Below are 288,358 nucleotides of genomic sequence, written 5' to 3'. Positions count from 1 at the left end.
CCAAGGGTCAGTAGCCCATTGGCTACTACCCTACACTCCCCTAGCACACATAAATTCATTATTTAGGGAAGTCCCTGGCACCAAAGCATGAAATCCCAAAGGCCTAAGAAGAGTAAGGACACTGAAGAGCTGTGAAAGCAGAGCAGAAAGAAGAAGCGCTGACTTGGAACCAGCCTTACCGGCTGTCTGTATCCCTCTTCAAAAACTGTGCCAAAGTTTACTCGTCTTGCAGCTGTTGAGTCCAGAAGCTTGGGAGGACTGCCTATTTTGATAAAAAAAAACAAGAACTCCCATGGAACAGTGTCACTGTTCTCTGCATTGTGCAAGAACTCAAAAAGAAAGAATTCTGAGGCCTGCTGTACCACGAACCCGACACCTCAAGCCACCACTGCAACTGTCACTCCAATCCCAATTCTAAGTGGGCCAATGATGCCAACAAGGTCCCCCAGTCTTGTGGACACTCCGACGTCACCTACAGCCTAAGGACACCTCTTCAACCATTACCCTGGACCGTTGAGAAGAGGACCATAGGTTTCCTCCCGTACCTGAGCATCTTGAGGCCTGAGTCCCACTGTTGGTTCAGCCCAACAGGGCTCCTAGCCACAGCAGCAGTCTCTTTTCGCAGAGACCAATCTCCATAGAATAACAATAGGCTCCCCTGGCTGATTTGCACCCTGCACCCGGCCGCCCTCGTGCTGCTGGTGGTATACTGTTGGTGCTGCCTTGGACTTTGTCCACCATTCACCTTAACTCCTGGAGATTGGTCCTGTACGCCACTGTACTATACCTTTTTGTAGAACTTGTTCTTCCTTCCGTAGGATAATATTGCAGAACTTAAAAATTGCACTGTGTCCATTTCTGAACTGAAAATAATTCATATTTAAAAATATACTTACCTGAATGATTTTTCTCTGTTGTCTAAACCTATATAAAGATACTTGCTATTTGTCTAAATTGGTGTGAATCTCCTTTGTGAGTCCTCTGTGTCATTTATTGATCATGGTGTGTATTTGCAGATATCTTGCACTCCTCTTGGTTAAGCCTAAGACTGCTCGACCACATAATTCCCCTAAAAGAGCACCTTGGGATTGCTAAATAAAGCTCCTGTCCACTTATAAGGGAACCCCTGGACTCTTTACATGGTATATCAGATTATTGATATTTCACATAAAGGGACAGCAACCTACACTGTGTTCATATGATCATTTTACAACAATGGCAGTATTGGTCACACCGCACCGCACTAGTATAAAATATGATGCTAAGTAAACTTAGTTGCTTAAACCCTGATGTTGCATTATGACTCAACCTCCTAAATAACACAAATCATAAATTGAATCTTGACATTTTAACTACACTCTCGCAGATGCCACAAATCAAATAATTTTGGCAGGGAATGCTCAGACGTGAGTCCCTTGCTCACTTGGCCACTGGATTCAAGATAGCCTGGCTGATGAGGATTATGAATCCAAAACCGGTCCCAGGATGCTTATTTCCGGTCCAGGGAAGACATGGCTTGGCAGTTCGGGCTGGACTGATCCCATGAGGCACAGGGTCAGACTGATTTGCAAATGGCCATGTCTGAACTGGGGTGGCTGAGTGAGCTAAAGAATGGTGATGGATTGAACCCAGATCAGTTGACTGGGGGTGAGTGTTTGATTTGCTCAAACGCTCCGTCCATCATCCCCTTTTGTTTTGCTTTGTTCGCCCTAAGTTGGCAGGGTATGCTCAGACGTTAGTCCCTTGCTCACTTGGCCACTGGATTCAAGATAGCCTGGCTGATGAGGATTATGAATCCGAAACCGATCCCAGGATGCTTGTTTCCGGTCCAGGGAAGACATGGCTTGGCAGTTCGGGCTGGACTGTTCCCATGAGGCACAGGGTCAGACTGATTTGCATATGGCCATGTCTGAACTGGGGTGGCTGAGTGGGCTAAAGAATGGTGATTGATTAAACCCAGATCAGTTGACTGGGGGTGAGTGTTTGATTTGCTCAAACGCTCCGTCCATCATCCCCTTTTGTTTCACAAATCAAAGACTAGCAGATAATTTGTCCATCTTTATTATTTTAGAGGCATAAGTCCAAAACACCAAAGCAAACGTATTTACTGACCTAATAACTATAAGAGTAATTATTTGTGTTCCACAGCAAGCAGCCATCTGCAGGCTGCTCCAGCTGAAGCTTCCGCCAGAGTAAACCTGTCAAGCTTCACGTTGACTTATGGACTTGTTACACAGCTATGAAAGGAGTGAAAGCAATCTGAATATTATAAGCAAGAAACCTAGAAAATATATATCACTTGACATGGGTTATTGAGAAGATTCTTGCTAGCAATAAACCCTACGAGACAACAACCATAATCTCTCCCTTATGAGGTCCCTGGTAGGGACAAAACACGTGGGCTGGGCTGAAATAATGTTTGTCATGAGACATAAAGGGGATGGAAGAATAAATACTGGCTATACCTTTTTACAATCAACCGAGTTTGAATGTTCTTGATTGACAAAATATAAATGATGATGTCTCCATAGCAACATGGACCTTTGGGATTCTAATGTCTTGAAATGCAACACTAGGAATATAGACTACGCTATCTTCTGAGTGCTTCCCTTTGCTGTGTGTTTACGCTTTGTTCATATGCCTGATACTGGATGAGTAATACTGCAGTAATGTTGGTCACACAGAAGGAATAGTTGAGAGATAAAGCATTAGTCCATCCTTTACCTTCTTCATAGTAAGTAAGCCTAAATGGAGCAGGTATGTAACCTGGTTTGCCGTAGGACTCATGTTGCCCTTAGCTGATGATGTGCAATAAGGTAGAAGCTTGCCTGAGGCTGCTTGTGTGGCCATGCAGAGAGGACAGGAGGCTCCAGCAGGTTCCCCAGGACTGTCTTTTGTAAATGGTCCATGACCGGATGGCGCATTTCTAGTCACTGTCATGAGTGACACTACGCAATGCGACTCACAGAACTTATGTATTTATAAATAGAGCACCAGAGCAATTACCAGCAGACAGTTGTAGACTGTAAACTTAGCAGAAAAGACAGTTCTTAACAGCTTTCTGGCAGGACAGCAAAGTTTATTTCTCCTGCATGTTAACTGATCATTCATTCTGAAGCTTGCTTCCAAGCATCAGAAATCGTCCCCCAACACTTGTCAAGATTTAATTTAATTTTGTTTTTTAAGAACACGATTCGGCAAATGTCCCTGCAGACTAGTGTCCATCGGGGCTGGCATGGAGACTTTTTCTCCATGTAATTGAAATGTCCGGTTCCATGCCAATGCTTAAAGGTTAGTGTCAAGATTTTAAACTGGTCGCCAATGATTAGATCCCATTTCCTAACATCTGACCTGGCCACAAGGTGCACGCCTTAGTTATCACCTTGTTCCTGTAATCTATGCCTTTACCACCACTTCCATCAAAGAGGGCTGTGGGGCATTCTCGGCTCCTTCATATACAACCTTTCAGATACCTTCCTCCCCCAATTCTAAGCCTATTCTTTGTAAGGGCTGGGTTGACTTGGTTTTTAACGGCCCATTCTTTGACCACCCCTGCATGCGTAGCTAGGTAGCAGTCGCACAAGTTTGCACAGGCGACACTGCCATCACATCTCCCTTTTTACAGGGCTTAAGGAGATCGCCTGGGTGTCCCACCTCCTCTTGACCTCCCCACCAGAGTACCTCCTCAAAACCTCAGTTGCAATTGTAAAAGAAACCTTGTCCATCATTAAAAAGGGGGAATTTTCTAGGCAGTTCAGGAGAGCAGCTCTCCCCTGCAGAGACAACAGAGGTGAATCCCAACTGGCTGCCTCCTTCTTTCCTTCTTAAAGTTATCAAGCATTGGCTCCAGATTCTGTTTAGAGTATTCCCTTTTGTTGTTGACAAATATGACAAAGAATCAGGATCCCTTCATTTCCACTCACAGTTTAGACTCTATTCCCTCTATTCTGTCCAGTCACCCATAGGAAGTAGTATTGACTTCCTCCAATTAAATTTCAATCACGAAAAGGTACCGTAGACTCCGAAGAACATTATTTGTCTATTAAAAGACTCAACTGGCCTTGTTATATGTAACAAGGCGATTCTGTCTTCCCATTCGGGACCCCACCTCATCCCCCTGCCCAGTGCTTCCTACCTGATCCAGCAGGCTTGAGTTTAAAGCCCCATGACTGAAAGTAAACTTGGAAGAGACAGGGTGGGAAATTGAAGGGATCTAGAAATTGAAGTACAGGATGACGCTATTCAAATTTTGATAAATGATTGGAGGGCATGTCATATTGTATACCCTGTAAAACCTAACGCATTTTGGATAAATTAGAATGTTATTTTTTTTTTCTTTGTTAAATTATTTTTTTAGTTTCTCCATAGTGGTGTTGCAGGAGTCGGTATTTGCAGTCCAGGCAAAAGACCTTACTAACCTTTGCTGAGATTCGGCGGATGTACTTACCCTCTGTTCCCAGACATTCTTATTGGGGCTCTCCAAACATACATACGTACTTCAAATCCTACTTAATCACAGCACTGCAATTCATATTACAATGCTAAACCCCAACATTCAATTTATTGATTATCCATACATGTGTAGATGCCTTTAAGTGGGCACCCCAGCAAAATTGCTTTTTTCCTGTCCACCAAAGAACAACTGTTAGATTTGGGGGTCTCTAGTTGGCACAGGTAGGTACTTGTGACAAATAGTCAGGATAAGGGGGATTACACTCCTAAAATAACCCCTGCTCACCCTCTAGGCTGTGTGGCGCGAGCAGTCAAGGCTTATTTCAGAGGCGTTGTAAGTTACCACATACAATAACCCAGTGACAACACTACAAATGGACACCACACAGGTTTTATATAAAAAATAAGTAGACTTTATATAGAGTCACCACAAGACCATAAACAACAAAAAATACACACTATGATTACTTTAAGATGGTAGATTTAAGCTTAGTTCAGTTCAGTTCTTAGATGCAACACTCTGCGTCAATGTACCTTAGGTTGCGTTGCGCTTCCACGACAAGCAATGTCGCAGCGATGGGAAATGCAGTAAAGTTCAGATATAAAGATATAAAGACGTGAAGATCTTCCAGATGCGGTGCGCTTCTCGGGGATGCTAGAAGTTTTCCGTTCGATGCGTGGACTACAGCGGCGACATCTACGATGCAACGGCAGCAGCCCCAGCGGCAAAGCTCTTCTCCCACGATGCGTGAAGCTTCCGCTCGGTGCGACAACTGCAGCAGCGACATCCAAGATGCGACGGCAGCAGCTCCGACGGCGGCATGATTCTCGGGGATGCGAGGTGCTCTTGGTCGATGCGGTGCAATGAGACAGTTCCAGCGGCGACACCCTCCCTCGGAGTTGCGACGGCAGGCACAGCGACGGCGACACGCTCCGACCTCGTTGCGAGATTCTTCTCCTGATGCGGTGCAGTGCAACAGCTCCAGTGGCGACACCCTCCTTCTTTGGAGTTGGGACGGCAGTAGCAGCGACGGAGACACGCTTCCTCTTCGTTGCGGCACGCTTCTCTCCGATGCAGTGCAGTGCGAGAGTTCCAGCGGTGACACCCTCCTTTCTCCAGAGTTGCGACGGCAGGCACAGCGACGGCGACACGCTTCTTCTCATTGAGTCGCGCTTCCAGCTCCTTGCGACACGCAGTTCCTCAGAAGGCCCAAAACAGCAGCAGGCACTTTCACAAGAACTCTGGGGAGCTGGGGGGTGAAGTCTGTTGTCCCTGAGACTTCAGCAGGAGGCAAGCTCTTTCCCAAGCCATTGGAGATCCTTCACAAGTTGAAAGCATAGTACACAAAGTTCTTTTCTCCTTCCCTTGGCAGTAAGACAACCACTGCAGGCCAATCCCCCAAGCAGCACTTCAGCTTGGGAATAGTCTCTCCTCAGTTTCTTCAGGTTCCTCTCCTCAGAAAAGGTTTCTTCTTGTAGTCCAAAAGTGATCTCATTTCATGGGATCGGGGTCCCAATATTTATACCCAGAAATCCTTTGTTCTCAGAGGGGAAAGGGGCCCTTGCCCAGTCCAAACCAGTTCTGAGGCACTCTGTTTAACAGACCTCTCCTTTACTTTCACAGTGCAGGGCAGAAACATCAGACGCCCCAAAGGAGGTGGAGCCAGCATTGTGGAAGGCAAGTACAGTCCTGGAGCACTTTGTTTACAGGACTCCTTCGCTTCTTTCAGTGTGCAGGGCAGAGACATCTTCCGCTCCCCAGGGGGTGGAGCCAGCATTGTGGAAGGCAGGCACAGCCCTATTCAAGGTTCAGGTGAACTCCTCCCTCCCATCTAGATGCAGATCTCTCTATTGACCTCCGGGTGACTCAGTCTGTCTCCTGGAATTCCCCAGCCCTGTCACTCACAAAACCAGACATAGGAATACACAAACTAGCAGAGGCAGGTTTGAATGGTTAGACAAGCAAATACCTATTTTCTAAAAGTGGTATTTGCAAACACAGAGTATTAAAATAAACTTTACTAAAAGATGTATTTTATAATTCTGAGTTCAGGCATACTAAACTCGAATTTCTACCATGTTCTCTGAGCCTGTTAGGATTATAAACTGTAACAATTCTAACAGCCCATTCTTGCCTATGGAGAACAGGTAGCCTTGCAATAGTGAAAAACGAAAATGGCTGTAATTCACTATTAGGACATGCCACACACATCAGGGCTGGTCCTACCTTATACTTACAATGCACCCTGCTCTTGGGCCTACCATAGGGGTGACTGATATGAAGAAAAGGGAAGGTTTAGGGACTAGGTTGTGGGTGCACTTGCCCAGTCAGCATGACAGTACCAGACTGCACGCAGGCTCCGCAATGGCAGACCTTAGACACATTTTACAAGGCTACTTCTGTCGGTGGCACAACCAGTGCTGCAGGCCCACCAGCAGCATTTGGATTACACGTCCTGGCACACTCAATGCACTAGACTAGGGTCTGACAAGTATACAAATAGCCAAACTGATTAGTTCATCAATTTACAGTAGGGTGCACTTGCACTGTGGCACTGGACAGCAGTGACACAGTGCCCAAAGCATCTAACACCAGCAAAAATACACGAGGCAACAGCAAAAATGGAAGGGAGACCCACACCAATGGTGCCAGGTCTAACAACAATGTTTTATTAACCTTACCACAAAAATTTGAAAGATAATCTCAGGTACCAACATGGCTATTAGAGGCATGACATAAATGGCACCTTTAATATTCCCCTAAATGACCCATAATCATTAATAATCTGTCTGGAGAGTAATGCAGTTGGGAGAGGACATAGCAGTAGTTGCTTTTCCTTGTTGGCCGGCTTGACCACCGAATGCAAATAACTAAATGATTTTACCAGATATTCAACTTCTATGGGGAAACCAAATTCTAACTCCCAGTTTGTGTTTGTTTAGGCCACAAGTAGAATGGCATGCATCCTGCACAGCACCATGTCCTCTCCTCTGCATCGCTCTATCTCTTCCTCTAGAAGTGTTTTCCTGTCCGGTCCACATTTGTCAATAGGAACTAGGAACAGATCTCTTTCCAGCACTTCAACCATTCCTTCTAGAACCTTACATTTCACTTTTCTATAAAAACAAAAAGGTAGCATCAGACACTGGCATCTCCACTTCAAGCAGCTACATCTGGGCCTCTCCTCAATGCAGACTCTTGCTTGCAGCATCCCTCTCTCTGCAGTACAGGCAGGAATGTCCTCTAAGCAGATCTGCAACTCTCCAGTAGATAGTCGCTGACTCCTTCAGGTGAAGTCCTCTCACCTCTTAGAAGTTGTATGTAAAGGGCACCAGCCCTGGATCTCGGACTGTTTCTCCAATGCATTTTGGCTACAGCTAGAAGTTTGAGAGCACTGAGTATCTGTTTCAGTGCCTCTCTTACCTTCCTTTCTAAGACACGGTTTGTGTATCCACATGTGCTGTCCTAGAAATGGTTCCAGGAGCCTCCTCCACTTTGTGAATCCCTCTGCTTCTAGAGCAGACATCCTCCTTGTCTCCAGGTGATGTCAGTGTTAGGATTCTTGAGTCCGTGTTCCCTCCTCCCTGTGTCCCAGTGTTCCCAGTGTCAATGTCGCGCTGAGGTGCACTTTTGACAAAAGTCCATGTCATTGTCCCTGTGTAAGTGTTTAAAGTTCGATTTCCTTGGATCTGTGTGTCAGTGTAGGAGTCCCTATGTCAGTTTCCTGGTGTTTGTCAATTCCTGTGAGTGCCTCGGTAGCTCCATGTCAGTGTCCATCTGTCTGTGTCAATGCTCCAGTATGTCCTTGACTGTGAAGCTGCCCCCACGTGCTAGTGATGCCTGCGTCACAGTCAGTGTTTCAAGCTAGAGTCCATGCCCCATGACCCTGCCTCCATTTCCATATGTCACTCTTCCAATGTCATTGCTCCCTCTCAGTGTCCCTGTACATATTCAGGTTCACAGTGTTTACGTGTTAGTTGTATACAGGCCAGTACCAGTCTAAGGCCACTTACAACCAGTTGGTGCATAGAAAAAGGTAACATAGTAGGGGGACATATGATGCAACAAGAGGATATCCTTCAAGCTCCTCACCCACGCACACAAGGCACTCCACAAGACCGGCCCAGCCTACCTCAACAGACGGCTCTCCTTCTACATCCCCAACCGCCAGCTATGCTCCGCCGACCTCTCACTCGCCACCGTCCCCGCATCCGGAGAACAACCACAGGCCCAAGACATGGAACACCCTCCCACTGAGCCCACGACAGACCCAAGACCTGCTGACCTTCAGTAGGATACTCAAGACCTGGCTGTTCGATCAGTAGCCCCCCCCAGCGCCTTGAGAAACCTCGTGGGTATGTAGTGCACTTTACAAATGACTGATTGATGCATAGAAGGGCCACTGAGGGTCTGAATGGAAGAGTGCGCAAGTGATGGCAGAAACGAACAGAACAGGAATTAGGACTGTGTCAGAACAGTAAAATGTAAAAACATTGTGAATAACATTTTTGTCTAAAGAAGGGAAAGAATAATTTAAAAAAATACACCAGGCAAAGCATTTATATACATTGAAATCATGCATAAATCATTGCTATTGTATACTTTGTTTAGTCTCGATTGTGCTCAATGGAAATACACTTTTGCGGCTGTGGGAATTTTAGTACATTTCATAGAACAGGATCTGCAATTTAACGTGCTATGTTTTATTGCAAGGTGTATTTTTTAAATGATCAGAATATTGCATTTGCCATCCATATCGCCTGGCCTTTCTGTTCCATCTGTTGCATAGTGAATGCATCGTTTTTTTTTTAAACATTCTGGTATAAGATTACAAGGTCTTATACGAATAACACAGCTACTTTTTACATTGAAGTCATTTATTTTTTAGATATGAACATATGTTTAATATACGCTAAGTTTATTGTGAAATATTTACATTACTTGCTGGCTTACGTTAACGGTTCTTCATGTTTCAGTTGTCCAGGGCCCGAAAAGCTTTGGAAACGAGATACTATATATTTACAGTAGAAGCTGATTGGATATGATGTGGAAGATAATTTAAATATTTTTTTAAATATGAATATGCACACTATTCAGATTTTACACTCATTGAAGAATAAATAGTTAGATATACACCAGAAGAGAAACAAGCATTGGCATAGCCAATTGGTCTCCCCTTTGGGACCTAATAAGTGTTTAGTTATCCAGCACAATATCCTTGGTGCAACTTCAACTGTTGCATGGCTAAATACTTTCTAAGGTCCCAAAGGCGAGACCCATTGGCTATGCCAGGGAGTGCCAAAAGCGTGGAGTAGAGTGAGACCGCACAGAGGCAGAGCAGGGAATGAGTGTTCAGAAAGAGATGATGAGGCGGAGGGAACAAGGCACAGGATCAGGAGAGAGAGAGGTCAGGTGAAGAGCTTGGAGAGTCAGAAGCGGAGACAGGGGAGGCAAGAGTGTGGCGCCAACAAAGTGTGGCGATAGTGGGTGGGTGGGTGTGTGTGTGGGGGGGTGGTGTCACCGGGCCGAGCAAGTGCTGCAGTGCGAATATGGAGGCACGGATACTTAGGAGAATCTGGGACACAAACCCAGATCTGCGAGGGGCAAAGAGACAAAAGGACCTCACCAGATAAACAAGCATTTGAAATGTGATAGGACTCGCAATAGTGAACCTCTGAGCTATTGGCTTTGCTAATAATAATGCAACGGCAATAGCTCACATTTTCAGTAATGCAGAGCTACTGCATTGCAAGTGGTTTTTTTCTATTTATTTTTAAGCAATTGCGGCACCCGCGCTTATTGTATTAAAAAAGAGACTTAGGGATGTGTTAAGAGAACCCTGGCAAAGAAGAGCAAACTAAAACTGAAAACAGTGCTGTGCAAAACAGATGTTAGGATACCATTCATCATAAACTTGGGGATGGCTAGTGGCTGTTATTACACTTAACGCCACTGTAGACATCATACAACTAACTGCCTCACTCTTTCACTTGCCTGACCCGTTGCTTGTTGTATTGGGACAGCCGCTGACAAATTTATTTAGCTTATTTACAGTTTTTTGTAAAGCAGTTTTCCAGTCCCCTCAAAGTGCAAGATCACTGATAGCAGTGAGAAGAATGTTAAACGTGTTTGACATCTCAGATCTGTATTTTGCGATTGTGTTCCTTTCTTTAGCACAATCTCAATATTAGCCAGCACACTTTTTTTCTAATGATTAGAAGCAAACTTAAGCATAAGTCACCTTTGGTTAATACCCACAGTTTGCACTGCTGGTCTCATCCTTCTCACGTGAACAACTCAGGACACTCTAAGATGCACACTTCATTGTGCGGTGGTTTCAGTGTGTGTCATGATTTATTAATTGCATTGCTTGCAAGAGGGTGATGCACGTAGTCAGAATGAATAAAGTAAAATATGTATAACTCTATGAGCTGATGTAAAAGAGTAAACAGTCAGAAAAAAAGAGAGGGGGAAATAGATAGAGTGAAAGAGAGAGTGATTGATTGATTACAATATAAATGAGAATAAGAGAAAGTATTTACCTGCCTTTTTTCGCCCGACTCTGCTTGCGCCAAACAAACCCTTGCCTCTGGGCCTTCCACTGCCTCGCTGTCTAACAAAAATCAAAGTGCTGAAGCTATGAGTTTAGGAAGGACCTCAAGTGCGGCAGATGTGAAGATGTCGGTACTTTGAACACAGTGACCGGTTCTCTGGATAGCGGAATCACCGACCTGCGCACACCCTGGTGAGCGATTGACCTGGCTCATGGGAAGACTGGCAGCCGCAGACCTGAGGACATTAAAGGGTGTCTGCTGGGCTGGTCCCTGGTGGGGGTGGACGATCCTGTTGTGCACGTAATCCATGTGAGTACAAGGTTTAGAGGGGAAACCAAGTCCTGATGTGGTCATCGGTTGACAGTATACAAAGTGTGAGGGTTGGCTCACTTGAGTCCCATTCTGTCCGGTCACCTGAGGCTGCCGGCCAACGAGGAAGTGCTGCCGGAAGGCCTGGGCCATCCTCTCTGCCTGCGGTGCGTGTGGCCCAGAGTTGTCAGCGGGATGACAGAAGAAGGGCCCTGCGTGGGAGATCCTAGCCCACTGTCCCTGTCTGTAGCAGTCTCCGCGCTTTAAAAACAAGCACTGACCAGCAGTGGTGACAGCAGGCAGCAAATGCTAAATAACAACAAGCGTGGCTGTGAAAGTTAAAGTGGCGCGCACTCTTGTGGAGGTGGGGTGGAGGGGACGTGCATGGGGACCACACACAGCGTTTCCCTTGCACGAGCGAGTAGCGGCACCATCTGTTTTGAAGATAATTAGTAACAGATGGCGCTGCTGCTCACTCCCGCAAGGGAAACGCCAAACATGCACGCGTTGCAATACAAAGCAATGCAAAACGTGCACACGTTTAGACAAAAGTGGTGATCGATTGCTAAAGGTCCCCTCCTATGTAGCGCTTGCGAGCTGCATAGGCGAGACCTAAAAAAGGGGTGAAAGACTTCACTCACAACATTGATGGCGCCCTGTTGCACGCCCTGAATGTTCACAAATCCTTACAGGATTGATTGTGTACCTGACTGTTGTAAAATGTGAATGGCACTGTGTCCAACAGGGCACTGTGACACTCAGAATAGCAGAATTGTGTTATTGCCACCTCCTTTCTGCCTTTTAGTGGCATTGTATTGGTACAAGTGCAGCTTTTTGGTGACATTCTGTGCAGTGACACTGGACTGATACTGTAATGTGTTTGTGCATACACTGATGTCGCCTGTAATGTAAGTAACTGCTTTGTAAGGAATAATTGTACTATGGTAGACTGCCCTCTAACTGCATTTCTACCCTTCCGCAGCATCGTGTTGGTACAAGTGCAGCTTTATGTGTGTGGGAGAAACTAACAACGATGCTGTTTGTGCTGGAGCTGTTGTCGCCCTGTGGTTGGATGGCTGTTCTGTAACTGCTCTGAGCATGCGCGAGAGGCTTGAACGTTGCCTTCAATGCTGTGTCTGTGTGTGTTAGTTACTGTTGTTTTAGTCTTTTGGCTACGGAAAATCCCAGACAGTTGGCATTACCAGTGATTGTTTTTAATCAATGCTTATAAGCTAAGTGGCCAGTGACGTGGAGATTTAATCCCAGAAACAGGTGCACGTGAATTGCAAGTCTATGGCTTACTGATTCAGTTCCTGCAAGCAAAGGGTCATTCCAATGTTGAACAAAATGAACCTTCCAAAGTGGGAATGCATGACTGAGGTTTGATAGGCTCAGTGTTTATATGTCAAGAGGCTATCTATAACCAATCAGTGTGATAGCCGCACAGCCATTGGAGAGCTCTGCCAATTACTACTTCAGATGTCTTCCTCAGCAGCATAGAAGTCCCTCCCGAGACCCTTGGGCTCACAATAAAACAAGTCATTATAATGTTTCATACGATTGGCACAACCATACGCTTCTTAATAAGAAGACTTCAGAGTGACTCAGAAAGTGTCATGTGAAATCTTTATCCAATCCTGACATTTGAGTGAAAAACACTTCCTGGATTTTGAGCTCTTGTCTACAGTGTCACAACATGTAGCATGCTGTTCAGTAAAAAGCCAGAAACAGGGACTGGCTGAAGGTGACTGCTGCCCACTGGCCATCTATATGAATATTATTACATTGATGGATAAAAATAGTAAGTAGATAATGTCCTCTGGGCCCACCCAGTTTATTTACAACCAACTGTTCGTAGCCTACCTGTGAACAGGCAGAGAGAGAGGTTGTTCTGCTGACAGAAAGGCAGGAATAAGAAGTAGTGGACACAAAAGTGAAGAGAAGTGGATGAAAACATGCAAGGTAGAGATAGAGATATGTGGAATATAATTACTGCATGAAGAGCACGAAGAAAGATGGGAGAGAAGTTGGGAGGAAAAGAGGGTCTGAGGGTGAGACAAGAGAGGATGGAGAGGATGTAGCCTCAGGGCTAGAGCGGTTGACCTTGAAGGTGGTGAACCGGGTTCGAGTCTCTGCAACAACACTCAACATCCTGTGATTCTTGGCAAATCACTTAATCTCCCCGTCCCTAACAAAAAAATGAATGCGTCCTTCTGTAACGAAACTGGTGCTATGTAAAGCGGTCTGATACCCGATGTCTCGGGTCTAATTCGGGCTAATTAAAAATCAACAAAAAAAAGAGGATGAAGAAGGAAGACTTGCTACCAATTTAGAAGGTTAGTTGGCATTTAGGTGTTTCCTACAAACAGCTCCATCCTTCTTCTCCATCAAGTAACTGCCACAAAAGAGAATTTCCTTTTTGTGGAATTTCAGCAGCTCCATACCTAATAAAAAGCCCACATTTCCTCCATGTCGAACAATGTAAATTCTTGAATAACTAGTAAGCTGACCAGTAAACCACACAAAGGTATTGAGAAAGAGATAGCGGGTAAAGGAATGAAGATGTAGATTGCAGAGTGTGAAAAACAAAATTGTGCCATAGAAGGCAGACGGTGGAAAGTGAGTAAAAGGAGAAAAATTAGGAAAGTAAATAGCCAGATGAGAGGAATAAAAGCAGGATAGGGTAAGGCAGCGTTACTCAAAGTACGGCCAGGAGCCTGCTTGCGGCCTTGCTGACCTTTACATGTGTCCCCCTGGGCAGTAACAGCACTGGGCTGCTGTTTACTCGACAAAGCACTAACATGAAAAAAAATGTTAAATGTACAGCAAGCACATATTTAAAGGTTGATTTGCAGTTAGGGAAAGAAAATAACTTGGCCCTTAACTTTAGGAACACCTTAATTTTTAAAGACAGCCACTAGATATACATGCTTTGCTTCACATACACCCACTTTACACCCCGCTAGCATCAGTGTGGTCCTTGGTCACATCATAGACCAAACTTTGCAGCCCCCAGGAAAATGTTTGTGAGTACCCATGGGGTAAGGAAATGGAGGAGACATAAACAGGGGTCAAACTAACTCGCTGCAATGTCGGGGTTAGCAATTTGTATACATTACTGAGCGGGATGGTACCCCAATCTCCCTGACTATGACTCATTACAAGGTATTCTAATCATCACAACTATTATGGTTACTCACTTTTGGGGAAACGTTGGAGGTCTGAGCATTGATCCTGATTTATCAGTCAATTCATGTCATCCATAGATTACTTAGTGTTCCTAGATAAAGAAGGGAATAGCAACCTGTAAACCCCCTCTCTTCAGAAGCATCCATAAGTGAACCAAGTGCTGCCAGTAAGGTTTTCACAAATAAAATGTGTTTTCCTATATTTTTGATAAAATACTCAAGGGGAATCCATGTATCTAAGGGACTGAAAATAGTTTAAAAGAATGTATGCTTCTTTTGTGAATATTGATTTATCCTTTATACAACAATGTGATTTGAGCGTATTCAAAGTTTATGTGTGTAACTTCCTCTCCATTTGTATTTATGGTTCAACCAATTATTTAGCAATTAAATGAATGTTTGTCCAAACGCTTTTCAAAGAGAATATGGTTCTTAATTCAAAAATCTACTTGGTTTCAAAATACTACAACTATAGCTTAGAATGTTAGTACATGGACAGTCTCACCCACAATTCGAATTACAGATGTCTAATGAGTTGTAAGCACATGTTACTTTGTTTTTAACATGGGCAGATGTTGTGTATAGTTTGGTTGAAGTGGAAGGAGAGCAGGGTTCTGATGCAAAGTAGGGAAAGAAGATGGAATATGTATATTGGAGGATCGACCTATAGGCAGCCACAATGGAGCACTAGGACTGCAAGTGAAGATTAGACGTGAGAATATGAGAATTACAAATGAGTGCCTGACATGTAACCTTGCAGGTTCACTAATGACTGGATAGCAAATTAAGTTCAAACATGAGACTATGAGAAATACAAGTGAGTGCCTGGCGGGACACCATGCAGTATCACTTATGACGTCCAGAAATTAGACTATGCTGGACTACAAAAGAGTTTCAGACTCGAGCCTATACAGGGTCACAAGTGAGGTTCAAGATGAGACAGTGCAGCACCAATATGAAGATCAGTCCAGAGACCATGCACAACTGCAAATGAGGTTCAAAACACAGACTGTGCAGGGCCACAAATGACTTTCAGGCATGAGACCTTGGACAAATACAAATGAGGGTTAGACGTGATACCATGAATGACCACAAACGAGGTTTAAACATTAGATCATGTGGGACCACAAATGAGCAAATGAGGATCAGACCGAACACCATACACATCTGCAAATGAGGATCAGACCGAACACCATGCACATATACAAATGAGGATCAGACCGAACACCATACACATCTGCAAATGAGGATCAGACCGAACACCATGCACATATACAAATGAGGATCAGACCGAACACCATACACATCTGCAAATGAGGATCAGACCGAACACCATGCACATCTGCAAATGAGGATCAGACCGAACACCATGCACATCTGCAAATGAGGTTCAGACCGGAGACCATGCACATCTGCAAATGAGGTTCAGACCGGAGACCATGCACATCTGCAAATGAGGTTCAGACCGGAGACCATGTACATCTGCAAATGAGGTTCAGAACGGAGACCATGCAGGCCCACAAATGACTTTCAGCCATGAGACCTTGCGTGACTACAAATGAGGTGTACACGTGATGCCATGCATGACCACAAACGAGGTTTAAACATTAGATCATGTGGGACCACAAATGAAGATCATACCGGACACCATGCTCATCTACAAATGAGGTTCAGACCAGAGACCATACACATTTGAAAATGAGGTTCAGATCGGAGACTATGCAGGCCCACAAATGTCTTTCAGCCATGAGACCTTGCACAAATGCAAATGAGGTTCAGATGTAATGCCATGCACGACCACAAATGAGGTTCAAATATTAGACCATGTTGGTCCACAAATTAGGTTCAGACCTGAGGCAATGCCATATCACAAATGATGTTCAGATTTGATACCATCTGGGGCCAAAAAGGAGGTTCAAACTTGAGACCATACAAAATTACAAAAGAGTTTCAGGCATCAGACCATGCAGGACCACAGATTACTTTCAGGCATGAGACCATGCACGACTGCAAATGAGGTTCAGGTGCGAAGTCATGCATGACTGAAAATGAGATTCAGCCATGAAACCATACAGGATCACAAAGAAGTTCAGAAGTGAGACCATGTGGGACGACAAATATCTTCCAGACTATGCAGGCCCACAAATGAGGTTCAGACCGGACACAATACACCACTGCAAATGAGGTTAAGACCGGAGAATATATCAGCCCACAAATGACTTTCAAGCATGAAGCCATGCACAATTAAAAATGAGGGTCAAACATTAGAACATGTGGGACCACAAATGAGGCTCAGAAGTAAGACCATGCTTGACCGCAAATGAGATTCGGCATGACACCATGTAGAGCCAGGAATGCTGTTCAGATATGACATCATGCATGACCACAAGAGAGGTGCAAACTTGATACCTTCTGGGGCCGAAAATGAGCTTCAAACCGGAGACCATGCAAAATCACAAATGAGTTTCAGGCCCATGAGGACCACAAATTATTTTCTGGCAGTTTACTATGCAGGACTACAAATATACTTCAGAGGCTAGACCATGTGGGTTCAGAAATTATGTTCAGACCTAAGACCAATCTGGACCACAAATGACGTTCAGATGTGAGACCATGCAGGGCCACAAATGTGTTTTAGCATTTGACCAGTCACGCCAAGTGAAGTGTAAGATGAAGAAATGTAGGAATGAAATGGGGTGCAGTAAAGATGCCACACACAATTGAAATAAGGTTCAATCATCCATAGGTTGCTGCAAAATAAGGTCACTAGGTTGACCAATGAGGCCTTTGATCTTGTTCATCATGAAAAAACGATGGCTGTCGTTAAAGGAGAGGGGAACCCCAGAGGACGTCATACTATTTTTGTCACAAATGTAAGCACATAAACCTCAAGAGTTTGTTATGGCCTTAACGGTGAATGTACCCCCCCATTTAGAGTTCCACGAGACATACGCCAAGGGTATGTCCTTGCACCACTTTTATTTTCTCTTTATATAAATAATGTTGATACTAATCTGCAAAAATTACAAGTTGACGCCCCTAGAATTGGCAACCATCCCACGCCAGTTCTTTTGTAATCGGGCAATGCTGTCCTATTATCAAGGACAGCAAGTGGGTTACAATGTTTAATTGAGAACTTTGCACTCTATATGAATTAAAAAATAATAATATTAAATCTCAGCAAAACATTTACAATGACTTGCGGAAGAGAGAAAACTAAATTTAAAATCATCATATGGAAGGGGTCCCTATAAAAATAACAACCTCTTTTTCATATTTATGCCTTTTGTTCGCCTGCCATGGTAGTTGGGATACCCACATAGATTGCTACAAATTTAAATTTATAAGAATAGTTGTGGGCATTTTTAGATTCTCAAAAAAAATTGGAAATATGCCAGGTAGCGAAATCTATATAGGAGTAAATGCCTCACAGGTACTTGCGACAGAGCTGTATTATGGGGGAGAGCTAATCATACACTTCTACAAACTAGGGAGAACAAGTTTTTAAGGAGGCTTTTATCAGTCCCTAATTCCACCCCGGTGTACATTGTCCATAAGGAACTGTCAGTCCCTTATATTAGCGACTATTTCAGCATGGCAGCTCTTATGCTTTGGCATGGGATTTTGATCAAGGAGGAAACAAAATTTATTAAGGAGACTACACTAGATTGTTTAGCCCTAGATCACTATAAAACAATCCCCTGGCTACAGTATATCTACAACCTTTTAATAGAGTGTAAGGTGGAAGTTGATTTTAAGGATCCTATGAACATTAGAAATTATAGCAAAAGGGATCTAAAACAGAGACATATAACATCAAGAGAGACAATGAGAGAAAGGGTGTCCAGCTTTAAACAGACTATAAAACATATTGTGAAGAGCCAGTATCATTGAGTACACAACTGTATTTATTGAGTATGAGAAATATACAACATAGGTTTTAATTAACTAGACTGCGTTTGGGTACTCTCCATAACTTGCTTGCATTCCCAAAGAGGGGCAAGTGGAACGCTCTCTCTCACACTGCCCCTGTGATAGAAAATCGCCACAGACCACACTGCATTTTATGCTTTTTTGTCCTTTTGATAGAGATATTAAGAAACATGTATTTTGTTCACTGTTTGTAGAAAACAAACTCTATTTTTATAGACAGGCTTTTAATTATGTCTGCAGTTTGGAAAATGAAATGGTTTGTAATGCTGTAATTGCTTTCATACAAATGGCAACTAAAAGAAGAGTAGATAATTCCCAGTTGGAGGCTTTAACATTTGAGATACTGGATCTTGCGACATAAAATAATTTAACCTCCCATTATATACTTCTCGATCCTTTTTTGATCCTGTAAATATATTTAATTTACTTAGCTGAATTGCCTCTATACCCTAGCCTGCTGTTAATCCTCCCTAATAACTATGCACTTTATGTATTAGAATATACTGGGATAATCGAGTTCATGGTACCTTTGGTGGAACAATGTAAACTGTTTTAACATTTTAAATGTTTTCCAAACTTATATGCATTTTACGTATTGGAATGTAAATTATTAATTAATTATTTATTTCTTTTTATGTTGAAATATAATGTACGTATTTGAACGTACCAGATTGCCTATGTATATGTACACTTACAAGAATAATATCTATTTAAAAAAAAAGTTTATATGGTTGTATTGTGCAAACTGAATAAAGCTTGTTTGACTTGACTTGACCAATGAAGTTCCTACAGGTCGAGGAGAGTGCAAAATAAGCCCATGCAGAACTACTGCACATACATAAGGAAGTCAGCAAAAAAGTTGCTTCTGCAGGATCAGAATGAGTGCCTGAAAGAATGAAGAGAGTGGGAATTTAAGTCATAAAAAAACGCAGATGAAGGCTATAACTAAGACTTCACAATACCGCAAGTGAGGATATGCAAGTGCACAAGTGAGGTTCATCTGTGCTGAGGGTGGTGCAAATTGAGATCCTGCTTGACCGCAAATGAGGACCTTCATAGCCTGAGGTTATGGGAAGTATAAAACAACAATATGCAGAACCTCAAATCACCCCGGGGAGACCCAGTGGTTTGCAAAAGCAGGTAAAGCAGGAACGCAGTGAGGTCTAGGCTGACAAGCGTAAGTTTAAAATGAGGTAATGCAAGACCCCAAAGTATGTACAAAAATTAGGCAATATAGGATCAAAATGTGGTCAAGGCAGCCTGATGGGTAGTTCAAAACATGATCTTGCATGACCACCAAGACCAAAGAAAAAATAAAGCAGAGGGAAATAATTGACAGATAACCAGAACTCCTGCCGTTGCTGCCAGGCACATCCATGGAATCATGTGAGCAAAATGGGCGCCATTCACAACCTAGAGCTGCCAAGATAGAGAGAACTACCTAGAAAGGTAGAAGTCATCTTAAAACTGGTGAATAGAAACGACTAAAATAAATAAATGGGATGTTTCCATTTTGGCAATAGGCTCCCAGTCATAATGAAAGCTCAGCCTGCAGCCCAGCAGCTGAGATTCATAGTAAGATAACTAGAACTATTCCAAAGTGGAGGTACTGGTTAATGATACTAGTTTAAAGATGCAGGGATGGGGCACACATTTGTGATTTTATCAACTATTCTAACACTGCATGGATCATTCAGGTCCACTAGCTCTGTCTTAGCCAGAATCTGGTATTTAGGACTAAATAATGGATATTATGGACCACAACAACCTATCACACAGTAGAATAACAACTCCGTTTTAGTATGTGGAATACTCCTGTACAACCTCTCCATTAGTGAATAGAAAGAGCCACCCACTGACGCCCAAAAAAGGTTTCCTTTCCTCTTTCCTTCCCAAAGCACCTAGAGGCTGAGTGGGCACATTTTGGTTCATAAACGTTCCTGGCAAAAGTACGCACCCTGAAAGAATTATGCAAACAACATTCCACGGAGGGGACTGAGGGCGCTAGGTTGTGTTCCTTTGATGGAGGCGTGAATTCATTAGAACTACAAGTCGTTAATAAAACCACAGATGTAAAAAGGTTTTTAAAATTTGACGTCATTTTGACCAAATATCAATCTCCTTCCATCCCCTTTTTATTATCCGAGGTTTCTGTTATTCTATGTTGTGATATTATCACTGCACCATATATTCTATGGATAAAACATTGGTGACATAGATTAAGAACAATACGTAGAAAATATGGCTGAATAGATGTAGGGTTTACTTTAAGTTTCTGAAAAATTGAGTCTCTGTCATTCTTCTTAAATGTATTTGAGATATGTTTATGTAGGTATTATAACCCTCTTTCTTCCCCAAATGTTACATAGAACCTATGAATTAACTTTCATTAATAAATTATTATCTAGAAACACATAACACCATGGATTTCATATCAGATATTTGTGAAGAACAGTCAGTCACTGTTCCTGCTTCACTTTCAATGTATGAGCGTCACAAGATGAACTTGCACACAAGCGTGCAGTGGCTATTGTTTGTTGTTCATTCCCATACCCTTCATGTTGGGCTTTGGCACTGGCACAGACCATTCTTCTACAGCTAGGGCGGCGTGGTCACAGAGACATTTCTGCTATTTTACCTGAAACTGGTATATTTGTTGATCTTGAAGGTTTAATGAGGGCATATTTATAACCTAACTTTATATAATGTTGAAAGCTGGTATACCTTGAGCAGATAAAAGTAGATTCAACCAAACAGTCCATCAGCAACACAAAGGGTACAGGGTGGTAACTAACCTCCGTAATCAATACTGTAGACATGCATGGGTAGTCAAGAAGATGGGTTGTAATAGTAAGCCCCAGGTTTTGCATTAAATGTGCCTTTTCTGAAAAAGATGGCAAGTTTAACATTTTGTTGACTGGTTTTCGGTAGGTTTACAAGTTCATCGCTAAATGTGGGCCCAAACACAAACGTGTGGATTGAGCCATGTATCTAATAAATCAGACAACTGACACAACTAAAATGCTGTATTTTGATTGGTTTCTAGTCAGTCCAAATCTTCCTAGGAAATTCATAGCTAGTGCCTTAATTAAACCTATTTACAGAACCAACCCACATTATCACTACACTTTCTGCCCTTAGCAGCTGCTCTGAAATCACAGAGTTCTAACAAACAACTAAATTGTTCACCTAACTCACAGAAAGTGTCTGCACTAGGAGACATGCTGCCAGCTAGAAACAGCTTTAGAAACATTCACTTTCTGGTGTGAAAGGATGAATATGTACTTTAGAATGGTTCTCAGTTCTGCTGTCAAAAATTCCTGAAATAAATGACTCCAGGAAAACATTCCTTTCTATTAATTTGTTCTTTAAATTTAAAGTGTTCCCAGTACCGGAAAACTGTGTAGTACAAGACAATGTTTCCTGTACTAGAATAGTTGCTTCGATGTTCTGATTACAATGTTTCTTATTTCATGATACATTTTAGGAATTACCTTTGAATGTAGTTGTTTATAACATATACAAAGATACATTTTATAGACAATAAATATATTATAATAATATAAGTGTATTTTTTAACTTTTTTTTATCTTTTTCTTGTACTTAATTCAAATTGAAAATTATTTTGAAGCCAGTGCACATTCATAAAGGGAGTTGCAGCTACTGAAAACGAAAAAAGAAAATGGCAGAATTAAATTAAAAATTATCTTTCCAAACAGCAACTCACATGTTTTAGCTATGAGTATGTAATATATCTTTATTGTCTTTCAAAATGACTTTCTGTATACCTTTTAATCTACTTTAAAATGTAAATATATAAAAATCATACATTCAAATACATTACTTTGTAAATTAGATAGAACAATGAGGCAGTTAGTGTAAAATGCAGTGCAAACTCATACACTACATAATTTTTGCAGGCTGGGAAGCATTTAAATATCTATTACAAATCAAATCTATGAAAGGTAATGTTTTTGGGGGCTTCTATGAGATCAAAACTACTGCAATACAAAAATATTGCACAAGAATTGTGAGGTCAAAATAATCTACTTCAGAAATATAGTGGACATACATATCTACATTACATAGCTAAGTATATATGTTTTAAAGTATATAACATTATAATAACTTTAAAAATATAGAATGAAAATATATCATAAATAAAATATAAATATACATTTAACATTTTTAAAATAATATACAAATTGTAACTTTAAAATACATTTACACACAAAATACTAAGCTTAGTACAACAATTGAATATAGATATTAAATAACAGTATAATAATTGAATACAATTAAACCTATAACAATCTGATATTATAAAAACACATATAAATACATTTAAAAAAATGTACAATATAATTATTAAATCATTAAAATTACAATAAAACACACATAACTGAAGCGAAAATTTATCAAATGAAACAGAAAAAAATATACAATAAATCAAATATATACCTTAAAATGACATTTCAACTAGTATATAAAAAAAATTAAATCACAAATATTACTATAAATAAAATACAGCAAAACTTTAACACAAATGAATTAAAATGTAGATACAATGGGGAAATATGAATAATTCTAATGTCTAATGTAATTAACATTGTAAAATTTGCGTTATAAATAGAGTAATACAAAACCTTTAAAAAAATCAACTTAATTTTTCCAACCCAACCTCAACAATAAACAAAGTTTTGGACTCTGGAGAGGTCAAATTCACTATTCAAACTCCACACTGAGCAACAGCAGAGACAATGTTAGATTCTTGGAAGGGGGTAAGATTTAATATTCTCACTCCAACCTGGGCAATGGTAGGGAAAGTGTTGGGACTCTGGAGAGGTCAGGTTTACTGTGTTAGATTCTGGCTGGCGTAAGATGTACTATTCCCACTCCATCCTGAGCAACAGTAGGGAAAGTGCTGGACTCTGGAAAGGACAGAATTATTATTGACACATTTTCTAGATTTTCTAGAAATACAGATTTTGGTTTTCTAGACCCCTGGTGCCAGGGAATCGATCAATGTGTCAACCTGAATCAACAAAATCAGTTATACTGTAACCACCCCACAACCCACTGAGCAATATTTGAATAAGGTGAGAGATCAATGTCAGACTCTTAGACTTTAGTATACCAATATGGCTTACCTCTTGACTTGCACGGGAACAGAGATGCTAGTTTCCGAATCCCACTAGGCAATGATTCAGAGTTCAACTCTTGAAAAAGAAACTCTAAGCCACTACCCTGGGGAAAGGGGAATTGGATAAAATAATAAACAACAAGAAGAGACAGATCCTGGTTGGTTCCTTCCGTTCCTGTTCTGCTCCGCAGAGTCCAGTTATAATTGAATTGGAACCTAGAAAGGAATGCACAAAAATTTTCCAGCCCTAGACCTTCCCTTTCGAATAACCCTTCCTAGTTATTTTCACATACCCCTTAGCTTCAGGAATTTGCTTCTCTTCTATCTCTTCCAGAGATTAGTTCTATATTTACTGTAGGTCCTTAGTTGTATCTGCAAGTGAAAATTAAAGTGCACTTAGTCTTCCTGTGATTCGCTATTTTTCTATTCTCTTCCTCTATTCACTATGACACTTCTCTACTTACTCACTATAGGACGTAGTTAGCTTCTATTCTTCTTTCACTAGATGATTCTCCTCCACTAATTCTGGAATTTCTTTTAAACTTCTATGACACAAGAATAGTTATTAGTTCCTTCCTTTTCTATTCTTAACTTCCTATGTTTAGTCTCTTATCTTTTTATCCTACTTCTTACGTAATTTATTTTGCGTTGTATTGAACTTCTCTTCTATCTTGAATTGCGACCTTTAGAAAAACTGCCGATAATTTTCTTATTTTGAGCTATATTCTTTTTCTTTTCTTTTTACAGATTAACCTTCTCTACAACTCAATGGCTTGGAGCTTCAGGTATTACTGTCATAGTCTTTATTTTGTTCTGTTCATTTCTTTAACCATAAGTTAGTTTATTATCACTTAGCTTAATCTTCTTATGTCTTTTCTCTCCTCAGGTACACCAGAACGAAGAAGGCTTCTGTTATGGTTGACGAGGACCTTGTCTGCTGAAGACTGCCGGTAAGTTCTCTGAAACCTTCGTACCCCTGGGCTCAAACAATCTATTATTTAATGTAACCCCAAGAAACGTTTGCTACTACATTAACCTCAACATTAAATTCTCCTTCAAATATTCACTCCGGGTCCGAGAGCTAAACGAAGGCTGCTGCTCCGGTCGAAGTCACGGTGAAGTGCGCAGTTTACTCAGCGCTCGCACCTCACCTGGACATTCCACAGCGGCGCTTCAAAGACTAGACCGCTAATGGAGGGATCGGAATCGGCGGCTATTTTAGTGCGCCAATTCCAATTGAGGACTGTCCAAGAGCATTTCCCGGTACTTAAGGCTCTTTTAGAGCCTGTCATTGTCGCGACTAGTACTGGGGTTCTGACAGTACCCTCAAACAAGGAAGATTCCTTCCCTCGTGGTTTCATGGGGAATCGTTGATGGAAGGACTTAATCAACCTTGGAGCATGAACATCCTCTTCCAGCTCCCAAGATCTTTCTTCAGGACCATACCCTTTCCAGTCAATTAAATAGTATAGTTTCCCTTGCAATCTCTTGGAATCTAAAATTTCTTTGACTTCAAATTCCGTTCCTGTCTCCAGTTGGATGGGTTTTGGAGGTGAATTCATTTGCAACCCAACAGGGGCCTTTTTTAGTAAAGAAATATGAAAAACAGGATGGATTTTCAGTCTTGTAGGCAGCTTTAGTCGATATGTGACTTGGTTTATTCTTTCTTCAATCTGATAAGGACCGATGAATCTGGGTTGGAACTTCCTATTCCCTTTTAATCTTAAGTTCCTCGTGCTGAGCCAAACACGATCTCCCTGTACTAGTAGTGGACCTTCCCTTCTACCTATATCCGCATAGTTCTTATATCTTTTCTTGGCTAACTCTAAGTTTTCTGTAGCACTCTGTTGGACTTGTTTTAAGTGTGAAACGATTTCTTTGACTGCGGGAACTGTTATTTCAGTGTGTCTGATGGTTGAATTTGGATGCCTACCATAATTCGGATAGAAAGGGGAGTACCCAGTGGATACATTTTTTGCATTGTTATGGGCGAATTCAGCCGCCCACCGATATTCTGGCCAATTTCCTTCCTGCTTTAGGAGGAATAATCGCAAATATTGTTCTAATTCCTGGTTCACCCTCTATATCTGCCCATCGGTTTCTGGGCGGTAGCTTGTAGAGAATCTAACTTCAGTTCCTAATCCTCCCATAAAGGCCTTCCAAAAATGGGATATAAATTGTGATCCTCTGTCCGAAATGATAATTTTAGGAATTCCATGGATTTTAAAATTTGTTTACTAAACTTAATCGCTAGTTGTTTGGCTGTTGGAACCCCTTTTAAGGCTGTGAAATGTGCCATCTTAGTAAAGGTGTCAACTACTACTAGAATAGTATTAAACCCTTGGCTAAGAGGTAAGCCTGTGATGAGGTCTAGAGTGACTGTATGCCATAGATACGAGGGAGTGGGTAACGGTTGGAGTAACCCTTTTGGAGCTTGTCTTTCTGATTTTCCCTGTGTGCAAACCTCGCAAGTTTTCACGTACTGTTCAATATCCTTGGTCATGTTTGGCCACCAATAATGTCGTTTGATGAGCTCTTCAGTTTTCGCTTCGCCTTTGTGTCCGGCCAACTTGTCATCGTAACATTCTCGCATAACTTGTTGCTGCAGCTCTTCCGTAGGGACATATAATGCTCCTTTGTAATAGGGTAGCTGATGGATAATTTCCCGATCTTTTTCCTCAACCCAGTCTCGCATAGCCTCTGGACTCATGACTTCAGAGATTTGCGTTTCCAGATTGATTGACGAGGTAGTTCCAATGATCTTTGAACTCGGAATAATGGTATGTTTCTCGATATGGGTCTTCACATTTTCTATGTCAATCCTTGATAGCGCATCTGCTTTTCCGTTCTGTGCCCCTGGTCGATACGTGATCACAAAATCATAATCAGCAAAGTATAAGGACCACCGCAATTGTCTGGGCGTAAGTGTTCTTGCTGTCTTTAAGAATTTCAAATTGCGGTGATCCGTGAAAACAGTTACTTGGTGTTTGACCCCCATCAGATAATGCCTCCATTTATGAAGGTGTCTTTTATGGCCAGTAGTTCTTTTTCTGTAATTGTATAATTCATCTCAGCCGGAGTTAACTTTCTGGATCTGTAGGCCACAGGATGTAGCTGACCGGTGACTTTATGCCTCTGAGACAATACTCCTCCGACCGCTTGGTCTGATGCATCTGTTTCCACATAAAAAGGTTCTGTGGGATCAGCATGTTGAAGAATTGGAGCCGAAGTGAAATCCTTCTTCGGATTCTTCTGTCCATTCAAACCGAGTTCCTTTTCTGAGCAGTCGTGTGAGAGTGGAGTTCTGGACTTTTTGGTTCCGTCCAGAGGTGTCAGGGATAACACCCGAAGACCCCGGAGTTCTACCTGTCTCGGTGCACAAATAAACAGAAACACGGGCTTCTCGATGGTGGCGTCAAAGACCAAAGGTTTATTACTGCAGGGACACAGAAGTCACAGAAACTACACACGGGCAGTATCTAGGAGCCTGTTCGATTTGTACAAGAAGGGTTGCTCCTTATATACGAAATATCTGCCTTCAGGCGAATTCTTCACAATGTTAGTACATTCCCAAACCCTTGTGTCCTAAACAATAAATATTTGGCGTTGCACAGGAATCGTTGATAATATTTTATGTCAAACATTACGAAGAGGGGTTCCTACTATTCCATCACAATCCCATGTCAACATTTCATTCAAGAGCCGGACCGCCTCATCGTAAATTTTGTTACCTCCCCCTAATAAAGGCCCAGAAGGAAAGGAGCAGAGCCAGGTGCAGATGATAGAAAAGCAGGATAAGAGATGTTTGTGGGTCGTAAATGGGCAAGGCTACCAGCTTCGGCCGCCTAATCATGATCAGGCCAACGAACACGAGAACCAGTATAGCAGGACTGGCCTCAGGCAGAGGAGGCAGCCTTTGTCGAGTCATGCAGCCACGGCATGTTCTGTTCTAAGGTGCACGTGTCACTAGAGAGGTGAATCGCCGGCTAAGCCTACGTGTCCTTAATCGAAATGAAGTAATCAAAGGTCATTGCGTGTCCATTGTCTAAGTGAGGGCAAGAAACACAAAATGGCTGCCATGATCTAAGATGGATGCCATGGGTAGATCGGAAATGTGTTTGTAACAAGAGTACTCTTGCTTGTAGCATAGCGAAAACACCAGGATATGCTAAATGGATCATTTGCGGTTCGCTGATACCAAAATTATGTATTTACGACAATGTTGAAAACACGGGTTCAAATCGTCACGGAACCTCAGACCCTCCTTTTGCCCTTACATAGGCAATTACTCAGTCTATGTCAGAGTCTAACTCTATGCTCATCAGGTCAGTGACATGCTGTTGTATCATCATCCTTTCTCGCGCCTTTTCTCCAAACGCAGGTGGTTTTCTGAAACAGGTTGCAGCACAGAGACTACACAAAGCTGGACCACACTGGATAATCAGGCAGCATGAGAATAGGAATACTAAGATGACACCAATGACCATCAGAACCTTCCATCCCCACGCTGATATCAGAGTCCAAAACCACTCCATGAAGGACCAGTTTCCCTTGTCTACGTGTATAGAGTCGGAAATCTTGTGTAGCTTAGAGATCGCCTCATAGACTGTTGGAGCATTATTGGGAATAAAGACACAGCAGCTCGATTGAATCATTCTGCATACCCCACCTCGATCTGCAAGTATCACGTCTAGAACCATACGGTTCTGCAACGTCATGAGTCGATCCGCCTGAAGCTCAGCTGTCAAGTTGCTAAGGGCACCAGCTGTTTCGGTAATAGTAGATTCAACTACCCGTGTTAGCTGACGTATGTTTCTACTATTGGCCATAGGCCCCCAGAACGGAAGGAAACCTTTGAAGAAGTCTCCAGCTTCCTGACCAGCGGTATCTTGCTTGCTGAAGACACCTCTTGCTACTCTGGTCTTGTGATAGTCCGAAGAAGCAGTGTACGTTGGAGGCAACAGTCGAGCAATATAACATGAACCTGAAAAGTCAGCAGGCAACCATGTATACGCTCTGTCTTGACAGATGAAGTAGGTACCCCTAGCAGTAAGGAAGGCAGGGGAAGAGTTAGACGGAAACACATAAGTCTCAACACACTCACTCCTCCCTAGCTGAGCTCTTGGATTTCTCCCATTTCCTTGCAAACAGACCTGACCTCGGTGAGGCACGACCCAGATTGGAGTGGAGCTTTTACGCTTGCTTTCTCCCAAACTAAGGCGATACTCTGTAGAGTTCCAACTCAAATACACTCGTAATTCGTCTCTAGGGTAAGATGGAGTATTATTGACGTCTTTTATCATGTCAATAATTCCCTGGACTAAAGCTTTGTTGGCAGAGTTATATTTAGTGGAACGTGGTGGACGCGGAGGATAGGTTTCAAGGGCATAGGCAAAAATGGTCTGAAAGGCCTGAAATGATCCATTATAGCTAAAAGGCAAAACCAGGTAGGGAATGCCTTTATCCATAGTGTGGGGTATCAAGCCACACACCCAGCAGTCTGTAGTGTTAACCACCAGTGGGTGTTGATGCAAGAGCTGTACAAATGTGTTATTGATAAATTCTGAGCGTCGAGCTTGCTCATGTTCAGGAAACGAGTGAAAAGAATGCATAGAAGAAACAGTAGAAGCAGTAGGATCAAGGGGAGGTACTGTAGTTACTGGCATAAAAATAAAATTCACACCAAAGACGATTCCACCCACCAACGTTATCAAAACAATTAAAAATGTAATGGCACATTGCATCAGAAAACATTTGCTATGAAGAATTCTGTAAAGTCTGTTTCTGCGAACATAAATCACATTTTCTCGTTGCAGCGCAGGAAGCTCCATCTTCTACAATCCGCTCGCGACCACTGATGATGTGTACGTAGATGAAAATGCCTCTATCAGCCCTGGGAGTTCCCAGAACTAACAGAAAGATCGACCTTGTGTCTGACCCCCGCAGATTCAACTAGGCACACAGCCACGACGCTACGGCTACCCAGACGGCAAGGCAATTTTAAAACAATAAAACAATAGCAAACTTCCTGGCTGGAGGCAAAGTGTCAAAATTTCAAATGTGTAAAATTAGGCAGTTTCCTGCTTTATTTGTCCATATTGCGAGACCGTAAATTGTATCTCAGTTTTGCAGGAGCTGTTTGATCTGGAAACAGTGTATTATCAGCAGAGGTTGTAATATTCAAGTTCGCAGATGGCAAAGTTTCTTCTGATGTAGAGGGCAAGTGTTCAGGAGTCAAAGAAGTAGTTTCAGGAGGAGAGTCAGAGTTCGATGTGTCAGTTATCAGTTCGGCATCGCTGAAAGGGATAAACCTGGGTGTTCGCTCAAACTCAGAGGCACCAATTCCCTTCTTTATCCAGTTATCATAAGGAAGTGGCAGGGGCACACGTTTGACGTGCGTCGTATGTATCCAGTGTTTGCGGCCGGCCACACGAATAGCAGTTCTCGTCGCCAGCAGCACTTGATAGGGGCCGACAAATCTGGGTTGAAGATTCTTCGTCCTCGCAAAGTTGCGCACCACAACGTGGTCCCCTGGTTTCAGCTGATGACCTGGACTCTCCGGTGGCTTTGGCAATGCATCGAAAACCTCTTGGTGAATAAGACTCAATTTAGCAGTCAAGTCGTAAAGGTAATCAATCAACATTGGATATTCCAAAGAACAGAATTCTTTTGGCCTTGGCACTCCCCAAATATTAGCGGGACGACCAAAAACTATCTCATATGGACTAAGCCCTACTCTAGAATGTACAGTCGCTCTCGTGGATAACAAAGCCAAGGGTAGTGCGTCTGGCCAGGACAAACCCGTGGATGCCTGTATTTTAGCAAGTTTCAGCTTGAGGGTGCCATTGTAACCCTCAACCAAACCAGCAGACTGGGGATGGTTTGCACTGTGAAATTTTTGCTTGATACCTAAACCGGCACACACACTCTGCATAACTTTCCCTACAAACTCACTTCCGTTATCTGACCATACAATCCGTGGCATTCCAAACCTAGGGAAATATTCCTTGAGAAGGATTTTGGCAGTTGATAGGGCAGTGTTGTCCTTCAGTGGATATGCTTCGATCCATCTGGAGAAAGCACAAACTACCACCAGGACGTATTTTAGGTTGTTGCAACGATCCATGTGAATGAAGTCTAACTGAATCACTTCAAAGGGGCAAGAGGGAGGAGCGAAGTGACCAGCAGGCGTGGGGACTCCCTTGCCAGGATTATGCATCAGGCATACCATACAATTTTTCACCACTCTCTCTGCACATTTACTAATCCCATCGTTCTTCCAGACTGGAGCCAACATCTTACAGATTCCTTTAGAACTAATATGCGCTACTCCATGTGCCATTGTCACTACTGCAAGCACATAAGCATCAGGCAACATCCAACGCTGTTGTTCTGACAAATCAATCCAACATCCACTTGAGTCCAATTTACCCGTACTCTCTTTCCATGCACACTTTTCCTCCTCAGTCGCCTCTTTCTGAATCTCTTTCACACTTTCCACTGTATCCTCACACATTCCAGACTCGGAAATCCATCTTGCAGATGTTGCAACATACATTCTACTCATCATATTTCTAGCTGTCTGTTTAGCGGTCTCGTCAGCAAAAGCATTCCCACGACCAACATCATCCGTGATTGCTTTATGAGCACTGCATTTCACAATCGCAACTTCATTCGGCAAGGTTAGAGATTCCAACAAGTCGTTAACTAGCTGACCATGTTGAATCTTAGTCCCATGGGACGTAAGGAAACCTCTTTCTTTCCACAAACGGACAAAACTATGGGCCACGCCAAATGCGTACTGACTATCTGTGAACACATTCACTCTCTTTCCCTTTGCTAAAACACACGCTCTCGTTAGAGCGATTAATTCTGCAGCTTGGGCAGAATTCTGACTCACTCTTGCAGTCTCCACAATCGTACTCAAAGTCGTTACTGCATAAGCAGCAGTCACATCACCATTCTCCAATTTAAAGCATGACCCATCAACATACAACGTGCCATCTGGATCTGACAACGGAGTATCTTTTAAATCAATTCGTCCTTTTGTCTCCTCCTCGGTTCTGAAACAGCAATCATGGGGTTCAGAATCACTCGACTCTTGATTAGCCGGCAACAATGTTGCTGGATTCAATACATTGCATCTTTTGATCTGTATATGACTTGCTAACAGTGTCAGCTCGTAGCCAGATAATCTAGCACTGGTAAGGTGTTGCGTCTTGGTTCGGTTCATGAGTGTATCCACAGCATGAGGAACCATGACCACTAGCATGTTATTCATCACCAAACCAGCAGATTGTCGAATGGAAGCCGCAGCTGCCGCTGTAGCTCTCAAACAACTAGGCAACGCTCTAGCTACCGGATCTAATGTTGATGAAAAATACGCACAAGGGCGTTGTTTATCACCAAATCTCTGTGTCAGAACACTCAACGCGCAACCTTCTCTCTCATGAACATAGAGCGTAAATGGCTTACTGTAATCGGGTGTACCCAATACAGGGGCTGAACATAGTGCATTTCGTAATTCAGAAAAACTCTCCTGACATTCAGCAGACCATGGCACCGGACTTGGAACATTTTTCCCAGTCAAAGCTACCAATGGTTTTGCCAAAAGAGAAAAATTTGGGATCCACTGCCTACAGTACGAGGTAATACCTAAAAAGGCACGTACTTCTCTCTGAGTGCGGGGAACACTCATCTGCGTAATTGCTTTTATTCTCTCTGGGGTCAACTTCCTTCCCTCATTTGACAAGAGATGACCTAGGTAGGTCACTTCTTGGCAGCAGTATTGCATTTTCGAAGGTGACACCTTGTGATTCAAATTAGACAAATGATGCAATAACGAAATTGTAGCTGCTTTGCAAGTTTCCTTGTCATCGGCAGCCACTAGAAGGTCATCTACATACTGCACTAGAGTAGAACCAGGAGGAAGTACAAAGGTATCTAACTGACTTTTTAATGCCTGACTGTAAATGGATGGACTCTCACAATAGCCTTGTGGAGCACGTTTAAACCTAAAGCTTCGACCTCCTAGAGAGAAGCCGAAAATATCTCTGCTTTCCTCGGCTATCGGAATGCTGAAAAAGGCATTCTTCAAGTCGATGACTGAAAACCATGTAGCTGTGGCAGGAATCAACGTTAACAATGCAGTAATGTCTGGAACCACAGGAAACTGTGGAACCACAATTTTATTAACCTCTCTGAGATCGATAACAAACCTATACACTGGAGGCTTTGAAGGATCGGTACGTTTCAAAATTGGTAATACAGGACTGTTACAGACATTTCCTCTAGTTTCTTCAAGCACACCTTTCTTAATCAAATCTTGCACAATCAATAAGAGTGCACGTTCACCTTCACTAGAGATTCTGTATTGATGAATTCGTGGAAATTCGACATTTGCTTTCAAAGTGACTACATATGGTGGTATTTCCAAAAGGCCTACATCGTTAGGACCTGTCGCCCAAAGAGTATCAGGGAGTGAACGCAGCTCTGGCGGGAGTGCATCCATTGACAAGTACATTGGAGAGGTGATTCGTTTACCCAACGTAAGCTGTACTCCTTCCGGAGAACAGTACAATGTCGCATATAGTCGTTTCAACAAGTCTAAACCAAGCAGATTTTCATTACAACCTGTCGTCAAAATCAGAGGTGCTCTCAATTGACACGGTCCAACAGAAATAGACAAAGGACCAGATACAGGGTTGTAAACAGGGGCGCCTGAAAAACCTACAGAAACATTTGTTAAGCCGGACAAAGGTGCGCCAGAGAGTTTCGCATGAATGATAGAACTTTTTGCGGCACCAGTATCCAACAGAAACGGTTCGACTACACCTGATGTTGCTACTGCGACATAAGGCCCGCTCTGATCCACTGGAACTGATACTACTCCCTCTCTCTGTCCATGGCTGTCCTAGTACTCATTTTGCTGAAATCCCTCATCATTTTCACAATAGTCTTCAACATGATACTGTTGCGACCTATTTTGTTGAGCAGACTGTCTATTATGCTGATCAAAGTGATTGGAAGGGCGATCGTTCGTTTGAGGAGGCATAGCACCTCGTCCTCGACCTCTAGAATTTTGCACAAAACCACCACGACCTCTTTGAGCTGCTGCAGACTGGACACTCATTCTTATAATGACCCTCTTTCTTACAATACGCACATTGATTCCACTGGTATTGCGGTCTCTGAGAACCATAATCTGTCCTTTGATACGACCCTTGCTGTGTATTGGTCTGATTCATGCGAGGCGGATATGCTTGCTGTAAAAGAACTTTAGTCTTTAAATCTTTCGTCTTTTTATCTGATTTCTCTTTCTCCTCTTTATCCCTATTTTCATAATACTGTGCAGTTGCAAGTATTTGCGCAGTTGTAGAGACAGCCCACGCACTCTCGGAATCTTTCAATTTATTGCAGAGCTCTGGTAGCAGATTGTGTACAAATTTATCGACAAACAATCTCTGTCCTCCTTCTGTGCTCATATCCTGACCACTGTGATCTACAAAAGTGTCTTCGAACCTCGTGAAAAAGTCGGAGACACTTTCGTCTTTCTTCTGCCTGCATGCGGACAACTTGTCCCAGTTAACGCGCAATGCTGGCATCAGAGTCTTCATTAATTCAATTATTCTACCTGGAAGGTTAGCAATTAGAGGTTCGGGTTTGGAACCACCTATTTGCTGACCATCTGCTGCTATGATAGCTGCCCAATCTCCACCTAGGGCAACTGGATGATTCTCTTTACGAATTTTAGCCCAAATTGGTTGCGGAACTACATTCCCAAATAACATGTCAATGTCTGCTAAATTCATCACGCAAGCCTCAACTGTCTGTGCTAACTCCTTATAGTATCCGGCAGGATTCTTACCCGGATCTGGCAAGGCCTGTTTCACTGCTAACACTTCGGCTCGCTTCCACGGAATGTGTATCCACACTCTTTGGAATTGCGCCGGAGCAGCAGCAATACCATTGACAGCATCAGCTTGTACAGCGTCGCGCCAAATTGGAGGAACCTCCCTCATTGGATATTGGCGATTCTGCTTCGTACTACTCTTCTCTCACTCCCTTGGTGAACGGAGTGATGGATCATTCCTATAACTTAAAATTAGTTCCATTGCTTCTTTTATATTTTGACCTACTATTGTACCTGCAGCAAACTCTTTCTGAACATTAATCAATTCTTCTAAAGTCGAGTCAGAGTCATCTTCTTCTAATTCCTCACGTAAAAGAGAGCACATCTCGTCGAACACATATCGTTGTGTTGGTTCATTCCATTGCATAAATGTATCTAATACATTTCTAGTACTATATCTCCTACCCTTCGAAATCCATCTGAGAGCCGTGGAATCTAAGATTCCCCGTTCTTCAGTACTTGGGAGCTGACTACGTCTCTGTACAGAGTCAGAAGTAGGAGTCTTAATTAAAGTTTTATAGAAGGGAGACAGAATATTAGAGACAGAATCAGTGATTCTTCGACGAACAGAAAGCGGAGTCATAATACTAGCAGATGTAGAGAACACAGTAGCAGTTGGAACAGATAGGACAGGAACAGTAGGAGTATCAGGTAAGGTAGCTTGTGAAACAGTAGGTGTAAGCGATACAGGTATAGGCAAATAAGTTGGCAACCCAGGAAGAGGGGGTCCCGAAGGAACATTCACATTAACCACAGGAGGTACAGGAGCTTGATTCTGAGGGGCAGGAATACCAGGTTGTCCAGCAACCGGCAATTGAACATTCGGGACAGGCGGAGCCGTAGCACCCTGTGCATACGGTGGGGGTGACCGTAACAAGTAAGACAACAGAGGATCGTTTTCGGGGTCCTCTATTATCTTAGTTGTACTCGATGGCAAGGCAGGATAGCATTTGTCTATCGCTAAATTACGCTCTCTAGTAGCTACCTCTATTGCCTTCTCAGACTCGTTGACTTGCAGCTGCTTAGCAGCCTGTTCTAAAGTCAACTCTTGCTCTTTCTGTTCTTTCTTCAACCTTTTAATTTCTCTCTGTTTAGATTCTTTTCGCCAGTAACGGAAAGAATCAAACATTGCCGGCCGGGCTTTCTTCTTAAACAATTTCACTTCTAAATTGTCAAGGACTTCAGGTTCAAAACTACCATGCAGTGGCCAACTAAGGACACCGTCTTTTTCCGTATATCGGACCCACACCTCATTATAAGATATAGGACCTACACCGTGTTTACAATAAAGATCATATAGAGGAGTTCCAATCGGAGGAACCAGACATGAGTCCTCCAACCGGGAATCACTGTTGCAACCAAAACACGACAACATACAATTTTTCCGACTTACCATTTTGTAATCCGGAACACAGAACAAACAAAAACACAAACAGGGGTGTGCACTCGAACCAAGAACTTAGGCCTACCAAAAGCGAACCAATGTATCGATACCCAAACTAAACCAATAGATTATCGTAACCAGAACAACCAGTGATAATCTTACGAAACCAAACCAAACCAAGAACTAAAAGGATTTTAACAACCCTCACGAAGCAACCAACTAGCAACCACTAAATACTTAACTGAGGCACTGAAGACGTCACCAAGGAGAAACCCGTCACGTCTCGCCGTACTAAGGACTGCACCTCGGGTCCAAGACAGGGCGACGGTCAAGGCAACGGACCACTGCAGCCGTCCTGAACGGGAACCCTCGTGGAAGAGAACGTCGGGCCACTTTTGCGATATGCCGGGATCGATGAAGTGGGGCGCCTCCCTCAGAAATCTTCACACGAAGCTTCTCGAACTCTTCAGGCTTTTGGACCTGTACCGAATGACGTCGCCCCACGTTGGGCGCCAATTGGAGTTCTGGACTTTTTGGTTCCGTCCAGAGGTGTCAGGGATAACACCCGAAGACCCCGGAGTTCTACCTGTCTCGGTGCACAAATAAACAGAAACACGGGCTTCTCGATGGTGGCGTCAAAGACCACAGGTTTATTACTGCAGGGACACAGAAGTCACAGAAACTACACACGGGCAGGATCTAGGAGCCTGTTCGATTTGTACAAGAAGGGTTGCTCCTTATATACGAAATATCAGCCTTCAGGCGAATTCTTCACAATGTTAGTACATTCCCAAACCCTTGTGTCCTAAACAATAAATATTTGGCGTTGCACAGGAATCGTCGATAATATTTTATGTCAAACATTACGAAGAGGGGTTCCTACTATTCCATCACAATCCCATGTCAACATTTCATTCAAGAGCCGGACCGCCTCATCGTAAATTTTGTTACCTCCCCCTAATAAAGGCCCAGAAGGAAAGGAGCAGAGCCAGGTGCAGATGATAGAAAAGCAGGATAAGAGATGTTTGTGGGTCGTAAATGGGCAAGGCTACCAGCTTCGGCCGCCTAATCATGATCAGGCCAACGAACACGAGAACCAGTATAGCAGGACTGGCCTCAGGCAGAGGAGGCAGCCTTTGTCGAGTCATGCAGCCACGGCATGTTCTGTTCTAAGGTGCACGTGTCACTAGAGAGGTGAATCGCCGGCTAAGCCTACGTGTCCTTAATCGAAATGAAGTAATCAAAGGTCATTGCGTGTCCATTGTCTATGTGAGGGCAAGAAACACAAAATGGCTGCCATGATCTAAGATGGATGCCATGGGTAGATCGGAAATGTGTTTGTAACAAGAGTACTCTTGCTTGTAGCATAGCGAAAACACCAGGATATGCTAAATGGATCATTTGCGGTTCGCTGATACAAAAATTATATATTTACGACAATGTTGAAAACACGGGTTCAAATCGTCACGGAACCTCAAGAGGAAGAATCTTTCGTGAGAATTCATTAATAAACCTCTGATAGAAGTTCGAGAATCCAATGAAGCTTTGGACTTCCTTGACACTAGTAGGGGATTTCCAGTCGGTTACTGCTTCTATCTTCTTTTTGTCCATAAGTATTCCGGTGGGAGACTGGACGAATCCCAAAAACTCCACTTGAGTTACATTGAACGCACATTTTTCCAATTTCACAAATAACCGGTTATCTCTTAACTTCTGCAAAACTCCTCTCACTTGTTCTCTATGTTCATTCTGATTAGAGGAATAAATTAATATGTCATCAATGTAAACAAATGCACATTGGTCAATAAATTCTTTCAGTACATCGTTTATGAAGTGTTGAAATGCAGCTGCGGCGTTACACAATCCATACGGCATAACTTGGTATTTGAACAAGCCGAACCGTGCTCTAAAGGCCGTCTTCCATTTGTCGCCTTCACGCATTCAGACTAGGTGATATGCCCCTCTCAGATCTAATTTCATGTAGATTTGTGCCCCTTTCACCTGTCCAACAGGACAGAAATAAGAGGCAACGGGAATTGATTCTTTTTGGTGATCTTATTGATTGCTCTATAATCAATACAAGTTCTCAAATCTCCTTCCTTCTTTGGCACAAAAAACAAGGGCGAGGACACTGGAGACTGGGAAGGCCGGATGAAGCCAATGGCCAAGTATTTGTTCAAATATTCCTTTAAATGCTGGTCTTCTTTTTCTGTGATTGCATACACTCAACTGCACGGCAGATTTGATCCAGGTTCTATTTTGATTTTACAATCATATACACGATGAGGTGGAAGTTGTTCAGCCTCGATTTCATTAAACACATCTTCGAAGTCTCCGTACTCTTCAGGGATTTCTTGTACATCAATAACACACACTGAGGCTCCCGTTGAACACAAGGGATGAGCTGGATTGTATTCTTGGTTCTTCTCTTTTTCTTCAAAGCAATTCTCTTGACAATAGTTTGAATCCATTACAATGGTTCTGGAACTCCAATTGATGGTAGGGTTATGTTCAGTGAGCCATGGAAGACCAAGTATCAATTGAAACTGAGGAGCGTCCATTAAATTAAATCGAATATCCTCTTGATGTCCCTCTTTTGAGAGTAGCTGTATCAGCTCGGTGTGATTCACAATGGGTCCGGAGGAGAGGTTTGTTCCATCTACCGCCTGAACGGGTTCACTTTTCGATTTCTTTATGGCTTGAATTCCAACCTTATCTGCAAATTTTAAATCGCAGAAATTCCCTGTGGCTCCCGAATCTATCATTACAGAAACTTCGGTTAAAATTATGTGTCGAAATGTTATCTTCATGGACAAGATTAGATGCGGGGCTGAGGATTGCAACGTATCAGCCACTTGATGTTCTTCAGGAGTTGTTTTTAAATTCGCACCCACCTGTTCAACTCCGCCAACAGGTGGTTGTCATGCATGCACCTTATTGTCTCAGGAGTGTCGTGGAGTCTCGATGCTAGACACCCTGCTTCACCCCTATCACCCCCGGGAGTCGGGAGAGAGCACCAACACCCACGAGGTAACCAGGGGGAACACAGGGAAACAAAACAAGGGTAGAAGGGGGAGAAAACAACACTCTGCAATCTTCACCAGGGATAGCTTCAGGTCAAGCTTTTCTAATCTGGAACTGCATAAAGATAAAGCAGAAATGTTATATAGAATCCCTCCCTACGCTGCTCTCAAATGATATATCTATGACCCATAGGTATACCTTCAGACTGTAGAGTGTATGCAGGTTTCTGGGAGGTATAGGTGCTGGATGAAACAGAATAAATAACAGAAGACTGGATGTAACTAATTCCTGCAAGTAGGAAGAGACCATGAGAAACAGCACAACTTTATGTAGATGAACAACAAACTATCTTCCAAGTGCTCACCTATAAATATCAGGTTTGTAGTCGATAAATAACGAAAGCCACACCAGAACTTGCTGGTGTAATAACCTTGTTATAGCCACAAGGTCGGGTCACAGAAACATACAATGGTAGTCAGAATTAAACCTCCAAAGGAGGACTCAAACGGAATGCGGTGTGCACACCATGCAAGTGATAGTAATCTCGCTTGTTGTAACTAAAAGGAAATGAAAAGCTAAATAAACAAACAAGAAGCGAACTGCTTCTTTACTCACGAAAGGCCGATACGAAATGCTGGAAACCACGAGAACGGAGCTCAACCACTAGCTCCTCGGACGAACCCCACACCGTGACCCGGAACGAATGCTCGAACGCTAGCTAATCCCGAAGCGTTTCCTAGAGCGTGAGGCGGGTCTAAATGTCCTGTTCTGTGTACTGCGCATGCGCGGCTCTTAGCGCATGCGTCCTAAGGGTGTCTTTATGTTTTTGCCAATCATTACAGTTTGCCAACCCCACACTTCGGGTCAGCTGCTGCCTGCAATACATCGGATCGGCGAGGGAGTATAAACAGGCATGACAGAATACCCCCCCACAACACCCCCCACCGGTTTGGGCTTGTGAGGGTATCTTCTGTGGAAAGCTCTTACCAGACGAGGAGCATGCACCTGGCTAGCAGGCTCCCAAGAGCGTTCTTCAATACCATATCCTTTCCAATGTATGAGATATTGGAGGCGACGTCTCACACGTCTGGAATCAATAATAGCCCCGACCTCGTATTCTTCACTAGTATCAATCAATGTAGGAAAGGGGACTGATGGAAGGCGAGTACCGGGCACAACAGGTTTCAATAAAGATACATGGAATACAAGGTAGATTTTCATGGGCGAGGGTAGGTCCAGTTTCATAGCCACTGGATTGATCACTTCTGCAATAAAAAATGGACCAACATACTTGGGCTTGAACTTGCAAGATCCTTTCAAGGCCAAATATTTGGTGGATAGCCATACCTTGTCATCTTTCTGGTAAGTAGGTTCTAGATGTCTATGTGCGTCAGCCTTTTTTTTATAATCAGATTTAGCTCTGTCAAGATTGTCATGGATGTTGGAATGCACTGTCTGGAGGTGGCAAACTAGATCTCTCACAGTAGGAGTGTCACAGGGTCTTAACGGAGAGAAAGGCAAGAGTCTAGGATGGAAACCGTATGAACCATAAAAGGGAGTGAACAAGGTGGAAAAATGATGGCTATTATTGTAGGATAATTCTGCCAACCAAACCAACTCATCCCATTCTTTCTGGTCTTGTAAGAATTGGCATCGAAGAAACTGCTCAAAACTCTGGTTCACCCTTTCGGTTTGCCCGTCCTTTTGGGGGTGATGACTGGACGAGAGACGAACATCGATGTGTAATGTGTTACATAATTGTCTCCAAAATCGTGATACAAATTGTGTACCTCTATCAGTGATCACAACTGATGGCAATCCATGTAATCTGACTACATTGAGTAAAAAGACTTTCGCCAATACAGTAGATGTAGGAAGGCCCTTTAAGGGGATGAAATGGGCAGTTTTAGTAAACAAGTCTACTACGACTAGAAGTGTAGTATTCCCCCCTTTTATACAAGGCAACTCTACGATGAAATCCATGGACACCGTATGCCATGGTGCAGGAGGAGTGGGAATAGGATGTAATAAACCCACCAACCCCTCTTGCGAAGTCTTTCCTTGAGCACAAATGTGGCATGTCTTAACGTATTGTTGTACATCCCCTGTTAAACGAGGCCACCAACAATACCTTTTCACTAATTCCAAGGTTCTCTTGTAGCCAGGATGTCCAGCAACACCATGGGAATGGCACCATTCCTAAACCTGTCTCTGAAGGGGTAATGTGGGGACAAACAACCCGCCCTATACATAATGTAGACCAGCCTTAACAAGGGACGAATGTTTCCCTAACAATGTATGTAATGAAGGATCTTGTTGTGCGTCCTTCACCTGCAGTAAAAAGTTGTCCTCTGTAGTGAGTACCCCTATGATTTTTTGGGGATGTATGATGCAGGGAGGTATTTCTTCCAGAGGGAAAGGCTCAAAACCTAGGCGAGACAAAGCGTCCGCCTTACCATTCTGTTTCCCTGCGTGAAAATGAATAACGAAATCGTATTCACTGAAGAATTGTGTCCATCTCAATTGCCTCATAGATAATGCTCTGGCAGTTTTTAGGTACTGTAAGTTGCGATGGTCAGTCAGATTCGTTACCGTGTGGTGTGTGCCCAATAAATATTGTCGCCATTCTTCCAGAACTTTCTTAATAGCTAGAAGTTCTTTTTCCCCCACTGCGTAATTGACTTCAGCAGGTGTGAGTTTATGCGAGTAGTAAGCAACGGGATGTAGCTCCCCTGTAACCGAATCAGCTTGAGAAAGGATCCCCCCCACTGCCACTTGAGAGGCATCTACCTCTACAACAAAAGGACTCTTAGGATCTGGATGTTGCAGAATGGGGGCTTGAGTAAAAGCCTTTTTCAGGATGTTGAAAGCTTTATCGGCTTCCTCAGACCAAAAAAAGGGGGTACCCTTGCGTGACAAACGGGTAATAGGAGCGACAACATCCGAAAACTGGTGGATGAACCGTCTGTAGAAATTAGAAAACCCTATAAACTGCTGAACTTCTTTCACATTTGTAGGGGGTGGCCATTGTAACACAGCATTGATTTTTTGGGGATCCATTCTCAAGCCTTGGGCAGACACGATATACCCCAGGAAGGCAACCTGATGTCGATGGAAAAAACATTTGTCTAATTTACAAAACAAATAATTCTCCTGTAGTTTGTGTAGCACTGCTTGTACATGTAGAATGTGGTCCTTTAGGGTCTTGGAATAAATAAGCAGGTCATCAATATAAGCTATTACGCTTTTGTCAAGGTACTCCTTAAGCACCTCATTGATGAAATATTGAAATGCTGAAGGAGCATTACAAAGCCCAAAGGGCATTACTAAATATTCATACAATCCGAACTTTGTACAGAAGGCCGTTTTCCACTCATCTCCATCTTTGACTCTAACAAGGTGGTAGGCTCCACGTAGATCTAGTTTTGTGAACCATTCTGCGTCTTTGATCTGATCTAACAAAGAGGAGATGAGTGGCAAAGGGTATCTGTTTTTGATTGTAATGGCATTCAAGGATCTATAATCTATGCAACAACGCAAGCCTCCCTCTCGTTTAGGGATGAAGAAAAGGGCTGAGGATGCAGGGGATCTGGAGGGTCTGATGTATCCCAACTCCAGCATAGTGTCAATATATTCTCTTAGATATAGATTTTCTTTTTCAGTTAAAGAGTACACTCTGCTTGTGGGTATACGTGCTCCTGGCTGCAGATCTATACGGCAGTCGTATACCCTATGGGGAGGCAAGGTGGTGGCTTGTTCTTGATCAAACACCAAGCAGTACTCTTGATACTCAGAGGGGAACTCTGTGTCAGGTTGTTCTACAGTGTATTTCTCATCTGGAGATAGTGATACTAAGGTAATTGCTCTCTGCCGGGGAAACTCAGAGGTAGAACCAGAGTTAACTTGGATTTCTGTATTTGCTTCCTTCTTTTGATTACTACACTCATCTCTGAACCGAATTCGAGTCTGTTGCCAATCAATTAGGGGATTATGTAGACGCAACCATGGTAGACCTAACACCACAGGGAACTGAGGTGAATCTATTAAATCAAACGTGAGGGTTTCCCAGTGTGTGATGGCTACATACAGCTCTAAAAGAGTGGTAGAATGAGTGATAGGTCCAGATTTCAGAGGACTACCATCGATAGTATATACGTCCTCAGTAACCCTTTTTTGAACTTCAGGAATAGAATGGGCAGTAGCCCATTGTCTGTCCATAAAATTCCCTGAGGCTCCAGAATCTATCATGATAGGAATTTCTATGGTACTGTCAAGCCAACTCAATAAGGAAGAAACAAAAAAGTGTCCATTTTCAGCCAACAAAGAGGAGACCATATGACTTGTAGGACCCGACGGTGCGGTCTCATTTAACCTCGGGTCGACTAGTTTTCCGACTTGCGGAATTGTCTTGGTTTTATTGGACAATCCCGTAAAAAATGTCCTGCTTTCCCACAATATAGACATAACCGATTATCACGTCTCCTTTTCTTTTCAGCTTCGCTTAGGGGACCCTTTATGCTGCCTATCTGCATAGGTTCTGGATCATCGGGTTTACTTTCAACCTCAGGTTTTCTTTCTTTAGTCCCAATCTTAGGGTACTCATTTTGAACCCAGTCTTTCCGCCTTTCTCCCAGCCTATGATCCAGCTTTAGGACCAGATCTATTAATTCAGAACACGTGGCCGGGGGGTCTACGACGTGAGCTAAAGCATCTTTCAGTTCGTCACGTAGGCCTTTGTAAAAAAGAGCGCTGCGCTTTTCTATAGGCCAATCAGCTTCCACCACTAGTCTATTGAATACTGAAATGTATGTAATAAGGTCCTTAGACCCTTGCTTAAGATTCAATAGTTCCGTGTCTGCCGCAGGAGTGAACGTGTGTTTATCAAACATTTTACGTAATTCTCTCCTAAGAGGGTTATAATCCAACAAAAGAGGGTCATCTTTATCAATCAAAGGGATTGTCCAATTGGCAGCGGAACCCCCCAAATAGGACAGGACAAAAGCTACCTTAGCTTGGTCATTCGGAAAACAAGAGGCTTTACACAGAAAATGCAATTGACACTGTGTCAGAAAGGCGGCACATTTAGTGGGATCCCCATAGAAACGCTCAGGGAGAGCTAAGGGAATGGTATGTGGTGTCACTACCTGTTCTACTTGTGCATTGGTGCTAGAGCTAGCTCCCTCTTCTCTATGGACGCGCAAGGCCTCCACTCTATCCGAGAGTGCTTGAGTCTCTCTCTGGAGATTCCCCACCATACTAGCCACATCCTGTAAAGTGAGATCCATGGCACTCGGAAGACAAATCTATTAGGCTTCGCGATCTGTCATGCACGCACCTTATTGTCTCAGGAGTGTCGTGGAGTCTCGATGCTAGACACCCTGCTTCACCCCTATCACCCCCGGGAGTCGGGATAGAGCACCAACACCCACGAGGTAACCAGGGGGAACACAGGGGAACAAAACAAGGGTAGAAGGGGGAGAAAACAGCACTCTGCAATCTTCACCAGGGATAGCTTCAGGTCAAGCTTTTCTAATCTGGAACTGCATAAAGATAAAGCAGAAAGGTTATATAGAATCCCTCCCCAAGCTGCTCTCAAATGATATGTCTATGACCCATAGGTATACCTTCAGACTGTAGAGTGTATGCAGGTTTCTGGGAGGTATAGGTGCTGGATGAATCGGAATAAATAACAGAAGACTGGATATAGCTAATTCCTGCAAGTAGGAAGAGACCATGAGAAACAGCACGACTTTATGTAGATGAACAACAAACTATCTTCCAAGTGCTCACCTATAAATATCAGGTTTGTAGTCGATAAATAACGAAAGCCACACCAGAACTTGCTGGTGTAATAACCTTGTTATACCCACAAGGTCGGGTCACAGAAACACACAATGGTAGTCAGAAGTAAACCTCCAAAGGAGGACTCAAACGGAATGCGGTGTGCACACCATGCAAGCGATAGTAATCTTGCTTGTTGTAACTAAAAGGAAATGAAAAGCTAAATAAACAAACAAGAAGCGAACTGCTTCTTTACTCACGAAAGGCCCATACGAAATGCTGGAAACCACGAGAACGGAGCTCAACCACTAGCTCCTCGGACGAACCCCACACCGTGACCCGGAACGAATGCCCGAACGCTAGCTAATCGCGAAGCGTTTCCTAGAGCGTGAGGCGGGTCTAAATGTCCTGTTCTGTGTACTGCGCATGCGCGGCTCTTAGCGCATGCGTCCTAAGGGTGTCTTTATGTTTTTGCCAATCATTACAGTTTGCCAACCCCGCACTTCGGGTCAGCTGCTGCCTGCAATACATCGGATCGGCGAGGGAGTATAAACAGGCATGAAAGTGGTGCAATTCGCTTTCCTTCGGCTTATAAACTGTTTTCGTTCTTTTAGATAGTTCTTGACAAAATGCCCTCCAGAAAAACAATACATGCATAAGTAACTTGACCTTCTCTTCTCCTTCTCTTCCTTCGACAGTGGTCCTCTGATTGTTCCTATTTGCATGGGTTCAACCCCCAGTTGAGCCTCTGTACTTCTATTACCCTCCGATCGAACTCTGTCGAATCTCGGAACGAATGTTTTAAAATCCTTCTTCTTTTCGCCTCTTCTTTCACTTTGACGGAAATCTATTTCCAACACCAGGTCCACTAAAGCTGAAACTTCTGTTGGTCTATTTGGTATTTGAGCCAATACATCTTTAAGTTCGTCCTTCAATCCGCGATAGAAAACTGCTGCTCTTTTACTTTCTGGCCAATCTGTTTCTACTACCAGTTTGTTAAACTGAGCCAAATAAGACACTAAATCGCGGTTTCCTTGCCGTAAATCCAATAGTTCATTATCGGCGGCCTGGGAAATCCTCTGTTGATCAAATATACGAAGAAATTCTTGTTTAAATTCTTCATAATTTCTCAGTAGAGGGTCATCTCTGGTCACCATGGGCATTGACCAGGCTGCCGCATCTCCACTTAGATATGACAATACAAAGGCCACCTTGGATTGCGCATCAGAAAAGATCGAAGGACGGCACATGAAGTGCAGTGAGCACTGTGTTAAGAATACTTGTGTGCCTTTTGTGGGTCTCCACTAAATCGTTCTGGGGAAGCTAGTGGAATGACTGGGGATAGAGAATGGATTACTTGAGCGGTCATCCTATTCGTAATCTCTAAGGGTGAGTCTGCAGCTTCTCTTCCCGAGGGCAACAGCTGCCTCAACCTCTGTGCTAGTTCTGCCGTCTCTTTTTTAGAGTTTATCATTTCTTGTCTAAGATTTTGATTTTCCTCTCTAACTGCGACTAACTCTTTTTGTATTGTATCCAAAATAGCTCCTAAGTTCTGTAGATTTATTCCTTCTGCCATCTCTGTTCAAGTACAAAGTGCAATTTGGGCACTTCACTCTGTCAGACTCTTAGACTTTAGTATACCAATATGGCTTACTTCTTGACTTGCACGGGAGCAGAGATGCAAGGTTCCGAATCCCACTTGGCAATGATTCAGAGTTCAACTCTTGAAAAAGAAACTCTAAGCCACTACCCTGGGGGAAGTGGAATTGGATAAAATAATAAACAACAAGAAGAGACCGATCCTGGTTGGTTCCTTCCGTTCCTGTTCTGCTCCGCAGAGTCCAGTTATAATTGAATTGGAACCTAGAAAGGAATGCACAATAATTATCCAGCCCTAGACCTTCCCTTTCGAATAACCTTTCCTAGTTATTTTTACATACCCCTTAGCTTCAGGAATTTGCTTCTCTTCTATCTCTTCCAGAGATTAGTTCTCATCTATATTTACTCTAGGTCCTTAGTTGTATCTGCAAGTGAAAATTAAAGTGCACTTAGTCTTCCTGTGATTCGCTATTTTTCTATTCTCTTCCTCTATTCACTATGACACTTCTCTACTTACTCACTATGGGACGTAGTTAGCTTCTATTCTTCTTTCACTAGAGGATTCTCCATCACTAATTCTGGAATTTCTTTTAAACTTCTATGACACAAGAATAGTTATTAGTTCCTTCCTTTTCTATTCCTAACTTCCTATGTTTATTCTCTTGTCTTTTTATCCTACTTACTTCTTACGTAATTTATTTTGCGTTGTATTGAACTTCTCTTCTATCTTGAATTGCGACCTTTAGAAAAACTACCGATAAATTTCTTATTTTTATCTATATTCTTTTTCTTTTCTTTTTACAGATTAACCTTCTCTACAACTCGATGGCTTGGAGCTTCAGGTATTACTGTCATAGTCTTTATTTTGTTCTATTCATTTCTTTAACCATAAGTTAGTTTATTATCACTTAGCTTAGTCTTCTTATGTCTTTTCTCTCCTCAGGTACACCGGAACGAAGAAGGCTTCTGCTATGGTTGACAAGGACCTTGTCTGCTGAAGACTGCCGGTAAGTTCTCTGAAACCTTCGTACCCCTGGGCTCAAACAATCTATTATTTAATGTAACCCCAAGAAACGTTTGCTACTACATTAACCTCAACATTAAATTCTCCTTCAAATATTCTCTCCCGGTTCGAGAGCTAAACGAAGGCTGCTGCTCCGGTCGAAGTCACGGTGAAGTGCGCAGTTTACTCAGTGCTCGCGCCTCACCTGGACATTCCACAGCGGCGCTTCAAAGACTAGACCGCTAATCGGAGTGATCGGAATCGGCGGTCATTTTAGTGCGCCCATTCCAATTGAGGACTGTCCAAGAGCGTTTCCCGGTACTTAAGGCTCTTTTAGAGCCTGTCGTTGTCGCGACTTGTACTGGGGTTCTGACAATCAATTCCATGAGACATTTCAAGGATTGTTAGTGGAACCCCAAACTCTCTTCCATTAAGGAATAGCACACTCAAAAACACTAGAACACAAGGGATACATTTTAAATATGTATTTTAATATCAAAACCCCAGTCTAGTGCACACAATATGAATTGTAACAACAATGAAGACAAATAAAACGGTAGTAGCAAATTTTACCAAAAGCGTTTACAAGATTAAATAGTACAACATGATTGCTGTTATATATGTATAGCAATTATACCCCCATGCTGCAACTTCTAAGTGCTAACCTAATTGTAGCATAGCAGAAAATAATAACCTATTTCCAGTTTCAGAGATGGCTCATATTTGCATACCTGTTTGAATGATAGAACTTGTATTCTATACAAGAACAAGGTCTTCTATTCTTGTTGTGCGAGGCCACCTGTGCTGACATGTTCAGCCAGTGAGGAGGCATATGCTTCTTAGCCTTCAATTAGAATCCGTGAGATGATTCTACACATCCTGTTCTACTGTCACCTGAAGGAAGATAACAACAATAAATGAGACACACAGTTATCAACCTACTAGGAACTCTTCAGAAATCAAATAACAAATAATGTAAAACAGAACAGTCAGCACTTAGAATAAATACTGCAAGTTTTATTCAAGCAATACTTGATTATCATGTTGCAGAACATAATAAAATAGATTTAATGTGCATTCTGTTATTCACAAATATTCACTTTTGACTGATTGATTAGCACATGTAACTCTAGAAAGAGATAACCCAGAAGAGTAAAATACATATTATTCATGACACAATGTTGGACTCTGGATGGGCATGATTTACTATCTCCACTCAACCTGAGCAACAGTAGGGAATGTGTTGGGCTTTGGAAGGATCAGATTTATTATCCCATCCTTAACTAAGCAACAGTAGGGTAAGTGTCAGTCTTTGGAGGGGGATCAGGTTTACCATTCGACTTCAAACTGATCAACAAAAGAGAAAATGTTGGACTTTAACGATACAATACATACTATCCCCAATCAAACCTGACAAGCAATATAAAACAATTGAGACTTTAAAAAATCCAAATCCTAAGTAATAGAAAAAAATATTATTACATCAAATCCAACTAATATATGTCAATATTTTTTAAGCATTAATATTAACTATGCAAAAATGTTTTATTTTAAAAATAAATGATACTCATATTTTTCAAATATATGTATTTGTACTACTTATATGCATATATATATATACATTTATATTACACAAGACAAGTCCGCAGTCGAAATGCATAACAAGATTGAATAAACCCAGCACTGCATTGTGACCCTCCTGAGTGTGCCCTTTCCTGGACCTTTGTGCGACTAATTTTGACCAGGAGACTCCGCCAGCACAGTGCACCACCCTTCTACAGGTCCAGGTCTCCAGAAGGTGCAAACTTATGTGTGAATATATATATCTTCACAGATGAAACCGTGAACATCATATAAAGACTAGGGTACTAAACCCAGAATTGTGAACATTACATTATGTTACCAAATATGCTGAAATTAACAAGCATGCCAAGTCTTTCTTTTCTTTTTAAAAAAAAAAATTTTTCACTGAAATGCAACAAAAACTACATATCCCATAATACCTCATAATTGGTTAAGTATGGGCCAGTATAAATAGAAACACTGTAGAGGGACTAGCCAACCGTGAGCAAGGCCGTGTAAGGCTGAAACGCGTTGGTGGGGTGAAAGTCTTGAAATAAATAAGGCTTAACAAAGACATCCTGATTGTGCCGCCTCCTTTGTTTTCCAATATATATATATATATATTACCTACTGGCTATCGCCAGTAGGTATATATAGTTAGAATTTTTTCCCTATGGGACTTTTGAAAATTCTATGTCTAATAACTTTGGCGTTTGTGGACGGAATCGGCTGAAATTTTCAGGAAAATGGCACATTTTGTTTCTGAGCAGCCCCTGAAAATTTGGTGGGGTTTCGTCAAGGGGGGGCTGAGAAAAAAGGGGGGTCCCAAAACGCGTTTTTCCCATTCATTTTTCCATAGGGCGGTTGGACTCACTTTTAGCTCGAACGGCTGAATGGATTTGCACGAAACTTGGCAAAATTGTAGGGACTGTTAGCCCGATGTGCCTTTGCTAGGTCTCAATATATGTGCTCCAGTAGTTTTTGAGAAATTAACGTTCAAACCAAGATATATATCTGTAACAGCGCTCTGGGCAGCGATCCGGTCCGCTTACTTTTCGCTTATCGGAACTTTGCGCGCAGAAAGCTGATTGGCTCTCCGGTGTCTGTCAACATTCTAAACAGTCCGGAGCGGACGCCATCTTGTCTCTCGGTAGGATCGAGAGAGAAGAAGAGGTGGAAAACGAAGGGGGAATTTAATGAAAGGGGGCAAGGTATCCCCCTCTTGACCCCCTAGGAATGTTGTTGGGGTTATTAAAGGGTCCCGTGGGGAAAATAAAAAAAAAATGATTTTTCACGGTAGAAGCGCGGCCGCGAACTGGTAGCGAAACGGGAATTCGCCATTTTGTGCTTCGTAAATTAAATTACTAGTTATAAGTGGGTGCGGGAGACGTATCCTAATCCCCTATGTTTCCTGAGGGTGGGTGAGGAGGCTGATATATGTTGATACATCTCTTCCAGCGGCTGTGCGTGAGCTTTTTTTTTTTTTTTGCTGCGTGACAGTCCGGAGCGGCCGCCATCTTGTCTCTCGGTAGGATCGAGAGAGAAGAAAAGGTGAAAAACTAAGGGGGAATTTAATGAAAGGGGGCAAGGTATCCCCCTCTTGACCCCCTAGGAATGTTGTTGGGGTTATTAAAGGGTCCCGTGGGGAAAATAAAAAAAAAATGATTTTTCACGGTAGAAGCGCTTCACGGGCCGCGAACTGGGCCGCAAACTGGTAGCGAAACGGGAATTCGCCATTTTGTGCTTCGTTAATTAAAGTACTAGGTATAAGGGGGTGCGGGAGACATATCCTAATCCCCTATGTTTCCTGAGGGTGGCTGAGGAGGCTGATATATGTTGATATATCTCTTCCAGCGGCTGCGCCATCTTGCCTTTTTTCGAATGCCACAATTTTGTCGTGCACGGCAGCCATTTTAGATGCCAGGCTGGTCCCAGGCTATCACCTACCCCTGCGGATGTAGTTTATGGCCCCAGCTGTAGAGAATTCAGACATGCCAATCCTCCTGATTCAGGCGTGTGAGTACTGATTTCAGTGCTAGTCTCCCGCCTCCCGATTTCTGCAAGCAAAAACCCGGGGGCATATTACGAACAACTAGCGATAATTTTTGTCTATAACTTGTTTAGAGACAAAAATTATCACCGCACATCGGCGATTTTTATCGCAGATAAACCTTGCTATTATCGCAGAAAAGTCAGCGATATTCATGTATTATCGACCTAATGCTCTTAGCCATGTTATCCACCTCCCATTGGATAACATGGCTAAGAACTGCTCAGGGCAGGTGTTAGATTTTGGAGATATTCGCGCTTAGCGCGAATATCTCCAAAAGTTGGTAATAGAAGGTAGCGATGTTAGGGACTGTTTCCAGTCGCTAACATCTTGGCACGCCACTTTGCATGTCATTAGTGATAAGTATCACTGACATGCAAAGCCGGGCCCAAGATGGTCGCTATCTCCTTTTAGGTGTCACTAACTGGTGTTAGCGACAGCTTGATAATAGGGAAATAATTTTATCTCCGCTTTCATGGTTTTTAAAGCCAAAAAAGCGGAGATAAACCCCCTTGATAATATGCCCCACGATTCCTTGGGGGTTTCAGCTGACAGGGCTTGGTATTGTGTTACATGGTAATTTTTCCATGAAACGTCAGAGGGTCGATGTAGGGGTTCTAGAAGAGGTGATAAACCATTTAAGCCTCATGAACAAGCGCATGGTCTTTTAAAGATTTGTGAAGTACTCGGGGCGGCGGTGTGTGTGTGCCCTCTTTCAGGAGCGGGCGGGGGGGCACTGCCAGCAACTTGCCAGGTCAGGTAGTGTTCAACACGTGCATCACCCTTTCTCTGCCTGCTATTGCGCTCCATGCTTCGGAAAGGTAAGAAAAAGAACGTGCATTTGAGTTTGAAATGTCCGATCCTGCAGCAGCACACTTCCAAAGCCCACACATGACAATAACCCGATTCAAGGCCCCATTCACCCGTTTTTCAAAAAATAGATAACACTCCAACAAATTAAGGTTATAAAACTTTATTAACTTTTAACGATAATGAACAGAACAAAAACTAAAAACATTTAAACATTTATTAACACAAAAAGCAACAATGGTTAGAAGCTGTCTTTTGTGCGAATAGTCCCAAGGCAGCACAACGTGCAGAGTTCTGGACGGCACCCAGGTGATGTCGCCTGGGTGCCGCACTGGTTTAGGGATCCTACAATGCTGCTCCGAAAATTGGCGTGGGGCGTCCCGGGTGGGGCGGGGGGAGGCCTCGTCAGTAGCGGTCTGTTGTGCGAATAGTCCCAAGGCAGCACAACGTGCAGAGTTCTGGACGGCACCCAGGTGATGTCGCCTGGGTGCCGCACTGGTTTAGGGATCCTACAATGCAGCACAGAAAAACAGCGTGGGGCGTCCCGGGTGGTGCGGGGGGAGGCCTCGTCAGTAGCGGTCTGTGTCCAGTGTCACATGGCTGACACAACATATACGACAGGCACCCAGGTGATGTCCAGTAAACTGCCGCACTGGTTTTGGTATCCTACAATGCTGCTCCGAAAATTGGCGTGCGGCGGCCCGGGGGGGGGGGGGGGGGGGGAGGCGGCGTGAACGGGCCTCCCCAGGTGGCGGCCATCTAGCTGAGTTGCGCTCGCTCTTGCGGCCACAGCGTCTCGCTCACCATGTTGTGGAGTTGCTCCCACTCTTGCAGTGCAGCGATAGGCGGCTGCCACATGGCTGTCAAAATGGCGGACGGCTCTTCGGTTTTGGGCCTGGTCCACTGAAATGGCCCTGGGACACCTTGGAAGTCGGACGCTTGCCTGCTAGGGCTTGGGCTCCATTCTCGAAAAGCGTCCCCTCAGCCGTGAAGATTGTATAAAAGTCTTGGGGGCCCCCGACTCCCGCAGGCTTCCGGTGGGGAGCGGCTGACATGATTGCTCGCGGAATGACCACGACGGAGCCAAGAGATGGTGGTGCTCTCATGCTGACGCCAGCTTCAGTCTGAATGATCCAGAAACAAGGTGGGGCTTTCATCGTTTGGGGAAAAAAAATGTTCTAAACCAATGAAAAGTGTTATTTTTAGGTCATATGACCAAGCCTTCCATCTTTAGGAAACCAAAAGTAAAATGAACCAATGAAAAGTTTTATAAACAAGTCACATGACCTGTTATGCGACATAGGGCTACAAAAAGCGTAGAAAATCCGTTGGCACGTGAGGCGGCGTCAGTAGCGGACCGATGTGCGAATAGGCCGAAGGCAGCACAACGCGCCGAGATCCGGATGGCACCGAGGTGGTGTCCAGCAAATTGCCGCACTGGTGTGGCCATCCTACAATGCTGCGCCGAAAGACGGCGTGTCCAGCTGAATTGCGGTCACTGTTGCGGTACAGTGACTCGAACGCGCCGAGATCCGGATGGCGCCGAGGTGGTGTCCAGCAAATTGCCGTACTGGTGTGGCCATCCTACAATGCTGCGCCGAAAGACGGCGTGTTCAGCTGAGTTCCGGTCACTCTTCCGGCACAGTGACTCGAACGCGCTGAGATCCGGATGGCACCGAGGTGGTGTCCAGCAAGTGGCTGCACTGGTGTGGCCATCCTACAATGCTGCGCCGGAAGTCGGCGTGGGGTGCCCCGTTGGCTTATGAGGTGATGTCAGTAGTGGACTGATGTGTGAATAGGTCGGAACCAGCACAAGGCGCCAAGATCCGAATGGCAAGTCCTGGATGTTGAGTGCCTCAGTTGAGATTTCTGAGCAGTGCTTGTAGAACTGTCTGAAGCTTATTTGCACCTGCTGCAGCTTCACTAGGTCCGGCGGAACTTGTTGCCTTTTCCTTTCTGCTTCTTTTCCTACAATGCGTTTCTTCTGAAGACACGACCAGGTCCCTGAATGTGTGCAGGGGGATGCTATTGAATGAATGAACGCGCCGAGATCTGGATGGCACCGAGGTGGTGTCCAGCAAATTGCCGCACTGGTGTGGCCATCCTACAATGCTGCGCCGAAAGTCGGCGTGGGGTGCCCCGTTGGTTTATGAGGTGATGTCAGTAGCGGACCGATGTGTGAATAGGTCGGAACCAGCACAAGGCGCCCTGCACTGTTGAGCCTTTTTCAATGTCTGTTTTTTGTTCTTTCCCCTCCATCAAAAACAAAACAAAAATACAAGGCGCCAAGATCCGAATGGCAAGTCCTGGATGTTGAGTGCCTCAGTTGAGAGTTCTGAGCAGTGCTTGTAAGACTGTCTGAAGCTTATTTGCACCTGCTGCAGCTTCACTAGGTCCGGCGGAAATTTTTTCCTTTTCCTTTCTGCTTCTTTTCCTACAATGCGTTTCATCTGAAGACACGACCAGGTCCCTGAATGTGTGCAGGGGGACGCTATTGATTGAATGAAAATGGCGGCTTGACACAAAGCTGACTCAAGCGTTACTGTTGGTGCTATACAGACAAAAATTGGTTTTCAGTTTGTACATTCTTCAGGTTTTTTTTTCCATCCAAGTCTGATTGAGAGTTTGTAGAAAAATGGCTTCAGATTTTCCACATACTACTCTTCAACATTCTTCCTAAATGTAACAATGTGAAACTCACTAGGAGAACGGCTGTTTCTGTTTCCTTTCAAAATGCTGCCACCAATATTTTCTGAATGGAAGACACCATCTTGTAACATAAAGGGCCGAAAGGGGTTCTGGTCTGGCCGATGGTTGGTGGAGACATTTTGACTATATCTTGGACCTGCCCGGCCTCGCCCAAAATGGCGCCGGTATAAATGGGACTCGTAACTCTTTGCCCGCAAATGTATATCTAGAAAATGTTATTGTAAGTGGCCCTGTCGTATTTTAATTACAAAATGTACGTCCACCGATTCCGCAACTGTTAGACACCTTTGTTCTTGTCACCTAATGGCCCGCTCGTTACGTTCTTCTACAGTGTAAATGTCTCCTCATCATATACGATTTGAGTTTGCTCCGTGGCCGGCCCACGTGGTTATAGGCCCGTATTTGTATACTGACATTTTCACAATAAAGGTTTTTAAAACAAAACACGGTAGTAGTATTTTCATTTGTAAAGTTTTTACTTTTAGTGACTGTTTTCGAATCAGTAAAAGGCAAGTGAAATAAAGCAGTCCAATTACATGACGGATAAAAGGTATAATATGTAGGAACGCAGTAAAGATAAATGGTCAAGGGCAGTTGTGTTTTTCATGTCTGCAACATAAAGTGATCGATAAGAATCTGATAATCAGGCGTATCGGCGACTAAGACAGCAGGCCGAATCTCTTTTACTCAACGGCTCCGTCATGGAAGGAAGAAACGCCCTTTTTCTCGAAAAAGGAATATATTTTACTTGCAAGACAGTTGTAAATTTTCCGGGAAAGTACATTAGCCTGGAATATTATAACATATGTTTGAAAAAAAAATATTGTTCGAAAATAATAAAAAGCGTAATTTTTAGGTCATATGACCAAGCTTTTCATCATTAAATTAACAAAAGTAAAATGAACCAATGAAAAGTTTTATTAACAAGTCACATGACCTGTTATGCTTACGTTACGCGCTGCGCGCCGCGCCTCGGATCACTTCCGGGTGCGCTAACGCGGCGTGTCATAAAACGCATTACGCGACAACGTAGGTCAAGAATATAGTCTAAATGTCTCCACCAACCAGCGTTCAGAACACAACCCCTTTCAGCAGTCCAAAAAGTTCTGTTAAATGACAACAGAGGGGACAGGCAACAAGAACCATCAGTCAAAGAGGGGAGGGCAAGTTCTTCTCTTCCGGGTCATGTTGGGGCGCTACCGGAACTGATCGAATTGGTAGTCTACAGTGTTTCTGGATGTTTCAGACTAAAGCTGGCGTCAGCATGAGACCACTACCATCTCGTAGCTCCGTCGTGGCCATTCCACGAGCAATCATGGCAGCCGCTCCCCACCAGAAGCCTGCGGGAGTCGGAGGCCCCCAAGACTTTTGTAGAATCTTCACGGCTGAGGGGACGCTTTTCGAGAATGGGACCCAAGCCCTAGCAGACAAGCGTCCGAGTTCCAAGGTGTCCCAGGGCCATTTTAGTGGACCAGGCCCAAAACCGAAGAGCCGGCCGCCATTTTGAGAGTCCTGTGGCAGCCGCCTATCGCTGCACCGCAAGAGCGGGCGCATCTCAACTACATGGTGAGCGAGACGCTGTAGTCGCAAGAGCGGGCGGAAAACAGCTGAATGGCGGAAGAGGCACAGTGTAGCAAAAGCGGGCGGAATGGCAACTAAAACGATAAAGGGGCGCCTCACTACAGCTTGTCTTCAGGTCAAACGGATTGTGGGACAAGGTCCAGAATTGAAGAGTCATCAAAAGGCAAAAAGTACCGCCGGACCCCGGGAGCCGGCCGCCTATGTCGGGGGCGATCTCAGGCTACACCAGTGCTATAAGACTTGGGGAGGGTGTCGGAGCCAAGCGTCTTCTCCGAGTCCATGGCCATCACAGCGCCCCTCAGGGGCCTCCGTCAAGCTGTTTAGGAAGGTAACATATCACATTGTTTTCTAATGCAGTCAGGTCCACAAACGACACTCACTTACTTTGAGAATAGTGAAGCTGCAGTAGGTGGAAATAAGCTTCAGACAGTGTTACAAGCGCTGCTCAGAACTCTTAACTATGGCACCCAACATCTAGAACTTATGCTATTTGAGAATGGTAGTGACATCGAAGCATCTCAGGGACCAAAACCATTAACGTACTTTCACGTATGAAAATCTTACTTGGGGAGGGGGCAGGAGCGAAGCGCCCCCTCCCAGTCAGCGCCACCACACCGTATGTTGAAAATCTGAAGCCATCGTTCTACAAAGTCAACCAAACTTGGATTGAAAAATCTAGAAAAATGTACAAACTGAAAACCAGTTTTGGTCTGCATAGCATCAGTAACAACGCTTGAGTCAGCTTTGTGTCAAGCCGCCATTTTGATTCAACAAAGCACAGGCATTGAAAAAGGCTGAAATTCAGAACTCTAAACTATGGCACCCAACATCCAGGAGCTTGCTATCCGGATCTTGGAGCCTTGTGCTGTTTTCGATCTATTCACACATCGGTCCACTACTGACATCATCTTATAAACCAACGTTATGTAAATAGTTTTTTAATAAAATGTTTTACCCTGTTTCTTTGCTGGTGTGTTGTCTATATTTTTAATATTTGCATAGGGTTTGTCATTATTTTGTGCGGGATGGGTGATGGAGCCGAGCTGTCTTGCAGCCCTCATGGTGTGGAGCTCAGTTCATCTCACTATTTTCGTATTTCTCAAGAAGGGTTGTTCCTAATATTTCTATTTTAGCGAGGTCAAAAAGAGATCCAATTAGTGGCCTACTGATTTTGCTCGATTACTTTTATTTTTTTACACGATTTTTCACTATCTGCAAAGACTAAACAGAGTATTGCGACTTTGTGCTTGTTTGTAAATAGAGAATGATCCAAAGAGAACCAATTCTAAAACAGTAAATGCTTGGACAACAATCAATCAAATGGAGAGACAAGGAGGTACGACGGATTACAACGGGGGTAAAGGCCTGCGTTAACTACCCTTCTGTATCTGCAAAGAGAGAGTACTACTAAGGCAAAAGAGGGGAGGGGGGGGGGCAGCGTTCAAAGCACATCAGCGTGCATAAATACGAAAATGTTTTTATCTATCACGTACTTGACATTTTAAAGCTTTTCATATTTGCTATTAAAAAACCAATGAAATTCACAGAAAAAACCATAGGTTATAGTGGATATATAGTTAGGAATTTGCATTTACAAAACCTTGAAAATTCAATGAAAAAACCATAGGTTATAGGCCATATATAGTTAGGAATTAGCATTTACAAAACCTTATTTTACTCGCATAAAACCATTGAAATTCCATATATAGTTAGCTAACTATAAGCGCTAACTATATATCGCGCACCCGCAATCCACTGCTGATGATGTCACATATTACATCATTCATGACATGGTCAGTGACATCACTGATGACATCACTGATGACATCTCAAATGACATCACTGATGACAACTCAAATGATATCAATGATGACATCTCAAATGACATCACTGATGACATCACTGATGACAACTCAAATGACATCACTGATGACATCTCATTTGTCATCACTGATCACATCACTCATGTGATAATACAATGAACCTCTTCAGACTCTAATATAACCTTACATACACTCAGTATAAACAGACACTCACAGACTGTCACTCATCCATGGAGTTACTCACACACCTAGTCAGTCATGCAAAGAATCAATCACACCTCCATTTCCTCAACTATACAGTTATACACATCTTACGTATTCAAACATATAATAACACATATTTACTCTCTTATATAATCCCTGATACAAGCTCACAGTGATCGATACAGCCACTCACACATTCACTGGGTCTTATGTTCAGTTATTTATATATCTCAACTCTCACATGTATTGTGTTTTACATACGTACTTACTTGCACATGTAGCAATGAGAAATCCATTCACTCACCAACACACCCATGCACAGTCAACCGCCCATATAGCTGTTTCCACATGCACTCTTGAACTCATACTCCTAGTGAATCAACTGCTTACACATCTATGCACAGAGTCACGCACCTCCCAGCCACCCACACACACACTCAGCCTCCCATTCAAATATTTGGGCAACCAATCAATAACCCATATGGCCACTCTTATAGCTACTGATCAACACATGCAGCAGCTTACACAACAACAAACATACTGATGCACGAATTAAGACAGTTTAGTCACTAACCCATGTACTCAGTGAGACACATTTAATCACTCACTCATACAGTCAGTCATGCACCTACTAAATTCTTCATCCAGACACTTATACATCCACTCATTCTTCAATATGTGAAACATATTTAAACTTTACAGACACATACAATCACTGGTTGTTTTGATCAGTGATGTCATCAGTGATGTCACTGACCATGTCATGAATGATGTAATATGTGACATCATCAGCAGTGGATTGCGGGTGCGCGATATATAGTTAGCGCTTATAGTTAGCTAACTATATATGGAATTTCAATGGTTTTATGCGAGTAAAATAAGGTTTTGTAAATGCTAATTCCTAACTATATATGGCCTATAACCTATGGTTTTTTCATTGAATATATATATATATATATATATATATATATATATATATATTCACTGAAAAAAACATAGATTTCAGGGGCGTTATAGTTAGTTGGACATTTCACTTGTACAAAACCATATAAATTCCCCCGTTATAGTTAGTTCAGCTAACTATAATTCACGCACCCGCAATGCACTGCTGATGATGTCACATATTACATCACTCATGACATGGTCAGTGACATCACTCATGACATCACTGATGACATCTCAAATGACATTACTGATGACATCACTGATGACATCATCCAGTGAATGTGTGTTTTTCTGAAAATTAAATATGTTTTATATATGTACATCTCAAGGTCGATGGAAGAACAAATGGGTGTATAAGTGTCTAAATGGGTATTTTCTTTTGTAAAATTGATTGTATAATTGACTGATTAAGTGTATTTTAGTGTTTACATGGGTGAGTGAGTAATGTGTAAGTATGTAAATATCTGTATCAGTCTCTCACTTTGTGTATACATGGCTGCATGGGTTGGTGAGTAGCTACATGAGTGTCTATATGGGTTATTAGTTGGTTTTTTGAGTATCAGTATGAGTGTCTGAGTGTCTGTATGGTTCAGTGGGGGTTATTACTTAGTGCATAGATGCATGAATGAGAGACTCACTGTTTGTATGTGTTGAAGACAGCATGTGTGTAGGACTGTATAGGTGGATAAGTGGGTGTGTTAGTGAGTGAATGACTGTCTCAATAGTGTCTTTATGAGTAACTACATATGTTTTAAACTAGTATATGTGAGTATTGGTGTATATGTCACACGCCAGTAGGTAATATATATATATATATATATATATATATATATATATATATATATATATATATATATATATATGATTGACAAAGGCCTCTGTGCAGGCCGAAACACATCTCTTGTGCCTAGGATTGAGGGCAACATGATTCATTAAATTGATGCCCAATCCTGAACCTCCGCCTGACTGATCCTCAACGTCCCTCACTACAGCCACATCACCCCTCACCTGAGAGACCTACACTGACTCCCCGTCGAAAAAAGGATCACTTTCAAGCTACTCACCCACGCACACAAAACCCTCCACAATACTGGACCAGCCTACCTCAACGGCCAACTCAGCTTCTACACCCCCACCTCCCAGCTCCGTGTAGAACTTGCAATAAAGAATCTTAACTTACACAGTGGACTGTGCATCTTCCTTTACTACACTCCGCTCCGCCAGCCTCGCCCTCGCCGCGTTCCCACGCATCCAACGAACTACCTCCAGCAGCAGATCCTTCTCCTTACTCGTGGCCAAGACCTGGAACACCCTCCCTACCCACCTACGGTAGACCCAAGACCTACTCACCTTCAGAAGACTCTCAAGACCTGGCTCTTCGAGTAGTAGCAGCACACCCTTCTCCTCAGCGCCTTGAGACCCTCACGGGTAAGTAGCGCGCTTTATAAATAGATTTATTGATTGATTGATTTTTCCATGGAGTTTTTTTTGTGGGAGCTGGATGTTTTGTTCATATATATATATAGGTCATGTGATCAAGGCTTTTCAGCCGAAACGTTATGGCGACAGCTGAATAAAATACTACTAACCAGCATCCAAGCGTGGTCCGTGTCTGTTTCCAGCGCAATCAGGGCAGAGGTGATTGTGGCAGGAGAACGGAGGTTTTCGATATATATATATATATATATATATATATATATATATATATATATATATATATATATATATATATATATATATATATACATAGCAGATTTTTACAAATTAAAAATATATGAACTCAATACAAAATATTTCAACACTTCATTCAGCAAATTATTTTATTGAATTATGAAAAAATATTTATGAACACTTCCAACCATATTTACATACAAACAGAATACAAACAAAAATAATTTAAATAACAATAATCCTTACAATTTATCAAACATAAGAAACACATGCACAATGTATTTAAAACAATTGATTAGCGGTGATAACACAAATATTTATATTCATGTATATAACAAACAAGTGTAGTGACAAAAAGTTCTCCGGCTGCTGGCACAAAGGCCCATGTACAAATAAGAGCACCCATATAAAGGAAACAACCTTTACAATGCAGTCATTACATCGCTCTACCTTTACAACGCAGTCATTACAACGCAACATCCTTTACATCGCATGCCATTGCAACGCAGCCATTACATCGCATGTCACTATAACACATGTCATTACAATGCATGTCACTACAACGTATGCCATTACAACACAATATAAGGTAAGTAATGGGGAATAGTAATTTTTACCCCTACACTATCCAACACTTACCCTACTGTTGCACTCACTGGAGTGGGAATAGTCATTTTTACCCCTACACTATCCAACACTTACCCTACTGTTGCACTCACTGGAGTGGGAAGAGTAGTTTTTACCCCTACACTATCCAACACTTACCCTACTGTTGCACTCACTGGAGTGGGAATCGTAATTTTTACCCCTACACTATCCAACACTTACCCTACTGTACTCCTAAAAGTATTATGTGTTGTAATGGGTTGCATTGTAATGGTATGCATTATAATGGAATGCGCTGTAAATGTAGTTTCTAAAATTACATTTTGCTGGCATGCGATGTAAAATCATGCATTTAAAGGATGTTGCATTGTAAAATCCATGTTGTAAAGGCATGCGCTGTGAATGTTTTCGTTATAACGTCATACATTCCCCATATAAGTGTCTCTCTAAAGTTCCAAGCTGTTCTGTAAAGGAAAACATGCATACATCGATGGCTCGCGAGTCCTGTCAAGTTATTTTTTCTCTAACGGCAGCAATAACCCCGATATTGTTCCGTGATACAGCACCTTGATCACGGGTCAGGAAATGACGACCCTTACTAAAATACATAGTGTTAGAGAATAGTGTAAAAGAGAAAATGGACAGATGATTAAAAAGCAGATGAATATATGACATTACATAGGCACCATATTGGGCCTCAATACGAGTTTGGCGGTGCGCGAGCAGCCTGCATCCCCAAACCCGGGGTTGAACTGCCCGCCAGATTAGGCGGTTTCTCCTGTCTGGCGGGTGGCTCTTTGGTGTACCCAAGGCGGTGCCTATAAACATAGACACCGCAATGGGAACGTCAAAATCAGTACCTGCATGGCATGGACTTCTGCAATCCATGCTGTGAAGGTACTGGGTTGCATGTAGACAGCATGCACCCCATGGCACAGAGGCACAAGGGGACCCTGTAGGGCTCTCTTTGTTTCCTCGCCGCCACACTTTTCATGGTGCTCGCACCGCCATGAAACGTGTGGCGGTCAGGAAACTCGTAATATGCTTGACGGGCCACAGTGGCCTCACCAGAAGACCGCGCCAGAGTGCCCTGCAGGTCTGGCAGCCCTTGGACTGCCAAACTCGTAATGAGGCTCATAATCATTTTATCTACCCAAATGAAAATATAGTCTTTGTGATAATCTTAGAAAGTTCATTGTGGCAGTATAATTATCAAAGTCAGTTGGGTTGCTACAAAAGGTTCTGAAATCAGTGTACTGTAAAGTCTGTGGACGCCATTTTGGACTGTCATTCATAAAGAAAACATAACCATCCATTTCTGGTATTACATATAAATAGATATATGATTAATACACATGTAGACATATGCCCAATGTAACATTGTAGACATTCATATCATCTGAGTTTACGTTAAAGATTCTAGTAACTCTCTATGGCAGGTTAAAGTTCTCAACAACAGACTCAAACATAAAACCTGCGTTGTAATAGCATCTGCTATGTAATGACATGCGTTGTAAAGGCATGCATTGTAATGGATCCTGCGATGTAAAAATCGCGTTGTAATGGAATGCAATATAAAATTATGCGTTGTAACGCCATACATCCATTCTTAACGCATTTGAAGCTCCTGGTTCAGAAATACCCCTTGAGTGCCTGTGTTAATAATGTTAACTCAATTAAAACCAGAAGTAAATGCCACTTCACAGATGCACTGGAAACCAAACATCCTTACGATTTAAAAACAGATACTATTCATTTCAAATGTAAGGTGCTAATCAACCCAAATGAACTGCAATCTCTTTGTCTAAATTCAAGCCGATCGAAAACATAGTATTGCATGCAATAATATAGTGTGACTCCAATCTGAGTAGTTCCAAAACCCTGTCACCACCTCTGATGTTGGGTAGGATTCAATACTATGGGGCCCATTAAGATGGCGGGCGGATCGCAGATGCCAGGCTGGCGGTAGCCACCGCCGGCCTGGCGGGGGCAATCCGCCCGCCATCCTACCCTTAATCACCCCCCGCCATAGTATCATGGTGGGGGTGACCGCGGCGGACGGAAACACCGTCTGCCGCTTTTCCGCCCCGGTCGCCTTGCGGCTGGAGCGGAAAAGGTTTAATATGGTGGCGGTGTCTATTAGACACCGCCAGCCATATTAGCATTGCCCAAAACAGATGCCTTTCCGTGGCAGCGATGCCGCCACGGAAAGGCATGTGGTCTTCACTTCGGGACCCCCGGAGTAAAGGACAGGTAGGGGGTGCACACGGGGGGTACCTGTGGTACCACCCTGCATTTACATTAACAAAGTGGCAGGCACCGCGCGGTGCCTGCGGCTTTGTTAATGTAAATGCAAATGTGCATTTTTATCATTGTGGCGGGCGGTGCTGAGAGCACCGCCCACCACAATGATAAAAATGCAGGACGTGCCCGCCACTGTGGCGGGCACGTCCTAATACCCCCCATGGGACCCCCGTCCTTATGGCGGGTGATCCCGATTTCCGATAGGTCCGCCCGTCATCCTAATGACCCCCTATGTCTCCAATCAGCTTGAATTTAGATGAAGAGAAGGCAGTCCATTTGGGACTTCCTACCTGAATATGTCCTAGATCATACATGTGTTGTTCATTATATACAAGAGCTCATACCTTACCATTAGATGAGAAATCAAATGTGTATATGTCTCCTTCTTTGTAATGGCATGCTTTCATTGTTGTAAGCACTCGCACCGACTTATGATTTCAAAATCAGGCCACCTATGTAAACCAAAGGTTAGAGAGGAGGAGTGAAAGTGAGTCACTCTTCCTGTTCAAGAAAATCCATCCTTTGATTGTTAACATTATCAGTATAGTGAAGTTTGAGATCACTGTTATTCAGACTCCTGATAAAGTTAAATAAAGTCTCACGGTCACCTTTCCAAGTATTTAGATTACCATATTTGGGGAAGAGGGGAGCAGGCAGACCACTGCCACCAGGTTTGTGTGAAAAAGGCCGCTTTATTGTACAGGTGCACATCACAAAACAACCCTGGCCTTTGCCTTACAAAACTACAACCTCACTATACAAAGTTATTCACCTACGTTGAGCTACCCCCACCCCTAAAATGTCCTCCCAGCTACAACTTAATTCAGCAATATCGTACATGCTCTAGCTGGTCAACTGCAACTGAGACCTTTAAACTCCCTTCCCTCTTTACTACATCTATTAACCTCTTAACCAATTAAACTTCCTACAGGACCTTAAACTTCCGGGCTCATCCAGGTGTGAACTTGCCTACCTGTCCCTTTCAGCCTGAATTGCCGCTGACAACAATAAACTTTGGTAAACCATGGCAACTTCTCTGCCAACCACCACCCAGAAAAAGGGGGCCCACTAGTGCGTCCTTTTTCTGCCCCCATCCCCTAGGGAAAGAGTTTCAAACTATGGGTTGTTGAGTCCAAACCCCAGCTGTAGCTGTGACAGGTAGAGTCCAATGCCTGTGTGCCTATGGAGGAGAACTGTTCTCTAACTCCTCGAAAATACCACTTCCTCATAATGAAGATCCGAAGGCTCCTCTCTGCCCAGGACAATGTCCTTGCATATGGGAGGGTGAGCGCATTTCCTAGAACTGCTTCCCCCTAGCCCTGACTATGGCTGCTGGCTTGACAGTCCCACGGCAGGCTAATCATGGAACAAACTCCATCCACAACGCATGGCAACCAGCCCATATCTCAGGAATCTCCCATAGGTCCAACTTCATGAGGTTAACACTGAACAACCCACTGAAACACTGATTCATTCCTACCTAAATGTATAAGCCATATCAGGACATTTTCCCTCCCCCCTCATTGGCAGTCTAATTACAAAGGGAGAAGCCCTCCTCCCCCTCATACCCCTTTTCATACCAGCTGATGAAGTACATAGCAACAATAACCACCAAAAACATTCCGTATGACTGCAGAACCTCTAGTGTCTTGAAGTACGGGTGGCCCAAAAAAACATATCTTCAAACCTGTAGCCTGTGGCCCGGAACAAAACCTGCAAAACAGAAACAAAGTTGACAACCTGTACCATTATTTCAACAAACCTCTCTGCTCCCCTTCTAACATAGCGCTGACCCGACTCCAAACAAGTCTGAATGGCTGACCCCTCAGCGAACCCAGCAAACCTAACTATGTGATTGTAGAATTGGAGCCACCAGTTCCTGCCTGCACTCTTGTGCTCTGTCGTAGATATGTAGATCCATACCCGCAGGCCTACTACAGACCAACCGACCACCTCCCATAGAAGGCCTTACTCCCTCTACCGCCAAAGAATTCATGGACCTTTAAAGCTTAGGAAACAACATCTCGGCCATAAGGGCTGAGAAAAACCCCACTTTGACGCTCCCACTGCACATGCTGGGGAGAAACAAGTGGACCGCACTGAGAGTGCAGAATAACAAAGAGCTCCTCTTGGGCTCCCCAGGCGGCTTCCCGCCCTCTAAATATACTCCTCCTAAGCATACCTGTGGAGGGTGCATAATCCCACCTAAACTTGCTTGTGATGGCAATATCAGCGTGGTTGACATGACTGATTGTTCCTGACTGTCCTTCAACCATGAGAGCTTCAAAAATATCATGGTCTTATATCCTACCCCATTCCTCCGACCCCACCTGCTAAAGTACTGACCAGGCCTGGGTATAAGCCGTCCTCGCCTACCCTGCTATTGAAAACGGCATCTATTTCTCCCTAATAACTAAATATCCTGAGTTATCCCAGTCCTGACATTGTCCACCTCTTTGGCCAGACCATGTAACCTCTCCCACTGTGCACTAGCCAGAGCATCAACGATGCCGGAGTCCCCACTTGGTACCTTCCTGGCTCCCAACATGATATCAAGATGTCCGTATTTTAGAGCAAAATGCCCTGAACACAATTAAAAGCTGCCTTGCTGATTACCTATTCCCCATCCATATCACTGACCTGGCATCCATTTGAAAGCAAACTCCTGTATGCTCACTGCTCCCACGAGAACGCCCCTGCGACCCCAAGGGCAAACATTCTGAGAAAGGCCAAGCTGCGGGCCCTCCATGTTCCCTACGGATCTTCACACATTGCACCCAGGGGGCTATGGTTCTTGTACCTCCCAAGTCCTTCATATCTTGTGTGACACCTTTAGCAGCCCTGCCTTTTTCAGCCAAAAGCATGTTACCTTTTGGGACTTGTAGTTTCACTTTTAAAAGAGTAAGTATTGTGTTGTAATTGCATTTATATAGTGCTTACTTCCCCTGACGAGGCGTTGAAGCGCTTTCTCTGTGAGTAGCACGCTACTCCGGAACCCAAGAAGGATTAGTATTGAATTAGTATAGTGAAATATGAAAGTAATTTGAGTGGTGGATAGGTTAGTCAGTTATTTGGAATCAGAAGGATAGCGGAGGGATAGAAGAGGGGAAAAGGTTTGCATTTATATAGAGCTTGTTACCCCTGATGGAGTGTTGAAGCGCATTTTTGGGCGAGTAGCACGGTACGCTGGAACCCATAAACGATTAATGGTGAATTAGTATAGTGAAATATGAAAGTAATTTGAGTGGTGGATATTAGTCAGTTATTTAGATTAAGAAGGATAGCGGAGGGATAGAAGAGGGAAAAAAGGTTTGCATTTATATAGCGCTTGTTACCCCTAATGGGATGTTGAAGCACTTTCTTGGTGAGTAGCGCGCTACTCTGAAACTATGGGCTCAAAAACATCAAGCTGCAAAGTTTAGCTAAAATGCCAGGACTGGCTCCCGCAGTCATGCCTGTCACCGGGCCCCTTGCCTTCTATGGTAGCCTTCTATTGTGTTAAGGCTGCTTATCATGGAAACTGTTTTGATAGTATGAGCTGTTGACGTTTTATATTAAAATAAATGTGTTTGTTCTCAGTGGCGTAGATTCATGGGGGTGTTAGAGGTGCTACACCGCCCTAATAAATGTATTTTCAGGTAAATAATTGGGTACAGGTGCTTTCAGTTGGGGTATGGGGAGGTATCTGTCGGATTTCACAAGAAAGTTTTACATACAAAGAGACAAAAACGCACACATGCACTCTCTCTCTGTTTTGAAAGTCTTCAAAAATTAGATTAATTTACAAAATATTATGATTTTCCTCACTTAATACCCCAACCAAATTTGCATTCCTCTCCCTTTCCACTGCCCTTTAAGGCCCCTGTCATGCGCCCTGCTCGTCGCATATGTTAACAATATATGCCAGCGTACCTGTTGGAAAGCTCACCCCTCCCCGCTGAATCTTACTGCCACGCTCCGCCCCGTTTGTTCTCTAAAACAAACACACTCTAATCCTTAAGATGCTAAAAGGCAGGCTCGAGCCTAGGTTTGCCACCTCACCCCAAGTTCCCAGTCCCGTGGATTAAAATGTAACAATCTGATGCATCATGGGAGTTGTCTTCCTGGCTTGTTTGCACTGAATCAATAGTATTAACACACCTGACACCACATGCAAAGGGAAAGCCCTGGGCCGGAAATAGGTGTCCTGAAGACATGTCGCAGGCTGGGCTCACGGGTACACTTGCATATCTTGTTTGGGGCTGCGTCTTGTTTCGCCCTTCCATATTTCATACACGGCTTGCATATCAAACAGCTGTGGGGCTACCCCCGTGGTCCAGCTTTCAAGAAGTACTGCAGTTCTGTGGACTGCCGTGCCTGAAAGGCTGGGGCTCCTGGGGGATAGCCCTCTCTTATCAGCAGAGAAGCAGGCAGCTCAGCCAAGCACTGTAAGACGCAGCTGCACTGCAGAGCGGCGCGCGAGGCAGGGGTGCCCCGGAGGGGGCTGCAGCCGAGGAGGCTTGATGGAAATGCAACATTTAGCAGGCTCTCGGGCTGAGAGCCGGTCCCTGCCGCCGCCTGCTCCTGCCCCCGCTTCCTTAAAGTTCACCGCCACGCTGGACTCGTGAAGTGATTGGCACGCTGGCACTGCCCGCTTAGACATTGGTTTCCTGGGGCAGCTTCTGTGCTGGTGGATAAGCTGACCACGCGCAGGCAGCTCGGAGGGGGCGAGGGGTGCTCTGCAGCCCCTGGACCTCTCTGGAGGAAGGAGGAGGAGGAGGGGATGGGAATCCTGCAGAAGGCGCCTCGAGCTTTGGGGGCCAGCAGCCTGCAGTGTCGGGGAGCCCCCTCGGATGCGAGCGCCCTGGCCCCGGGAAGGAAGTTTGCGCCGGGAGCGGCGCTGGTGCGGCGGTGCGCTCCAGTGTGATGGCCCAGGATGTCTCCGGAGGTGGAAACCCAGGCGGCCGCCGAGACCTCTGCACCTGCAGACAGCCCAGATGGGGAGGCGAGCGCCTCGGCAGACGCGAGGGAAGAGGTGAGCGGCGAGCGCCGAAGGGCACGCGCTGCCCGCGCCGGTGCGTGTGGTGGCTGGATGCACAGAACATTTACATCTCTGAGGCTTTGCCTGTGAGGAAACTGTCCGGGCGTGCTGCAGATGTTGTGTCTGCATTGCCCGTGAGGTCATGCAGTAATCTGTGTCTGCAGGCGTCTGTGTGCGCCGGGAAAGGGAGCCGAAAACACAAGGAGCTATAGACATAAACAAAAACATGAACATGCCCAGCACGCACAGGGCAGGCAATGCATGCTGAGCACATAGGGTGGACGGGGCACCCCAGGACATGGGCTGCAACCAGTCCTTTCCGGGGTGTGAGGGTTTTGTGGGGTGGGGGTATGGGGGGGGGGGGGGTGCTGAGGAATGCAGCAGCGGCTCACGGCTCACGTGCAGGGGGGGGGGGCGCGTAGGGCTAAGAGCTCTCCTTGGTGCTGAAGGGTAGGCAGGGCTCGGGGGAGGCATAAAAAACAGACCGCTGCAGAGGCAGAGCCTGGCAGGAGAGGGTTGGTAGGGTCGAGGGTAGTGCCACTAAAGATTGAAGACTGAGGGTGCTGGATAGCAGGGGGTCTGTGGGTGAGGAGATGTACTCCGGGTGCTGAAGGACAGGGTGGTCTGTGCAAGAGAACCTCCCAGGGGTTGTTGCCTGAGTCAGTGGAAAGGATGGGCTCCTGGAAGAGCTGAAGTCAGGGAAGGACGGGTGTTTGCCAGTAAGGCACCTGTCCAAGGGACTGATGGGCAGGGTGGTATCTGAGGACAGCCCCTCAGGCACCGGTAAGTAGATCAGTGGAAGGACTGAGCACTCCGTAGGCTGTAGTCTGGACTTCAGTGCTTTAAATGAGCTGGTACTGAGTACCGGCACTTAATTATTTTATGAGGGAGAGTACCACACTTCTCCAAGAAGAACGTAATAGTTTTAATAGGAGAGTGCGAGCACTTCAGCAAATCAATGACTTTCTCTAATTAGCACAATTGAACTATGATTTTTAAACTGTAATGATTTTTCACTCTTTGTTTTTTTTATTGGTTTTAAACATTGTAGTAATTTTGTAATGGCATTATTGCAACGGTTTTAAATAACTATGCTAAAATAAAATAAACTTGAAACTTAAAACTTCTCAGAAACCAGCTGGTACTCAGCTGCAGAGTACCTGCACTTCTATGTTTCCATTTCTGCACTGCTGGACTTAGTGATGGGATGTGAAAACGGTAACCCTGATAGGAAATATTTGAGGCATTGTGCCTAGGTGAGGATGGGCCTGGTGGCCCGTGGGGAGCACCTCCCCAGCACTGATCAATAGATCATTGAAGTATTGCACTCTCCAGAGAGTGTAGTCTGCTGGGCTTGGCGATGGTATGTGGAAACGGTAACCCGCAAAGATACTGATAGGGAGGGTGGTCTGGGCAATGGATTGGGCATCGTGTCTATGCACTGAGGGACATGGTGGTCTGTGGGGAGAACCTTCCCGGTGATAGTAGAAGGGATGCACTCTTCACGTATCCGAGGAGAGGCGCGTGTCTGTGTGCGGACGGACCCTCTCCAAGGGACTGAATGCCAGGCGGCCTGGGGCATGGGGCCTTCTAGGGGAAGGGGACAGACCAGCGCAAGGGGTGGGCGCTCCACGAGGCTACAGTTTGGGAGAGAAGGTGTGCACATGACGAGTAACTGTCTAATGCCCTGTGTGGCAGGGTGGTCTGTGGAGGAAACCTCCCAGGTGTGATTTATATGATCATTGGAGGGCTGTTCCTCCCAGGGGCTAGAGTCAGGAAGAAGCGACGGTATGTGGAAGCGGTACCTCTCCGAAGTACTGGTAGGGAGGGTGGTATGTGGAAAGGACCACACGTGTGCTGGTGACAGGATCAGTGAGAGGACTGCACGCTACATGGGATTGAACTATGACAGAGGCGCTGGTGTGTGGTAGCAGAATACACCCAAGTTACTGATAGAGAGCGTGATCGGGGAAATAGAGGGGAAGGGGCCACCCATGTGCATGCTGGTCTGTGGAGACATTCTTTCAAGGACTGACGGGTGCATCCGTTAAAGGGCTGAACTCTCCGTAGGCTGAATTCTAGGGACTCGTGTTGAGTTGAAGCGTGGCTTCTGTCCAAGGTGCTGAACGTCAGATGGTCTGTGCGCCTCTCTAGGGAACCGGTGACCAGGGCGGTGTGTAGATAGAACCTTAGTGAACGCATCAGTGGACGGTGAGGTGTCGACGGTATTCCCTCGGAGGAGCGTGGCTGGGTAACGAGGCCTCCAGGTCTCGATCCCAGCTCACCTCTGGAACAAGCGCCACCCCTGCATGCTGCTCCGGTTTGCCGGGGCCCCGAAGGGACGTTCCAGCGCCGCGATCGGCCTCTAGCTGGAAAACACCGCCGATGACAGCAGCCGGTCCTGTGGACCGCGGTAACTCCGCCCACCACCGTATAAACTAGCGTATAAACTGAACCGGGGATTGCCTCTGTCAGCCGCAGGCAGCCCCCGGCAGCATTGGAGGCAGGGGGTTCCCCGCAGCAGGAGCGTCCGAGCTATGGACCTGGGAAGGGGGGTGGGGGGGTGGGGGGCATTCCAGCAAGACCAGGTGCCATATAATATGGATACCCGGTGCTGCAGTGCACGTGCAGGAGGCCGGGCGTGAGTGTCCAGCACTGGAGGCAGGGGGTTCCCCGCAACAGGAGCCTCCGAGCTGGAGACCTGAAAGGAGGGGGGGGGGGGGGGCATTCCAGCAAGCCCCAGTGCAATATAATATGGATACCCGGTGCTGCAGTGCACGTGGCTGGGCCTGTGTGTGCAGCACTGGAGGCAGGGGGTTCCCCGCAGGAGGACCGTCCAAGCTATGGACCTGGGAGGGGGGCAGGGGGGCCATTCCCGCAAGACCCAGTGCTTTATAATATGGATACCCGGCGCTGCAGTGCAGGTGCAGGAGGCCGGGCGTGAGTGTGCAGCACTGGAGCAGGGGGTTCCCAGCAGCAGGAGCGTTCAAGCTGGGGACCTGATCAGGGGGGCGCATTCCCGCAGGACCCAGTGCAATATAATATGGACACCTTGTTCTGCAGTTCACGTTCAGGAGACCGGTCGTGTGTGTGCAGCACTGGAGGCAGGGGGTTCCCCGCAGCAGGAGTGATCAAGCTAGGGACCTGAAAGGGGGGGGGAGGGGGGGGGGGCATTCCAACAAGACCCAATGCAGTATAATATGGACACCCGGTGCTGCAGTGCACGTGCAGATTGCCGGGCGTGTGTGCAGCACTGGAGACAGGGGGTTCCCCGCAGCAGGAGCGTCCAGGTTGTGTACCTAAGGGGGCAGGGAGAGGGTCTTCCAACAAGCACCAGTCCTGCCGTTCATGTGCACGAGGATGGGTGTCTGTCTGCAGCACTGGAGTCAGGAGTTTCCCTGCAGCAGTTCCGTCCAAGCTGGAGACCTGAGGAAGAAAGGCCGGGGGGGGGGGGGAGGGGGCGGAATTCCAAGAAGCGCCCAGTGCCGCAGTCCATATGCACGGGGCTGGCGTTCGTGTGCAGCACTGGAGGCAGGGGGTTTCCTGCAGCAGGACTGACCAGCAGGGGACCTGGCGGGGGAGGGACCTGGTGGGGGGCGGGGGTTGGGTTCAGGCAGGGCCTTTTGCAGTTTCCATTGCCTGCAGTTCATATGCACGAGGCTGGACGCCTGTTTGCAGTATTAGAGCCGGGGGTTCCCCGCAGCAGGATTGCCAAAGCAGGGGACCTGAGGGGGCAGGGAGGGGGCATTGCAACAAGTAACCACTACCACTTCTGCAGTGTGCAGTCTGTGTGCACGAGGCCGGTCGTCTGCCTGCAGCACTGGCAGGGCACCTGCGGGGGCAGGGAGGGGGCATTGCAGCAAGCATTCCCCATTTCAATATACTATATACCCCCTGCCGGTGCTGTATTTCTTGTGCACGAGGCTGGGCGTCTGTCTGCAGCACTGGAGTCAGGGGCAGTACCTCCCCCCAACAGGGCAAGGAAGGGGGCAGAGCAGCAAGCAGTCCCCCATTTCAGTATAACATATAAACTCGGTGCTGCAGTTCACGTGCTCGCGGCTGGGCGTGCGTGCACGCGTATATGTCCAATGCATGTTGTTTATTGACTGCGTTATGTGTGTCTGTGTGTTGTATTCCCTTCACGTACACACGCATAGTTGTGTCAGTGTGGTTTATCAGCACACTGTGCTGTTGATAGTCTTAGGCGCATGTGTGGGTGTGCGTGTCTCCTAAATGTCTTTTGTTTGGGGCACACGCTCAGTCTGTCCGTGTTTATTACGTTTATGGTCTCTGGGTGTGCTTTTTGTTGTCTTTGATCTGTGTATGTCATGTTTGATGTATTAGTTCAGTGTGTCTATGTGCTATCTATTTAACTTTCCGGGCTGTTTCTTGTCTTCATTGTGCGCGCGCGTCATGTTTTTATATTAAGTATGTTCATGTTATTAAATGTCTTTCCTCTATTTACGTTGACTTTATTCTGTATCAGTCTCTGTGTTTTGTTGCCTTCGCTATGTACACATGTTGTTGATTGTCTGCACTTGATTGGTGTGTTGTTTAACGTCTTCCCAGCTCTAGGGTGTGTTTTGCCTTTAATATGTCAGTTTAATTAGTTGTATTTCTGTATATTGTGTCTATTTGTGTGTGCGTGTTTGTGTCTGATGCTTATTGGTTTTCGGGTGTGCACGCGTGTTTGTGTCCCATGCGTATTGGTTTCCGTGTGTGCGCGCGTGTGTGTTTGAGTATGCCTGTGCGTGTTTGTGTCCGTTGTTTATTAGTTTCCGTCTGTTCGTGACTGCGTGCGCGTGTGTGTTTGCTGTGCGCCTGTCTTGCTTCTTGTTGATTGCACAGAAGCTTCCACTGTAAGTCATTAGGTGTGTTGACAGCAGCCTGTGCCCTCCACTTTTCCTGTAATCCTGACATGCGCCGACTACATCAGCTCACGGTTTATACATATTTTATTTCATTCATGCTGACTGCATGAATCCCCCTCTTGCAAGCGATGCAATTAATAAATCATGAAACTGAAACCGCTGCACGATGAAGCGGGCATTTAAAGGGCCCCCATGAGTGGTTCAGGGTTCTACGCCCGTGAACAACCCAGGACGAGACCCGCAGTGCAAACCCTGGGCGTTAAACGAAGGTGTCTAATGCTAAACTGTGGTTCTGATTATTAGCTATGAGTGTGCTGGTTAATATTGAAACTGTGCTAAAAAGGAACACAAACGCGAAATTCACACATAAGCTGCTAAACACGTTTAACATTTTCACTGCTAATATCTATCAATCAATCAAGAGCATTTGTAAAGCGCGCTACTCACCCGATAGGGTCTCAAGGCGCTGGGGGTGGGGGGGGGGGGGCTGCTACTGCTCGAAAAGCCAGGTCTTGAGTTGCTTCCTGAAGGAGAGATGGTCCTGGGTGAGCCATAGGTGGGTGGGGAGGGTGTTCCAGGTCTTGGCCGCCAGGTAGGTGAAGGATCTTCTTCCGGTGGTGGTCCATGATCCGTGGGACGGTGGTGAGGGCGAGGCTGGCGGAGCGGAGCTGGCGGGTTGGCGTGTAGAACGTGAGGTGGTTGTTGAGGTATTCGGGGCCCAAGTCGTGGAGAGCCTTGTGTGCGTGGGTGAGGAGTCTGAACGTGATCCTCTTGCTGACGGGGAGCCAGTGCAGGTCCCCTCAGTTGGGCGGAGATGTGGCAGTGTCGGGGGATGTCCAAGACGAGTCGTGCTGAGGCGTTCTGGATGCGCTGGAGTCTTTTCTGTAGTTTGGCGGTGGTCCCAGCGTAGAGGGCGTTCCCGTAGTCCAGACGGTTAATGACGAGGGACTGGGTGACCGTTTTCCTGGTTCCAGTGGGGATCCAGCGGAATATCTTACGGAGCATGCGGAGAGTGTTGAATGCAGGAGGAGGTAACGGCGTTAACTTGCTTGGCCATCGTGAGGGAGGATGTCAAGGATAAAGCCCAGGTTGCGTGCGTGGTCCGTGGGCTTGGGTGGGGGGCCCAGAGCAGGGGGCCACCAGGAGTCGGTCCAGGCGGAGATGGATGGGCCGAGGATGAGGACTTCCGTCTTGTCTGAGTTCAGTTTCAGGCGGCTGAGCTTCATCCAGTCTGCAATGTCTTTCATTCCGTCCTGGAAGCTGGCTCTGGCTGAGGTGGGGTTGTTGGTGAGGGAGAGGATCAGTTGGGTATCGTCGGTGTAGGAGATGATGTTGAGGTTGTGCCTGCGTGCGATGGCTGCAAGGGGGCTCATGTAGACGTTGAAGAGGGTGGGACTGAGCGAGGAACCTTGAGGTATGCCGCAGATGATCTTGGTGGCTTCTGCAATAGAAGGGCGGGAGACGGACTCTTTGCGTTCTGTCAGAGAGGAAGGAGGTGATCTCTTCGAGGGCCTTTCCTTGGATCCCGGCGTGGCAGAGGCGGGTTGTCAGGGTGCGGTGGCAGACCGTGTCGAACGCAGCCGAAAGGTCGAGCAGGATGAGGGCTGCGGTTTCGCCGTTGTCCAGCAGGGTCTGGATGTTGTGGGTGGCCGCGATGAGGGCGGTCTAGGTGCTGTGGTTTGCTCGGAATCCGGACTGCGATGGGTCAAGGGAGCCGTTCGTCTCCAGGTAGGCTGTCAGCTGTTTGTTGACGCTTTTCTCAATGACTTTTGCAGGGAACGGGAGGAGCGAGATGGGGGCGGAAGTTCTTGAGGTCTGAGGGGTCTGCGGTGGGTTTCTTCAGGAGGGTGCTGATCTCTGCGTGCTTCCAGCTCTCGGGGAAGGTGGTGGATATGAAGGAGTTGTTGATGATGTCCCGAAGTTTGGGTGCGATGATGGAGTCGGCTTTGTTGAAGATGTGGTGTGGGCAGGGATCGGCTGGGGAGCCCGAGTGGATGGTGTTCATCGTGTGGGTGGTATCTTCCGTGCTGACCTGAGTCCAGGCGCACATGGTGGTGGTGGGGGGTGTAGGTTCGGTGGTGGGGTACGTGTTCTGAGCGCCGAAGCTTTCGTGTATGTCGACGATCTTACGGTGAAAAATGTGGCCAGAGAGTTGCAGAGGTCTTGAGAAGGTGCGATGTCGTTGTTGCTGGCGTTGGGGTTGGAGATCTCTTTCACGACGTTGAAGAGTTCTTTGCTGTTGTGGGTGTTGTTGTCCAGTCATTCTCTGAAGGATGACCTTTTGGTGGTGCGGATCAAATGGTGGTGTTTGCGGGTGGCGTTCTTGAGGGCTGTCATGTTGTCCGTGACTGGTTGTGGCACCAGGCTTTCTCAAGGTCACGGCAGGATTTCTTGGAGTCTTTGAGATCGTTGGTGAACCACGCAGCTTTCTTGCTGTTGAGGTTACTGGGAGGGTTTTTCAGTGGAGCAAGGGTGTCGGCGCAGTCGGTGATCCACTGTGTGAGGTTGTGGGCTCCTTTGTTGGGGTCCGTGGTGTTGGTGGGAGGGTTAAGGCGCAAGGAGGTGGTGAGTTGGTCGGTGGTGATCTTGCTCCAGCATCTTCGGGGGGTTTGTTGAGGGCGGTGGTGGGTCGTTGTTTTCCTGTTGTTGAAGTGTACGCAGCTGTGGTCGGTCCAGTGGAGCTCGGTGGTGTGGCTCAAGGAGATGTGGTTGCTGGAGGAGAAGACAGGGTCGAGCGTGTGGCCGGCATAATGGGTGGGGGTGTTGACCAGTTGCTTGAATCCGAGGTTGGCGAGGTTGTCTAGTAGGGCGGTGGTGTTGTTGTCCTGGTCGTTCTCCAGGTGGAAATTGAGGTCTCCGAGGAGGATGTAGTCGGGGGAGGCGAGGGTGAGTGGGCTGATGAAGTCTGCGATGCCCTCGCTGAAGTGTGAGCGTGGTCCCGGGGTCTGTAGATGAGGGTTCCTCTGAGGATGGTCTTGGGGTCGGTGTGAATCTGGAAGTGCAGGTGCTCTGCGGTGGCGAGGGTGTCGTTGGTGTTGGTTGTGATGCGGATAGTGTTTCTGTGGGCGATGGCGATGCCTGCTCCGGTCTGGTTGACGCAGTCCCTCCGGATGATCTTGTAGCCGTCCGGGATGGCAATGGCGATGTCGGGGGCTGAGGAGGCGTTCATCCAGGTTTCGTGAAGAAGGTGACGTCTGGTGCCGTTTTGTCCAGGAGGTCCCATAGTTCGACGGCGTACCTGTGGATGGAGCGGGTGTTGAGCAGGATGCACTTGAGGTGGTTGTTGTTGGCAGCAGTTTTGGCTGGCGCGGTGCAGGACCTAGTGCAGGTGAAGTAGCAGGCGTGGCAGGTGAAGGCTCCGTGGGTGCGTTTTGGGGTGGCTTGGTAGCAGGCTGGATGTCGGCCGGTGTTGAGTGCGTTGAGGGTGGCGGCGTCGTAGCTCAGTCGGGTTTGCTGGCTCTGGCGGGGTCCAGGGGTTCTGGCGCTGGGCGCGGTCCAGGCGCAGACGGGCGTAGACGTTCTTGCCTTTGGCGTGCAATCGGCGTGCCCACTGCGCATGGCCGCTGCGCGTACGCGTGGTCCCCGCCATTTATGGCAAAGTGGGAGGGAGGAGCAGCTGGGAGGCGGGAGCGGGGCGGCAAATGGGGAGCGGGCGACAGGAGAAGGGGCGGGCCACAGGAGAGCAGCGGCGGGGAGCAGAGGGGGGGGTAGAATGAGCGGGAAAGCAGAGCGGGGGAGAGCGAGAGCAAACCTGGGCAAGCCTGGAGAGCGAGGGCAAGCCTGGAGAGCGAGGGCAAGCCTGGGGAGCGAGGGCAAGCCTCGGGAGCTAGGGCAAGCCTGGAGAGCAGGGGCCCGAAGGAGAGGCGGCAGCAAGAGAGCCAAGCAGGCAGCGACAGCATAATCCGGGCACACGGGCCGTGCGGTAGTAGAGTGACCGGGTCAAGGGTCATAGCTCACTGCCGCGCGGTCCCCGCCATTTATGGCCAAGTGGGAGGGAGGAGCAGCTGGGAGGCGGGAGCGGGGCGGCGAATGGGGAGCGGGAGACAGGAGAAGGGGGCGGGCCGCAGGAGAGCAGCAGCGGGGAGCAGAGGGGGTGGTTGGAAAGAGCGGGAAAGCGGAGCGGGGGAGAGCGAGGGCAAGCCTGGAGAGCGAGGGCAAGCCGGGGTACGCCTGGGTGTCGAGGGCAAGCCTGGAGAGCAGGGGCCCTAAGGAGAGGCTGCAGCGAAAGGGCCAAGCAGGCAGTGGCAGCAGAATACGGGCACACGGGGGCCGTGCGGTAGTAGAGTGACCGGGTCAAGGGTCTCCTGACCGGGTCAAGGGTCTATCAGTAGTTCTACTCCCAAGCACACGTTTTAAGTTATGACAAGGTTTCCCTATTAATAACAAACATATACAGTAATGTGATGACAAAATATACAAAATTTCTTTTTTGGTTTTCTTGTCACGCTTTATTCAGGTGTTTCCAGCAACAGCCAACACGCGTTTCATCGCAATAGAGTGTGATCCTGCGACTTCCTCAAGGCTGTACAAAATAAATATACAGAGTTCCACTGTATTTAATAATGCCACATCATTCTAAGTCAATATAACTAATCTTGTACATGTAATAGCCATTCATAGTCAAAATACAGGGTAAGCTCAAAAATTCTCTTATTTAATATATAAGCAAACCCAAACTTCAGCAAGTGACTTACAGCCACAGAAGATACCAAGAAAGAGTATACGATGGAGTAAGCGGAAACAATTCAAATGCCAAGATGATAGCGATAATAACACCTTATCGCCCAAGTATATTGGTGAAGAAGTGCCGAAGTCAACAATAGACGCATATCCACCCGTGCTTATATGAGTGGTTAAGTTAACAATTTTGGTTCGTGGTTTAAAATCTGGGTCTGTGCATCACAACGTAGAGTGACTAATACCGTTAATATCCCATGATTTATATGTGTTAAAAAAAATAGGCAAATACCTATTATGTCCAAGTATATGATTCTGTAAATTAGAAAAGAAGCAAAAATACGTCAGGTTAGCCCATTCAATGGCCTATAAATGCTAACTCATTTCTAATTTCAATCCGTATGTACTGAAAATAAACCTACTGTAAATGTGGTGTTACTTTCAACCCACAAAGGGGTTCTAAGGGGTATTATTGTCGTTCATAAACGCAATTTTTTAGAATTTCGGAGCTTACCCTGTATTTTGACTATGAATGGCTACTACATGTACAAGATTAGTTATATTGACTTAGAATGATGTGGCATTATGAAATACAGTGGAACTCAGTATATTTATTTTGTACAGCCTTGAGGAAGTGGCGGGATCACACCCTATTGCGACAAAACGCGTGTTGGCTGTTGCTGGAAACACCTGAATAAGGCGTGACAAGAAAACCAAAAAATAAATTTTGTATATTTTGGCATCACATTACTGTATATGTTTGTTATTAGTAGGGAAACCTTGTCATAACTTAAAACGTGTGCTTGGGAGTAGAACTTATGTTTTGAGAGTTGCGCTCTTGCCTCGTGGAGTTTAGTGGTTCTCCACACCTTAGAGGACCGTTAACTTAATCTTGAAACAATATACAATTAGTGTAATCCAACCTAAAGGCTCCAAAATCCCTATACGCATAACCACGTCCTTTGTATCTCTAATATCTATCAGTAATCTAGCGCTTTGAGGCAACTGAAAAAGCGCCATTAAGCGCTTTACAAAAACTGTAAATAATCTAAATAATTGTGTCAGCTGTTGTCCCAAATGATCAGGCAACAGATCATGAAAGAGTGAGGCAGTGAGTGGTAGTCATGGTTGTAGGATGTCTACAGTGGTATTAAGTGTGATAGCAGCCAACTGCCAGCCCCAAGTTCAGGATGCATGGTATCCTACCATCTATTTTGCACAGCTCTGTTTTCAGGCTTGGTTTGCTTTCCTGTGCCAGGGTTCTCTCAACACACCTCTAAGTCTACATTGCAGAAAACGCACTGTACCACGGTTCGGTTCAGAATATCACATATAGAAATATCTTACAAACATATGTCCTCAATATCATCTTACATTTGGTCACATTTGGTGTAGATTTTCTACTATTAACTCCAATGGGGCAATATTTTCGTATACAATATATTTATGCATAGGCAATAGTCTGGCTATGATATTCTGGTACCACACCGTTAGGACAGACGGTGGATTAACTGCAAAAAGTGTCCAAATGTGGGTTCCTATCCTACCCTTAATTCCAGAGCTTAAATGTTTACTAATGTTCCTTCCCACCGAGAGACAACAAGGAGGGCATACTTTTAAATGGCCCAGGCTATCAATGTCATTCCAGCATGTTTCATATTAATAATTAGAAGCAAAGTTTAGCATTAGACATGCTCATCTTAACATCCAATGTTATGAACAGTAGATCTCACTTTTTACCCCTACACCCCTACACCTATGAGTAACCCATGGCCCTTTAATTTACTTGAGAGGTATCCATCATCTTCAGGGGCACTCCCCAGGTAGACAGGGAATTCATTGGCCCTGCCAGATGTGCCAGGGCCAAGGTGAAGTAGGTGGGGACTATGAGTACACATATTAAATGGTCACACTATCATGACCAGACTATAGAGGGACACACTATCAAAACATAAGTCTGTATATATTTTATGTACCTAAATCCACATATACGGACCTTGGTGATATATATATCTTCAAAGGACATAGTTGAGGTGTTAATAATAGTTAATCCTTACTTCCCTCGTGCACTTACCTGTTCGATATTTTGTCCCTCAATATGTTTTCACACTATTTTGAGGGACTGAAGTGAGCGAAGGGGAGTCCCATGATCCCCACGGGGCTAAAGGTAGGCTGGGGGATCCCTTGAACAGCATGGTGGCGGGATCTTCACCAAAAACACAATCAATGACATTGCATATGATGTCACAAATGATGTCATCAATGAGCTCACTGATGAGATGACAGTAGAAACCATTTCTGGAGAAGTTTCTGAAGCAAAGACTTTATCATATGCACCCCAATGCTCATGTGTTCTTTACAGACATGTATGGTAGCCAGGATTGTCCAAATAAAGTCTTGCTATCCCAATAAACAGCATCTACATTTTACAGTTAATATATCTCTGCAGACAGTAACATATTATACACAAATCACTTTGGGGTTGTGCAAGAGAAGAAGGGCTGCACAAAACTCAGCATGTTGAACATAAGTTGGATGGTGGGCAAAGAGGCCAAGAAGGAGATTGCAAGTACAATCTACAAATTACAAAGTGAGTAATGAGATTCGAATAATTAGCAAGCATACAGAAAGAATTACATAGACTGGGAAAACAAACTACATCAAAGGATGGGATCAGAAACAGTTGTCATGTGTTCACTCATCTTAAGAGTATTTCATGAGGGTTTGAAGGGATGAAGGGTTTCGTCTCTACAAGCAAGTTTGTCATGGTTTGTCATGGACTGGGTGTAAAATTATACCGGCAAGATAAATTCAACATCCACCTCATCACAATAGTGTCTCTGAGGCATATAATTTGAATTTGTCACAGCCAATATAAAGTATATTCAAGGAGTGTCCCTATAATTCATAAAGATTTTCTAAGTACCATACACCTCATAACTAAGTTAACTTTAACGCTAAGAAATACTTAAGTTAATTTGCTAGATTCCATTGGGATTTTAGGTGAATAGACATTTCATGTGACCTTTTCAAGAAAGCAAACATGATCATTTGTAGGGTTTTCATCTTGATGAAACTTACAAAAGTTTACCATTAAGCCATTTTCAAAAGGGTCACAATGACTGTGATCAATCCTTTGGCCTGAAACACAGTTGTGTGAGATAAAGGAAAACAAAATACGTGGGAAATATGAGCTAACCTCCCTGCCCGAGTTCAAGTAATGGGTGCAAGCAACTACTAATGCTCAGTTGTTGGGTTAATTCATTTTGAGAACATATCACCATCATATGTGTATTAGCTCATATTATTCGCAAAGTTCTACATTTGATAGAATCATTTAGAACTATGGAGCTTTTAGTGTTGGATCTTGATGTGATTTGAAACCTTCTTTGCTTTTCTATACTAGAACAAAAATCACCTGAGACTAACAAGGTGAGACAGGTATGCTTAATGTAACCTAGGGGTGTGTGACATTTGCATAATTTGATTTATGTGTAATTACTCGACACGAAATTCCATCAGTTCGGTCTATATTTTAACTCAAAATGTGTCCTTGCACCATTTTGTTATGCAATTACATATTTAGCTAAAAAAACAATAGTGTAAAAAACGCAGAAGCACCACAAACAACAGCCACATGCTAAAAAAATAGTGCAAAAAACCAAAAAACACTGCTGTACTCTTGTTTTGTTGTTCCTGTGCTCTTGATACATATATTTTTTTAAAAACAAGTGGCACATAATTACGCGAAGTGGAAAAATTGAATAATTTCGGACATTTCACAAAAGCTGTAAGAAACAGGGTTATAAGTTGAGAGGGGTGAAAGCCCAACTGAAGAAATACACACAATCCTTGTCAGGCTGCAAAAGTTACTAAGTACACCTGTGTTTAACCATAGCAGGCTTAACTTAGAGGGAATGTGTAAAGTATTTATGCAGTACTCAAACAGTAATAAAATGAAAACACAACAAAAGAAAAATCCCAAACCAATTTAGAAAAATAGATTACATTGCAATAAATAAAATTAGCCCATAACAACAAAAAATCAATAAATAGAGCTAGAGTTATGATTTTTTAAAGTTTCAGGTAAAAATAGCGGCAAAAAGCACAAAGTCCCAATCATGTTTATCTGGTCACGCTTGACCGGATCAAAATTAAAAGATCAGGCTGAGTGCGATGGAGCGTCGGTCAAATAGAGATACCAGGTTCATTCTCGTTGTAAGTTTATCTTCGAACTCAGTGCAGTTCCATGCAAGAAGCCACATTCGGAGCTTCGCGCCGGCGGGGACCATGAGGAGGTTGTGTGGTCACCAGTTTGACTTTGAAAAGATCGCTGTTAGCATGAAGGACAGATTGTCAGTGGGACTTTCATGCTGGCAAGAGACATGGGTGATCGTTTCTGATCTGAAGAGCAGGAGCTTCATGTTTGCGGGAAACACGGGTAGTCATTGCTTACTGAGAGAGCCCAGAACGTCTGGATTTTCACCTGGAGTCCAGTTCTTGCAGTTTGCAGGCCGGAGGGGGGGTCTAGTACCTAGGAAGTAACCTCTTGGGTATCAGGACTCACTAAGGCAGAGACCAGCAGCAGGACCAGGGAGGTCCAGTTTGTGCTGGTAAGCTGGGCAGTTGCAGAGAAGGTCTCTGGATGCTTGTTATGCCCTTGTAGCCCAAACAGGAGGTCAGCCAACTGCCCCTGGAGTCACTTCTGGAAACCTGGATTCAAGGCAAGCAGGTCGAGTCCTCCTTCTTCAGATATGAGGCAGTCCTTCGTCTGAATCTTCACCGGTTCAGGAGTGTTGTGATGAGAGGTTCTGAAGGGGCCACTTTTATACCCTGTGCCAGCCTGTGTTTTGGGGGTCACTCTCTTTGTCTAGCCATAAACTAGTTGTGGTCAGTTCATCCCCTTCCCCTGGATTTGGCACCAATCCATCTAGGGTAACAAAAGGCCCAGGAGTGTGTGGCATTCACCAGAGAGAGGCCAGGCAGTTACAGAAGTCAGGAAGGGGGCACAGCCCTGAGATTACCCTTCAAAGCTCAGGAAGGGCTGAGTACACCACCCAGGCCATACTGCTCAGGAGAGGAACGCCTTTCCCCACACCCAGGGCACTTTTGTCCCCTGTCTGGGAGTAATACACATCACAGCAGAGGAGAGCCAATAACAGTCATGTTGAAGAGAAAACATCAGGGTTTCGGCTACATAAACTGCCCAGTTGCTGTTTGGTGCCATATGCACAGGGTAAGGGGCCCCACATCTGCTTTACAAAGTTAAATAATATTACAATTACTACATTAAAAATAATTAGGTATATACAAACAAAAAAGCAAAACTGAAAATGTAAAAACTTTTCCTAAATTTGATTGTGTATTAAACAAAATATTTCAATATTTGAGCATTTGTTCAGTGTATATTTGTTTTTATAAGTCAAACCCTTAAGAACCACTGTATTAAATGAAAGCATAGCATTTTCTCCCAATCTGTGCAGTTCATTTCACCACATATCCAGAGGCTTACCTATCAACAGTGCAGCAGGTGCAGCAACACCAGGGCCCAGGGTCCTCAGGGGTCCCCTGACTCTCAATTATGCGGATTATTTTACTACTTATTAAGCGACAGTAGATCCCATAGATATTATAGGGTGTAATTTCTTGTGGTGCATTTTTGCACTTCATTTACAATCCCTTTAAGAAGCAAAGTCCATGTTTCTTCTAATCTGAATTTCGCTTTCCTAGCGTCATCATGTTCCTTTGAGTACTTGTTTCCTTTGCAGAGTGAGGAAGTTATCAGTGCTTTGTGAATGGAGCCATTACCAAAGTTTGATTTTGCATTTGTGACTGTGGTCATGGCAATGGTGGATGCCTTGGGTTCCAATGCAGGCTGGGGACTTCGCAGTTTTTATAAGACACAAAGTCAAGAGGGGTCCTCATTGGCGGCATAAGACATTGACGGTCCAATTAAAGTACCTCATCTTTTCATGTCACCACCTTAAGGCTTAAATCAGTTTTGCAAGCTCCTGTCCTGTACTGCACCCAGCCTGTTAAACTGATCATGTAAAAAAAGCAGTACTAAGTTTCTGCAAAGTGATGGCTACCTCTTTATTTTGTTCGGAATTTAGGGTTAAGTCGAAACAGAATCAAACCGTGTAACCTCGTTCTTCTCACAAATATCTGTATTTTGGAATCAGCTAGTTTTCCCAACCCAAATCAGTCATTTTAGACCCATTTAGCTCTTATGATGCCTAATTCTTAGCAATTGAATGGAGATGGTGAGGGGAGGTGGTGAGGTTATGAAAGAAAAGGAAATAAAAGACAGAGGCCTAGATGTATCAAGATTCCATTTTGCGAATCTTAAATAGCGATTTTTTGCGAATCGCTATTTAGAATTCCCAAAATGGAATGTATGTAAAAAATTGCATTTTTTTTGCGATGCCTTATTTATCTTTATTTGCGAATTCGCATTTTGCGAATTCGCAAATAAGGAATAATTCCCCATGCATTCCTATGGGCCAGGAGGCCCATAGGAATGATTGTGCAGTAATTCTCAAATTGCGAATTCGCAATTTGCTAATCGCAATTTGAGAATTATTTCAAGGGTGCAGGGGTGTCTCATGGACACCCTGCTGCACCCCTGAAACTTTCATGTGTGTGCATATGGCACACATACATGCCCTACGGGCATGTATGTGTGTCACATGCCACCTTCAAAATAGTCATATTTTGTTTTTTAAAAGGATTTCGCAAATTAACACGAACCTCAAATTGGTGTTAATTTGCGATTCCTTAACCCGAATTCGCAATTTTAAAAAGTTTCATACATGCCATTTAAGGAATCGCAAAATTGCGATTCCTTAAATGCATAAGCAAAATAAGGAATCGCAATTTTTTGCGATTCCTTATTTTGCTAATTTCTGATACATCCCAAGAGATGCTAAATGTCCGTTTGCGATTCCTTAAGGCCGAAATTCTGCGAATTTCGGCCTTAACGAATCACAAAAGGCTTGATACATCTAGGCCCCAGTGTCTAACACACTCGGTTTCATTGTTTGCAGTCTCGAGTTCCAGTAAGCCTCTGTCTGTGCGTTTGTGTAATCCATACTTGCTTCCTTTGACCCTAGAAGGCTCCCTTACTCATTGCTGGTCTGCCTGGATTCTGTCAGTTCCTCTACAGTTGTTTTGCAGTCTTTTCTATTGACAGGTCTATCTCGGAATAAAAGTCCATTTGAGAGCCTCCAGCCTTTAAAGGGCATTAATGGGAGACTTCATTTCACAATGGTGGAAGGCAGCCTATTGATCTGGGAGTCATGAAGCGGAAACTGGCTGATGGGGTTGCGATGGAACACGCGCATGCGGCACCGCTGAGAGCACAGTCTGACATGCTCATGCATGGCAGTGATAAATGTTCATGCTGCTAGGGGTTCCAGGTAGTATGCCCTGACTTTCCATGATGTGAAATGTGTCCCTCACCCAGCATCACAAGGTGGAGTCTTCCTCCAGAGCACGTGCTCTGCTGAAGTGAAGATTTGCACATGTGGAATGTTCTCAGAGAATGTGGTGTCCAACAGGGCCTTCATGCACAATTTAAAAATGATGATATTTCCACTTCCTGCAGCACAACTGATTTTATTGCACCTGCCAGGAGGACCAGGATGCATATCAGACAGAGGAAAGTAAAAATGGTGTGCAGATAGAATGCTATTTCCCTTCCCTGGTCTCATCAGCAGACTTGGGGGTTTCAGCTTCTGCCCTGGACTCTCCAGCACAAAAAAGGATTAAACAGATCTGGAAGGCAAGTAAAAGTTACTGCTCAGAGGTGGTCAAACCATGGTCCTGACCAGCAAATAGAGCATACTGCTGTGATGCATGCTTCTTTAGATTAAGGTCCCATTAGGTACAAACAGAGTGGAAAGTTTGTTGTTCATCATGACAGAAATTTGACTGAACGACAAGTAAGTACAGGAAGATAAGAGGCGCCTTTGCAAACAAGTATTGGATTGCTGGACCACACTGTTGCTTTTGGGAGTGACCTCCGAGAGGATCATTTCAAGAACAAACTTTTCACAAAATCAGTGCACTTCTAATCTTTCAATAAACCATCTATTTCCGTTCGTGATTTTCTGAATTGTTAACAAATTATTTTGGGGGTCACCGACAATGGCTTCCAAAATCATATTAATATAATATATATTGCCACTATGTACATCTTCAGTGGAACCCCATTGCACTTTTAAGTGAGAATCTCACAAAAGTAAATTAAGTGAGTGGACACTTCAATTATGATTCTCCAAATAAATCCCTTTGGTTACAAACGTTTTACAGCAACCATTATGTCTCCATGTTTTGCAACATAGAATAGAAGCAAAACATTTTTCCAAAGGGTTTCCCGAGAAAAAGAAAACGTAATCGCTATGCGTTTTAGGACTGCGGAAATGTATTTTTTCTTCGGAATAATGTTTCTTGAAACTTAATGCAATAAATCTAAAGTGCAAATAGACAAAAAAACAAAATTGATTTATTTATACATTATTTGTAACTATCTGAAAATATTCACTTGTGCCAATAATAATTTGGTCAAACTGTTATATGTGACATCAATTTTTGAATAATCAAAGTTTACATGCCTGACGTGACCTCATAATTTTATTGATGTTAACTAATAATGGTAACTTTGGATCAAATTTGCACTTTGAATCAAGTACTACTTTTTGTTACCTGTTCGGGAATAATGTCCCCTCCTCTTCAAATTAACTATTATTTCTATTGTAGTGCCAAGTCAGGGTTCACTTTGAAGCTACTATCTTGCTTCACAGACAACACACAAAGTCCTGTGTCATATTCTAGGTACTTAGTGGTAAAGTTTTTAGTTTCTCAGTCCATCCTTTTCCACTTGTCCATAATTTTTAAAAGATTTCCTCCATTTGGTTGATATTGTTTTGGCACTGTATGAAATATCTGCTTACTGTGATTTTTAGGTCGCGCTTGTTGCTGAAAGACGTACTGTGTATATTACCAATACTGACAGTGGGTTTGTGTCAGCCTATTGCTTATCATTGGGTGGCTTTCTTGTTAATCTCATTTGCTTACTTCTTTTTCAATGGTCTTCCTTCATCTTCTTGTGTTTGTCCATCCCACAGAGCATAGCCTCTTTAGCACAATTATGATTGGATGACTTGTATTATTTCACTGCTTACTACAGTTTTCTTTTGATTTCAGCATGCCATGTGTTTTCCTGCTCTCTCACCCTTTCCATTGAGTTTCGCTTTCCCCTTCACATCCCTACATTCTGCATGTTGCCCTCTCATCTCCAGCGCCTCCATTAAATAGTATAGGCAAAAAGCAGTGTTCTGAGATTACTCCTATGCTCATTTCAATGAAATTTCACCTTGTAATCTGTTATGTCTGTGCAATGAATTCCAAATAGATAGCTTATTGCATACACACATTGTGACTTTGTTTTATGTCCTTGTGTGGGTCCTCCTCCCCTCTTGTTAGGTAACTGGAATTTGCACCACAGTCTATTATCGTTTCACAGAGGCTGCTGCTTTTATAATTATAGGCCCCAGGTTCTGATTTCTTGAATGAACAAGTTAGGTTGGTTTTATAAAAAATGTTCCTTGTTCATAATCATATTCACTGTTTTCCAATGTTTCTTCTGCATTTTTTATCATTTACCTTTGCACTGGTACTTTTGTAACACATACCACCCTTTCTAATTTAATTTTCTCAAAAATATAATAAATATTTCCTGCGGACATTAGCTATTTGCTGTTTACTTTCCCAAACAAAAATTGTCTTTGCAGCCTCTCTGTTGGATTTTTATGTGAGAGAACTTCCATTTGATTGTCAGAATCTATCTTGTGTGCCAAAATCCTCTTTAATGTTAACATCTAAGCATGCAGTAAGAAATTCTTGAGGCTCCATTGAAAACGCAATTTCTGTCCATTGCCTTAACTAATAAAATGTTTCTCCACTATACATCTTTTCACTTACTTTGCAAACCCAGATAATAAGTCCGGTTGTCTTCCATGGCTAAATTAACCATTCAAACCATTAATGGGTTCTTTCCTTTATTTCTGACCAAATTTGCAAAATATATTTCATATCTCATACCTATATTTTCAGATGTTCCCATATATGGTCATGTTGGAATTGATTCATCAAAAAGTTTGTATAAGGTCCCACTACATCAGAGTCCATTTCCCCTGTGATATGATATGTGTAGTAATTGTTAGATACAATAACATGCATTAGTCGAAGTAGGATCGTCTACAACTCTTTTAATGGAAATTAAATGAATCTTTCTCATTCCATCGTTAATACCCTTGTTTGCAACTAATAATCAATAAGTTGTTCTAGTGGTTTAAATGTAGATTCTGTTTCGAACATTATTGCTCTGAATGGTTGGGATTTTAAGTTATTGTGTATAGTAGGTGGCATATCTAGAACGGGGGCCACTGAATGGTATTGTAGTAAGAATTGTTTAGCTTTTTCTGTACTTTGGCCTTGTGTGACAGCCTTTGATACCGGTCACTTTATTAATTCATGTTCAACAGTACAATGATGACTTCTTGGAGGAAATGTGCATATACAAATGTGTAACTTAAAACTGTGTTGAGCACACCCTCTAGAGCATGTAAAATGTCATTAGATCGTATTCACGATGACAGGTTTGGGGTGTTCTTCTTGATCTGTCCATTCTAAAAGCTCTTTTTGATACATAAAATATGATCACATCACCTCCACCCTGATGGAGCTCTATTGTCCTTCCTGGCTGGCCAGCAGTATCTGATATTACTCATATGTCTAATTTCAGTGAAGTTTCACCTTGTGATCTGACACATCTTTATAACAAATTCCACATGGGAGGTTATTGTCTACACACAAGGGGCCCGATTCACAGCACTAACTTAAACACAATCCTAAACGTACTACCATTTTGGTATTCACAGAAGGCACTTACTCATTTTGGTATTCACAGAAGGCACTTACTCATTTTGGTAGTCAGAGAAGGCACTTACTCATTGATGAGTAAGTGCCTTCTGTGAATACCAAAATGAGCAACTTACTCATTTTGAGAAACTTACTCATTTTGAGCAACTTACTCATTTTAGTATTCACAGAGGCACTTACTAATTGATGAGTAAGTGCCTTCTGTGAATACAAAAATGAGTAAGTTCCTTCTGTGAATACCAAAATGAGTAAGTGCCTTCTGTGAATACCAAAATACTAGTAAGTCTAGGATTTTGTCTTAAGTTAATTCTGTGAATCGGGCCCACTGTGACTTTGTTTGGCAAGTGTGTAGGTAATGTTCCTCCTCTGGTCTTGATAAGTAACTGGAATTTGCATAGTTTAAACTTGGAAAATATGTTTTTAATGTTCTGAGCAGTTATTGTTTCAGCGAGCTTTCTGAATTAATAAGTATAGATCTAATGTTCTGATTCCTCTGATGTGCAAGCTAGGTTGATTCTTTGAAAAATGTTCCTATTTTATTATTCTCCAACGGTTCAACTGAGGTGTTATTCATATTTTAATTCTAAACTGAATCTTCCTTCGATCTGACCAAATTTACAAAATATAATAGTCTACAAGTCTTCTTGTAATGGTAACTCTAATATGGATCATCTCATTGCATATTTAATCAATAATAATCAAATGGTGTTAATGGTTAAAAGACAGCTTCTGTTTCAGAAATTATTGATTTAAATGGTTTGGGTTTTTAATTCTCTAACATGACATAGAACATATACATTAGTGGGGTCAATAAATGCTGTAATAAGGATTGTGCTCTGTAATGTGGCCTAGTGTGGTAGCCTCTCATAAATTGTTTTCTGTAACTTGGTCTTCTGTGGCAGCCTCTAATTCCACTGGCTCTATTAATTCCTGTTCACTTTTTCAATAATACCATGATGACGTTTAGAGGAAAATGTGACATATAAATATGTGTGCAAAAGACACACAGATGATGGACTGAATGCTGAGCAAATCAAACATTCACTCCCAGTCAAGAGATCTGGGTTAAATCCATCGTTTTTTTGCTCTCCATGCTATCTCAGTTTAGACCCAGATACATGCAGATCAGTCTTGACTGCCAAGCCAGGTCCTCCCTGGAGCCGAAACACGCATCCTAGTACTGATTTCAGGGCATCACTTCTCATCAGCCAGGCACGCTTGAATCCAGTGGCACAGTGAGCCTGGGACCCACGTCTGGGCATACAAATATGTGTAACATAAGGTTGAAGCACTGAGCAGACAGCATAGACCACAGATTTTTAGAGCAACATTTTCATATTGAAGCAGATATATTCAGAAATGACATTGGGTTGATTTAACTCCTACCTTGATCCACAGTATGCTTGCGTGATCAGTAGTAGCACCACAACAACTCGAATGAAATCTACTGTCGAGTGAGACCGGGCTCTACACTGTCTTTTGAATTATTTACCATGTATGTGATCCCTCTATATGTCCTGCTTTTGCTGAGTGGATTAGAGTTTCACATTCACACAGCTGACACTTTGATAACTAATACCCTGGAAGACACCATCCATTGGGAAATTTTAATTGGAGAAGGTGCACTGGTTCATAAGACATAGTTGGCTATGAATACCCAGAAAATATAGCTGATGCTGACATGCACTCAAGTAAGCATTTCAAAGTACGAAGCATAAAGGATAGGAAATTTGAAAACGCATGTTTTCTCAGTCAGTGAAATCTTTGGTCTTTGAATTTGATGAACAGATATCATTAGAGAAGCATGTCGATCAAATCAACAGTACATGTGGAATTTCTTTCCCAATATAGGTCAAGACGTGGTCTGATCTGTAGAAAAAGAATATGGCAAATATTGCAGGAGTCACTGTTGGCTTATACGTTCACTACGGATGAGTGGTGAGGGCACCAACGGACCCCTGCTCTCATCACGTCTTCATCAAAAGTCTTGATCCTATCAGCACAGCCCTCCCCCCAATACTGAATGACTGAATCATTACAGCCGCCTACCCAGATGCCTAGAAACATGCCCCAAGAAACATTTAGCAGACATGACAAAGCTCGCTAACTCCCAGCCTGCCTCCCTCCCAACCTACTCAACTAAAAAGCCATAAAGATGTCTTGGAAAAGATTAGAAACAAACATCTAGAAACCCACTTCATTGACAACCAACTCCTCTACACCATTAAATCTGGATACAGATCCAATCATAGTACAGAGATCACTCTCATTGCCACCACGGATGACATCTAGATGACCAGGAACAGAGGTTACACCATCGCCATCATCCTACTGGACCTCTCCACAGCCTTCAGCACTGCCCCTCACCCCATCCTTATTCAAAGACTACTCAAAGTTGGCGACAAAGGAACCACACTTCACTGAATTTGCTCCTTTCCGACAGGCTGTATCAAGTTGGTCACCTCATATGCCGTCAACCTCATCTGCAAATTCCACAAGGATTTTTACTCATTGTCACTCTAGATGTGCCCACAGAATCAACATCATATCCTATGCTCGCGACACCCTGCTCATACTCTCCATCTCTAACAAGACACAAAACACTGGGACTAATTTCTCTGCTTGTATGACCAAAGTTGCCAGATTGGTGAAAACCAACTACTTCAAGCTCAACACAGATAAGACAGTAGTAGTAATCTTCGGCAAAGACACTTCACTCTGAGACTCTAACTCGTGGCCTGCCGAACTTGGACCCATACCCCTCCCGGCAACCCACATAATGCGCCTTGAAATAGCAATTGAAAAATAACCCCCATGCCTGGCCAAGCAAACACAGTCTCCATCCCCTTTTCCTGTTTCGACACACTCAAGATGCTCAAGATGATCTTCAAATGGAACCCTACCAGCACTTGCAGGAAGCTCACCCAAGTTCCCATCAGCAGCAAGCTAGACTATGCTGGAATCAGCACTCAACTGACCAGAAGGCTCCAGACCATAGTACTGCCCCCCAACTTACAAGTTGGGAGGCAGTACTCCTGGGTCTGGAAAGGTCCCTAGCTTTTTTCTCTGATTTTGTTTGTACTCCAACCACACACAACCTAGTGACCAAACTCACAGTCAACTTCCCACCTTGCACTCACATCACACCACAACTCAAAGCTCCCCACTGGCTCCCAATCCACAAAACAAGCACTCTTCAAACTACTCACATACACATACAAAACCTTACACAACATTGGGCCCACATACCTCAAGAACCACATAAACTTCCACAAACATACCAGACACCTCTGCTCAGCTGAGCTATAACTCACATGCACCCCTGCATATGCAAAACCAGATCAGATGGTTGTGTCTTCTCCTACTTTGCCTCTAAAGCCTGGAATGACCTGCCACGGCACATCAGAGCCACCTACTTCGTTCTTGAATTGCTCAAAAAACTGAAGACATACTGAAGACATAGCTCTTCAACCAACCCCAGTTTGGCTCGGGCCATACAGCTCCTGGTTCAGTGCCAGGATACCCTTCCAGGCGAGCTGAGCTCTATACAAATCTGCATAACATAAAATAACATAACTTAACATAGCATAACATAACGTAGTGTAGCATAGCATAACATACCATAACATAGCACCGTATAGCACAACAATAGCATAACAGATCATAGCATAACGTAACATAACATAGCACAATTAATGTTGCACCTTGTTTCTAGGAGCTCCTACAAAAGCACTAAGGAAGCTACAGCAAGCAGAGTATCATGCAGCTTGAATAGTGAGCAATTTTATTTATCAACAGCATGACTACTCTGTCTTGAGAGTCTTTGCTGGCTTTGACTAAATGAAAGGTTTAAGTTTAGAGACCTAACACCAGCCTTTAGGACAGTGCAGTTTGGAGAAAAGGACCAGGTGGGTTAGCCATTAGGGTCAATTTAAGTCCCCAGGGAGAGGTTCCACAGGGTAAATCTGGGTCATCTTACTTCTTAGTGCTAATATTTCGAGTCCTTAAGATCAATATAAGATCAATATAGTTTTTTATTTGATACAGTTTTGTAACAATGATTTTACAAATGCCATTTCCACACATTATGCTAGGTTGTTTAATTCTTTAACTGACCTATAAACTAAGGCTGAAAGTAGTCGCTTGCAAACCCACTTTTTTCTTTGTGGCGATTTTAATGGAAAGCTAAATTGGGGTTCCTGGATTCAAGATATCCACATAGACAGACACACTACCATCAGGATGCAAGGAGGGCAGAGCTTTACAAGTACCTTACAGTTCACGGCCTGGCTAACTTACTCAACACACTAGGAGGAACTAATAGTACAGTTCCGTCTTTTGAGGGGGAGCCTCACTTATAGACTATGGGCCCGATGTAGGTAAATCCCATTTACCGATTTTGAAATACCGAATGCTACCGATTCGGTATTTCAAAATCGGTAAATGGGATGTAGGTCCCAACATCTGGAATCGTTACCGATTCCTTACAAATTCGGTATTTACCGATTCGGTAAATACCGAATCGGTATTTGCTATTGAATTCTATGGGCCTTTGAAGCCCATAGGATTCAAGTCAAATACCGAATCGGTATTTACCGAATCGGTAAATACCGACTTTGGCAAGGGTGCAGGGGGTGTCACTTTGACACCCTCTAGCACCCCCAAAACGGGCATGTGTGCAATGTGGCACACAGACATGCCCTAAGGGCACGTCTGTCTGTCACATGGCACATGTGTACATGCACAGATGTGCATGTACACAGGAATCGGTATTTTACCATGGATTTGTATTCCATGGTAAAATACCGATTCTGCAAGCCATGTGCCAATGGTAAATTGGCCACCTACATTGCATTTTCGGTATTTCGGTACCGAATCGGTAAATATTACCGAATCGGTAATTATTTTACCGATTCGGTACATATTACCGAATCGGTAAATTTACCGATTCGGTAATGATACCGATTCGGTAAAATTACCGAAAATGTGCCCCTACATCTCAATAGCCCTTTACCGATCGGAAACGGCCGAAAATCGGTATTTTCGGCCGTTTCCGATCGGTAAAGGGCTACCTACATCTGGCCCTAAATGTTTGTAAATCCTAATTTTTTACCCTGGTTCTCTAAAAAAGAGATTTTACCTACAGAATTGGGAGACCATAATGCTCTGTGTGCCTCTATGCTTTTATCAATCAAGGGACATGCATGTAACAGTAACTTAATCTCCATCACACAACATTCCTCAGATGGTTTAAGGTTAGTTTGGCGCTTGAAAAACCTATAGAATCACTATCAGTCCTACTCATGTCACATTTAGAGGTATTTCTTGATTGCTTAGCTGAGAGGGAACAAGAGTCGATAGCTTTCCATTACAACAGGCTAATATGCATAATCAGGAAGTATATGCTTAAGCCAATCCTAGGTGGTTTGACGGGGCCTGTTCAAAGGCAAATTGAAGTTTGAGGAAAGCCCTACATGCCTGACCCAGGGTTAGGAGTAAGATTTCCCTGGCATGCAGTGAGTATTAACCCCTTCCGTGCTCGTGACGGAACCACTCCGTCACGAGCCACGGACACGCTGTGCTGGTGACGGAGTGGTTGAGTCACAGGCATGGCGGCGCCACGCGGCCCCCCTCGCCCCCAGCCAAGGGGTTAAACTACGCTCTCAAATAGTAAGAGGGAAGTATATAAACGTGACTGGGAGCTGCTGGAAAAAGCAACCTTGGGTAAGGACAGCAAATCCTTTTGGGATTTAGTAAAACAAATTAGACCAGGAAATTCCCCTATTAATCCTCCTCTACAAAACAATGTTTTGTGCTCAGATGTGGTCACTCACTTTGCTTCCATCTATTATATTGAGGATGTTCCAAGTATGCGAATCGCCCTGCGCATTAGGCTGGAGAATTCTCCAACCCTTTTCATATCATTACAGAAAGTTGAAATGGCCGTTCAACATAGCAAGGGCGGGAAAGTGCCAGGCCCAGATGGGGTACCTACGGATTTGTTGAAATCCTCACCTGAGATATGGGGCCCCCTTATTACCGACACCTTAAATTCTTGCCCTAGAACTAATATCCCACTTTCCTGGACCACCGAAAGGGTAATGCCAATATTTTAAAAGGGTGACTATTGTACCATTTCACTCATCGAAAGAACAATTAAAAGCATTGGTAGAGTCATTTAGGACCTACGGGTTAAATGGCAGCTGACAAGAATATCCTCTCCCCTTTTCAATATGGGTTCCATCCTAAATTAGGTACCAGCGAGCAATTTCTGAATTTGGCCCTGACAATGAGAAATTTCCTAGTTACCACAAAGGAAAGTTTCAATTCTATTAAGGAGGCGGAGGCGAGGATTTTGCTAGTCCTTTCTCCATTTTATTGGACAGCAAGTTAGTAGTAAGAAAAAAACAATACACCATGGACTACCCAAACCAACATGGCAGCGGTAGTCCTGGTAACATAACAACCAATCAGAGTCCAACAGTTAGCATATAGGGAGTCCCAGCTGTTAGTCCTTCCTCTTTCTTGGGTGCTGCCGCAGGAAAGAAGTCATCCATCCACTAGTCCGCTTTTTGATCGGAGCCTAGGGAAGAGAAACAATAATAATAATATCTCGTCCAGAACAATGTCGGACAATTCAAGAACATTGCAATGGAGTAAAAAGAACGAATTGCAAAGAGAAATGAAACATCATTGCACAGTTTATCAATGAGAACATTAATACATAGGAAAAAAGATACTTCCCTTAGACGAAGTAAAATCATCATAGTCCAGTCTCGGGAGGGAAGGCTCGATAAAGCCTGGGTGGGAAAATCCTCGCCTCCGCCTCCTTAATAGAATTGAAACTTTCCTTTGTGGTAACTAGGAAATTTCTCATTCTATGTCAGGAAGCGGAGGCGAGGATTTTGCTTGTTCAAAGCTTACTCACCACCAACGATGCAGCCTCATGGATTGGCTTAAAGTAGAACTTTTTGAAAGTCGAATCCGAGGACCAATCCGCTGCATTCATGATATCTTCCAGGCGTCCACCTACCTGTATAGCCTTGGAAGCCATTGCACCTCTAGTGGAATGAGCCCCAAAGTCAGTGATGTTAATTCCAGCTTCTGACATAACCCACCTGACCCATCTGGCAATGGTGGGAGAGGAAACTGCCTTGAAAGGTTTCTTAACCGCAATAAGCAATTGACTCTCGCCCGGAGGGCGGAGCTCAAGAGTAACATCTTCATATGTCTTAAGGCAATGAACAACACAGAGCTTTGGCGAATCTGGGAAAGCCGGATAAGTTACTGACCTGGTATTACATTTAGTTCTTCTTGAAACAGTAAACGTAACCCCTTCTGGGGTAAAAACCCTGGCTGATATATCCAGTGCACGAACATCTGAAGCACGCTTACATGAAATCAGGCAGAGGAGAATCGCTAATTTGGCCGAAAGTTCCTTGCGGGAAAGGTACTGATTATCCTGCCAGGACTGTAGAAAATTCAAGACCACATTAACATCCCATAATCCTGTATAACGGGGTTCTGGGGGGCGCGAAAGGCGAATACCTTTAAGGAGTTTACAAACCCAAGGGTGCTCACCAACCGGAGAGCCATCAACAAGGGCATGCCCAGCAGATATTGCCGACCTGAAAGAGTTAATGGTGCTGTACGCCAATTTCTTTTTGAAAAGATCAGCGAGGAAGTTAATCACGTCAGTGACAGAGGAGCCCATGGGATCCAGGTGTTTTCCCACACACCAACGAACCCATCTGTTCCATGCTGATCTATAACGTTTAGTGGTGTTAGGGGCCCAGGCTCCTCGAATGAGGAGCTCAGCGTCTCTCGAAAGCGAGTCACAAGACCAACGTCCCCTGAAATCCTCCATGCCATGAGACGTAGATGGCCCTGGAGAACCAGCGGATGCGGGTGACCCAAGGGATCCGTCAGAATGTGGTCGAACGACGGTAGCCGAAGAGGTTTGTCCCAGGACAGCTCCAAAAGAGAAGGGAACCAGCATTGAGCTCTCCAGATTGGCGTGATCAGAATCAGAGAAGCTCTCTGTCTGCGGACCTGAGCCGCCACCCTTTGAATGAAAAGGAAGGGGGGAAACGCATAAGCTGGAAACTGGGACCAGTCCTGTAGGAAGGCATCCACTGCTTCCGCCCCCGGATCCGGTTTCCAGCTGTAGAAGCGGGGCAGGTGGGCGTTCCACCTGGACGCAAATAAGTCCATCACTGGAAGACCCCATAGGTCCGAAACTCTCTGGAATACTGAAGGATCCAGCCTCCAGTCGCTGGCATCCCGAAAATTCCTGGATTGCCAATCCGCTACTGTGTTCAGATCGCCTGGGAGATACTCCGCCGTGACAGAGATCTGGCGAAGAAGGCAATAGTTCCAGAAGTCTTTCGCAAGATCCGCTAGGACCTTGGAATGCGTGCCTCCCAACCGATTGATGTACCTGACAGCAGTCGTGTTGTCCATCCGAAGAAGAACACAACACGAAACCCTGGTCGAGGTGAAGGAGCGGATTGCGAACGAGCCCGCAAGGAGCTCCAAGCAATTGATGTGGAGGTGAAGTTCCTCCTCCGTCCACCTGCCGCCCACCGAGAGGGAGCCGCAACGGGCGCCCCAACCCTGGCGACTGGCATCTGACTCGATCACAAGATCCGGACGGGAACCGAAAATCGCCTTCCCGTTCCAAGCATCCATGTGATCTAACCACCAAAGAAGTTCCGATCGGGCTTCCAGATTTAAGGAAATCAGTTCCGAGTAAGTGAGGCCCTTGCGGAGATGAAACGCCTTCAGTCTCTGAAGAGCCCTGTAATGAAGAGGGCCTGGAAAAATGGCCTGGATCGACGAAGACAGTAAGCCCACAATCCTGGCCAATTGGCGGAGGGATATTCGATCCCGCCGGAGAACCTTGCAAATCTCCTTCTTGATCTTGGAGATCTTTTCGGAAGGAAGATGAAGAGTCGCATCCGTAGTTATGATCAGAAAGCCAAGGAAAGTCATTTCCTGACGAGGAAAGAGATGCGACTTCTGGGCATTGATGATGAAGCCCAGAGACTGAAGAAGGGTTATTGTAACTTGAAGATGGTGAAGAAGGAGGTCTTTGGACTGACACATTAAAAGAATGTCGTCCAGGTAAACAATTAGACGAATCCCCAGGGTACGGAGATGCTCTACCACCGGGCGCAGGAGTTTGGTAAAGCACCAAGGTGCTGAGGAAAGACCAAAGGGAAGCGTGCGAAATTCGTAAACCTGATTCTTCCACAGAAACTGGAGGAATTGACAGTGAGGAGGAAAGATTGGAACCGAAAGATAAGCATCTTTCAGATCCAAGCGAACCAACCAATCGTTCTGTAACAGAAGGTCTCTCAAAAGATGGATGCCCTCCATCTTGAAGTGTCTGTAAATTAGCCACTCGTTGAAGGAGCGGAGGTTGATTACCGGTCTGAACCCCTTGCCCTGGATATATGATGTTACAACGCGGACTGTAACAACGCATACCATTACAACGCATCTTTTACAACGCGGATACTGTTACAACTCATGTATTTACAACGCATTTTTTTACAACGCAGGTACCTTTACAACGCATACCATTACAACGTAAGTATTGGTAAGTATATATTAATATTAATATTATAATCGTAAATTAATTTTCTAAAATATAATTTAATGTAATTTTATTTATTTTCAATTAAATAATTTAATTTAACATTAATTTTACTTTATTTTTACCCTGTACCCCTGTACCCCAAAAACTCAAAACTGACCCTCAACCCCAAAAATAAATTAAAGTAATTTAATTGAATGTAATTCCAATTAATTAATGTAATTAAATATTTTAATAAATTAAAATTAATTTTACTTTATTTTTACCCTGTACCCCTGTACCCCAAAAACTCAAAACTGACCCTCAACCCCAAAAATAATTTAATGTAATTTAATTTAATTTAATTACAATTAATTAATTTAATTTAAAATTAATTTTAAATTATTTTTACCCTGTACCCACAAACTGAAAACTGACCCTGAACCCTAAAAATACCCCTTTACCCAAAAACTAAAAACTGACCCTGAACCCTAAAAATACCCCTTTACCCAAAAACTGAAAACTGACCCTGAAACCTAAAAATACCCCTTTACCCAAAAACTGAAAACTGACCCTGAACCCTAAAAATACCCCTTTACCCAAAAACTAAAAACTGACCCTGAACCCTAAAAATACCCCTTTACCCAAAAACTGAAAACTGACCCTGAACCCTAAAAATACCCCTTTACCCAAAAACTAAAAACTGACCCTGAACCCTAAAAATACACCTTTACCCATAAACTGAAAACTGACCCTGAACCCTAAAAATACCCCTTTACCCATAAACTGAAAACTGACCCTGAACCCTAAAAATACCCCTTTACCCAAAAACTAAAAACTGACCCTGAACCCTAAAAATACCCCTTTACCCAAAAACTGAAAACTGACCCTGAACCCTAAAAATACCCCTTTACCCAAAAAATAAAAACTGACCCTGAGCCCTAAAAATACCCCTTTACCCATTAACTGAAAACTGACCCTGAACCCTAAAAATACCCCTTTACCCAAAAACTAAAAACTGACCCTGAACCCTAAAAATACCCCTTTACCCTAAAACCCAAAACTGACCCTAAACCCTAAAAATACCCCTTTACCCCAAACATATAACATTTAAAATATAATTATATACTTACCAATACTTACGTTGTAATGGTATGCGTTGTAAAGGTACCTGCGTTGTAAAAAAATGCGTTGTAAAAACATGAGTTGTAACAGTATCTGCGTTGTAATAGATGCGTTGTAACAGTATCGCGTTGTAAAAAATGCGTTGTAACAGGTGCATACCCCTTGCCCTTCTTTTCCACCAGGAAGATGTTGCTGAGGAAACCGTTTGGGTGTAGCACCGAGGGGATGATGGCGCCTTTTTGTAACATTGCCCGAACCTCTAAATCTACAAGTACTTGTTCTGTGACAGAAAAAACTAGAGGACGAGGACGAGAAGGTTGAACGGGGGAACCGTAAAATTCGATGTGAAACCCCTGAACAGTCTCGAGAACCCAAGGATCTGAAGTTATTGACGCCCAGGCCTGGGGAAACAACGCTAACCTTCCCTCCATTTGAACCAGAGAGATGATACGAAATCTTACCATTAAATCCTCTGGAGTTGGACTGGAATCCACCACGTCCTCTGCCTTGGCCTCTGCCTCCTCTGGAAGGGTAAAAGGTACCCTGTCGTCCATCATTCCAGCCGTTATTTCTTTTGTATTGGCCTCTATTGGGGCCTTGCTGGACCTGACGGCCGGAAGAGCGACCCCTGCCTCTGCCGGCCCCGCCAAAAACCTTTTTGGGAAAAAATCTTTTCATAGAAGCCTGAGCCTTGTCCAGAGCAGAAAAGGTTGCCACAAACTTCCCCAACTCCTTCACAAAGGGGTCTCCAAACAAAGCACCCTGCGCAATAGGGCCCGCCTCAGAAGACGACAACTCTCCTAGTTTTGGATCAATCTTAAGAAGCAAGGATCGTCGCCGTTCCGCCGAAAGCGCGCAATTGGCATTGCCAAGAAGGCACATTGCCCGTTGCGACCAACCAGCAACGTCATCAACCGACATCGGTAAACCCGGCTCCTTAGAACGTTGGGCCACTTCAATTATTTTAGTGAGAGGGCCCACAACATCCAAGAGCTTATCCTGACAGGCTTTCCATGACCTATCTATACCCTTTTTTGGGTCCTTGATATATTTGGCGAAGAAGGTACACAACTTGGGATCAATCTCAGGGGTGCATGCCACTCTAAAGGGAAGGGAAGGGCGTGGGCACTCAGAACGCAGGCGAAGACGAACATCCTGAGGTAAAGGCTGTCGAAGCTTAGCTGCGACATAATCAGCTGTAGACTGCTCAGGAAACCACTCCGATGACCTGGGTCTTACAATAGTAGATGGGTCAAACATATTAGGAGGCACAAGATCACCCTCCGTAAAACTAGGAGCACTGGGCTTTGGGCGCCAAGACCTGCTCACATCAGAAAAATCCTCTGAGGAAGCGTCCTCATCCTCATCTACGTACTCGTCCTCCTCATCATCTCCCTCGATGGGGAACCCTTCCTCCGGGTCAAGGTCCTGGGTGGCAAAACCACCAGTCTCTCCGGGTGAGTCGTCCCCCCGGTAGGGTGCGCTTCTAAGCGTGCGCGCACTCTTACGAAAGACTTCAGATAATTTACTGAAGCCCTCCAGGTGCCCCGCGTCACGCTTTCTGGCCGTACGTGGTAGAGCACATGGAACACCACTGGGCCCTGCCCCACTGTCCCCAAAAACACCTGTATCATTCTTAAAAACATGGGCTGACAGTCTATTTACACTGTCCTGCAGAGGTGCCAGAGCTTGAGCTATCGCAGAAGAGAGAAGCCTGTCTACCTCTGCAGGAGGGTGCAAAGGGGTCAGTTGTGGCTGATCATTAGGAGCCACCACCTCAACAGTAGAAGGACCGGACTGCATTTTAGCAGAAAAACTGGTACCCATACACAAACACCCCAACTACATGTAAGGGGAAACCCTTCACACAGGTACCACACAGGCTAACACAAATGAAAAGCCTGAAACACAAAAGTTCTGACTGAGATTAAATTGAAATTTATAAAATTCCAGTCAGAAAATACTTCTTGCCGTCGAAAACGGCGTCAGTGTGAGGGAAGAGGCCAAAAAACGAAAGAAGCGCAGTGCCTCAGCGCGTTTCTACTCAAGCGCGAGGAGCGCTGAGGAGAACAGCTGATCGGCGTCAGAAGCCGACACCAAGATCGCGCACGCGCGAAGAAGAAACGCTCGGGCTGAAAGCCTACCGCGTTAGAAACACAACAACACAGCCTACAACAAAGGCAAAGTCAATTCCAATCAAGCGATATCCAAACAAAGCTGTCTACATTCAGAACAAAAACTGCCACGACAAAGATAATTAGCTCAAGTAAAACGTGACTTATCTTGCCGAGGCAGCAATGGAGAAAGAGGAAGGACTAACAGCTGGGACTCCCTATATGCTAACTGTTGGACTCTGATTGGTTGTTATGTTACCAGGACTACCGCTGCCATGTTGGTTTGGGTAGTCCATGGTGTATTGTTTTTTTCTTACTACTAACTTGCTGTCCAATAAAATGGAGAAAGGACTAGCAAAATCCTCGCCTCCGCTTCCTGACATAGAATTTCGAAGTACACCAATGCCAGGCGCTCTCCTATTTATCTTACCTTCCTGGATCTGTCCGCTGCCTTTGATTCAGTGTACAGAACTAAATTATGGTTAATGTTACCGCATCAAGGAGTGGGCCCTCCTCGCGTAAACTTCCCGTCAACAAGAGAATAACGTTCCGTCTCCTCACCCACGCACACAAGGCCCTCTACAAACTAGGACCAGAATGCCTCAACACACGACTGTCCTTCTACACACCTACCCGCCAACTAAGATCCTCCAATCAAGTCCTCGCCGCAGTTCCGCGCATCCATAGATCCACCATGGGAGGAAGATCCTTCTCCTACCTGGCGGCCAAAACCTGGAATTCTCTCCCCACTCACCTCCGCCTTACTCAGAACCACATTTCCTTTAGGAAGGAACTTAAAACCTGGCTATTCGATAAATAATGCACCCCCTCCCCCAAGCGCCTTGAGACCCTCTGGGTGAGTAGTGCGCTATACAAATTCCTGAACTTGAACTTGAACTTGGTCTTTCAGCTAGAGTTCACTTAAATTCATATGTTAAGCTTTCTCTTGATTTCACTTTGAAGAGTTGAGTGCGACAAGGGTGCATATTGGCTCCGCTATTCTTCATTTTATACATAAATGGTTAACTGCCCACTCATCTTCTTCCCACTCACACTTACCTAGAATAGCAGGCACTCTAATTCCCACGTTACTTTGTTCTGATCTCGCGGTATTGCTAGCCCTTACTCCAAATGCACTGAGACGCCAAGTGGATCCTCTTTCTTCTTTTATGCAAAATCTGAATTTAAAAACCAACGACACCAAGTTGCACATTATGTCCTGTGGATCGGGTAAATAAAGGCTAAATAAAATCAGCACCAATGGCCAAGAATTGATGAGCGTAGATAATTTCTGTTATCTAGGATTAACCTTTAGCTCGTCAGGGTCGTGGAATCCCCATCTTGCCCAGGCTAGCCTTAAGCATAATTATACTTAAGCCCGGGCGGAGCAGGCGTAGTGCCTCTACGCAGAGTTCCACAGAGTCGGAAAACAACTCTGTGGAACACTGCTTCGCTCCCCCTCCTCCTCCCAAAGTAATTATGTTTAAAAAAGGCACTTACCTGTCGTGGCTGCCTCCTCCTCACCATGGCCACTCTCCTTCCTAGTCCTCGCCGCCCTTCTTCTTAGATAACCCCTACGTTGTACGTCTTTCTCGTTGTCTGGGGTTTTAACAAATGTTGTTCCTTACAGGTTGAGGAAAATCATTTTTTTGGGAGGTTGCTGAGGTTACCTCCATCCAACTCTAGTCTTATTACTCATTTTGAGTTAAACCAGGGTTTTATAACACACAAGGTATATTTGGCGCCACTCTAATCATGGGTTAGCATCTGGACGAACCAAGCAGCAAAGTTATGCAAAGACATTATACTTGATTGTCTAAAGCTGGATAAGGCATGTTCTATTCTATGGATAAGTTCTATACGGGACACCCTAGGAATCTTGGGCTTTTCCTCTTGGTTCAGTGAACCTAGCAGCATTCCCAATTCAGTTAAGGCAGTGGTGAAAACATCATTAACCCCTCCCCTGCTGATGACGGAACCGCTCCGTCATCAGCCGCGGTGGCGCTGTGCTGATGACGGAGCGGTTCCGTCATGGCCCGCCCGATGCGCCTGCGCAACGCGAATTCCGCGCCTGCGCTGGGCGTTCTATTGAGCGGGCGGGCCATGACGGAACCGCTCCGTCATAAGCACAGCACAACCGACGCTGGTGACGGAGCGGTTCCGTCACCAGCATGCGCCCGCCGCTCTTCCGCCCCGCCCCCTTAGCACTACGGCGAAATAGCCGCCGCAGTGAAGGGGTTAATGGAGCCGTGCGCAAACAGGAGAATGAAAAACGAGCTGGCAAGACCCTCAGTTTCGACTTACTGTAGATTTCTAGTTACAGGTGAACCCCCATTGTACCTATCCCTAGATCTCACAATATGGGAGTGATCACTCCTTTTTCACTTTAGGGGAGGGTCAATTTATTGGTCCTTGTCTTTTAAAAAACTTTTCAGATCTTGAGGGAAACTTAGTTGCTACTTGCCCCTGTGACAATCAATCTGCACAATCACTTTTGCACTTTATGTTTTTTTGTAAATTGAATAGTCTAGCGCGAAAGCACTTTCGGGCACCTTTGCTACGCAAGTTAGTATTTCGACGGTGTAGTGTAGCTTTGCTCCATTTGCAATTTTTAAGTTCACCTGAAATTTCCTACAGTGTCTGCGCTTTTCTGAAAGCAGCGATACGAGCTAGAAAAACTATGATAGACTAATTTTCCGAACTAAATACAGGTTATGGGCCATTAGGCAGACGCCAATATATTTCTCTTTCTTTTAGGCGAAGATCGACTTTCTGAGCTAGCATTTTTCCCTCCACGTTTACTCACTCATGCTTAAGAGAGCCAGGGATCATATGAAGTCCGCCTTGGATAGGAGCTTGGCTGAGGTGTCCCCGTTCAACTCCTGTGCTAGAAGTAGCACATAGCAGACCCTATTTGAGGTTCTTGTTCTCCTTCTTTTCCCCATACTCCCCGTTAACCCCAGCCAACTGCGATATGAGTGAACTGATGCTTTGGAATCTGTTTGCGAATTGCACCTTTTTTGTTCTTTCATAAATGTGGCCATTTGATGAAATGTGGAGTCCAAAAGCTATTACCGCATGCATATTTTTAACCGTTGTTTTTAAGTGTAAACATGTTTTTACGTTTCTGCGAGATTATGGATGTATCATATTTCTTTATGTAATTTTATGGTCTATTTTTTACTAGATCGAATAAAGATATTGAATTGAATTGACCAGGACACTGGAAAACAAAAAAACATATGAATTTGTGATATGGAGGGATTTAATCCTGAGGGGCAAATGCCTGCCGGTGGTGCCTCTGGGAAAAGAGCACATTTGAAGGCAAAAGGTTTCTTGTTGAAGGTGCAATGTTGTGGAATGGGTTTCAGTAGGAAATTAGGAGATCTGAAAAACTTGCAATTTTGAGAATCTGAAGTCATAGCTTTTTGGCTGCCCTAGCAACATACACGTGTGGTCAATACAAGGTCCTTGCACGTGACTAACTAAAAAGCAGTTTATCCACTACACGAGCATTTTAAGTTATCTGTCTTATTATTGTAAATGTATTGGGGTTTCTACTTGTGTAAATTAGCGAGCACTTATGACTGTAGGAGTGTTGCCTCGTGCATGTTCTATACAATGTGTTTCCTATCCTTTGTACAGGTGTAGACTGCTTTCTGATTCACCCTCTGAATGGTTTAATGGAGCTTACAAGGGAGACTTTGATGATTCTTGACTGACTGTTGTGTTAGGTAATTGATTGCTGGGAGGAATAGAGTCTCGAGTTTGCTGTTTGCTTTCGCCCATAATACATTGCTAACTGCTGTTCTTGGCATGGCATCTCTTCATTGACGAAATGGTACCTCCTGCTGCAGCTTGCCACTCACTCCAGACAGCACCAGCCTCTGAAGTGTTGGCCTCAGCATCTGCTCGCTGTGGTACCGCTGTTTTGTATCCGCGATTTACTTTCACGATCTGCATATTTCAGTGGTTGATTTTGGCCTGTGCATTCGTCTGACGCCCTTTCCTGGAATGAAATAACGTGCAAGGATTCTGACAAAATGGCGGCCCTTGCCTTGAGGGAGAAGGAGAGACCGTTGGGACGGCGATCACCACCTCTATTCATTAGACGGGTGTGGCTAAGTTCATACTACCCAGGCAGTGTAGTGGCGGCCATCTTTAATTGTTTTTTTAATGTTATTTTTCACAGGTTACACAATGTGTAGTGGATGCCATCTTTGCTGATATAGCTTTTTCATTTTACAACAGTCATGGAGCAGAAGGTTTGTTTAGCTTTCACATTTTACAAAATGATGATTTTAAATACTCATCTGAAAATTTTAAAGTATATAAAGGGAACCCTTCTTTCCCATGGTAAAGGCGAAATTTGGATTTTTTTACACTTTTGATTCTCAGAGATGCAGAAAAGGTGGTACTAAAATTTAGGACTGAAACATTGTTCTATTGTTTACAGGTCAGAATCACAATACATTTTTAGGACGCTATCATGAGTGGTTCCAGGGATATTAACATTATTTTGATGGTGCAACGAAGATAGGAGAAATATCTCTTATCCGCCGAGTGCTGAAACAATATGGGTTTGACATACCTGATCAGGGTGATGTGAATGTTCTGCATATTACTAGTTTGCATGTTACGATGTCCCCTCTTATTGTTATTTATGGTATGGAATGTTAATACTGTCATGAACCTCTACCTGGTGTAATTCTGTATTGGAATGTGAGAACACAGGATTAGACCACCTTATCTGTCATTTGGTGCCAATCCTCTGGGCCCATTTGACCTGCTTATAAGTCTTGCCAAATACAGCTTCTCTTCAAGACTACATGCTGTGGACTCCATCTTTTCATCTCTCTCTGACGTTTCCTTCCCGATACTCTTCCAGCCCCAAGGCTTTCGTCCACGTGGGTGATGACGGCGTCCTCAGGGGCAGAGTCTGAAGGTATTCGACTCCATTTAAAGGAGCCAGGTTGAAGTATGTCTGAATCGATGTCTTTGTGGGTGTCCCGTTCTCCTGTTCAGGCTTCCGTATTTACAGGCTGCGAAAATAGAAGAGGATCTACATGATGTGGAACACACCACCACTCGACCTCATCCTCCTTGGATTCCAGCACTCCATGATGCCCTGTCAAACTTTTATGACCAGAAGATCACCGTGATCTACAAAAATCAGAAACATCCTCAACCTAGAAGAAACAGCCACCCTTATCCTTCTCGACATCTCCGCCGCCTTCGACATCCACTCCCACAACACCTTCATCAGAAGACTTCGCCTCTTGGGCATCTGTAAGCCAGCTCTTCAGTGGATACCCTCCTTCCTCACTGGAAGAACACAAAGTGTGATACAATCACCCTACACCTCAGAACCCAAAAATCAAATCTGTGCAGTCCATCAAGGCTTGTCCCTCAGCCCAACGCTCTTCAGTGTATACATGGCGGGGCGGCTCTGCTCTCAGAGCAGGGCAGGGGAGGAGTATTACAGCCTGCATGGAAAACATGCCCAGCATCCCTTTTACTGGCTGAGCGCTGAACTACGGTGCTCAGACCAATCACAATACTGCATTGCAGTGGTGTGATTGGCTATTGGGAGGCTGGAAGCTAGGTGCATCCTGCTTCCTGCCCTGGTAGCGGGCAAAGAGGACAGGCGGCAGAGGCAGACTGATAAGAGTGTTTTTAAAAAAAATCTTTGTTCCCTCCCCCTGCCGCCCTCATGACTCACCCCCCACTGCCTTCAAATACCAGCCGCCACTGCCTCTAGCTCAACTTAGACAAAACCAAAGTCCTGATTCTCTGAAACAACAATTCCCCCTGGGATGCCTCATGGTGGCCTCCAAACTGGGCTCGCCACCCACCCCTGCTGATCATGCCAAGAAGTTTGTGATAATCCTAGACACCAACCTTACCATGAATAAACAGATCAATACTCTCTCCTCATCATGCTTCCACATCCTGCAAATGCCACGCAAGACCTTCAATTGGATCCCTATGAACACCAGATGAACGGTCACCCAGGCTCTAATCACTAGCAGACTTAATGAAATAAACCTCCTCTATGCCAGAATCCCAGCTCGCATGGTATGCCAACTCCAAACCACCCAGAATGCCACTACCAGACTCATCTTGGACATTCCACGAAACACCCACATCTCACTGCACCCCAACGGACTCCAGTGGCTCCCAGTCCAGGAACGATGCAAATTCAAGCTACTCATGTATGCCTACAGAGCCCGCTACAAAATCAGACCAGCATACCTCAACTTCTACCAACCCACCAGACACCTTTGGTCGACCTCCCAGGCTACCACATGCACCCCTTGCATCAAGAAGACCAAATGCGGGGGCGATCCTTCTCACACATCACAGCCAAAGCCTGGAACAACTTCCCAGGTCACCTTAGAACTGCCCCTCCATCATGGACTTCTAAAAGAAGCTCAAGACCTGGCTCTTCTAAAAAATAACAGGCTTCATTCCATCCATCCACCTTTCTCAGGTCATCGCCCTCCTCCATGCCTGAATGCTCTCGTGGGTGATTAGCTGCACCTCACAAATCCAATAGTATAAATACAAGGGTGATTATTTCCCGGGTTTCTCTTGGTGCTTTCTATTCACGAGACTGATTAATATAAATGCAGTAGTGCTCCAAAGGAAGGAGAAACTAACCAACCTCCTTGATCAAGACCAAAAAGATCTCTTAACATGTGAACAATTCCAATACCAAGCACATACATTTTACCATTACACACAAAAAAGTTTTGTAAATCAACATATACAAGATTCTCTTTCTCTAGTTCTTTATTTTCTTTCTTTAGAGCCCAGCCTACGCAAGTTTCGTTGTTTAAGGTGTCCCCCACCACTTCTTCAGGGCTAGAATAACTAGAATACTTCCCTCTATATATCCTCTACATTCACTCTCTCATTTAACCCCAAACCCCATACCACTCCTATGATCCCAAAATAACCCTTTCTAGACTCTATCCTACTCTACCCCTTCTTGCTTCATCTTACACCTCTTTTACTATACCGATCCCCCAAAACAAACCTTTCTAAACTCTTCCCTCTTTTCTACCCCTCCCCAACCCTTCTCAATCTAAATAACTGACTAACATATCCACCACTAAAATTGCTTTCATGTTTCACCATATTAATTCAACACTAATCCTGATGGGTTCCAGAGTAGCTTGCTACTTGTGCTTCAAAACCCCATCAGGGGTAGCAAGGGCTACATAAATACAAACCTCTTTCCCATCACTATCCCGCCACCTACCCTTCTCTACCCAAATAACTGAATAACACATCCACTACTCAAATTACTTCCTCTTTTACTATACTAATTTTCAACACTAATCCTTTGTGAATTCCGGAGTGGCTTGCTACTCGCCAGAAAAGCGCGTCAACATCCATCAGGGGTAACAAGTGCTATATGAATGCAAACCTTTCTTCCCCTTTTATTCCTCCTTAATCCAATGTCCCCTTTTATCCCTCCACTATCGTTCTCACTCCAAATAACTGACTAATATCCACCACTGAAATTACATTTTCATATTTCACCATATTAATTCACCACTAATCCTTTATGGGCTTCCTGAATAGCATGTTTCAACACTGCATCAGAGGTAACAAGCGCTATATAAATACAAACCTTTTTTTCCTCCTCTGTCCTTCTGCTATCATTCCAAATCCAAATAACTGACTAACCTATCCACCACTTTAAATGTACCTGCATGTTTCACTATACTAATTCAACACTAATCCTCTTTGGGTCCCAGAGTAGCGTGCTACCCGCCGAAAAAGCGCTTTGACGCCTCGTCAGGGGTAGTAAGCACTATATAAATGTAATTACAATACAATTGTCACATACTACATAATCATAGTGGAAACCTCTATGAGTCATCCCAAGTGTAGGATCACGGTATTCTGTGTACAAATCAACACCCTATTATTACATTTCCCCATTGTTCAAATCACGTGATTTATGTCAGCATATATTAAAAAAATCAATCCATATTCATCAAAATTGTAGTTTATATACATCACTCCTTCAAGTATGGTGAAGCGGGACGTGGTGCAATCTATTAACACAGTTACAATATTTATAAACAACATATGGTGAACCAATATCGCATGCTCCCCACTGTTTAGCCTGTGATCCAAAAAGTGTATCCTCCTAGTGTGGCCCCTCTATTCCTACATTAAGGACACCTAACATATTCTTAGCGAATGTATGACGTTGCAACGCATACATTTACAACGGATGCCTTTACAGCGCAGTTTTTACATCGCCACATCCTTTGCAACACATACATTTACATCGCATGCCAATACAACTAAAGAACTAAAGAAAGAAAACTTCACAAATACACATTACATAACAGCATAACATATCAAGTCAGACCATTCAACTTTTTCAGGTAGCCTGACCACGCATATGATGTTGTGTCAGGAGTGGTCCTCTGAATCGTCAGCCCTGTAACCTAGGAATTGCACTCTCTTAGTAATTTCTTTCATTTGTTTCTTTATCATGTTGCCTGTTGGGTGCAGTTCAGAGAGGACTTGGCTCAACAGTTTAAGATGGACTGTTCCTATCGGAGCAGGAGCAAGAATAATTTGCATATGGCTACTTCCATTCTGAGGTGGCATGACGGGATGGGCAAATGAACGAAGGGTCGGAATGCTACCCTGAGCTATTACCAGTGGTTAGACTTATTGCAACATTTCTCCCATCAACCTTTGTGTGTTTGAAGTAACGCCCTAAGTTGCCAAGGGCATGCCCAGATGTGGGTCCTGTGTTCACTGTGCCACTGGAACCAAGCTGTACCTGACTGAAGACTCCCTATCAAGGCAAAACGGTTTTGGGTTGCTTTTGTTTCATTTCAGAGAGGAGCTGGCTTGGCAGTTCAGGCTGAACTATTCCTATTGGAGTAGCATCAAGACTGATTTGCATTTGGTTGGATCCAAATTGAGGTGGCATGGAGGGCAAAAGAAAGATGGGTTGGAATGTTGCCAGAGCAATTGCCAGTGGTTAGACATATTGCAAACATTCCTCCCATCACCCTTTGTGTCTTTGGAATAGTTTAATCAATCAAACAAGGAGGGACTGAAGGGCTTTTTTTGAGAAAAGAGGTCCAGCATACATCCACCAATGTGTCATAGAAAAAAAGGCTATACAGTTCCACTAGTGATTAAGAAGAAGGAGGGAGATATATGTCAGTCAGCACCCAAGTCTGTGCTGTTCTGGAAAGTTTAGGAGGAAAGGAATTCTTCTTGTTGGAACTAGGGCCTCCCGCACCCAGCCAGCTAGGTGTCACGCTGCATCATATGGGCCTGCTCCTCGTCGGGTCGGCACTGCAATATCCGACGGGCACACATAGAGGGGCTCTTTAGCATAGATCTTTTGTTCCTTGCTCTATGGTGCAGTGGGAGTGACTGGCCTATTAAAGTGTAGATGGGTGAGGAGTGATTAAAACAAGTTGGATATCCACCTGATTAAAAACGTGAAAAGAGTGGCAGTTATCTAAACCTAATGATTCAGTTCAACTATGCTCTACTCTGTGGGTCAACATGTTTCATGCCGTTGGGTCAGGAGGATCCGTGGCAATTCGTCAGGACCTAGTGGTTGGACTGTCTGCACTCAGTGGTTGGTGTGCAAACTACCTACCATGTCTCAACACTGTGAGTCGAGTATCTTAGAGCGACCTAAGAGGATACAGAAAATCGCAACTGTATCAGTTAATAGTGATCATAGTCACTCTCAATGTCTCTCTCTCTCTCACTCTCTCTCTCTCAATGTTAAGATGCACGGGTGACCGGCCAACAGTGCACAGGTGATCATTCCGTGGGAACAAGGTGTGGCAGTGTCACAATGTAAGTGAATAGTGACAGACAGTAGGTATGTGTTATCATAACCTACTGAAAGTGCAGCTTATTAAAACAAGAAATATATCTTAGTTAACGGCTAAATGAAATTACTTAAAATCAGAAGACTGAGCTATACATGAGGCTAGTTCTCTCTTTACAAACATAGAATGTGTTGGAAGCGATCAGGAGTCACACACCTAGTAGTAACCAAAGTATTGCATCTATCAGTTGCCGGCAGGATATCTGGACTAGTACATTGCAAGTCCCTGAAAGTAATGTAGTGAACAAAGGTGTGAGGCAACAGTGTGGAATCAAATAGGGCGGAGACTTAAGTGTCCCTAATATCTCTGGTGTTGATTGCATTGCTATGGAACATCAAAGGAGAACTGGCAAATCAGTATCATGATACACATTCCTTGTTGCATAGGCTCACTGGGGGGGTATTGTTGTCAAAGAATGGAGGAGTATGCCGGGTTATAGAGTCCGCCCGCACTGGTAATGGCACCACGGTAAGTAGTACTCAATTGCGGTAGGTGAAAGATCCCCATCCCCTCCCGTTCCGGACTCAACAATAGCCAGGACTGCAAGATGAAGGAGCGCATCTGCTACGAAGTGTAAGAACCCGTCGCCCAAATTTTACCTCACCGAACAACGGGGATGGCGGTTGTGACACCGTCTGGCTCCATGATCACTCACCATTGGGCTCCAGGAAGTGCGCCGTCAAAACCTACGCCTCTCCGACGGCACCGGGATATATTCAGCTGCTTGCGAGAGGTGCTGAAATACTTGCTGGCGTCTTGAGCGGCGAGGGGCTGGTTTCCAGATTGCGTCAGACATGGGCACGTGACAGACGTCCTAAAGGCGTTCAATAACACTTGCTCAATATGGCGGTCATATTGTAACGTAGAAAGTGGTGTTTATTCTTGTACTATAAGTGTCCTATCTACATGTAAACTGGATGTGGAGGCAACACTATCCAGAGATGAAGGGGCTAGGACCCTTAGTCATGACTGGGCGTTTCTTGTAGTCGGAAGCTGGCCACCAGTGTGTCCAGAGTGATATTCTTAAATTGCATGTGAACTACTAGTGACCTCTGTCCCTCTGGGTCGGTCACCCCACGCACCGCGCACACTCCTCGTGAGTGAGCCCAGGCTGCCCCCCGTTCCCGCCAAGTGCCGCCACTGCCCGCAGCTGTGCTCCCGGTTTCCGCCGAGTGCCGCCGCTGCCCGCAGCTGTGATCCTGGTTCCTTCGCTGTTGCTGCTCTTGCCCCGCTTGCGCTGCGATTGTATTTTCGTTTAATTTTCGTTTGTATTCTTCCTGTGTAATTTGCTCCTTGTTTAATTTTCTGTATTTTTCCCTCTGCCCCGTGTTGTTTAATTTCTGTTGTTGTACCCTCCCTCTGCTTTCCCCTTGTCGCGCCCAGCCCCTGCCGCGCTTTCCCGCCACCTCCCCGCTCCCCGCCGCTGCTGCCCCCTGTGGCCCCGCCCCCTTCCCTCGGTTGCCCTTCCCATTCACCGCCCCGCTTCCGCCTCCCAGCTGCTCCTCCCTCGCTCCGCCCCCCCCACTCTCCACATATGGCAGAGTGGCAAACGCGCAGCGTTGACGCCCAGCGGGTGCGCCGATTGTGCGCCGAAGGCGCACCAAAGGCAAGCCCGTCTGCGCCCGTCCGCGCCTGGCTCGCGCCCTGAGCCCAGACTCCTGGCCCCCGTAGACACCAGCCCACCCGCCGGACCAACGACGCCGCCGAGCTCAACGCACTCAACACCGGCCGGATCCCCGGATGCTACCGAGCCACCCCGAGACGTACCCACGGACCCTTCAGCTGCCATTCCTGCAACTTCTCCTGCATCCGGACCTGCACGGCACCCGCCAAGCCGAGCACTAACAGCAACCACCTGAAGTGCATCCTTCTCAACACCCGCTCCGTCCACAGACACGTCGTAGAGCTCTGGAACCTGCTCGACACAACATCACCAGACGACGCCTTCCTCACGGAAACCTGGATGAACGCCTCCTCAGTGCCCGACATCGCCATCGCCATCCCGGACGGATACAAGATCACCCGGAGGGACCGCGGTAATCAGACCGGAGGAGGCATCGCCATCATCCACAGGAACACCATCCGCATCACAACCAGCACCGAGGACACCCTCACAACCGCCGAACACCTGCACTTCCAGATCCACACCGACCCCAAGACCACCCTCAGAGGCACCCTCATCTACAGACCCCAGGACCACGTACACAGTTCTGCGAAGACATTGCCGACTTCATCAGCCCACACGCCCTCCCCTCCGCTGACTACATCCTCCTCGGGGACCTCAACTTCCACCTGGAGAACAACAACGACCGCAACACCACCACCCTGCTGGACAACCTCGCCAACCTCGGTCTCAAGCAGCTGGTGAACACCCCCACCCACTACGTCGGACACACACTCGACCCCGTCTTCTCATCAAGAAAGGACATCGCCTTCAGCCACGCCACCGGACTCCACTGGACGGACCACAGCTGCGTCCACTTCAGCTTCAGAAAGAACATGATCCACCACCACCAGCAGCAGATTGCACGCAACATCGTCAAAGAGCTCTCCAACCCCAACGCCGGAAACAACGACATCACCCCATCACAAGACCTCTGCAACTCCCTCACCTCCTACTTCCACAACAAGATCGCAGACATACACAACAGCTTCAGCATACAACCGACGCACCCCACGACCGCACCAACGCCCCCCACCACCACCCTCCGCGCCTGGACCCCGATCAGCACCGAAGGCACCATCCGCACGATGAACTCCATCCACTCCCGATCTCCAACCGACCCCTGCCCCCACCACGTCTTCAACAAGGCCGACGCTGTCATCGCACCCCACCTGCGGGATATCATCAACACCTCCTTCAACACCGCTACCTTCCCGGAGAGCTGGAAGCACGCCGAACTCAGCGCTCTACTGAAAAAACCATCAGCGGACCCCACCGATCTCAAAAACTACCGCCCCATCAACAACGGGGAAACAGCGGCCCTCATTCTCCTGGACCTCTCCGCGGCATTCGACACTGTCTGCCACCGCACCCTAGTGCAGCGCCTCAGCAACGTCGGAATCCAGGAGAAGGCACTGGAATGGACCATCTCCTTCCTCGCCGGAAGGACACAGAGAGTCCGCCTCCCCCTGTTCAGATCAGAAGCCACCGAAGTCATCTGCAGCGTTCCTCAAGGCTCCTCGCTCAGCCCCACCCTCTTCAATGTCTACATGAGCCCCCTTGCAGCCATCGCACGCCAGCACAACCTCAACATCATCTCCTACGCCGACGACACCCAGCTGATCCTCTCCCTCACCAACGACCCGCCAGAGCCAACCTACACGAAGGGATGAAAGAAGTAGCTGAGTGGATGAAGAACAGCCGCCTGAAACTGAACTCAGACAAGACGGAAGTACTCATCCTGGGCTCCTCGCCCTCCGCCTGGGACGACTCCTGGTGGCCCCCCGCCCTGGGCAGCGCACCCAAACCAACAGACCACGCACGCAACCTGGGCTTCATCCTGGACTCCTCCCTCTCCATGACCAGACAAGTCAACACCGTCTCCTCGTCGTGCTTCAACATCCTGCGCATGCTACGTAAGATCTTCCGGTGGATCCCCACCGAGACCAGGAAGACGGTCACCCAGGCCCTCGTCCCCAGCCGACTGGACTACGGCAACTCCCTCTACACCGGAACCACTGCCAAACTCCAGAAGAGACTCCAGCGGATCCAGAACGCCTCTGCAAGACTCATCCTCGACATCCCCGACACAGCCACATCTCCGGACACCTGAGAGACCTGCACTGGCTCCCGGTCAACAAGAGAATCACCTTCCGTCTCCTCACCCACGCACACAAAGCCCTACACAACCAAGGCCCAAGATACCTCAACGACCGCCTCAACTTCTACACTCCCACCCGCCAGCTTCGATCGACCAGCCACGCCCTCGCCGCCGTCCCCCGCATCCAAAGAGCCACCACAGGAGGAAGGTCCTTCTCCCTCCTGGCCGCCAAGACTTGGAACTCCCTCCCGACCCAACTCCGCCTGACCCAAGACCACCTCGCCTTCAGGAACCAGCTCAAGACCTGGCTGTTCGAGCAGTAGCGGACCACCCCTCCCCAAGCGCCTTGAGACCCTACGGGTGAGTAGTGCGCTATATAAATGCATTGATTGATTGATTGATTGATTGACTACTATGTATATATAAAGTTGAGTTTATCATTACTACACAGCACTAGCCACAGCAACAGGTCGTTATTGTATGTTTTTACAAGGTTAAATGAGGTTTAGTAAGCCAGGTGGAAAAATAGGCTCTACCTCATGTAGATTATTTCACTAAATATGTCATTGCGTAAGAGTTTCAGGAAATGTGGAAGTATGGGCTCATCGCCTATCAGTTGTACATATAATATATCATCACTTCATGATATATTAAGGGTAGAAGAAGGTGCACCTCACCTATGAGTCAGTGATGCCCACAGTATATCATTCAGGCCATGCCGGTTGGAAGAAAGGCGATATATCCATCTTTGTTCTATTCTGAACAGTGTTTTTGTGTGATTTTAGGGTGGGCTTCAAGTACCAACCAACGTAGAGACTCTGGAGGATGGTTCAATTCCTTGTAGTGTGTATACATCTTTGTGTTGACACGTTGGCATTGTATATTGCTCATGTGTTCAGTGACGCAAGTTTTCACTGCCCTCAATGTCATCCCTATGTACTTCATATTACATGGGCAAGTAACCAGGTATATGCAGTGGGAAATGTTACAGTTAGTATGTCGTGCCATTGTCCAAGTGAACGTGTCGGTGAGACTTTACTTGGTGTCGTTTACCCAGCACAATGTCATTCCTAATTATCAGCGAATTTCTGAAGTTCATCTCATATCCACTACGTCTAAATCAATCTCATTTTCTAGCCCCTACCTGGTGGCTGCAATGGCATTCAGTATTCTGCACCATCAGAACTTGTCTGAATTCTAGCTTGAATACTCACTGTTCCGGATTAAGTTCCAGGGTGGGACTCTGTCCCTTAACCCCTTCGCTGCGGCGGCTATTCCGCCGCAGCGCTTAGGGGGAAGCGGGCCGCGCGGCGGTCCTGTGCTCGTGACGGAACCTCTCCGTCACGGCCCACGGGTGAGCTGTGCTTGTGACGGAACGGTTCCGTCACGGCCCCGCCCGCTCTTCAGAACGCTCAGCGCAGGTGCGGAATTCGCGCCGTGCAGGCGCGGCAAGCAGGCCGTGACGGAACCGTTCCGTCACCAGCACAGCCCAACCGAGGCTCATGACGGAACGGTTCCGTCACCAGCATGGGAGGGGTTAATCGACTTAGTGCGGCCAATATTATTATTGGGTAAAGTTCCTTGTGGGATGAGAATAATTTTAAGTGTCTGCAGCACATAGAGGTCTAGGATCGGTGACTGCAGGAAGAGGCAAATTGCCTTACTGGCCCCAGTAGTCATAGGCACAAACTTTTAGTGCTGGGGTTGTGGGTTGTATAGTAATAACAAACAGGCTTAAAATACCCATCAGTACCAGATTCGAACACCCACTTATTTACATGAAAAAACACCCCTATAGGTCAGGCTCAAATCTGTGAAGCCATAGGCGCAAAGCTAGTGACAAAGGGTTAACTCCGGTTGAGTCATTGCAACGCCTCAGATATACATGTTTTAAAATAACTCAAAGGTCAAATTATATCCATAACAGAACCCAATAAAGGAACAGAGCAATACACCAGCAATGACTAGTAGAACTGAGAAGAAATTAGGGTAATTGCACATTTTACAATGAAAATGAGATTAGACAGGCAGCATAAAGTCACTTTCAGTCATAAAATGTGTCCATCCAATGCACAGTCACGTTGCATTAGTAGATATTTGAAAACATCATTCCTGTGTCTATACTCATTGAAAAAAATCATTGAAAGGCAGAGGTCAAAGGTGCAAGAGCAACTGTAGAAAGCTGATTTACAATTTTTATTACACTTTCATTTTTTGACTTACTGCAAAGTTTGAAGCGTGAAAGAATATGCTGTCTGCTAAAATAGATCCAGAAAAAATAGCTTCTGATAAAAGAAATCATGAAAAATATCATTTTTTTGTTTTTCTTTCGATACATGGTATAGTAATATTTAAGGAAAGTGAACCGTCGGTTCTCACATCCAAGGCATTTTGACTTAATTTCTATTTTAGGAATAGGCAACTGTCTCTGGCCTTGTTTCACCAAAGTGATAGCAGTAGTTTGCACGTGGAGCTTGAAGCCTCTGTAGGATATGGTCTATTTGGGGTATGCACTACACACTTTCAGTTTGGAAGGGGGTTCGGCAGGGCTGCATATTGGCCCCATTGCTTTTTATCTTATATATTAATCGGTTAGATCCATTTTTAGGAGTTTACTGCAAAGATGTTCCGAAGGTAGGAAATAAAATGGTCCCAGCTCGGTTGTATGCAGATGACTCCGATCTCATTGGGCATGCAGCCAATAGTTTACAATTATTATTGGACCGATTTTATTGAAAATTTGGGTCTGAGAATTTATTTACTAAGTCGTATACCATGATAAGAGGACAAAAATGCTAGAACTAAAACGGAAAGAATTAAGGAGCGTTGTATAGGTATTGTAGACAATTTTATTATTTTGGTATTTTGCTGGGCTACAAATTAACAAGGTAGCCCATAGCATTGATGCTTTTTCTAGGCAGCTCGGATATAGGCCCATAAAGTCCTTATTACATCTTATTACATCTCTATAAAGCAACATGTGTGCCAACGGTAGCTTTTGGTGTGGAGATATTATTGGAATATAAATCTTGCCCGAGTTGATTTATAGATCAGATATTGTGCTGGTTAAAGGAGCCTTTATGCCACAAATGCAAGAAGCAAACGCCTTAAGCTCTCAGCATAAAAGCAGTTACAACCACTATCTCGTGGTGAAATCTACATACAAAACAGAACTGTATTTAATGTTGGAAATGCCGGTTTTGCACAGAAGGTTTTTAGCATATTTTTATCTGAATTTGTTCCCTCAGCTATTAGTGGGGTGGCATAAGCCCCCTTTGCACATGTAATATTATCCCTGCACTAAATGCTTTGCATATTCTTTTCATCTGCCCTAAATCGGCAGGTTTGTGACACAAGTATATTTGCCCTCTTCTCTTGCCTTTGACTTTTACGCAAATCAGACCAGCTTAAAGGTATTTGCAATGTTTGGATAATCCTAATGAATGCTGCTATTTATCTATGTTCTTATCAGGGGTGTTTCATGCTTTTATCTGAAACTGTATTTTATGGGTGAAATATGAATTAATTGAAGATGTTATTTTTTTATTGTACTTTTATAATTGCTACTGCATATGGAATAAATATATTTTGATTGATTTGTTTGATAACAGTAGTGGAAGTAATAAAACAGTTCCAGCAAGTGGCCCACTGAGTTAATAATAGCCACCACCTGCAGTGACCTCGAGGTTTAGGGTTCGAGTTTTGGTATTGTAGACTAAGCCTTTCATCCATCTGAGGTTGATAAAAGGGGCAATGCTGTTATTTGCAGTACTTAGAACAACAGAAGTGCCGTGAAAAAAGCGATAGAAAAGCAAGTTACATTTATTACACTTCTAGTCCCTTGAACGCATCAGCCAAAGTGACGTGTAATAAACGAGCTCCAGGCAGACTTGCAGGTTGAAAGGCTTCTTTAATTTGAGTAAAGATAACACCCACAGGATAGAGGCCGCCGCTCGACTCCAAGACTCCGGGCAACTGACTATCGTTGCCCAGAGCGCTAGAACCGAACGGAGGGCCAGAACACATAAACAGAGAGCAATCCCTCGTGCTGAGCACAGCACGAGGGAATGCATATACTACAACTTCTCCCTCTCCACAACATTTCGAACAAAATGAGAAAGGAAGGAAGGCATGAGTTAGGGCATGAACAAAATTTTAAAACTGAGACATGAAAATAAGTTTCAACTTAAAACATAATCATTGAACCTGACAGGAAGCCTCCTACATCGAACAGATGGGGCGGAAGCTTGGAGTGAAACCTCCTCAACAGTCTCAGAGAGAATGGAAGGGGAAGAGGAAGATGGAAAAGAAGAGGAGAGACCTGAAGAAGAAGAAAGAGAATCTGTTGCAGAAACAGAAGCATCCGAAGGAGGAGAAGAGGCAGAAGAAGATGCAGGATTTAACCAAAAAGACCAGTCACATTGGTCAAACTGCTGTTTGGACAAACGCAACAAGGAACGGGCTTGTGAGTCAGAAAGGATAACCAGAGCCCTTTTGTTCCACCACCCTCTGCTGCCAAGTAAGGCGGAGGCCTTACTGACAGCAGTAACCTGAACAGGTGTGGAAAATTTAGAGAGTCCTTTGGCAACTTTTCTAGGATTTTTAATGAGGACCCAATCCCCAACTTTAAGGACAACAGAAGTGAAAATTTTACCTGAATCATGTCTGGTTTTCATAAGGGATTGTTTCTGAGAAACTTTTTCAGCAAGAGAGACATCAGAAGGTGGAAGGGCCTTTACGTTTTTCGTAGACAACCATGTGGGACACAATTTGGTATGTACATTCCTACTTCTTAATAAAGAAAAGGGGGAAACACCAGTGGTACAATGGGGAGAAATGTTATATGACCAAAATTTCTCCTCAACGAAAGTCCTAACATCGTTGTGTGAGGAAATGGCTGTTTGGACAGCATCTTTAAGCAGTCTATTGGCCCGCTCAACTAAGCCATTCGAGGTGGGCGAATAGAGAGCAACCTTGAAATGAACAACATCATGCTCCAATAAAAATGAGTCAAATTTCTCAGATAGAAAATGGGAACCATTATCGGTGACCACCACTGAGGGACAACCTTCGATGACGAAGAGATTGCGCAAGAATTTGATAGCATTGGCAGAGGAAGGGGAATCACAAAACATGTGGTACAACCATTTGGAATGATAATCAATGAGGAGAATGACATATTTCATGTCATGGGGAAGGACGTCAAAGGGGCCAGAAAAATCCAATCCAACCTTTTCCCAGGGTTTGAGTGGAAAGGGAACAGGATGGAGAGGTGTACCAATGAGTTTCCATTTCTTATCAGAGAGCAAACATTCATTGCAGGAATCAATGTAAAATTTCACCTGGGACTCAATAGAGGGCCACCAATAATGTATTTTGATGAGTTGAGATGTTTTAGTAATGCCGAGATGTCCCTGATGAGCAAATCTTATGATATCAGGTCTGACATCCGAAGGCGGAACAAAAACATCATGCCTCATAATTAGGTTGTCAACAAGAGAGAGTTCAGAAGAAACCATGGAAAATGCCTTAAGTTCATTTGACAAATTTCTACTCTCAGGCCAGCCCTGAGAAATGTATTGTGCAACCAACTTGAGATTCTGATCATTTTCATAAGCTTTTGACCAAGAATCCTCTGTAATAAAAGGGCATGATCTGGTGGCATCAAGGGTGGCGACAACACACTCAACATCACCAAAATCTTGAAAATCTGAATCAGAGTTGAGTGACATGCGAGATAAACAGTCGGCACGAAAATTTTTGCCACCTGAAATGTGCTTAATATTGAAATGAAATTCATGTAATTTTGACAAAAGTCTCACAAGCCTTGAAGAGGCTTTACCTAGGCCATCACCATTGAGGAGTTGAGTGAGAGGCTTGTGATCAGTGAACAAATCAAATTCTCTACCCCAAATGTAGTTCTTAAATTTTTCAATAGCCCAAACACAAGCCAATGACTCACGCTCGATGGTGCTATAGTGGGTTTCAGAAGCTTTGAGTGTTCTAGAAGAAAAGGCAACAGTGTGTTCCCTACCAGAAACCCACTGGCCAAGGACAGCACCCAAACCAGTCAAGCTGGCGTCAACCATGATGAAACACTTGGCAGAGTCCTGAAAGGGGTGCAAAGCAGGGGCACCAATAATCATGTCCTTGACATGTGAAAAAGATGAGTTAATGTCTTCGGTCCAAGCAAATTTGGAACCTTTGCGAAGCAAAGAGCGGAGGGGGTCAACAATTTGGGCATAGCCTTTTACAAAACGGGCGTAATACTCCGCTAAACCCAGAAAGGAGCGGAGGGCATCCTTGTCTTTGGGAGGAGACGCTTGAGAAATTGCCTCAATGAGGGAGGACTTGGGTTTTATTCCTTCGGGAGTCAAAGTGTGACCCAAGTAATCCAGGGACTGGGAGCCAAATTTACATTTGTCGGCCCTGACAGTCATTCCAGCTTCATTAAGCTTGCGCAACACAGAGGAAAGATGGGATAAATGGGAATTCCAATCAGGAGAGAAAACCAAGATATCATCCTGATAGGCCTGAACTCCAGGAACAGACTCGAAAAGGTGATCCATGATTTTTTGGAAAACACTAGCTGCGCTAGCAAGTCCGAATGGAAGTTTCAAATATTTAAAAACACCAAAAGGGGTAACAAATGTGGTGAGATCTTGGGAAGATTCAGTAAGGGGTACCTGATGGTATGCAGAGCGCAAGTCAATGAGGGAAAAATATTTGGCACCACCAAGGTTGGCAAGAAGGTCATGAATTTTGGGGAGGGGGTGGCAATCAACCAAAATATTTTTATTGAGGGTGCGAAGGTCGGCGCAGAGCCTGACCTCGCCGTTCTTTTTGCGCACGATAACAATGGGTGAAACCCATTCGGAGGAATCAGACGGTGCAATGATGCCATCTTTTTTGAGGGAGGTGAGAACAGATCTGAGTTCGTCTCTGGCACTGATGGGGACAGGACGGACTTTGTGAACAACGGGTTGTGCAGAGGCTTTGAGTTTGATCTCATGTTTAAAACCTTTGACGGTACCTGGTTGACTGGAAAAAACATTGGGAAATGTATCCAAAATTTGTTTGATGTCTGCCTCATGATTATCAGAAAGAAGGCAAACAGAAACAAAAGGTGGAACCGGGGAGTAGCCTTCGGGTGGTTCACCAACCCTAATGGGTCGATCCGAACCAGGAACGAGGAAGATGCCCATTTTGGCAAGATCTTGCCAGCCAACTATATTGGGACCTTTGGTTGCAATGTAAATTTTTGTGATAATAGATCTCTCAAAACATTCAAGCCTATAGTTGAAGTAGCCCAGTAAAATAATATCGGATTCATTAAATGCCTTTGGACTAAGGTCAGGTTTGAGCAAAGAAATGGAATTGTTCCATTTTTCAAGGAAAAATGCTTCATTGAGAATGGTTATCGGAGATCCAGAATCTGCCATAACTGTAACTTCAATGTTCCCAAACAGTGCAGAGCAATAAGGACCTTTAACCAAATTAGAGGTATCAATGAAGTTGCAATGAATAGAAACAACCATGTCTTGAAATTCATCAATACAATCATCCAGCTCAGGACATACTATACTATTTACAGAGGGTCTGGACGATCTCTTGACAGACTTGCACATACCTTGGAAATGACCTAACTTTTTACATAAAACACATCTTTTCCCTGAAGCAGGACAAGAGGGATTGTTGCCAATATGCGACTTGGAACCACACCTGTAACAATAAGGATTAGGATTAGGTCTCTTTTGAAATGGCCTAGCAGACCTATTAGTGTTAACTACACTAATTGAAGTGGTATTGTCATATGAAGGAGAGTGAAAAGAAGAATGAGCTTGATCTTTTTGCAGTGCATTAGAGGTGGTGATGGATCTTTCGATGCTCTTGGCAATGTCAATAGTTTCTTGAAGAGTGGGCTTCTTGCAGCTCAAGAGGCGTTGTTGAATCTTTTTTGAAAAACACGCAAAAACAAATTGATCCCGAATGTAAATGTCGGGATTGGACTCAAATTCGCAAGTAGAAGCCAAGATCCTTAACTGAGCAATGTACTCTTCAATGGACTCATCTTCTCGTTGTCTCCTTTTAAAGAAGTTATGTCTCTCAAGCATTTCATTAGGTTCTTCACCATAATGTCTTGCGAGTCTAGATAAGGCTTCCTTGTACTCATCCCAATTATCACCAGCATCCCCAGAGGGAGGAGGGGATCTTGGGAGATTTTCAAAGGTATGTTGTGCGGCAACGCCCAAACATCCATATAAGATGGCAACTTTCCTCTCCGGAGTGAACTTGACTGCATCAATGGCTACGATATGGTTGGCAAACGCTCTAACCCATTGACGCCATGGAATAGTAGGTTTTCCAGGGAGTTGAAGAAAAGGAGGGGGTTGAGCAAATTGTTGAGAAGAGGCCATTGAAATGAATTAAAATGTTAAGGTTGTGGTTAAAAATGCAACAGTTGTAATTGTGAATAAATAGAAAATTCTAAGCGTGTAAATGGCAAATAAAATGAAAGTAGAGTGTGTCTGTCGAAGGACAAAAGAGCACACTAAGTACAAATAAGTTTGTCAAAAATAAGCAATGTTACAGTACCAGTTTAACTCCAGCGTAAGAATAAACACCACAGAGGCGAAGTACAGGTCGCGCTGCAAAGTCAGTCATTGAGAAACTGACTCGGTGTGAAGATCAGCGCGGAGCGAGTGGTAGCTAGGCAACGTCAGGAAATGGCTGCCAAACGTGGAGTGATGACGTTTCAGCGTGATTAGGTAAGACGCTGGTGTTGCTGAGTCAATTGCGCGAGGAAATGATGAAGCGCAAGACGATGACGCTTAGGTGTCGCGTGACTCACCAGCTGAGGCTCGAGCGCTGGAAACCGTCGGGAAGACAGGCAAAGCGGCGAAACTTGAAAGAAATCGCCGGAATGCAGCTCACCAGGAAGACGCGATGTCGAAGAAACTGGTGTCCATGAAGCGCAGATGGGTCTCTGTAGGAGCCGGAGGACGGGCATATGAGGAGTAGACCGAGTTTTTCCTGGTGGGTGTTTCGCAGGTTCGTGACCAGCTCTTGTCGCCAAATGTAATAAACGAGCTCCAGGCAGACTTGCAGGTTGAAAGGCTTCTTTAATTTGAGTAAAGATAACACCCACAGGATAGAGGCCGCCGCTCGACTCCAGGACTCCGGGCAACTGACTATCGTTGCCCAGAGCGCTAGAACCGAACGGAGGGCCAGAACACATAAACAGAGAGCAATCCCTCGTGCTGAGCACAGCACGAGGGAATGCATATACTACATGACGTCACAGGATATTTAACCACAGTGACTTCACTAGGACACAACACAACATTTTAGTACCATGAAATCCCAAGAAACATTTATGTAAATCATACAAGAAATATACAAACTAATAGCTTCAGACACTCGCAGAAGCAGGTCCTGTAAAATGCAGGCAGTGGATTGCAAAGGACAGCAGGATTTGAAACTTCTGGTGATCCAAAATGGAGACCCAGTTGCCGTGCCATTGAAGGAGTGAGTTATCTGCTCAGTCTAGTTGCAAGCCACGGTGGCCTTTAAACATACCACGAGTATTTGTAAAATGCACATTGACCCAGAAGGGCCTCTTGGCACTGAATAGCAAATTGTTATTGTTAACCAACTCAGTGGTACCCATTTTATCATCCTCAGAAGGATGAAAGGCTGAGTGGGCCCCCTGGTATATAACCCCGTGACCATGCGGTCAAAGGCCCTCAGGTTGCCTGCGCCTGATCTACAATGCACGTCGATTGGATAAACTGCCAGCCAATTGAATGGCACGGGAAGCAGATATACAAAGTTTCCCTGAATTAGAGTCCTTTACAGTCTTTCTCAGCCGCACAAGCAGGTAGATCCACAGCTCTTTTTATCTGTCCTTCTTCCAGTTTCTACTGCAATAAATCGGCAATATGTAAACAAACTATAACAGGGTAGTAAAAGTAGTATATGAACAACAGATAACATTTTTTCTTTTAGCTTTACTCTACCGTTCAATTTACAATTTGTTCTCAGGTATTCAACTGCTGTTACTTGGAGATGGCAACTCTTTGTATTTGCTTACCACGCCTTCCTCATGTTCACAGGCCAACTCGTCTTCCTTTTTGTCTTTAGCCCTGTTTACTCGTGGTTTAAGCCTTCTTTTATCACGTTGGAACTATAGGTCCTAACACAAGTGAGCACATCCCTGCTCACCTATATATAAGCTACCCTCTTGGTTCTCCTCTTTGTTTCTCAGTACAGATTTGATGGTTTGTACAAAATGATGAAATATTTTTACTTTAGAAAATAATATGTAAAGTATGGTTTATATATTTTTCAATTTGTTATTTTACATCCTTGATAAAGTCTGACAGGACGAAACGTGTCGGCTTCCCGGATAGTTTTATGTATCCAACTGTTCTTCTACTATATAAGTGTGACCATCTGCAATGAAGGAAAAAAACTGCAATTGGTGCAGAGAACTACATGCTTATCATAGACTTCATGATTACTTTTGTAACAGATTCCATGTGTGCTCAAGCCTTTTCTCATAGCTCCACAAAGTGCTAGATGGGGAAAAGTATTAAAGGTAACAATACACAACTCGGTGTGTTGCATGAATCCTGATTTAATTCAATTTTTTGCAGTCTAATATAGCGTAAACTTGGTCCGAAGCACCAGAACAATTTACAGATTACCCCACACAAGGGCAGATTTTTTGTATTTCTTTTGGCACAGGGGGAATTAAGTGATGTTCCCAGAGTGTTGAGCCAACGCCGGGACTTAAACCTGGTTCTCCAGTTCAAAAGGTGGCAGATCCCTACTTCGCCTTTCATCGATGATCTTGCTGATGAGCTGATAAATATGTACAACCCTGCTGGACCACTGTCTTCCCCATCCTCAACCCAATCATGTCTGAGCCTCCATCTCTTTATGGAATGGCTAAATAAATTATATGTGTACCCTCAAGTCCCTTAACCAATTCAGTAGACACAGAACACAGGTCCCTGGTGTGATGGAGCGGCCCTCAACCAGAAGACAAAGTCCATCTATCTGTCCAGAACTATGGCTGTGCTCTCTGGTGCTTCAGAACTTTCTCTGGGTCACATAGACTATATATTGGGTTTCCACCAATGGGTCCTGGTGAGGGACAGTGCCAGCCCAGGGCAGTGGCGTGCTGCTGTTTGTTTAAACCCCACCATAGGCCCCTAGCTGAATAGGCCCCCAGAATACCAGCACACAACCCGCCTGGCCCCTCAGAATTACTGCACCATCGGCAAACGCAACACTGGATAGGCATAGACATTCCCATGGATGTGTCCACTGAGATAGCTCGGAGGGTTAATGCACCCATTGTAACGTTCTGTGTGTAACCTGCTCACAGGTTTGAAACCTGCCGGAGAAATCCTCCTTTCACCTTTCTGGAGTCGATGAAATGAGTACATTGAGCGGCGTAATAGCAACATATGTTAACAGAAACCAGGCAAATGTTGGCATGAACTTTAAAGGTTTAGTAACTATTATTATTTTTATTGTTAAGTATAAACCTTTATCTGGAAGACTTTTATTCTTGGCCACACCTATTGCATGTGCAGCAGTGTCCCCATTGCTCCCCTTAGCTCTAGAATGAACGATTTTCTAACCTAATTCAAACCTAATTTTGACTTGTCTCTCTGAATGCTTTTCTAATTAGATGAATTTGGGTCTCCCGAGCAGTGTGACAGTTTCTAATGGCTGTATAAACATGCCTTCACACTTAATGAGATTTTTAATATAATTTTAAAAGATGATCCTAGACCTCCTCGTCTTCCATTATCAGTCTAGAAGCTATTACCCAAGAGGGCCTGGGGCCTGAATCCTCTGCGGTGAATGTTTACCCCGGAGACAGCTTGCTACAGCACCAAGAATCAAAACTGTGCAATCTGCAACATGCAACCACAGATGCAGTTACTGACTTCAATGCACCTGAACAGCATGATAGAACATAATGCCTAGGTGTTTGTACATTCTGTGTGCTGTGCAAGGTCCGTGGTGTGTAGACCTGGTAACCAAGCGCCTTGCTTTTTTCCGTTTTTAGTGTGAACTAGAGGTTGTGGTCTTTTCTGGGGGGCAGGCAATGCTTCTGCACTTGGAACAACCTTGTTGTTCGTGGCAAGAGGTGTTTGTCATCTTTATTCGGCAAGGTGTGATTGTAGCCAGGCCGTACTGGCAACCCAAAGCAGCCCAGGCAATTTTCTTGTGCGAGGGGTGAGTGGTGAGGGGTGGCTAGTGTGAAGCACAGCTGCTTTGGTTACTGGGGGCTGATATTGCAGCACTGCTGCAAAACCGGCCCCCAGGAACAAAGCAGGCCGCCACCATGCAAAACCAGCCTCACCCTTCCAGCCTCCCGGGGAAACGCCCGATGCCCCTAAGGCCAGTCCGGCTCTGATTGTGCCCAGACAGTGAGTTGAACAGGGTTCTGCACTCTGGGTCTTGCTACTAACAATGTTCACCTTTCCCTTGTTTCCTTCTTGGCTTGTGGGGATTCCAGGTTGGTAAGAATGTGGGCCTGAGATTGCACGGTGGCCTGTGGTGTTAGACTCGACTATCAGCTAGCAATGCTTGGCGGATAAAGGCCACATAGTAACATTTGGAGCCAGGCATTAACTCGACGTGTTTTGTAGTCAAGAGCAGCGCATATTTTGAGCCAGTGTTTGCAGGTGGGGTATACTGGATCTCCTTGTTGGGGACCAGCACGTTTTTCCTCAACAAACTTTGACCCAGGGCAAAAGATTGAAAAAAACAAACGTGGGAAAGAAGAGGGAAGAGAAAAGCGTAAAACCTGTGATAAATGGAGAGAGGAGGGCTAAAAATAACCTGCAAAAGTGGGGTAAAGCAGTGAATAGCAGTGGATGAAAGGGCTTGAGGTGGAATTAAGACTAAGCAGCCTTGGTATTCAGAACCCCTACCTTCGATGGCCTCGGCCATGGCCTTCTGAACAAGACTTCGGGCCCTGGCACTTATCCTTTTGTTATGTTATGCAGATTTATAGAGCGCATTATCAACCAGGAGGGTAACCTGGCGCTAGGACCCAGTGGGCCGACACGAAGAGCCAGGTCTTCCCTTCTTGTGGAATTCAACATGTGAGGAGGAGGCTCTTATGTGTGGCTACAGTCGTTTCACTCAATGCGAGCAAATAGGAGAGGGCTTGACCGCCGGATCTGGTGTTCACTATGAGTAGGATTTGTGAAAGTATGATTCCGGAAGAGTGGAGGGTTTGGGAAAGCGGATACGATTGTTGAGGTATGCTGAGCCAGTGTTATGTAGTGCCATGAAAGTGTGGGTCAGGAGTTCATATTGTGCTTGTTTGTTAATGGAGAGCCAGTGGAGCTCCCTCAGGTGTTGTGTGATATGAATTTCGGCGTGGGAGGCTGAGAGTGATACTGGCCACCGAGTTCTGAATGGTCTAAAGCCTCCTGGTGAGTTTGTTGTTGATGGAGGGAGTTCCTATAGACCAGCTTGCCTGTGACCAGGCCATGCATGACAGTGTCACGGTGCTGATAAGGAGCTATTTGAAAATCTTCTTCGGCATCTTTAGGGTATGGATACATGAAGCTGTGACGACATTCACTTGGACAGTCATGTTGATATGCTGTTGTTAATGATTTTCTTGAAGCCGGTGGTGGGGGTGGGCGTCGGTCAAGGCTCTGTTCACCACCAGTTGGAGTTGCACAGGGATGTGTTCTTCCTGAAGATCATTTTGGTCTTGTCGGTGTTCATCTTTAGACAGTTGGCCTTCATCCAGTGGGTGATTAAAGTCACGCAGGCATTGAACATGATCCGGGTACTTGGGGTCTTGTCTGTGAGGGAGAGAATGATTTGAATGTTGTCAGCGTAGATGATGACAGTGATATTGTGACAGAGGCTGGTGCTGGCTAGAAGGATCATGTATGCATTGAAGAGGGTCAGACTCATGGAGAACTCTGCAGATGAGGTCACGGGCATCTGATGTGTACGGTGCCGGCTAACTAATTGAGTTCTTTCATTTAGGAAGGAGCAGATCCATCGGAGTGCATGTTCTTGGATTCCAATGTCGTGTAGGCTTTGGATGAGGATGGAGTTGTAGATTGTGTCAAATGCTGCGTAGAGGTCCAGGAGGATGAGGGATGCAGTGTCTCCTCTGTCCAGAGTCTTGCAGATGTCATCCATGGCGGCAGCGATGAGGCTAGTTTCCATGCTATGGTTGGGTCTGAAACCAGACTGAGTAGTGTTGAGTAGCTGATGGTAGTTGAGTTATTCGGTGAGGTGTCGATGATTTTCCCTAAGACCCTGACTGGTAATGATAGCAGGGAGAATGGTCTGTAGTTGGTATGTGTTAAAGGGTCTGTAAAGGGGTTCTTCAGCAATGGGAGGTTAGTTGCATTTTTCCAAAAATCTGGGAAAGTTGTGCAAGAAGTGAAGGCATTCAGAGTGGGTGTCAGCATAGTGCTGATGGGTTTCAGTCCTCTGGTGTAGGCAAGGGTGGGAAGGGTATGATGGGGCCCCTGAGTGGATGAACTTTATGGTGACAGCGGTTTCTTCTGGGGTGATGACAGGTCATGTGGTTAACTTTGGATCTTTGGATGGGTCTGGCGAGGTCTGTCAGGTCAGTTTGTTGGCTGAAATTACTATAACTGGTGGTCATTTTGAAGCTGAAGAATTTAGAGAGATTGTTGCAGAGATCCTGCGAGGGAGTGATCGAATTGAAGGTGGCTGATGGCGAGGTAAAATATTTCACAATGGTGAACATTTCTTTGCTTCTGTTGGTAAATGTAAAATGTAAATGTCAAGGTATTTGTAGAGCGCACTGCCACCAAGCGGTTTCCTGGTGCTATTACTCATACCGCTGTGGAACCCTTCCTGGCTTTCCCTGGGAAGTGCCCACTCCTGGGCACCCGCAGGGTGAAGCCAGGCATCCTAGCGCTGTTGGGGCCGGAGTGGAGGTTAAGCAAGCTATTGCCCAGAGTTGCAGCGTGGGGCCCATGATTAGAATAGGCACCGAGGCAAGAATTATCAGGTCCGAGGAAATTAAGCCCAAGTCCTGCCAAGGCGGGAATTGAACCCTGGTCCCGGGCCAGAATTCTGCATCAGAGTCTGCCGCTCTAACCAGTGAGCCACACTACTCCACTGGTGCTGGCATCAATGCAGTCCACAATGGCACGTTTTGTTGTCTGGATCATTTGGTAGTAGTGGAAGAGGTTTGAAGTGCCCCTGTCTGCATTGTCCTGGCTCATTCTCCATTTGCGCTCCAGTTGTTTGCAATGGTGTTTCTTCAGTCTGCGTTTCTCCATGTACCAACTGGCCTGGGCCTGGGGTCTGGATCTTGTTGTATTGTTATGTTAGAAGGGGCCAGGAAGTTGGTGGAGGAGGTGATCCATTTGTCGAAATTTGCAATGGCTTTGGGGAGGATCTTGTTGTGTCAGTGGGTGTTTAGAGTGGTGATCTAGTTCTTGTCAGTGATGCTGTTTTAATTTTGGTAGATTCTCTGCAATGGTGTATGTGTGTGTTGGATCGGGATGTTGAACTGAAAGAAATGAGTGGTCTGTCCCTGGAACTGGTGTGGGCTCCTCAACTCAGATGTTCTAGAAGTTGGTAAAATTAGGGTCAAGGTGGTGTCCAGAGATGTGGGTACGTCCCTTTACTCATTAGGTGAGGGACAGGCTTTCAAGCACTTCAATGAGTGCTCTTGAGTTGGGGTCACCGTAGTCTTCAAGGCAGAAGTTTAGGTTTCTGAGTAGGATGTATTTGTTAGCATCAAGGGTCAGTGATGTTACAATGTCTGTGATGGTGTTAGTAAAGTTGGGTGCAGTCCCAGTGGTCTGTAGAAGAGAGTGCCGCTTAGGGTTAAGTTGGATGTGACATGGAGCTTGAATGACAGATGTTCGGTGTTAGAGGATGACGTGTCAGAGGATGTGATGCAGCTGCTGGTGTTCTTGTGGATGATGGTGATTCTGCCTATGTCCTTATGAAGTCTGTCTTGCCTGACAATCTTGTAGCTAGGGGATATGGCTGTGGAGATGTCAGGTGCAGATGCAGGCTTCTGATTGTTTTCTTGTGGGGAAAAGTAGGTCAGGGGCATTGTTGTGCAGCAGATCTCTGATCTTTATGGCATGTTTGGTGAGTGAGCAGGTGTTGAGGAGCATGCATGCTGTTAGACCTGGCATCTTTGGTGTGGTTTCCCCTAACTTTTTTGCCTCTACCTCCTGTATTTTTGACGCTGTGCTGGATTTTGCTTTTGCTGGTTTAGATGCTTTGGGCACTTTGCCACTGCTGATCAGTGTCAAAGTGCAAGTACTCCCTGAGTAAATTGTTATTGTAAATTGTATTACCAATACGTCCCTAGTAAAGTGTACTGAGTGTGACAGGGCTGGTGATTCAAATGCTACTAGTGGGCCTGCAGCACTGATTGTGCAACCCACATGAGTAGCCCTAAAATTGTGTCTCAGGCCTGCCACCGCGGTGCCTGGGTGCAGTTGCTAACTGCCATGCTGCCACACTGGCCAGGCCTAACCCTTCCCTTTCTGTACACATTGGACACCCACAGAAGAAGGCCCTGGGTACCTCCCTGGGCAGGGTGCAGTGTATATGAAAGGTAGAGCATGTACTAGTGTGTGTAACATGCTCTGGTAGTGAATTACATCCATTTTCATTTTTCACTATTGAGAGTGCTATCTTGCCCATAGGCTATAATGGGGAATGCTGTGTATAATGTTTACCTGCATTGCTTCCCATAGGAGCAAGATAGAAAATTAAAGTCTGGTATCCCTGAACTCAGAATATAATAACACATCTTTTAGGACAGATGTTTTTTAAATCCTGTGCTTGTGAACGGCACTTTTAGAAAGTGGCTGTTCTCTTGTCTGACCTTTCTGTGTGCCTTGGCCTGTTTGTGAATTGACTGTCTGGTTTGTGAGTGACAGGGGCTGGGGAGCCCCCAGGAAGTTGGATGAGTCAGCCCTAGGCTGAATGACTGCATCTGCATCTTGAGTGGTCGGAGGGGATAGCACCTGGGCGTGAATAGGGCTGTGCCTGCCTTCCACAATGCTGGCTCCACCTCCTGCTGGACGGCTGACGACCCTGCCCCTCTCTCTGAAAAGAAAGGAGAAGACAGAAAAACAAAGTGCTCAGGAACTGACCTGAACTGGTTCTGACCATGCCAAAGCCTCTCTGCCTCTAGAGAACAAAGGAAGGACTGGTATAAAAAGGGCTACGCAGACTACAAAAAATTAGATCACCCTGGAATCAAGAAGGAACCTCTGTCAAGGAGAAAGCTGAAAGACTGAAGAGGAAGGACTGTCTTGCTGTGTGTTTGTGGGCTGACCTGCAGTTGCTTTGCTGCCAAGAAGAGGGGAAGGACTTTGCTGTTGCTTTGTCCCCTTGCTTGAAGAGATCTCCAAGAGCCTGAGAAGAGCTGGCTCCCTGTTAAGAAGTCCCAGGAACAAAAGGACTTCAACCCCAGCTTCCCCCAGAACTCTGCTGTATGAGTGCTGCCCTTCCTAGAGTGCTTTATCCAATTGTGGGCCCTCTGGAAGTTGTGCCTGCTGTTTGGGGAGCTGGACAAAGAGAAAAGAAGACAATCTGCAATTTTCACACATCGCTCGCTTGCGGAGCGCATCCCCGACAGTGCGAGGAAATTCCTGCTGCCGCGAAGATCGAGATCGTAGCAGCCCCTGTTGCCGCTGCAAGAACCGACGCATTGTTTGCTTGCGGAACGCATTGCCCGGTGCAAGAAGATTCCTGCACCGTCGCAGAGCCTGTCGTCGCTGGGTGAGATTGCTGCACCGCTTGCTTGCATCACGTCGCTGCGAACATCGTCGCAGAGCCATCGCATTGAGGGACCGCGAGAGGAGAAGAACAACGCTGCGCATCGCCGACGCACCTGAGATCATCGCCGTTCCGAAGATCGTTGCATCGTACCTGTGCGAGACGCTTCCTACTGAACCTGTGCACTGGAATCCATACAAGGTATAGCATCCCTCCCCATACAGACCGGATTCGTCGCAACACGCCCGCTGCGCCCGGCGGGGCTGTCGCATCGCCTCCCCAGGGTCTCAGGAGTGACGCATGGCTTGTTTTTCAACACTGCAGCTTCCATTTGGAACTTTTGTCGCATCTACAGCTAGTTTGGGCTAAACGTGACGCAACTGTGGATTATTTTGACGCAAACACTAGAACTCTTTTAAAATAATATTCTTGAACTGTGTATGTTGGATTTTTGTTGTTTTGGTCTTGCGTAGTTTAGATAAAGATACTTTATTTTTCTGAACTGGTGTGGAGTCCTATTGTGGTGTTTTCACTGTGTTACTGTGAGTGTTGGTACAAATACTTTACACATTGCCTTTGATAAGCCTGTCTGACCGTGCCAAGCTACCAAGGGCGTGATCAGGGGTTATCTAAAGAGTGTATCCCCCTTACCCTGAATAGAAGCAAAGGTTCCTATTTGGACATTGGTACCTAGCTCTGCCAACTGGAGACCGCAGATCTAACACATGCGAGTGTGGATTGTTGTGTGGGTGATTCAGGAAAGTGTGAAAGTCGGAGAGGGGGGTGTTGGGTCCTGTTGTGTGTAGTGAGTATTGGGTGTAGGAAAGTGTGTGAAATTACACAGGAAGCACAGTGTTGTGTGGTTTGGTGAGGCAGCAACGTGTGGAGCAGTGGCTAAGGTTGAGCCTGTCGAGGGTTGCAGCACTGTAGAGGCAGGAGGTGGGAGGACTAGGGTTCCTGGCGCTGGGCATGGTTCAGGAGCGAATGGGTGCTGACAGGCATACCTTTGGCTGCGCGTCCACACTTTGGAAGCCATTAAGTAGTTACTGGCAGGGGAGCTGAGTGATGTCACTACCTGTTTTGATGGATGATGAAAATGACTACATGCTTTACAAAGTTAGAACTGGTCAGGAGATCTGTTTTTTTGGTCAGTTTAGGTAAAAAAATGCATGGAAGGGGAAGAGAAGAAATGGTCTGAACTAGTGGAGAGCATGATGATGTCTTACTTGACATACATCTGTTAGGGTCTGATAACCTCTCGGTTTTGTAAACCTCTTGCTTTCCTTCAGCGTTTGACGACTGCGCATTGAGTCAGTCAGCGTCAATCCAGACTTTGAAGCGGAGGGGTATGCGTTCAGCATATTGATGAATAATAGCTAGGCAGGGAAGGAGGCCATGCAGGGGCTGCATGCACATTCTGAGGAACATAAGAATGCTGACCCTTTTAGGATTCTGAATTGTGTGATGGTGTTGGAGAAGCCATATTCTCCCATACTGATTTGAAGATAAATCTTTCTTGGTTGGGATGAGAGCCATTGCTATGTTCCATCTCTGGCCTCTATTATTTATTCTATGTTAGTCAGTCGCAAGTGGTTATCTGTGGTGTTAATCGTGCTTGATAGAACCAGCAGTTCTTAAATGCCCCCAGCTCCCATGTTGAAGGTGAAAAGCAAAGTCCTTCATGTCTACCAAGAAGGTTTTAGTATCTTAGGTTGGCCTAAACTGTCACTGCATAGTAAGATGGTGGGTCTAGTGTGATTATTTAGTTTGGTGGTGACTACACTATCTACTGTGCTGGAAATTAAGGGAATATTTGATAGCAGCCCAAGTAGGCTGTGCTCTGTATAGAAATGGTGGGGTCGTTAGTATTAGGGTGCTTAATACTTGCAATAAAGCATAAGAATGGACCCACCATAGCTAGAAGTACTGAGTAGGACAGTTATTCCTACTGCATGAATATCTGCATACTCCCTGAACAATCCTCATGTGGTCTCTTGGGCAGTTTGTGGAATTCATGTTATTGATGGTGTGTGTTTGTGTGCATTTGTGTGATCTCCTGAGTATTACTGGTGGAACAATTTTCAGAGTAGGGCTGCTGTACATTGACATCATCTGGCTTAAGTACTCTGTACGGAATATATGATACCATCCCGCAGTCTTTCACTCTGCAGGGAATCACAACGCGGTCGTTACAACGACCGCATTGTGATTCTGCATATCATTACTCCGCAAGTCCGAACAATGACTTGCTGAGGGAGGGCGCTGGATGTTGCAATAGTATAATTTACTATTCCAACTCCAGTCTGTGCGGACAATAGGGACTGGCCTAGTAAAAGTATGCGGAATCACAACGCGGTCCTTGTAACGACCGTGTTGTGATTTCCTGCGGGGAGAAAGATTCGTTGTTAACGGCATTTACCATTTTTACGATTGCATTTTCTATGCTGCTAATATACATTATGAAATATTTGTAATTTACTTTGGAAACAAAACACATATTTTTTATGTGTTAGAGAACCCCTGGAGCACTGTGGCCTTCTCCTTTCACCTGTACCCCATTGAGAATGTCAATGGTTAAAATGACAAAATAACTGGAAAATACAGTCCGCGAAATGTGCAGTAAACAAAGCTCTCCATGATAAAAGAAAACACAGCACTTTGTCAAATGATGTTGCCTGGCTTGAGACAGTTTGTAATTTAATGCAGAGTAAATCATTCAAGACTAATAAATAAAGGCCTCTTTATTGTTAATTATCCAACTGAACGTCATCAAAGATATATATGAGGGTGGTGCTAACACCTACTATGCACACCCCATCTTCCAATGTCACTGATCTGGAAAAGCAGATGAATGGCTTAATCGAGATCTTGCATGGAATTGTGGTTTCAGTGAAAGTTTATTTGAAGGTGACTGGCTGGAAATGTTATGTTCCTTCATCCTCTGTTTTGTCTATGACATCATTGAGGATGTTTTGTTATATTAAGTTTTGTACCGCACTACTGATGTTTCTAAGCACTGTACATAACAGGTATTTTATTGTCAAATTTATGGGAATGTTTTCCGACATTGGAAGAAAGACTGCCAGGATTCAAACTTGAGACCTTTAGATTGCCACATTTGTCAGCGATGAACATTCAGGCTTCTAAGCCATGTCCCCTATATGCTTGCCACTGTGGTGGGGTATTCAAGTAATGAGTTAGATTGCCTGTCGTTTGAGGATTATAACCACTTGACTCTTTTGCTGGATACTAAGCATGGGCGAATTTTGCGAATCTGGCGTTCGCGAATTTTACGAATTTGCGAACTCGCAATCCGCAAAATCCGCAAATTCTACCGAATTTGCGGATTTTTTTGTGTTCGCAAGGATTTCTGCCCGTTCGCAAGGATTTCTGCCAGTTCGCGAGGGTTTTGTACCAGTTCGCAATTGCGAACTTACATGTCGGCTCGCAACGGTCACGATTATGTTGTTTCTACGTCTTGTTCATCATCACAGGTTCCCAGCACCCTCTGTTTCACCCCTGCCACCCTCTGTTTCACCCATGCCACCCTCTGGTACATCAATGCCACCCTCTGGTTCATCATCACTGTAGATTATTGGGGGGAAAAGCAAGCACACCTGCCTGCTTCAACTGACATGAATTAATTTGGGGTTGATTTATTAATGTGTCACTGTTTTAAAATTCCAGTCTGGCACCTGCTTCCTTATCTGTAATTTGCTTTCTGTTGCAGTGCAAATTTTTTTTCCAGGACCTTTGTGGCCTACTTGTAGCTATTCTATAAGCCTGCTGTGAGGGTCAGAGCAGGGTCATACAATTGTTGCAACTAGCAACTGAACTCTGGAGGGGCCCTTGTCAGGAAGCACTACAGGGAATGGTTACTAATGATGAGTTTGAACTTTTGAACCTGCTGAATGCTTTCACTATTGCAAAACTCGTTTTTCTGCAGAACAGCATTACAGCAACTGTAATGCCCAAAACAAGCTTATATGAGAAAGTTGATTTCTAATCCAAAAGTTATCCAAAGAAAATCAAAAGGCCTCAAAAAAAAAAGTGCAGGCAAATGTCAACCTGAGGAGTTATTCTGATAAAAATCATCATTTTCAGAAGGTCTATGCTGCTTGCTAGTAGATTTCTTGTGCAGAATTGCAATTTTTGTAATTTCGCGAGTGCGAGATTGTTGCTGCCCGCCGCACCTACATGTTCGCAATTGCGAACTTACACCGCACGCCGCAAAATTGTATCACCAAGAAAAAAAAATCCGCTGCGTGCGAATTTGCGGATTTTCGGTAAATTCGCGACCGTTCGCGGATTGCGAATTTACTGAAAATCCGCAAAATCCGCGAGCGGAACGGATTTTCCGCCCATGCTTACTGGATACACTTTGATTGTGGTGTGTAAAGCTTTGCTCTCTAGAATTCTATATTTTCTACTTGGTTCTGTGAGGTTACGTTGCTGGCAACCAATTATAATTTTTCAAGGTGCTTTTAGTTGTATTTGCTCTTTTTTAAGTGCTTTTAGGTCCATAGTGAATAGATGTTGGTTTATGCAGGGTGTGTTAGGCCGAGAAAGGGCCCTACCTTGGTGCAAGCTATAACTAAGCTTCTAAAGAGGAACCCTTAGTACTGTGGTTTCCAAACCTGTTTAGAACCATGACCCACCTTTTAGAACAACAAACTTTTAAAACCCACTTACCTTTAATGAAGATGGGGAAGGCTATTTTTTAATGTAACTGGAGCATTGTGTGGTAGCGCATTGTCATTTACAGAGAGCACATTGTTCATTAGCATGGCCACTAAATTTGCACAAATATACAGTTTAACTGATAAAACTATATATAGCACACAATTGATAATGTGGAGAAATTGGGTTTCTGTGAATGGCTTTAATTTGTGCATCACCAGGTAAGTGTCCTGATTCCTCTGTTTCCAGCACATTTCAGAATTATAAAAAAAGAGTTTAATGTCCGCTTTCGTAACTGCTGGATGCATAGAGTTCACTTACAGGCATATTGTAAGAAACATCATCCTATAGTGTCATATAATTTACTTTAAGAACTTCTCTCACTTTATAGTCAGAGAAAGAAAAATAAACACCAATCCTCATGTTAAAAGAATAAAGCTGCCTGGCATTTAATCTACGTCTTTGAATCACGGTCAAGTGTGACAAGTTAAACACAGAATATAAAGGCATCTTTACTTATTGCTCTGACTTTCGTGACCCACAAAAATCTGCTTGTGATCCACCAGTTGGTCACAACTAGGAGGGCAACTACAGTCAAATTTCGGGTGGGTAGGGGAGGGGGGGGGGGGGGGGGGGGGTCTGAAAAATATTTCGGGAGGGAGCTAATTCAAACAACCATAGACAGAGTGGCTGTAAGAAGGGGTGAAAACATAACAAAAGCCTAATTTACAAGTAAATGGTCTTAATGGTCATTTAAGGACCTCTTAAGTACTCAGGTGCTGCTGCAATTCGATCGTCGCCAGCCCGCAAAGCTGTGTCAGCCCGGGCTGACACACACGACGGGGAGGGCTGAAGCCCCGTGAGCCCATTGGGTGTTGCGCGCCTGGTCACAACCCACAATTTGGGAAACACTGCCCTAGTGGGTAAAATGTTTTTTATGGTAAGTCCCTGTGTTTACATTTAATTTAATATTTATAGAAAATGTAAATATTTAATTCAGAAGTAAGTTAATGGTGCTGTATGATTTTTTATTTTGCTTCTCATTTAAAATAAAGATGCAAAATTTATTTGCATTAATATTTAACATAAAACTATTTTTAGTACAAAAAAAAACGAATAAACTTTTTTACTTTTCCCTATACTGTACCATGGGGAAATCTCCACCAACTTGTGAAAAGTTACAAGTAATAACTTTGCACTCGTAATTTGGGCTCCACTCCCTGAATTCAGAGGGTTGAGACTTGTACGTCTCCGCTTTGCAATAAAGGCTGAATAGCAAAAAGTAGTAAATGTACTACAATGTTTAAGAGTAAATTCACAGGTGTAAATTTACTGTAATGAATAGAACCCCTTATGACAGACACCCATCATTGCACAGAGGTTCAAAAGAGCTCCATCTCTCCTTCATGTACCAACTTTGCCTCCCGCGCTCTCTTTTCCCTGGATGCTACTTATTGCAAATGTATACGCCTTATGTACTTTACTGCTGTACAGCTCCTCCCTATATGTATTTGGTCACTGCCGACCACAAATATATATATCTTTTAAATGCCTTATGGTTCTACTTATGCATACCATAAACACATGTAGCTCTCACTTGCCCCACTATTGTATGTGTCATATAACAGACTAGCAGCCCGTCCCGACCTTATCCGGGAGCCTTCAGGCTTCCCCTACCCCCGCCTGGCCAGACATTGGCAAGCAGCCCGTGCCCCCGCCCGTCCCCCACCTGCCCCGACCCCCGCCTGCCCCGACATTGCCTTTCCTCAGCCTATCTGTTTTCCCGCCTGGCCCGACCCCAGCCTGGCCTGAGTCAATGGAGGTCGGACAGTACTACCATCAAAATGTTCCACCCGTCACCTTGTTAGTCCCTGTCCCCCGCCTTCCCCGACCCCCGCCTGCCCCGACATTGCCTTTCCTCAGCCGATGTGTGTTGTTGTAACTCCCCGTCCCCCGCCTGGCCCAACACCCGCCTGCCCCGACATTGTCCCCGGAGCCCTACCTCAGCCGCCGCTCCTTAGTTCACCACTCCTTGCCGCTCTGCTCCTCACCACCTTTGTTGTTGTAACTCCCCGTCCCCCGCCTGGCCCGACACCCGCCTGCCCCGACATTGTCCCCGGAGCCTTATCTCAGCCGCCGCTCCTCATTTCACCGCTCCTCGCCGCTCTACTCCTCACCGCCTGTTTGCCGCCGCTCCCCCCCCGCGCCATGTTCTCCTCTCCGCTGCTCGCTCCGCCACTGGCCTGTCCGCTGCTCCTCAGGTCACCGCTCCTCCCCCACGCCATGTCCGCCGCTCCTCGTACGACGCTCCTCCCAGTGCTCCTGACGTGAGCACGCACGTCGTGGCCGGCGCTACTTTGGAGGGACTACTTTTTTTTTTTAAATATAAATTTTGTAAATAACGTTTATTTTTTAAATTTATATAGCCTATGCCCTTCTGCTTGCCCTGAGGTTTTCAAAGATGTCTTGGGTGTTTGGATTGGTGGTGTACTTTTCGAGTTTACCTGGCTCAAAGGACACAGTTCTCTCTTTAGAATAGTAGTATAGATATATATATATATATACTAGCAGCCCGCCCCGGCGTTGCACGGGGCAGAAGGGGCCTGGGGGCAGCATAGCAGCAGGAGAGGCGCAGCAGAGCGGCTGGGAGCAGCAGAGCGTACTTACAGTGTATCCTTGCTCTCGTTTTGTTGGTCCTGGCCGCTTCTGCCGACTCTCCTGTCCGCTCTTACTCTGCGCTCCCCTGGGCATGTCGACACTCCTCTACTCGCTCCAGACCTTAGAGGGTGTCGCTTCCTTTCTCCTGTCCGCTCCTCGCAGGGTGTTGCTTCTGGCTTCCGTGCTCCCCCGTGATGTCAGCACGCATCAGCACGCATGTTGTTAGCTGGCGCTACTTCTAACGGACTACTTTCCCTTAAAAATTACGTTTCCCTTCTAACATATAAATTTTGTTTTTATATAGCCTATGTCCTTCTGCTTGCTCTGACGTTTTCAAAGATGTATTGGGTGTTTGGATTGGTGGTGTACTTTTTGAGTTTACCTGGCTCAAAGGACACAGTTCTCTCTTTATAATAGTAGTATAGATAAATACATATATATACAAACATATATTTGATGTTTTAATAATGTACTTTTATAATGTATATGACTTTACCACACATGCATTTGCGTTATAATGGCATGCGTGATAAAGTTATATGCGTTGTAAAAGTTTTAGAAATTATGTCTTTGCGGAGTAATAGTCCCGCGTTATAAAAATTGCGGAGTGATGGTATGCGGGATGTTGGTTTGCGGAATATCATCACATATTCCCCGGGGAGGGATAGTCCCTTTCTTGCTATTTCCGTAGAGGCGGGCCTTGTGTCCGGATGTGCGTGGCGCGAGGCCTGTGCGCAACAGAAGTGGAAAATCTCCAGTGTGCGCTTCAGGTGTCACCGGAAGTTAAGGCGAGATTACATTTGCTGCACGATGGCCCCTGTTTGCGCTCCTTCCGGCCCTTGGGAATAGCGCCATGCCTGACCTCTATACAGTAAAGCAGGTGCACGTCACTGGGAGCGCGGGGCAAGAACACCTGGAGCTGGAATGTACAGAACCTGGGAAGAAAAAACAATGAAATATTGGGCACCACGCTCATTATTTTTTCTCCGTAATTCCGCACCTCTGCACACACCCACGCACCCAGCACACGCCCACAGCACACGATATGAGACATGGCATGTAGGGCGGAACGTATCACACGCCCCCAGCACACGCCCACCTCACAACGCAGACACGCCCACAAGGGACTACTTTGCTGGCACGGTTCTTTTACCTTTTAAATGTATATGGTGGGCGTCTGCATAGCCTATGTCCTTCTGCTGCAACTGCCCTTTCCAACGCTGTATTGGGTGTTGTGATTGGTGCTGTGGTTCCTGAGATTACCCGCCTCAAAGGTTTGGGCTCTCTCTTTATTATATTAGTGTAGATCATGTGTAAAGTTGTCATCTTATTACTATTTGTTGTATAGCACCCCGACGCTCTTTGGGGGCTAGAAGCGCTATATCAATAATGCCAAGATAGATAAATCTATATATATGTAAAGCTGATGTTGACTCTTTTCCACATGGACTAGTTTCATTCTCAGTGTAACCCTCACCGCCTCCCCCTCTGCCAGCTTCCTCCCAGCCCCTGTGCTCCCTTTCCATCCCTCCTGCGGTCCTGCCGGCTTCCTCCCAGCCCCTATGCTCCCTTTCCATCCCTCCTGTGGTCCTGCCGGCTTCCTGCCGGCTTCCTCCCAGCCCCTGTGCTCTCTTTCCATCCCTCCTGCGGTCCTGCCGGCTTCCTCCCAGCCCCTGTGCTCTCTTTCCATCCCTCCTGCGGTCCTGCCGGCTCCCCCCTCTGCTCTCTTTCCATCCCTCCTGCGGTCCTGCCGGCTTCCTCCCAGCCCCTGTGCTCTCTTTCCATCCCTCCTGCGGTCCTGCCGGCTCCCCCCTCTGCTCTCTTTCCATCCCGCCTGCGGTCCTGCCGGCTTCCTCCCAGCCCCAGTGCTCTCTTTCCATCCTTCCTGCGGTCCTGCCGGCTTCCTCCCAGCCCCTGTGCTCCCTTTCCATCCCTTCTGCGGTCCTGCCGGCTTCCTCCCAGCCCCTGTGCTCCCTTTCCATCCCTCCTGCGGTCCTGCCGGCTTCCTCCCAGCCCCTGTGCTCCCTTTCCATCCCTCCTGCGGTCCTGCCGGCTTCCTCCCAGCCCCTGTGCTCCCTTTCCATCCCTCCTGCGGTCCTGCCGGCTTCCTCCCAGCCCCTCTGCTCTCTTTCCATCCCTCCTGCGGTTCCTGCCGGCTTCCTCCCAGCCCCTGTGCTCCCTTTCCATCCCTCCTGCGGTCCTGCCGGCTTCCTCCCAGCCCCTCTGCTCTCTTTCCATCCCTCCTGCGGTTCCTGCCGGCTTCCTCCCAGCCCCTGTGCTCCCTTTCCATCCCTCCTGCGGTCCTGCCGGCTTCCTCCCAGCCCCTGTGCTCTCTTTCCATCCCTCCTGCGGTCCTGCCGGCTTCCTCCCAGCCCCTGTGCTCTCTTTCCATCCCTCCTGCGGTCCTGCCGGCTCCCCCCTCTGCTCTCTTTCCATCCCTCCTGCGGTCCTGCCGGCTTCCTCCCAGCCCCTGTGCTCTCTTTCCAGCCCTCCTGCGGTCCTGCCGGCTCCTCCCATCCCCTGTGCTCTCTTTCCATCCCTCCTGCGGTCCTGTCGGCTCCTCTCCCTCCTCACTCTGTCTTGCACTCAGCAGCCTCTTGCTTCTGCACAGCTGCAGCGCTCAAGGTCATCCCTGAAGGGCATGCTCGCTCACACGCTGCTTTAACCAGCCGAGTGCCTCTGTTAGGTAAATGCTTGTTTTCCTGCATTCTCAGCCTCGGCAGCTGAATAACCAGAGCAAAATAACACTACAATCCTTCAGACAAATGAAAAAAACGCGCCCTACAGCAGCCCCATGTCATTCCACCAAATGCGATTAATTATAAAGAACAGATGAAAAACTCAGAGTAAGAAGGGAGCGAAGGTAAGACACGGGCTGTGTTGTGCAGCCACTGGAGGAAGGCTTCCCGCCTTTTTTGGGGGCAGGGAGGGCTGTTGACTGGATAGGTGTAGGGGATTCCATCAGGCTTGCTTTCGTCTATAGGGAATCGTTGATTACTTTTACCCATGAGTTGGTTTCAGGGTGCACGTGTGTGCATTTTGTAGGAAGAATACAGACATAACCACATCCATACAGGTAAAAGGACATCTAGTGACTGACGTCACAATAGGTCTTACATCCCAACCAGATGTCATTGAACAAAGGCACCTTTGGGAGCCCGTATTGCTTGTGATGTAGACTTGGGTAAGAGAACAAGTTGTATGTTTTTCACTGGGCGGTCCTTGAATGTAAACGATATCAGGAGGGATTACTCGCTTCCGGAACAAATTTTAAAAGGGACGGGCTCCGACATAGGAGACACTACACCATGCCTTAATTGGCACGTGATAGCGACACGGCCAAGCTTGAAGTTATTCTTCCAACCTCTGAAATAAGGAGTTTGGCAGCATACAAGGGATCACAAAAATATACCTTTAACAAACACAAGTGGGATACAACTGCCATTTATGGGAGCTTCATTTGGACCACGCCAGTCTTGAAACCAGTGTAGCACCAAGATATGATACTAAGCCCTGAAGAAGCCCAAGTTTGGGCGAAACGCGTAGGCTGTGGATTTTGGATGTGGATTTTATGAATACAATAAAGGCACTTGAAAATCACGTCATCGTCTGGACAACCATTACTCCTGTCATCTATGTTGACTCAAATGCATGGCATCTGAAGCCACAAAGTAGTACTGATACGCTTTGCCTCTCCACTGTTGTGTTGAACAGGTCTTACATCCCAACCAGATGTCATCGAACAAAGGCACCTTTGGGAGCCCGTATTGCTTGTGATGTAGACTTGGGTAAGAGAACAAGTTGTATGTTTTTCACTGGGCGGTCCTTGAATGTAAACGATATCAGGAGGGATTACATGTGCACAGTGCACCGTCACACTGAGGCTTCAATATGAACAACAGACACTACACAGTAAACCTGTTGTGTCTCTAGGTTCGATTATGTTTCAGAAAGAGCAGGCCAAGAGCATCCAACCTCGAGTCCACATTGCTGCATGAAGAGTATAATATGATGCTTCTGAGTTAGTGTCTGGCTTGGTGTCGCACTTTGTTTTAACCAGATCGTATAAATTGTGCTGTTATCTATTGTTTTATTGAACTTGTATGCTACCTCATTGTATTTTTTTGCTATTTTTATATCTACTTATGTGACCCTTGTAAAGCGCTCTGATACCCTTGGGTCCAGCCAGCGCTATATAAAACCTTTAAAATAAAAATAAATAAATGTCAATCACAACATGAAGAAAAAGCTCAGTCTTAGAAGCACAGAGGCGGCATAGTTAGTCATCCTTATGGAGATTGTATCACAAAGTAGAATTCCCCAAGAAAGAGAAATTCACCAATCTAAAGAAAAAGTGTTTTTAAAGACAGAGGCCCAGATGCATCAAGCTAAAAACCGTTCGCAAAGGGGCAGATTATCAGAATCTGCCCCTTTGCGACCGGTATTTTTGCATTTGGGATGCATCATCCCAAATGCAAAAATCGCAATTTAAGAAATCGCAAAATTGCGATTACGTAAATTGCTATTGCATTTAAGGAATCTCAAATTGAGATTCCTTAACACTATGGCTGCTAAGGCAATTCCCCTCCTGTGCTGCAGGACCCCTCTTTCCCATTGTTTCATGACAAGCTCAGCTCGTCATGAGCACAGCTCCAGGCTACCTCATGACGAGCTGAGCTCGTCATGAGCATGGAAGGGGTTAAATGGAATGCATTAAAGTTAAAAAAATTGCGATTTCGCTAATAGGGGGAGCAAATTACCGTGAAGTTGAACTTCATGGTAATTTGCAAAAACTTTGAAAAATGCACTAAAGTGCATTTTTCAAAGTTGCATTTTACACACAAATATGCCCTTAGGGCATGTGTGTGTGCAAGATGTACCCATATGCAGATTTCAGGGGTGCAACAGGGTGTCCTTTTGACACCCTGGCACCCTTGAAATTGCAATCTCGATTTGCGATTCTCTAATTGAGAATCGCAAATTGAGATTGTCTTCCTATTCATTCCTATGGGCCTCTAGGCCCATAGGAATGAATGGGGAGGTATTCCTTAATTTTGACTCACAATTTGCGAGTCGCAATTAAGGAATTTTAAGAAATTGCTATTTTTTAGGCGAGTTCTTCATGCATTGCATTCTGCAATTCCTTATTAGCGAATCCTTATTTTTTGCTAATAAGGAATCGCAAAATGGATGTTTAATGAATCTAAGGGAGAGTTGTTTGTCCTAAATATAAATCTATATATGCAGACCTACAAGAGCGCTCTACAAATGACCCTCGCTCATGCACCGCAGAGTCTTCAGAAGGATCCCAATCAACACTAGGAAAACCGTCACAGAGGCCCTCGTCACCAACTGCCTCGACTACGGCAGCACTCTCTAAACCGGAATTTCCACCCAGCTCCTCAGAAGACTCCAGACCATACAGAACACTGCAGCCAGACTCCCCCTGGACCTCCCCAAATGATTCACATCACCCCCACCTCAGAAACCTCTACTGGCTCCTATCCAGAACAGATGCCAGTACAAGATCCTCACGCACGCCTACAAACCTCTACACAATCAAGGACCCTCTTACATCAACTATCGACTGAACTTACACCGGCCTGCAAGACACCTGCGCCACTCCTCATTCGCCCTAGCAGACACCCCTTGCATCCATCACAGCCGTAGTAGGGGCTGCTCCGTTTCCTACATTGCAGCCAAGACCTGGAAGAACCTGCCTGTCCACCTCCGAACAGCACCCATCCCAGGCAGACTTCAGAAAAAAACTCAAGACCTAGCTTTGCGACTGAGATACAGCACCCTCAACGCCCACACTCCCCTAGGGGTGTCAGTGCTGCACTATACAAATGCTGACTGAATGATTGATTGATCCTACTACAGATTTCAAATGGGTCGCTGCAAATTCCTGATTATAAAATATATATCCCTCAAATCAAGGTTTTACAGTGCGGTATTAAGCTCATGGAGATTTCCTAATAGCGCTATTGGCCTTCACCATCGTATTCTTCTCACTAAGCACCAACAAGATCACACATTACTGCTTGTGTAAAAAGGCAACCTTCTTCAATCCCTTGCTGATTTAAAAAAGCTCAGAGAATTTCTCCCAAAGAGAGTCTGGCGGACAGGATACTATGCCACAAACTTGACAGATGTCCCATCTGTGGGATTACCAGTGCATTGTATCCTACGACACCTGTAATATGGTGGACACGATATCCTGCACTTTGGGATGGATTGCAAGGTCCGCCAAACTCTAGATATGGACCAAAAGTTCTTCACCGAAGGGCTCGCTGATATACCAGCCTTTCTAATACATCTAAATAATGATTGCAACAAGGTAAAAATTAGATTGCTGCTGTCTAGGTGAAAACATAAAGACCTTCCTGTAGTCCGAGACAAAACAGAGAACTTAGTTGTGGGTGCGGGTGGAAATAGAAGGCTGGAGCTGGAGCCTGGGGTGGAAGGGCAGATTCAGACGCAACTGGATCAGTGGCATTCTGCATATTATCTGCCAGTGCACACGCTTTACTTTTATACATTTTGCATAGAAATAACTGACTGGATTGACCGGATAGAAAAATGCTGTTGTAAATCTGTTCCATTGTTTGGTATCACGGTATAATACATGGGAGCCTCCAAAACCTGTATAAAAGCCTGGTTCATTTTACCTCATTACAGTATAGTTGTGATACCTTTAGTGGCATGTCATACAGAAATGATGCCACTGTTCAACTAGAATAACTTATCACAGTTGGGTTGTCATGTTACAATGACTCCTGCCAGAACTAGCAAATAAGGCGAATTGCAGGTCACAGAGCACTATTTGCAGCTGCAGTTTCAGAACAGTCTTTTCCTTTATCTGATCCGCTTTTTCTAAATTTGCCAGTGATCATTAGAAAGCAGATGATTTATGTTTTTGGTGTGCTATGGGACATTACAGGAAAAGGATAATCTATGCATGTTACTACTATTTGAGCTACATCATTTTTAAATCTGACTTACATTAACCTGATTTTAATATCTTTTTTAAACAAATTTCAGATTTCACTTTTATCCTTGATATCTGTAACCATACCATCTCTTTCCTATGAATGAGCAAAGCAGCAGGTATTTGAGTGGTTTGTGGGAAGGGTGATGGTGAGGTCATGCCTTATTAGAAATGAAATGCCCTCTACTATATGTTATAAGAATATTGCAAGTCACCTAAAACTCCATGAGCTTATAAGGGAACCTGGTGTTCGACCTTATTCGTCTGTATATTACCTAGCAGAAAATCTGCATGGAAGGGGCAGAATAGAAAATTAATGGAAGTGAAAGGTGTACATGAGGAAGATGCTATATACTTTTTGAAAAATGGCGTCCATGTCAAATTCTACAAGCAATTTATTTCCATTGTTAAACCTGTGGCCTTTTAGTCAATTTCTTGGGCAGGTTGCCATGTAATATACACCGAACTAATACATTGAAGGCACAGCTCCCAAATACTGGCAGAAAAGCTACGCCAATCACCTCTTTACAAAACTCACGGAAGAGCTTCTCCTAGTCAGTCATGGGCCAGAAGCAAAGACGTGACTAACGGTTCTCAGTGTTAGGCCCGCACCTCCGGAACATCCTGTCCAGAGAAATATATAGCCCTATTCACTACTGGATTTCAGACCATGACTCTAGACATACGGCCTGATTTAGACCTTGGCAGACGGGTTACTCCATCACAACTCTGATGGCAGGGGCGTACCTTGGTTTAGATTTCCCAACAAATACACTATAACATATTATTAACCTTTTCCCCCTGGTGCGAATTTGGCCGCGGCACGTGCGGGCCAAGGGGCTGGGCGTGGCACTCCCTTACTCATGAAGGCTCCGCGCAGTCATGAGTCACGGGCAGCGTGTGCTCATGACGGCGTGGAGCCGTCATGACCCCGCCCACTCACTAATTCGCCCGCACAGGCAGGGAATTAGTGCCGCGTAGGCGGAGCGTGGGCGGAGCGGCAGTTGCATGACGGCTCCACATCGTCATGAGCACACGCTGCCCATGGCTCGTGACGACGTGGAGCCGTCATGAGCATGGAAAGGGTTAAAACACATTATATGAGAAGTAGAATATAAGGGGGTTTAAGGGAAGTGGAAAGAGAGAGGAGTGCTGGTTGTTAGGGGGAACTTACCTTGCAATATATTTCAAACTAATCTACATTTTTAAGGCCTTCAAAACATAGACGAGAGTCTGTGTGTTTTTGACAACTGTGTACAAATGTAAAAATCCCACGTGAAATCAGACAGACACTTCACATTACCCAACTGAAAGCATTTGTACCAAACTATTTACTACAGAATACATTTCTTAGGGGCATGTAACACCCCAAATACACCCCGCTGGAGCTACGCGCCTGGGTGACGGATATCCCATCTGCCGAAATATAAATCTCATTATATCCTATGGGATGTAAATTTCAGCAGATGGAATTCCCTGCGCCGCTGTGACGAAGTAGCCCGCCCGCCAAGATCTAAATCACGCTCTTAATCTGTTTCAACCCCTTGATTTAATATCTGACTTTTTCTTGGGTGCTGGCTACTAAGATATCTATCCCTCTTTCCTTGTGTTTACATTGTAAAAATCCCGCATGTTATGTATGGCTCCATGTTTTTAATTATTTTTGACCTTGCCACTGCCTATGTGGCCTGTTCACTCTGACCTCGATTTCCCAGCCTTGCTTCTCCAATCCATAAGCTGTTTAGCATCTGTGCACCCTGTGTAACTATGCACCCTGGTCTGTGCTTGCTACATATCTATGCATCTCATCTATATGATATGACTGAGCTACGCAGCTATGTAAGATTTAAATGTAAACATTACCAACTTGATATGGATTCCTCTCCTACAAGCAACTAACTATTGCATGAATGTGCGCGTTTTAAGCAAAATAAACGTATTTCAGTGAAGCCTCTGAACCCTGCCGTGCCAGCAGCCTGGATGATTGAATCCCTGTGGTTCAGTCTGGCCGTTCATTGATTTGTTACTGACCATCTGTTCACCCACTTGGTTTCACCTAGACTGGTACAGGCATCTGAAAGAGGACAGAATATTATCTGCTCGACTCCTTTTTTTTTTTTTTTTTTACTTCCTGCTCAGATGCAAATCTTCCACCCTGGCAGGTGCTGCGGGCTTTAGCGACATGTCAGGAGGGATTAATCGAAACAAGAACTACTATGTACACTAAGATTTGTGAGAATTAAAGACGTTCATGTATTTAACCTCTGGGTCAGGGAGAAATGTTTACTGTTGTGAATTGGATGTTCAGGCGATTACTGTTGAGGCGTCGCTGCAAATGGGATGTTAATTGCATTCCCAGTGCTCTCAGCACCAGCCTGCACCCCCCACTGTATTTACAATCTCAAATTCTGCTTGGATTTATTGTATTTCTTATTAAGCAATGGGCCGGTGGCAGAATGGCTGATAGTCGGGGGAACTTCTTTTGCATTCCAGCCCAGTGAGCAACACTGTACATTCTAGTTCCTGAGCTCTTGGAGGGGCGGGTGAGGCGGCTGGTCTCTGTCCAGTATCAGGCACAGGGTCACTCCTGTCTCCAGTTGTGAGGATGTGGCATTAAGGTCGAACCGTACAGGGAACAAGCTTCGAGTCCCAGCGTCGGCTCAGCATTCTGTGATTCCAGGCAAATCATTTAATCTCCCAGAGCCTGTAGTGTCCTACTGGACACGTAACGATGCAGCCCCTCCCCTGTGGCTGTGCTAACACCCACGCCACACCCATCCATCACAGGCATCACCAGTTAGTTGCAGTAGCAGCGAATGTGTTAATGGAGTGGAGAGGCGGGTGGCAGGGGAGAGTTGCGGGGGTGGGGGGGGGTAGGGGGGGTATGGGCAGGGTCGGATTGGGATCACAATTTGGCCCGGGCACTGACGAAAAAAGTGGCCCACATTCAAGGGGCGTGGCCCACAATTAAGGGGCGTGGCCCACATTCAAGGGGCGTGCCCTTTCATGAAACACCATTTGGTTACACACATCAATGTCCTTGAATATTAGATGAATATTAGATGTAAAGAATTTGGACAAGTATGGTAGTGCACTGTCCAGTGACCAGCTGAAAGAGGGCATCAAAGAGCAGAAATCGGATTATAAATTCAAATCTGTTCCGAAGAGGGGCCCAAAAATATGTTTGGTCCAGGGCCCCCAAAATCCTTAAGTTGTTTGGCACAGACAAGGAATGAAAAAGAGAGGATACTGTTTTTGCACAGGACACAGGGCCAAGGTGACAATGGCGCCATGCTGAGCAACTTAAAAACAGCAAGGCCCCTTTCTGTCACAAAATTATTCGAGCCCTCCAGGGAAAGAGCACCTAATAAGCAGTGAAGCCCCTGCTATTACTAAACTACACCGCCCTCACCAGACCTTCAGCTCAGGAGCACATGAATAGCAGTAAGGCCCCTGCAATTAGTAAATTAATCAGCCCTCCCCAGCCCTCCAGGCCTCAGGGCAATGTCCTGGCAGGGGAGCACAAAACACAGCTGCTGGGTCATCCATGGTAGCCAGGGGGAGGCTGAGATGAAGATGGTGCAAGTTGCAAAGATCACCTGGCCCCCACAGCGAGACCCATTCTTCCTCCCCCACTATGCCCTGAATGTGAAGGGCTGTGGGCGAGGTGTTAAAACTAACACTGTTTATGTGCTGCATGGGCCCCAGGGGGGCCGAGGTGAAAATGACTCAACGGCCTGCGCAACACCTGGCCCCCAGGGAGGCTGATTTTTTCAAACAATCACCCCCTCCCCAGCCACCCTCAGTGTGATTGCTTTGCAGGGCAGGGGGTGAAGGAGAGGCCACAGCGGGTAATCACTGCGGCCACACAGTGAAGTTGCATTCATTTCTCTGTCTCTGTCTCCGTGCCCTCTGTGGGCCGTTTTCTTTTCCTCCCCTTTCCTAGTCCACAGAGGGCACGGAGGCAGAGACATAGAAATGAATGCAGCTTCACTGTGCGGCTGGGAAAGGGGAGAAAAAAAACGTCCCACAGAGGGCACGGAGACACCGGCCCTTCGGTCAATGCCCGAATGCCCGCATTGCCAATCCGCCCCTGGGTATGGGTGTAACGGACAGATGGTGAGATAAACAAAAAAAACACTTACCTGCCGCATCACCGGATCATGCTCCTCTCCACTGCAGGCACAGGCTCCCGGACTCCACGGCGACCAATCCTGAGCAGCATCAGGATTGGCCCGAGCGCCCTCCATTTGCGCTCCCATTTAGACTGGGAGCCTGTGCCAATCCGACACCGCAGCTCGGGTTGGAGAGAGCTTCAGTGCGAATGACAGTTTGGCCGTCCTAAGACAGCCGGCCAAACCGTCATATGCACTCAGGGCAGTGCAACCACTCCCCCTAGTGCCTGTCATCCCCTGGTCCCGCCCCCAAGCCTCGACTCCGGGAGCAAAAAAAACCCCAATAATAAACAAGGGTTTATTATCGTTTTAGTTTTATTTATTTTTGGCTGCTGGCGGGGGGAAGTGGGGCGATGCTTCTCTGCCATAGCGGAGAATCCACCGCTGGTCAGTTTAAGATGACCCTGACAATTGGAGGGTCCGGGCCCTGGGCCAGTTGAGGCTCCACATAAGCAAAGTCTTTGTCAACCTTTATCTTAGCATGTGGGCCTAGAGACTATGGCACAACATTACCTACAATTTTTAAAAAAAGTATCTGACCTTGTGTGATGTAATTGGTGGTCATGTAAATTTCACCAATGCCCTTGGGCTGAATTTGCGCCATATAAAAAAATACCCTGACAGTTCATTCAGTACCTCCACTTTGATTTGCTACATAACAAATAATCTAGTACTCCAGCCAGTGAATTATCTGAGTCCGGTGCAGGAATTGTGTGTTAAACAAAATATGCAGAGTGATGCAAACAGTCAATTTCAAGGGTTTTGTCAGTGGTTATTTATTCCCTCCTGTTCTACATCATCGAAGATTATGTCTTTTGCTTTTGTCGTGTGGGATAGTCACTCAAAAGCCTGGCATGTGCACAAGAGGCATCTGATGGCTATATATCTCGCCTTACCTGCTCGCGCGCTTCTGCATGATTTATACATCATTCCCACTTGTGCACAGGGCACTGGTACATATAAGAAGCGTGGACTGCCCAAATTCAGGCTTAATGCTATGTTGCTAAAAAAAATTTTTTTTAAGTGCAGACATGTAACACAATTGACACATGACACCTGCTTGCGTCTGCAAAAAATGTGCTACCTTTCAAAGAAAATGCATTATCATAACTGCGACAGTCGCATGTTTCCAGGCAAACTTCTGGAAAAGCGCTATGACTTTGTGTGTGTGACAAACCGGGGGCATTTCTATACATGTAATTACACTGTGTACAACTAAGCACCATGAAATTTTCATCATCTTGGTGCAATTGTACAATTTATTTATTTGTGGAGAAAGTCTTGCTCTAAACCCTCACCAGTGTTGAACGTCCTCTTCCCCTTAACCCTCTGGAAAAAGAATAGTCATGCACTTGTCAACAGTAAACGTGACCATGCCAGTGTTGGGACAGGGCTAACAAGTATTTAGAGGTTACTCGATGACGTGTGGCTGTTGCCAGCCTTTAAGGTGCCCCAAATCTTGAGTGGGAAATGCTCACCAGCAATATTATTATGTCAAACTGGTCGTTTGGCATGCGAGGAAACGGATTTAGAAATGCGCTGTCACATTGTTGAATACGTTGCATTCTTAAATCGGACCACTTGCATGTGGAAGTTGACTTACGTGCATGTACAAGTGTGTCTGTAAACCAGGCCTTGGGTGTCTTCTGGCTACATTTTAAAAATGTAAACTCTGAATTGAAAGCTGAAACTCGGAACCTCTGAATGGGGCAAAACCTAATATATAAATTACAAGGAGTATTTCATTTACAGTGAAAATGATAAATGTGATAGTGTGTGTTGATATTAGTTTATAAATATTAATTTTATGGTTATAGTAAGTTATGAAATGCCAGAGTGCCATAGACAATTCTTGACTGGTCACATTTTAGCATACACAGGTGAACTCTCTTGAGAACCCAAGAGCATCACAACCCTGGGTTTGGCCCAGAAAGTGCCATTCATGCCCATCAAATTTGACTTTTTGGTGTTAACAGGGAGCTAACCAGTGGTACTCGCTCAAAACTCAGTGTCTCAGTCGCTCTAACACAAAATCCTCTCAAAGCCTTTGACACTCTGAAACCAAAAGGCAAGGAGTTATGATACAATATTTGACCTTCCAGCCATGGTGAACTCTCTTGAGAACTCAAGTGCGGTTCACAACTTTGGGTTTGGCCAAGAAAGTACAATTCACTTCTGCGGCCTAAGTGAAGTAACCGTCTCACGCATACTCTGCCCCTCTTTGTTATGGCTAAGAAAATACCTTCCTCGCAGAGAAAATGTCTGCTCGGGAGGTCGGTCCTGACGTAAGGCTGTAATTGCCAGCTTGAACCCTGAGAATACTAAAGCAGGGGCCAGATGTAGGACCCTTTTTTGAGGCCTCAAACAGGAGATCCTCCCATTTGCGACAGCAAAAAAGGGTAATGGCAGGTTCTGGGCGCTCACCCAAACAGGGAGGTCAGATGGAAGATCCTTGACGGGATGTGACCATGCAGGCAACAAAAGGCCAATTCTGCTGCCATTGAGCCTTGGATTGTATTTACACATCCGAGAAAAAACCTTGCAAACATTACACAAACATAAGTGCTCAGATAAAATAATTAAACTGGTTCCTACTATCTCTAGATACACTGGATCCATTTGGGGGCCAAGCTCTTAATACGCATGAACTGGGTTCTCGGTAAAGACCACAGTACAGTGCGAAGTCTGTGCATAATAGGCTGTGATGACAGACGGCTGTCTCCTTGAGAGCCACTGTAAAGAGTGAAGTCCATGCGTAGTAGGGTTTGGCGAAGGCCTGTCTGTGGACTCCTGTACTTCCTTTACCACACTGTCCTTTCCCCATAGACTACTGTACAAGGCAAAGTCTGTGCACAGTAATGTTTGTTGAGAGATTGACCTCTCAGCGAAGACAGCTGTACAGGCCAAAAGTGTGTGTGTAGTTGGGTTGGTTTGGTGATGGAGAGGGCTCTCTGCAAAGACTGCTGTATGGGGAGAAGACTGTGAGTAGTGAGGTTTGGTGAAAGACTGGCCTCTTTGCAATGTAGGGTTTCGCGAGGGACTGTGCACTCCGTGAGACCTCTGTACACGGTGAAGTTTGTGAAGAGTAGGGTTTGACTGAGAGTCTCTCCGCTAACACCTATGTGTAGGCCAGAATCTGTGTGCTTAGCATGGTTTGTGAGAGAATGTCCTGTGTGCAAGACGTCTGTGCAGAGCGAAAGCTGTGCATACTAGGGTTTGATGAGGGACTAGCTGGTCTGCAAAAACATCTGTACAGGATGAAGGGAGTGCGTAGTAGGATTTGATATAGGACTGACCTGTCTGCAAAGATCTCTAGACTAGGTGAAGACTGTGCTCATTTAAACCACCTATACTAGGTGCAACATCACAATATAAGAGAGTCACATTTTAAATAAGGCAGGCCTACTGGCTTTGTCAGGGGATCACCACATCAATATTGAAAAGGTAAGCCAGCTGGCTTTGTCAAAGGGTAACCACATCAATATACAAGTCAAGCCCATTGGCTTTTTCAGTGGGTACCAGATTGATATATGAAGACAACCCTGTTGGCTTTGTCAAAGGGTGATGACATCAGAATACAAAGCAAGCCTACTGGCTTTGTCAAGAGTTCACCACATCAGCCTATCTAGGCAAACCTATTGACTTTGTCAAGGGGTGACCACATCAACATAAATGACAAGTCAATTGGCTTCGTAAGCATATCACCACATCTTTATATGAAGGCACACCTATTGGCTTTCACATCATTATATTAAGGCAAATCTTTTTGCTTTGTCCAGGCGTGATCACATCTAATATACAAGGCAAGCCTATTGGCTTTGTCAACGGAACACCACATCATTATATGAAAACAAGCCTATTGGCTTTGACAAGGGATTTTCACATCAATATTTCAAAACAAGTTGTCTTTACCTACAACATTAAACACTGTCTTAGTTTTTCTTTTATACTCCTTGGAACACATAATGTTGACGTAAAACCAACCACAAAGTCTCTCTGCAATGCCTAGATGAAGAACAAAACCTCCAGCAGAAGGAATGCTTTAAAACACCATGAACCTTTTATGGAGTCACATATGTACATGGTCCAAAAACATAGGCCAATTGATTTGTGAGGGGTGCTGCACTCCCTGCAGCCCCGTACTACACCTTTCAAACAAGGTTGTGATGCCCCTGTCCAAACTGGAGCACCACAAGCCAAGACTGTTGGAAATGGCCCGGTTTGCAGGGTTATCCACAAACTTTTGGCTTCTTCCTCTCTTGTGTTTTTCTGACCTGTGGTTGTTGGCAATAGGATTCTGGGCACTTTACCACTGCTGATCAGTGCTAAAGTGCATATGTTCTCTGTATAAATTATTATTGTGATTGGTTATCCATGATTGACATATTTGATTGACCAGTAAGTCCCTAGTAGAGTGCACTAAGTTTGCCAAGTTTGGTGATTCAAATGATACTAGTGGGCCTGCAGCACTGATTGTGCCACCCACATGAGTAGCCCTAAAACGGTGCCTCAAGCCTACCACCGCAGTGCCTGTGTGCAGTTGCTAACTGCCATGCTGACCTGACCAGTGTCCCCACTGGCCACGCCTAATCCTTCTCTTTCTGTGCACATTGGACACCCCTATGGAAGGCCCAAGGTACCCCCTGGGCAGGGTGCAGTGTATGTGAAAGGTAGAGCATGAACTAATGTAGGTGACATGCTCTGATAGTGAAATACTGCCAATTTCGTTTTTCACTATTGAAAGGCAATAATGGGGAATGTTGTGTATACTGTTTACCTGCATATCTTCCCATAGGAGCAAGATAGAAAATTAAAATCTGATATCCTTAAACTCAGACTTTAATAACACATCTTTTAGGAAAGATGTTTTTTAAGTCCTGTGTTTGAAAACAGCACTTTTAGAAAGTGGCTGTTTTCTTGTCTGACCTTTCTGTGTGCCTTGGCCTGTTTTTGAATTGACTGTCTGGTTTGTGAGTGACAGGGGCTGGGTTGGCTCCAAGGAGCTGAGTGAGTCATCCCTAGGCTGAATAGCTGCATCTGTATCTTGAGTGGTGGGAGGGGATAGCACCTGGGCCTGAATAGGGCTGTGCCTGCCTTCCACAATGCTGGCTCCACCTCCTGCTGGGTGGCTGACGACCCTGCCCCTCTCTCTCAAAGGAAAGAAGAAGTCAGGAAAACAAAGTGCTCCAGGACTGACCAGAACTGGTTTTGACTTGGCCAAGGCCTCTCTGCTCTCAGAGAAACTATGGGAATTAGCCGGGAAGGGCATTAATGGGCGCTCCTTCACGGAGCATTGAATAATAACTGAGCGGCTTGAGCACAGGCAGAGTGGAGTTGTTAAAAGTACAAAATGAAAGTGCAGGTAAAAATGAATGAAAAAACATTTTTTTTAAACGTGTAGCTACCCTCAGGCATCCCAGCGCTCAACAACATCAGCGGACGGAGGAGGAGGCAGAAATGCTTATGCAGAATTTTGAAACAGCCAAGTTTTAAGGAGTTCCCGGAAAGTCAGGAGATTGGACTCCCGACATAGATGGAAGGGGAGGGTGTTCCAAAGCTTGGCAGCGTTTTGAGAAAAAGAACGCCCACCACTTCTTACTTTTTTAGTTTTTGGAACTGATGCAAGAAAGAGGTAGGTTGAGCGAAGACTTCTGTTAGGGCAGTAAGGTGAGACAATAGTTTGAATAATTGTCGGTCCTTTCTCCCAAAAGGACCTGTGGGTGATACATAAGGCTTTAAATGTAATTCTCTCCAGTAGAGGCAGCCAATGAAGCGCCCTCAGTGCTGGCTGGCAGATTGCCGGTGGGGGATCTGCAGGAGCAAACAAGCGGCACAGTTCTGAACAATCTGTAGCTTTGCGATGGTTGCTTGGGGGGCGCCTAGATACAGGGCATTCCCATAGTCAAGGCGTGAGAGAATCAGGGCCTGGACCATCAACCTTCTAGCTAAGAAGGGAAGAAGAGGGAGAATTTTGTGAAGCATCCTAAGAATGCCATAACAGGTGGCTGATAAATTTGGCGTTTGATATTCAAAATTCAAAGAGCGATCCTGCCACATACCCAAACTTTTAATCTGATTTTTTTGGTGTAGAGGCAGAGCCAAGGCACTTCGGCCACTATAGCCCTGCGTCGAAGACGGGAGAGTTTCCTAGGAACATCAGCTCCGTCTTTTCTCCATTTAGTTCCAGGCAGAAGAGTTCCATCCACCTGGCCACCTTCTCAAGACAGGGGCCCAAACCGGAGGATGAATTGTCTGTGTGATTTAGGGCCAGAACGAGTTGCATTTCATTGGCGTATGTAACTATTTTTATACCAAATGGATGGACTATCTCAGCCATAGGGCTCATGTATACATTAAACAGTGTAGGACTCAGGGAGGAACCCTGAGGAACACCGCAGCTGGGAGGCATACACTCTGAGATGGTGTTACCTTCGAAGACCTGAAAAAAAGTGTCCTCCAGGAAGGATTGCAACCAGGTGATGACACCCCCCTCACTCCAAGATTTCTGACCGTTAGAGTCAGGATGCTGGAATTGACAGTGTCAAACGTGGCACTGAGGTCCAGAAGGAGTAAGAGATATGAAGACTTTAATCAGTATCAGTCTTTGTTGGCCCCTGTACCACCAACGCTTCTCAGAGCTCGAGTGGTCGATGAAGCAGGAGTACTGAAGGACGAACAATGGGAAGAAGGAGTGAATGCAACAGTAGGTAGACTTGACATCTTAAGAACTATGCCAAGTATCGATTACTTTCTTTTATTTAAAGGTGGTTGTAGTTTGTATGTTTTATAGGCATATGTGAACATAAATATAGGCTACTGCTTTGAATGTTAGATGCGACTTTGTTCGAGATCCTGGTGTTAAATGCCTAGATTGCAATATTTAGGGTTCAGTAGCCTCCTCTGGGTCCTGGTATCACTGTACCTGCTGCACCAATAGATCTTAAACCCATGGCCATGCCTGCAGTAGTAATGAGTTGAAATGTTTACACTGCCGACAGCAGCAGCTCAAGGCATGACATTGGCACTTTCCTTGGCGTATTTTAGGGACCTTAAAAACAGTGAGAGGCTCCGAAGAGACAGGAACAAGCTCGCTGCAATAATGTAACATGGAGGGTTTAGGGATCCCACAGTGCGGGAGCCTCAATTTTAGTGTGTTGTAATTTTTTGACTAAACAGGCGTATGTGCAGTAATCATGGTTGCAGGTTGTGGAAGAAAAACGCACAAAATGTGAACATAATTTTTCCAGTTTATATTTTACAGGAAAACCTGTTGAAAAGTGAACTGGAAAAAACCTGTTCGAAAGATGTATAGTATGGCGGCGGTCCCTGCACAAAGTCCAGATTCTGCAGTCTGTGCCCCTTTCGAAGCAGAATCATTCAGATGTAGGCCTTCTATACTATCGGCCCAGTCATTGGTGCAATGTTTATCGGGCCGGGTAAAATCCGCAGAGTCTGAGTTTATCAGGGGCCATATAACACAAAGTGCCTCGGGTGCGCAATAGGCGTATGCGCCCGCTTTGCACGCCCACGGGCACTTTGGTATTACAGAAGGGGCTGCAGATGCTTGTAATACTCGTCTGTAATACTGAAAGCTCTTTCTCAAGAGGACATTCCCTCATTTGCATGGGGGCGTGCACCATGCAAATGAGGGAATACCTTTGCTTCTACGCCTACACCATATTACAGACGTGGGTGCAGAGGCAAGAGGCGCACCGCCTGTGTGTCCCCTGATTGCATCCCTCCAGAGGGGGGAAAGAGGGTCCTATGGATCCCCCAGACATCCCCTTGCAGGTGGGTGGAGCAGTCACTTACTGCACCCGCCTGCAAAGGGGATCTCTAATTCCTGTTTAAAGTGCAGGTGGGTTGCCACCTGCACTGTAAAAACACAGAGCAGCAGCTTCAAAGCCCCTCCGTATTTCACTTGAATACACTACACCTAGGGCAGCATGAGTTCGCGGCTGCCCTGGGGGTGTGCATTCTATGTAATAGGGCGCACTTTCCTTGTTTGCACCAAGCGCATCTCTTTTAAGGTGAGCCAGGGCGCAAACAGGGAAAGTGCACGCTATAAATAATATAACTATAAAAAAATATTCTGGAATGTTGGCAACAAAGAAGTAATGAACGAACAGATAGAAAGGCTTATTGAATCATGCTTTAAAGACACTACACTAGAATCAGGAATTGAGCAATGGGAATACTTTATTGGTTTACTAATCAGGACTCAAAGTGTATTGCAGCCAAATAAGAATCAAAGAAGGAATGACTTACACAGGGACAAGGAACAACAGCTAAACCTGCCATATGCAATAACGAAATTAAAGAAAGATCGTAACAAGATTATTAGGGCAATGAAGAAACCGGAAGTAAAAGCAGAAAATCTGGGAATTTTGAAGCAACTAAATCAAAACCTAAAAAAATTAATATGGGTGAGAAAAATAAAGCAAAACAAGAAAGCTGGGCAAAAGTTTTCTATGCCAGTGTAATGGCTGGATTTTCTGAGTAGGTGGGATCAGCCCCCAGGGGCCCCTCCAACCCAGCCAGAACGTATTCACCTTCCCTCCCCAGGACCCCTCTATCCAGGCACCTGGTACCTACCTGAGGATGGGGAACTCGCAATATACAAGCTCATATTATTGAAAACACCACTAAATCTATAGGGATACTAAGAATACTCACTGATTACTAGGGATATCCATACCCTACACCACACTTATTCACATCAGTTGGTCTCGCGGCCACCCCGACCCAGACCGTTCTACCCTAGGGCAGATCTGACACACAATCCGGTGTGTCTACACATGGGCCTGCAGAACCCAATGCTCCCTTTTCCAAACTGTTCACAATCCTGCGAAACTACACGCCAGTATCCTCCCTGGCGTTCTCACTTATTCAAGCCACAATCCAGTGGGTATACACACTGGTTCGACCCCCCAGTGCTCTCATTAACGCCGCATATCAACGACGACCACATTCCTATGAACACCTATACATATATATATATATATTGGGAAGTCTCTTCACTAAGGGTCTGCTACTACAATAATATTATGGGATGGTGTACTAACTTAGTCCCTTGGTTGCAAGTCTCCTCTCTCCCTCACTATTACTTACCTGATCAGGGGTAGCATCTGTTCAAACAGTAATACTTACCAGGAAAGATTATCCTTACTGTATGAGGACAAAGATATACACACTATGTGATTGAGTTGTTTCCTGATTTAAGCGCTCCTACCCCCCTTATCCATCAGTGGCTCAACAGCAACTGGCTTGAAGCCAGGATAACTTTATCATAAAAGAACTCATGCACACTAATTCACTAATTAATGGGGTCATTTATTATTAGTACAACACAGATCTGACAAAGACTATAGGTAGAACACACCGCTTGAAAGAGAAGGATTACACATAACAGGAACACTCCGCTGAAAGGGAAAAGATTAGACATAAAGTGTAAGTGTAGCTAATTCAGACTACCTCACCTATTAGAAGGAAGATTTCTCTCTCTGCCTCTGGTGGGATTAGGGCTCTCTCTCTGCCTCTGGTGGGATTAGGGCTCTCTCTGTCTCTCCCTCCTTCACCACATCACCACGCCTCTGGTTCAGTTGCTCCAGCTGACAGCCTTCTTTGATGCTCTCTGCACTGCTTTCTCTCTCCTCATCTTCAGCAATCGTCTGCCTTCTTTCTCCATTCAAGAACTGCACTCTATTCTGCAGCTTCAGCAGACATCCTCTCTCTCTCTCTGCAAGCTGTTCTGAGCTCCAAGCTGTTCTGAGCTCCCAGCAGTTCTGTGCTCCAAGCTGTTCTGAGCACCACGCTGAACTGCACACCACGCTGGACTGGACTGAACTGAGCTGACCACTCCTCCTCTCCTGTAGCTCACTAATATGGAAGCTTGTCCTTTCATGGAAAGTTACGGCCAGTAACCTGCCGCCCACCAAATTCTTGTACCTCCCCGTACCAAGGACACGTTCCCAGCTGGCCAGCCTGAAGTTGTGTCTTCGGAGTGGAGAAAAATACATTCTTTCGATAAGGGCCAGCCTGAACCGGTTCTCTCCAAGCGAACAACAGCCTTAACTATAAACATTGCCTTTGCCCTGAAAAGCCTCTCTGCTTCATCAAGATGGAGTCCCTCTAGCTCTAGGCCTGTAGGCCTGAAAGGGGTGAAATGCTCCTTAGCTCTGTCAGAATACCTACATAAACCATACCAATGTGTCTAATATGTCAAAGCCAATAGGCAATAGACAGGTGAAAGTCAAGAATAAAGGCATATTAAGCAGCTATCCTCTTCTAGATCTGGAAAAAAGGGCTTAAAAGGGCCAACACAGGCTAAGAATACCTATACTAGATGCGAGCAAGACTAATGATCTATATCACTGCTAAATAAAGCCAAAAACTCTGCCATAACAGCCAGCAAGCAGAAGAACTCAAGAGACTTTTGGAAAATTATCAATCAACTGGCTAGACCCAATAAGCAAGTAGTCTCATCACCGATAACTGAGCAGGAATGTGAAATCTACCTGAGGAACCACCTCAATCAAGGTACTACTCAAACTAACATGCTGGATAAGTGTTACGAGGGCAAAAACGATAACGACATGGAATCTTCCATTCACTACAATGAATTGGATACTCAAATACCAGTCGAGAAAGAAGAGATAATTAAATTGATAAAAAACAGAAAAATGGTGCACCCGGACCAAATGGGATACCATTTGCACTCTTTAAGGAAAACCCCAAACTATGGGCGCCTATTCTAGAGAAATTATTCTTAGAAGTTATACTTACAGGAATTGTACCCAAGTCTTGGCGAGGATCCCTAATAACCCCAATTTACAAAAAAGGTAACTGGGCACAAGCAGAAAACTATAGGCTAATCACCTTGCAAGACACGGACGCCAAGTTGTTTGCTAGAATCTTGTTGACTAAATTAACTGAATGGGTGTCGGAGAATAAGAAATTGCCTTTGAATCAAACAGGCTTCATTCAAGGTTTGGGAACAACCACAAATATTCTTATTCTTACCCTACTTATTGACAAGTCAATTAGACAGAAGCAACCTTTATATCTATGTTTTATAGATTTTAAATCTGCATTCGATTGTGTAAGTAGGAATTTACTTTGGGAAAAACTCGAAACAATGAAACTACTATCGTTACTACTTAAAATGATTCGTCTCTTGTACACAGACACATGGGTGAGTGTGAGGATGGGGACGGCAGTACATTAACTAAGGAGATTCCAGCAAAGGAAGGTCTAAAACAGGGCTGTGTTTTAGCTCCCCTCCTTTTTAATTTGTTTCTTGCCGACCTAACACCAATGCTGGACAATGAAAACGCGCACCCCCCGAAGTTAGCAGATAAGCAACTCACAAACGTATTATATGCGGATGATGTGATATTATTGACCTATACCAAAGTCGGTCTACAGCCATTAATTAGGAGGACTCACATCTATTCTAAGGCATACGGTATGGTCATAAATGACACAAAAAACAAGATTATGGTAATTACAAAAAATAACATGAAAAAACAAACTATTAAAATGTATATGGATAACACCGAGCTGGAGCAAGTGGAGTCATATAAATACCTGGGGGTTCTATTTGATGCGAAAGGCAACTTTCAACTACAAAAAAGGGACATCCAAAGGAAATAAAATGTACTGTCTGCTGCTTTTAGAATTGTGCAGAAATCACTTCCCAACCTAACTTACGGCCCTCTCCTCAGTATTATTTCTGCAAGACTAGAACCAACTATCACATGTGGTAGTGAAGCTGCAATGGGTAGGGATACTGAAATCCTGAATAAAAACATAACCAGAGTATATCGGGCCCTATTTCGGCTTCCAGTAAACGCTTCCCCTGCACAAGTAAGGTTGGAGGTTGGACTAATTAATCAACAATATAAAAGGCAAGCACACTTCATAAAAGTTTCGAATCAAATAAAAAATGATCACCAAAATCAAATATCACAACTTTTATTGAGAAGAATTAAGTAACGATACGAACTCTCTGGCAGGGCTGTACCTAAAGAAAGCATTAAAAGATTTTGAGGTGACGTCAATATGGGATACAAATATAACAAAGCCAGCGTTTAAGAGAATAATTAACAAAACTGCAAGCCACCTATCTATTTTGAACGATAAAGCTATCCTTACTAACAGAAAACATGCTTGGACAATAATAAATGGTTAGAAAAAGAAAGAAATCCAACAATACTTGGTGACTCCGTGGACGGAAAAAAAATAAACAGGTGCTCCTCAATGCAAGATTTGGAAAAATGTCAGGCCTGTGCCATCGTCCACCCTGGGCAAGAACGGTAATACAGACAGAATGTAGATTGTGCAACACCGGTGAGGAGGATATCCTCCATCTTGTCTGTATTTGTCCGGAACTTTCCCAGGAGAGAAAAACTTTGCTTAAGATCCCTTTAAACGCACAAGGCATAAGTTCATGTAGGCAGGCCCTGATAAGGTGTTTGGACTCGAATGATATTATTTTAAATGCTACGTTTGTGAAATTTCTAATGACAGCTAAAAAGAAACTAGGAGATGTAACCATTTTAAATATTTAAATTTTGAAGGATATTTTAACTGTTTTATGTATGAATATAGTTTTTTATTGACTTTTTCGAATGTGCAATATTGTAAGATTTTAAATAATCAACACAATAAATGTATTATTATTATTATTAATATAGCCCCAGATGCGCTAAATACTGCAACAAAATGTTTCAGTAATTACCGGGCAGTTTTCCCCCTAGATATTAGCAGGCCTGACTTGCCAATATTTTTAACAAAACTCATAATTGTGATAGATGTGTGGTACGTTACCGCGCATATTACAGTTAACCGGGCTTCTCAAAATGAGGGCCTAGGAGGGGACTGCTCAGGAGCTTCACTAGCATTGGTGCAGCAGGTGCTGCTACACCGGAGCCCAGAGCCCTGAGGCGAACATTGAAGCCAGATGATTGCTGTGTATAGCTATTCCAGCAGCATTCAAAAGTGTCAGTTTCCTTGCTTGCACCAGGCCCCATGACACCCTGGCTATGGTACCTGGAGCCTGTAAATACTGACCCCTAGTCACTGGTAAAAGACCAGGGCACTTGGAATGAAGCTCTCAATGTTATGTGAACTGAAACATTCAGGGATCTGACAAGTACAGCCATCTTCAGACCACTGCACAAAGGAGTTCCTATGCTTTCAACAACAAATGACACCAGGGAAAGTGCAGCTGTTGGTCAGTGCGGTGGTACCTTGGATAACAGATTTTGTTTTTGTATATGTCCAGACGCTGCCCAAACTGCAGATGTTCTTCGCCGTTCAAGGTCACCCTGGAGCCAGTCTGAACTGATGCTTTGTCTCCTATCACTTTGACTTGTATCTCTTTATCTCTTGAGATAACCTTCAGCAAAGTTCTTAGCACATGCTGATGGGAGTTCTCCGAGATTAAATATGATCACCACTGGCCAGCCATGTATATTTACAGAAGTGGTTAGAGGTAATCAGAGTGAGCAGCAGTGCTTTACATGGGCCGGTACTCAGCGGTACTGAGTACCGGCACTTCTTAATTTTATCTCTCTGAGTACCGGCACTTCTCCACTGCCGAGGAGAGTACCGGTACTCATGAAGCCCTGGTGCTGGCGGCCTGTCTCTGACAGCCAAGGCACTTCTGTAGACCTAAGCCGAGCCCCCGCTGAACTATTCAGCTTGGGCTCATCTGCATACGTCTGGGTGTTCACCATCATGCTGTGTTGCAAACACGAAATCGAGGCAGCCTGGTATCAGCGCTATTCAGAAAGCCGTGGGAGGTAACCAGGTTCAAATGGCTTTAATCCTACCTGATTCTTTTGTGTAAGTATTTTGCTATTGTTTGTCTCCTTGCCTGTGATTGTTTTTGTGTGAGAGAAATAACTGTCTCCTTGCCTGTGATTGTTTTTGTGTGAGAGAAATACGAGAGACAGGGGAAGAGAATAGACACATTCAGGCCCGGACTGGCCATAGCAGGCACCGGGCAATCCCCCGGTGCGCCGCAAGGATGGGGCGGTTTTGAGCCCCTGGGGGCCGATTTTGTTACAGGGCCGTTTTGCAAAATCGGCCCTGCAACAAAATCGGCCGAAATAGGCCTTATCAAAGCGCTCGGCGGCCCCACCCCCCACCCCCGAGTGGGGAGGGAGGGGCGGGCGGGGGCGGCCGAGCACTTCGCCAGGGCCGGTTTTGGTTCCCAGTCCGGCCCTGGACACACTCTTTGCAGGTATATTAAAGGAAATGTGTGGAATGCTTGTGTATGCCCCTCTGCTTGTTTCTTTCTGTGTGGCTCGAGAATATATGGTACTGTGCCAAGCAGCAGCAATTAACAGGAGTGATGTTGCATATATTACAAAACAAGAAATTGTGAAAATATCACCACGTTTGGCTTTCGTTGTTTAATGAGTAAACACACCTTCTTTGCTTATTGAAATACATTTCTAATGTGTTTTGGTATGTGCTGCAAGTAGTATATAAGTCAAGAAGCATGTCTTCCCCTAAGCCCCGCCCCAAGCCCCGCCCACTTTGCCACATTTAAATGAGTACCTGCACTTTTTTCCCACAGTTTAAAGCACACGGTGAGCTGGGACTCGAGAGCGACATCTTGTATCACATACATTAAATTATTTCACACAGTGTCCAAGGTTTGAATATCCTACAACATATCTGCCAACCTGAGTAACAAGCATTTGCAATGCAATAGGGCTTGCATTAGTAAAGTTTGAGGGATTACTATTATAAATGACAAAGTTTTTACTTTTTTTTATTTTAACTTGTGGAAAATTCTAACTTTGGCATTTACAATGCTAATAGTGTTAATTAGTGGAAATGTGACACCTTCTGTTTGGACTTGAGCACACATTGCTTCCTATTAAAGATGGCAGTAAATGCACTGTTTTTTATTTAGCTATCTTTGAACAGTACACCGAAGGCTGCAAAAACTTGCACTTATGGTTGAGCGCTACGTTTGCGCGTTTCCTGCTTTTTCATATTTTTGAAGTGGTTTCTGTTCACTGAAACCGTATCCGTTTTGCGAGTATACAGGACAGCTTCCTTTCCCTAGTTTTTCGAATACCTTAATTTATGTTGAAGTACAGTACTTGAACGTATTGTGATATTGTTTTGTACTTTTTATCTTTAGGCTGACCACTGTGCATGTCGTTAACCTTTGATATATAACAGGTCATTGTAATACAGCATGTACATTGTATGACTTTGATGCACACTTGTGTGCATTGTCGTCCGGTGGTGTGGGTGATTTGCGTTAACTGGCTGGGCGTTGCGTGGGTGAGTGGTGTTGCGTGGGTGTGAGTTGCACTGCGTGGGTGTGAGTTGCGAGGCATATGTTAGAGTGGCGCTGCGTGGGTGACTGTGGGGACTTGCTGGTGTGATAAGGGCACGTACGTGTGTATGTGAGTTGTGCACGAGAGTCACGTTAGAGGGAGCAGAGCGTGATGGGAGTTGGCATCTGTATTGAGAGATGAAAAAAATGAGAGACCGAGTTAAGGGGGGACAGAAATCATTTTAAAAATATCATTGAATCGAAGGAAAATAACATTTAAGTTGAATAATGGTCAAGGAAAGACGACCTTTTGAAAAATTACGTAAAAATCTAATAAGAAATGGGATTAAGGAAGGAAATTTTCACGGCGTGTGAATGTGAAGGGGGGATGTGTTTTAAGGTGTGGTAAGTGTCTTTGCGCGCAGTACATCAAATGTACCAAAATAATGAAACTTTCCTCTTAGATTTTGATGCAAGTACGTAAACAGCAAAGACCAAGTGGGAAACAACATTTACAACGTCTGATGTGACTGTGGAAGTTCCGTCGTTTCTTGTCCTTGAGTTCCTATTTGCAATTCACAGGGGATGTCAGGCAAGAGATAAGAATCTTTATAGGTCAACTTAAAGCACGCCAGTATCCTGGTGTGGTTTCGGACTGACGGCCCCATCCCTCCCTTAAAAACATGATGTCCCACCCACACATTTGCAGCTGATGTTTGCATCTCACAGGGGATGCCCGCCAACAGATAAGAATCTTAATGACTGAACTGTAAACACTCCAGTCTCCTGCTGTGGTTTTGTCAACACACTCCCCCAGGCCTCCCTTTGAAAAAAAAAAACATGATGGACCACACAATTGTAGATTTATTTTGTGTTTGTTTGTTACAAATGTTCAGTGGTTAAGAGGACACAGTGAGTAGGTCTAATTTTTTTTAAAGAATATTAAGAATATACTGTGAAGGTTTTGTGCATCAGAGTAGGGATGTGGCTGTGGCTGTGGGTAGTGTGTGAAACAAGACAAAGTGTGACGCCAGAGAATGCTGGGGGGAGAAAGTCTGCGAGTCAGACAGATGGCCGTGAAGTGTGACATGATACGACTGCTTGTAAGATTAACAGGAGTGAAACCCATAAACCAATTCAGGACTGGGTAGGTAAGATGCAAAAAAGAAACAATGTCCTGAGAGTTAAGAGTCAGTAGACAATTAAAACAAGCATGCACATAGCATTACTTTGAAAGGACGAAGGAGAAAATTTGTTGGTATGACAAAAGATAGTTATTCATCTTTATATTGTAACATTAGTTCCAAGGTCAGACGTATACAGTTGAGAACAGCACTGCATAAATTGAATTATTGACAACCTAATGAAACTTGGTGCATAAACGTGTACAAAGTGCAAGTGGAGACGCAAGTGAAGGTGAACAGCGTTGGCGGCGCACTGTGCATAAGGTGCAAATAATTTACAGTGAGTGGCTCAGCGGCGCATGTGACAGTGTGATATCACAGTAGGCAAGGGTTATTTAATTTAATTGTAGAGCCACAAGGGAGGAGTGCGCCTATTGTTTAGGCTGTTAGGTCGACGGCATTTCGCTCCGGGTTAGTTTGGATCATCATCAGGACTTGGTTGTCTGAGGTAGGGAGTGCTGGAGTGGGATCCGAGTCATGTGAATCCTCTTTTAAGTAAGTATCCTCGGGAGGGAGGCCGTGGTAACTTGTGGACACCCACTCAAGGTTCATCACCACCCCCTTTTCTGAATCGTTTTTGGCCACTATAGGTGTGGCAGGGTATACTCAGACATGAGTCCCTTTCTCACTGCACCATCAGGATTCAAGCAAGCCGGGCCGACGACGGCTGAAATGCCAGAAAACGGTCCCCGGTAGCTTGTCTCCTTTCTGGTGAAGAATTGGCTTGGTAGTTTAGTCTGCCCTGTTCCCATGATGCACTGGGCCAGGGACAGACTGATTTGCATATAGCCAGGTTCTGAACTGGGATGGTGCAGTGAGATAAATAACGGTGATGGATCAAGCCCTGATCTTTGGACTGGGTAAGAGTGGTCTGCTTAATTCAGACACTTTGTTCATAACCACCCCCTTTTCTGAATCGTTTTTGGCCGCTATAGGTGTGGCAGGGTATACTCAGACATGAGTCCCTTTCTCACTGCACCATCAGGATTCAAGCAAGCCGGGCCGACGACGGCTGAAATGCCAGAAACCGGTCCCCGGTAGCTTGTCTCCTTTTTGGTGAAGAATTGGCTTGGTAGTTTAGTCTGCCCTGTTCCCATGATGCCCTGGGCCAGGGACAGACTGGTTTGCATATAGCCAGGTTCTGAACTGGGATGGTGCAGTGAGATAAATAACGGTGATGGATCAAGCCCTGATCTTTGGACTGGGTAAGAGTGGTCTGCTTAATTCAGACACTCTGTTCATCACCACCCCCCTTTTCTGAATCATTTTTGGCCACTATAGGTGTGGCAGGGTATACTCAGACATGAGTCCCTTTCTCACTGCACCATCAGGATTCAAGCAAGCCGGGCCGACGACGGCTGAAATGCCAGAAACCGGTCCCCGGTAGCTTGTCTCCTTTCTGGTGAAGAATTGGCTTGGTAGTTTAGTCTGACCTGTTCCCATGATGCACTGGGCCAGGGACAGACTGATTTGCATATAGCCAGGTTCTGAACTGGGATGGTGCAGTGAGATAAATAACGGTGATGGATCAAGCCCTGATCTTTGGACTGGGTAAGAGTGGTCTGCTTAATTCAGACACTGTAACACCTGGGGGTCTCAGGGTCGCTACAAACACAACAAACCAGGAAACGACACGGTTCAAAGGTTGGGTGATTTATTTGTATAGCAATGCAAATATACAAAGAATTATGAATAGTTACTGTTCTCTGCCAGCTGGTCTGCGTAGCACCGTCCTCTGCAACTACGCCGGTCCCGGCGTATGCCAACAGAGGACCGAAACACAGTAGCCGGCTGTGCCCCCCGGTGTGTTTTAAGGGGAACGGGGAAACAGCCGTTTCTCACCGTTGAAGCAGGGAGACACCCAGCCGGGGTCTCTACCTGAAGGGAGCAGCCGCTCGACCTTATGCGACAGAGGAGTCAGGGAGACACCCAGCCGGGGTCTCCACCCGAAGGGAGCAGCCGCTCGACCTCTTCCTCTCTACAACGGGACGCGGCTTCACCTCCGGGTGATGCGTCACCGTTGTCCCAATAACAAAATAGAAGCTGGAGACGAGAGCAGCCGCTCGATCGTCTTCTGAAACTCCGCAGCCGGTACGCGGCAAACACCTCCTGGTGGCGTATCAGCTGGAGTCCTAGTAACTGTGAGGCAGGCTGGGAGCAGCGGCTCACACCAGCGAATGCCCCAGGGAAGGCTTCTCGACTCGTCCGAGTCAGAAGCTGCAAGGAAGCCTTCTGGCTGCTCACCCAGAAGACAAGGGGCGTAACAACAAAGAGCGGTCCGGGGAATTCCACTCGACCCACCTCCGTCTTTGTCCTGGAGCTTAGGCAGTGAAGTCTTCTCTGAGCGAGCACTCTGGAACTGCTTGGTGAAAGGCCGTGTGGATATCAGAATATCCGACACCATTCCTTCGCCGAGTTCCGCCTATATAGGCGTTTTGTAATTGCGTTATGCAACCACTGCTCTGAGTTGCATAACGCTCCTCCCGCTTTGCCTTCTGGGATTTGGAGTCCGGAGGAGTCGCGGATGTCGTTTTCACCAAGGGAGCAGGAAATTCCTGACAGACACTCTGTTCATCACCACCACCCCCTTTTCTGAATCGTTGTGGTTAAGAGTGGCACTGCGTGGCTGAGTGGTGCTGCATGGGCGAGTAGAGCTGCGTGGGTGAGATTGGCGTTGCGTGGCTGAGTGGCGTTGCGTGGCTGAGTGGCGTTGCATGGGTGAGTGGACTTGCGTGGGTGTGATTTGCGCTGCATAGGTGAGAATTGTGCTGCGTGGGTGAGAGTTGTGCTGTATGAGTTGGGTTGTGTGAGTAAGTGGCGTTTTGTGAATGAGTGGCGTTGCGTGGCTGAGTGGGGTTGCGTGGGTGAGAGTGAAGCTGCATGGGTGAGTAGCGCTTCATGGGTCAGTGTGGCGCTGTGTGGGTGAGTAGAGCTGCGTGGGTGAGATTGGCGTTGCATGGCTGAGTGGCGTTTGTTCATATTAGCCATTTGTGAGCAAGAAATACTTTATTTAGGTGCTTGAAGCAAATGGAGGACAAAGAACTAACTGTGACTCTCGAGGTGCATTTCATTAGTGCGCACTGTGGTTACAGCAGAGCCGGGAAGCGAGGTAGGGCCTGCGGCCTTGAATAAGTGACAGGAGTCCAGTAGCATGTGGTTACAGCAGAGCCTGGAAGCGAGGCAATAAAAGGGTGCACGGAATAAGCGAGGCAGGGTCTGCGGCCCTGAATAAGTGACGGACGTCCAGTAGCATGTGGTTACGGCAGAGCCGGGAAGCGAGGCAGGGCCTGCGGCCCTGATTAAGTGACGGGAGTCCAGTAGCATGTGGTTACAGCAGAGCCGGGAAGCGAGGCAATACAAGGGTGCACGGATTAAGCGAGGCAGGGCCTGCGGCCCTGAATAAGTGACGGGCGTCCAGTAGCATGTGGTTACAGCAGAGCCGGGAAGTGAGGCAGGGCCTGCGGCCCTGAATAAGTGATAGCGGGGGGCGGGGCAGCGGAAGCCTTTGATTGTAGCTTCAATTGTGGATGTGGCAGCGAAGCCTTTGATGTGCCAAATGCTGCTGTCAGGGGGAAGGATCGTGCAAGCTCGTCCACGAGGAGCTTGTCACATGATTCTATTTCTCGTGAACTGTTGGGAATCCGGCTTGAAGAGAGCCAATCAGCTGCCTGAATAGAGCCTTTGGGGAAAGAAGCAGATCAGCGGCATAAGGGCTCACCCCTGTTTCTGCGAAATAGAAAAGGGGCGAGCCCTAAAAATCTCACTGTGTGAGGAGTGGGTAGGGCCTTTGAAGGGGCAGGACCTAATGCCCAGAAGTAACTAAGAAGCACTTTTCCCCCCACCCTGCCCATAGGCCCCCTCCTCCCAAACCGGAGGATGAATTGTCTGTGTGATTTAGGGCCAGAACGAGTTGCATGTCATTGGCGTATGTAACTATTTTTATACCAAATGGATGGACAATCTCAGCCATAGGGCTCATGTATACATTAAACAGTGTAGGACTCAGGGAGGAACCCTGAGGAACACCGCAGCTGGGAGGCATACACTCTGAGATGGTGTTACCTTCGAAGACCTGAAAAAATCTGTCCTCCAGGAAGGATTGCAGCCAGGTGATGACACCCCCCTCACTCCAAGATTTCTGACCCTTAGAGTCAGGATGCTGGAATTGACAGTGTCAAACGTGGCACTGAGGTCCAGAAGGAGTAAGAGATATGAAGACTTAAATCAGTATCAGTCTTTGTTGGCTCCTGTACCACCAACGCTTCTCAGAGCTTGAGTGGTCGATGAAGCAGGAGCACTGAAGGAGGAACAATGGGAAGAAGCAGTGAATGCAACAGTAGGTAGACTTGACATCTTAAGAACTATGCCAAGTATCGATTACTCCCTTTTATTTAAAGGTGGTTGTAGTTTGTATGTTTTATAGGCATATATGAACATAAATATAGGCTACTGCTTTGAATGTTAGATGCGACTTTGTTCGAGATCCTGGTGTTAAATGCCTAGATTGCAATATTCAGGGTTCAGTAGCCTCCTCTGGGTCCTGGTATCACTGTACCTGCTGCACCAATAGATCTTAAACCCATGGCCATGCCTGCAGTAGTAATGAGTTGAAATGTTTACACTGCCGGCAGCAGCAGCTCAAGGCATGACATTGGCACTTTCCTTGGCGTATTTTAGGGACCTTAAAAACAGTGAGAGGCTCCGAAGAGACAGGAACAAGCTCGCTGCAATAATATAACATGGAGGGTTTAGGGATTCCACAGTGCGGGAGCCTCAATTTTAGTGTGTTGTAATTTTTTGACTAAACAGGCGTATGTGCAGTAATTATGGTTGCAGGTTGTGGAAGAAAAACGCACAAAATGTGAACATAATTTTTCCAGTTTATATTTTACAGGAAAACCTGTTGAAAAGTGAACTGGAAAAAACCTGTTCGAAAGATGTATAGTATGGCGGCGGTCCCTGCACAAAGTTCAGATTCTGCAGTCTGTGCCCTTTCGAAGCAGAATAATTCAGATGTAGGCCTTCTATACTATCGGCCCAGTCATTGGTGCAATGTTTATCGCGCCGGGTAAAATCTGCAGAGTCTGAGTTTATCAGGGGCCTCGTTTGCGCAATAGGCGCATGCGCCCGCTTTGCACGCCCACGGGCACTTTGGTATTACAGAAGGGGTTGCAGATGCTTGTAATACTCGTCTGTAATACTGAAAGCTCTTTCTCAAGAGGACATTCCCTCATTTGCATGGGGGCGTGCACCATGCAAATGAAGGAATACCTTTGCTTCTACGCCTACACCCTATTACAGACGTGGGCGCAGAGGCAAGAGGCGCACCGGCTGTGTGCCCCCTGATTGCAGCCCTCCAGAGGGGGGAAGGAGGGTCCTATGGATTCCCCAGACATCCCCTTTCAGGTGGGTGAAGCAGTCACTTACTGCACCCGCCTGCAAAGGGGATCTCTAATCCCTGTTAAAAGTGCAGGTGGGTTGCCGCCAGCACTGTAAAAACACAGAGCGGCAGCTTCAAAGCGGCTCTGTATTTCACTTGAATACACTGCACCTAGGGCAGCATGAGTTCGCGGCTGCCCTGGGGGTGTGCATTCTATGTAATAGGGCGCACTTTCCCTGTTTGCACCAAGAGCATCTCTTTTAAGGTGAGCCAGGGTGCAAACAGGGAAAGTGCACGCTATAAATAATATAACTATAAAAAAATATTCTGGAATGTTGGCAACAAAGAAGTAATGAACGAACAGATAGAAAGGCTTATCGAATCATGCTTTAAAGACACTACACTAGAATCAGGAATTGAGCAATGGGAATACTTTATTGGTTTACTAATCAGGACTCAAAGTGTATTGCAGCCAAATAAGAATCAAAGAAGGAATGACTTACACAGGGACAAGGAACAACAGCTAAACCTGCCATATGCAATAACGAAATTAAAGAAAGATCGTAACAAGATTATTAGGGCAATGAAGAAACCGGAAGTAAAAGCAGAAAATCTGGGAATTTTGAAGCAACTAAATCAAAACCTAAAAAAATTAATATGGGTGAGAAAAATAAAGCAAAACAAGAAAGCTGGGCAAAAGTTTTCTATGCCAGTGTAATGGCTGGATTTTCTGAGTAGGTGGGATCAGCCCCCAGGGGCCCCTCCAACCCAGCCAGAACGTATTCACCTTCCCTCCCCAGGACCCCTCTATCCAGGCACCTGGTACCTACCTGAGGATGGGGAACTCGCAATATACAAGCTCATATTATTGAAAACACCACTAAATCTATAGGGATACTAAGAATACTCACTGATTACTAGGGATATCCATACCCTACACCACACTTATTCACATCAGTTGGTCTCGCGGCCACCCCGACCCAGACCGTTCTACCCTAGGGCAGATCTGACACACAATCCGGTGTGTCTACACATGGGCCTGCAGAACCCAATGCTCCCTTTTCCAAACTGTTCACAATCCTGCGAAACTACACGCCAGTATCCTCCCTGGCGTTCTCACTTATTCAAGCCACAATCCAGTGGGTATACACACTGGTTCGACCCCCCAGTGCTCTCATTAACGCCGCATATCAACGACGACCACATTCCTATGAACACCTATACATATATATATATATATTGGGAAGTCTCTTCACTAAGGGTCTGCTACTACAATAATATTATGGGATGGTGTACTAACTTAGTCCCTTGGTTGCAAGTCTCCTCTCTCCCTCACTATTACTTACCTGATCAGGGGTAGCATCTGTTCAAACAGTAATACTTACCAGGAAAGATTATCCTTACTGTATGAGGACAAAGATATACACACTATGTGATTGAGTTGTTTCCTGATTTAAGCGCTCCTACCCCCCTTATCCATCAGTGGCTCAACAGCAACTGGCTTGAAGCCAGGATAACTTTATCATAAAAGAACTCATGCACACTAATTCACTAATTAATGGGGTCATTTATTATTAGTACAACACAGATCTGACAAAGACTATAGGTAGAACACACCGCTTGAAAGAGAAGGATTACACATAACAGGAACACTCCGCTGAAAGGGAAAAGATTAGACATAAAGTGTAAGTGTAGCTAATTCAGACTACCTCACCTATTAGAAGGAAGATTTCTCTCTCTGCCTCTGGTGGGATTAGGGCTCTCTCTCTGCCTCTGGTGGGATTAGGGCTCTCTCTGTCTCTCCCTCCTTCACCACATCACCACGCCTCTGGTTCAGTTGCTCCAGCTGACAGCCTTCTTTGATGCTCTCTGCACTGCTTTCTCTCTCCTCATCTTCAGCAATCGTCTGCCTTCTTTCTCCATTCAAGAACTGCACTCTATTCTGCAGCTTCAGCAGACATCCTCTCTCTCTCTCTGCAAGCTGTTCTGAGCTCCAAGCTGTTCTGAGCTCCCAGCAGTTCTGTGCTCCAAGCTGTTCTGAGCACCACGCTGAACTGCACACCACGCTGGACTGGACTGAACTGAGCTGACCACTCCTCCTCTCCTGTAGCTCACTAATATGGAAGCTTGTCCTTTCATGGAAAGTTACGGCCAGTAACCTGCCGCCCACCAAATTCTTGTACCTCCCCGTACCAAGGACACGTTCCCAGCTGGCCAGCCTGAAGTTGTGTCTTCGGAGTGGAGAAAAATACATTCTTTCGATAAGGGCCAGCCTGAACCGGTTCTCTCCAAGCGAACAACAGCCTTAACTATAAACATTGCCTTTGCCCTGAAAAGCCTCTCTGCTTCATCAAGATGGAGTCCCTCTAGCTCTAGGCCTGTAGGCCTGAAAGGGGTGAAATGCTCCTTAGCTCTGTCAGAATACCTACATAAACCATACCAATGTGTCTAATATGTCAAAGCCAATAGGCAATAGACAGGTGAAAGTCAAGAATAAAGGCATATTAAGCAGCTATCCTCTTCTAGATCTGGAAAAAAGGGCTTAAAAGGGCCAACACAGGCTAAGAATACCTATACTAGATGCGAGCAAGACTAATGATCTATATCACTGCTAAATAAAGCCAAAAACTCTGCCATAACAGCCAGCAAGCAGAAGAACTCAAGAGACTTTTGGAAAATTATCAATCAACTGGCTAGACCCAATAAGCAAGTAGTCTCATCACCGATAACTGAGCAGGAATGTGAAATCTACCTGAGGAACCACCTCAATCAAGGTACTACTCAAACTAACATGCTGGATAAGTGTTACGAGGGCAAAAACGATAACGACATGGAATCTTCCATTCACTACAATGAATTGGATACTCAAATACCAGTCGAGAAAGAAGAGATAATTAAATTGATAAAAAACAGAAAAATGGTGCACCCGGACCAAATGGGATACCATTTGCACTCTTTAAGGAAAACCCCAAACTATGGGCGCCTATTCTAGAGAAATTATTCTTAGAAGTTATACTTACAGGAATTGTACCCAAGTCTTGGCGAGGATCCCTAATAACCCCAATTTACAAAAAAGGTAACTGGGCACAAGCAGAAAACTATAGGCTAATCACCTTGCAAGACACGGACGCCAAGTTGTTTGCTAGAATCTTGTTGACTAAATTAACTGAATGGGTGTCGGAGAATAAGAAATTGCCTTTGAATCAAACAGGCTTCATTCAAGGTTTGGGAACAACCACAAATATTCTTATTCTTACCCTACTTATTGACAAGTCAATTAGACAGAAGCAACCTTTATATCTATGTTTTATAGATTTTAAATCTGCATTCGATTGTGTAAGTAGGAATTTACTTTGGGAAAAACTCGAAACAATGAAACTACTATCGTTACTACTTAAAATGATTCGTCTCTTGTACACAGACACATGGGTGAGTGTGAGGATGGGGACGGCAGTACATTAACTAAGGAGATTCCAGCAAAGGAAGGTCTAAAACAGGGCTGTGTTTTAGCTCCCCTCCTTTTTAATTTGTTTCTTGCCGACCTAACACCAATGCTGGACAATGAAAACGCGCACCCCCCGAAGTTAGCAGATAAGCAACTCACAAACGTATTATATGCGGATGATGTGATATTATTGACCTATACCAAAGTCGGTCTACAGCGATTAATTAGGAGGACTCACATCTATTCTAAGGCATACGGTATGGTCATAAATGACACAAAAAACAAGATTATGGTAATTACAAAAAATAACATGAAAAAACAAACTATTAAAATGTATATGGATAACACCGAGCTGGAGCAAGTGGAGTCATATAAATACCTGGGGGTTCTATTTGATGCGAAAGGCAACTTTCAACTACAAAAAAGGGACATCCAAAGGAAATAAAATGTACTGTCTGCTGCTTTTAGAATTGTGCAGAAATCACTTCCCAACCTAACTTACGGCCCTCTCCTCAGTATTATTTCTGCAAGACTAGAACCAACTATCACATGTGGTAGTGAAGCTGCAATGGGTAGGGATACTGAAATCCTGAATAAAAACATAACCAGAGTATATCGGGCCCTATTTCGGCTTCCAGTAAACACTTCCCCTGCACAAGTAAGGTTGGAGGTTGGACTAATTAATCAACAATATAAAAGGCAAGCACACTTCATAAAAGTTTGGAATCAAATAAAAAATGATCACCAAAATCAAATATCACAACTTTTATTGAGAAGAATTAAGTAACGATACGAACTCTCTGGCAGGGCTGTACCTAAAGAAAGCATTAAAAGATTTTGAGGTGACGTCAATATGGGATACAAATATAACAAAGCCAGCGTTTAAGAGAATAATTAACAAAACTGCAAGCCACCTATCTATTTTGAACGATAAAGCTATCCTTACTAACAGAAAACATGCTTGTACAATAATAAATGGTTAGAAAAAGAAAGAAATCCAACAATACTTGGTGACTCCGTGGACGGAAAAAAAATAAACAGGTGCTCCTCAATGCAAGATTTGGAAAAATGTCAGGCCTGTGCCATCGTCCACCCTGGGCAAGAACGGTAATACAGACAGAATGTAGATTGTGCAACACCGGTGAGGAGGATATCCTCCATCTTGTCTGTATTTGTCCGGAACTTTCCCAGGAGAGAAAAACTTTGCTTAAGATCCCTTTAAACGCACGAGGCATAAGGTCATGTAGGCAGGCCCTGATAAGGTGTTTGGACTCGAATGATATTATTTTAAATGCTACGTTTGTGAAATTTCTAATGACAGCTAAAAAGAAACTAGGAGATGTAACCATTTTAAATATTTAAATTTTGAAGGATATTTTAACTGTTTTATGTATGAATATAGTTTTTTATTGACTTTTTCGAATGTGCAATATTGTAAGATTTTAAATAATCAACACAATAAATGTATTATTATTATTATTATTAATATAGCCCCAGATGCGCTAAATACTGCAACAAAATGTTTCAGTAATTACCGGGCAGTTTTCCCCCTAGATATTAGCAGGCCTGACTTGCCAATATTTTTAACAAAACTCATAATTGTGATAGATGTGTGGTACGTTACCGTGCATATTACAGTTAACCGGGCTTCTCAAAATGAGGGCCTAGGAGGGGACTGCTCAGGAGCTTCGCTAGCATTGGTGCAGCAGGTGCTGCTACACCGGAGCCCAGAGCCCTGAGGCGAACATTGAAGCCAGATGATTGCTGTGTATAGCTATTCCAGCAGCATTCAAAAGTGTCAGTTTCCTTGCTTGCACCAGGCCCCATGACACCCTGTCTATGGTACCTGGAGCCTGTAAATACTGCCCCCTAGTCACTAGTAAAAGACCAGGGCACTTGGAATGAAGCTCTCAATGTTATGTGAACTGAAACATTCAGGGATCTGACAAGTGCAGCCATCTTCAGACCACTGCACAAAGGAGTTCCTATGCTTTCAACAACAAATGACACCAGGGAAAGTGCAGCTGTTGGTCAGTGCGGTGGTACCTTGGATAACAGATTTTGTTTTTGTATATGTCCAGACGCTGCCCAAACTGCAGATGTTCTTCGCCGTTCAAGGTCACCCAGGAGCCAGTCTGAACTGATGCTTTGTCTCCTATCACTTTGACTTGTATCTCTTTATCTCTTGAGATAACCTTCAGCAAAGTTCTTAGCACATGCTGATGGGAGTTCTCCGAGATTAAATATGATCACCACTGGCCAGCCATGTATATTTACAGAAGTGGTTAGAGGTAATCAGAGTGAGCAGCAGTGCTTTACATGGGCCGGTACTCAGCGGTACTGAGTACCGGCACTTCTTAATTTTATCTCTCTGAGTACCGGCACTTCTCCACTGCCGAGGAGAGTACCGGTACTCATGAAGCCCTGGTGCTGGCGGCCTGTCTCTGACAGCCAAGGCACTTCTGTAGACCTAAGCCGAGCCCCCGCTGAACTATTCAGCTTGGGCTCATCTGCATACGTCTGGGTGTTCACCATCATGCTGTGTTGCAAACACGAAATCGAGGCATCCTGGTATCAGCGCTATTCAGAAAGCCGTGGGAGGTAACCAGGTTCAAATGGCTTTAATCCTACCTGATTCTTTTGTGTAAGTATTTTGCTATTGTTTGTCTCCTTGCCTGTGATTGTTTTTGTGTGAGAGAAATAACTGTCTCCTTGCCTGTGATTGTTTTTGTGTGAGAGAAATACGAGAGACAGGGGAAGAGAATAGACACATTCAGGCCCGGACTGGCCATAGCAGGCACCGGGCAATCCCCCGGTGCGCCGCAAGGATGGGGCGGTTTTGAGCCCCTGGGGGCCGATTTTGTTACAGGGCCGTTTTGCAAAATCGGCCCTGCAACAAAATCGGCCGAAATAGGCCTTATCAAAGCGCTCGGCGGCCCCACCCCCCACCCCCGAATGGGGAGGGAGGGGCGGGCGGGGGCGGCCGAGCACTTCGCCAGGGCCGGTTTTGGTTCCCAGTCCGGCCCTGGACACACTCTTTGCAGGTATATTAAAGGAAATGTGTGGAATGCTTGTGTATGCCCCTCTGCTTGTTTCTTTCTGTGTGGCTCGAGAATATATGGTACTGTGCCAAGCAGCAGCAATTAACAGGAGTGATGTTGCATATATTACAAAACAAGAAATTGTGAAAATATCACCACGTTTGGCTTTCGTTGTTTAATGAGTAAACACACCTTCTTTGCTTATTGAAATACATTTCTAATGTGTTTTGGTATGTGCTGCAAGTAGTATATAAGTCAAGAAGCATGTCTTCCCCCAAGCCCCGCCCCAAGCCCCGCCCACTTTGCCACATTTAAATGAGTACCTGCACTTTTTTCCCACAGTTTAAAGCACACGGTGAGCTGGGACTCGAGAGCGACATCTTGTATCACATACATTAAATTATTTCACACAGTGTCCAAGGTTTGAATATCCTACAACATATCTGCCAACCTGAGTAACAAGCATTTGCAATGCAATAGGGCTTGCATTAGTAAAGTTTGAGGGATTACTATTATAAATGACAAAGTTTTTACTTTTTTTTATTTTAACTTGTGGAAAATTCTAACTTTGGCATTTACAATGCTAATAGTGTTAATTAGTGGAAATGTGACACCTTCTGTTTGGACTTGAGCACACATTGCTTCCTATTAAAGATGGCAGTAAATGCACTGTTTTTTATTTAGCTATCTTTGAACAGTACACCGAAGGCTGCAAAAACTTGCACTTATGGTTGAGCGCTACGTTTGCGCGTTTCCTGCTTTTTCATATTTTTGAAGTGGTTTCTGTTCACTGAAACCGTATCCGTTTTGCGAGTATACAGGACAGCTTCCTTTCCCTAGTTTTTCGAATACCTTAATTTATGTTGAAGTACAGTACTTGAACGTATTGTGATATTGTTTTGTACTTTTTATCTTTAGGCTGACCACTGTGCATGTCGTTAACCTTTGATATATAACAGGTCATTGTAATACAGCATGTACATTGTATGACTTTGATGCACACTTGTGTGCATTGTCGTCCGGTGGTGTGGGTGATTTGCGTTAACTGGCTGGGCGTTGCGTGGGTGAGTGGTGTTGCGTGGGTGTGAGTTGCACTGCGTGGGTGTGAGTTGCGAGGCATATGTTAGAGTGGCGCTGCGTGGGTGACTGTGGGGACTTGCTGGTGTGATAAGGGCACGTACGTGTGTATGTGAGTTGTGCACGAGAGTCACGTTAGAGGGAGCAGAGCGTGATGGGAGTTGGCATCTGTATTGAGAGATGAAAAAAATGAGAGACCGAGTTAAGGGGGGACAGAAATCATTTTAAAAATATCATTGAATCGAAGGACAATAACATTTAAGTTGAATAATGGTCAAGGAAAGACAACTTTTTGAAAAATTACGTAAAAATCTAATAAGAAATGGTATTAAGGAAGGAAATTTTCACGGCGTGTGAATGTGAAGGGGGGATGTGTTTTAAGGTGTGGTAAGTGTCTTTGCGCGCAGTACATCAAATGTACCAAAATAATGAAACTTTCTTCTTAGATTTTGATGCAAGTACGTAAACAGCAAAGACCAAGTGGGAAACAACATTTACAACGTCTGATGTGACTGTGGAAGTTCCGTCGTATCTTGTCCTTGAGTTCCTATTTGCAATTCACAGGGGATGTCCGGCAAGAGATAAGAATCTTCATAGCTCAACTTAAAGCACGCCAGTATCCTGGTGTGGTTTCGGACCGAGGGCCCCATCCCTCTCTTAAAAACATGATGTCCCACCCACACATTTGCAGCTGATGTTTGCTTCTCACAGGGGATGCCCACCAACAGATAAGAATCTTAATGGATGAACTGTAAACACTCCAGTCTCCTGCTGTGGTTTTGTCAACACACTCCCCCAGGCCTCCCTTTGAAAAAAGAAAAACATGATGGACCACACGATTGTAGATTTATTTTGTGTTTGGTAACTTGTGGACACCCACTCAAGGATCGTCTGCTGGCTGCAGGGGGGTAATTAATTAATCGGTGCCCCGGTCGGCCGTGTGATTCAGCGGTTTTCACGAACGTTGTCTAAATCGGCGTGCGCGGCGCTTCAGAGAAGGCAGGCGTCAGCCAGCAGACGATCCTTGAGTGGGTGTCCACAAGTTAACACGGCCTCCCTACCGAGGATACTTACTTAAAAGAGGATTCACATGGGCGTGGGCAGGTCAAAGCCTCGGAAAACGAGCTGTAAATCTACTATTTACAGTGGTTTCCAGCTCCTTTTTCCTGCCACCATGTGATATCAGCTCCTCACCAGGAGACCGTGTGATGGGACCTGATATCGTGTGTCACCCGATGGCACCGTGTGAGTTGGCAGGTTTGCCACAATGGTATGTGGTAACCATGTACACGGTTATATTTCCTCACCCACAAAAGATGGTTCCTCAACGGAGAAGTCAAAGAATGAATGGGCTTTGGCACACTCTGAGCGATAAAAGTTATTTGCACAAGAGAGGCCCTATGGGTGAGTGTGGCGCTGCGTGGCTGAGTAGAGCTGTGTGGGTGAGATTGATGTTGCGTGGCTGAGTGGCGTTGCGTGGGTGATTGGACTTACGTGGGCGTGATTTGCGCTGCGTAGGTGAGAATTGTGCTGCGTGGGTGAGAGTTGCGCTGTATGAGTTGCATTGTGTGAGTGAGTGGCGTTTTGTGAATGAGTGGCGTTGCGTGGCTGAGTGGCGTTGCGTGGGTGAGTGGGGTTGCAAATTTGCATGTGTGTGTGATTGTTAAAGAGTACACGGATATGCTGGGGTCCAGCTGGAGGGAGTACACAGACATGCTTGTGGTTAAGAGTGGCACTGCGTGGCTGAGTGGTGCTGCATGGGAAACATCACTTACAACGCAACTTTTACAACGAGATACCATTACAACGCAATTTTTACATCGCAAAAACTTTTACAACGCATGTATTTACAACAATTTTTTTTACAACGCAGGTACCTTTACAACGCATACCATTACAACGTAAGTATTGGTAAGTATATAATTATATTTTAAATGTTATATGTTTGGGGTAAAGGGGTATTTTTAGGGTTCAGGGTCAGTTTTGGGTTTTTGGGTAAAGGGGTATTTTTGGGGTTCAGGGTCAGTTTTTAGTTTTTGGGTAAAGGGGTATTTTTGGGGTTCAGGGTCAGTTTTTAGTTTTTGGGTAAAGGGGTATTTTTGGGGTTCAGGGTCAGTTTTTAGTTTTTGGGTAAAGGGGTATTTTTAGGGTTCAGGGTCAGTTTTTAGTTTTTGGGTAAAGGGGTATTTTTGGGGTTCAGGGTCAGTTTTTAGTTTTTGGGTGAAGGGGTATTTTTGGGGTTCAGGGTCAGTTTTTAGTTTTTGGGTAAAGGGGTATTTTTGGGGTTCAGGGTCAGTTTTTAGTTTTTGGGTAAAGGGGTATTTTTAGGGTTCAGGGTCAGTTTTTAGTTTTTGGGTAAAGGGGTATTTTAGTTTTTGGGTAAAGGGGTATTTTTGGGGTTCAGGGTCAGTTTTTAGTTTTTGGGTAAAGGGGTATTTTTAGAGTTCAGGGTCAGTTTTTAGTTTTTGGGTAAAGGGGTATTTTTGGGGTTCAGGGTCAGTTTTTAGTTTTTGGGTAAATGGGTATTTTTGGGGTTCAGGGTCAGTTTTTAGTTTTTGGGTAAAGGGGTATTTTTGGGGTTCAGGGTCAGTTTTTAGTTTTTGGGTAAAGGGGTATTTTTGGGGTTCAGGGTCAGTTTTTAGTTTTTGGGTAAAGGGGTATTTTTAGGGTTCAGGGTCAGTTTTTAGTTTTTGGGTAAAGGGGTATTTTTGGGGTTCAGGGTCAGTTTTTAGTTTTTGGGTAAAGGGGTATTTTTGGGGTTCAGGTCAGTTTTTAGTTTTTGGGTAAAGGGGTATTTTTGGGGTTCAGGGTCAGTTTTTAGTTTTTGGGTAAAGGGGTATTTTTGGGGTTCAGGGTCAGTTTTTAGTTTTTGGGTAAAGGGGTATTTTTGGGGTTCAGGGTCACTTTTTAGTTTTTGGGTAAAGGGGTATTTTTGGGGTTCAGGGTCAGTTTTGGGTTTTGGGGGTACAGGGGTACAGGGTAAAAATAAATTAAAATTAAATTTAAATTAAATTACATTAAATTATATTTTTTTAAATTAATTTACGATTATAAAATTAATATATATTTAACAATACTTACATTGTAATGGTATGCGTTGTAAAGGTACCTGCGTTGTAAAAACATTCGTTGTAAATACATGCGTTGTAAAAGTTTTTGCGTTGTAAAAATTGTGATGTAAAAGCATGCGTTGTAATAACATGCGTTGTATCGACATAGATCCGTGCTGCATGGGTGAGTAGAGCAGCGTGGGTGAGATTGGCGTTGCGTGGCTGAGTGGCGTTGCGTGGCTGAGTGGCGTTGCGTGGGTGAGTGGACTTCGTGGGTGTGATTTGCGCTGCGTAGGTGAGAATTGTGCTGCGTGGGTGAGAGTTGCGCTGTATGAGTTGGGTTGTGTGAGTAAGTGGCATTTTGTGAATGAGTGGCGTTGCGTGGCTGAGTGGGGTTGCGTGGATGAGAGTGAAGCTGCATGGGTGAGTAGCGCTTCATGGGTGAGTGTTGCGCTGCGTGGGTGAGTGGAGCTGCGCGGGTGAGATTGGCGTTGCATGGCTGAGTGGCGTTTGTTCATATTAGCCATTTTTGAACAAGAAATACTTTATTTAGGTGCTTGAAGCAAATGGAGGACAAAGAACTAACTGTGACTCTCAAGGTGCATGTCATTAGTGCGCACTGTGGTTACAGCAGAGCCGGGAAGCGAGGCAGGGCCTGCGGCCCTGAATAAGTGACAGGAGTCCAGTAGCATGTGGTTACAGCAGAGCCCGGAAGCGAGGCAATAAAAGGGTGCACGGATTAAGCGAGGCAGGGCCTGCGGCCCTGAATAAGTGACGGGCGTCCAGTAGCATGTGGTTATAGTAGAGCCGGGAAGCGAGGCAGGGCCTGCGGCCCTGAATAAGTGGCGGGGGTCCAGTAGCATGTGGTTACAGCAGAGCCGGGAAGCGAGGCAATAAAAGGGTGCACGGATTAAGCGAGGCAGGGCCTGCGGCCCTGAATAAGTGACGCACGTCCAGTAGCATGTGGTAACAGCAGAGCCGGGAAGCGAGGCAATAAAAGGGTGCACAGATTAAGTGAGGCAGGGCCTGCGGCCCTGAATAAGTGACGGGCCTCCAGTAGCATGTGGTTACAGCAGAGCCGGGAAGCGAGGCAATAAAAGGGTGCACAGATTAAGTGAGGCAGGGCCTGCGGCCCTGAATAAGTGACGGGCCTCCAGTAGCATGTGGTTACAGCAGAGCCGGGAAGCGAGGCAGGCCCTGCGGCCCTGAATAAGTGACGGCGGGGCAGCGGAAGCCTTTGATTGTAGCTTCAATTGTGGATGTGGCAGCGAAGCCATTGATGTGCCAAATGCTGCTGGCAGGGGGAAGGATCGTGCAAGCTCGTCCACGAGGAGCTTGTCACGTGATTCTATTTCTCGTGAACTGTTGGGAATCCGGCTTGAAGAGAGCCAATCAGCTGCCTGAATAGAGCCTTTGGGGAAAGAAGCAGATCAGCGACATAAGGGCTCACCCCTGTTTTATATTTCTGCGAAATAGAAAAGGGGCGAGCCCTAAAAATCTCACTGTGTGAGGAGTGGGCAGGGCCTTTGAGGGGGCAGGACCTCATGCCCCGAAGTAACTAAGAAGCACTTTTTCCCCCACCCTGCCCATAGGCCCCCTCCTCCAAAACCTAAATAAAAAGCTTGCTGAGGCTGGTGTTCATGTCCTGGGGTGTTCTTACACCCCCTTAATGGGCGTGGGCAGGTCAAAGCCTCAGAAAACGAGCTGTAAATCTACTATTTACAGTGGTTTCCAGCTCCTTTTTCCTGCCACCATGTGATGTCAGCTCCTCACCAGGAGACCGTGTGATGGGACCTGATATCGTGTGTCACCCGATGGCACCGTGTGAGTTGGCAGGTTTGCCACAATGGTATGTGGTAACCATGTACACGGTTATATTTCCTCACCCACAAAAGATGGTTCCTCAACGGAGAAGTCAAAGAATGAATGGGCTTTGGCACACTCTGAGCGATAAAAGTTATTTGCACAAGAGAGGCCATATCAAATCTCCAGTGGGCATGAAGTTTGTGCCACGCCTCTTGTGCCAAGCGTAGATTAACTGTGGCAGGGGGAGCTCAAAAAATCACTAGACCGTACTTCTTTAAGCCCTCCATATACCTTACACTCACTAGGAAATAAACATGATTCCTTCCGGGAAATCCACCTGATTTCTCTGTGCAGAAAGGTTTGTGTTCAAGAGAGCATTCGATACTGAAACAAGCATTGGAAAATCTAATATGTCCTCACCTTTGGAGATTATAGACTTTGCCAATGCCTTTTGACAACACTCTTCAGCATCAGCATTAGCAAAAGTTATTTTTTATTGGTCCTGTACAAAAACGATGTGATCCGGTAGGCTTCATTTATTTTTACTCACCTATCTGAGACACATCAGTAAATAGAAAGAAAATTAAATTGGAGTATTGCAAGGGAGATACCAACATGGAGCATTAGGGGTAGAAGCACATGAAGGATAGAGTTGGAAAACAGACACACTCTCATGGAGTGCTTAAACAAAAAAGTAGTTCCCTATAAGTGAGCAGTGGAAGGATACAAGTCAGCTAATTAAAAGGATGGCAAAGAAGCTATACACCAGGAGAGTGACAAACACAAGAAGAGGAAGGCAAGCAAGCCAACCAATAAGAAGCAAGCACATGAGTATGAAAATAAAGCCAAACAATGGAAAGTTATGAATGAATGGGTTGTAGGCCTAATAAAAATGTGGTTGGTTGAATGCAAGCAACATCAGCACCAGAAGGATGCAGGTCAACCAGTCAGAACACTATCAAACTGAAATGCTTCTGGGTGGGACAAACACAAGAATAGTGAGGAAAACCATTGAATGAAGAGAGACAGATGAGATGGACAGCAAAGTCAACCAATCAAAAGCAGGGGAGTAACCCAAAGCCCACTCTATGTATATTGGAAACATTAGGACTGGTCAACAGACAGGTTTTAATGCAGGAGTATTTTACTTCATACTTTTGAAGGTTGGGAGTAAAATGGTTTCTTAAATAATAGTCAATATTTTAGTGAACAATTGTACACTTGTCAAGCCTGGTTATTATTTTTGTTGTTGTCCATGTTTTCTTTATAGCTGGTTGCAGGTGGTTGGTATGCGCATTCATTTATAGGGACAGGATTTCTTTTTCTCATCTTACCATGCTCCAAAGCAAAAGAGAGAAATGCTGAAAAGGAAAACAAGCATTGGAAATGCAATAGGTCTCGCAGTAGTAAAGTTTGAGCTATAGGTGTTATTTATTTTTTTGTTTTTTATTTATGTGTTGTTTTTTCTAAATAGCTAAATTAATAGCTTTCTTCTTTACAAAGCCAATAGTTATAATTTTTGTAAATGTGACACCTCTAGCATTTGTAAAGCAACATGTTTTGTATTAACGGGACTTATATGTGACTTATATGTATTGATATAAAAAAAATCAATGGCTTTAAAAAACAATTAATAATTAATACGTAAATAAAATGGATTTTATTTTATATTGCCAATAGCTTAAAGTTTATTAAATATATTTAGTGAAGATGCTGTGGTTGCGCTGAGTGAGGGTGAGGGTGAGTGAGGGTGAGGGTGAGTGAGGGTGGGTGAGGGGTTGAGGGTGAGTGAGGGTGGGTGAGGGTGAGTAAGGGTGAGTGAGGGTGAGTGAGGGTGAGTGAGGGTGAGTGAGGGTGAGGGGTTGAGGGTGAGTGAGGGTGAGGGTGGGTGAGGGTGAGGGTGAGTGAGGGGTTGAGGGTGAGTGAGGGTGAGGGGGTGAGGGTGAGTGAGGGTGAGGGTGAGGGTGAGTGAGGGTGAGGGATTGAGGGTGAGGGGTTGAGGGAGGGTGAGGGTGAGTGAGGGTGAGTGAGGGTGAGGGGTTGAGGGTGAGTGAGGGTGAGGGTGAGTGAGGGTGAGTGAGGGTGAGGGTGAGTGAGGGTGAGGGTGAGTGAGGGTGAGGGTGAGTGTGAGTGTGAGTGAGGGTGAGTGAGGGTGAGGGTGAGGGGTTGAGGGTGAGTGAGGGTGAGGGGTTGAGGGTGAGTGAGGGTGAGTGAGGGTGAGGGGTTGAGGGTGAGTGAGGGTGAGGGGTTGAGGGTGGGTGAGGGTGAGTGAGGGGTTGAGGGTGAGTGAGGATGAGTGAGAGTGAGGGGTTGAGGGTGAGGGGTTGAGGGTGAGTGAGGGTGAGGGGTTGAGGGTGAGGGTGAGTGAGGGTGAGGGTGAGTGAGGGTGAGGGGTTGAGGGTGAGTGAGGGTGAGGGTGAGGGTGAGTGAGGGTGAGTGAGGGTGAGGGCGAGTGAGGGTGAGGGGTTGAGGGTGAGTGAGGGTGAGGGTGAGTGAGGGTGAGGGGTTGAGGGTGAGTGAGGATGAGTGAGAGTGAGGGGTTGAGGGTGAGGGGTTGAGGGTGAGTGAGGGTGAGGGTGAGTGTGAGTGTGAGTGAGGGTGAGTGAGGGTGAGGGTGAGTGTGAGTGTGAGTGAGGGTGAGTGAGGGTGAGGGTGAGGGGTTGAGGGTGAGTGAGGGTGAGGGGTTGAGGGTGAGTGAGGGTGAGGGTGAGTGAGGGTGAGGGGTTGAGGGTGAGTGAGGGTGAGGGTGAGGGTGAGGGGTTGAGGGTGGGTGAGGGTGAGTGAGGGGTTGAGGGTGAGTGAGGGTGAGTGAGGATGAGTGAGGGGTTGAGGGTGAGGGGTTGAGGGTGAGTGAGGGTGAGGGGTTGAGGGTGAGGGTGAGTGAGGGTGAGGGTGAGTGAGGGTGAGTGAGGGTGAGGGGTTGAGGGTGAGTGAGGGTGAGGGTGAGTGAGGGTGAGGGAGAGTGAGGGTGAGTGAGGGTGAGGGTGAGTGAGGGTGAGGGGTTGAGGGTGAGTGAGGGTGAGGGTGAGTGAGGGTGAGGGGTTGAGGGTGAGTGAGGGTGAGGGGTTGAGGGTGAGTGAAGATGAGTGAGAGTGAGGGGTTGAGGGTGAGGGGTTGAGGGTGAGTGAGGGTGAGGGTGAGGGGTTGAGGGTGAGTGAGGGTGAGGGGTTGAGGGTGAGTGAGGGTGAGGGAGGGTGAGTGAGGGTGAGTGAGGGTGAGGGGTTGAGGGTGAGTGAGGGTGAGTGAGGGTGAGGGTGAGTGAGGGTGAGTGAGGGTGAGGGTGAGTGAGGGTGAGGGGTTGAGGGTGAGTGAGGGTGAGTGAGGGAGAGGGGTTGATGGTGAGTGAGGGTGAGGGGTTGAGGGTGAGTGAGGGTGAGGGTGAGTGAGGGTGAGGGGTTGAGGGTGAGGGGTTGAGGGTGAGTGAGGGTGAGTGAGGGTGAGGGGTTGAGGGTGAGTGAGGGTGTGGGGTTGAGGGTGAGTGAGGGTGAGGGGTTGAGGGTGAGTGAGGCTGAAACAAATTTTATGGTTTAAAAAAATCCAAATCGTTCAAGATAATAATGCCATATCTCTAAACTATTTCCTAGAATACACAATTTGAATTGGAGATTACAATAAACTAGTTTCCTTGGTCTGATTTCTTTTTTGCTAGTTAATTAGTCTCTAAACTTGATAATGGTGTTAAGTAATCAAAGCATCATGACAAACAAGTTCATTGTATTTTGCTAAATCCGATGTTCTCCATAAAAGGAACACCAGGCTTGCTAAATTCCGTGTAAACAATCTTCTTCGTGAATCATGATACCCAAACCAAACTAAACGGTGCGATTTAAAATGATATCATGTGAACTCGGTGAGAGGCCCGTAGACGCCAGAAGCACGTGCCCCACATTCCAAGCACGAGACTTGGAGTAAGAAATGCTGTCGGTGATGCAGAAAACCTGCGTTATAACGAGGTGGAAAAAACAGTAAAATCTAATTTGAGTCATGCCAAAAGTGAGGAACGATACTGTAAGAATAGTTCAGAGAAACGTGCACGGTGAAAAAGATGTTTGCCACATGTGTAAAAGGGAAAACGCACTAGACAATTCATAAACATTTCGGTAAATGGGGAATAATGATTATCAAAGCCATGGCAGGAGAAGGGTGACACCGCGACTAGTTGGTGGCTATTGAGGAGCCGGCAGAGAGCCTGTGTCATAAACCGCACTGTTTAGAAAAACATTTAAAGGAGACGCAGTGTACAATACAAATTACATTTCAGATGCTGAGTCGGCCTATGGCTAAAATATGATCCCAAACGAAGTGCCCATATGGCCGGTGATAATAGTGAAAAGGGGGTCGGAGTGAGTGATATGGTAAATACCTGAATAGGTGCTTGTGTTCAGATCTGTGAGGGCAGAAAACGGGAGGGAATCAGTTGGGCTGAAAGGGTGGTTGGCGGGAAATGAACAATGGTAAAAAAATTAGCCGAAGTCTGGGAAAGTCCTAGTGGAAACTCACCGGTCAATCCGGTGAAACAGGGCAATCTTAATGAAGGAAAAACGGGCAAGGGTCATACATCTGACGGATGGCTTGCACGCACTGTCGGGTATGACTGGAGCGTAGTCTCCTAACCAGTCTTCGGTACAATGTGCAGGGGGCGGAGAGGGGAGAGGTGCGACACGGCAGGCAGAGTAGGAGGAGGAGGGGGGAGGAGAGTAGGGGAGGCACGGCCTAGCGGCCGTGCAATCAAGAAGTGAGGGGGCGGAGCTGGGGAGGGGAGCTGGGGATGAGAAATGCGACGTGCGGATGATGCCAAATGTGAGCCATATAATAAAGGAAAGAATCTCAAAATAACGAGGTGGAAAAAACAGTAAAATCTAATTTGAGTCATGCCAAAAGTGAGGAACCATACTGTAAGAATAGTTCAGAGAAACGTGCACGGTGAAATGCGACATGGCGGGGAGGGGGCGGAGCGGGGGAGAGGGTGTTAAGCAGCAGGGTACAGACGGCTGAGGGAACAGACGGCGAACAGACGGCGGGCAGGGGAGGGGGCGGAGCGGGGAGGGGGTGTGAAAGCAGCAGGGGCCTGGAGTGCGGCTGAGGGAACTGATGTGCACGTGCTTTTAAGCTCAATGCGCATGCGCATTGAGCTTAAAAGTCACGGGCACTGCAAGGAATCGCCACAATTCCTTGCAAGTTGGATAAAGAGTGGATAAGCCCCCATAGTCTCGCTTGCTCGATGCGCATGCGCATCGACAGGCGAGACCTAAAAAGCAGGTCAAGTAAGCTAGTAAAACAGTGACAAAAGGAGTAAGCAGGGGTGAAAAGAAACCTGTAAAAGTGATATTTAGAGACTGGAAGTAAAAGGTGCAAAACGAAGGAGGCATGAGGTGGAATCAAGACTAGGGCGTCTCGGTGTTAGCCTTCGACAACATTCAGCAGCACCAACGAGGGGCTCTAAAGAACATTTTTGGGTCCCTGTAGTTACCTTCTGTTTTACGAAATAAAATATATTTTGCTAACTATGTTCTATTGTAACATACAACACTCCGTTTCCCTCTTTTCATTTACTGAAGAAGAAATTGCTAAACTGCAGTGATTTGAACCCCCGAGCTTTGCACTCCAGACACAGGAACAGGTACATGAACCCTCTGAGCTGCCTCACCAGCCCATGAAATAGGAGGTGTCAAAAGACCTTGCTATGCACTGACTCAATGTCTGTGTGGGTTGTAATCAGACAGGGTGTGATGGGGCCTCCCTCTGCACTGCACCACCTCACTTCATGGCTACTCTGGTTTGGGTATGCCTTATGGTAAGAGTTGATAACATTCATCACCATTAATGCAGCCAATAGCAAAGCGAGTGAAAGATGGATCCGATCCAGGCTGGAGAGAGCAGATGCTGATATCGTTCCAAGCACACCCCAGTGGTTCTTCGATCCTCGGCCTGCTGGGCTGCTCTGTTTTGTGCTTGCAGCTGAGGGCTGCTGATACCATCTCAGCGTGAGGTAATGAACTGAGCGAGGCATTACAAGGTCAGCTGATCATGGCAGGCTCAGACCCGGCTAAGGAGGCAGGCAAAGGCTGTCTGTCTGTTCGATGGCTCGGCGAGACGGGCTGGGTACTGACTGCAGTCCTGCAGCCACTGTGCTGTAATCAGGCAGCAGCTGAGCTTCAAGGGCACAGCTGTGCTGAAAGTCCTGCAGCAGCTGTCCTGAAGTCCTGCAGCCGTTGTGCTGTAATGCTGCAGCAGCTGAGCTTCAAGGCCTGCAGCTGTGCTGGAAGTCCTGCAGCCACTCTGCATGTATCCTACAGCTGCTGGGCTTCAGGTCCTGCAGATGTGCTGAAAGTCCTGCAGCAGCTGTGCTGGAGCCCTGCAGCTGCTGAGCTTCAAATCCTGCAGCTGTGCTGTAGTTCTGCAGCTGCTGGGCTTCAGGTCCTGCAGATGTGCTAAAAGTCCTACAGCAGCTGTGCTGAAGTCCTGCAGCTGCTGAGCTTCAAATCCTGCAGCTGCTGTGCTTCAAGTCCTGAAGCTGTGCTGGAAGTCCTGCATCAGTTGGGCTTCAAGACCTGAAGCTGTGCAGGAAGTCCTGCAGCTGATGGGCTTCAAGTCCTGCAGCTTTGCTGGAAATCCTGCAGCGGCTGAGCTTCAAAACCTGCAGCTGTGCTGGAAGTCCTGCAACCACTGCACTTGTAATCCTGCAGCACCAGTGCTTTAAATCCTGCAGACGTTGTGCTTAAAGTCCTGCAGCCACTCTGCTTGTAGTGTTGCAGCTGCTGTGCTTCAAGTCCTGCAACTGTGCTGGAAGTCCTGCAGCTGCTGTGCTTGTAGCCATCCAGCTGCTGTTCTTGAAGCCCTGCAGTCGCTATGCTTCTAGTACTGCAGCTGCTGTGCATGAGGCCCTGTAGCCGCTGAGCATGAAGTCCTGCAACCGCTGTACTTGAAGTGCTGCAGCAGCTGTAATTGTAGTCATGCAGCTGCTGTACTTGAAGTGCTGCAACTGCTGTGCTTGAAGTCCTGCAGCCACTGCCCTGAAAGTCCTGCAACTGCTGTGCTTGAAGTCCTGCAGCCACTGTCCTGAAAGTCCTGCAACTGCTGTGCTTGAAGTCCTGCAGCCACTGTCCTGAAAGTCCTGCAACCGCTACGCTTAAAGTCCTGCAGCCACTGCCCTGAAAGTCCTGCAGCTGCTGCATTTGAAGTCCTGCAGCCACTGTGCTTGATATCCCGTAGTTGCTGTAGTTGAAGCCATGCAGTCGCTGGGCTTAAAGTCCTGCAGCCACTGTGCCTGAAAACCTGTAGTGGCTGTGTTTGAAGTCATGCAGACGCTGTGCTTAAAATCCTGTAGTCGCCGGTCTTTAGTCATGCAGGCATTGTCCTGAAGTCCTGCAGATGCTGTGCATTTTATCATGCAGCTTCTCTGCTTATAGTTCTGCAGCTGTGGTGCTCGAAGTCATGTGGCTGCTGTAGTGGACGTTCTGCAGCAACTGTACATGTAGAGCTGCAGCCATTGTGCTTGACGTCCTCCAACTGCTGTGCTTGTAGTCATGCAGCCGCTGGACTTGAAGTTCTGCAACCACTGTGTGGACGTCACGTACCAACTGAGCTTGAAGTCCTGTGTCCGCTGTGCTTGAAGTCCTGCAGCTGCTGTGCTTGAAACCCTGTATGTCTGTGCTTGTAGTCATGCATGCATTGTCCTTAAAGTCCTGCAGGTGATGTGCTTGTAGTCATGCATGCATTGTGCTTGAAGCCCTGAGCTTCTGTGATTGTAGTCATGCAGGCATTATGCTAGAAGTCCTGAGCTGCTTGGCTTGTAACCATGCAGCTGCCGTGCTTAAAGTTCTGCAGCTCCTGTGCTTTAAGTCCTCCAGCCCCTGTGCTTGAATTCCTATGGCCGCTGTGCTAGTAGTCATGCAGCTGCTGTGCTTAAAGTACTGCAGCTCTTGTGCTTTAAGTCCTGCAGCTGATGTGCTTGAAGTCTTGCAGCTGTGGTTGATGTAGTTGTGCAAGGCATGCAGCCGCTGTGCTTGACATCCTGCAGTGGATGTGCTTAAGCCCTGCAGCCACTGTGACTGAAGTCCTGCAGCTGCCGTACTTGAACTCATGTAGATGCAGTACTTGAACTCATGTAGATGCAGTACTTGAAGTTCTGTAGTTGCAGTGCTTGTAGTCAGGCAGGCATTGTGCTTGAGGTCCTGCAGCTGCTGTGCTTTTAGTAATGCAGCTGCTGTGTTTGAAGTCATGCAGCAGCTGTACTTGAGGACATGTAGCTGCTTTGCTAGAAGTCATGTAGCTGCTGTGCTTGTAACCACACATCCACTGTCCTTGAAGTCTCCAGCCCCAGTGCTTGAATTCCTGTGGCCGCTGTGCTTGTAGTCATGCAGCTGCTGTGCTTGAAGTCCTATGGCCGCTGTGCTTGAAATTCTGCAGCAGCTGTACTTATAGTCATGCAACATCTGTGCTTGAAGTGCTGCAGCCACTGTCCTGAAACTCTTGCAGGCATTGCTTTTGTGATGCACTTATAATCCTGCAGCTTCTTTGCTTAATGTTCTGCAGCAGCTGTGCTTGAAGTCCTGCAACTGCTGTGCTTGAAGTCCTGCAGCTGCTGTGCATGAAGTCATGTAGGCATTGTGTTGTAGTCATGCAGCTGGTGTGCCTGAAGTCCTGTAGCTTCTGTGCATGAAGTCCTGAAGCTGCTGTACAATACGTCCTGCAGCTGCTGTGTATGGAGTCATGCAGGTATTGTGTTGCAGTCATGCAGCTGCTTTGCTTGAAGTCCTGCAGCTGCTGTGCTTGAAGTCCTGCAGCTGTGTGCATGAAGTCCTGCAGCTGCTGTGCATGAAGTCGTGCAGGCATTGTGTTGTAGTCATGCAGGCACTGTGTTGTAGTCATGCAGCTTCTGGGCTTGAAGTCCTGCAGCTGATGTGCTTGAAATACTGTAGTCGCTGTGCTTGTAGTCCTGCAGCTGCTGTGCTTGTAGTCCTGCAGGTGCTTTGCTTGTAGTCCCGCATGTGCTGTGCTTGTAGTCCTGCAGCTGCTGTGCTTGTAGTCCTGTAGGTGCTGTGCTTGTAGTCCCGCAGGTGCTGTGCTTAAAGTCCTGAAGCTGCTGTGCTTGTAGTCCTGCAGCTGCTGTGCTTGTAACCCTCCAGGTTCTGTGCTTGCAGTCCTGCAGGTGCTGTGCTTGTAGTCCTGCAGCCGCCGTGCTTGTAGTCCTGCAGGTGCTGTGCTTGCAGTCCTGCAGCCGCCGTGCTTGTAGTTCTGCAGGTTCTGTGCTTGAAGTCCTGAAGCTGCTGTGCTTGTAGTCCTGCAGCTGCTGTGCTTGTAACCCTCCAGGTTCTGTGCTTGCAGTCCTGCAGGTGCTGTGCTTGTAGTCCTGCAGCCGCCGTGCTTGTAGTCCTGCAGGTGCTGTGCTTGTAGTCCTGCAGGTGCTGTGCTTGTAGTCCTGCAGGTTCTGTGCTTGTAGTCCTGCAGCTGCTGTGCTTGTAGTCCTGCAGGTGCTGTGCTTGAAGTCCTGAAGCTGCTGTGCTTGTAGTCCTGCAGCTGCTGTGCTTGTAACCCTCCAGGTTCTGTGCTTGCAGTCCTGCAGGTGCTGTGCTTGCAGTCCTGCAGGTGCTGTGCTTGTAGTCCTGCAGGTGCTGTGCTTGTAGTCCTGCAGCCGCCGTGCTTGTAGTCCTGCAGGTGCTGTGCTTGCAGTCCTGCAGCAGCTGTGCTTGTAGTTCTGCAGGTTCTGTGCTTGTAGTCCTGCAGCTGCTGTGCTTGTAGTCCTGCAGGTGCTGTGCTTGTAGTCCTGCAGGTGCTGTGCTTGTAGTCCTGCAGCGGCTGTGCTTGTAGTCCTGCAGATGCTGTGCATGAAATTATGCAGACATTCTGCTTGAAGTCCCACATCTGCTCTTCTTTTGGTCAGACAGCTGCTGTGTTTGAAATCACGCAACTGCTGTGCTTGAAACGCTGTAGTCGCTGTGATTGTAGCCCTGCAACTGCTGGGCTTGTAGTCCTGCAGGTGCTGTGCTTGTAGACATGTAGTGCTGCTGTTTTTAAGTTTTCAAGGTAGCACTAAATAGAGACACTTTGGTGATAATTGGTGTATGTGCAATAAATGCTATTCAGTCAATATTTTTGGACAGTCTTAATCCTTACCTTGCTACCACACCCAATTTACCAACACTGAATTGAGTAGGTGTTTAAGGTGGGATGCATGCACAACTGGACAGGTCACACTCGCCACTGCAGGGCACATCTTCAGGTGTGTTTTATTGCCTGGCTGATGGGATTGGGGAGCCACAAATTCCCTTGATATGGAATACCCATACTACTCTCCTACGCATGACTCACATACCAGACTTGACATGCTTTTATGTTCCCACATCTATGTGGCTTTTTCCATGCACTAAGTGGCTAGCTGAAACAATTTCGGGCCATGATCCCCTCTGGTCATTTTACACTTGGGAGAACCTCTCGCGAGCATTCCTAGCTGGTCACTGCACCCCACATCTCCTAAGGATGCGGCATCTGGACAGATGATTAAAGGCGAGATTGTCCTTTAGTTCCAGTAGAATTCAGAAAGGAATGTACTGACTGAATGGAACGCATTCAAAGTATATTTTAGAGTTTTATTTTATAAAGACATCAACAGAAGTTAGAAAAGTGTTGCTCACAAAACTGATTGCTGTTGAGGAAGAGTTGAAAAATACTGTATATGAAGCAGTCGATCGACCTCAGAGGAAAGCAACTCTTATCCAGGGAAGAATCTAACACTGGCAAGAATTGCACGGCTACCAAGACTACATCTAGGCCACACTTGGAAGCAGATAGGGCAGATGGGTCGCTGGCTACATTGGTTAATAATGATTATATGTAGCCTTCGATAACATTGCTGCAAGATGCTCATGGGGAAATGGCGAGTTCAGTGCTTAATTTGAGCCAGTGGTTTCCGGTGCTCAGCACTGGCACTTAATTGTCCGCAATTCAACAACAAAAGAGTGACTAGCGGCGCAAATCAAAAGAACCAGATGGGAGGGCAAGTGATTGCGACCAAACAAAACAAAAAATGAATAAGGTGTATAATTAGTGGAAAAAACCCTTTGTTTTTTAAGAAGAACCCTCACTCACCAACCTGGTTAGTGACATGCTTTATCATAGGGTTCCCACCGGGGAGACGGAATGTCTCCCCGGTGTACTACATCACCTGTTTTACAGTGGAGCTGGGTTTCTCTGGATTGTGAAGTGATGTTACGATTGTGAGTGGTGATTTAATGATTTATGTATCACACTATCAGAAATTAAGTTACCGATCCCACAATGGTCTCTGAACAGGACCCCCTGATACCACTGGTCTGCCCTCTCAATTTTACATTTTATAGAAACAAATTGCACATCCCCTATTAGATATGTATGAGGGTCTTTAAAATGTGGGCGTTCTACAGCCCAACACACATCAAGATAATATAGTTGTCCTGAGTAAACAGGATTATGAAACCCTAGATTCAGGGCATATCTGGGACTTCGCACAACTCAGTGCTCACCTGGTCAGCCAGTCAGTCAGATTTTAACTGACACATACTTAACAAGTGCAAACTTCACTTTAACTACTCACACAGTCTGACACAGAACATATTTAACGCCAGGCGCCTACACTGCATTTGTCTATAGCCCCCCAGTCTTGTCCTAGGTGTGGGGAGAAGGAGGCAGGCTTCCTTCAGATGGTTTTGACTTTCCCTATCCTACAGAAATGTCAAGCCACTGTGCTAGATCAGGCTAAGGCCCTCCCAAGTAGAACCATCACGTGATCTCGAGTGCCACAACTCTGCTAACCGGCTAACTTGGGACATGTTCTGACGATATTCCACCAGACTCCTCTCTGGGAGAACAGGGAAGTGAATGAATAAAATAATGACTATTTCTTCTAAAACGAAAACAAATAGAGCCCGATTCACAGAATTAACTTAAGACAGAATCCTAAACTTACTACCATTTTGGTATTCACAGAAGGCACTTACTCATTTTGGTATTCACAGAAGGCACTTCTCATTTCGGTATTCACAGAAGTTAGGACTCCTACCTTTAGGACTCCTAAATGCCTTCTGTGAATACCGAAAGTCTTAAAATTAGGATTTTTCTCAATTTAGTAGAAGTAAAGTTGAGCCTCCTAACTTTAGGACTCCTAAATGCCTTCTGTGAATAAGCAAAAGCCTTAAAATTTGGATTTTCATCAGTTTAGTAGTAGTGAAGTTAGGAATCCTAATTTTGGGACTTCTAACCTGAGAAAAATCCTAATTTTAAGACTTTCGGTATTCACAGAAGGCATTTAGGAGTCCTAAAGTTAGGAGTCCTAACTTCTGTGAATACTGAAATGAGTAAGTGCCTTCTGTGAATACCAAAATGGTAGTAAGTTTAGGATTTTGTCTTAAGTTAGTTCTGTGAATCGGGCCCATACCCTCTCCGAGGGTGTCCCCGCGCTAAATTCCAAGTAAATCCAGAGGAAAGAGGCTATGCAAAGATAAAGAACGTATACTGAGAAGGATAGAAGTGGAGTCACACGCATAATGAGGTATAAAGTACCAGAGCATGCCCGACAACTATTTAAAATGAATGAATGTTTCTGGATATAGTGTCTCACCACCTAGGCGGCCTTGTCTGGGGGAAATGGGCCTAATTGATTGGTGAGACAGAGAAGACAAAGCACTGCAGCAGCATCTCGTCCGCTGGATTTGGAGTGTGTCACTAATGGATAATTGATGGATTAGCTAACCATATGGGTGTCAGATCTTTGAGAAGATAAGGTACCATGAAATCCGGGGTACAGGCCGGATTCAGAGATTCTTTGAATCAGGCAGCCAGGTAACAGGAGGATATAAAAACTCGGAAAGTACAAGGAGAGGCTCTCGAGGTTCGGAAGCACAGGAGACAGCAGTGTGGATGGCAGGATGGTAATTCCAGGCATATCTCAGGCATAGACAATGTCAGAAGGTTCTATGGAGAGGAAACACAGAGAGAGAAGTGGGAAAACAAGAAAGGTGCAAGAAACACTAATGAAAGGCGGACTGAGTGAAGCTGTAACCCTAAAACATAGCAAGGTGTGAGGTGCTGTTGGTTTCTGTCTGTCGCTACTTAAAGTTGCTCGGAAGTACCCAACCTATTGTGTTAACAAGGAAAATGTCTCCGATTGGTTCATTAATTCAGGTTGCACCGACAAGCACTCCTTCTTAACCTCAACCTCCATAGGCCCAAGCCTTGCTCTACTTGCCTTCTTCTTCTACGCTGTTTTCGTATGCATCCAAGTAGGGGAAATCGATATGTAAAGTAAATACACTGATAAACTGAATTTAGGAATTGAGAAACAAGGGTATAGGTAAGATGTGAAAATATGTTGTACCTAAGGTAAAATACAGTAAGCAATACTGTGCAGGTGATACACAAGGTGCACAGACAAAATATCGACTCCAAAATATCGACTGGACATAATATCGAGTTTTAAATATAGACTGGACAAAATATCGACTGGACATAATATCGACTACAAAAATATCGTTTTTCAGGTAAGTGAAGTAATATCGACTGTATAAAATATAGATAGCAAAAATATCGAATTTTTAATAATATATAATATTTTATAGTGTATTTTTATGTAATAATATGTGTGAAAAGTGTGTGTTAATGTTATAAAATATTTTATTAAATGAATTTTGTTTTTATAATAATTGCGTAATGTAATTCTGTAGCGGGTTGTGGGTTTATAGGGGAATAGGGTGGGAAGTAATTTAATAATAATTAATTACTTAATATATGTTTGTAAATATTTTTAATTAATAATTAATTGATAATTAATTAATAATAATTAGTTAATTAATATAATTTTGTACATATTTTGTATTAGTAATTAATTGGTAATTAATTAATTGTAATTAGTTAATTACATTAATTAGAGTACATTTTAATATATATCATTTTGTGTTATTGTTAAGTAATTAATTGGGAAAAAATAATATTAATTATTAAAATAATTACAGCTAATGTGCTAATATATTTACTTTATTGTTATTGTTAATTAATAATTATTTGGTAATTAAATAATATTGATAAATTTTGGGTAAAGGAGTATTTTTAGGGTTCAGGGTCAGTTTTCAGTTTTTGGGTAAAGGGGCATTTTTAGGGTTTTGGGTCAGTTTTCAGTTTTAGGGTAAAGGGGTATTTTTAGGGTTCAGGGTCAGTTTTTAGTTTTTGGGTAAAGGGGCATTTTTAGGGTTCAGGGTCAGTTTTCAGTTTTGGGGTAAAGGGGCATTTTTAAGGTTCAGGGTCAGTTTTCGGTTTTTGGGTAAAGGGGCATTTTTAGGGTTCAGGGTCAGTTTTCAGTTTTCAGTTTTAGGGTAAAGGGGTATTTTTAGGGTTCAGGGTCAGTTTTGGGTTTTTAGGTAAAGGGGTATTTTTAGGGTTCAGGGTCAGTTTTTAGTTTTTGGGTAAAGGGTTATTTTTAGGGTTCAGGGTCAGTTTTGGGTTTTTGGGTAAAGGGGTATATTTTAGGGTTCAGGGTCAGTTTTCAGTTTTTAAACGATATTTTTGCTAATCGATAATGTGACCGTCGATACTCTTTGGAGTGGGAATAGTATTTTTTACACGTCTGGTATTGTACGGTAATATAATAGTATCTTATTTAATTATATTATGTTACTATATATATATGTTTTAACAAATAAGATTGTAAAAAATTATTTTTATTATTTTCATTTATTATTTAATTGTTATAATTTAATTTAAGTATTTTTAAGTATATTTTAGTAATTAAAATTTTATATTAATTTAATTTAACACTGTTTTTAATAAAGTCGATATTTTTTACATCTATATTATTGTAAACGATATTTTGTACTCGATATTTTTGTACTTACCTGTTTGTAGATACAAACTCGATATTTTGACTGTCGATATTTTGTCCACGATATTTTGGCAAGTCGATATTTTGTCCCTCGATATTATTTCAGTGATCCGATACACAAGCCACAACATTTCAGGTTTACCATCCGTGAAACGATTACAACTCTAAACGGATCAATTGGAACAGCATAACATGTTCATCTGTGTAATTCATATGCCCCAGGAGACGGTTGTTTCTTTTTCAAATCGGAAATGCAATCATAGCAGGAAACCTGATCTATCTGACATCAACCCTCCTATGCAAAGGAAACTTGAAATGTGATGCTGTTGAAAACCTCCAGGAGGGTTTAGAAACAAATGGTCATACATGGGGCAATGTCACAGTATTTATAGAATTCTTCCTTTCCGGCAGAAAGTAAACGCCAGGCAGCCAAGCAGCCTTTAGTTCCTCTGGTGGGATGGGTGCACTCTCTATATGAGGGAGGAAAGAAATGGCAGGTACACAAATTTCAGATTAAACTTTTACTCTGGATAATACATAGTAGTAAGGCCTAAAGGCATGCCTGGCTGAAGGGAAGAAGACGGACATAATTATTAGTAAACTAACAGATTAAAGCAAAGCCAGAAACACCACTTCATGGAGGTCCTTCCATAGGATAAGCAACACACATTTATTTTAACCAGCCTGTGATAATAATCCACATTTGTAAATCGCACAATCACCCGTAAGGGTCTCTAGGCACTGGGGGCCGTCGGGAAGATTGAGCAAGCTATTGCCCAGAGTCACATGGTGCTGGGCTAATCTGGTATCTCATAGTATGAGAGCAGCACAGGGATTGCACAGGGAGTGTGTGACTTAGTCCCAACGTCTGCTGGGATAAGAAAGAACTAACATCGAGGCATGATGCGGGAGGCAGCTGTAGGTAAGTTAAACTTTTACTTTCTTTTATTATTGGGAAACCTCCTTCTCCTTGTGATTCCCCTCTTGTGCCCCAGTGCTCCCCCTCCTGTGATCCCCCACCCCACCAGTTCTTGTTTGTGACGGCCGCCACTGCTCTAATAAACCACATGCCACTTAGATGTACCCAACTCCACTCTAACCTAACCGACTCCACCCCACTCCATCTACCCTACCTCACTCCACCCCAAACTACTGTACTTCAATCTACCCCATTCAATCTGCCCCACTCCAATTTACCCCACTCCAATCTACTCCACTCCAATCTACCCTAACCTAACACAATTTACCCCACTCCAATTTACGCCGGACGAGTCCATCCAACTTTACTCCAATCTACTCCACTCCAATCTACTCCACTCCACTGCAATGTACCCCGCTCCAAACTACCCCAGTCCTATCCATCTCACTCCGATCTACCCCACTAAACTCCAATCTACCATACCATAATCCACCCAATCTATCCACTCCACTCTATCCCACTTCACTCTACCCCACTCTACCCTACTCTACCTCACTCCACTCCTGTTTTCTCCTCTCCACTTGTATCTACCCCACTCCACTCTAATCAACCCTACTCTAATCTACCCTAATCAACTGCACTCCATATTTCCCAAATCTACCCCACTTCACTCTAGTTTACCCCAATTTATCCGACTCCCATCTACCCCAAACTACCCCATTCTACTCTACCCCACTCAAATCTACCCTACCCCACGCCACTAACGTTTAGCCATGCTGAACAGCAGCCACACTGGTGTACAAAATGGTTAAAACACATTGCCAAAGCCAATAGTTCTTGCATAGGCGTGATCTATTGGCTTTGCCAATGCTTGTTACTAATGGTAACACTGTGTGGCCGAAGATGTCACATCATTACAGAAGTTTCACAACCAAATAGAGCAAAAACAAACTGAAAGATAACAAGTCAATTTTTGTGATGGGCCTTCAAGTGTGCGGAAACATGTTGCATTGTTTGGAGTAACTTTTGATCCATTCGGGCTCAAAGCAAATGTTTTTTGTTAAAATCTGGAGATTACACAACAGATGATGGATAATGTGGCAAATTCAACAAATCCACAATTATTATGGAAAACGCCTCTGCTGCAGAATCTCAATGGCCCTGCCTAGCCTGCTGGCATACTAAATCCCCTTATTTGAAAGTTGCTGATGCTGCCTGCTGGCCCGGCTAGGGCGCTCGACCTCGGACCTGAGGATCGGGGTTCGAGTCCTGGTAACGACGCCAAACATCCTGTGATTCTGGGAAAATCACTTAATCTCCCTGTGCCTAACAAAAATGAATGTGTGTCCTCACGTAACGTAATTGGTGCTATGTAAAGCGCTCTGATACCTGATGCGGTTTGGGTCGAGTTCGCGCTATATACAACTCTGCAAAAAAAAAACCTCTGTGAAAGAATGCAAATGGAGCCAAAATATCAGGTGTCAAGGAAGTGACTTCATCCACTCTTCGAGTCCTCCAGTGACATCAAATAACATCTCCTACCTGCAATACTGACATCCTCGTGGCTACCTGTCATGGGCTAATCAACAATCCCCTCTGCTAACTAAGGGCCCGATGTAGGTGGCCAATACCGGTCGGAAACGGCCGAATTCGGCCGTTTCCGACCGGTATTTGGCCTTTTGAGATGATGGGGACCTTTTTTTCTCCGATTCGGTATTTTACTGATTCGGTAAAATTACCCAATTGGAAAAATACCGAATCGGTAAGTTTACCGATTAAAAAAAATCGGGATGTAGGTGGGACTACTTTCAGTCCCACAGGCCCTTCAGATTCGGTATTTTAACACCCAATCCAATTGGGTGTTAAAATACCGAATCCAGGTGTGCATGCACATGTGTGCATGCACACCTATGCCATGTGACAGACAGCCATGCCCTTAGGGCATGTCTGTGTGCCACATGGCACACAAGCCAGTATTGGGGGTGCTAGAGGGTGTCAAAGTGACACCCCCTGCACCCTTGCAGAAATCGGTAATTACCGAATCGGTAAATACCGATTCGGTAATGCACATTGATTCCTATGGGCTTCAAGGCCCATAGGAATCAATGGGGTATACCGATTCGGTATTTACAGAATCGGTAAATACCGAATCTTACAGATTCGGTATTTACCGATTCTGAAATACCCACATCTCCCCCCCTCCAATTTACCACTTCTTAAATACCGAATCGGTATTATTCGGTATTTAAGAAGTGGTAAATTGGAGTTTACCTACATCGGGCCCTAAATGTTTTATACATTGTGAAAGTCAGTAGGTTACCTAACAAATGGGAAATATGATAAATAGGCTTTTAATTCACTTGTATCAAATTAGAAACACAGGTAGCATGGAGCGGGGCTCTCACAGGGGCTGAACAGTGCACACTTAGGGGTCTATTACTATGTCGGGTGGATCGCCACCGCCCACATAGCGGTTGCGATCCGCCTGACATAATCTCCTGCCCGCCTCCCATTTACCCCCCGCCATATTATGACGGTGGGAGGTACCCCGGCGGATGGGAAGACCGTCCGCCGCTATTCTGCCCGGTCGACCAGTCGACCGGGCGGAAAAGGGTTGAATATAGTGGCGGTAAGACACCAAAATGTATATATACACCGCCATCCATATTATAATGTATGCAGGAAGCAGCCTTTCCGTGGTGTCATTGCCCTCACGGAAAGGCATGCAGTTTTCTCAGTGGGGGGCCTGTTGTGGTCCCCCAGGATGTTGGAGGGTTGGGGGGGCACAAGGATGTACCATAAATTTGAATGTACAACGTGGCCGGCACCTTGCGATGTCTGCCACGTTGTGCATGCAAATGCATAGTGTGCATCCCCAGCATTGTGGCGGGCGGTGCTGTGTGCGGGCCCACCACAATGATGTGGATGGGGGATGCCACCACCACTGTGGCATCCTCATTGCCGGTGCGGGACCGCCGCGCCACTGGCGGCCGGTCCAAGCACTGCTAGGTGGCGAGCGGACATAAGCCCGCCCGCCATCCTAATAGGCCCCATAGTCTCCATCTCGGCGGTCTCACACTTGGGATCGCCACCTCACACCGCGGAGTGCAATCTCACTCTGTGGGAGCAAGGTTTACACTGGGTAGCGCAGACGCGAGCTGCAGGGTGACATTTCACAACTCAAGCACAGTCTCATGGCTGAGAGTGGGGTCCCACACGGGGGAGTGCAGTCTCACTTGAGAGTGCGGCCTCATACTTCACAGTGCAGTTTCACTTCTGAGAGTCCAATCTCACGTCTCAGACTGCAGTCTCGAACTTGGGAATGCAACCTCACACTTCAGAGTGCAGTCTCACGTCTCAGACTGCAGTCTCGCCCTTGTGAGAACAGTCTCACACTTCAGAGTGCAGTGTCACACTTCAGAGTGCAACATCTCGGATTGCAGTCTCGCCCCTGTGAGCGCAGTTTCACACTCCAGAGTGCAGTCTCAGACTGCAGTCTCGCCCTTGAGAGCGCAGTCTCGCACTTCAAAGTGCAGTCTCAGACTACAGTCTCGCCCTTAGAAGCGCAGTCTCACACTTTAGAGTGCAGTCTCACTTCTCAGACTTCAGTCTCGCCCTTGTGAGCGTAGTCTCACACTTCAAAGTGCAATGTCACGTCTCAGACTACAGTCTCGCCCTTGGGACGGCAGTCTCGCACTTCAGAGTGCAGTTCCCACGTCTCAGACTGCAGCCTCGCCCTTTTGAGCGCAGTCTCACACGTCAGAGTGCAGTTTTACACTTCAGAGTGCAGTCTCACATCTCAGACTGCACTCTCGCCATTGGCAGGCAGTTTCACACTTCAGACTGCAGTTTCACACTTCAGAGTGCAGTCTCATGTCTCAGAATGCAGTCTCGCCCTTGTGAGAGCAGTCTCATACTTCAGATGCCAGTTCTCATATCTCAGACTGCACCCTCGCCGTTGGAGCGCAGTCTCACACTGCAGATGGTAGTTCTCACATCTCAGACTGCAGTCTCGCCCTAGGGAGCGTAGTCTCACACTTCAGAGTGCAGTCTCACGTCTCACATTGCAGGTTCGCCCTTGGGAGCACAGACTTGCACTTCAGAGTGCAGTCTCGCCCTAGGGAGCGCAGTCTCACACTTCAGAGTGCAGTCTCGCCCTAGGGAGCGCAGTCTCACACTTCTGGGAGCAGAACTCACATCTCAGACTGCACTCTAGCCGTTTGAGCGCAGTCTCACATCTCAGACTGCAGTCTCGCCCTAGGGAGCGTAGTCTCACACTTCAGAGTGCAGTCTCACGTCTCAGATTGCAGGCTCGCCCTTGGGAGCACAGACTTGCACTTCAGAGTGCAGCACTCACATCTCAGACTGCACTCTCGCCATTGGCAGGCAGTTTCACACTTCAGACTGCAGTTTCACACTTCAGAGTGCAGTCTCATGTCTCAGAATTCAGTCTCGCCCTTGTGAGAGCAGTCTCATACTTCAGATGCCAGTTCTCATATCTCAGACTGCACCCTCGCCGTTGGAGCGCAGTCTCACACTGCAGATGGTAGTTCTCACATCTCAGACTGCAGTCTCGCCCTAGGGAGCGTAGTCTCACACTTCAGAGTGCAGTCTCACGTCTCAGATTGCAGGTTCGCCCTTGGGAGCACAGACTTGCACTTCAGAGTGCAGTCTCGCCCTAGGGAGCGCAGTCTCACACTTCAGAGTGCAGTCTCGCCCTAGGGAGCGCAGTCTCACACTTCTGGGAGCAGAACTCACATCTCAGACTGCACTCTAGCCGTTTGAGCGCAGTCTCACATCTCAGACTGCAGTCTCGCCCTAGGGAGCGTAGTCTCACACTTCAGAGTGCAGTCTCACGTCTCAGATTGCAGGCTCGCCCTTGGGAGCACAGACTTGCACTTCAGAGTGCAGCACTCACATCTCAGACTGCACTCTCGCCGTTGGCACGCAGTCTCACACTTCAGACTGCAGTTTCACTCTTCCGAGTGCAGTCCCACGTCTCAGACTGTAGTCTCGCCCTTGGGAGCACAGTCTCGCCTTTGAAAGTGCAGCCTCGCTTGACCAGTCTCGATGGCCCGTTGACCCTCTGGAGTCTCGTGTCTGCGAACCCAATACGTTTCTTTCACTCCCAAGTCTCTCTCCTATTCACACGTGATTTAAAAACCTCAGGCTACAGCAAGGGCCCTTTAGGCACCGATGCACGACCACCCTCAGCCCCCACTGCAGACAGAGCTTGCTATGACTGTCTTTTAAAGAGGACACAAAGGCATCCTAAAAGTTTTCTTTACTTTCAAAATACCATGGGCTAGATGTAGGTAATTTCTATTTACTGATTCCTAAATACCGAATTTTACTGATTCAGTATTTAAGAATCGGTAAATATAATGTAGGTAAACAGTCGGTAAATGTTACCGATTCGGTAATATTTGTTTTTACCGATTCGGTATTTACCGAATCGGTAATAAGGAATACCTTCCCATTTATTTCTAAGGGCCTGGAGGCCCATAGGAATGAATGGGAAGCCATTCACTATTACCGATTCGGTAAATACCGAATCGGTAATAGGGGGAGCATATTCAAGGGTGGCAGGGTGTCACATTGACACCCTGTTGCACCCCTGAATCGTGCATGTGTGCACATGTGGCGCACATACATGCCCTATGGGCATGTATGTCTGCCACATGGCACTTTTAAAAAAGCACAAAATTGTTTTTCAAAAGGTATTCGGTATTTACCACCAACTTGTAGTTGGTGGTAAATAATGAATCCTTAAACCAAAAATGCACTTACTTGAGTGCTCCCTACATAGGATTTAAGGATTCGGTAATTTACCGATTCCTTAAATTAAGGAATCAGTATTTTACTGATTCCTACGAATCGGTAAATTACAGAATCCTTAAATCCAGCCTCCTACATCTCAAAGGGCTAAGTACCGGTCGGTAACAGGAAATTTACCGATTTTCGGCCGTTACTGACCGGTATTAGCCCACCTGCATCTAGCCCCATGTCTTCTACCCAAAATAGAGTGAGTGGAGCAACAGGAGAGGGGCACTCACAGAGTTCTCTCACCCTTGAATGCACAGAGAAGCAGGTAAGCGTATGTGTGAGTCTGCGCACCTCCTGGTTGTTGCTTCTTGCTCGCACTCCCTTTCCTGAGAGGCCCTGCTGAAAGTAGTGGGAAGTCACATAGTGGTCTGTAGAATTCCACAGTTACCCCTTCCCTATGCAGCCCCCTTGAAACGAGTTAGGATTTCAAAATATATTTTTTTCTTGCTTCACATACAATTACTTTGCTGCTCACCAAAAGACCTGTGTTTTATAGTGGTTTCCTTCATGACAACCATTGTGGGAAGGAGGCTCACAGGCAGTAGGACGGATAAGGGAGGGTAATGGGGCAGATGCCAACTTTGGTATCCTTTTCTGGCCCCTTGTCCACCAACACCTGCTGGACTTCATCCAACACCTGCTGGAACTGCCCCCCACTTGTGTTTTTTTTAGGTTTAGCTAGGCAGCGCATGTGCTGTCTTCGAGACATGTAGTATTTAGTCTATTGGCTTTAAACACGGCCAGCGCTTTCCGTTGGTTCTTTTGCCTACCATTACAAATTCCGTTGTTTTCCTTGGTCAATAGCATACATTGGCCACGCCTTTGAGGGAGTTTTGTTCCGCCCTGTAGACTGCCCCTGCTACATGAATTCTTTAACTATGGGCCATTTGTTTTCCTTCAGTGCACTACTCTGTCTTTTGCTCTGTCCTCGCTGCTGCTCCCAGTTCACTTAATCTCCTGTGCCATTCCCACAACAACACCGCCCACCCCTTGCAGCTTGTTTGTATTCTGAACAGCTGCTCTTTGCTCCCTGTGATGGGCTGCAGCTTCCTTCTCCTCCCTTCACCCTTTCCCAATGAGGAAGCTGGACATTTATTTTAATTAAAAACTGGCTTGTAGTAGGTGCTACGGTAGAGAAGTGTGGCTCAATGGTTAGAGCGGCAGACCCTGATGCAGTAGTCTGGCCGGGACCAAGGTTCAATTCCCGCCTCGGCGGGTCTCGGGCTCAATTTCCTCGGACCTGATAATTCTCGCTTCAGTGCCTATTCTGATCATGAGTCCCACTCTGCACCTCTGGGAAATAGCTTGCTTAATTTCTACAACGGCCCCAACAACGCTTAGGATGCCTGACTTCACCTTGGGGGTGCCCAGGAATGGGCTCCTCACAGCGAAAGACCAGGAAGGGTTCCTCGGCGGTATTCGTACAAGCGCCGAGATGCCTACGGGTAGTCGTGCGCTATACAAGTGCGTAATCATTTCATTTCATTTCACGACTGCTGGGTAATTGCTTATGTTTTTTGGGCTGGCTTTGGTTTCATTTAAGAGTCCCTTGTGTTTCCTGCGACACAGACAGCAGAATCCAGCTTCCAACTTCCAAGATGGACGCTCGAAGTTACTTTCCCTATAACTTGCATAAAAAGTAGATGGTTCCTGTCGAAAGGGCTTAACTTGCTCTAGAATTGTTTCCGTTGGGATTTCAGTGAGGCATGAAATACTAAAGGGCGATTGTGAAAATGTTGCATTGGACTTTTTTGTAAGCAGTATAAAGAGCTACCAAAATACTGATACAGCAGTTTTTAAATTTCCTTTGGGATAAGGTCAAATCTTCCATCTCTCTGAAAATAACTCAGTTTTAGAATGTGGCGTTACAGCCAGAGTTTCCGGCACCATGCTCAAGTCTCCGACACCAGACTGGAGTCTCGGCGTTACCTCAGAAAAGATTGTGACCTAGTGTTATGTAACTGGTGTTTATGTAAAAGTCTCCAAATCCCTTTGGGTGCCAAAAAGGACAAAAAATTCCTGTTGTGGTTGGGGGCTTTAAACACTACTTCCTCCTCTTCAGCCTCCTTGGTGTGGGATGAACCAGGATGGCAAGTGTCATTGCACGTGTGGCACTGCTCTCCTCTAAGACCGTCTGCAGTTATTCACACCTTTACTGTGGAAAGTGCCATTGTTTGTTTTTCTTCGTCACATATTCCCTTTCAAACAGTCACTTTGAGTTGCTAAGCAGAACGGAAGAGAACACACTGCCAGATCGTTCAGGCTCCAAGTGGGAAGCACACCCTTTACTTGTATTTCCTTCTCATTAGTGATGCGCTCACTGTCTTCCTTTTTTATTTTTACAGTAAGCTTGTACTATATGTATTGTGTGTAATTACCTGAACACCCGTTTTTATTCATAAAAAACACTTATTGCACATTTTCTTATTTTTAAAAACAAACACACATCTAGAGATTAGCTGCTACCTATTTGATTTTTTTCATCACCAAAAAGGCAAAGCTGTCCACACTTGAAATATTTCAACTACACACATTTATAATCAATACCACATAATTCAACACTAAACCACATAATTTCACTAAAAAATACAATAAAACAACACACCACATACATCCAATCCACACAATTGAATGTGACCTCATGTAATACAACTGGTGCTATGTAAAGCGCTCTGATACTCGATTCGGGTCAAGTTCGCGCTATATAAAACTCTGTAAAATATATATTTTTTTTTAAATGGCTACAAAATTCAACAGCACACCACACAATTACACTCCACTACATGCCACTCTAAAACACAAAATACAATTTTACCTAACTACACTCCAAAACACGCAATCCGACTCCAGATAATTCCAGTACAATCAATAACAAATAAATATTATCCACATAATTCCACAGCACACCATGCCACATAATTTCACTGCACTGATTGACTTCACACCACACAATTATACATCTAACTAATCCAATCCAACCCACATAATTCCACTGCACACAACATCCATACGCTTCATAACACATGGGTAAAACACATTGCCATTTACAATGCCTAAAGCTCTAACTCGAACAAATACGAGAGCGATTGCATTTCCAATGCCTGCTCTCTAAATGTCGTGTCCATGGGGCAGCTAGGTTTGCACCACACTGACACTTTGTGATTGATGGGGCTGGGCAGGAGAGGCCTGCAGGCCCAGTGCTGGCGGCCACACTGAGAGAGTAAAAGGTCTTCAGAGCATCGTGGTGTGCGGCATACCACGTGCTATGGGATTGGCGCAATAGTAAAAATAAAACAAGCATTTACAATACAATGGTCTCGGTATTTTTAAAGTTAGAGCTATTGGCATTGCTCATGACATTATTTTTATTTATGTTTTTGTTTTTAAAACATATAAATGAATGAATGAATCAATGACTGACTACACATTTCTATAGCGCATGGCTACCCGTGAGCATCCCAGCGCTTCAGACAAACCCAGTCAATCCTCACCAGATCATGAAAACAAAAATGTTTTTTGCAGTTTTCTGAACTTCAGATGGTTGGCTTCCAGCCGTAAGGAGTCAGGGAGCTGGTTCCAGAATTTTGCTGCTTGTAGGGAGAATCGTCTGCCACCTGAACGGGTTCTTTTTATCTTAGGGACCATAAGAAGATTCCTAGTGCTGGACCTTAAGGTCCTCGGGGTCTGATAAGGTCGGAACAGGGGTTGCAACACGATAGGTCCAGATGGTATCATCGCTTTGTGTGCAATCGTCATTGCCTTGAACCATATCCTTTGTTGCACCGGTAGCCAATGCAGTTGGCGTACTACAGGTTTAGCTGAGCTCCTCCGGGGCAAGTCCAGCAACAGCCTAGATGCACAGTTTTGAACCGTCTGCAAGATCTTGATTGTTCCCTGTGGAGTCCCCAAGTAGATTGCATTTGCATGATCTAGCCGGGATAAAATAAAAGCCTGCACCAGAAGGCGCCTGGCTTCGAATGGGAGGAGCTTTTATTATCTTCCTTATCACCCTCATTAAGGCGTAGCAGGTAGCTGCGACCTTACGCGCTTGCACCCGAAAGCTGAGGGTGGGGTCCAGACAGACTCCCAAGCTCTTAATTTGTTCCTTGGGTAGAGGGGGCTGGCCAAGATTGTTAGGCCACCAGGCGTCGACTGACAAGGGGGGGTTGTGTCCCAGCATCAGGACCTCTGTTTTTGTGCCATTCAGCTTCAAGAAGGAGGTGTTTATCAAGTTACATACCTCCAATAGGCAGGAGGAGAGATTTTCACTGGTGGATTCCTGACCCGAGAGTGACATTATTAACTGGGTGTCATCGGCATAGGTGACCAGATGTACCCCCCAGGTCAACACCACCTCAGCCAAAGGTCTCATGTAGATGTTAAACATGGTAGGGCTGAGGGAGGAGCTCTGGGGGACACCGCACTGCAGAGGGACTTGGGTTGAAATAGCCTCCTCCTCAAAGACAGCAAAAGTTCTGCCAGTGATAAAGGAGTCCAGCCATCTGAGTGCCACACTGGCCACGCCTACGTCACTCAGCCTTTGCCTCAGGATGGAATGATTGACAGTGTCGAAGGCTGCGCTCAGGTCTAGTAGAACAATAGCAGCACAGCTCCCTCCATCCACTATTTTCCTAGCTTCTTCGATCACTGCAATCAGGGTGGTCTCTGTACCCTGTTTCTGCCTGAAGCCCGTCTGGGTAGGATGTAAGATGATATTATTCTCCAGAAAGGAGGACAGTATGGTATTTACATGTTTCTCCGCTACCTTACTAATTCCTGGTAGCAGGGAGATTGACCGATAATTTGCCCAGTCCTCCGGATCCAGGTTCGGTTTTTTCAATAAGGCTTTCACTCTCGCTTGTTTCCAGGAAGGAGGAACAATACCTGATACTAGGGAAGAGTTAATTAACTCCTTGATAACTGGGGTCACTGTCTCTGATACCTTCATATGGATGGTGGGAGGGGCAGGGTCGGTGGGGGAACCGAACTTAATACCACTGAGGAGTTGCTGCACCATCTGGCAGTCAAGGGGATTAAACTCCTCGAGCCTGGTGCTCCCTACAGGCCGAGACAAGGATGGTGGTATGTAGGTCTGTTGAAAAAGGGAGTAAATATCTATGACTTTAGATGCAAAGAATTTTGCTAGTTCATCGCATCGTTTCTGTGCGAGGAGCGGGTCCCTAAGTGGACTAGAGGGGGTAGTTAAAGTTTGAAAAAAATTTTAAGATTTCCCGCGGCGAGTTTGCAGCTGCAGCTATCTCCCCTTGATAGTAGCTAGACTGCGTTGATTTTATTTTGTTTTTGTAAGTCCGGAGTGCGGCTCTGTAGTGTTCTTTACTATCCACAGAATAGTCTTTCCTCCAATGTATTTACAATGCCAATAGCTTAATTGCTTGCAAATGCGAGACCTATTGCATTTGCACCCACACACAGAGCCACACACACAAAGCCACCCACACACACAGACAGAGCCACATGCACACACAGACAGAGCCACGCACACACAGTCAGAGCCACGCACACACAGACAGAGCCACGCACACACAGACAGAGCCACGCACACACACAGAGCCACACACAGAGAGGCACAGAAAAACCGGGATGACAAGCAGGGAACAGAGGCACAGAAAAACCGGGATGACAAGCAGGGAACAGAGGCACAGAAACACCGGGGGAACAGAGGCACAGAAAAACCGGGGGAACAAAGGCACAGAAAAACCGGGATGATAAGCAGGGAAAAAAACGGGATGACAAGCAGGGAATAGAGGCACAGAAAAACCAGGGGAACAGAGGCACAGAAAATTCGGGATGACAAGCAGGGAACAGAGGCACAGAAAAACGGGGATGACAGGCAGGGAACAGAGGCACAGAAAAACCGGGATGACAAGCAAGGAACAGAGACACAGAAAAACTGGGGGGACAGAGGCACAGAAAAACCGGGGGAACAGAGGCTCAGAAAAACCGGGGAAACAGAGGCACAGAAAAACCAGGATGACAAGCAGGGAACAGAGGCACAGAAAAACCGGGATGACAAGCAGGGAACAGAGGCACAGAAAAACCGGGGGAACAGAGGCACAGAAAATCCGGGATGACAAGCAGGGGACAGAGGCACAGAAAAACAGGGATGACAAGCAGGGAACAGAGGCACAGAAAAACCGGGGGAACAGAGGCACAGAAAAACCGGGATGACAAGCAGGGAACAGAGGCACAGAAAAACTGGGATGACAAGCAGGGAACAGAGACACAGAAAAACTGGGGGAACAGAGGCACAGAAAAACCGGGGGAACAGAGGTACAGAAAAACCGGGATGACAAACAGGGAACAGAGGCACAGAAAAACCGGTATGACAAGCAGGGAACAGAGGCACAGAAAAACCGGGGGAACAGAGGCACAGAAAATCCGGGATGACAAGCAGGGGACAGAAGCACAGAAAAACAATAATGACAAGCAGGGAACAGAGGCACAGAAAAACCGGGGGAACAGAGGCACGGAAAAACCGGGACGACAAGCAGGGAACAGAGGCACAGAAAAACTGGGATGACAAGCAGGGAACAGAGGCACAGAAAAACCGGGGGAACAGAGGCACAGAAAAACTGGGGGAACAGAGGCACAGAATAACCGGGAGAACAGAGGCACAGAAAAACCGGGATGACAAGCAGCGAACAGAGGCACAGAAAAACCGGGATGACAAGCAGGGAACAGAGGCACAGAAAAACCAGGATGACAAGCAGGGAACAGAGGCACATAAAAACCGGGATGACAAGGGGGGGACAGAAAAACCTGGATGACAAGCAGGAAACAGGGGCACAGAAAAACCGGGATGACCAGCAGGCCGGGATGACAAGCAGGGAACAGAGGCACAGAAAAACCGGGATGACAAGCAGGGAACAGAGGCACAGAAAAACCGGGATGACAAGCAGGGAACAGAGGCACAGAAAAAACGGGAGAACAGAGGCACAGAAAAACCAGGATGACAAGCAGGGAACAGAGGAACAGAAAAAACGAGATGACAAGCAGGGAACAGAGGCACAGAAAAACCGGCATGACAAGCAGGGAACAGAGGCACAGAAAAACCGGGATGACAAGCAGAGAACAGAGGCACGAAAAACCGGGATGACAAGCAGCGAACAGAGGCACAAAAAACCGGGATCACAAGCAGGGAACAGAGGCACGAAAAACCGGATCACAAGCAGGGAAACAGAGGCACAAAAACAAGAAAACGGGCACAATCAGGGAAACAGAGGCATGAAAAACTGGATCACAAGCAGGGAAACAGAGGCACGAAAAAAACTTACCGGCTCAGGGGGGGGGAGTCCCTCGAAGACTTCCTCGTCTGCCGGTGTGAAATCATGTGGCTGAGAGGCAGGCAGGAAACCAAGCAGCACCACCATGTTTCTCCGAGGCAGAAATGCCTCGTAGAAAGCATCATAATTTTCTGATTCGGGGGCATGGTTTTCTTTCTCTCCTCTTCCCATTGGCTGGAAGGTAAAATTCCAGCCAATGGGAAGAGGAGAGAAAGAAAACAAGAAAGAAGCGAAAAAAGATGCCCCCCGAATCGGAAAAAGATGGGGCTTGAACGGAGTGATGCCCCTCTCCTCCAATGGCTGGCCTCCGTTTAGAAAGCCAGCCAATGGAGAAGAGGGGCGGGTTCAAGCCCCCATACTAAGAAAAATGAAATCTCAGACCGAGACTGTGCAAGTTCAGCCTACGGTCCTCGACCTAAAAAGACATGATGTGTCTTCAAAGGGCTGGGAATGACAAGCTGTAGGGGCTGAGTGTGGTATGTGTGCCACCAAAACCCTGCTGCAGACAACTCTGGAGAGGCCGGCTTGCACCTCTTGCCAGTCCCATAGGTTTACATTCATGCGGGCACCGCCGAGCAGGCCATCCTCCCTCTCAGATTGCATCTAAAATGCCATCTCCCCTATTCCATTCCACCAACACCTATGACCCGGACAAACTCCGCCCAGTAACCTCCTCCTACCATGTCCATTGCTGTGGTCAGGGTGCTATTTGTCTTTGCAAAAGGCTGGCATTCATTTAGGGTCACTGCAGCATGTTCTGCATAATTATGAATTTGCCTCATTTACCACATTAACCCTCATTTGCTGTATAATCTTCAGGTGTTAACAAGAAAAATTCTTTCTAGCTCAAACGGATAAAAAATTGCAAAAAACTATTGACACATGTTGCAGCGTAGTGAAAAGATATTTACAAAGGTTGACCGGGCACCTTTCTGATGCTTATTGCTGTTTTTGTGAGTCAATCTAGTGCCAATGTTGTGAAACCTTTGCCCAGGTAGTGTAAAAGTGTAAAAATGATGATATAATTAGGTAATACTACCAGAAAATGTGGCGCATTATGCTGCATATTTTGTCTATTCTCACCACATAATTTAGTCATCCCTGGCACATAATTTGGTCCACCCATGCTGCATAATTCCAGTGGCCTGCATGAAGTGAAGGATCACTCGTGGATGGTGGTCTGAAACTGATGCAAACTCCATATTCTTATCAAATAAATAAACAGTTTTAGAAGTGCTTTCAGGGTATGCAGGGATCAAAAGAGGGGGCAACTGAGATCTGATGCTGTTGAGTTCTGTGGATATGGGCTCCTGACATCCAAGCAAGGGGCCCAAGGCCCTGTTGTCGGTGTTGAGACCTGGAGAAAGAGAATGCAGAAAAGTATGGCCAGGGCCTGTCAGGGAGGCAGAGTGATGAGGCCTATGGAAAAGGGTTTATATCTGTATGTGCTCTTGTTTGCGTGTGTGTGACAAAACATGTCTCAGCACAGGGAGGGTGTGCATGGGTTAACAAGAGGGCACGTTCAGAGTAGCAGCGTCTCTTGCAGAGCGCAGCATGGTAGCTGCGTCACCCTTATCCCTGCCAGAGGCCGCCAGTCCTTCCACTCAGCTTTTTCCTGACACATTCTGTATCTTGTTTAAGAGTTGGCATTTTACACTGGCACTGTTCCCTCAGAGCCCTGCCTCCTTCACAGACCAGACCCAGTGGCGTAACAAAACGTGCCCCCCACCCCCCTGCAAAGTACATGGAGGCCCCTCCCTCCCCACGCTCCGGACACAGGCAGACGCTCTTAAGCCAGGGGTTCACCGCCCTTGCACAGTGCTGGAGCTGGAGGAGTTCCCCTGGGGTTTGCCCTCCCTGCACCGTGGGGGCTGCGGGGGCTATTTTTACGTCAGGTGGTATCTCACAGACCTTGTATCGCTGTAGGGAGATGCGCTTCACCAGTCCTGTTTCCTGGCAGAGATCTCGCCTTTTGCTGATCCTGTATCTTTTGAGGTCTGGCCTTTCACATCCTTTGCCCCCTCAGAAAGCTGCCCCGGCCCCCTCAGCAGGGGCGTAACACAGGCCCCTCCATCCCCCATGTTGCGGGTGCCCCCGAGCTGCAGGGGGACCCCTCAGCACAGTACATAGGCTCCGTGTTAAATCCGAAGAGGGGCCCCTCTGTGTACATTGCAGGGTGGCCCCTTAAACTTTCGTTACGCCACTGCCCCTCACAGACCCTGTGTGCTTCCAATAAGCTGGTTTCTCAGACCCCATGCCTTCCACAGACCTGCCTCTTCGCACACCTTCCACTACATCATCCAACTGGGTCATCAAACTTCTCATCCCCCATTGGATATCCGGCTCCTCACACCACGTGTGCACTGTCATGGGACTGGCCACTCATAGACCCTGCGTCCTTCCAGTGAGCTGCTTTCTCAGACCCCATGACCTCTGCAGGAACTGCACCCTCACAGACCCACCGGTCCATCATGTCATTGAACTGGGCCCTCACAGACCCACCGGTCCATCATGTCATTGAACTGCACCCTCACAGACCCACCAGTTCATCATGTCATTGAACTGCACCCTCACAGACCCACCGGTCCATCATGTCATTGAACTGCACCCTCACAGACCCACCAGTCCATCATGTCATTTCACTGGGCCCTCACAGACCCACCAGTCCATCATGTCATTTCACTGGGCCCTCACAGACCCACCAGTACATCATGTCATTGAACTGCACCCTCACAGACCCACCAGTCCATCATGTCATTTCACTGGGCCCTCACAGACCCGCCAGTGCATCATGTCATTTCACTGGGCCCTCAGAGACCCGCCAGTGCATCATGTCATTTCACTGGGCCCTCACAGTTTCTTCATCCCATTGACTATCTGGCTCCTCACACTTCTTGTGCACTGCCAGGGAACTGGCCCCTCACAGACCCTCAGCTTCCAAGTGCATGGCTGTTCAACTACCATTATACATTCATGTCACAAAAGTCACCTACATTTAATTTACAACGAGGTTTAAAATGAAATAGGCCCCTAAATGAAACAGATTAAAAATCTATTCATTCATTTTTACTTTTTTCGTCTCCTCATAGTCGCTCCCCTATAGTACTTCAGTGTGCGTGCTGTCAGTGAGTTTCTGAGGTACCAGGCCGTCAATGCGAGGCCTGCGCATCATTACAGCGCTACGCAAATAGCTGCCAAGGTTTCAGATTTCTTGTCTGTGGCATTTTCATAATTTCAGTGTAATTATGAGTGACATTCAGCAACAATGAGTGACAATCGCGAGCAAAGTCAAGCAATGATGCAAAGTAAAAAGTGATGCCATGGAAAGTAGGAAAAGTCTTTTATTGCGGTTCCAGTCAGATGGAGTCATCTGTGGAACTTTCAGTTACAACAGTAAGAACATACCAACAGGGAGGTACAGGGGGGAAGGGAAATACCAAGGAATAACTATAACACACCTCCCCCACAAGGGAAGGAAACCGGAGGAGGCGAAATAGAAAGGGAAAAATAACTAAGCCTGAGAGAAACAAGAAGCTGGAAAGAAAAGGAAGTGAACAAAGAGGAGAAGGAAAGAAGAAAAAGAAATGGTATGGATACAGACAAAACCAGGATAGGTTTGGTAGACTACCAAAAGCTACAAAGAGATGGAGAAGCCCAGAGAAGATGGAATAACAGGCAAAATACAATTCACTTTGATTGTAATCTTTGTGCCAAAAAGGAGTTTAAATTGTTCTTCGGGATCTCCTAGGAACATCAGAAACCGCATCGCAATAAGAATTACCTGGAATAAGATGTTCCTTAGGTACATCAGAAAGCCTGTGTAAAATAACTCTGTCCATACTCCAGGTTTGACCATTCTCGAGATGAAACACGTTATTTCCCACCCTGGCTACAAGGAGAGGTTCAGAGAACCTGGAAGCACCAGTCCTCCGTGGTTTAGGCAGATCTATGCGGACCCAATCACCGACCTGCAACTTTGAACGCTTCACACCCTTGGTCCGGTCGTATCTGCTCTTCCACTTCATTTGGTGTAAAGCAACCCTCCTAGAGATATCCATCCTGTCTATAGCACACACATCTGGGCAGATTTACAAGCTCCTTGCGCCACCAGGGCGTTACCGGCAGCGTATTTTACTGCCCCATATTTACAAGGACAGGAAAATCCACCCAGCATGGCTTTTTCTGCTCTTGTAAATCTTGCCCCTTTACACGCAGCTCTTGCCGTGAAAGGGGAGTTCCATGGTTGTTGCTGTGGGTGTTCCCACGCAAAACCATGGAACCTGACACATTTTAATATTTACGAGAAATCGTAAATCTAGAAATGCGTCTGAATGCTACCCGCCCCGGGGGAGTCTTAGGGACTGTATTCATTTCTCCTCGTTGTTTATGTCTTTCTATGCATGCTGCATTATGCAACACACACAGAAGAAGGAAATCACTTCTGGTGACTGTTTATTTACAGGAAGGTGTCCCTTCCTGCACATAAACAATAATTAAAAAGATGACGTTTTGCAAGCTCTATGTGTGCTAATGCAGCACACATAGAAGATGTAAAATGCCATTTCAGATTGTTTATGTGCAGGAAGGGAACCCTATCAGCGTTAGAGGAATGACAGGCTGTAGGCAAATCTTGAAAATTATCTTTGCCCATCAGCGTGAAAGTAAGTAGGCATATCAAATCGAAGACATTCAGGCATGTAGGGAAACGGAGGGGAATGGCAGGCTGGAAGGCAATCCTTAGCAAGAGCTGTGCCCGTCAGCGTGAAGGTCAGAAAGTTCCTTATCTCGAATGAAACAGGCACAAAGAAGAAACTCCGTGGAGACTCTTGGTGAAGGGGAAAGGGAATGCACCGACAGCACAATGGCATGGCGTGCCTCAGGAAGTCAATCACCAGACCGGTGAAACTCCAACCATTCCCGTTCTTCGTGAGGGCCGTGCCTCGAAGAGTCCACCACCAGACAGTGAAACCCCGCCCAGGAGCCTGTGACCTGAGGTGGAAAGAAACAGGCTGCCTTCGAGACGGAAACTCCCCGGCAGGAGACACAGCTTGCTAAGACACTGCTTGCCAAGGACAGGGGGCCAACAAAGGAGCGGAATAGACGATAGAGTCGGCTGTTGACCGGCAAAAGTGCGGCTTGCCTCTGGATCGCCTGTAAGATAACCCACCATGTTGGCATATGTGTATGCTAATAAACCTGCAGCAATTTTCTCCAACAAAAAGTTGTCTTGTCTGCTTATTTATGCTACATGTATGTTGCTGCGGAAGGGCTGGTGAGTGTGGCCGATATTGGCACTAAGTCAAATACCGCGTAGCAGATGAAACGGAGAGAAACATTGGGAAGGCTTCTGGTAGACAACGTCCACAGAACGGTACGCCTCAGCAAAACAAATGGAAAGTTGCACGCAGAAATTACCATAGAATAGTTATTGCACCGAAATTAGGAAAAAGGTGCTCAGTAACGGTCATCCACCATACTTGCAGTAAAGTAGTACTGGAGCTGCGACTGGAGGAGGAGTTGGGGTGCTGGTGGACTGCCCCCACGTCCCATCCTCGTCGCCAGTGTTGCAAAGTAAAAAGCGATGACACTGGAAAGTCAGAGAAGACTTTTATTGCGTCTCTTTACCACCACAGGTGCCAGTCAGCTGGAGTCGGCTGTGGAACTTTCAGTTATAACAGTAAGAACATACCAACAGGGAGGTACGGGGGAAGGAAAATACCAAGGAATAAATATAACACAAACATATAAATATCAGATATGACACCCATTTGAGCAACAAGAAACTCCAAGAAGATATTAAAACTGCTGCAAAGCACCAGAAATGGAAGGATGCTCTTGTAACCTGATCATACAGCCTGAGTCGGACACCTGTTGTCAGTCGGGCCGCAGAGAAACAATTAATCTGATCCTGCCTTAGCCAGCCCGCATAGATTGGGCCTCCTGGCTCCTCCTCAATCAAATGAATGCAGCTTCATGGTCATGGACACACTCAGGGAGTCTGTCCAAGCTCTCTGTCCACGTGGCCCCGACTCTACCAAATAGGCTGTGAGAGGCCTCAGCGTGGATGATCTCAGCTCCCTGCTAATAAATAATCATAAATTACTCAGAGTCATTGACAGTCAGCTGACTTGCGGACTGGGAGCGTTGCCCAGTCACCGCGGCATGGTGCAAATGGCGAGCCTTGAGAGAGTGAGCGGTTGAGGCACACAGGCTGTCATTTTTTTTCAAAATGCTCACTTTAGCTCAGCTGCTTGCTGCTCTCTAAAATCAGCTGAGCTGTCTGCCTTGGAGCGCGCCACTGCTCCAGGAGCTACATGCTCTGAGGCGAGCTGTAACCATGTCATGACGTTTATCACCATGATGTCGCCTGCTGGAGGACTGCTGTGCACTGCAGTGCAGGCTGCCTGCTGAGGCACCACCACAGCGGCCACGCTGCACAACAATGCCCGTAGCCAGCAGTGGCGGGTAACAGCCTGCCAAACTTAAACTGTTTCCGCCGCGCCGCCTGCTCGTACCGCGGGCGGGTGGGCCCACTTGTGTGTGACACAGTCAGTCAGTGTCTGTCCTGGCTGTCTTAGAAACAGTGCTTCATTTGTAAAATATTAAGTGCCAGGCTCTGACCAGGAGGCCACTGCAGCTTCCACCACCCATCGCCCTTGTCATTGCTGCCAAAACAACTACTAACCATCTCTCTCACATATAAATGCGGCAGATCAGATTATTCCAGGTCCCCAAAGCTAAAGGAATGGCTGGGAAGGCAGGTATTAGCAATTTTAATGTGTATTGTATTCCTAAACTACCGCTGTTCTGCTCATCTCTAAATTAGATAAGCAGCGCCACCATGTGGTAGACTGTTTTTAGTATGGTGTTGGCAATTAGGTGCCGTACCGAGCACCAGAAACAAATTAAGTGGCAGTGTTGAGCACCGGAAAGCACTAGTTGAAATTAAGCACTGCTTAGCAGTAACCATTGGGCAACTCACGCAGACTGACCCACTCAAATCATGACATCAGAATCTGAATGCCGCGCAGGTGAATGTTGTGTGTTATATTGTTATCTAAGCAAGTCCAAAGCAAGCTGGGCTAGCCTCAAGCCTGCTGCAAGCAGCACGGACTGTGTGCTGCCAGCTTTCTGTCAGTGGTGCTAATTTAGCAGCACTCAACCTTGACAGCTGAGGAGGCGCTATAAATGTGTGAATTTGCATTTCAGTGCAGTGATGCGGACCACCACACTTAAATGCATTAGTTTGACACCTGATGCATGGTACTTGGTAGGGCTGCAGCAGCCACACGAGTATGGTCTTCAAAGAATAAGTTGAATCATTCGAGCATCTCAGCCTTTCATTCCTCTGAGATCGATTAAGTAAGAACAATTAGTAGTAACAACTGCCATGTACAGCCACTAAATTTACCAAATTGGTTATGCTACAATATAAATAAAATAAAATTAAGTTTTTTAGTAATCAAATGTTGCTTGCATATAGTAAGGAATATGCAGTTTTCAAAGTTAGTAGATCTTTAAGTTCAAGTGGCTTAGCCCAATGAACGTTTTCTCAGCCTCCTTGAATTGCCATCTTGGACAATTATCCGGCCAATAAATATTGCAACAAAAGGTTTCTAAGCAATTAATAAATGCAGTTTCTGCTCCCAACTTTACCATGTCTTGTTTTGCTCAATAAAGCATTCAGACATCTCTAGGCCCTCTCAAAGTGCATTAAGAGAAAGCAGCTTTATGACCCCCGAAGGCTGTGTCCAGAGCTACCGACTTTGGCAGGAACTGAAGAACCAGGTTCGAGTCAAGGCATCAGCTCACCATCCTGTGATTCTGGGCAAATCACTTAATCTCCCCATGCCTACTAAAAAAATGACTTTTTCCTTCTGTAATGTAGCTGGTGCTGATGTAAGGCGCTCCAGTACCTTCGGGTCAAGTTCCCGGTGTGTAAAAGTGCAAAAAACAAAGTGCAGTATGTGAAAGTAAAACAGTGAGGATGGAATGAAAGGAGGGAGTTGAGGAGGCATGGGGCTGAGGGATAAATTGAGGAAGCGAGGGAAAAAGAAAAGAAGTGATGTAGAGGGAGAGATAGTAAAACAGAACAAGCATTGGCATAGCAAATAGGTCTCGCCTTTGGGACCTTATAAGTGTTTAGCTATGCAGGTTATTATCCTGTGTGGTGTGCCACCAGGAAGTTTTGAGCTATACAACAAATATACACAATGATGGACACATGCATACAAGTGCGCTCAATTTCACTACTCACAATGACATATTTTATCTCCATATTAATAATCCTCACCCTTGATTAATGTTTCCATCCACTGCCAGGGTGTTTATAACACAATCACAGTTGACAAATTCAAATATCGAAAACTTTCACCACCAACAAATGGACATACAACCAGCAGAAATCTTTTGGCGAGACCAGGTAAAAGCACAGTCTTAAAAATGAAGGCCTGAGTACAGTGTGTCTTTGTGTGCAGTGCATTCTGGAATCCTCAGAGGCTGAGGTCCGTCTGAGTCGGCTTATGGATGGGCCCTCATGCCTGATTATCTGCTGTCTCGCTGCCCCCACCCACCCACCCACTTGATAATACCTTTATATGACCCGTCGGAGAAGCAAGCTAGCGCCAACAGTTCCGCGCTGCAGAATCACGCCAGGACTGTGTGCGTGCGGCCACAACTGCAGCCAGACATGCTGAAATGGTTTTCCCAAGGAAGCCTCTGGAGTGAAGAAGTGGTTGGGGGTCGGGGACGAGGAGCGGTGTTCAAAAGACGCCTGTAGGCTTTGAAGTCTCCTTTCAGCTTCTGGCAGGTAATCAGCTTTCGCGGTTTGGATGCTAACCGGGCCATAGGAGCCAGGTCAGTGCATTCCTCTGTCCTGCTTTGTATAAGGGAATGATTTGGAGGGCGATTGGCGGGATAAGTATTAGCAACTACAATAGAAGCACACTGCGGCCCTCCTCACCTTCTCCTGCCACAGAACCACCCACGTGGTATCATACGTCATGAATAGGGTTGCCACTTCTCAAGACACAAATGGAATCCGGAGAACGGGAGGGGGGGTGCATTCTGAACATGGACGACGGGTGGGGGGCGGGAGCAGAGAAACCCAAAAAAATTAAACAACCGCAGCAGCGAAAGTGAAAGCGACCGTGCTGTGTTTAATTAGTAAAGTGAGCCACGATACGGGAGGAATGCAGCTGGCACATTGCGTGCGCTGCTCGCTCCCGAGGCCCAAATGCCGATGGAGGGAACTTTTAGAGAAAAGGTGGTACATGCACCCGCGCATGGCCATTTGCATGCTTTCATTATTGAGAGCAACAAGCAAAGGCCAATAGAATGTGTGGGAGTTACCAAACTCACAAGGAGAAGTTTTGGGGAAGTTAGGAGTGCTCACAAGAAGCCTCCCATAGAGCAGCGCATGCGCGCTGCGCTAGGCTCTACCTAAAAAGTGTGCTGAGTGAGAGCTAACTTGCTGTGTATTGATTACGCATATGACATCTATTGTGTGCCAATAACTGCATTGTCTCTTGTCACTTGAATAATAAGATAAGGTTATTTGCCAGTCTGAAAGTGCATAAATGAGGACATTGACAGAGGCACATGTACGATTGGTTCCCTTGATTTGCCTACACTTTTGACCCCATGCATGTACCTGCACCAAAACTGGAAGTGACTTGGCGTTGTCAGCTAAGATCCAGCATACCACTTTTAGTGAAGATCTGTAGAGGAGAAAAAAAAGCTAAGGGGGTGAAAAATGTTGTGTTTCCCATTTTAGCTCCTGTAAGAAATGTTCATCAGCAAAAATCACAGAACAGATTTATGCCAAACCTGACATGAAAGTAGAGCTTTACTTGGAAAATGCGCTTTCATTGTTTTGGTGTAAATCCATACAGTAGTTTTCCAGATATAACCACATTAGAAACTTACTGGGTCAGCTAGAAAGAGTTCACACTTTTGCATATCTCAGCTGTTTAAACCATAGGTCCAAAAATCATGAATCCTGCCAATCATATTCAAGTTTGTAACAAATATTACTCCAATCTTTTTTTCGGGCATCATAAAACTCTTATATATATATTTTTTAAATGTGACTTTTGCACAGTGAAAAAAAATTCCCACAGCCATGGAAGTGCCCGTCCCAACGGGAGTACTGGGGGAGCATCTAGAGGGGCAGAATAATGTGTCAAAAAAATCTAAAAAAGAGCTTTAGTTGCCAAAATTGCTATTTTAATGAAAATTGAGATTCAGAGACCACCATTTTGTGAACAGTAAACAAGCAACATTTTTTTGCTTAATATGGCAATTTTTATTACTATTGTGAATTTTCACTAAAACTTGCAAAATGGGAAATATAGGAAAGTAATATTCACATTGGTTTAAAAACCAGAAACTACTATGCACAGTCGACAAAGAAAGTGCACAGCACGGGTTGATTCCGCCTGAGGGGAGCAGAGCACATGCTCATGGGGTATGTACCACAACATGACAGTAATTTTAGACACTAATACACCCAACTCACACTGCAAAGCTTTTCTGTTGTCCATTGTTTTATGAACATTATGTAAAAGGTCAAGAAAAACTAAATATTCCATTACAATCAGTGGCTATTGTTAGCTGCACCTTGCAGAGAACAGTTTGAACAATATCTCCCATCACAAGCCAGACACCAAAGCATCTTTTTTTCTAAAATTATACGCTCATATCTATTTTTTCATCTTTTTACTACAGACAACCAAAGATGAAAGGTACTGTTTTTAATTAAAGCAATTATGTTAATGGGTAATGTGTCTTATAATGCTACATTCTTAGGGTTCTAGTGGCCTTTAGAAACCCTTTGGTTTGCACTTCATGACATCACCAGAGCTCAAAGACTCATACTATCATTATAGTATGGTGGGCATGCTTTCTGCAGATTATGGCTCTTTTGTAGTGTAGTTCCTATATCCCTGATAGGCTCTGTGCATTGGAATAATATACACTATAGTTTTGACATAGGACTGAGGTCAGTATGTCTCTACCGAGTACATCAAACTTAATTACTTGTGTGTGCCAGCTAGCTCAGAGGTCACTAGAAACTTCTCGAATGAACAAGAAGGGATTAGTCTCTGACAACTGCATAAACATGACAACTTTGTTTCCCTTAAAATCGTAACAGTCTCAGAATCGTGGAAACAATAGATAACAGTTTCACTCAGTCAATCGTGCATGCTTCGTTTCTACAGAGTTACACAGAAATAGGTAGACTGGCATTTCAATAAAAAAGGTTTATTGAACAGTCTTAGTTCTCGTGCAAGAGATATGAGCTGCTACAATCGTAAGACAGAATGCGAAGTATAATACGTACAGCGTTAGAAGTAAGATACAATAATACTGCAATAGCATGGTTTGTAGCTATGACATATATTCATAAAAATACATACATAAATAACACAGGCTAAAATGTGAATACTCATCTGGTGCTTCTAAATAGTTCTACCCCAGTGTACCTAACCTAAGTGTAGTACGAGGTAAGAAGTAGGTGCTGTTATAGAAGTATAGCTAGCTATAGTTTAGTTTTGTCAAGATTCCCTCTAGGTTCTAGTCTGCTCACAGATTTATTTAAATTTTCAAAGAATCCTGTCATGGTGTTTAGAAAGAACGCTTCAAATTTTCAAGTAAACCACTCACACCCATTATTGTTGGTGCGCCACTACCCTGATCTGCAAAACAAACAAGATGATGAACGGAATGTTGCACAATGGCAAAACATTCACCCCCAGTCACAAATCTTGGTTTAATCCATCGTTATTTTTCCCACCTAGCCATCCCAGTTCAGACATGGCCATATGCTAATCAGTCTTGATCCTGTGCCTCATGGGAACAGTCCAGCCCGAACTGCCAAGCCATGTCTTCCCTGGACCGGAATCAAGCATCCTAGGACCGGTTTCTGGCTATCAGCCGTCTTCAGCCAGGATAGCTTGAGTCCAGTGGCGCAGTGAGCACGGGACCCACGTCTGGGCCTACCCTTCCCACATAGGGTGAACAGCACCCCTCACCCTGCCCCTCCCCCGCCCGCCTTTCTGCCCCACGGAACTCCCTCCATGGGCCGCGCCTGTCTACGCCCCCTCCCCAGTCTCTTTCACATCTCCAAGCTCATGACTCCCCCACCACATCCAAGACCCACTCTTCACCCTTCCAGCCCTAGCACTGTCACTTTTCATTTTAACAAAATAGGTTGTCTGGGAGCTACCCTTTTTATCAGGAAAAGGATTGGGTCAACAATAGCAAAAATTCAGAGTTCCTTCTCCTGGATTCACTATTTATCAAATCTTTAATTAGTCATGGGGTCTTCCCTAGAGAAGCAAGGGGGTTTGTAGTGTTACAGTAGTTACCAAATTTACACTGCAATGAAAATGGTGCCCACAGGTATCAGCAAAAACATGAAACAATAGTGTTGTTGTATAAAAATATTGATCAATTATTTATTTAAAAAACATAATGCAAACAATTTATAATAAGTCACAACATGTACAAAATTACAAATTTATTCTAGGTTTTTTCAAACGCAAAAAACATTCATCATTTTAAAAAAGATTGTTATTAAAACATCATACTGTCAATTATACAATGGTTTTTGTTAAAAATTACTGGGACATAGGAACGAAAAAGTGTCACTATGTGCATTATGTTTTTTAAATAAATAATTGATCAATATTTTTATACAACAACACTATTGTTTCATGTTTTTGCTGATACCTGTGGGCACCATTTTCATTGCAGTGTAAATTTGGTAACTACTGTAACACTACAAACCCCCTTGCTTCTCTAGGGAAGACCCCATGACTAATTAAAGATTTGATAAATAGTGAATCCAGGAGAAGGAACTCTGAATTTTTGCTACTTTTCATTTTAATACTTGAATATTAGTGCTACATTCCTGACTTTTGACCAGAAGGGTTGCTTCCCTTCGCCTCCTGGCATCAGTGGACCCAACCCACACACAGAAACCAAGCAGAAGTCCTGCCCCCATGAACATAGCACCTGCCACTATTTCTTGTTCAATATGGCGCCCCTTCCCTGCTCAGACCTTGACCTTGCCTGGGCTCAGTGCATGCCAGCACTGAGCTGCCGACACAGCAAAATAACAGCTTCGGGGAGAGAAAACAGTCAAAGTGAGCGAACTGCAATGTATTTATATTTTGAAATGCAAGCATTTTCATTTATAAAGTCGATGGGACTTGGTCTGCGTTGGCAAATAAACTGTTTTTATGTCAGTCTTAACTTAAATGCCTGCAGTTTTGTATATAAACATCATCTCCCGCCCACCAACCCAGGCACCAGGGGTACCGGAGATTCAGGAACAAAGAACAAGCCAGAGGGGGTCATGGCACCCTGTCCCCCTATTACTTCCATCTCACGTGTGCGTGCGTGCGTGTTGGTGTGTGTGTAAGCGTGCAAGTCTATCTTTCCCTTTCCAGCTTGCTATATCCCCTATTCCATGCATTTATACCATGATGGGCTGTGGCACTGCGGTGGGAATGATAGGAGCAACTCATGTTTGCGTCTGGGACATAGGGCCATCTCACGTGATGCAAACCGGGATATGATAATGCAGTGTCCTGCAGGACCCATCATGCAGCACCCCCTCCCTAGGGGCGGTGCTGCCACTCACTCATCACCCATCCAACACCGACGTCACCAGTCAGGTGACCCTGCTAATAAAAGGGTCTGTGCGCACGTCCCCAAGAGCCAGCCCTAGCAACCACATGTCGGGCCGGTGACATCCTTCTTTAAGCATGTTGGCTTTGGACCTACAGATAAGAACTCCATTCACTAGCAGGAGCACCAGAAATAGGAGTAGATCACTCTAGGATGGACTCTGGCCCCTGTGTCTTGGCATGAGAAGCTTCAGAGTTTGAGATGGTTTTCGTGAGGGGAGGCTAGTCCACCCTATGGTGGCATTCCAGGCCATCCAGATGTCAGTATTATAGTGGGGACATTATGCTTTAAAATGCACTATTTGGTCCCTTTTGCATCGCTAGATTGCTATGTGCAATTCATATCAGGTTTTTACACACCGCCTTTGTTAGTATTAAATGGCTGCCCTTTGTCACCACATGTTTAGAAAGTTCAAAAGCTGCAATTGACCATTGGAGGAATATTTTGGCATTCATTTATATAGAAATTATACTAACAAGCCTTGACCTATTCAACAGTTCTCATCTTGTTGACATATTGGCTGTGCCATTGGTTTTTATCGATGCTGTGCAACACTGGAAAATAAAAAGATAGAAATAAATGTGAAATGAATGCAGCTGCGTGTGGTGGCCAGACATTCCATGGGCATGCGCGGAATGACGTGGTTGCCATTTTATCTTAATTATTCTTTACTAATACAGGATTGCAGACTCCACTTGGAATAATAAATAAGAAAATTAAAGTTTACTTGAGTGACCCTCAACATATTAAATTTAATTAACTTAAAATTCATTTTTAAAGGTTTTTGAGGAGCATCGGTGAAAGAGGTGTAGAATGGAGGTGTGAGTGGGCAACGAAGAGTGAGTGGAATTGAGGGAGCAACAAAGGCACTTGAGCACGTTCCCTGAGGAGAAAATAATTGCATTAAAAAGAAAAGCAAGGTAGCGGTGGGGAAAGCAGTGGTAAGCATGGGTGGTGATGAGAGAACAACAGAAAAGGGGGAATCTGTTTGTAGGAGGGAAAGAGAATACAAGGGAAAGAGCTAGAAGCACTTTTATTAAGTGATAAAAGAAAAAGAAAAAGTAGTTCTCTAAATGTGAGCAGTGGAAGGATACGTCAGCCAATTAAAAGGGTGGTAAAAAGGCTTTCCCGAGGGGAGGGACAAACACAAGTAGAAGGCAAAGGAAAGCCATTGAATAAGAAGCAAACAAATGAGTGTCAATAAAGCCAACCAATGGTAAACTATGGGCAGCCTCTAAGCCCAGTATATGTTTTTGGTATGGTTCACAAGATGTCTTCCGCAACCAGACAGCTAAAATCGGTCAGGTGGGCAAGACATAAAAATGCCCCCGGTGGCCTGTTACAAAGTTTTGCTTAATGTGTTCTAATCCTCTTACTGCATCTACGATGTAGTGACAGTGTGAATGTGGCTCAATTGAGAGGGTGCAGATTGTGACTCTAAAAAGGAGGGTATTGGTTTCATTTTAGGAAAATAATAGCTCATTTGAAATTTTGTGAATCGCAGGATTTGCCACCACAACATAGCTTTGTACATCTGCATACATAATACAGTCAATGGGCAAGAACTAGCTTTGTGTAGCGAAAGTTAAAGTTTAAAATGACGGGGTATGCACAGAGTTGCCTTCAGAAACCCCAAATAACAAGGCATGAAGACAAATAAGTGAAACCAAGGCTTGGAACTACAACTCCCATCCAACAGGATTATGTAGTCCGCTGTCCTCGGTCACACCCAGCTAGACGCCACAACAACGTCACATGGCGCACCAGGGATGAGGCTCTGCCCATGACCAAGCCACACATGCACTTACTGGCACACACATATAGATGCGTGCCTGGCCTTCAGAGACCCAGAGAGCCGGGATACGCGAGACCAAGTAGGTGATCGAGTTGGGCAGGATCCTTGACAAAGTAAGTGTAGAGGTCTTGTCTTTGAGCGTGTACGGCATGTTTTGGGATACTTTGTTGCATACCCCCCCGGATGCGTGACTTGGGCAAAACGTTACTCTTCTTTTCTCTCCCCCCAACTCTGTTACGCGCCACAAGTGTGTGACTATAGGGATACCCTTGACTCCGCGTTTCCTTGTGAGGTGAGCAGTCCATCACAGAAGGCTAAGTGCCCATGGAACTTAAGAAATGATAAAATATATCACCAATGAAAGGCCATATATTTATAACTGACAAACACCTGGGTGAATAATTTGTATGATGCATGACAGTATAGAGGTGGTGTGAAGAATCTACACCAAAACTTCTAATTTTCATGAGATGAGTGGTTGTGTGAAGGTTACACTACCACTAACCTGAGGTTATTTTGGGTAACCAGACACCCAACGAATGCTTGACAATGAGTATACTATGCATGATGCATGAATGCGCGCAGTCTCCCACAAAGGCTTTTAATATTGATAATAATTTCGCAGCATGATTTGGACACATGAAGCAGAAGTTAAAAACTGTTTTTATCTACAGGTTGGACACCATAACTGACTAGCCGGATTGAGGATAAGTATATACCAGGCCTTTTTTTATGTGCAGTACTCTGCACACTTTTCAAATAAATAGGTAGCACTTTATAATATCCCAGGGAGGGAATCTGAATTGCCCTGAAGAAAGCCCAGGACCCACTGGGGCCTATTTCAAAGGGCTGAAACATGTTGGATTTAGGGTCATAGGACCATTGTATCCTCACCACCCTACTGCTTATTATTTTTAACATCCCCATTAACTCTGCTAATAAAGGGATACCTGGAGTTAACGGAGGATTTTTAATCTTTAAACCCCCTGGCCTACTTCTTCTAAGCACTCCCTGAAATATGGTTGAGCCCACCCTGACATTTAGGAGTCAGGGTGAACCCGATGGTGAAGCATGACACTACTAGAGTGTGTGAGGGTTATATAACAAAAGGACATTTTTTTCCTGCCCAACCTCTGAGTGGACGGGGTACCACCTGACGAGAGCAGTGCCCTACGTAACAAGTAACAGGGTGGAATACTTTTTGCTTGTTTGTACATCTGGCCCTGCTGTCTCTTGCAGACCTTCATCCTTACATGTGATGGTAAGAATATATAGCGTTAAAAAAAATCTGTGCACACATCGATTAAAATCTAAGGAATAATAACAAAAAGAAAAATCAATATCTGTGATTCACATACTCAGTCGAACAGAAGGTCACTCTAAACTGTAAAACAGAATGTATGTGCTAAATAAAGACAACACGAATATAAAGAGTTTTGAATATAGGTTTTCAGTGAGGCTCACTTGACCTTCATAAAATAAAGCATCTTGGAGTCAGAGATCGTGATAAAGGGAGAGCTGGACTAAATTCTCTTAAAGTTCCTGGGAAGAGATTTCCCAAGGGAGCGTGGCTCGATCCGCAGCGCCGGCTGCAGCTCAGCTTAGCACCATGTGACTCTGGGCAATAGCTCACTTAATCTCTCCGACGACCCCCAGTGCCTTGAAACCCTTGAGGGGTGATATGTTTGTGCTTTACAAATTATTATATAAAAGTGTAATTTTTCATTATTTTTGCAAAAATTTCAACGAGGTTGTATCCCCAAATGGCCCTGCATATATTATGCGGCACTACATAAAAATAACATCTTCTGTACACTGCACTGAATAACAAAAGCTTAAAATGTATGCAGCATGTGGATAAAGTGTTTTACTTCACCTACTTTATTGGTAATCAATTTATTGATTCAAGAATACGAAAATATTAATTGTCCTGCCAGGATTCAGTTTTAAAAGCTATAATTCATTCCTCATTCGTTACCCACTTCCAATGTTTAATGTAACAAATATAAAGGAGGGTGCAGTGCACGCCTTACAGGTACAAAGAATTCCCAATCTTAAATCCTAGATAATTATTGTTCCATTTACATTCAGGTTTCCCCCATATTCCTGTGAGGAGAACACCCAAGATGCCCTGGTATGTTATCTTGAAATCCTAACAGGTTTGTCTAGTGATATTGCCTTTGAGTGCTTAGAAAAGCACAGTTTTCCAGTAAATTTCCCCACAATTATTGTGGGAGAACCCCTAAACGCCTCTGCCTAGTAAGCAGCACTATATAAAATACCATCTTTTTCTTCCTAAAGCACTAATAATGCAGTTTAACCAATTCTGGGTCTTGATAATAATGCATTATATTTTACCCAATACTTACTTTATCGAGCTCAGAAAGAAGAAAGGCTGAGTTGGCCTTCCATGGTTAAAAAATCATGACTTGTATGACACACGCAAATATATCAGCTGCATGAACTTAATTGACTCAGCTGCTTTGACGGCCATAAGAATGCATTCATGAACTCGTTTTGGCTTTCTGATTTGAAGTGTAACAAAAATAGAGGGGAGAGTAGTGTACACTTTGCATTCACAAAGAAATTAGGCGGTCACAAAAACTGCACCTCGTCTATAGCCCAAAAATACATTCACGAAACCATCTGCGGCCGAGGGGAAAAGGAGTGACATAATGCATAATTAATGTTTTTTTATTTTATTTTGGGTATGTATCCCTGCCCGCCATTCGAGACTTGTATTAACAAACTTATCTTGTCGAATTTTTTGAGCTCATGAGTCATGACCTACAGTCGCTGACTTTGGAGCAGCTTGGGAGAAGACAAAATCACGACCACTAACTCTCGTAGGAACCACTTGATGGAGGTTGGTGTATCAGGGTGATCTTAAGGACATGGGTGAGTAATTGTTTTGCCAGAAAGGTATGAGCATATAGGGCCATATGCATCAGTCCCGCATTCTGCGATTTCAAAATAGCGAATTTTACCGATTCGCTATTTAGAAATCGCAAAATGCCACGCATGAAGGATTCGCAAAAAAATGTGATTCCTTAAAATTCCTTAATTGTGACTCGCAAATAGCGAGTCGCAATTAAGGAATGGCTTCCCATTGATTCCTGTGGACAACTTTAAGTTGATGGCAATATACATTTCTTAATAGCGAAATTGCAATTTTGTTGTTATTGTTGCATTACAGTTATGGAATCACAATTTGTGATTCCCTAAATGCAATTGCAATTTATTTAATTGCAAATTTTGCGATTACTTAAATAGCAATTTTTGCATTTGGAATGTTGCATCCCAAATGCAAAAATTGCGGTCGTAAAGGAGCAGGTTCTTTGAATAGGCCCCTTTGCAACCGCAAAAAGCAATGATGCAGGTGCCCCATAATGTCTTAGGCACGAGACATGTCTTATGTACAAGACTGAAAACGTGTGCTTTATTCTCTCGATGGGAGGCTAAAGTAACATGGAGAAACGTGGGACGTCATTTACTATATTTTGAAGCATGACAGCGCAGCAAGCCTTCCTGCTGCAGTGCTGTGCATCAATCAATCAATCAATCAGGGTTTTCTAAACCTTGCTACTCACCCGTGAGGGTCTCAAGGCGCTGGGGGGTGGAGGTGGGGGTGCAGCTCTGTTCCAGTCGAAGAGACAGATCTTGAGGTCCTTTCTGAAGGAGTGCAGAGTAAGGGAGCTTCGTATGTTGAGTGGGAGCTCATTCCAGGCCTTGGCTGCGACGTTGGAGAAGGCTCTTCTGCCAGCTCTGGTTCTGCGGATGCGAGGGGTCTGACAGTGTGAGGTCGGCAGAGCGGAGGTTTCTTTTGGGTACGTGGAAGGAAACTCTTTTGTTGAGGTATTTGGGTCCAATGTTGTGGAGGGATTTGTAGTCGTGGGTGAGTAGCTTGAAGGTTACTCTCTTCTCAACGGGGAGCCAGTGGAGGTCTCTTAGGTGCTGGGTCATATGTTCGTGTTGTGGGGTTCCGAACATGAGTCTGGCTATGGTGTTCTGGATGGTTTGTGGCTTGTGTAGCAGAGTTCTGTTTATTCCGGCGTAGAGGGCGTTGCCGTAATCCAGTCTGTTGGTTATGAGTGCGTGGGTGACAGTCTTTCGGGGGGATCCATTTGAAGGTCTTGCGGAGTATGCGTAGGGAGTTAAAGCAGGTGGCGGCAGCTGAGTTGATCTGGTGGATCATGGTGAGAGCGGAGTCTAGGGTGATATCGAGGTTGCGGGCATGGTCTGATGGAATGGGTGGATTCCCAAGAGCGGAAGGCTACCAGATGTTGTCCCAAGCGGTGGTGGAGGGTACAAGGACGAGGACCTCTGTCTTCTCTGTGTTGAGCTTCAGGCAGCTGTTGTAAATCCAGGCTGCAACGTCCTTTGTTCCTTCCTGGAACCGAGTCTGGTATCTTCAGGGCTCTTCGTGAGGGAGAGGGTGAGCTGGTTGACATCGGCGTAGGATGGGGAACAACCTTTATAACGCAACTTTTAGCACGCAGTGCTATTACAACGCAGACTTTAAAACGAAAACCATTACAACGCATTACACTGGGGGGCGCTCTAGGATAGGGAATAGTTTTAATTTACTATCCAATACCTTCCCTTGTGTCCACGGGGACTGGAGTTGGAATAGTAAATTAAACTATTCACTATCCAGCACCCCCCACTAATGTGTTGTAATGGAATGCGTTTTAAAACTTGCGTTGTTACAGCATGCGTCGTAAAAGCATGCATTGTAAAAACGTACATCCGCGTAGGATACTATGCTGAGCCCATGCTGTCTGACGATAGTGGCGAGTGGGGCCATGTAGAAGTTGAAGATCGTGGGGCTTAGTGTGGATCCTTCAGGCACTCCGCAGTTGATCTCTGTGGATTCGGAGAGGAAGGGTGGAAGTCTGATCCTTTGGGTGAGAAAGGAGCAGATCCAGTCGAGGGCGGTTCCTCGTATTCCGGCGTTATGGAGTCTGGTTGCGAGAGTGCGATGTGAGACGGTGTCGAAGGCTGCGGAGAGGTCGAGTAGGCTGAGGGCCGCAGTGTGGGCCCGGTCGAGTAGCATGCAGATGTCGGTAGTGGCGGCGAGGAGGGCGGTCATGGTACTGTGGTTACTGCGGAATCCGGACTGGGAGGGGTCTAGGATGGCATTCTCTTCGATGAAGGCGGTCAGCTGGGCGTTTATGAATCTCTCTGTGACTTTGGCTGTGAAGGAGAGGAGAGAGATGGGCCGGTTGTTTTTCAGGTCTGTTGGGTCGGCCGAGGGCTTTGACCTCTGCCCGTTTCCAGTCGTCAGGGAAGATACCAGATTCGAAGGAGGTGGTGCATCAAAATAAAAGAGTAGGAATGCTACGTATCTACAAGATACAATAGATTCCTGTCCTTCTCCCCTGCTTTGGTGGACAAACAGCAGTCATGCGCCAACACAGACACCCTTGCTTCATGTTGCAAGGGTGCCGGCGTTGCGGGCAGGATTTGTTTTTGTAGGTATGGACACCTTCCTGCACAAAAACAATCATTGATGGCATTTTCCTTTTTCTATGTGTGCTGCAGAATGCAGCACGCATAGAAAAAGGGAAAAAAGAGGGGAAATAAAGGTATTTCTCCTTGTTGCCCCACTCACCCTCCTCTCCTCTGGGGAGGCATAGGATTCTGACGCATTCCCAGCTTTGCTAAACATTGTAAATCTGGGAATGTGTCAGATCCCATGGATGTTGCGTGGGAACACCCATAGCAGCACCCGTGGGATGCCCCTTTCGCGCAGAGTAATGCATGAAAGGGGTCCATGTTTACAAGGCCATGAAAAGTCACGCAGGGCCACCGCTGCGTCAGAAAATGTGATGCACCGGCGGCGCACTGGGCTTGTAAATGAGGCCCATGTGTTCCAAGACACAATGGTAGAGACGTAATCATGTGAGTACACAACAAAAATGTTAAGCTTACAAAAGTGTACACTTCACACATTTGTCGGTGCTTATATATATATTCTTGTGACTCCTTGTGCACTGTATGCATGCATACATGTCCACACATACATACAGTGTATAATTTGAACCGTGGTTGCAGGTGGTGGGCACCCTCACCGATTTTGGGGGAGCAGCACTTATTTTTATCATCAGACTTTGGCCCAGGACAAGAGAGTGAAATGCAGAAAAAGTCAAAAAAGGAGCAAGGTTAAAAAGGGAGAACTGGGACAAATAGAGAAAGCAGGGATGAAAAAGAACCTGCAAGAGTGCCATATAGAGACAGAAATCTAAGGGTGGTGGATGAAAGACTGGGCAGCCTTGGTATTCAGAAACAATCAAGCGCTTACTCCAGTTTTCTAACCTTATGCTTGCGGAATGGTTGTTATGTTGGGAATATTGAGGACTTCTGTAGTTTTTATGTAACAAAAGTATTTAATAAACAAGGCACATTTTTCTACAAACGTATTTAAATCTTGATTTAAGATGGCAAATCCCCACAGTTTCTGCACTACTCATGCCAAATCCCTTCTGGTGTAACAAAGATGCTCAGGTAAGTAGATGCTGGGCACACCTCGATGGTTACCCCTGTCCGCGTGGTCTCCAAAGGGCAGCGCTTTCCTTGGCTATTCCTCTCTGACTCCCCGTGTACGCACTCTTCTTACAATCCTCATCTGAATTTACTTTGGCGTAATTTGCCTTGGGTCCGTTATTCACATATTTTACTGCACTTACGCAGATATATTGCAGGCGTATTCACTTTTAGGCAATATACACATTTATTTATTTAAAGTTTTATATAGCACGAACATGACCCGAAAGGGTATCAGAGCATTTTACAAATGATCGGGAGAGAGAAACAGGCAATGCGGGCAATAAAAAACAGTAGTTACAATCACAGTAACAGTGCAGGAAGTAGCCATATCCAGGCGGGGTGCAGAACTCACATTAGTCCAACATAGCGCTACATAAATGATCAGGGCGATAGAAACAGGTAAGGCAGGCAATAATAAGCAATAATAACCATCGCAGTACCAATATCATGGGAGCTTCAGCTGCTGCAATGCTACTCAGTGCCCTGGCAATGCTTTATGACCCCGGGTCTGCAACAAGCAGCCTCACAGAGAACCTGTAGTCGCATTCTACATTCTCTGCACATGTTGCACTAGATGTGCAAACACATCATAAATATTCACAAATCTAATCATGTTTTCCAATGATAATACAGCAAGCTGGGGTCAAAAACATTAGCATATGTCTGCTGGAAAACTTGGTCCTACATAAAGAAACTGTATTGTATTGTTCTTGATTTATGTATTGGGAAGATTTGTTTTTACAGGTGTGGGAGTTATGATTGTAACATACTGTGATGGTTAGTGGAAGGACAAGTAAAAATAAAAACATTAAAAAAAAAATGTCTGCTGGAAACCTGATCATAGCAGGTCTGTTTTCCATTACACAGTGGCCTAGTGTTGTTTTACTATTCATATTATCAAAATGCCAAGAGGGTTGAAATTCTGCAAAGCAGACACCTTGAAAGTCTTATTTGTGGTCACAAAGCATTTTTACTGGCTTTATTTCATGCAAGTTATGGCAGTGATTGCTCCAAGCACCTTTTGCCGCCGTGTTATGAAAGTAGGCTTCTGGGGTTGGTAATGTGTGGCATGAATGTTTGTGCATATCTGTTGTGAGGTATTTTATTGTGGTGGCAACCCGCTTTTTTGTTTTGCCGTGTTTTTGTGCATCATTTTTGCAATATTTTCTTGTGTTGTTCTGGGGTTGTTGCATTGTATTCTGCTCTTACTGTTATGTGTGTTTTGCCCTGTTGTGCATAGTGTTATGTTGCTTTTTGTGTGTTGTGTAAAGTTACATTTATTTCTTTAGATATGCTATCAATTCTGTTACATTTCCAGAGAAAAGCAGCACATTCCTTTAACTTTCCTGTGACAAGCATCCTTTCACCACTGTCCACAGTGTTAACATACTGCAATATGAGTGTTAGAACAATTTAAGACACCGGTCTGCCCAAAATTGTGGCAGAGACCGTGTGTTAAATTACCACTTCCAGTGCTCACTTTATGTAATATGGCCCTATATATCATGCCTTGGCGTCCTGGGCGGTCCATCAAAATGGACTACCAGCCCAGCCTGGTGACTCAATTTGCTTGCCGGCGCGAGAGCTCTTGTGAGTGCCACAATCCATTAAACGGAGACGAGAGGATGATATGTGCAGATTTCAGGCATGATGGTGGCAAGGGGAAGCCGGGGTCTCCATGATGAATCTGAAGTGACTGGTGACAGATCAATAGCTCTGCTGAGGCAACCTCTTCTGCTAATGAGGAATCTCTTCCTGCCATTGGGTGGCAGGAGAATTGCTTTGCTCGCTCATGCTCGCGACCAAGATAGCGCGTAAAACAGCATTTTATCAGCCGCAGCACTCAGCTTGGTACAAGGAATCCCAAAGCGAAGCATTATCCCTTCCTGGGTTCTGAGCAACAACCGCGCTCCATCGCCACGCGCACCCGCATAGCGAAGATTTTATCTGACAGCGGCAATTTATCAAAACAATGTCATGGTCTTCTCTGTTCTCACCTGGTGTCACTCCAGCATGACCTTTCTGTGTGAACAGTTAGGGCTGTCAAGGGCCTGCAGGAAGGCACTACCTCTCCTTGCAAGCTGATAAATGCTGTGTCTGGCTCAGATCTACTCAAAAGAGATGGTTGGCCTGCGTTTGTCAGGAGCCTGCCATTCGTCTCTAGACATCATCTATCACCTTCCTCATCAAGTAGCATCTAAGGCCAAGCCAGGTGAGGGAGTCTACCTGATGAGGCCACAACCTTGATGCAGTCTGCAATCTGCAAACCCTCAACGTGTGTGAATGTGTTCCACATCTGCCTGTTAATGTCTGCCAACTCACAGAATTGTGTCTACAGTTGATGCATATATCAACTAAGCACTGTCTTCTCTTCACAACAATAAATCACATAGGCTTTCTATGTCAATAAGAACCTCAGCCATTACAGCTTTTCCAGCTCCAGTATTATGGTCATTGTTCTGTCAAGTGGAGGGCCATGCCTTTAGCAGTTGTCCAGACTCTCTCCAAGCCAATCTATGCTCTGTGTATGCTTAACAAAGGAGGAAACATTGGGACATATTACCAACAACTAGCGACAATTATCGCTATGTTGGCTTAGCGGCAATATTATTATCGCCGAGCTCCTCCGATTTTTATCGCAGATAAACCTTGCTATTATCAAGGTTTATCTCAAAGCGGCGATAAGGCCCTTGGTAATATGCCCCATTGTTTGGTAAAATTCAGGGATTAGTATTTCTTTCTCCTCCGCTGAGGTCCTTGGTCATTTTGCCTTAAATCTGTTGCAGACGCCATGATATCTGCAGTCCTTGAGGCAGTGTTTCAAGCACTTGCTGCACATGGTGGTACCAAGTGTGCTCGGCTGAAGTCGCGTTGCAAGTCATTAAAGTCAAGTATCGACAACTGTTGGTTTTTAAGGAGCATCCTCGTGTTTGTTCCAGACAGCAGGTCATTAAGGGTGGGCTATCCTTGGTTTGGCCGAATGATACAACCGAGTGTCACTGTCAAGAAGTGCTCCAGGTCAAGATATCAGTAGTAAGTGGTAGTACATGGCATCACACCAGAGGCCCAAGCATCACCACCATTATCCTAGTCATATTTTAGTGCTTTTTGAACATTGTTTCTTACTCCTCCTGGTTGAGGAGTGTCTTCTGTGGGCTATTAGTGTCTGATGAGCACCACAGCTCATTTGCACCTGGTGCACAGCACATTGGGACCATTTTGAATCCCCATAATGGACATCCACCTTAAGGTCCCAAGTGTCTGCCACTGGATAGGTGGGAGCCATTTGTCTCTAATCCGTATCCTCAGATTCTATGATGTGCATGCTGCTACTCCTGGGGACCTGCTACTCTTGGGGACCGGCAGTCGAAAGGACACACACCCGTCACCAGTAGCCTGCACCAACCGGTTGACTACTTTACATGTTACAAGACCTGCTTGGTTGTTCTCCAGGTTTTGGGGTACAGTTCTCTCAGGCAGCATTTAAATCAGTGTTACCAGCCTGGCTTAGCTTCAGCATGCACTTTGCACTTTGTTGGACCTGCTTCCGTGTACCGGAGATTGCTTGGCGCTGATTGGCTGTCACGGGCTAATCAGACGCTAGTCGGGAGGAGCCTGTTGTTGCCCACCGGCTTTTTAAAAGCCCTCCATTTGCTGACGCGCAGTGGACGCGCCCAGCGGGCGCGACGCTGGCATGCCAAAGGCAAGCCCATCTGCACCCGTCCGCGCTGGGACGGCGCCAGACCCTCTTTACAATGTATAACAGATAGATTCGGTTATTCCCGCTCTGAGGTTATGTCTTTTAATTCAAATTGTGTAAATTCCACACATCATGCGTGCTCCCCATTGAAAGTTTTTTTTAAATGTAAGCACTGCCCATTTCAAATTAAATCAAAGGAGAGAGGGATCCTTCCCCCTGATTTGGTGGAGTTTAAGTTCCTAAGCCTGAATTGCAGGTCATTGGCTAAACACCATGTCGAAGTGTTTGACCAACTTATAGAGGAGGCTCCTGACATACTATTTTTAACGGAGACTTGGCTTACGCAAGACTCAGTAGAAGAGTCTTGGTTAGCTCTCCCTCATGGGTACCACATGAATCCATTCAACAGAGTAGGTACTAGAGGAGGTGGTATTGCCATGATCTATAAGGAGCTCTACCAGTGTAGTTTTCTAAAGGAAGACATCCTGGAGTGCGAAAGTGGCCTTTTTAAAATGTCTTTTAACCAAAATTTCCTGATATCTGGTTTGCTGATTTACCATCCGCCAGGGCCATCTAAAGTTTTTAGGGAAGAAGTTCTGAATAAGGTGATGTTCCATGCTAGTAAGGCAGCGACCTTCACCATTTTAGGCGACCTCAACTTACATTTAGAAGACAATAGCAAGCTGGAGATCGCCCAGTTCTTAATGGATTTAGAGGCCTGTCAACTGGTGCAATGTGTTACGAACAGTACGCATATAGCGGGTCATCTATTGGATCCTGTGTTCTCCAACTTAGACTGGCTAAGTATGTTGCCCCCGATCCCTATGGTCTGGACTGACCACTTTCTTGTCTCCGGCTGCGTGCGTTGTCGAGGGAAGCAAGAACGAATATACCCTTTGCCAGTATTAAAGCGTCCCTGGCACAAATTAGATTCCAAGAAGTTTCAAGACTTCCTGTCTAGCCACCAACCTCAGCTACCTTCTAATATAGACGCTGCTTACATGCTCTTCTATGAGTGGCTGTCAAAAGCCCTTGACAGCTGTATCCCAGCCAAATTGACTGAAAATAAACAAGGGAAATCCAATCCGTGGTTTGACGAATCTTTGCGAAAGGAAAAAAAGAACTGCAAACAGATTGAATGAGCTTGAAGACGCACCTATGATGCTGAAGCAAAAAATAAATATCGCTCCGTAACCAAGGTGTATCACAAGCTGGTTTGGAGAACCAGAGCACAGTTCCTTGAGAGTACAATTTCAGAGTCACAATCCCCCCAAAAACAATTTTTACCCTGCTTAAAACCATGAAGAGTCAGAGTGCGAAGTCGGACTCTACTGTGACCTCAAATGATCAGTGTGATAAACTGGCCAGTTATTTTATGGAACAAGTGGACAAGATTTACAATACTCTCCCTCTGGTAACTGCAGAAGTCAACTGTGACCTGGAAGCAGGACAGAAGGACAGTGTATTCATTGGGGAAAAAATATTGTCCTCGTTCCCTCCACTATCTGGCACTGAATATGAGTTGCTCTGTCGGAAAATTAAATCAGGCTCTCCAGCTGATCCGCTGAACCCTGATCAATTTCGCCAGTTTCATACTCTTACGGCACCATTGGGCAGGGAATTAATCAACCTATCCCTGTCCTCAGCATCCTTACCCTCTGCCTGGAAACATGCAAAAGTAACACCTCTTTTGAAAAAGCCATCCGAGCCGGGCAACTACCACCCCATCTCGTGGCTATCTTTTCTTGCTAAGGTAGTGGAATCATATGTTAACTCTGTCTTCTCAGAGTTTATTGAACGTAACAAAATTTGGGATCCCTCTGAAAATGGCCTCAGAGCCCGTCACAGCACTGAGTCTGCTTTTTTGGCAGTAACAGGGGAACTCCGCAGTAGTCTTGATGATGGAAACTCTGCAGCCTTAATTCTCCTTGATTTAAGTGCTGCTTTCGACACTGTTTTGCATGAGATACTGTTGAACAGGTTGCAGCAGATTGGGATTAGGGGGCTGGCTTTGGAATAGTTTAGATCCTTCCTGTCAGATAGATCATTCCAGGTCCTGGTACCACCCTACCATTCCAGAGAATATGCTTTGCAGCACGGGGTGCCACAGGGCTCAATTTTGAGCCCTATGCTATTTAATGTTAATGTACAACCTTTAGCGATCGTAGCTAAAAGCAGAGGGCTGTCATTGGTGTCTTACGCTGACGACACTCAATTAGTGAGTGCCTTCTCCAAGAATTGTAAAAGTAATCTTATTAAATTCAAGGAGGACTTTTGGTGATTGTGGATTGGATGGCCTGGAATTGTTTGCAGCTAAACGCTAGTAAGTCAGAGATTCTAGTGTTAGGAAAGGACAGTGATCTGAGGTCGGAGCAGTAGTGGCCAGATAAGCTCAAACCGGCCCGGTACCTAAGAAGGCAGTAAAGAACCTGGGAGTGTGGATTGATAGTCAATTATCGTTTGACACCCAATCTAAGTCAGTCGCAGGGACTTGATTTGGACTCCTGCGAGGATTAAAACCTCTACTAGGCTTCTTTGATCCTAAAATCCGCCAGACCATTATTCAGGCCACAATCCTGTCCAGGCTGGATTATGGAAACAGCCTATTCCTGTTATCCAACAAATCCAGTGTTCAACGGCTTCAAAGAGTACAAAATGCAGCCACCTGCACTCTGCTGACGCTGCCAAAATTCTGTCTAGTGTCTAAGTTTCTACTTAAGTTACACTGGTTGCCAGTAGAGGAAAGGATTTAGTTCAAAACGCTGTGTGTGGCCCACAAAATATTTACCCAACAAGCACCTCCGGTTCTTGCTGGCCTGCTAACGGCGTATACACTAAGCAGGGGTGGCTCTAGGCTCATGGTGGCCCTGGGCAGAGAACGTAGGTAGGGGGCCCCGGAAGAGGGTTGTCCGGGCGGGGCGGAGCACGGAGGCCAGTGAAGAGGGAGTGTTCAGGGTGTTTGGAAGTGGAACAGAGCCAGAGGCTGCCAAATCCCTGCCAGGGGTCGCCACGCAAATATGTATCCATCCTCAGAGGATTATTATATTAAGGATATATATTGGTGTGGCGGTCCCTGGGGTTTGGTGGCCGGCTTGCACATGCCTAAGGCCGCCCCTGCACCAAGGCGCGTTCTGCGCTCAATGGATCAGAAGCTTGGTTGTGCCCCCCACTTTCTAAGATCTAGAGCGGGTGGGTGCTCGTTTAAAGTCTTGGCAGCTAGATTATGGAATTCACTCCCAGTCTCCATCAGAGGAATTCAGAATCATCTAATGTTTCGCAAAGCGATTAAGACCTGGCTTTTCCCGGCATAATGTTCTCCTTTAATTACGGCATCTAGTTATCAGTACTTGTACGCGCTGGTACGCCCCTTTGCTGGGGCAGCCATGCATAATATAAATTCTGAAATAATAATAATGATGCTGAAAAAATTTCCTAAATGTGGAGAAATGAAGGCCAACCACATACACATGTTTTTTACATGCACTCACCTTGACGTTTATTGGCATGCAGTCGGTAAGATTGTTGATAAAGCTCTAGATTTCAACGTCAAGGTAAGCTCTTTCACTATCAATTTTGGCATTTTAGATACTGCGAAATTTAATATTAATTTAAGTAAAAAACAGAACCACTTGTTATTTATGTGTCTGTTATTAGATAGAAGAGAGGTGTGTAAAAACTGGATTCTTCCATCACCTCCTCAAGTAGACAATTGGGTTAGGGCAATGAACAAATTTAGAAAGCTAAATGAAATGAGAGGGAATGGTAAACGTACGAACTATTAGGAATTATGGGACAAGGTCAGGTGGTAGGGCAGGGAGGGAAGTCCAATGATTTAAACAAACACGATCAAGCAAGTTCTTTCTATGGTGGCATCTTGCTCGTACAAATTAGTTGGAACTTGGCTAATTTTCGCTTCTCTGGGTATTTCCCCATGCACGATACAGAGGTGACCCTGTTGCCAATTGCATAAAGATCGTATAAATGAGGACTAAAAAAAAAATACAAAAAATAAAAATAATGGTGACAATAACCAGAGCCTCATTTCTCAAAGCCACGGAGTAAAACAATGCCAATGGGGATACCTGTGAGCAGTGATGGGCCCACCTTGGCCAGGTGGTCGCTGGCAGCTGTCTCTTTTTTTAGGGTGCAAATTTCTACCACTGTGAAAGTGTCCTAAGCAGCGTATTCTAACATTTTGCTCTTTTCTCGTTTCTCATGTATATTCATATCCTCAGTATATCTCTGCCCAATCTGAGAATGAAGGCAGAGATCCCAAAAAGAAAGCTACTATTGACAGCCTTGTCCCAACACCAGTTATTAAGAGAGGGTTAAAAACAAGTAAAAAGTACACCCTTGCTTGGGTCTCTGTTATGCTATGTGTTAGGAAATTTGTAAAGCGCAACAGTTACCCTAGGGGTGTCCTGGCGCTAGCTACCGTCCTCCTAATACTACATTCTCTCTCTGGAAGTTGTCTGTGCTTTATACAAGAATGCCTGAACTGCTGATTTGGAAATCAGTGTGCCTAGGTGGAAATCCTTGATAAACAGCATCCAGTGCCTTGAGAACCTCAGGGGTGAGCTGCTTCGCTCAACAAGTACTGATTGATTCACCAAACAATGCCTGCAGGGTATTTTCACAGGCTGTTAGCTGCCAAAAGTACTTTAACTATAAAAACGAAAACATGCCCGTAACAAAAAATCTTGAAAACAAGGCAAAAATGTATTTTAAATACACACAAATCCATTTATTTAAATAAAATGTTAATAGATCAGTAGAAAGCAATGCGACTAGATGAAATGCCTTAGAAAGTGAACACATAATACATTTATAACTGTGGTTCCCACAGGATTCCCAGAAATTTAAGGTATACAAACATGCAACAACTGGAACATACATAAACAGAAACCTCGAGCTTTCCCAAATCATGTGTCAGTGGATAATACATTTACATTTTTATGGCATTTACAGCTAAAAAATGCACGTTTTAATCAGATGAATTAAGGAGAGCTCTACATATGTGCAATAAAAATAAAGTACAAAAATAACAGAAATTAAAAAAAACAAGAAATTAAAAAATCCGCTGCACGTAAAACACACTTCCAAAATTAAATTAAATAAACCACATAGAAACATATAGAACAGCACATAGAAGCCTTATTCAAATCGAACAGGCCTGTGAACTCAAAAGACAGTTTGGAGGTCAGCTAAAAAAGTGAGTTTTACATATTTTTTGCAAACAAAAAAAGCAAACGAGAAGGAGCTGATTTGTCAATTTTGGAGAGTTCTAAAGTACCACTTGCTGCAGAGCAGGAGGGTTGAATCAGTTATTTTACCTTTTGGAATCGGGAAATTTCTAAAGCGCAGATGTCCACTTTGACCTCTTGACACAGGAAATGTTTACTTTCTCAGCCTTGTACTTAGGGGCCGATTATGATAGCGGATGATCCGCATCCTCCGGGCCGGTGGAAGCCACCGCCGGCCCGGAGGATGCGGATTAACCGCTGCGGACTGGGAAAAGACCCCCGTCAGATTAGGATGGCTGGGGCATCTTTTTTCCGCCCGCCGCTTTTCCGCCGCGGTCGCCTTCCGACCGCGGCGGAAAAGCTCTAACATGGCTGGCGGTGTCTATCAGACACAGCCAGCCATATTAGGATGGCAGCGGTGCCATGCCTTTCCACGGCATACAGTCTTTTCTTTGGGGGCCCGTTGCGGGCCCCCAGGGGTGAAGGGGGGGTGGGGGCTGCACATGGGCCTGCCTTTACGTGCACGAAGCGGCAGGCACCAAGCGGTGCCTGCCGCTTCGTGCATGCAAAGGTAAGCATGCATGTTTTAATCTTGTGGCGGGCGCTGTTTGAAGTAGCATCCGCCGCAGTGTTAAATGTAGGGGATGTGACCGCCAGGGCGGCGGTCACATCCTAATTTGCATGGAGGGACAGCCGCTGCCCATGCGGACGGTCCCTCTTCCTCGGGGGTGGCGGACGGACGCAGGTCCGTCCGCCATCCTAATGACCCCCTTAATGCGGCCCAGTATAAGGACTTTTAATGTAAGGCAGGACTTATTGAGTGAGGTGCTCAGGTTAAAGGTGGACAGTGTAGATGAAAAGGAATGTGAATGGTGGGATCACATTTAAAAGACACAAAACTGGACAAGCTTCGGAGTGATGGCGAACTTTGAGAGGAAGAAGGAATATAATCAAACCTGAAGATCCTCTATGCTTGAACCCCAGTTCTAAAGCCTGCGGTAAGAACCAAAGGATAGCTTCTTAAAACAAAGTGCAAATGTCAATCCCAGGCACCACCTTCATCCAACACGCAACGGGCCTCTTCGCGACCTGAACCCTGGCTGTACTAGTCAACCAGCAGGAGTAGAAACCAGACTGATATGAACCAAGAGGATGAGTAGTCAGATATCCTGGGAGTTGAGGAGCTACACATGTTTCAAGGCGCCTGCTTGTTAGGTGCAAATTAGTAATGGAAAAATCTGCTGGATCGTCTGAGTCATAGTCGATGTTTTTATCACTGGTGAGCCGACTCCAATCTGAGGGGTCTCTGGGAACGCACCCTGGGACAGGGAGGACTCTGGAAGCAGCTGCTAAAAGGAAAAGATGGATGCTGACGTGGACTGGAGCAGAACTGCCTGAAGTGGACAGTCTCAATACAAATTTGACTTCATGTAAGGAAAATTACTTTAGAATTCAGCTCCTGACAGAGATGTAAATGTTTGGCAGTCAATTATGGTTGCACCAGGCTGGATTGTGGTATTCTAAGGTAAAAAATATATATATATATATATTTGGAACTTTTTTGACTCTTATGAGTTTTTTTTTTCCAAACACTTAACCAACATACGTATTTATTGTAAAGGTTGCGTGCTGCAGTGAAACGAACAACCAGAACCATGAACAAGCCTTCCAGATGTAATAGTGCTTTCAATCCGTCACAATTACAACCTTAAACATATAAAAATGTTGGTTACCTTCGTACTGTCTCTGAAAAACGCTCTTCAGTCTCATTCTTCGTTGAAACCGTGACAGGAGTACATTTATAAACATCTGCTACACTCTAATGTGCGGTCTGCAACTGAGCACGACTTGACTGGTTGTAAACTTACTTTTCTTTATTTCAAAATTATTTTATTGAAAATTTTTTCGCAAGTATAACACAATACAGTACAGTAGTGATGCGGGGGCAGGACAAACGATCTCAATGCAAAGTTATGTATGTCGACATTGGCATTAATGACAATTGGCATTGCTTAATGATTGCTTGGCATGTGGTTGTTGCCCCTCAATACTGTTGGCCGAGAGAGAGAGAGAGAGAGAGAGAGAGAGAAAGAAGAAGAAGAAAAGAAATGAGGGGGAGGGGGGGTGTATACCAGTGGAGTGATGTTGGTCTAATTAGAAAATTAAGATTATGTCATTTGTCAAAATAGTTAACAGTTGTGGGTGTTGGTAAAGACGTGAGCCCATCTGAACTTGGGAAAATAGTTCTCAGGAACAGCCCAGGGACCAAATCATTTGGAATGAACGGAAGTAGATTTACCAGATAAAAGATGTTTCTTTTATGGCTGGAGCGGATATTTGCAGTTTCTGGACATTGAGCAGGGTTTCGGGCTAAGAGCAGCAGATGTGAAAACAATAGAATTCCCTCTTTTCAAGCTTAACCACATCGCTGCGGCTGCTATTCCGCCGCAGCGCTAAGTGGGCGGGGCGGCCGCTCGGCGGCCGCATGCTGGTGACAGAACCTCTCCGTCACCAGCCGCGGTTGGGCTGTGCTTGTGACAGAGCGGTTCCGTCATGGCCCTGCCCGCTCAATAGAACGCGCCGCGCAGGCGCGAAATCAGCGCCTAGCAGGCGCGGCGGCAGGGCCATGACGGAACTGCTCCGTCATCAGCACAGCCCAACTGCAGCTGATGACGGAGCGGTTCCGTCATCAGCATCGAACGGGTTAATGACTGCTGAGGTTCCGTGACGATTGTAAGTGGTGTTTTCGACTCGCACGAATATGGTCGAGTCTGGTATCTATGAACCGCAAATGACGAGTTTAGTAAGTGTGCGCAGTTTCGCTGTGCTAACTTAAACCGTTCGTTTGTTATGTGGGTTTTTCATCTGTACCCACGGGTTCCATCTTAGATACGGCATCCATTTTGTCTCTTGCCCTCAAGTAGCCAGCGAACGGACGCTGTCCGCTTCGCGACCCTGGGACTCCCAAGATATTTGCGGAAGACACATGTTCTTTGTAAGTGTCTCTATGACGAGGGGGTTGCTGCTGTAAGGCAGATGGCGCCGCTTGAAGCTCATCTTGCCGCACGGACTTATTGTCTCAGCCGTGCATCTCATTAGGCACGTCCCTTTGATGCCTGTATCTCGTGTTTACCGATACCTCCCCTTTTACACCCTTTCCGATCTCCCCACTGTCTCCGTCTTCCTCTACACCTGTCCTTGTTCCTATTTCGATCTGTTTTATTGCTGATTGGAATTTGCTAATGTTGGGAAGATGGTTTTTACAGTTGGGAACCGCCAAATGTTTCCGCACTTATGTTCCGGACCTCATGTGTTTCAAAAAGACCAAAACGACCCCTCTGGGGGATAATGGTGGGAACCGGGTTGTAAACTTTTGTGTTCAATGTAATCCTATGGGTAAAAACTGTATAAAAGGAGCGATCCACAGAACCAATTTGAAGCAGTCTCCCCAAGTTGCACGTTGTGTACTTGTCGTGACCTCTGTGTTCCCTGCAGCAAATAAACCTTGAATCTTTGACGTCGAAGGAAGTGTCCCGTGTCTCTGTGATTCGTACGCCGGAGCAGGTTACCCACGAAGGTTTCAGGTGTTGTGCCCTGGCGCCGCTGGGTCTTAAAGAACCCAGTCCTTCAGTTGGCGCCCAACGTGGGGCTGCATCAGTGGTACCGGTCCAAGCCCGACGATCGTGAGGAACTTCGTGTGAAATCTCCGAGGGAAGGTGCACTCCGCTTCATCGATCCTGTTGTCGAAATAAGTGGCCCGAAGACTTTTCCCGCGAAGATTCCCGCCTCCGGACGGCTGCGACGGACTGCTGCCCTGACTGTAGACCTGTTTTGGCGCCTGGCGTAGACCTTGGTATAGCGAGACGATTGACGGGCCTTCCTGGTGACGCCATCGATTTTTGAGTTAAGTATTCGTGGGTCGCTCCCAGAGTTCTTGGTTGTTGACACTTTAGCGAGTGTTTTTGTTGTTAACGCTGTGTGAGTGTTTTTGTCGGTGACACTTTGCTAGCGTACTTTTGTTGTGTTGTTTGACGACTGCAGCCGCCAAAGACCAAGGGTTTTGTTCTTTGCTGGGACTTGGTAAATCCCGTAACCCTTGAAGTTTGTGAAACTTGGCTAGTGTGCAAGATGCCTGGTCGTAGTACTTTGTTTAGTTGTTTCAGACCCTGTGGTATGGATTCCCGACTGGAGGACTCGTGTTCGATACCTCCGGTTGGAACTCCCACGTATGACCTGTACAGTAAGCATGGGCTAGGCCCAATTACCTTTAACGATTATTGGATTAAATATACAAAGAAGGACGGCGATCTTCGTTGGCCACCTCATGGTAGCTTCGAAGCGCCGATCTTAGATAATCTAGAGATTAAATTGTTCGAAAGAAAGTCAAGGCCGGCCATGTTTGATGCCTTTCGGTTGTGGCGCAAAGAAGCCCGACAGAAAGAAATCAGACAGACTAAACGTAATCAGCGAGATAATGTCGCTACCATAGTGAAGAAAGCAGAGCAATTTCAGCGAGATAAGGAGGTTAAGGATAAGGAAGTGTTTGACCGATTACAGCGTATGACTGTAGATAAATGTTACCCCGCTTTGCCTACGGAGTCGGAAAAGAAGGAAGAGCCAGTTGAGGATCCCTTAATGTCTTATCTTATGAAGTCGCCACCTCCGTACGTACAGGGTACCGCAGCTCCTGTGGTCCCTGCCGTACCTATTCTTCCGCCTGTTCCTCAACCTGCACCCGTTCTTCCGACTGTTCCTGCTCCTTTGTCTGTTTCTATTCCTACTGCTCCTCCGCTTCCACATACTCCTGTTCCCGCTACTGCTCCTGCTACTGCTCCTGTTTTGTTAACCCCTGCTGTTGCTACTGTTTCTACCCCTTCTCTCGTCAGTCCTGTGTCCTATACTTCTCCCTCTGTTCGTAGTCGCAATTCTCCTCTTGCGGCTAGTTTCTTTCATTCACTCGGACCTGTTCATGGGTCCGCTGGTTCTGATGGTCCTCAGAGACGTAGTCAGCTTCCTGGAAACAGAGAACGCGTTGCGCTGTATAACATGGCGATGGGTTGGATGGTAAATCCTCAGAGAAGTCCACCCCGTGTTGTCCTCGAAACATTTTGCCAATTCAATATACCAACCCAGAGATATGTGTTTAATGAAATGTGCAAGTTCCTTTATGATCAAATAGCGACCGATGCGCCTGACGAGGTGCTCGCCGCTCTGTCTGATCTCCAGCTTCAGTACGCAAATGGACTGATAGTGGATACCAACGTTCGACGTGCTGTTGAGCGGTTGCTATCTCTTCGTCCCGCTCCCATCCCTCATGCATTGTTCGTTGAGGATATTGAAAAACAACCAGACGAGTCTGGCCAATATCCTATGCGTGAAGTTCCGCCGGTTTGGGTACCAGCTGATCCTAATGCTAACCCTGCGACGGTGGCGCATTTCCAGAGAGTGTGGATACACCTCCCATGGAAACGATCGGAAGTGCTACAGGTGAAGCAATCTTTGCCTGATCCACGCAAAAATCCTACAGGGTATTATAAGGAATTATCGCAGCTCGTAGATGCTACGGTAATGAATCTTGCCGATATCGACATGTTGTTTGGCAATGTCGTGCCGCAACCGGTATGGGCTAAGATTCGGCAGGAAAATCATCCGGCTGAATTAGGCGGTGATTGGGCTGCCATTGTAGCGGCAGATGCCGGACAAGTGGCTGCTACTAAACCTGACCAATTGATTACTGCTCTTCCCCAACGAATAATAACATTAATGAAAACACTTATGCCAGCTATGAGAGTAAACTGGGATAAATTGTCAGCCTGTAAACAGAAGAAAGATGAGAGTGTTTCCGACTTCTTTACGAGGTTCGAGGAAGCATTCATCGACCATAGTGGTCAGGATATGGGCACCGAGGGTGGTCAGAGATTGTTTGTGGATAAATTTGTTTCGAATTTGTTGCCCGATTTGAGCAATAAACTAAAGAATTCGGAAAGTGCATGGGCCGTTTCTACTTCAGCTCAGATATTGGCTACGGCGCAATATTATGAGAATAGAGAGAAAGAAGAGAACGACCGTGCTGATAAAAAGACGAAAGAGCTCAAAACTAAAGTGTTGTTGCAACAAGCGTATCCTCCACGTTCGAATCAGAATAATCCCCAACAGAATAGGTCACAGCCACAACCGAACAGATCCCAAACTCGTAATGATTCCTCTTCCCAAAGATCCTCGTTAGGGTACAATCAATGTGCTTATTGTAGACAGGAGGGACACATTAAGTTTAATTGTCCTGTTTTAAATGAGCGTAGCAATGGTAACTCGTCTAGAGGAGGTCGTGGTGCTTCACAGCAGGCACCACGTGGTAGAGGCCGTGGTGCTCAGAACGATCGCTCAGATAACTCATCCAATTCCGATAATTGTTTCGATCGACGTGGATCTTCACAAGGACGATCTGCGCAGTACAATGTAGACGATTATTACGTCGATCAGGGAACTGACGACAGTAATTACTAGGACAGCCAAAGACAAGGAGAGGGAGTGGTATCAGTTCCGGTTGATCAGAGAGGGCCTTACGTCGCAGTTGCTACATCGGGCGTCGTTGAGCCTTTTCTGTTGGACACTGGTGCAGCGAAAAGTTCTATCATGCATTCGAAACTCCCTGGCGCACCTTTGTCTGGCTTAACAAATGTATCCGTTGGATTCTCTGGCGCCCCCGTTAGCAATCCAGTTTCACGCCCTTTGCCTCTTCAAATCGGGCCACGTGAGCTAGAAGCTCCGTTGATTTTAACTACAGGTTGTGGTGAAAATCTCTTGGGCCTGGATTTGCTTAAACGTTTGTACGCAACTTTGTATTGTTCTCCTGCGGGTGTAAAGCTTACGTTAGGAGAGAGGGTTGTCTCTCCTATGTATTTGTCTCTCGATAAGCTTCCACCGGAATTGAGTTCTCTTCCTGCATCTTTGTGGGCCACAGGTCCAAATGACGTGGGCCTACTTGATATCTCCCCTTATGTTGTACAGCTGAAATCTAATGTGCGATTGCCACGTATTCCCCAATATCGTATCTCCCTCGATGGTGAACGAGCACTGTTGGCGATCATCTATGATTTGATCGAGAAAGATGTTATTGAAGAGACTCGGGGAAACGTGTGCAACAGCCCTGTGCTGCCTATTCTTAAACGTACTGATCCTTCCAAACCGCCTGTTTATCGCTTTGTTATCGATTTACGGGAGGTGAACAAAATTGTGGTTCCTCAATTTCCTGTTGTGCCTGACATCACGGCGCTACTGACTCTGATTCCAGCTTCTGCATCATGGTTTTCGGTGATTGACTTGAAAAATGCGTTTTTCAGCATCCCGATTGCCGAAGAGAGCAGGGACCTTTTCGGTTTCTCTCTCGGTGGACGTAGCTTCCGGTTCAAACGCGCTCCTCAGGGCTACTGTGAAAGTCCATCTATTTACAGTCAAGCCTTGAAGGGTCAATTGGATGCGTTTAGGTTGCCGGTCGGTGCGGCCTTAATCCAATACGTCGACGACTTATTGGTGGCTGCTGATACTCAGGACAGTTGCAAAATTGCTACAGTGTCGTTGCTGCAACATCTCTGTGAGTTGAATCACAAGGTGTCACCTTCTAAACTCCAATATTGTTGTCAAGAAGTAACCTATCTAGGTCACTTATTGTCAAAGGAGGGGAGGAGATTGACCCCAGAGAGAATTGCAGCGATTGCGCGAATGGCTGTGCCAAAAACCCAAAGAGATGTGCGTGCCTTTCTAGGTATCACGTCGTACTGCAGGCAATGGATTCCTAATTTTTCATTGCTAGCGAAACCATTAGTGGCTCTTACATGCAAGGATGTTTCAACTCCTTTACCATGGACGGAAGAATGTCAGAGAAGTTTTTCTGAACTGCGTGATTCATTGTGTTCGGCTCCTGTGTTAGGTACCCCTGACTACAGTAAGCCGTTTACGTTATATGTTCACGAGAGGGAAGGTTGTGCTTTGAGTGTCTTAACGCAACCTTTTGGTGGTAAGCAACGTCCATGTGCATATTTTTCCTCGACCTTGGACCCAGTAGCTAGAGCATTGCCGAGTTGTTTACGAGCAACAGCGGCAGCTGCGGTCTCCATCCGACAATCAGCAGGATTGGTCATGGATAATATGCTTACGGTGATGGTTCCGCATGCAGTCGATACTCTTTTGAATCGAACGAAAACTCAGCACTTGACGAGTGCGAGGTTGTCTGGGTACGAGTTGACGCTCTTGGCAAGCCACATTCAGATAAAACGTTGTAATGTTCTGAATCCGGCAACTTTGTTACCAATTAGCACAGAGTCGGATGAAGTAGCAGAACATGACTGCTACTTGAGGACTGAAGAGGAAACAAAAGGTCGAGTGGACCTTAAAAACACCCCATTGGAAGATCCGGATGGTACTTTGTATGTGGATGGGTCATGTTTTAAATTGCCGAATGGCGATGTGACTACTGCTTATGCTGTTGTAACATTGAATACTGTTGTTGAGACTGCAAGGTTGAATCAGAATTCTGCCCAAGCTGCAGAATTGATTGCTCTTACTAGAGCGTGTGTGTTAGCGAAAGGGAAACGGGTGAATGTGTTTACTGATAGTCAATATGCGTTTGGTGTTGCACATAGCTTCGGACGATTGTGGAGAGAGAGAGGTTTCTTGACGTCGCACGGTACGAAGATACAGCATGGCCAGCTTGTGAATGATCTTTTGGATGCATTGACTTTGCCTACGCAAGTTGCGATTGTTAAGTGTAGTCCGCATCGTAAGGTGACGGATGATGTTGGTCGTGGTAACGCGTTTGCGGATGAGATTGCTAAGGAGACTGCCCGGAACCTTAGCACTCGAATGTATGTGACGAGTTCGGTTAGGTGGCCTACAGAATCGAGTATGTGTGAGGACACTATCGAGAGTGTGAAAGCAATTCAGAATGAGGCCACCGAGACTGAAAAGACGAAGTGGAAAGAAAGTACGGGAAAGTTGGATGCGAATGGTTGTTGGATTGATTTGTTGGATCAGAAAAGATGGATGTTGCCGGATGCGTATGTGCTGGCCGTTGTGACAATGGCGCATGGGTTAGCACATATTAGCGCGAAAGGTATTTGCAAGTTGCTGGCTCCTGTGTGGAAGAATGATGGCATTACGAAATGTGCTGAACGTCTGGTGAAGAATTGTATGGTGTGTATAATGTACAATCCTGGCAAAGGAACCCCAACTCCTCCTGGCAGTTTTGCTCCCCCTTCATATCCCTTTGAGGTGATTCAATTGGACTTCATCCATATGGAGCGATGCAATAACCTGAAATACGTTTTAGTTGTGGTTTGCGCATTCTCCCGATGGATTGAGGCCTATCCCCTCAAAGACAATACTGCTTTGTCTACTGCAAAAATCCTACTGAAGGAATACTTTCCTCGGTACGGAATGCCTAGAGTCGTGTGGTCAGATAACGGAAGTGAGTTTGTTGGAAGTGTGATGAAGAGTGTGTGTAAGGGCCTTGGAATTAATCAGAAATTCCACAGCGCCAATCATCCCCAGTCAGCTGGATTGGTTAAAGGGTACAACGGCACCCTTAAACTAAAGTTAGCGAAGATTCAGGCTACGACTGGTCTTTCATGGCCTGACGCTTTACCTTTAGCATTACTGTCAACTAGGGCGACTGTACACTCCCGAATAGGGCTTAGTCCCTATGAAATAGTGTTCGGCCGTCCTGCGAATGTGTGGGGGGTTCCTAGGCCAGGAATATTTTCTGATCTTGAGTACCCAATGTTGATTGATTATCTACATGACTTGACTGCTAAACTGAGGTTAATTCACCAACAGGTTCACGAAGCATTGCCGACGCAGGCGGAGGGTCCAGGCCACCAGCTCCAGCCTGGAGACTGGGTGGTGACACGGAACTTTTCACGCAAAAATAATCTGGACCCGAGGTTCACCGGACCCTACCAAGTGCTCCTTGCCACGAGGACTGCAGTTCGTCTCGAGGGGCGGAAGAATTGGGTGCATGCCACGCACACCAAGAAAGTCCCCATTCCGTTGCCAGCAGACTCGTGGGTAAGGAGAGGCATTGCATCAACAGAAACAGAAACATTGCCGGCGTTTGTGCCTTTTGGCGACGCACAGCTTGTTGGAGAATCCCCAGCGCAGCAGAAAGACATTGTCGAACAATTAGCATCACAAGACTCAAGACCAGAACACTCAACTGATCAGCAGGACGCTGTCTCTTCAACGGATCCTTTATTCGACGAGCAGACACGTCCTGGGAAAACCCGATACTTTATGCGATCACGCACTAAGGACAAATAAATTTTTTTTTTGCTTTGCTGAATTGACAACTGCACTATCCCGTTTTCCGTGATCAGTTTTGAACTTTCATATTACTGGGATTATTTTGTGCCTATATTGAGCTTCATTCCTTGTGCTTTTTGCTTTTACAGCTGAGAGACTTTGTTTTTGCATATATATATATATTGTGCATTAAAGGCCGTAGGGCCGCGCGCGTACTTCCTTCTGGATAGTAGGTCTTGACGCTAGGTTAAAGGCCGTCGGTTCCTGGGAACTCCTAGGGATTGACTATTGCTACACAGAACGAAGTGCGTCAAGAAACGTTGCGGACGGTCGTAGGGAATGGCATTCTCGAAGCTGAATGATTTGGAGGGAGCTCAAGTCCACAGATTCAAGCTGCAGCAACTCAGTCGTACCAAATGTTTTATATTCCAATTGTTTGTATTGTTTTTGACTGCTTCTGCATTATTGGCGGGTGGGGTGTATTACACGATGTCTTACTTCTTACCTGCTACACCTACTCCTACTCCTTACCCTAATCTTACCTCTACTGTTTCCCCTCATTCCTTTCATATGTTACCGGAACACGAACAGGCTAGACGTGTAGAATTCCGCAACAATTCCTTTATTCAGCTCCTCCATCAGCATCAGTTAGTGGTTAACACTACTAATTGTTGGGTGTGTGGGTTGATGCCACATACTACGGATAAGGGAATTCCATATCTGGTGTTACCGTATAGTTCCCAAGGGTCAGCTCGAGCATTTCAAACAATGTTTCGAAGCGCACTGGGTTTCCACCCCATTCGAGAACCACGTTCCCCCTACTCTGGTCCTACCTCGTATCAAAAGCCTTTGTCAATAGCAATAGAGGATTTAGATAGTGATATCTATGATCCCTCGCTTATTCCCGAAGAAGAGGTACAAGCCTATAGAGTCCTAAGTAGAGGTGAATATAGTGTGTTCACTAGCGAAAAGCAGCTTAAAAGCTCGCCTCCGATATGGGTCGTACCCCATACTGGTAATTTTTGTCTTATGGGTCGTGGCCGAAGATCACAAGCCCGACTTGGAGCAAGCGCTTGCACTGAAAATTACATTCTGCCGATGTCCTCGTCCCCTGTGTTTCTGGCTGCCAAGGGTACATACTTTATCTGCTATGATCGTGCATATGCATGGTTGCCCGCTGACTTCATGGGCTCATGCTTCATTGCAAATCTGTTGCCTCCGACGTTCACTGTAGATGCCGATTATCATAAGACTAGAGTTGTACGAGGCGTAATTAGCGAAGAGGATACTGCCGGTCAAGAGGCAGGAGACTTTTTCAAGGGTTTCCTCCCGTTTTGGGGACCTATGGTTAATAGTAGGAACCTGAGACAGTTGACTCGAGTGGTAGAATCGACAGCTAATATTACTGCCAGTGCCCTTGGTAATATCACCACAGAACTTCAGGCGGAGAGACTTATGACGTTACAAAACCGTATGGTTTTAGAGGTCATCTTAGCAGATCGTGGTGGGGTATGTAAGGTGATCCATTCGAGCTGCTGCATTTTCATTCCAGATAATGCTCCTACTGTCTATCAAGCCATTTCGAGGTTGCATAAAATCTCCGAATCCATACACGCGGATGTAGGGGATTGGACGCTACTTGGATGGTTTTGGGGCCTGATGTCGACTTGGGGTTGGAAGATTCTGATGATCATCGGAGTCGTTGTAGTGTTCCTGTTCACGTGTTGCCTTTGTGTGCAGTGTGGTCCTGCCTTATGTGGCCTCTGTGCTACAACGTGTATGAGACAACCACCTGTTACCAAGGGGACTCGTTTGGACAGAGCTATGCTACAGCAACATCTCGATGGTCTGATGAATATCGAATATGATTCCGACTAGTGCTTGCCTACATGAGGGCAAAAGGAGCGTCTGAGGTTCCGTGACGATTGTAAGTGGTGTTTTCGACTCGCACGAATATGGTCGAGTCTAGTATCTATGAACCGCGGCCGCATGCTGGTGACAGAACCTCTCCGTCACCAGCCGCGGTTGGGCTGTGCTTGTGACAGAGCGGTTCCGTCATGGCCCTGCCCGCTCAATAGAACGCGCCGCGCAGGCGCGAAATCAGCGCCTAGCAGGCGCGGCGGCAGGGCCATGACGGAACTGCTCCGTCATCAGCACAGCCCAACTGCAGCTGATGACGGAGCGGTTCCGTCATCAGCATCGAACGGGTTAATGACTGCTGAGGTTCCGTGACGATTGTAAGTGGTGTTTTCGACTCGCACGAATATGGTCGAGTCTGGTATCTATGAACCGCAAATGACGAGTTTAGTAAGTGTGCGCAGTTTCGCTGTGCTAACTTAAACCGTTCGTTTGTTATGTGGGTTTTTCATCTGTACCCACGGGTTCCATCTTAGATACGGCATCCATTTTGTCTCTTGCCCTCAAGTAGCCAGCGAACGGACGCTGTCCGCTTCGCGACCCTGGGACTCCCAAGATATTTGCGGAAGACACATGTTCTTTGTAAGTGTCTCTATGACGAGGGGGTTGCTGCTGTAAGGCAGATGGCGCCGCTTGAAGCTCATCTTGCCGCACGGACTTATTGTCTCAGCCGTGCATCTCATTAGGCACGTCCCTTTGATGCCTGTATCTCGTGTTTCCCGATACCTCCCCTTTTACACCCTTTCCGATCTCCCCACTGTCTCCGTCTTCCTCTACACCTGTCCTTGTTCCTATTTCGATCTGTTTTATTGCTGATTGGAATTTGCTAATGTTGGGAAGATGGTTTTTACAGTTGGGAACCGCCAAATGTTTCCGCACTTATGTTCCGGACCTCATGTGTTTCAAAAAGACCAAAACGACCCCTCTGGGGGATAATGGTGGGAACCGGGTTGTAAACTTTTGTGTTCAATGTAATCCTATGGGTAAAAACTGTATAAAAGGAGCGATCCACAGAACCAATTTGAAGCAGTCTCCCCAAGTTGCACGTTGTGTACTTGTCGTGACCTCTGTGTTCCCTGCATCAAATAAACCTTGAATCTTTGACGTCGAAGGAAGTGTCCCGTGTCTCTGTGATTCGTACGCCGGAGCAGGTTACCCACGAAGGTTTCAGGTGTTGTGCCCTGGCACCGCTGGGTCTTAAAGAACCCAGTCCTTCACTGCCTGGCGGGGATGCCTGGTGTTTTGTTTTGAACTAAGTAAAATAATTTCAGGGAACCAATGTGTCAGCCATTATCTGAGTCTTTTAACAGTACCAGGTCTTTTTTCACTGTACATTCTGGCAGTGGCATCTTAAGTTTATTTGGGGACCAGGCAAAATTAATTTTGCGCACCCCTGTCTGGAACAACTTTGAGTTTATTACCAATTTTGAAAAAAACTGTTAAACGCTCACTCTCCCCTGCATCGACGAGTCAAACAAGGACGTTTGATAAATCAATTTCTTTTGCTCTTGTATGTAAAAAAAATTGTTTTTAAATACTAATATTTTACTTGGATTTTGGTTTGTAACCAGGCTGTTCATCTAATTGCAGCAAAGACAGAGTAAGTGTGACTTGTTGGATGCTAAACTGACGAGTGCATACAATTAATATATAAAAGATATATGCCATAGCACATGACATTATAGCTTCAATTGACAGATATTCGGAATCATAAATAAATCATCCTTCACAACTGGCATTTTCACTGCAACAGTGAAAATCATAGTACTGTGCGTGGATTTTCATAATTTCGTGGAGTGAGATGTGATCATTGTCTGTTTAATGCTCTTCCCCTGCCTCGCCCCTCATTTCTTTCCATGTACACACCGCTGTGGCTAAACCAGGGGTCTTCAAACTGGAGGGAGGGCGGGCCCCCCTGGGGGACCTCAAGTGATCCAGAGGTGATGGGGGGGTGTGACAGGCCCTGGCTAAAAGAAGCATTATGTTGATAACTATCCTTTGTTTTCAGCAGAAAAAAACAAGCATTAGAAATGCAATAGGTATCGCAATTGTTTGAGTTGGGGCTATTGGCGCTGTAAATGATAATGTCTTGTACCCATGTGTTATGGAGTGTATGTATGTAGCGTAAAGTGGAGTTATGTGGGTTGGATTGCAATTGATTGTTGTGGAATTACGTGGCGTGGAATTGTGTGGTGTGGAGTGGATTTGTGTAGTGGAATTATGCGGCATGGTGTGCAGTGGAATTATGTGCATACTAATTATGTCGTATTGAGGGTACTGGAATTATGTGGAGTGGTATTGCGTGTTATGGAGTGTAATTATGTGGAATTGTATTTTGTGTTGTGGAGTGGTATGTAGTGTAGCTTATGTGGCGTGCTGTCGAATTTTGTGGCATCATGTGGAATTCTGTAGTGTGGATTGGATTTGATGTATGTGGTGTGTTGTGTAATCATGGTATTGAGTTGAATTATGAAGTTTGGTGTTGAACTATGTGGTGTGGATTGGAAATGTGTGGGGTTGAATTGTGTGGTGTAGACCTGTGTGGATAATCAACACTAACTTGTCAAAAGCAGCAAACCACTGAACCAAGCAGGCTCAGCAATCACGCAAGATGACCTACATTAAACAGCAAGTATTGAAGAACACACGAAAGCATACATACAATGGATACAACTCCATTACCATAACCCTAGAACACTGATCCTCACTTCATTGGTGTGTGCATACCAGAACCATGCAATAAACCTCAGTGCAGGCAGCTCAGAGTACTGCTGCAAAACAAATTGCAGAGAGTTCAGAGCCATGCAACACACACAGCTTAAAAAACAAAAGCACAAAAGGTTCAGTAACATAACATAATTCAATGCATTTCTTTCTAAAGATGAACCCTCTTGCTGTTCCCAGTGCTTGGACTGGAAATACAAAAGTGCTGGTACTCACTATTTAGAGTACTTGTTTGCTTCTGAGAAGTATCAGTAGGCTCCCATTAAATGTATTGCAGCAGTACTAAGAAGTGGCAGTACTCTTCCTTTCAAATGAAAGAAGTGCAGGTACTCAGCACTAGACAGTACCTGCACATTTAACACTCTGCCTGTTTCTGACCCACATAGTTCTGCTTTGCAGTTTCATGTTAGTATGTGTTGAGCAGCACCCAATGGATCAACCTGGAGCTGGTTTCAGATGATAACATGAGGCAACTCAGATTGCAACAACATATTGGATAAGGCTTTCCCGTGGGATTGCTAAAAATATACATTTTTAAACTGTAAGCCTAGGTTCTGCTTTCTGTTTCGCCAAAGTAGACCATACTTTAGATAACACATGAATGAGGTTTTGGTTTCTCTTTGGCTCCTCCCTTGGGAGAGCAGCACAGCCACATTCAAATCTTTCTTCCATTAGTGCTTGGGAACCGTTTCAGAGGACTAAGAATGTGATGGTGCAGCAAATAGTGAGGCAATAGAAGAGAAAGGGAGATGGAAAACAGACAGCTGTAGATGGAGAAACACCGAGCGGAAGCGCGAGAGATACATTGACAGAATGACAGAGAGGGGGGAAGGCAAGCAAAGCAAAAGCGAAAGAGAGGTACAAAGAGACATAAAAACGAGGTTCAGAGAGAGGCGTGCAAAGAGAGCAAGAAAGTGATGGTCAGAGAGAGAGATAATGATGAGCTAGCGGAAGACAAAGTCAGTGGAGAGATAGAAACCATTGAAAAAGAGATGAAGGGGGAGAAAAGTTAAGCGTGGAGCAAGATCGAGGAGGTTGCATCGAGGTAGAGAAAGCTAGGATCAATAGGAATACCTACACACTCAAATACCAGTGGACACTAGAGCCCTGCCAACACACAAGATGCCACCATGTGTCACACAATATCGGCACTGTTCACTCAGTGATGAGCTGAACTCACTTGATTGGAGATAATGTGCGCTAGAAACCCTGGGGCAGACTGGGTCTCCAGCTCATGTGTTGAGCTATGTGGGTACAACTGTTCTAAATCCAAAATCTAAAACAGATGACCATGGAGGATTTTGCATCTTATCCAGTACACTAGCAACAGACTTCGAAACATTTTTTTGTGGGGGGATGGGTGCTTGCAACAAAGCCCTGTCCCCTTATGGCTAATGAGAATAATGGTCTCAGGGTCCACTCACTCTATGACCTCTGTCTTAAAGGTGGCAGGTCTGACAATATCAGATACTCAAAGCCAGGTGGCTACTATCCAAACCTAAGAGTGTAGAATACCCTATTAAACACCTAGAGTCCAAAAACATTATCTAGAGCAAGCAAGACAGATGATGGAAAGGAAAAGTAACATCACCTTTAAGAGAAAAAATGAAATAGGCCAGGAATTGGCGGTGGAATGAAGATGAGAAGTTGGAAGATTAAGGAAAGTAGAAGAGATAAAGTGGGGGTAGAGGCGCTGGATGGAAATTAGGAAAAGGAAGAAGGGGAAGAGGAATGTGAGATGAAGGGGAGAAAAAAAGTAAAGATAGGAAGAGAAAAAAATGGAGAAAGCTGGTAAAAGGTGAGGAAGATAACCCTGGGCGGTAAAATCCGCTTGCGGAGTTTGCAGATTTATGGCAACTCTGCTTTCCGCGTAGAGCACAGAGTTACTGAAAACTTAGCGATCCGTGGTGTAATGGAGTTTTTCCCTTGTTCGCGCTTTTAAAATGCATTTCACATGCGCAGTAATGACTTACAGGGATCCCTGCATTCGCCGATGAGTTTTCCTATCCGTTCGCGTGCGCCACGAGATTTTGGTAGCCGGCTGCGCGATCCCGCAAGAGTGTGCGATCGCGAACACTTCATTCGGACGCGCCATCGGACATCCGCTGAAGTTTGGTGAAGCTTACGATGCCGCGCCCATTGGCGACCGAAGGGGCAAGTTCGCAAGATATTTCCCCCCCGAGCACGTAAACAGCGCCTCAAACTCGCAATACACGTTCCCGAACAGGAAAAACGCATCACGAACGGGCGGAACAAGCAACTCTGAGTGCTTGCGGAATTCCACGTAGCTTGTGGAGTTTTTTTACCACTTCGCGTAAATCATCGCAGCGCGACTACGCAAACTCTGCCCAGGCCTAGGAGTGAATGAAAAGAAAAGGGGAAATTAATAAAATGGGACATGTAATGAAATGAGGAAGGAAGGAGGGAAGATGAAAGAATATGAAGGGGGATTAAAGAGGTGGAAAGGAGGAGGTGAGAGGGGAAAGAATGAAGAGAAAGGGGGAAGTGAGATAAAGGGGAAAAGACTGAAAGAGAGGGGGCAGAAGGGAGGAGAGTGAGAGAAAAGACAGGAGAAAAGGCATCAGGAAATAGAAGAATTAAGGAGCATTGGATGAGCCTTCCCTTTTCCCTTCACAAAGGCACAGACAGCTGTGGGGTATGTACTGACATTTTTTAATATCTCCATCTGTTTATTTGTGACAATATCCATTTTGCAAAATGCCAAACAGTGGCAGACAGACAAAACCAGAGAGAGGGGTACACACAGAGGCATCAGTAAAGCCACTTGCACAGAGACTCAGAGAGTCACAAAGCAAGAGACAGCCATAAGGAAAACAAGCTGAGGTGGAGGAATAGAGCAACCTGCCAAGAAGCATTTACATCCTACCATTTCATCAGGATGATGGGCAAAGACCAGTAAATAGCTATCATGTTGGAGGGGCAGGCAAGTGTCACCTTATTCAGAGTCAATGTGATTTACGACAGTCTGCCACACAGTGATATGTAGACCGAAAAAGAAGTGCTCACACTGAATAGTGCCAACGCTATTAGAAAAGCATCTTTGTGAGAAAATGTATTTACCAGCCAAGCATTGTGAATTATATAAAGTTAACGTTTTATTGTGAAAAGCAGAGCTGCTGACAGCCTCCTCTCACACTCACTTGGAAGAGGAGTGTTGATTCCTTATCTTGTTTTCAGGAAAAGGAAGAATGCTTACTGGCAAACTGAAACCGGATTTTGGCAGACGTACATAGCGCTTATAACGGGATGGAATGAACACATTATAACAAACATGGAAAAGCACATGTAATAAGGTATTTATGAGGGGTGAGAAGGAGAGAAAGAAAGCGCAGGTGGTAACTTCGAAAGGAAAGGCAAAAGTTAATAGACATGAAAAGATGATTAACTAACCCACAGATTGCAGCCTCAGAAATATAACTCAGACAGGTACTACAAAGAACTACTTGTTTCATTCATCTGGTCATAAAGAATACTGAAACAGAACTAGAATATGCACGGGTCTATTTGATCAAAGTAAAAGTGCTAGAGCAACGCTAGGCCTCGTGTTGCTCTAGTATTTTTACTTTGATCAAATAGACCCGTGGATATTCTAGTTCTGTTTCAGTATTTGGTTGTGGAATATATCCACGCTAGGGGGTCATTATGATGACGGGCAGACTTAGTCCGCCCGCCATCATACCGGGACCCCGGACCGCCCGCCATAAGGGCGGGAGTTCCGATCAGGGCATTAGGATGCGCCCGCCACACAGGCGGACGCATCCTGTATATGTACCATTGCGGCGGGCGGAGCACAAATCTCCGCCCGCCGCAATGGTAAAAGTGCAAGTTATGCTTTTCTAAGCGCGACATGACAGGCACCGCGCGGTGCCTGCCATGTTGCACTTAGAAATGCGGGGGGGTACCATAGGTACCCCCCATGTGCACCCCCTAAGCCACGGACTCCCAGGGGGCCCGCAAGGGGCCGCCGCAGGGAGTCGTCCATGGAACAGCATCAGCAAAAGCCCATTGTAATATGGCGGGCGGTGTCTAACAGACACCGCCTCCATATTAATTATTTTCCGCCCCGGCCGCAAGGCGACCGGGGCGGAAAACAGGCGGGCGGTGTTTCACACCACCACGGTTCCCTCCGCCATCCTAATATGGCAGTGGAAATCCGCCCGACATCTTAATGGACCCCTAGGTCTTTAAATTCCAGTAGACCCCCTTTCTCTCTCCTAGTGTTTGTTGCCATAAAGAATGCTCCATGCTTCTCGGTAATAGTTCTGTCGTAAACCGAGAAGCAATGATTCTCCAATTGCAGCCCAGGAGAGCATAATAATACTTCCAAGCCAGACGGGCGCTGTCACTGACGCGCAGCCCTCACGATATTGATGTAAAAAGACAGCAGCGGCTCTAAAGAACATCCCGTGGGGCTTTGGTGTGGCAGGCACCATTACAGAGGGAGGATGGACATGGATAGTAAAAAGACTGCTTTGCCAGAAATGCATAAACCATTACCAACTTACCTGCAACAGTGGACTGAAGAGGACGAGGCTAGCCCGAAGTTGTTCTAAAAGTGACCAGAAGAAAATTAGTTGTAAAAACATGAAGTGCTAGTGAATGACAAGCGCTGCACCACCCAAAGTCACTGGGGACAGCACAGTTTGTAAAGGCTTCATATAAATTGTACATTTTTTAACCCACGTTGATGCCACGCCTTCATCAAATAAATGTGATTTCTGGGGATAGTGTAGAAAGGAAAAAGGGCTGCGTGTACTTCACTATTCCAAATAAAAATACGAGCATGGCATTTTTTATAGAGAAATACCTTGGGGGAGAAAATTTTAAATGCTAATGTATTGTAGTAACACATAATCTTATCATACTTGTTATTGAAAAGTCCCACTGCAACATGGCACCCGTTTAGGATGGTCTTAGTCACGCCTAAAAACAAGACTTCTACAAGCTCAATCTTCCTTAACCCGTTGAGTGCTCATGACGAGCTCAGCTTGTCATGAGGCAAGGTTGAGCTGCACTCATGACGAGCTGAGCTCCTCACGGCTGTTGGAACGTTTGCACACGGTGATAAATTCTGCGCTGTGCTGAACGTTCCAAAACGGGTGTGGTCGTGACGAGCTCAGCTCGTCATGAGTGCAGCTCCGCTGTGCCTCATGATGAGCTCAGCTCGTCACCAGCACAGCTGCGTGCGGGGGGCGGGAAACACCCCGCAGTAAAGGGGTTAAACTGAAGCCCAAAACAAAATTCTGCCAAAAAAAGCCCAACTGCTGGTTGACATTGTAAATTGAAAAAAAGGCTAAAAAAAAACAAGTGAAGGAGTGGTAGGCACGGCCGCGGGTTTGGGGGAAACACAACTATGGCATTAAGAGGAGGTGGGAAGGAGGAATGTTATAGTAAAATGGAAGCAGCTATGGCGCCAAAGCTAAACAGGGCCAAACAGTAACAGAGCAGGAAACAAAGAAAAAAGTAGTCCCCCAGGAACTGATAAAGAACCATAGTGGAATGACACAGTACTAAGTCCCAGCTCTGTGGGAGGAACCGAAGAGAGAAAGGAGGGGCAAAGAGGCAGGACTGGCCACTAGCAAGCAAGGATTTTTAAAGGACTCTGACATAGACAAATGAAAAGCAATGCCAAGAAAGGGGGTGGGCTTGAAGTCCAGCAGACCAATTACAGCAGGTCTCGAATAACCAGCTGTGTAGCTCGACCTAATGAGTGGCAGGAAGCTGATCTGTAATGAGCCATCACTAACAACGTTTGTCATTTATATCCTGGCTGGGAGAAGGAGTCAAAATCTCCACCCCCATTTCTGATAATCACACTGTGGATACTCTTACACATTGGAAAGGCCTGCCTCAACAGAATAGTATGTTTGGCAATTATGTATTTGATTTCATTTGTTAAACAGTAACATAACTGCAATGTTTAAATAAGTCTGGAAATATTTAAACATTGCCAGTTTAATAGAATAATTATAACAAATTATGGGGGGGTCGGTGATTTTTTTTCCCAGCTGGCACGGCATTAAAACGTTTGAAGACCACTGGGCTAAACAGTGGCCAGGCTATGCTGAGTGAAAGCAATGGGAGTGCGGAGAGGTAGAAGGATAGAGAGGTCGAAATATTGTGAGCTAAAAAGAAAGCTATGCAAGAGAGGTGTATTCTTATGAGTGCTATTGCTGATAATCTCACTGCAAGTCTTCGCCCACATCAACCATGCATGCTTTAGGCCCCACACCAGAAACCATATGAGCACCAAATAATGGCTCCTGCACCTTGTGGATGCCTTACTTTTGGGCTGCATGCGTGCTCCTACGCAAGTTCATTGCGGCGTTTGTCACTTATATACCAGATGTATTTTGTACCACTTTTCTAACTAGCATATGTTCTTTTTTTAATGCAATACGGCTGTACTTTTGGCAAATATTAATACTCAAATGTCAATCCTTTATCATGTATATATATTGTTTTGGAAAACAATATACAGATTCAAACTAAGAAATGCAAGAGAGGTGTATTAGAGGTAGAAAGGAGCTACAGATGAGGTAGACAATAAGGAGGGAGGTGGAGGTAAGGTAAAGGAAGAGAGGCCGGGTAGCCTGAAGGCAAGATACAAGGAGCAAGAGGCAGGAGAAGAAAGAGAGGCAGAGTGGTGTGTCAGGTTTCAGAGTGCGGTCCAAGGTAAGGGGAGAGAGAGGGAGAAGGAAGAATAGAGAGAGGGAGAGGCGTGGGTCCGTCGAGGGATGAGATTGAGACTGAGCTGTAGTAGAAGGAGAGGTGAGGTAGAGAGAAATAGAGGTAGAGATAGACATGGATAAGGCAAGATAGTGGTAGAAGTGTAAATATATGTAAAGTGGACAGTTAGTGGTGATATAGAGCGATTGGCAACATTAGAAAAATGACAGAAAGGCAGGACATTTAAACAAGGCTGAATAAAAAGTAGAGAGAGAGTTAAGGGTAGAAGAAATTTAGAAAGAAAATAGGCAACGAAGAGAGAGAGAGATGATAAAGAGAGGTGAGGATGAATGAGAAGTTGGGCACAGTTCAGATAGACAGAGAAAGAGACACAGGTGAGATGTAGAGAGGGAGGTGGTAGAGAGAGGTGAAGTAGAGGAAGAGGTAAACACATAGAGGAGAGGTAGCGAGGCTGCGCCAAACAAGTGAAAGTGCAGAGAGAGGAAGTGGGGATACCTAGAAGAAAAGAAGTAGATTTAGAGACACAGAAAAACAAGAAAGGAGAAACGTAGTGAGAGAGATGGGGTAGAGGGAACAGAGGGAACGAGAAACTAGTACGGTAAATTGAGACGTTGGGTAGAGAGATGAGATGTAAAAGATGCGAGGTAAGAAAATGAGGCACCGAGAGAAGTGAGGTGGAAAGAGGTGAGATGTAGAGAAATGGAGACAGAGATAGAGAGTTGAGGTAAAGAAAGCTGAGGTTGAGAAAGAGGTGAAATAGATGAAGTAGAGACACAGGTGCGGACTTACAGTCTGTAAATCAAATCCTCTTCTCTGTGTTACCAAACAATTACACTCCCTTTGGTGGCATTGCTCTATTTATAGCATTTCGTTTTTTATTTTCTTTTACTTTAAGTGCCTTTCTTAATTATCATACGGCAATATCGCTCAAGATGTTCTTTCTATGCTGCATGGCATTTTTATTTGGAGGGTTTGCACTTCCATTGGTGCAAGATTATTTCTCTCTTTTTCACTACTCTTTCTCTACCCCATTTCATTTCTCTCTCGGTCTTTCTCGCACTCTTGGTCATGCTCTATTTTTCTCGGTTTCTCTTCTATCTTTCTCTACATAAACTTTTTTTCTTCCATTTTCTCTTTTGCTTCATTCCCTTTTTTCTTCCTCACTCTTTCACCCTCTCTCACTCACTCTTTTACTTTCAATATGGCCTTCTTACTTTTTCTATCTTTCCTCTCGCTTGTCCTTTCTTTCTCCCCATCTATTTCTTTCCTCATTTTTGCACTCTTTCTCTCTCCTTCTCGCTCCCTTTCGTCTTTTCTCTCCTTCCTTTTCCTGTCTTCATCATTTGCTTGCTTTGTATTCCTAAATGGCTCTCTTCCTCAGTCTTTTGCTCTCAATCATGCTCTGTTTTGTTTTCTTTTCCTTTATTCTTCAACTCTCTCATTTGTTCTCTCTCTTCTTATCAGTATTCCTCTTTCCTTCCTCTTTCATTGTCTGTCTTCCTTTTCTCTACATTTCTTTCTGTCTCTCTTTTTATTTCTCTTGTGGACTTACACCTGTTTCTTTTTCTCTCCTCCCTAGCAACGTCCCTGCCAGCAATCTCTGAGTGCCTCCTTGTGCCGCGAGTCCCATTGGAAATGCCTGCTGCTCTCCCTCCTCATGTACTGCTGCCTGGCGGCGGTGACCTGGTGCCAGCTGGCGAGAGTCACCAAGCTCAGCTTTGACAGCTCCTTCAAGGGACAGTCGATGATCTACCACGACAGCCCGTGTTCTGATGGCTACATCTACATCCCCTTAGCCTTCCTGGCCATGCTCTATGTGGTCTACCTGGTGGAGTGCTGGCATTGCCACGCCAAGTGCGAGCTCCAATACAAGGTGGATGTTGACAGCGTCTACGAACATATCCTACGATTGCGCCAAGCCACCCCATGCATCTGGTGGAAGGCCATTAGCTACCACTTTGTACGACGCACCCGACAGGTGACTCGATACCGAAATGGGGACGCATACACAACCACACAAGTCTACCATGAACGAGTCAACACGCATGTGGCAGAGGCAGAGTTTGAGTACTCTCACTGTGGAGTCAAAGACATCTCCAAGGACCTCCTTGACCTGGAACGCCATGCTGCCACCAAAGTGAAATTCACAAAGTGCTTTAGCTTTGCCAACACGGAGTCAGAGAACTCGTACCTGACTCAACGTGCTCACTTCTTCACAGAGATCGAGGGCTTAGATGACTACATGGAAGCCCGAGAAGGCATGCAGCTGAAGAACATGGACTTCAAGGACCTCATGTTGGCCTATGTGGATCCAGAACATCTCCCATGGTACGGGTCGCATTACACATTCTGGGTGGCATCACTACTCCTGCTCTCCTGGCCCTTGAGAGTTCTAATAGAGTATCAGACCGCATACGTTCACTATCACGTGGAGAAGTTATTGGGACTGGAATTCACGGTGCCTGCCACATCAGAGGAGCCTGTGTACAGGTACCGAATGCCAAGGGTCAGTACCCTGGACAGCACAGATCTTGAGTGGCACATATGCACCAATAGACAGCTCATCCCTAGCTACTCAGAAGCCGTTTTAATGGATTTAACAGAGTCACCAGTGTGCAACGGTTACTCCGCATGTGGATACGGTAGGATCTTGCGAGGGTGTGAAACCTGCAATGGAGCATCCAGCAACTCTTCCATCTTCTCGCGCCATGCGTTCAACAGCTGCAGCGGTGGGCACTCCCGCTTCTCCCTCAACACGAGCCGCTTCTCTTTGTGCCGCGTCCATGGCTCTTGTAGGACGGGTCTTTGGCGCAGCCGAAGCAGTAGCATTGCAGAGCGTGGCTGCCAGGATGAACAGTGCTGCTCGTATTCAAGTCAGTTGGCCATCAATGAGAACCCGCCCACATATCACGATGCCCGCTTCTTCCCAGTGCTCATCATCCACCGTTCGGAGGGGGGCGAGGGACGGCCTTTCTGCATTCGTCGCTCTTCCTGCCTGGAAACTGCATTGTGACAGAACTGGATTTTGTTCAGAGCTTGTGGTACCTTCTTCAGGCAACTGGGGAATTGCGCTGCAATGGGTTCAAAGTGCCAAGAGTCCACCTCACCCTACTCCTGCAGTGTATAGCTTTCATAACAGCTGGAGTAGCTTCTGGCTCACTGTACTCACACTAGTCTTCCCAGAGGGGTTACATGTCTTCCTCCCCGGTTCACTATTTGTTATCTGCCACTGACCCCATATGTTGATGTCTGGTAAGTCACATATTTGCAAATGTTTTATGTTCACTGAGGCAATAAGAGCACAAATATGGATTCTCCACAACGTGCCCCAAACCCAGACACACAGGCACACCCTTTTACCAGTACTAAATCCTTTGATGCGCCCTCTAGAAGGGCGCAGATGCCGTTTCTGCAAAACCCTTGACAAATCCCTTTAGGCTTGACTCCACAGAAGATGTTCTTTAATGGACTTTGTCTTCCAGTGCTGTAGAGGTATACATGAAATACACTTTAGATACATAATGCAATGCAACCAGATTCTGAAATGTCAGCCTTTCCTAGGCCACGCTTTGCCTTCATTGGGAAATTCATCATAGCGTATAGTGAGTGACCAATCAGAAGGGCTGGTTTCCCTGTTCTGTGTGAGCTGCTTCCTGCCTCCAACTCTCCCGCAGCATCAAAGCGATGGCCTTAACCTTTGTGTTGTTTTGTTTCACAGCTGAAGCAGCGAATTTCAGAGTGGATTACTTATTTTTGTGCCTCATCTCATTTGAATGAACCACCAATTTTCGGATATCCTCTCCTTTTCTGCTGTCTCTTTCACTTTCATTGAGCTTCCTTGCTGCAGTCTCTTCTGACCTTCCTGCCTCTCTCTCCAGCCTTCCCTGCATCCCTCATTCCTTCTCTCTCTCTCTCTGTGACACTCTCAGGTTTACAGTTGGCACTTTTCATTCCAGCCTTTCATCACACACATTTCTCCTTCCCTTCCCTGCCCATGCGTATAGGTCCTTCGAAAGCCAACTAAGGGATGTTTGTTTTCTTTATATGAGTTTTTGTAGACCACAAACATCCTGGGTGGCAGGCCGCTTTGCAATCATGTGACAGTTGTTAAAGTAGTGATTTTACAGACAAAGCAGATAAGAGACAAAATATAATTGAACAGAGTAGACAATTATTTGATAGTATATCATGTAAATACCAGCCATTTACATACCCGAGAGAGATGCAATAGGCCATTGATGCCCAAGGCAGCGATGTAGGCAATTTGAGGTGGGCATGTTTGTGAAGAAGGGATTTTAAGTACTTTCTTGATAATAGAGAGGAAAGACAACCTTGGATCAGGGTGGTAGTGCCAGATCCAATTCAATTCAATATTTTATTCAAGATTTGGAACTCCAAGGAGGTCCACATAAGATCACATGCATAATATTATAGATAACAAAACATAACAAGACTCACTCCACATGCCATCATAAAATTAACCACAGCAACACGTAAACAATTTGCCTATAAATGGAGTTTAAAGTTTGTGGCATAAGGGATGAGATTACAAACAATATCCTAATAAGTGCTTAAACATCAGATAGCTACCCGTTCTTATGTTATAAAAAAAACGAAATTCTATTTCAAATAAAAAATTATTATAATTAATTACCAAGCGAGAAAGGAAACAAAGCATCTCCTAAATTGCAAATGTACAAAAGAGAGTAGATATCAACCCATTCAAGTACAATTTGGGGAATAGCAGCATGGTAACAGAGTAACTAAGCGTCGCCCGATCAATGCAAAAAGCCATGCACTAGCAGATAAGTTATGTGCAAAATGTATGCAAAATTCCACTTAAATTAATTTTAAGGAATAACCAAAAGGTCAGAGTGGGACATATACTCGACATATCCCTAAAGTGCAAAATAGCAATAAAGAGCAGCTAGTAATGAGCAAAATACAATTTGAAGAGCAAGATACTAGTACTCAAAAAAAATCTTAGGTGAGAAAGTTAATTACCCAATTAGAAATAAATATGTATATATATGAAAAAAATAAAATATAAACATAAATTCTTTAAAGTAATTAAAAAGTTTTACACATACAGCTTCATTTTTTGGACAAAAAAGATAGTCTTGGCCTGATGCTACATTTACATTGTTTTTTTTTTTATTAAATTTATACTTTATTGCACTTCCAAGTTACATACACAGCCGACATCGCCTACAACCCGGGGGCCGGCGGCAACAAAGAAAAAAACCATTCTCCAATCCCCGGGTGCGGGTAAGTTACACAGCCATAAAGACCAACAGCCTAAGGGCCTGGCGGCGAAACTGCAGGTGTTGAACAGGTGTACAGAAGCAATCGATCGTAGCATCTACTATTGGATGACCGCAACTCATAAGCAGGATGCACACCCCACCGCACCAACAATATCAGACCCCAGGGGAGCAGGACGCGCCAGATTGGCAGGATCAAAATAGCCACCTGTAAAGAACTGCGTAGAAACCCAGAATCTAGGGGAACAGCAACAAGTATTCAGGGAATGGTGAATAAAGGGAAGAGGACCCCCCAAACAATAGCAAACCCACCCACCCCAAGAAAGAACAAGCCAGACTACCGAAACCCGTGCCCACTACCCACCACCCGCCCCGTACCTCAACCATGTGTCCCTCAGACAGACCAAGGGAGATCAGCAAGCGCCCGCTAGGGCGGGATTACGCCCTGGGAAGGGGACAGAGGTCGCCATAAACCAGAACAGCTGTCACAAGCAACTCTTAACGCAGAAACATCTCAAACAGTCAGGCACGAATCACCACACTGTCACAACTGTAAGATCTTCAGCCGGCACACTCCTCAACCACCGCTGACTCAGCCCCCTCCTCCTGCAACAAATCTGCCTCCACACTCTCAGGATCCGACTCACCATCCTCTTTCGCACTTTGAAACGCTCGAAACAAACCCCAAAAGTTTTTGGGCCTACTCTTTGGAGGTAGGAGTTCGCTATACACCTCTGATTGCGTGCAGCAGTAAAGCAAGTCTGTTTCCCACCGTTTTCTAGTCGGGACTGGTCCCCGCATCCAGCATAACGCCACCAGTCGCTTTGCCGTCAATAACGCCATGTCCGCTAGTCGCCGCATAGCCACAGGAAGTGGTTTTGAAAAACTAAGTAAGGCGAGCGCCGGGTTAGGCAAGATCGTGTCACCGAGGATAGCACTGAGGCCCGCAAAGACCTCAACCCAGTACTTATGTATGGCAGGACAGGTCCAGGCCATATGGAGAAAGTCTGCTGTGTGAAAGTGGCAACGCTCACACTCCGCTGACTCTCTAAGGCCATACCTATGCAGCCTCTCGGGCGTATAGTAGACACGCTGTAGGAATTTAAAATGCACCAGACGGTGCCTACCATTGAGCGAGATTTTCTTGGTATTAGTCGCACAATAACGCCACATGTCGTCTGAGATGGGAGATTGGAGGTCAGCCTGCCAGGCCAAACGGGCCTTGGAGGGGGGATATTTCCGTTGCCTGTCACCCAATGAGCGAAGGGCCGTGATCAGTTTGCGAGCGGAGGGGGTCTTGATGACATAGGTGAGTTCCGGGACCTCCGGCGGCTCAGCCAGGTCCGGGCCTAAAACGGCAAGGGCCGCTCTACGAACCCTGTGATATTGAAAACTATGAAGCAGCGTTGACCCGGGGCAGGAGTGAAGGACCTGCTGCAGCGTTTTCAGAGTGCCGTTTAAGAAGAGATCACCCATGGTAAGAATGCCTAGGTCACGGAGTGCCTTCAGGACGCCCTTCTCAGTCAGCGGAGCCATCCAGGCCGCCCATTCTACCCGGAGCAAAGGTGAATACAGCAGCTTGCAATCCCGGGAGCCAATCAGTGCATGCCAAGCATGATTCGTGGTGGCTATAGAGTCCAGATTGCCGACCCTTCTATCAGGTGGATAACACACTGTCGCCGGAAGCGGGACAGGGTCTGCAAAGAGTCTCTCCAGTTTCACATGAGGGATACCCGGGTCCCCATGAATCCAAGTATGCAGGTGTGCGCCCTGAGCAAGTCTGTAGTATCGCTCCAGATCCGGTGCCCCAAGGCCTCCCTGGTCGTACGGAAGGGTGAGTGTTTGCCACTGCACCCGCGGCTGTTTGCCCCCCCACGCCAGGCGGACGAGTGTTTGGGTGAGTTGCCGGAAGAAAGCCTTGGAGAGGACTACTGGAATATTCACAAAGAGGAAGAGGAACCTGGGGAGTACCACCATTTTCATGAGCGCAATCCTGCCCATGAGCGAAAGCGGGAGCCTAGACCACACTTCGACGTCGTCTACCAGTTTGGAGTAAGCCACACCATAGTTCTCGCGTATCAGGACTTCCGGGTCCGTATGTATGCGTATCCCCAAATAGCGGATAGCATCCGTGGTCCATTGCAAGGGGTACTCCGAGTCGAAAGGGAGCGTCACCGGCGTCAGGGGCAACGCTACTGACTTATTCCAGTTGACGCGAAGACCAGAAAGAGCCCCGAACCTAACCACCTCCCGTAGCACCGCAGAGAGATTAGTCTCCGGGTCCCGAACATATAGCAGAGTGTCGTCCGCATAAGTGGAGATACCGATCTGGTACGTCGGGAAGTTGATCCCTTCAAACCGGTGGTACTCTCGTATAGCGCAGGCGAGCGGCTCCGCTACCAAGGCATACAGCAGGGGAGAGAGGGGGCAGCCTTGACGTGTGCCCCTCCCAATATCGATGGGAGCAGTGACCAGGCTACCTATCTTTAGCCTCGCAGTAGGTTTGTAGTATAGGGCGCTCAACATTTGCAAAAACGGCTCTCCTAGGCCAAATTTACGGAGGACTCTCAGCATAAACGGCCACTCAACGGAGTCAAAGGCCTTCTCCATATCCAAGAAGATGGCCACCGCTTTGTGTTCGTGTTTGACATGCTGGATTGTGCCCAGGACCGTGCGAATATTATAAGTGAGATTGCGTGAGGGGACAAATCCCGCCTGCTCCGGGGCAACCAGATCCGGAACCAGCAACGCCAAACGAGTCGCAATAACTTTAGCATACAGCTTCGCGTCCACATTTATCAGCGATAGCGGCCGGTAGGAGCCACACTGATTCAGGGGCTTGCCAGGTTTCGGGATGGTAATAAGCAACGCCTCTCTCATGGATTTCGACATGCTGCCCTGCTGGCAGATGTCATCGAACAAGAGCATCAAGTACGGGACCAGTTGCTCCTGGAAGGCCTTATAGAAGGACACCGTGAGACCGTCCGCACCAGGAGCGCTACCAGATTTCATGCCCTCCAGCGCTTCCGTTATCTCCTCTTTCTGAATGGGGGCCATTAGAAACTCCCTCTGCCAGTCAGCTAGGAAGGGCATTCGGATGTAGCTCAAGTAGTCGTCTATTTCGTCCTCAAGGCGTGCGTCCCTCGAGGAGTAGAGGGCAGTGTAGTAGGCATGAAATTCCGCCAAGATGTCCTGCTCCTCCGTAACCACCGCCCCAGTAGCCGTCTCCAACTCCTCGATAACCAATGGGGGCCTACTGTTGCGCATAAGTTTGGCTAGGAGTGCACCAGGCCGCTCCCGTTCCCCATACACACGCGCCGTCGCGTATTTGCCCATATGCTTAATTTCCCTGTCCGCCTCCTCCTGAAATTCATCTAGCAGGGACTTAAGCGTGACCATATTGGCTGCGTCCCCCGTGTCTACCGCCTGATTATCCAGGCTAGAGAGCTGAGTCTCGAGCACTTGCAGGCGTCGCCTGATAGCCTTGAGCACCCCAGAGTGTTTCGCCATAGTCATCCCTCTGATGAAAACTTTAAAAGCGTCCCAGAGAACTTGGACGCTGTCCACTGAGCCCACATTGGTCGCGAAATAGGTCTCTATGTCTTCGGCGAGTTCCCCTCTGAAAACCTCATCTAAGAGGGAGTACGGGGGGAACCTCCACGTGAAGGGGGGGATCCTCCTGGGAGGAGCCACCAGTTGCAAGAGCAAGGGCGAGTGATCAGACAGCGTGCGCGGGAAAACCGTGCAGGCTTTCACCATATCTAGCAAAGAGCGGGAAACAAACCAATAATCTATACGTGTGTGAATGTTGTGATAGGCCGAGTAGTGAGTGAACCCACCCCGCCCCGAGTGTCTATGTCGCCACACATCAAGCAAATCAAGTTTCACACATTCCGACAAAAGGAGGGACGCAGAAGCAGCAGGGGACCTAGGGGGGCCCGCAGATCTGTCAAGGTCCGGGTTCAGCACTAAGTTAAAGTCCCCCCCCCACAGCATTCTAGCGCCCACAAACTGCCTGCAACTGTCAGCAAGCGAAGCATAGAACTCCGGGGAGTCGTAATTTGGGCCATACACATTCACCAGCAGAAGATCATGATCCTTTCCAACACAGCGCGCAACCACAAACCTCCCTTCAGGGTCTACCGCCAGTCGGGTCAGTGACAAACGGGATTTGGGATTAGCCCATATGAGCACCCCCCTAGCGTGTGTCGTGAACCCCGCAGCGACACAAGCGGGGCCAAGGCCCCTCACCTGTAACATAGGGCTGGATAGTGGCAAATGTGTTTCCTGCAGTAACGCAAGGTCAATGTGATGTCGATGCAAATAGGCTAAGACCTTCCTGAGCTTGCGGAAATCGTTGAGCCCCCTTACATTCCAGGACAGTAATCGCAGGGAGCTCGGGGAGCACTCCGCATTCAATGATTCAACAGTCGACATGGTAGATTAGAAGGAAAATGTTGCAGAGCAGACAGCGTGGCAGACACAGTGCAGTAGTCGGCAAAAACATACCCCCCACCCGGCAAACCCTGAACCCCAAACAGCATGGCAGCAAGAATACACAAGCACAACCAACAGCCACCCACCCACAGCCGACCAACCCCAACCCGGTCAGACAGAGCTTAGCACTACCCACCCTGAACCCACCCGAAACACCCCACAACAAACCCAGGACCCCCTAGAGGGTCGAAAAGCCGAAAGCGCAGGGGCAGAGGTACTGGCCAGACAACAATATACTCCAACAAAGGCCAGAAACAGTCGGTGCTCCCAGCCCTACCCCCATAGCGTTCGGCACCCCACCCACGCCCCAGCAATAGAACAAGCAGAGTGGCGAATAATCAGTCCCTACATACCATCGGGGGCACCCCTCCGACAACCAAGGAAGAACAGCAAAAGTTCGAGCCCCATTATGTGGCACCACCCCGAACCAGGCAGATTAAGGGGCACAAACCAACATGTCGTGAAGGCAAAGGAGAGTCATATCAAAAACTGGAATCCAATACATACAGTGACAGTAAAATAGCCAAGCCAAGCCACGCAGCGTGAGACAGTTCAGCCTTGGCCCTCCGAAGATCTAGCCTCCTCATCCTCCGGACGTTGACCCCTCGGGTTGTTGCGCTGTTCTTTGGCCCATTCCTTAAGCGACTTTTTCAGATCAGCCGGGTCGGTGAAAAAATGCGAATGTCCTTGTTTATTTATCCGAAGTCTCGCCGGGTATAGCATGGCGTAGTCGAGCCCCATGTCTCGCATCTGTTTCTTGTAGGGAGCGAACCGCTTTCGCTCCTCCTGCACCCTAGCAGTGAAGTCAGGATAGAGGGAGATGTTCATTCCTTCAAACTGCAATTCCCCCTTCTCTCGCGCCAGACGGAGGGCCAGGTCGCGGTCCCTGTAATTCAAAAGTTTTGCGATGATTGGTCTCGGCGGGAGGCCAGGCTGCGGCTGGGGTCCGAGAGTGCGATGTGCCCGTTCAACAATAAACATGGGGGAGAAGACGTCCTCCCCCAGGAGCTTGTGAAGCAGCTTCTCGACAAACAGTTCCATCTTACCGGTGTTGGTGGATTCCGCAACCCCCGTGATGCGGATGTTGGAGCGCCGCGAGCGCGCTTCCAAATCCTCCGTTTTGTCTTGTATGACCTGGAGAAGACGGCCGAAGTGCTTACGGTCCCTATCCCACTCCGTTTGGGCCTCCTCTGCCTCCGTCAGCCTACGCTCCGCCATATCCAAACGTTCCGCATGTTTGTCCACCCTTTCGGACATCCGGTCCATACGGAATGATAAGGCGTCGATTTTCGAGCCGATCGCCGACATACTGTCCTGCAGGCCTTTCTCCACGGCGCCTAGCATCTCACGAATGTCCGCACAGAGCGAGCCCTCCGCCGCCTGCGCTGATGTTTCCGGAGGAGCACTCTCCGCGCCCTTCGGCCTCCGCTGGTCGAACGTGAGCTTCGGTTGATTTCTGTCTCCTTTCACCATGGCAGAGGTCCCAGAAGATATGGCAAGCAAAGAGCAAGAGGTGGCTCGACGTAGGAGAAGAGCCAGGGGAGCAAACTCCGCGAAGCAGTCCGGAGCAAAGCAGGGGACGACGGCCAAAGATGGCGGCCGCGAGCCTCGTGGCACAGACTAGTCCAAGGGGAGAAGCCCAAACTCCAGTGTCACACTACGGTGCAGGGCACACCGCGGGGTGTCGAGAAGCGCCAGTACACACAGAAGCACACGGCCCAATACCAGTGTCTTTCCAGTCCTCGGGGCAATCCGAGTTGCGGTGGAGCCCGTCAACCGGCAGCAGTAGGGCGCTACTTCCCGCGGTCCAGCCAGTAGGTCACTTCAGGGAGCCCCAGGTCTCCACCAAGGGGTCGCAGCAAACACACACGAGGCAGAGGGGCCACAGTGAACTGGCACTGGTGATGACCGGTCCAGAAACCGCACAGGGTAGTGGGTCGTCCGGCAGGACGGGGCCACGCAGGAACCTCACGCCGCACGTCGCGTTACGCAGGGCAGGCAGCCCCCAAGGATAGTCCGCGGATTGCGGCCTGGTCCGCAACTCCAAACACCTCCGGTCCGGTGATCGATGCCACCACCGATTTCGATCAGGAAAGGTGCCCCCAGCAGCTCCAGGGGTCGTAGAAGCAAATTCCGCTCTCGCTGGAGACCGCGAGGTGCCAAAAAGGATCAGTTTGATGGATATTAAAGGGGCTCAGGCGAGGAGCTCAGCACTCACACGTCTTGCATGGACTCCAGCAAGCTCCGCCCCCCCTACATTTACATTGTTTAGCAAGAACATTGGCCGAAGCCAACGATAACGACTCGAGATCAATACCGGACAAGCAAACAAAACATGATCTAAAGTCTGGTGCAAGTTCCAGTGTGCCCATCGAAGGAAATATTGTTTCACTGTGACCGTCTTCTCAAAAGCTGGTACTTCAGACGTGCAAGAGTTTTACCCCTGAGACCTCTGGTGGTACTTGATGTCTAAACCATGCTTCAGACTAGGACCTGCATCCTGCTCACGTGCTCATGCAGTGGGACACAACCTTTATCAGCGATAGGAGAAACATGGCCCAATACCCTAGAAGGCGCATGAGCTTACAGGTATGATGGGCAGTGAAGAAGAGAGCATCTGCTGGTACTTGTTTCCAGAGTGCAGAGCCTGAAATTGGTCTTGCATCATCTCATTATTCTGGCAACCGGCATCTTTTGCTGGTAGTCACCCACTGCCAGAGCAAGTGATGCACCAAACCCTTCCCTAACTCAAACACACTCTTGAATACCAGTGGTCTAGCTTTCTAGTCATTCAACCACAAAGCCAATGATCCACATGCACACCCATACGCACAATCGCAACAAGATACAAAGGGCGAGTCAAAAAGAACCTATTAAACTACAGAAAATTGGCACAAAAGGAATCGCTACAAGAAATGTGAGGAAAGAGGTAGTGTTCAAGGATACCCCATTAATGGGTTGAATGGGGAAGGCAAGGAACACAGGACCAGGGCAATTGGTCATAAGGCAAGCCTTAAATATGGACATGGAGAGGAAGAACATGACATCAAATCAACCTCAATCACACCTTCCAAGAGCTCATCTCCATTTGGGAGCCGTGAAAGGAGATAGTGGGCTTCTCATTTTTGCATATCTCTTGTGTAATCCCTCTCAAGGTCCCTTTTATCTGTTCAAGCCACGTTTCACCCTCGCAGTACATGAGCTACTCCTCTGTCCGTCACCTCTCAGCCATTGCTCCTTGAAGCACAGGTCTTCTGGCATAGGCTACGCAAACACTAAACACCTTCTTTTCCTACCGGTCACTGCCTCTATCCCTGCATTCCTGCCCACTCCCACTATTTCAGTTTCACTATACCCGTCTCTAATTTTCAACGCCACTTGTTCCCTCTACTTTATTTAGACTCTCCGAGAATAGAAATTGTCAAGGTGCTGACCACTCCTGTCTCTTGCTGCTCCACCTACAGTAATAAGATTGTACTTGTCTAAAGCAAACAGCACTGATGCTTTCACCGACAAAAAGGATAACCTGAATGAACCTTACTGGCTGGATGAACCCCGGCGTGTCTTCAACGCGCAAGCCTCATCCTTTGACTCATGAATGTCGCCGACCAAGAAAATGCTTCCATCTAAGTTCATATCTTGGATTATGTCCTCTATAGAAACTATGAGACCCTGCAGTAACATATGGAACAAGGTGAACAGGTTCTTTAGGTCATATAGTTATCATACATATCGATAGGATGGTCCTTTTGGACACAAGGAGGAGAGAATTTGTTGAAACGTTAACAAAAAACTCAATTTTAAGAAAAATGTGCTGCTTACGCAGGTGTCTCATATGGCATTGACTGTTTCATCATAGCAAATAAGAAAGAAATGTACATGTAACTCTATTTTGTTATTTTATGAATAAAAGCAGAATGTTTAAAGCCTCAGTCTGTAGCATTTATAAAAGGGCTTCATTGCATGGACTGCCAGAACGGAAATCTTCAAGGGAACTATTTAGAGTGCGTCAAACTTGCGTTCGGATGCGAAAGTATAATAAATCCTAAACGATGGTCTAATTTTCTCTTTTTTTTCCAGGGGGATCCACAGTTTTTCCAAAAATGTTTGTGCTTCTTGGGCAATTTAGGGCCTTATTTACAGTTGAGTGGTAATGAAAAAAATCTCTGATTTGTCGAGGAAACGCTTATTCCTTTGTTAAAAGATTTTCCTCTGGTGAAGAATCAGCTGATGGAATTACTTCCACAATGCTATCCCTATGCCAGAGACAATTGGGTGGATTAGTACTTTCACCCCAAATCATGGGACTTTCTATTAGCACTGAGCTCTAAACAAGACCCTTCTACCTCCGTAGATCAGCTAAAAAGGATACTTTGCTTTTTCATACTTTCCCTTTGTAGCCTATAAACAAAAACAAACAAACGTGTTCTTCTGGGCTCTTTTAATTACAGTTCTTTTTTTTCTGTTTCTTGACATATTACCCCGTAGAACCATTGATTATGCCTAAAAAAACACAAAACCCTAGACATCTCCTTTAATTCATGAAACCTACAACCCAAATACCCATACCCACGTCATACTGAGACTAATTTTCTTCTTTTTCGTGTCCTTGGTCAGGATACTGGACTTTCATATCTTGATCAACCAACTGGAGACTTGTACGAATTAAGATGATAAGCGAAGGCCATTAGCAGAAAGTTAGACAAACGGTCAGCATTGTTGCAGTACATAAAAATGTTTATAGGTAATTTTATTTATTTTTATTTTACAGAGTTTTATATAGCGCAAACTTGACCCATATCAGAGCACTTTACATCGCACCAGTTGCGTTACATGAGGACACATTAATTTTTTTTTTTTGTTAGGCACAGGGAGATTACGTGATTTGCCCAGAATCACAGGATGTTCAGCGTCATTGCCGAAACTCGAACCGAGGGGCTTATTATCAAGACAGGTGATAAAGTTATCGCTGCTTTATCGCCAGAAAACTGCTGATAAAGCAGCGATAATGGGCTTGATAATGTGCTCTTTGGAATTCCAATCGAAGCCCATGTTAGATGTGAAGACATCTAACATGGGCTTCGATTGGAATTCCATAGAGCATATTTTCAAGCCCATTATCGCCGCTTTATCTGCATTTTCTGCCGATAAAGCAGCATTAATTGTATTGCCTGTCTTGATAATATGCCCCCCAGTTATTAACATCCAAAATGTTTATATCACAAAAGAACCCTTTTTATACTCTCTCTGCTGGTTGGAAGAGAGATTGCTGGCATTGATTGCATCAATTACCATGAAAGTTAGAATGAAAAGTTTTTTTGCCTTTATCTGTTGTCTGAACTATGTTTTATGTGACTTTTTATGAAATGATGCTGATGGTGTGATAATGGAACAGGCAAAGTGTAATGAAATTCAATAGGAAGTGGTAACAATGTTCACAATGATTGACTGCTTTGTGTACTTATAAGAAGCAACCTGTTCTGATTTATAGATTAGGGCTCCCGGTTTTATGGTATTTATTTTTTTCATATTTCCGCCTGTATTTATCCATATTTTTTTTTTTTATCATTTTATCTGTATTTATCCGCATTTATTTTTGTGGCAAAGAAAAGAAGACGCTGCAGCTAGTATTTTTTCACATTTATTTTAATAGACAATGCACACTTTTTGCCGTTTTTTTGATAGTGTGACCTTGTACCAAAGGTAATGAAGTGCTTTACATAAGCAACAGTTTAATTACAAAAGGTCATTTTCATTTTTACAGACACTGGGAAATTCAAAATTTGCAAACATTTGGGACAAGAATTTTCAATTCTATTAAGGACTAGGAGGCGAGGATTATGCTAGTCTCATTTCTTTATTTAGAAATGCCCAGCAGCCATGTAACAAAAACACATTACCCAGAAACACTTGGGTGATAACCATAGAGTCTACACTATAAATAGGTATGTAGACAATCCCACTTCCTCTTTCTTTCAGTTTCAGATTTCTTTTCCTAACCCCTGTGCGCACACCATAAAGCCAGTTTAGTAAGTATTTTTCCGTTTCTATTTATAAATACAGACCGGCAAGGAATAAAAGTTTTCCGTCTGTATTTATATGTAGAAATCCGTTTAAACGGAAAACCGGGAGCAGTTAACAGGTAGGGTTGGATTGGGATCAAAACTCAGCCCAGGCACACCAAAATTAAGTGTCCCATATTTGCGTATTGCCTTTCCACAAAACACTGCTTCAGCAAAGGTTTATGAAAAGAAAGGGGGTGGGCGAATGTTTTATTAACTTCACGTAGATGAAAAAAAAGTGCACAAATTAGTTCACACTGCTGAGCCACACGTGAATGCAAGTGAGACCACTTCTGCTCAGGCCCCCTTGTCCCCGCTCAATCAGCATTCATTAATGGGCTGGCCCAGCGAGAACAAGGGACTGACTCCTCGGACCATCTGCCTCCAGAAAGGCTACTCAGGCACCCGCTGGCTGCATCCAAATAACAGCACAAAGAGCCCTCAAGCTGCCCAAGGAAGCAGCCAGCAGCTAGCACTCGGCAACCGGCCCTTCGGCCATTTCTCGAGTACCGCGTTACCAATCCGACCCTGTTAATAGGGTCTGAACTGTGTTTTGTTTATTTGATCTCTGTCACGTTTACCCTGAACCGGATCAATCGCCTGTTACATAACTTGTCTAAGAGGCACTATTATTTTTATTACTTTCGTCATGACCAGGTCCACTGGAATTATGTGGCTGCGGCTTGTTTCGCATAACTAAGGATTTGCAGTTTTTGCCACAAAATCCATTATCTGCTGCGTAATATGCAGATTTCAACAAAAATAAAATTGCTTCTAATTCAAACAGATCAAAAGTTTCTAAAAACGTAGTGATATGTGTTCGCTAGCGTTGGAGGACCCTTTGGCCCGGTTAGCTGGACATCTTTCAGTTGTTTATGTATTTGGCTGTTAGACTGGTACGTATGAGCTGAATTTATTTTACCAGACAGTATTTCTACATGTAAAAAATACAAAATAATAAAATAATACTATCAAAAAATGTGCCACATAATTTTCCTTTTCTTGGCTCATAATTTAATCTACCCTGCGCAGATTTTGGTGCTCCTCTACCACATAAATCCAGTGGCCTTGGTCATGACTAAGGAACACCTAAACTAGAACCTGAATCTTTAACTTTTGAACACCTTCTTCTGCACCTCACAACTGGTTGTTGATGATTGCAGTGATGCACCGAGAGCTGCCGAGAATCTTAAAGCAACGCAGATCTTTCTGCTACAACAAAAATGTTCGCTGCGTAAGGCTCTGCTGCTCCCGGGAGCCTGTATGTGATGTAAGAAATACCCAGACAAATAAATGCGCGTGTTCAGTAAGCTCCTGTGTCCATCTTGCAATTGGTGGGAGCGGCGGCATGTGTAATCTTTCACCTACCCATCCCCCCTGATTAACCGTCAGAAAGATCCTGTCGGGCCTGGAGAGCGGCCCCCCACTTCTTCTCTGACAGAACAACACGGGGCGCAAAACAACATAGAAAGAGTTATGTCGGTGCCACAGTGCGTCCCGATTTTGCTACGTTTTGTTTATTGGTGCATATGGCGAAATCGTACTAAAGTATTCGTTTCGGATAAGGAGCAATATTGTGGGCTATTTATAGATACAGATGAGTTTCATTAATCGTCTCCTGCTTACGGGCTGGTACTTAGCACCCTGCCGGCCAGCCCACAACCAGCAGGGGGCGGGCTTCCTGACAACGACGATCTACGAGCCGGCTTAGAGCCCCCGCCATGCCCGGCGTCCCCTAATGTTTTTGTCATTAACCACCCTGTCATTAACCACCCCGCAGGGAGGGAACGCTGCGAGGAGGCCGAGAGCTCGGAAACCGGAAATGGGGAAGCCTATGTACCGGAAAAGCCCGCCAGGCCTAGTTGCAAGAACTGATGGAAACTCACAGCAGGGAGTTAGCATTAAAGCACAGCAGAAGAACCCGGCAGCTACAGCACGGGCTAAATTAACTGGATTATTCACCTAGAAAAACACTGTATCATCAGGGATAGGTGAAAGGCCATCTATTTGTACGTGTGGGTGGCGTTTTTCAAATGATGTAGTCTGCTTAAATGGTGAATATTACACACATGCCATTAGCAGAGTGACCTGCCACTGGGATATATCAGATGCCCGAGCTATGTGACCGCGAGGTCTATTTTTGGTAATGAGTGCTTGCGCACATTGGCGTGGGGGAATCATCCATTTGATATTAGTGGAATCTCTTAATTATGTGAAATTCGCCCCTTGCACCCAATGCATAAAGCGCTCCGCGGCCGTTAAATAAAACACGTCACATTTGCTTTTACTCTTATGGCGTGGTCCCGACTAACTCCAGGGGGCCACGCCTCTTTATTTTATATCGAAGTCTGGCGTCACGCGCCAGCGCCAGTGATTAGTGCCCATATCGCCCGCACACCAGCCCCCCAGCAACATGATATCCCATAAATAAACAGACCAGACAATTGTTGATGGGAAAACGTTGCTGCAGGTTTATTAGCATACACAATGCCAACAAGGTGGGTTATCTTACAGATGATCCAAAGGCAAGCCGCCCCTTGCAGCTTACCACCTGATGGGCCAAGTAGCACAGCGTCCTTGGCCAGGCGGTGCTTAGCAGTTATGGTGAGAGGATAGCCCCTCCCATATCCGGTGACCCATTGGTCCACCCTCTTGCTCACACCCCCGCTACGAGGAGCGGAGCTTTCAAGCGACCCCCGGTTGTACAGGTTTCCAACCACCCGTAGGATAACGGGGTGCCGTCGCACCCCAGGGTCCACCGCACAGATCTACCGGGGATATTAGGCCTCAGCACCCTTTGTGCTCCTGAATAGGGTACTCCTGAGTACCTTTCCGCCTCTGGATCATCCTGTAACTCCGCCTGCAACACAAATAATAGTTTGTTGACACACAAACCTCCCCCTCGCCACCCTGAGATGCCGGGTAAGCGGTAGGGAGGGAAACATCGAGGAAGAAGCGGCCAAAGAGACCGCCAGTAGGGAGGGTGCCTTATTTTTTTTTTTTTACCGTTTTTATTGCAGAAAAACAATACATAGCATATCTTTATAATGATTCTGCCCCACTGTCGCTAATACGCAGCTCTTATATCAGTTCAACTTCGCACACAGCCAATAAGCCCACAACCCGGAGGTCGGGCGGCGGCAGTCAGCGAATCCCTCTTCTCGACAACTTTGAGCATGTTTATTTTACTTACTCGGAGTTCCTTATTCCGCTTTTTTACTTTTTTGCCCCTCCCACCTCAATCTCCCGCCCGACTCCAACCCCTTATACCCTGGTTCCTACTCCCTCCCACCCACGAGTGTCCCTTCCTGTTCCTGAGCTCTTCACAGATGTACATGGGTTGATACTATCAGGAATAACTAATGTACTATTGAGAATGTGCTCCCGGTGTGTGTGAGGGAGCCTCATCGCCTAAATCAGAAAGTCCCTCCTCCTCCTCTACCGTGCTGTCTCGCAAAGCCTGCACTAGCATCTCCCACTCCATTGCCGCCTCCATTGCTTTGTCATCGGACTTGCGGCGGGCTAGCTGGTATCTAAGTGTACTTTCACTCGCTGCCCACTTAAGAGCCTCATTGAGCCACCGTCTATGCGTAGGACTCTTCTTCGATTTCCAATTTCTTGTTAATTCCCTTTTTGCCAGGATCAGACCCATGTCTATAAATTTGCTCGAAATCCTATTTTTGGGCGTATGCGGAAACCAATGCAGCACCCCACAGCTTTGGTAAATTGTAACTCCCTGTCCGTCACACTATTCAATGTCTCAACAATCTCCCTCCAGTAGTCCCGTAGGTGTGTGCAGTCCCAGAGCATGTGTCCCAGGTCCGCTCCTATTGTGTTACACCTAGGGCATGTCGCATTTTCCACCCCAAAGTACTTCCCTATTTTCCCTGGTGTGAGGTAAGCTCTATGAAGGACACAGAAATGTATCAACTGAAAGCGTGCGTTTCTCGTGCTCTTCCTCGCCCGCCTCACTGTCTGCGCCCAGGTAGTATCAGACCTTTGTGGGTGAGTAGTGCGCTATACAAGTATCAATTTAAATCAGGGATCTCTATCTGCAGATCTGACTCCCATGCAGTTTTCAGTGCCGTTAATGGTTGTAGCGTCTCGCACAGCATTATGGAGTAGAGGCACGCCACCGCCTTATACGTGCCAGCTGCCATCATAGTGTATTGGCAAGCCATGGACGTGGTGGGCTCTTGGATCCCTTCCCCCCAGTGCACCTGTATCGCTCTTATTATAGCCGCGTGCATCAGGAAGTCCCCCCCTTGGGAGGTCAAAACGGTCCTGCAGGGTCTGGTATGGAATCAACACCCCATCTTTATACAGGTCTCCTAACATTTGCAGACCTGCTTCCTCCCATCCCTGCAAGCGCGACCAATCGCCGCCATGAGGGAGTGCAGTAATCATACCCAGCGGTATATCAGGCGCATACATGCGTCGTACCCCTGCTCGCTTCTGTGACCGGTTCCAGCAGAGCCTGAACGTCTGCTCTTCCAGCGATAAATCTCTGGTGGCCAACTTTTGCTGCTGGGCGATAAACGTCAGCACGTGCCGGGGGGTACCCCTCTCTCTCTCGTGCTCCGGTCCCCGATACACCCTCGCCACCTCCTGCGTGAAAATCTGCAATTGAGCTGCCAAGTAATAAAGCTCGAAATCTGGGACCGCTAGACCTCCCTCATCTTTCGGCCGAAGCAGCGTGGTCAGAGCAACCCTACGCCTGCCCGTGCCCCAGAAGAACAATATCAGTAATGATTTCAGTTGTTGAAAGATGGATCTAGGTATCCACACAGGCAGCTTGTGGAAGTAGTAAAGGAGGCGAGGCAAGCCTATCATTTTCACTAGGGATATACGTCCCGTCACCGAGATGGGGAGGGT

At 45.6% G+C, this 288,358-nt stretch overlaps 1 protein-coding gene across 1 annotated transcript; it reads left to right on the top strand.

Moving 5' to 3' along the window:
* Window positions 1-68,464: 68,464 nt before the first annotated feature.
* Window positions 68,465-270,673, top strand: LOC147689754 (transmembrane protein 151B-like). Its single transcript, XM_086936587.1, has 2 exons — window positions 68,465-68,563; window positions 269,240-270,673. The coding sequence occupies exons 1-2, from the start codon at window positions 68,465-68,467 to the stop codon at window positions 270,671-270,673; spliced, it is 1,533 nt and encodes a 510-aa protein (XP_086792713.1).
* The last annotated feature ends 17,685 nt before the right edge of the window (window positions 270,674-288,358 follow it).

This window comes from Lissotriton vulgaris, chromosome 9, assembly GCF_964263255.1.
Source record: "Lissotriton vulgaris chromosome 9, aLisVul1.2, whole genome shotgun sequence".
NCBI lineage: Eukaryota > Metazoa > Chordata > Amphibia > Caudata > Salamandridae > Lissotriton > Lissotriton vulgaris.
The sequence above is the reverse complement of the archived record's forward strand: the minus strand, read 5'-3'. Positions and strand labels throughout refer to the sequence as shown.

What these genes read in the sequence shown, in the direction of transcription:
- LOC147689754 (XM_086936587.1), top strand. Translation starts at nt 68,465, where the DNA reads ATGTCTCCGGAGGTGGAAACCCAGGCGGCCGCCGAGACCTCTGCACCT. An exon ending in CGGCAGACGCGAGGGAAGAG is followed by an intron (nt 68,564 to 269,239) that starts GTGAGCGGCGAG and finishes TCTCCTCCCTAG; the next exon opens with CAACGTCCCTGCCAGCAATC.